At 39.5% G+C, this 288,358-nt stretch overlaps 9 protein-coding genes across 16 annotated transcripts in view; 4 read left to right on the forward strand and 5 right to left on the reverse strand.

Moving 5' to 3' along the window:
- Positions 1 to 3,616: 3,616 nt before the first annotated feature.
- On the forward strand, positions 3,617 to 11,722 carry LOC121187631 (probable G-protein coupled receptor 149). Its single transcript, XM_041046964.1, has 5 exons — positions 3,617 to 4,585; positions 6,245 to 6,425; positions 6,582 to 7,084; positions 10,666 to 10,809; positions 11,210 to 11,722. The coding sequence occupies exons 1-5, from the start codon at positions 3,617 to 3,619 to the stop codon at positions 11,720 to 11,722; spliced, it is 2,310 nt and encodes a 769-aa protein (XP_040902898.1).
- Positions 11,723 to 18,418: 6,696 nt separating this feature from the next.
- dhx36 (DEAH (Asp-Glu-Ala-His) box polypeptide 36) lies at positions 18,419 to 40,962 on the forward strand. Its single transcript, XM_041045611.1, has 26 exons — positions 18,419 to 18,929; positions 20,024 to 20,160; positions 20,335 to 20,448; positions 20,588 to 20,798; positions 21,480 to 21,518; positions 21,714 to 21,884; positions 21,978 to 22,057; positions 24,676 to 24,750; positions 25,737 to 25,903; positions 26,015 to 26,096; positions 26,194 to 26,334; positions 27,849 to 27,954; positions 31,200 to 31,287; positions 32,530 to 32,585; positions 32,717 to 32,781; positions 33,363 to 33,506; positions 33,928 to 34,045; positions 35,161 to 35,259; positions 35,812 to 35,985; positions 36,127 to 36,213; positions 36,302 to 36,385; positions 36,547 to 36,646; positions 36,808 to 36,898; positions 38,198 to 38,318; positions 39,760 to 39,912; positions 39,998 to 40,962. The coding sequence occupies exons 1-26, from the start codon at positions 18,690 to 18,692 to the stop codon at positions 40,223 to 40,225; spliced, it is 3,171 nt and encodes a 1,056-aa protein (XP_040901545.1). The 5' UTR covers positions 18,419 to 18,689; the 3' UTR covers positions 40,226 to 40,962.
- Positions 40,963 to 41,655: 693 nt separating this feature from the next.
- On the reverse strand, positions 41,656 to 92,958 carry LOC121186812 (rho guanine nucleotide exchange factor 26-like). The gene is made up of 15 exons (XM_041045612.1): positions 92,773 to 92,958; positions 90,587 to 92,264; positions 89,809 to 89,860; positions 89,505 to 89,647; positions 87,419 to 87,475; positions 86,911 to 87,071; positions 83,633 to 83,785; positions 83,318 to 83,447; positions 82,685 to 82,759; positions 82,347 to 82,436; positions 81,615 to 81,769; positions 76,327 to 76,536; positions 43,303 to 43,373; positions 42,971 to 43,075; positions 41,656 to 42,576 (listed from the first exon to the last, which is right to left on the reverse strand). Exons 2-15 carry the CDS (start codon positions 92,168 to 92,170, stop codon positions 42,434 to 42,436), a joined length of 3,129 nt encoding a protein of 1,042 aa, XP_040901546.1. The 5' UTR covers positions 92,171 to 92,264; positions 92,773 to 92,958; the 3' UTR covers positions 41,656 to 42,433.
- A 23,951-nt stretch (positions 92,959 to 116,909) lies between these two features.
- Positions 116,910 to 141,445, reverse strand: p2ry1 (purinergic receptor P2Y1). Of its 2 annotated transcripts, XM_041045621.1 has the most exons (5): positions 141,174 to 141,445; positions 139,785 to 140,866; positions 132,001 to 132,006; positions 130,163 to 130,167; positions 116,910 to 116,921 (listed from the first exon to the last, which is right to left on the reverse strand). In XM_041045621.1, exons 2-5 carry the CDS (start codon positions 140,835 to 140,837, stop codon positions 116,918 to 116,920), a joined length of 1,068 nt encoding a protein of 355 aa, XP_040901555.1. In that variant the 5' UTR covers positions 140,838 to 140,866; positions 141,174 to 141,445; the 3' UTR covers positions 116,910 to 116,917. The 2 variants fall into 2 exon arrangements, with proteins under 2 accessions (XP_040901555.1, XP_040901556.1); XM_041045622.1 differs by lacking the exons at positions 116,910 to 116,921; positions 130,163 to 130,167; positions 132,001 to 132,006 and having other exon boundaries at positions 138,422 to 140,866; positions 141,174 to 141,443.
- LOC121186819 (ras-related protein Rap-2b) lies at positions 121,044 to 123,674 on the reverse strand. Its single transcript, XM_041045623.1, has 2 exons — positions 122,773 to 123,674; positions 121,044 to 122,147 (listed from the first exon to the last, which is right to left on the reverse strand). Exon 1 carries the CDS (start codon positions 123,375 to 123,377, stop codon positions 122,826 to 122,828), a length of 552 nt encoding a protein of 183 aa, XP_040901557.1. The 5' UTR covers positions 123,378 to 123,674; the 3' UTR covers positions 121,044 to 122,147; positions 122,773 to 122,825.
- Positions 141,446 to 169,537: 28,092 nt separating the features above from the next.
- Positions 169,538 to 234,102, reverse strand: LOC121187823 (muscleblind-like protein 1). Of its 7 annotated transcripts, none has more exons than XM_041047273.1 (11): positions 234,043 to 234,102; positions 215,040 to 216,075; positions 188,930 to 189,100; positions 183,861 to 184,079; positions 180,564 to 180,803; positions 178,573 to 178,626; positions 177,558 to 177,708; positions 176,027 to 176,062; positions 175,074 to 175,165; positions 174,655 to 174,728; positions 169,538 to 173,298 (listed from the first exon to the last, which is right to left on the reverse strand). In XM_041047273.1, exons 2-10 carry the CDS (start codon positions 215,211 to 215,213, stop codon positions 174,672 to 174,674), a joined length of 1,194 nt encoding a protein of 397 aa, XP_040903207.1. In that variant the 5' UTR covers positions 215,214 to 216,075; positions 234,043 to 234,102; the 3' UTR covers positions 169,538 to 173,298; positions 174,655 to 174,671. The 7 variants fall into 7 exon arrangements, with proteins under 7 accessions (XP_040903207.1, XP_040903206.1, XP_040903210.1 ...); XM_041047272.1 differs by lacking the exon at positions 234,043 to 234,102 and adding an exon at positions 228,629 to 228,802; XM_041047276.1 differs by lacking the exons at positions 178,573 to 178,626; positions 234,043 to 234,102 and adding an exon at positions 228,629 to 228,802 and having other exon boundaries at positions 177,558 to 177,675.
- Positions 234,103 to 254,718: 20,616 nt separating this feature from the next.
- On the forward strand, positions 254,719 to 256,370 carry LOC121187561 (succinate receptor 1-like). Its single transcript, XM_041046848.1, has 2 exons — positions 254,719 to 254,793; positions 255,026 to 256,370. The coding sequence occupies exons 1-2, from the start codon at positions 254,791 to 254,793 to the stop codon at positions 255,974 to 255,976; spliced, it is 954 nt and encodes a 317-aa protein (XP_040902782.1). The 5' UTR covers positions 254,719 to 254,790; the 3' UTR covers positions 255,977 to 256,370.
- Positions 256,371 to 258,903: 2,533 nt separating this feature from the next.
- On the reverse strand, positions 258,904 to 267,391 carry aadac (arylacetamide deacetylase). The gene is made up of 5 exons (XM_041045469.1): positions 266,983 to 267,391; positions 265,471 to 265,699; positions 264,833 to 264,902; positions 263,255 to 263,426; positions 258,904 to 261,519 (listed from the first exon to the last, which is right to left on the reverse strand). The coding sequence occupies exons 1-5, from the start codon at positions 267,121 to 267,123 to the stop codon at positions 260,893 to 260,895; spliced, it is 1,239 nt and encodes a 412-aa protein (XP_040901403.1). The 5' UTR covers positions 267,124 to 267,391; the 3' UTR covers positions 258,904 to 260,892.
- An 18,211-nt stretch (positions 267,392 to 285,602) lies between these two features.
- Positions 285,603 to 288,358, forward strand: part of igsf10 (immunoglobulin superfamily, member 10) — a 13,690-nt gene continuing 10,934 nt past the window's right edge. Inside the window, exons 1-4 of the mRNA XM_041045461.1 lie at positions 285,603 to 285,632; positions 286,007 to 286,285; positions 287,802 to 287,931; positions 288,329 to 288,358. The exon at positions 288,329 to 288,358 is cut by the window's right edge and continues 361 nt beyond it. Of these exons, the coding sequence (XP_040901395.1) occupies positions 286,083 to 286,285; positions 287,802 to 287,931; positions 288,329 to 288,358 (363 nt within the window). The 5' untranslated portion in view covers positions 285,603 to 285,632; positions 286,007 to 286,082. The remainder of the gene's footprint in view (positions 285,633 to 286,006; positions 286,286 to 287,801; positions 287,932 to 288,328) is intronic.

Here is a 288,358-nt window from a genome sequence, read left to right on the forward strand (position 1 = left end):
ACCCCACAGAGCACTTCAGCAGAGTTAAGGGTTGAGTCATTAGGAATTCATGGCACTAACTATTCATCCTCTGTTCCTCATTCAGTTTTACTTCGCTCTTTTATGCAAATATAATCTTCCATTCTGTTTCTGTCTTTGTATCTCTGTGTCAAGTGCCGCTTCATTAATATTTGATGTGACTTAGGATAATGATGCACTTAGTCTCTGTGTGCGCATAAGGTGTGTGTGTGTGTGTGTGTGTGTGTGTGTGTGTGTGTGTGTGTGTGTGTGTGTGTGTGTGTGTGTGTGTGTGTGTGTATGCAGGTGTGGGTGGATTCGTGTTTGATGGGAGAGGCACTCCAGCAGTTCTATAATTTAAAGTTGCAAACTTTGTTGTGCTGAATTTAGGATGTACCACCAGAGGCCAGTAAGCAACAGAGTAATGTGAACTGTGAGATTTGTGCAAACATGTATGCAGATATATGACATATGCAACGCAATAAATTATAAATGAACTTGAAGGGTATTTATACAGCATATTAAAGTCATCTATCATTGATTAGCTCCTTCCATTTCATGGTCCAGATGAATTGCAGCAGAGACACAATGAGGTTTTACTCCATAGCATTCCCATGGTTTAATTTTCATTTCCAAGCCAATATTACGGATGAATGATTTATTAGATGTTGTATGAAGGCTGTAATTCTCAGATCAAACTCTTGCTTCATTAGTTTTAATGTAATTTGGTTTGACTTCATGCGACTCCATTAAATGTTATGGTAGACACAGAAATTGAAGGAGATACTGTTATGAAAATGTCAGGTTTTCGCAAACACCTTTTTCTGTGTTAACACAAGACCAATATCAGCCATAACAGGCCTCATTTCACAGATTCATCTTACTAATACTCACTAAAAGGACTCAACAATGCAAAAAGAATGAAATCTGTTAATCAGAAATAATCATTTTGTAACTGCAGGCAGGAAGTTCTGGATTTATGTCAGCCTGCAGATGAAGAAGTGTATGTCTTTGATCTAACTGTATTTAGTAGAACATGGATGTCACACATAGAGATGTACTCTTTTGCTTTGACACAGCACATGTACCCTGACGTTGCAGCATATATGATGATATATGATGACATTTTGTGTTTCTTCTATTCCATCACTAACTACCTTGATATAAAATTTATTCAATCTCTCCTTCAAGAAAAGAAGATGGGATATGTTTTGACAGCTTTTCATATTTTCCAACAGATCCTGTTTCTTACTCTATTCCTCACCAGTGCACTTGCCTATGAAAACCTATACAGAGCTGCACTCTCACCTTGTGCCTTTTCATGTGAACAAACTATTGCATGCAGCATGCACAAACCCACACACAAAGTAGGTCACCTTGATGTGTGACGCTGAGCTCAGCTGGTAAATAGAATAGCCTTTATTGTCAGGACATTATTGTCCAACGAAATTACAGTGGCACTTCCCTCTAAGGTGCTTGTGTGTAAGAAATACAAAACAAGAAAAGAAATGAAATATATATATATATATATATATATATTTATCATTATATATATATATATATATATATATATATATATCATTATATATATATATATATATATATATATATATATATATATATATATATATATATATATATATATATATATATATATATATAATGATAAAAATATGAAGCAAAAAAATCAAAGAAGGTGTCTGAGTATTTACGTATGTACAAGAAGAATGGCAGCATGACCTTTGTATCAGGCAAGGGATATCAACATGGCATGTATATAAGAATGATAGCAGCAAAAATTAAGAAATAATTAAAATTTGTCCCATATTGCACCTGCAAATCTGTAAGTGTGCCCGTGTGTGTGTTTGTGTTTATGCATCCTTGTGGATTGTGTTTTGTCCTCTTATGTTCTCCCTCTGTGTCCTCATGTCTCCTAGAGAGAGTCTAGTCATTTGACTGGCTCTAAGTCACTTAGCCCAAACCTTAATTCAATTACAGGACCTGAAGTCAGATGCACTTATAGTTCATGTTTGCATTTACGTCGATATATGCTGCAGGCTGAAATGTTTGAGCATCCATAGATATGGTTCATGATATGTGTTATCATACAGTGAGTGAGAACACAAAGAAGGAGTGTAAAATACATGAGCATGGGCTGTCATCATGTAGGTCCATGTATGCATTTGCATAAAGGGCATGAGTCCAAATATGTATCACCCGTGATAAACAGAGCACCACGCATGGAGCATTAATTCTATCTGTGGACCGCCATGAGGACAAATGAACACCCATGAACCATCTAAACAAACTGAGGAGTCCTTCAGCCAGAAAATCCTTGAACACCACAGGGAAGGACAAGACAAGGCCAGTTCCCCACCAGGGTATAGGATTTGAGCACACACAAGACATGGACACACACACACAGGCTATGTCTTCACACACACAAGCAAATGTGCCTCTGTCCAGCCACAGGGTCAGGTTTTTCTCGAGTTGGTTGCATCTCCCACTGTTGCCCCTCTCCAACCTATATGTAAGAAAATTATCAGACTGCTGTCATTCATTAAATTGTTATTTAAAGCATGTCTGACAAACAAGATTAATATGTTTTCCTATAACACCGTGTCCATTTGAAGGAGGCAAGCACGGAGAACTTTTCTTTGTTCTCCCACCTCTTGAGGGCTGCTCCACTCTCACAGTAGAATGAGACGAAGGACTAAATACAAACGAACACATGTGCACTTACAGTAAATGGCCTTACTCTGTTTTCACTCCAGCTCAGAGAGCATCTAGAACCACATGGTCACAAGATACCACTCAAATCTTATCTAATTTATGTTTCCCATATTATTTTAGCCCTGGCATTTAGTGTCCTGACTCCATTTAGCGGAAAAAGTTTAGAAAAAGGAACAATAAAAGGTAATCTGCTGAAACTGGCTCACACAGACACAGTCTGTCTGTGTGATGGGCTTTTTGGTTTCCAAATGGAATTAACCACAAAGTGACTGGCCCCTTATACACAAACACAATTGTGCATTAGCAATTAAAAAAAACCATAAAAGCTTCTATGTTATTCATTATTTAGTTGAGGTTCAATACCCGTTATTCCGAGAGAGGGGCTGAGGGAAGAAAGTGTGAGAAGGAAGAAGGGTGTTTGTATTTGGAACTCGTGGAAAGCCAAGCCGTAAATGGAAACGCAGCCTGATGCATCGGACCAGCTCCACACAGACACTGTAGTAGTAGGCAACGTTTGGCCCAACCCCAAATGACTGCCGTGAGAGGAAACGATGATGACGACAGCGCGTAAATCGGCAGCTGGAAACAAGAGGTGCTCTAGTTGCGCGGTTTGAACGGTGAACGCAAGTGCCTGCCAGCACGGTACCCGGAGGCTCCACATCCAAGGGACTGGGCGGGTTTGGTTACGCGCGCGTTCCCAGTTGGATCAGAGAAGACTGTTGTGCTATGTTCATCTCATCATTTCCTTTGTCTGGCTTTTTTTTTTTAGAGATGCAGTGCGTGCTGTGCCATCCTCACATCTTTGCAGCGCGGTAAACTTTACAGCCTAATGAGTCAGGTTTGACCTATTAAAAGTGCCAAAAGAGACAGAGTTCATTCACTGAAAATGTCCACGACGTACCTCAGCTCCCCGGCACCAAACCAGAGCTACCTTTCCACGTCCACCTACGAGAAGACAGACCCCTCGGAAGTGGAGAGGCAAATTCGTCTGCTGCTTTTCGGCTTGTGCGTAACCATCGCCGCTGCTACCTTTGTCGGAGGTGTGTATTCACTGCTCTCTCTCCTACGGATGAGGAGAAAAACCTCCCTGTGTCTCATTGTGGCTTCCATGTCTGTGGACGACCTGCTTAGTGTGGTACCCCTCTCCTTGTTCATGCTCCTCCAGTGGGAGACAGATGGAGGTGGAGGGTCGAGCAGCCTGTGCACTTTATCTGGACTTCTGTACGTGTTCCAGGGTGTTTCTAGCAATATGAAGGCTTGCCTTATAGCAGCCTATACCTTTTATGTCACCAAGAGATTTGGAGTGCTTCAGTCTGTCCGCCGGCCAGTAAGAGTGATGTGGGCTATTGCCGGTGTCTGGGCGGTCAGTCTGGTCGTCAGTGTTCTGCCTTTGTGCGGATGGGGCAGCTTTACGCCGGCCTCTCTCGGGTGTTTCCCCGAGAGCGACAGTTTTTACATACTTCTGCTTTTCTCTTTATATTCCCTATGTTTCTGCGGCTTGTTATTTTTCTTTATCCCCCTCACCTACCAGCTACTGTGCTCAAGAGAGCCCCAGAGAACTTTACTGTACCCCAGCTACTTGGAGATGGCGAGGGGACTGAGTGGTTCTGCTCCCCTGTGTGATCTTCAGTCCTTTTCCCGGGACAGCCTGAACAAAAGTTTCGGTGCCTACAACGAACTGAGCCCAAGTTCATGCGTGACAGAGCTCAGGGAGAAAGACGACAGTGGCCTGTCCCCAGTGTCTGTCAGCGGACAGAGGACACCTGCTGTTGGAGACACACCAGTGGTGTTTGCACAAAAGCGCTTCTCCATGATCCTGGCGGTTGTCCGGATTGTTTTATGGATGCCAATGATGGTAAGCAACGTGATAAAAGCAAATGCCAGAATAGCTGAAGCCAAAATCAACAGCATAATAACTTGCACTGTCATTTCAGCCACCCATTTAACTAATAGGAATTTCTTTTCTAAAAACACTTATAGTTGAGTAATGTTTGTACTTATTCCCAAAGCAAGCCATCTTGTTTCCAGAGTTTTAAATGCTGTTTAGTTGGGATGGGAATGGGCCATTTTTGGCACAGACGGTTGTTCCTAGAAAATTCATTAAACTAGTCTTCATGATAATTTATGAAACTAACCCTTTCACCTTTCAAGAGAAATAAGATTCCAAGACTCTGACTTAAAGTAACATCACCATAACCCAAACCTCCTGTTTGCCCCTGTTAAACTCACCTAGGCTGTTTCTGTTATTTTAGGGTTTTCAGTTCTTTATGTATTTATGTATTTATGAATCATAAAGGACTATGCTGTCTTAAGAAACATCTAAAAAACTCATGTGGGGACCTCTGATGTAGCACAATATTGCAAACCATTTTAGCATTGCACATCCCCAAAGCAAACCACCATTTCTGTTGTTGTGTATAGGCTATGAGCTTTAAGAGTTTATAATGTCGACACAAGTGACAGAAAGTGGGATTTATAGTCAGAATAGAGGTGTATTATTCTCCTAAAATCCTTTCCTGGGATGAAAAAAGAAAGTATTATTACTTTTTTGGAGATTAAGAAACCCTGAATGTCCCTGGAGGCACACTCACACTACAGTTGTTTTACAGCACATATTGCATTTATTAATAATCTGACACCTTTTAATTTTTGAAACAGTTTAGACATCTCATCATGGTTTGTGGTCTCATTAATTTTGTTAAACACTGATTTAAAAAAAACAGGCAATTTTTTTTCATTACAGCCATTGTCCCATGAAATTAACATTCCCTAAAGGCCTTGAAAACAGTAGTTGGCAGGTTTTAGTCAACACCTAAAGGGCAGCTTTCATTATGTTGATTTTGTGAAATGCTTTGCATGATTGCTGCACAGTGAGTGCTGCTGTTACAACATTTGTTCTTACTCAAACAATAAAAAAAGGGATTTTAGGTGATAAAATTCATCATTGTCATCTGTGCAGCCAGCAGACAATGACAGGCAAACATAATTGGCATTCCAAACTCGCGACCTTGAAAATGAGGAAAACCACTGAAGATGATTAATGCAGAAAATGTCAAAATTGCACTGATGTACAATAAACTCGCGATGAGTTTTCATTCTGTGGGTGTGAATATTTTGTGACGTTTTTAAAGAAACAAGTTGAAACAAACATGTCTTGCTTAAGATGATTTCTCTTCAGATATCATTATTATTTATATCTATGTTTGCAGAAAGCTGTAGAGGTCAATATCAGCATTATGCTGTACCTGTTGTTGGGCCACAATGTACTATTTATAATACTTTCTATTTCCAAGAAGCAGTAGAATTGTATACATTTATTTTAATTTTAGTAAACTCATATACAGTACAATAGTGCAACTAATCGTATTGCATTTTGGCTCAAATGGCAGAAAGAAATGGATGAAAGATCTGGGTAATTTCTTTTCATTCATGTGTCTCCCTCCCCCCATTTCCTCATGCATATTGAATCACTGAGTCCTCCGTGAATTAATTTCCCCTTTCCTTTCATTCACAGACTTTGGTTCTGGTGCGCCATGCGCTGAATGCACGCAGCTCATCCCTGGAGACTCTGAGCTTTTTTCTCACTCTGCTTGCCCCTGCGGTCACTCCGTTATTCATGCTGTCTGAACGCTGGATCCACATGCCATGTGGCTGCTTCATTAACTGCAAACGGGATCCAACACAGGAGCCCTCAGGTAAGCCATGATGTAATACAAATTTACCAACAATTCACCATGAAGTGTGTTTCGACATAATCAACATGTTTCCCAATGTAATTTAGAGCAAAGTCAATTTTTTTTCTTTTTTGCCATCAGGGTATAATGAAATTATTTTCAATCTCTTTTTTACAGCAATGAAAAGAAGATTTGAGTTCAACCTTTCCTTCCAGCAAGGCTATGGCGTGTACAAGTTGTCACATGCCACCATGTCTCATAGCAGTCCGCCATTTGAGAAGCCTGCCTATCACAGTCTCTTTAATTGTGACTTCCCTAATACCCGCCTTGATGCACTAGAAAGCGGTGGGCTCTCCAGCCTGGGGCCTGATTTTGATTTCAGCACCGCATGCCCAGTGGACAGCTCCTCTCATGCAGACCTTCTGTTGGAAGCAGTGGCCGGAGGAGGAGAGGCACTGGCTGATTGTCCTCCACTTCCCCACGAGAACCATGGAGATGATGATGACTTCCGTTGCATCCCTTTGCTGCCCTCTCATCACCGGGAGCAGGATCACAACCTCACTGACACGTCGTCTGTGTTCGAGGGGCCGGAGAGGAGGCTGTCGCATGAGGAGTGTCGGAAAATCGAGCTTACCGACTGGGAGTGGTGCAGGAGTAAATCAGAGAGAACACCCAGACAGGTATACCACTGTCTAGAGTAGTAGGTTTATTAGTCTGATGTTGAACCATTAGATTAAGTCATTTGTATCTGCCATTGTGTGGTTTGTGGCTGGCTTTAATTGATTTTCCCACACTCACAATCTATTACTTTCTTAAACTAGTCAAACAACAGCTGCGTTAACATGAAACATATGGTGATGTTCTCTAGAGGTGATCATTTAGGAGTGATTAGTATCTCAGGACCATTAAATGGATGGATTTTCAATCTCCTTTTCTCTGTTTACATTTTTTTCAAAAGGAAATTAAATGTTTTCTTATCGCAGCGCACCTGTGCAGAGATACAGAGACACACAGCTGGTGAACTCGGATACAGTCTTTGTATAGCCAGGCATTAAAAACCGCACAAATACACACACACGTGTGTGCGATTTTGTCTGTCTGAATGCCTGTCTGACTTTCTGTTTGTTGGTCTGTGTCTCTGTGGGGTTTTTTTTGCCGCATCTGTGAATATGCCTCTTTATAATCAAACTGACAGACTGGGAGCTGTGCATGTGATTTAGAAAAAATGGTTAAAATCCCCTCTCCCTTAGCCTTTCTCCTCTCCTCTCCTCTCCTCCCCTCCCGTCTCCTCCCCTCTCTATGCTTATCTTTATTTGTGCTAAACCTCAATTGATTCTGAATAATAGAGCAATTGATCAAGATTCTATCAGCAGCATACCGTTTTAGTAACAAATGTCAGCATGTCTTTCAAAACTGAATATTCATTCATTGCTGCTCCACAGATACTCCTAATAAGACCAGCTCTCAAGGCTCAGCTCTATTCATTGATTTAGTCTTGTGTGTGTGTGAGTGTATATATATATATATATATGTATATATATGTATACACACACACACACACACACAAACACACACACACACACACAGTGCTCTCTAGCAGAAGTTCAGAGAGCACTAAATGTAAACAATGAAGCTCACTTTACTACAGGCACATGAACCACTGGCCACTATCCATTTCTTTCATTATTGTTGTGGTTATCATGTGGTCTTGTAATACTAGAAGCTTAATTTTCTCTCTTTTTTTTCCTGGAACCAAATGAATTGTTAAACAAGGACAAAACGGTAAAGGCTTAATGATTAATGAATCCTGGCACTGGTGATACCCGACGCAGATGAGAGAACAGCCTCATTCTGGCCCAGAGTAACAGCAGAGCAGCCATAGGCATTACCTTTGAAAATGACAGCATAGTAGTTGTGACTTTTAGAACAGCTACACAGTAAACTTGTTGCAAACTCACAAAAATAACTAGGACATGAACAGATTTGGTAACACACATGCATACACGGCCACACACACATGCACACACTCTGTCTCTTTCTCTCTTCCTTTCTGTCTCTGCTCTACTTTTAAGTCGGAAATGTTTTGGTTTGAAGATCACCAGAGGGTGGAAAATCTAAGGAGCATGCATCTACAGCTTGGCTTTGCCACTCACTTTGCATCATATATGAGTCTGTGACTCTCATTGCTGGCTCCTGTGTGTGTGTGTGTGTGTGTGTGTGCTCCCTTATGCTCAGTGATTAGGGTGAGTAGATTAAAGTACATTTGCAGTATGTATATTCACTAACACATTGCATATACAAACAAACATCAGAACACATGCACACACGTGTACACACAGCCAAACAATAAAAACAAAAAATAACAAAATTAAACTGCACAGATCCAGCAACCTTTCCTCCCCAAACACAGTCACAAAAGACAAAAAGATCAAAATTAGCTCACAAACACACACAACCAAGCACTACTGTACTGTATATACACACAAAGGCAAACAACATATGAAAGTCAATTGCTGAAATAGTTTGCGATTTATAGTGTTTCCTGGTTGTGTTTTGTTCCTCGTTAGCAGGCTAGATGTCATTACCCGGCGTCTCTCCCCCTTACTGTCAGCACTTCTGGCCTTCAGCATCCACAGGGAGAGGTGGAATTAGAGCTTAAAGACATCTTTACCCTCCCTGTGACTTTATACTCTCTGTTAGCAAGCACAGAGCTGGGGGCGCGTTCACGAGTCCTCTCCCTGAGGGGAAATGGAGATCTAATGTGCATTCAGATGCAGGGAACCGAAAGCCGTTTACCCCTCTGAGAACACATCCAGAACTGTAAATTAATGTTGTTCTCACCAATAAAGCTCCAAAGTGGAGAAGGGAAAAAGTATTGATTTTGAACAGACAGGGAAATAACACGACCAAAATCAATGTACTGCAGGATCTATAGAGATCAATATCAAATATTTTACAGTGCTACTGCTTATTTAAAAATAGGAGTTGTATGTTGACACTATAATTCATCAAATAGAGTCTACAGCCACAGTAGCAGCTCTGTGAGAATGTTCATAGGCAACACAAACCTAATGACAATGTTAACAGGCTGATGTTCCCACAACCTCATGTTGGTGCTTGAGGAAAAGTAAGGGGATCACCAAAATCAGTAGGACTCATCCTAAGAGAATGAATGTCTACCCAGAATTTCATGGTCATCCATTCAGAAGTTGTTGAGATAGTTGTGTCCATCAAAATAATGTAGAGAATTGCAACATTATATTACACATAATAAAAACAAGCAACTTATGTGAATATACCCAGAACACACACACACACATCCATCAGTGTACTCCCCACATAGATGTGTTCTGAGCATTATTTGATTTACTTGACAGTGTGTTTTCAGCTCAACATCACAGTCTCTCTCTCTCTCTCTCTCCCTCTCCCCCTCTATCAATGCACAATGATGCAAAGACAATGACAGGAAAACAGACAGTCAGGGAGGACAGGAGATTGACATCCTCTTTGTTTCTACTGTGCGTCACAGTCACAATCAGATCATTACATCGAACTAATCTAAATAATTTAGAGGGCTTAATGAGACCTGCCACAGTCTCCCCACCGTCGCACCACAGGATGCTTCTCCTTTCCCCCGCCAGTAATATGCATTTTCTCAAACACATCATGTTGACAGAGGCTCACTTTGATGTACAGTGTGGTGAATTAATCTCTATGAAAACAATATAAAAATATGACTGGAAAACATGAAATTTGATTAAAAATGTGAGTGATATAAATGAGCCATGTAATTGAAAAAAAGAAGATGGCAAACTGATAAGAAACCCAGAAGAAATTTGATTGATGCATTATACACTGAAATTAAATTATTTAGATTAAATTAGCTGTGAACTTAAAAGGTTCCACATGCACGGAGCCCAAACATCTCATTTTACCTGCAGAGTGCTGTTGACAGGCCTCATACACGTAAGCCTCATTAACTCTTAGGATAGAAATGGTTGGTCAACACATTCATCTCCCTGCCCTTGACATCATGGACACAATCTAAGCTCAATTAGTTGGAACAAATGGAATGAGATGCAAAAGGACCTTGCAGTTGATGTAAGGCATCAGACACTTTGTACTTCTTGTCAACTGCATGATGAGCAGGCAAGATGTAATGCTTTTATAATCGTATTTGATTTAATGAGAGCTATTTATATAATTGAACAAATAATTTTTTAACTTTTTTTTTTTTTTGCTCTTTTGTTTCCCTGTGCAGCGGTCATCAGGTGGTCTGTCAGTCCCCTTGTGCGCCTTTCAGGGCACTGTATCTCTGCAAGCACCCACAGGGAAGACCCTCTCTCTCTCCACCTACGAGGTCAGCAGTGATGGACTCAGAATCTCCCCAAACAATGCTAAGAAGGTAAAGGCCCTCACTCCTCAGGTACATATTTTGAGAAAGACAGGGTTCAGGTCTTTTATTTTAGGCAACAAAATTTCAAACAATTCATTTCACAGCTGTCTCGGGTTAAAACCATTAATGTCAAAAATAACTATGGTAGCACAGAAATATTATGTTTTGATAAGTTTGCACAGTTTTAGTAAATTTCCAATAGGCATCTGGGGCTAAAAATCAATGAAAGTTATAGTTGTAATCCATCACATAATATGATTGGACTTGAATTATCCCTGTGGTGAAAATGGTTTTGATGAAGCAAATATTTTAGTTTAAAAAAGTTTTTAAATAACTGTTGACTATTGAATTACATTGTGACATACTGTTTATGAATAACTTGTATCATAAATTTCTCCATGCTTTAAAGGTGGAAGTGTATCGCTCCAAATCAGTTGGCCACGAGCCCAGTGCAGATGACCCAGCATCAGGCGGTCAGGCCAGAGACGTGAATGTCAGCAGCGTAGAGATGGGCATGGAGATAGGAATGGGGATGGGGATAGGAGCAGTGGTGGGGGACACCAACGTCAAAATCCACCTTGAGGTTCTAGAGATCTGTGACAACGAGGAGGCCATGGACAGTGTCTCCATCATCTCCAACATCAGTCAATCCTCCACCCACGCCCGCTCGCCATCTTTGCGCTACTCACGAAGGGAGAACCGCTTCGTCTCCTGCGACCTGGGTGAGACAGCTTCTTACTCTCTGCTCATCCCCAGCAGTGGCAACCCTGAGACGGAGACCATCAATATCACTATACCTGACACTGTGGAGGCTCACCGCCAGAACAGCCTACGACAGACACAGGAAAGCTCGGGATATCATGAGGAAATACAGCTGCTCAATGAGGCTTATAGAAAGCAAGCTGGGGCGAGGGAAGAGTGACATACATACAGAATAACATGAAGGTGGCTCTCAGGAGGAGGCTGACAAAGAACCTCTGCCACCAAAGGTGAAATGCGGATTTCCTAATCATTACACATTTGCTTCTTTCTGATCACCACTAACAGAACTGACAGGTGACCCAAATAGAGACTTAGATTAAGACTTTTATAATAGTCTGTTTGCCTACTCTTGTACTTCCTCTGCTGACATCATGAGAGCACATGCATCACCTGTCTGTAGAGTACATAGAGATAGATTAGCCTGTAAAAAACAGATATTAATAAATTGGGGTAAACAAGCGAGAAAGAGACAGAGCCAAAGGTAGGGGAGGGGAGGAGAGGAGAGACAGACAGTCAGTATTCCAGCAGAGCATCTGTATTCCTGCCAAGACTTTCACCATATGGCAGCCTGTCGTCATAAAACAGATACATCAAGAGAGAAACTCACTTAGATGTGGTGCGTGTGTGGTGTGTGCGTGTGTGTGTGTGTGTTGGGTGGGGGGTTGGCACAGCACAGCACAGCACAGCCTGGTCACATGTCTGATATGAAGCGGCTCCTGTAGGCTACGTCACCGGTGAGTCAGCTGTGAGGGGAGGGGTCACCTGACCTGTGTTTCTGACTCATCCCAGTGTGTGTTGTTGTGCATTTTGAATGTGAGAAGTAGCCTTGCCCATAAGGATGAGGGTACATGTATGAGAGCTGTGGTTTTGTGATGTCACCTACCTTTATACAAATGTGCTTGTTCTGCATATTTCTTTAACTTAAGGTGTGTTTTCCTTTGCACCCAGCTGCTATGTCCACCATGTATTACCTGATCAATGTTGCTACTATCAACATGGAACACGGAAGAGGGAAAGGAGAGTCGAGCATTAGAGGGAGAGTACAAGTGATTATTGAAGAAGAGGTTGAGGGGATACTTATGCAGAGCAGTTTTCTGCCTCATGCACATTCAGTGCAATTTAAATGAGTGACAGTGTGCATATTTTACTACAGCAGGCAGCATATGAATGTACATTTCAGAGCCACTTTGGGGGATCATTTCTCTGCCCGCTCAGTTCACTGCCCATCCAATCAGTGAGCCAAAGGGGCCTCTCACTTTCTGTTGAATACGTGCATGTATTCAGGACTGGAATAAAATTTTCAGAGGTAGTATTATTTATTTCAGTGCCATTTTGAATGGTTACATGGACTATGGGCATCTTTCAGAGGCATACAAATCTTTATTCTCTTTCACTGATAATATCAGTATATTTATCATCACTTATATACACATTTACGTGTGTGTGGACAAACAGCAGTAACAGTAAAATAGGTATTATAGGCTAATTTTAGAATATATATGTATTTAAGTTTGTTTTACGATGGCGTCTTTTATATATCAGCTCTTTGGTTGCTTGATCTTCATCATAGCATTGGGACTTTGTAGACTTTGTTTGCAGGCTTTTGAATTGTCCTTTAGTGAGCCCACCTCATCAACTGCAACATGTCCCATCTTCCTCAAGAATGTTGTAATTAAAGATTCATACTGGAAAATTGCCTCCAACAAGGTTGCCATGCATTTCTGTTTCGAGTGCTCCTGGGCAAAATGTAAAAGAAAATAATATACAGGCGTATGAATTATAATGAATGTGAAGTTGTATTCAGTTGTCAGCCATTTCAGCTGTTAATGGTGCCAAAGGTTTTCAGCTGAGCAGGGCTTCATCTCTGCAGCCTAACAGAGTGGAAATAATTCAATCATCTGCTTATTCTCACTTTTAAGCAGGACTATGGTTCAGCTTCTGGTCAAACATTCTCATAAAATATGTTGCTCAATAAACTGTTATTTACCTTGTTTATTAGAATTAGGAACTGTAAGTGTTTTACTTACATTTTTACTTGTTCATATCAACCATATGCACTGATAAGGTAATACGCAAACTACTCCAGTGGGATTCTTTATTACAGAATAAAAGCAAATACAGTGCAATAATTAACTACTTAAGAGACTGACCTACATAGAGTGCAGCCATCATTGGTTGTTGTGCCCCTAGGATGACTAATCCACAACAGCTGTATACAACAGTATGATATTTTTATTGTGCTCTTATCAGTGTTTAAGCTGACATGAAAACATAAAAATATTGTGTGTTTTAGGAAGACTTCACAAAATGTTCATTATATTTTGTCTGTGTGTATGTGCAGACATTTAGAGGTGTTGTCTTTGTAGAAGAAGAATAGAGGGAGAGAGCCTGGAAAGTGAATAGTAGGAAAGCAGGAGAAAACTGGAGCAAAGGGGCGTGTGACAGGGTAAAAACATTTTACAAAACTGTTTTTACAGTTTTGTAAAATAAAATAAAATAAAAACTGTAATTATCAGAGGTCTTAACCAGCAGTGTTTTATCAATTCTCTGATCCAAGGACTTTAACCTCCCACTCACAACCTCTCAATGAAATGAAACAATAAGGTGCAGGTAAGCCTGCATCAAAACATAGTACCAGTGGCACTGTTTGAAACCTCCAGTAGAACACATGCACCTTCAATGAATATAGATGCATTATTGAAAATGTAAGCCACTGCCAGAAGAGGAGAAAAAACAACATATGTTAAAACATGATGCTTTTCATCTGAGGGTTTTCATCTTGGTTAAATGATTCATCAGGGTCAGAGATCATTTGTATGCACCACAGGTAGCCCTGAGGGTATGAACACAAGGTGTGCAAAAGAATGGTACATCCGGTACTGAGAGGAGTAGGGGGAGGGGGTTCAGAGCATATGAAACAGTGCTTTCCTCTTTCATATCCTTTTGTTTTCACAACTCCTCCACCATTCAAAAAGCTCTCCAGTATTTCTCCCCCTCCTTGTCCATGCCAGCTTATTTCTCAGCATATTTTTTATAGTTTCCTCCACTAGTTTCTCATTATTTTCCCACATTGCTTACTCTGACTCCAGCTCATTCTAAATCCCTCTCCTGTTCCCTTCAGAGCAGCCAGCTGAGATAGTGATAGTGCTCACATATTTAAAAATAATGACACAGATAAAAGTATTGGAAGCTGGGGAAAAAAATCCTATGAGTCACTTCTAATTCAAACAAACAAAGTTTAGCTGTTAATGGTTGATTTTTTTTTTCCAAACTGAGCCCAACTCAAAGGAGAGACTGGATAGATTTCTGTCAAAGACAATTACTTGATACTTTTCAAAAGAGAGACAGATGCAGTATACACTGTTTCCCATAAAGTTGGAATAATTTTGTTTTCAGACACATTCTTTTTTTTATTCCTATTTATACATTGGAAGAGACTGATCAATAAAGTTTTGAGAAGATATACACTTTATCTATCAAGAATAAATCACATTGTCGCAATGATTTCATGAGAAGAGGTAAAATATATTTTATTCCAACTTTATGGGCAACAGTGTAGATTTAATGTGAGAAAGGTGATGAAAACAAATTCTTCAGCAAATAACTGAAACAAAACAAAAAATTGGCTTATCCTCCACACAACGTGGCAATAATTCATTTCATTCAGACAAATGAAAATTCTAAGCTTCGGAAATTATCTTCTGCTCTATCTGTTATGGTTGTCTGTGTGGGCAGTTGGATTTCCTTAATTACAAAATGGTTGATGACGCCATGAATGGATGAGCTGAACAAATGTCCATTTCACAGTTAATAAAATTAAACATATCATATCCTTGGATGTACCATTACTACCATGACAAAAGAACAAGAGAGTGTGTGAAAGGATGAAGTTAATTTAAAAGTGGTGGTGCATGATATTTTATGAGCTTCAGGGTGAAATCTGCTCTGCAACCTCCCATGAGCATCATGCACAAACCCCATGAATGACTCCTTCACACCTTTCATCCCTCCTTCTATTCTTTTGTCTCCACCATGTGCTTCATGGCACTAATTGGGAGTATATTGCTTTTACTTTGTGAGTCAAAGACAAAAGGAGAGAGCAGAGGAAATGTTGAGGACAATCCAGTAAGATATTTGCTTTAAGTGTGAACATCCCAGGAATGAGAAAGAAATGAGCCAAATTAGAAACAATCATTGACAATTATTGATTGAAAAGAATGTCAAATGTTGACTATGTTTCATGGACTTTAATATTACCACATTGTGTTCAGACTAAGATGTGATTTATTAAAAATCAGATGATGCCTCAGATGATGCAAGTATGTAGTCTTCAGGTTGTAATAAAATGCTATATAGATGTTTAGCTAATTTTCGATGTTATTAATCCGGTGTGTTTTCAGGCAGATAGTAATACACTGCTATGGTTTATTAAGTGTAAATGGAATGGATAGACTACAATCACATTTCAGCATCACAAAAGAATGGAACAAAATTCAACTGAAAAGCTGCATACTTTGTTTTACAAATTTGAGGTAAATGCTTTCAATCTGTTGCCAGACAATATACACCCAACCCTTAAGGTGGTACTGTCTATAGCAGTCACGGTAGATCTTTTTCATTTGGCTATAACCTTTAAGACCCAGACAACAGGTCATTCCCTGATGTTCTGTTGAGCTGAGAGCAGGATGAGTAAATTTCAGTAGTTGCATTGACAGCACAGACTGTCTCTGCCTGTGTATGTTCCCCGGTATGGACACACACACACACACACACACACACACACACACACACACACACACACACACACACACACACACACACACACAAATAAGATCTAGTCAAAAGAAAAGAGTCACAATAAGATATGTATCTTTTGTTGACAGTGATATATGACAAACATCTGCTAAGCGGGGTTGAGTCAGTACATCAAAATAATGTTAGCTATTAAGTCAGTTTTATACATGGGGACTCTTTCCTTTTGAAAGAAAACGAAATCTTACAATCAAACAATATTTGGCTCTAACTTTATTTTGGCCTTGATAATGTAAAGCCTCCTGCCTGAAGGGAAGGGGGCAAAGAGTCTCTTAGCAGGGTGGATAGAGTCCCTCATGATGCAGGAGATCCTTTTCCTGCACCTGCTGTTGTAAATGTCACTGATGGCAGGTAGGCTGCTGCCAGTTATCCTCTGTATAGTCTTTACCACCTGCTGCAGTGCATGTCTGTCTGCAGCAGAGCAGTTATCATATCACACGGTGATGCAGGAAGTGAGGATTCACTCCACCACACAGTTACCGAAGGAACTGAGGATGAGGTGCCAAGGCCAGCACACTTCAGACCCCTCATTGGTGGCCCTTTGGGTGTGTGTGGAAGATCAGCCTGGAACCAAGAGAGGTTTCATAAAAGGCATAAAAGGTGTTAAGGGCATCAGGAAAAGACAGGTAACTGGGGCATTCAGCCAGTAGACTCAGGAACAGCTTTTTCCCCACAGCTGTTTCCTTATTGAACTTAGCCCCCCTGTAACCCTCCACCTCCACCTCCCACACCAACCCTGCCCCCCGATGACACCCCCCCCCCCCCCCCCATTACCCACACACACCAACCATACTCCTCACACCACCCACTTTTCTTCTCTATATAGTGTACATATATTCATAAATCTATCTATATAGTAAGTTCATATTACCTGTATGTCTGTACATACACTTAGATACATAATGCATCTGTATAGTATGTTCATAATACTTATTTAACTGTACATACTGTTATAAAACACTCATCTGTATATCATGTTTATATATATTTATTTATATATGTATATATCTAATGTGAATACTGTATATATTGCACTTTTTTTGCCATATCTTGCACTTGCTGCTTTTGCACTTCTGGTTAGATGCTAACTGCATTTTGTTACCCTGTCCTTGTACATGTGTAAAACAATAAAGTTGAATCTAATCTAATCTAATCTAATCTAATCTAATCTAATCTCTTGTGGCATAGTCTATGATAATTTTGATGCCCCTCCACACACTCCGAAGGTTGTTGGTGGAGCAGTGACCAATCAAGCGTGTTCTTCCTAGGGTGGTAGCAGTGACATACTGGTGAAACTTTGATAAAATGTCTGTTAGGTTGGCATAGTTGAAGGTGCCAAGGCTGGTAATCATGCAGAGTGCCTCTTGGTCTTAAGTGAGCACATGTTATCATGAAGCTCTCTGATCAGGTCGTTTGCACACAAAGGGATTTTAACTGCAACAATGAGCATCTCTGTGAACCCCCACAGAAAATAATGCAGCCAGCATTCTACTGTATTCTAGTACCTCAGGGCAATGGCTGTTAACCAGGAAACAGTTTGAGTTTTAAACTTAGTTAATATACTGTACATGTATGTGCAGGGACCATCTCACTGACTTTTCCCCAACAGATGATTCTGATCTGCTTGGAAGAGTAGCGACTAGTTGAAAAACAGAGTCAAGCAGGTTGCTACTTAGCCAGAAAAACACAACTGTAATTTTGTATTTTTTAATGTAAAAAGTTACTTTAACAGTAGTAGTAATAAAGGAAGTAGAGTAAAAAGTAAACTCAAGTAGAAGCATATCAAAATTGTGCATAAGTACAGCACTTGAGTAAATCTGCTTTGTTAGTGGATATTTAATTCTTAATTCTTAATAATTAATTATTGCTTTTATATTCTTATATATAATTATTTATATTTAGCTATACGAATTCATTTAATTGCAAGCGTGATGGGTTGTGTGTGTTGGTGGGAAGAAGGGAGGGCAACCAATTATATAACTCTACGTCAATATCAGGCAACAGATTTTATGACGTCAATACTGTGCGACGTGCCGAATGTAAACGAGCAAGCCAGTTTACCAGCTGCTACATGCTTCACATGACCGCAGTATTTCAGCATTTCAGTGTTGCGGTTTTATGAGTGAATTATAGGGCCGGAATTTAAATCGTACACGTAGATACAAATAAATCGACTGTCAGTAGGTACATGATTGTAGTGTCACCTTTTTATCTATGCTCCACAAATCCAACCGGCACAGCTTGTAGCTAAGTAACGTAACGTTAGCAACGTACTAATTGGTAAGCTGCTTCCACGGCTTGTGAGTAACAGCGGAATGAGTTGTGGATATGGCGGTAGAGGTGGAAGAAGAGGCAGAAGGGGAAGTCGAGGCCACAGAGATGGCAGCAGAGAAAGGTGGGACAAGAGAGGAGACGGGGGTGGTTTCAGAGAACATAGCTCCGACCAGGACCGAGGAGGAGGTCAGCACCATCCCCCGCACCTGAAGGGCCGTGAGATAGGTCTGTGGTACGCAAGATACGGAGCAGTGAGGAGAAAACAGGCTGACCGGAGATCGGTATGTATTGTGTTTGGGAGCATGGCCCTTCATATTGTGGTTAACAGGGTAGCTTGTCTGTAGGTTTTCAGTCTATTAGTAGTGGCGAAGAGTAACTAAGTACATTTACTCAAATACTCGTACAGCATAGAGCAGGGGTGTCCAAACTGTTCCTCAAAGGGCGGGCAGGTTTTTGTTCCAACCAAGCACCAGCACACCAGACTTGACTCATTTAATCAACTGATCTCAGTCTTCAGACAGTTGATTGGTCAAACTGTGTGCTCTTCATTGGTTGGAACAAAAACCTGCAGCCACACCGCCCTTTGTGGAACAGTTTGGACACCCCTGGTATAGAGGAACTTTCTGGAGAAATTTCCGTTTTCTGTTACCTTACACGTCTTCTCCACTACATTTCAGAGGGTTTTTACTCCACTGCATTTTCACATAAAACAGCATATGATGAATTTATAAAATACAACACAGTGTTGAAGATTAACCCAGCAGTTCCCAACCTGTCTGGTCAGTGTCTGACTGGGCTTCTTGTCATGTTTACACTGTCTGTGAGAGACATTTCTCCTCTAAACTTCTCACATTAATACATTTAATTAAATGCTGAAATTATCCAATATTTGACAACCAAATAAAGATTATAGAAACCTCTGAAATATAAAGGTTTGTGTATCAGACCTTTGTGTTTCCTCTTTCCTCTCCTTTTAATAATCTCACGACCCCTAAGATTTATCTTGTCACTTGATAAATTTAGTGGGAGGACTGTGGCAGAAACAAAAGACACACTTTTTCCTGAATGTTCTGAAACTTTATTTAATATATAGGATTTTTTTAAAACAGAAGTCACAATGTGCTAAAGAAGCAGGTGACCCTTCAGCTATCACTAAAAAGCAAAAATGACCAAACTTGGTCAGAATTATTATAGATACCCCACGTATCACTGATACATGGATGTCACAGTTTTGGTGAGATAATTCAGGGGGATTTTTCACTGAAATAAAAATGAAATTTTGTAAAACACTAGGATATATTGCTTCAAACCAAACCCTGGTATTACATTAGTTTAGGCTAAGGTCAAGCTTATGGCTTTCAATGTCTGTGTGCAGCGGGCGGTGGTCCAGATGGATGAGGCCAGAGAGCAGCACATTACCAAGCTGCTTAACTCTGTCCAGAATGAGCAGCCTGGTCCCAGAGCTTCTACGTCTGACAACTGGCGGACAGATGCCAATAGAGGTGGTCATTGGTGAGAACAGCTTGCATAGCTTTTTCAGTTGAGACTTGCACAGTGTAATTTTTATGTTACAATAAAGAAAACAGGCAAGCTAGATTGGATGCCTGGAGTGTCAGTTATTTTTCCAGCTGTGTCTGCTGACACAAGTAGGACTCTAATTAACGTGTTTATGACATGCGTGTACAGTTACTTTGAAGGGGATTTGCCTGAAGAGGAGAAACAGAAGAGCGAGATCAAATCTGAGGAAGAGGAAGAAGAAGTTAGTTCAAGCCAGAAGACAGCAGCTTGCCAGTCACGGTGGTAAGCAAATAAGATGCAGACTAATAAAGATGTGACTATGTAGTTTATTATTCGATGGTGCCACAGTCACAGAACAACCAATATTGTCTGTTCATCCACTATATTGTACATATTTACACAGGTTAATGTTTTTCTTCAGTACCTTTACTTCAGCAGTTGCTAAAGATGAACCTCCAGACAAGTGGGATGAAGAAGAGGAGCAGCAGGAGGAGGAAAAAGAGAAACTGAGAAGGAAAGACAAGGATCTGGAGTTCTTATTTCAGGAAGTAGTGAGAGATAGTTCACTCGATGACTTCTTAAAGAGAGATTTGCAGAGCAAGAGATCAGATCCAAAGTACAAAGAAATGCTGGTGAGTATTGTGATTAGTATCAAGTTTGACATGTACAGCAGTAAAAGTTAAGGCTTTAATGTTAGACATGGATGTCCAAACTAGGTGATATTTTGTTTAGATAATGATGTGATCAAAGTTGCATGATGATTTGTGTGGGGTTACTAAAGCAAAGAATAGTGAAGTTTACAGTACAACAAAACGATAATTGTAGATGATGAAGGGCAGAGATCATCTGTGTCTTAATAATTAATAAAACATGTCATTTGGGTTGGAAAAATTTGTTGTTGGCTACTCTAAGATTTACAAGCTGACAGATGTTTATGTTTACAACTCTAAATAGTTTAGTGTAGGACTCTAATACAGAATATAATTGGGCCTTATAGTAAAATAGTAGCTCAGTAATTCTAGTAATATCACAGTACTCCTTATACATGTGAAACAATGTTAAATGGTTTGTTAATCTGTCACAGTATCATAATATTATGTCATATTATTACAGTGAATATTGAAAAATTACTGAACTGTTCTCAAGCTTCTTGTGAAGTGATCTCTGTTTATCTGTGTTTATTAGAATTATGTAGATGTCTAGATGTGCTCAAACTGTACCCGTTATGATGTTCTAAAGATAGAACGTGCTCTTGGTTGTACTGATTATATCAAGTATAATCAAATGTTTGCTTATTTTTTTTTTGTCTTCAGAAATTCAGGGAAAATCTACCATCTTATGGGAAAAAAGAGGTAAGTTTTGGATTACATACTCTGTTAAAGTAAATATTTTCCTGCTCTTCACAAATCACACCATTTCTGCTAAAACTGAATTTGTTTCTTTTTTTGAATTTGAAAATGTCTAATTCTCTACAATCATCCTTTGCCTCTTTCTGAACCTATTATCCCTCCACTTCCTCTCCTCTGCTTCTCTACTTCCAACCTCAGGAGCTGGTGGAGCTGATCAGCTCTAACCGTGTTGTGGTTGTGAGTGGGGAGACAGGGTGTGGAAAAACCACCCAGGTCACCCAATTCATCCTAGATGACTACATCAGTAGAGGAGTGGGCTCGATGTGCCGGGTGGTCTGCACACAGCCTCGTCGCATCAGTGCCATCTCGGTATGTCCTCTGCTGGTTTTTCAGGTCTGACTGTGTTGGATTAGATGTTGTTGTTGCTCTTAAATGTTTGTATGTGTGTTTGCCTTCTCTCAGGTAGCAGAGCGTGTAGCAGCAGAGAGGGCAGAAAGTGTAGGGAATGGAAATTCTTGTGGTTACCAAATCCGCCTACAGAGGTAAGGAAGTCTTTACAAGCATATGTTGATGCATGTATTTCAAGCACTCTGTGTTTAATAAACATTTTTTAGTGGTTAAGAAACCAACAGAAAAACCTGATTTCAGCAACTTCTCAGATGTTTGCTAGTGAATAGAAAAGGTCTAGTGTTGCTTTCCTGCACAGCTGGTCATTCCAAAGCCGTGCTATTAAGTTCGATGTGATGACCTTTAGATTTCCTTGGTCCAGGTATCCCCCTCTAAAGATGTTCGATTGATGATCTTCAGAACATAAGATGATGTACCTCTAAATGTGTATTGTATTTGAATAAGCACACACACACATGAATGTGAGCTTCATATGCCTGATCCACATATCAAGATTATTTCTTTTTTTGTGTTGTGAGGGAGTTGCTTGATGGATGGGCTAAATTAAGACAGATAAGGGAAATATATGGGATGAATGAATACCACAGGAAATTAGTTTTTTTTTTTTGAAGGGCAGGAGAAGGATTCGAAGATGTGAATGATGATCTAAGATCACACACACAGGAAGAGATGCAGAGTTACAGGGGACGAGAGGGTGCAGCAATCTAGAGGGTACAACAGGGTATTGAGTGTGAGAGAAGATGAGATAAATGCAGTTCAGGTATGGTATGAAAGGAGACTTATACAGAAGATGAGAAGTAAAAGCATGTATGGGGAAAATAATTACTGACTGGCAAAGAAACTGCTGAGATAACAAGGCGCTAGACTGAATTTAAAAGCATTTTCCACATTTTATAAATCTTTACACGGGGTGCCATTTTTTCTGTAGTTGCATCAAGTTACAGCAGTTGTGGTTCATTGCTCATAAGGGTTCATAAGGGAGAAAAACAATAACTAAAGCAATGTCGTGTTTTAAAGAACTTAAAGTTTAGCCAATTTATAAAGGCATCTTTTTGAGCTGTATTCTCACTGCTGTGCTGTCACTGCCTACTGTAACCTTCACCGATGGAGACCATGGGTGTCTCTCAGTGCAAAAACTGGCAATTTGTACCTCAAGCTTTGTTAAACTTCTATTGATGCACTGGCTTCCCCACATAGCAACTAATATAAAAAAGTACACACTTCTGCACTCTTTACTTTTCTTATGTGTGTCTCCCTGTGGGTAATCAGCTTCTTTAAAAACTTACAAATTGGTAAGAACACATTCAATCTAGACTTTGCCAACTTCAGTGACAGTTACAGGGAACCATTGTTTCTATTGTATTCATCTACACAACTCACTCAGTGCAGACAGTCATTGGATTAAATGTGTGCTCTCTGGTGCTAGTATAATGCAGCAAATGATGGGTGGTTATAATAAACATGAAGTAGGGAACTATTTAGAGTAAATAAAATGAATGAGATTCATAATAATCTCTCTCAGCCATGAGATTTCATAAGCAACCAGAGATGGTAGAGAACTTTTACTTGGACGGTTAGAAAATGTCACCTTTTATATTACAGTAGCTAATTTTTGCCTCTTATACTCTGGATGAATTTCAGAATTAGTTTTGTGCTGAACAAACATGTAGCTTCACTGTTTTTTGAGAGCCTTAAGGGTGGTGCTTGAGGCTATGTCTGGAAGAGTGTCCCTGTGATTAAATATGGTTTCATACGAAGTTTGTGCTTACAGGTAGAATAGTACTAAATCAATCTGTGATTAATCAGACAGCAACACAGCAAACCTTTGCCAGGTAATATTGCAATATAGTAAAACTGCACACATTGCACAGAAAGCGGGAAGAATGGGAAGTTAATAGAGGCCCAGCAACTCCGATTTGTCCTGAGGCCTCTAAGCAGATTAATCTAGCCATAGTGCCTGGCCCCTGGCAAGATTTTCCTTTAGTAGTTTCTTTTAGTTTTATTGTAAACATGCTAGTTAGTACGTTTATGTGTTAAAAGGGATCGCTGTTATCATTCTATTTTACTATTATTTATTATCTGTATTTTTTGTTCATTAATTATATGCTGCCGTGTCATTGAAATTGGTAATCTTTAGTCTCTTTTTATTTGTAAAATGGAATTTGGCCCATTGTTTACATGTTTTTCTGCACTGGTGGTTTAACTTTTTAAATTGTGTGTTCTGTTGGAAATATCGCACTTGCATTAATTATGCAAAAAAGCCTTTAATGTGGTTCAGTTGTGAGTGTAATTCATTTTTTAGACGTGTCATAAGAGAGACAGCTTCTGCTTTGTTTGGGATTAATTAAATTATGAAGTTATTTCATGATTGCTGTTAATTAGATAAACTTTTCATCACTGACTAATACTTACGGGAAGTATGATATTAAGGTAGTGTGAGCACAAGTGCCTATTATAACCAATGCCATTGCTTATTAAATAGAATTTTCTGTATCAGTGAGGTTTTATAGCAACATTCATCTCAGCTTTATGTGCACTTCTGTGTACAGACTGAGCAGATATTGCTACTATGAAATAATGAGCAATCAGCTTAAAAAAAGAAAAAATAGCAAAAAATAGTGTTTGGAATTATGAAATGGACAAGGAGGGTGTAAATATGTCTAACAGCAGCACACACACTTTATACTAAGTCTTGTGTCATTTGGGAAATTTAAAGTCTTATTTTTTATCTTTTTCTCCTCTTGTCTCTCAGCCGGTTACCACGGAGACAAGGTTCGGTCCTGTACTGTACAACAGGCATTATTCTTCAGTGGCTTCACTCAGATCCGTGAGTCTCCCCTGATCGCCTCTTCCTCATTCTCATCACATCTTTTCCCAGCATTTCTTCTTCTTTGCTTTTCCTCTGTGTCTCTGTTCCAGCTGTCCTTCCTTCACTGTCATATTCCCTGTGTGTCACTCTGTTTTATGTGGTTGACTCTACTGTCTGTAGAAGAAGCATTAGTATGGGTCCCCATTCTCATAGGCAGAGAAATGAAGACACACACACACATACACACAGAGCTTCTGTTGACTCATCCCTGCATACGCATCCTTGCATTCTGAGTGTCTTCAGAAAAACCACAGAGACTAAATGAGGCTGCCTGCTTTTCATGTTGTCTTGCTTCATGCTCTTTCAGAATTGGCACGACTCCAGTGAGTCATTTTAGGACTACAGTTGTCTGACAAAATGCTGCAACTTTTTGGCATTAAGGTATATTTACATAGCAGCACAAGTAGACTGTCTGTATGGGCTGTACCTTGTCAGTTTTGGTGGGACTGTTTGTCTCCAGTCACCACATTAGTGACGCATTAACCTTTTCAGTCCCACAGACCTTTTTACTCATCATTACTGACTAATGCTGTACAGATAAGCACAAAACACAGGTGTTTTGGTTAAATTCAAATTTTTTTTTAAAAGTGACGAAAAACTGATTTTGCCAAAAATTCAAATTAGTGGCAAATCTCTCAAGGCAGAAATGAAGGTGGCCTCTAATCAAGCTCCTTTGGTTCCTTGGTTCAAGTCATGTCCAAGGAATGTAAAAATAAAATGTTTCCATATATACTTCTTTGTTCAAAAATTAGGTGGCAGATTGTGAAAAAAGTGAAACACTTTGACAAAAAGACCTAAAAACATGATCTTCTCGACCAAGGTAGCAAATACTGCCATACACAGAACATAGAATTGCCACATAGAACCCCTTCATCTATCAGACTTACCAGTGGTCCAGTAGACTTAAACTTTTTCCCCTGTTCTTTTTTTTTGCCCTCTTTCAGATTGTTGTCCAGTATCAGTCACCTGGTGCTAGACGAAATCCATGAGAGGAACCTGCAATCTGATGTTTTGCTCATCATTGTGAAGGACCTACTCAAAGTCCGGGATGATCTTAAGGTCATCCTCATGAGTGCCACCCTCAACGCAGAGAAGTTTTCTAAATATTTTGGTATGCAACCCACCAAGTAACATTTCAAATTTTGTTCTGGAAAAATGTTTATTTGGTTTGGATTGGTACCCCTTCTCATCGTCCCCTTTCCCTATGTCAAACTCCCTTTAGACAACTGTCCAGTGATCCACATTCCTGGTTTGACGTTCCCAGTGCAAGAGTTCCTCCTCGAGGACATTATAGAGATGACCAGGTAGAACAACACTACTCCCAAACACACACATGCAAATCCAAGTGGAACCACTATGCCCCTTTCTCTTTATATAAACTGGTTGGTGCTTCTTTGCCAGATATTGTCCCAAGAATCAGGACCGTCGCTCCTCATGGAAGAGAGGCTTTTGGCAAGGACGCCACTCCAAACCTGAGAAGGAGGAGAAAGAGGTGGAATACAAGGAGAGCTGGCCTTGTTATGCACGCACACTGCAGAACAGGTGAGTTGGTGAGAACAGCAGGGTAGTTAAATTGGCAGAGCAGCAGTCAAATTGCAACCTTTTTTTCAAATAAATAACTCCCTTTAATAACTCCCAACCTCCATTTGAGATGTCTTCCTCTTCCCAGTAGCACTGAACAAACAGTCTTCTTCATTTAATACCACTATTTGCAGTGCAGTCTTTTTTCTTTGCCACCATTATTACTGCTCTTTGTCACAAAATGAATGTGAGAGAATGTAAACTCGATAACGTCTGGTGTGCTGTACCTGCAGAAAGAGTATTCAAACACAACACTGCCTGAACACACAGCACTTACTATGTGGCAGCTCTACAACAGTCAGTGGGCAGAGCTCTAGGCAGAACTAAAGAACAATTCCTACATTGCATTCACCTACACTGCCTTCCTACGCTGTATGCAGTTACAATAAGTCCTTGATGCCAAAGTATTAGTCAGGCTTGAGTGCCAAATGTAAGGAAGGGCCCATTTAGCACTTCATGGCTGTGACTTAAAGGATAGGTTCATAATTTTTGTTTTTTTTAAGCCTGTCCTTTAAACTATTATTTGAAGTATTGTGCAATGCAACTGCAAACTTAAAAATACAAAAATAATTGTGTTGTTTTGTTTTAATTCTGTGTGCTGTCTTCATTTTCACCTTCTTTGTTTATATTTGAAAAATTAATAACATGTTCTTAAAAAAAAGGGAAAAAAGAAAAAACAAAATCTGACTCACGCTTTAATACATTCCACCCAGCATATAACCAGATGGAAAGTTTGCTTGTGCTGTGTGCTGACTGAGTGGCAACACACCTGCTTCACATGCTTAAAAGCTTCACATGCTTAAAAACGACAGCAGAAATTACTCATTTTATTTTTTTCCTAGCTGAAATACCCGTGGCATATAAATATCTTTTTTTCCATTATTTTGAATAAATTGTCTGGAATTTTTATGTTGAACAGTGCAAGAACCGTGATGGTTCTATGCAGACATGGACAAGTCTCCATTGTCTCAGCTCCGATGAGCTTGTTAATGACCTGTCAGTCTCACATCGAAGGCGAAGCCAAAGGAAGAGACTTTCTTTATTAGCAAACTTTCATGCCTGTGACAAAGTAATGTGCAACGGTTCAAACCAGAGCATTAGAGCCAGGAAATAAAAATGATATAACAAAGAAACCAATTAACAGTTAATTATTGTGTTTATTGGATCTGATGTCAAGATTACCAATATAATTAAAACTGTAAAACATTTGTTAAGCATTAGTCAGCACGATTTATTGTTTTTGTGCAAAAGCATATTCAACGTAATACAGAATTTGCAAGTCGATTAATTAGACAGCATCTGGATAAAAACATATGTCTGCAAATATATAAATGGCATGTAGCTGTAACCCAGGTGTGACACCTAAAACAGCGAGTAAGGGGATAGTTGGAAACTTGGGAACAGCTTGTTGCCATTTTAAAGCATGGAAGAAGGTGGATTATTTATTTATTGATTGTCTATGGCCTGTGTTTCAGATACTCTGAAAACACCATAACGGCACTGGAGATCTTGGACAGTGATGATAAGATTGACCTGGAGCTGATCCTGGCTCTGATCCATTATATTGTGCTCAATGAGAAGGTGAGTTTAACCCTCTGATAGCTGGTTTCAGGGCACGGAAAATTCTGGTGCCAGAAGTTTGATTTTTAATAAAGTGCATTTGTACTCAGAGATGAAAATGTGATTCAGGTTGCCTGTCTTAGCAGTTTGAAGCCTGGAGTGCTTGTGTCACTGACACTTGTCCTGTACATTTTAAAATTTGTCTTTTCAGACTTATAAATCTCCTAACATTTTGATCACAGACAGGCAGACAGAGCAGTGGTCCCAGTGTCTAGTACCATTTGAAATTTTGGCATGTTTACGATATGAATTTTCTTAGTTATGGCCAAAAATGTGTTTCATTAGGTCACAATGACCTTGACCTTGGCCACCAAAGTCTAATCAGGGCATTCTTGAGTCCAAGTTAATGTTTGTGCCAAATTTGAAGAAATTCCCTAAAGGCACTCCTGAGATAGATGGATGGACGTATGGATAGACAACCCGCATAATGCCTCTGGCCACAGATGTTGCCATTTTGGAGGCATAATAAAAGTTAAAAAGAAAAGGAGAGAAGTACAGTATATTCTTAGGTGGAGCAGATGGAAGGAACAGGAAGAATAGCTTCCAAATACAGAGCAATATTAGATCAGAGGAACTAACACAGATCCTGGCAGCAGATCTGTGCTAATGAGTGATCAAACAGATGCTCTCCCAACACACGTTCGTTCCCTTTTTTCTCTTTCCAGTTTTTGCTACATTTCCTCATTTTTATGTCATTGTCTATTCAGTGCTCAGTTCAGCCAGCTAAGTTAGAAGAAAGTACTCTCTCTTTGTAAATGTTTTACTTTTCAGTAGATCCAGGATCACATTAACTATATCCATATCAGGACTTGTTAGTGCAGACAAAATTTGGGCCGAATCCATCAACACTCAAAATTCGTGTTTCAGTAAATTTCCTGTTCAGATGTGTATTTGCAGCATGTTTCTTGGAATTTCCAACAGCTTGTAGTCACAGAGTCATACAGGCCAGTGCCAACATATGTGAGAACAGGCCTGCACAATGCAGCAGAATATCAAAAACAATACCATTCAGTACAGCCTATTGTTATTACTAAGAGGGGAATAATGAGAGTGAGGAGAACTTGCTCTCACTTTTCCTGCATTTTTTCAGAAGTGGAACAAGTTTAACGTGTTTATGTTGGTTTCTTGTTGTGTTTGTGAAAAACGTATATGACAGAGGAACAGAACAAAAAGAAAGGCCCAGAATGAGGAGTGACTAACACAGATAGACAGAATAATTATCCCTTCCCATATGAAGCTGTATCTCTATCAGTCTGAGCCAGTCGACCAGCTGATTTACCGTGGCATTGTCAAATGGCGGAGAGGGAACCGGCCGATCTGCCTTGACGGCGTTCTGAACCGAGGATAGGGGGCTGTCTGCCTGGCTTTCAGCTGTGATGATTGGTTAATTATGCTGCAGGGGTCTGTGATTAGACACCTAGGAGGTCGACATGGAGGCAATAATGAACGCCTGCTGGGTGCAACTATGTGTGTGCGTTTATGTGGGTGGTTTGGTGTGTGCATGTGCTAAATAGTAGGCCAACACGACAGAGCTTACTGTACTGTTACTTGATTTTTAGTTGGAATTAATCACAGCCTCTGTGCTGCATGTGCGTGAACATGTGTTTCTGTCAGGTTGTAACTAGGCACACTGCCTGCATCTCTCTGTTCCTCCTCTCTCTTTCTGACACACACACACAAATACAGTCCCATGTGGGTGCCGTTGGTTGAGCACTGGTAATAATAATTAGCTTTAATTAAAAGGCAGGAGTGCTCCGGGCCTAGAAGCTACTTTTTATGTCTTTCCTCATCTCCTCTTTGGAAATGAATAGCAGAGTTCTTTTTAAAGACTGGGTTATTTTATACCAGTGTAATATTATCCCGAGACTAATTTTTGTTTAAATTTAGGCCTTTGATATGTTGAAAAAGCATGACATAAAAATGTATTTTCTTGGGCCTTTACAGCATGATGCATACATCACTGTCTTTAAAGGACATGGCTCTGGACAGCTTTTAAAAAATCTAATCTGCATGTGTGTGACATAAACTGCAACCTTCATATTGGTGCAAAAAAAAGATTAGTCACGTTTCTCAGCTTTCAAGGCACCTTGTCTCTTATCAGGTTTCTTCCTTATCGGATATCAAAACCTCTCACCTTTTTGAGTACTCACTGAAATGTGTTTATGTGGTGTTACAAGCTGCCGACATTGGCATCAAAAACCTGGTTGGGATCTGTTTACTTATTCTTTGATCAGATATTTCCTGCCCTAATTTGGGAAAAAAAAACTTTAGACAGTATTTTCTGTATGCGAAGTTCTTGAATGGCTACTTGTGTTAAGACAGGTTTAAAGATAAACATATTTATATTCCTAATAAGTAGGTATCGCAAAAAAAAGTATCAAAGTAGTTTTGGTACCAGTGCTGAGAATGCAGTAGGTTGTCGTAAGTAATTCATTTGTACTTCTACTCAATCTGATAATGTGAATGTCTGCTGTAGTTATTGTCTGCAGTAAAAAAGAAAAACTGCTATCGTCTGTCGTAACCTGTGAGTTTCTTCTAAATATTCTGACAGTCTAGTTTGATTCATTCTATTACCCTCTGTATCCTATTAGAACAGAATTGCTCCTCATTAATTATTAATGGTTTCTTTAACTTATTTTACCATTGTAGCATCACTGTATGTAATTTTGCTTTTGTGGCTGAGAAGCTGACATCTACCCTGCGTTAAGTGATCAGCTATTGTCAGACATCTGAATGTGCAGAGATTTGCTCACACTGGAGTGCTTCCAACTCTATTAGCCACCATCATCTGTTATCCTGCCGATGTTTTCTCAGCTTGCATTTTGTGTGTCTTTATTTCCCAGGTGACTAATTGGTTTTCTCTTTTTGCTGCTTTGAGAGAATCAAGTCTGTCCCTGTGGTGATGTGAAGCTGAGGATGCCCTGTAGTGGGAAGACATTGTTGTCATAATGATGTTGGCAATGAGCGTCATAGACTATTGTGTGGCTGAATGTGGAGGTTGGGAGCTCAGGGCATCTCCACCTGCCTCGGCTCAGTTACTCCGAGGACACGGGCACCTTGTTCACTTGTCTTATTCCTGGGCTTCCTGTGGCTAATGGCTTTTGGTTTCTGTTTGAAATCAGTTTTTTTTTTGTTTCTATTGAAGCCCTGCTGGTTTTTGTATGTCTTTCAGCTGCAAAGTTTTTAGTCATGTCTTTGTCTGACAGGACGGAGCAATCTTGGTGTTCCTGCCTGGCTGGGACAACATCAGCAGTCTCAATGACCTTCTCATGGCCCAGCCGCTGTTCCGATCAGGTATAGACACACATAGTAACACATTATCACAAGGTGTGTGACATGGATGCAAGTATCTTCACGTTTTGGATTGCTGGTCTGTCAAAACAAGCAAACTGAACTATGAATGGCATGTTTCTTAATATTTAATAGTCTAAGTGAATAATCAACTAATTGAGAAAATATTGGACAGAATAATCGATTAAAAAAAATCATTTGCAGATGAAGATTAATCAATTAGTTGACCAACAGAAAATGAACTGTTTTAGAAAACTGCAATGGGCATTTTCACTGTTGTCTGACATTGTATAGACTTGGCAAGCAATTGATTAACCAAGTAAGTATTCTGCAAATTAATCAGTAATGAAAATATTCATTACCTGCAGCCCTGGAATTGCAATGTGGAAGCTGGAAACCTCTAGTGCACATACACTGATAACAGACTTCACGGTGGAGTAGGGGACCTCTTTTGAATTGAACAATATTTACATATTCATAGAATTTGGACTTTTGAGGGAGGAGGGGTACTCGTAATATGTTGATTTTTATTTTCTAACAATATATAAGTTTTGTGTAAGAAGAGACATATCAAACACAAACTATTATTCCAAGCTGGGTATTTTTATAAGTCCAAAAAAAATAACTGCAGGGGATCTTTATATTTATTGAAGTTTTTAAAAAAATTAAACATAACTGTTTGCTTTGAGGTAAGTTCTGGCCTTAACCCCCACACACACACACACACACACACACACACACACACACTGCAAATTAACCATTTCTTTTAATTTAACGACAGCCATGATTATGAGATTGCCATCCACAAATAATCAGGTTTGATTAGGTCTTTAGGTTTAGAGTGATTACTCCAAATCATAAACATAGGTAGACTCTGACCAATAATAACCATTTCATTGTAACACACTGATTAACCAGTCTCTGATTTCTCCACTGTTACGAAGGCAACCTTCACATGTAATGTTACAGCATTTTCTATATAGAGGGACAGTAAATGTGTTTGATTTGGCAGTAGCACAGATCATTATTTTTTAGGTCTAAGTACTATGTGAAAGTTAAGTCAGTTTTCTGCCCACAATAAATCCATAATATCTGTTTCTAAAGATGCATAAATAATGGTGGGAAATTAATGCATTCTCATTGTTTATACATGGTTATATTTTTAGACATTTACTAGCACTTGTATCTTTTGTTTGCAAATAGTGCTTTGTTTGAATTTTTCTTTTTTGTCCTGTTGTGTTTCAGACCGCTTCGTTATCATCCCTTTGCACTCCCTCATGCCTACCGTTAATCAGACACAGGTCAGCATTCTTCTGTTCCTCTCTTTGCCTGTCTCTTTGACTGTGTCTCTGTGTCGGCTGATTGTCCTGCTTTATTCCCTTTTCCTCTATCTGAAAAGTCCAATCTCATCTTTCCCTCTCATTTTTCTCAGGTGTTCAAAAGGCCTCCTCCTGGAGTTAGAAAGATTGTGATTGCTACCAATATAGCTGAGACCAGGTATGTGTGTGTGTGTGTGTTGTTTTGCTTGTCCATCCTTTGTACTTACTTGTTTTGAAAACGTGTTTTTGGCTGTAAATTTCTGGTAAGTTTGGAAAAAGAAAAAAATATGTGATGACACTTTCTCTTGTATGTGTGTATGTGCGTATTTTTGTGTAGAAGTGCAATGCAGTAGGTCCCAGTCATTAATGGAAACAGCAGATTTGGGGCTAATTAGCATACATTTCTGGGATTGATTACAAATACTGTCATATTGGCTTGGATGGAACACACTGAGTCTCTGACAGGCAATTTGTTAATGCATTCACAGAGCTTCGCACGCACACAAACTGAGCAAATTAAGAAGCTGTCTGCACCCCTCTCACATCCCTCCACTAAATATAGACTCTAAATCTACCAAGGGCTAAATTTTATTTTTATTTCTGAATGAGTGTGTGTGTGTGTGTGTCTGTGAGTCTTAGCTAAGCAGTCCTGACAGACTCCTTTTGAAGTGTTTTTTTTTTCTGTCTGATTTGGTCTTTATTCCATCTCTCGTTTTTTTCTTTCTCTCCCTCTTTTTCTCTCTCCACTCTTCCTCGCAGCATCACCATAGATGATGTTGTGTATGTGATAGATGGAGGGAAGATTAAGGAGACCAACTTTGACACCAACAACAACATCAGCACTATGACAGCCGAGTGGGTTAGCCTGGCCAACGCCAAACAGAGGAAAGGACGTGCCGGCAGGTGTGTCTGTGTTTTTTTGTTTGCTCACAGGGGTTTTTGTAGGTATTTTTATAATGAGGGCATGCTGCATATTACTGCCTCTGGGTATGCAGTACTAATCTGAGAGGATTATTTTTCCTTCTATTTGTCATCTCACCTCTCTGGCAGTGTTCCCCCTCAGCCCACTCCTTCCAGCCTTCCCATCTGTAAACACTGAGAAAGGCTGAGTGTAGTCACTCCCAGGTTGTTTCCAGTCTGTGACTCCAGACGTCTGTTCTGTTAGCTAGCTCTGACATCAAAGTGGAGCAAGACCCAATTAGCAGGAGCTGCTTAATGTGTGCAGTTTCTTCCCATTGACTTTAAATTAGGCCCTTGTCACAGAACTGATATAACACATTAACTTTTTTCTCTCCCAACTTTCTTCTTCTCTACTTGTGTCCAGAGTGTGTCCAGGGAAGTGCTATCATCTGTACAACGGTCTCAGGGCCAGTCTACTTGATGCCTATCAATTACCTGAAATTATGAGGACACCACTGGAGGAGCTCTGCCTGCAGATCAAGGTTGTGTATGTGGAGAGAAAGAGTGAGACAGAGACAGAGAGAGAGAGAGAGAGAGAGAGAGAGAGAGAGAGAGAGAGAGAGAGAGAGAGAGAGAGAGAGAGACAAATAGGTGTCGTCTTGGGAGTTGAGATGAGGACAAGATTGCTGTGAATGAGTTTTGTGAATGCAGGGGGGGAACGAGGACAGTGCTGCTGTTTTTGGTCTTTCGTTGAATTACAGCCTCTCCTGCCTAATGAGAGCTAGGGATGAATATCCTGGGCTGACTCATGCCCCTTGCACTCTAGCTCTTTCTGTCTCTTTTTGCACACAACATAATCACTCCTCTTCTGAGCCTTGTTCTCTTACATGAACCATTGCTTTCTTTGGTTTCTCAGTGTATTTTTTTCCCCTCCTATTTTTGCTTTCTCTTTTAAATCCTCATACTCCACTCAGACATATTACAACCCATGCTAATGGAACATTAAGGCAAAGTTCACTCAGATCTAGTGTTTGCAATGATTGTTCTCACCAGTGGCTTTATTGGATATGCGTTTGAGTGTGTGTCTTCCACTACTTTAGCTGGGTACGTTTGAGTATGTGTGTAATGTGGTTTTTGAAGCTAGTGGGTGAGAGGCGGACTAATGCATCAGACTGTCCTTATAGTGAGAGAAAAACTGACAACATGCTAACCCTGAGCAGACTCTCAAATGGATAAACACTCCAACACCACCCTGTTAGTCAGACATAGAAATGCAGCAGCTTCCTTACTCTTCAGTTTGCTACAGGTAGATATTTGGTGTATTTAAAAATCACTTTTTGATGTGGATATTCATAGAACCAGGGCCTATCACATTTATTTTGTTGCATATATCTTGTAAACAGAAATGAGAGCAAACCATGCCTCATACATTATGCTTGTGGGAAGAAGACACACACAAAGTTAAATGCAGTAGACCTTGCAATTTCTATGTATTGCCCAAAATTCAGTGTTTGCCACAAATAGATACTAATTCCCTTCCCTTTTTCTAAGGGACTAACTCCCTCTAAAAAAAGAGAGTTGGGGTTTAATGCAAGAATTATGACACGCTTTTGCTTATCAGTGTGTAATATAACATGATGTGATGTGTGCTGCCTAGATTTTGAAACTTGGGTCGATAGCTCGATTCCTGGAGAAAGCCCTGGACCCTCCAACTGAAAGAGCTGTCAGTCTAGCCATCAAGAACCTCACAGACCTGGTAAGAATGAGTAAAGATTATTTGCTACTATTTTCTAAATGGCTATTGCACTCTCGTTGCTGGCGTTACAGATTTTTGATTACAAAAAAAAAAGGTTTATCCCTTGACCTGAGCATGTGATTTCAAGGTCTCCTGTCTGGAAGCATTATCTATAAATCTGCTGGTTCCAAGGATGTTATTTTGTAGCTTAACCTCTGGAGGAAGCAGTACATGGATCCAACAGTAAAAAAAAAAAAAAAAGTAAAAAACTCAGCAGTGCAGTTGCTCCTGAAAAGCTTTCAGAAGACTTAATTAACATGACAACTTGTTTAAAAGCAACACCAACGCATACTGACTGTACACTGGTCTTCCGGGAGAACCTTGCTTTATCAGCCTGTTGCCATGTTGATAAAGGCTTTTTCGTTATTTCCACTTTAACAAAGCCGTTTCCTTTGTGTATTAGAACATCTATTCCCTTTCTTGTGGCTATGTTGCGAAGGACCTTGTGTTGAGCCGAAGATGACTAAACGTGTGCATTTTGTTTTGGTTTATTGTGACACTGTTGCATCTTAGAATGCCTTGGACCATTCAGAGAACCTGACAGCACTGGGTGTCCACCTGGCTCGTCTGCCTGTGGAGCCACACATTGGCAAACTCATCCTGTTTGGAGCTCTGTTAGGCTGCCTCGACCCAGTACTCACCATTGCTGCTTCACTCAGCTTCAAAGACCCTTTCTTCATACCCCTGGTAGGGCCCTGAGTTCACAGACATGAAAGCTTATGTCGGCAGTGACACGTATGCATACTCCAACACATAGCTGAGAATGACTTTTTTCATAGCTAAGAGGCCTCAAAGAATTTGTCTTTAATACATCTGTCCCTCTCTCAGGGTAAAGAGAAGATGGCAGACATGAGGAGAAAAGCCCTGTCCAGAAACTCCAAGAGTGACCACCTCACTATTGTCAATGCCTTCCAGGTAAAACAACCCACATCCGTCAGCTGTCTTTCATCTCTGTCTTCTATATGAATGGTTCGTGTCAATTTATCATCCATTGATTTGCCAGGGCTGGGCAGAAGCGAAACAGCGTGGTGCCAGGTATGAGCGGGAGTACTGCTGGGACAACTTCCTGTCTGCCAATACACTCCAGGTGAGCCAGGCTGATTGTGAGTGTTGTGCTGAGCTCTATGCTGAAGTGCTTTGAAAATGAAACCAGGGATAGTCCATGATTACATTTTAAGTTTGACTTCTGTCTGGGTAGGAAAGGACATGCAGCCTTTTTTAGAACTAATTTATCCTTTTATCATTCAGATGCTGCACAACATGAAGGGTCAGTTTGCCGAACATCTAATGCATGCAGGCTTTGTCAGCAGCAAGGACCCAAGAGACCCCAAATCTAATGTCAACTCAGGTAACTAAGAAGACTTTTTCAGATGCGATTCATCTGTCAGAAAGCGTTCATTCTTATGAGTCTTAAAACCAGGCTGTGGAGCAGTAATAAAATATGATATGTGACATGTACATGTAGCAGTGCTCATTTGTTCTGTCTCCAACTCTCACTTCTTTCCTCAGACAATGAGAAGTTAATCAAAGCCGTGATTGTAGCCGGTCTGTACCCTAAGGTGGCCATGATCAGACCATCTCACAGCAAAAAGAGGCCAGGGTGAGTCTATCAATTCAGAGAGGGAGATGAGCAATGACAGACAAGAAGGGGCTGCACAGCACAAGATAGAGAAGTGCACAATCATTATTATTGATCTGCAGGCAGGAAAATGGTCTTCACACGGCAATATCTCATCAGATCTCTGTGATCAGGTGAGAGTTTGGTTAGGGTCCTGTGACAGTTACCTGAGGCTGTGCAGAGACCATGTTAGGAAAACTCTCTAAAACAGAGGCGCTTTTGCAGCTGAGGATCAATGCAGTCATCATAAAACTCCCCTCAGGCAGCTGTCATAGGCAGCGGCTGTGACCTGTGTGCAAAAGACAGATGCACGCAAGAGGGAGACAGACACTCTCTCACAGTAGGGCTGTCAGCTTTGTTTGTCTGTCTCTGTGACAGCTTTAGACCCAGTTGCACAGTGAAATTGCCAGGGTCATTTCCTCTGCGTAAGTAATTCACAGCAGTTGTGGTGCCAAGCCACTTGTAAGTTTTCACATGCACTGCGCCACAGCTCTGCAATATTTAATGAATTCATTGCTCGATGAAGCACTTTTTGTTTGTTTTGCTGCTAAATCAAACCGCTGTCTGGTACAAGCAGCTTGTTCCCTGCAGTCAAGCAGTCGGCTTTATCTGGCTGACATGCAAGAGTTTGGAACACAGTGTTACTTTCATGTTAGGGATGATTTGCCAACTGCAGCACGGTTTCTCTTTGGTATCCTGTCGTGCCAAAATTGCAGGAGGAATTCTTTGTTCATGGTATTAACAAGCCAAAAGCATCTCAGGGGTTGTTTCTAGAACTACTTTCTGATTGATTTTAACAAAACATATTCTGGTAATGATGCATTTTCACACAATTTGGGCAACAGCGCTTTCACACAAACACGCACACACATAATAGGCATGTGCAGACATGAAAATTGTACTGTATTGTATTCAACACTATCCACTTTTTTGTCAAAACCTATTTATCTACGTTGTTCACAGTGCAACTTGACTCAATTCCCTTGACTGCACAGATACAGGTGTGTGGGGCTAGTAGCACCTAATGTAGCCTCAAACCAACAATCTCAGGCAGAGATAAAGAGTGGACAAAGTCACTTCTGTCTAACTTCACAACCTTAGATGTTTTTATTTTCAAACTTATAGTTTTCAGCCCCAACTAAAGCTGACTCAAGTGACATCTCTTGAGGCAGTTCATCAGACTTGCAGTTGTGTTTTTTATCAGGTGTTAGGCATTTGACTTTTACCAGTACAACTAACCCCAACGCAGAGACACAAACTGTACTATCTTGTCTTTCTCAGGGTTAAGGTGTACACCCAGGCTGATGGAAAGGTGTGCATCCACCCAAAATCGGTCAATGCTGAAGAAACAGAGTTCAACTACACGTGGCTCATCTACCACCTCAAGATGAGAACGAGCAGTGTGAGTAGGCGAGGGGACGTGGGAACGTGTTATGCTGTGTTGCAACACTGTGTGTGAATGTTGTCTATTTTTACTTTTGAGTGTGTGTTGCTGTGTGTCTTTTTTATTTTGTATGTGTCCCCCTGAAGGGTGCATGAGAGCGGAAAGAACTGGTGAAAGGTTAGCAGCGGTGCCACACCAGCTTTACACTGAATGAATATTTGATTAAAACGCTGCCTTTCAACTCTCTTTCAAAGGCTCTTGTGCTTCAAAGCTGGGGGGGGGGAGGTGCAAAATGGTCAGTGCGGCTCCCTGACTACTGCCCTCACTGCTGTCCCTTTTTCTGTCTTTTTCTCTTTTCTTTTTTTTTGCCCCTCTTCAAACTCCCATTTCCCCTCCCTTCCATATATCTGTGTTTGTTCTTTCTGCACTCTCTCTTTGTGAATGTTACTATTCTGCGGAAAAACACCTTTCATGTCCTCTCTGATTGCTACCTATGCCTTTGTCTCTCACTCTCCTGTCTTTGTCTATATGAAGACAAGTATTTTGCTGGATTTCACCATCATTATTGCCACCAATAAATGTTTTCTTTCCTGTAGTCTGTAAGCGAATTTGTGCGCAAGGCACAGCATTTATGTCTGTTACAAAAGTGAGGTATTCTGAGAGTGTGAGATTGTCAAGGTCGTTTGTTTCCTGAGAAAGAGAAGGAAGCAGAAGACTAGGGCCGTGGAAAGAAGGAAAGTGAGGGATGACGTTAAACTTTATCTCCTCTGACGCACTTGCCCCTGGTAGTCCATTACATTACACATTCATGGGGCAAATGCAGTTGTCCCTGCTTTCTCCTTGCTTCTTTTTTTCCCCTTGTCTCCTTCCCAGTCCCTCTGCCTTTATCTTCCTCTCTCTGACACTAATTTTCAACACATCCGCCTGTTACCTTCAAAGCTGTCATAAGTTTTGTTTGACCTCAGTCTGCTGCTTATGTAGTGTCTGTCGCTTTTGACCTTAAAGCTTAGCAGTTTTTGAGTGTGTGAGATCAGTGCATTACATAGACTATCACTTTTATTTTTCTGTCTGCAGTATTCATTATTTTTAGTAATTTACTTACTTCTGACATTTGTTTAAGAATAGTTTTTCATGCTGATTTTCATTTTGGATATCAATAGTCAAACAGCTCTGCATAAACAGCTGTCAGTTAAGCACAGGGAGGGAATTGGATAGAAAAGAGTGTAACACATTAGCGAGATTCACAGACAGGGCAAGATGACATTTCTCCTAACACTGGAGGCACTAAAACACATTACAAACCCTCTTCACTAATGGGACACTTTCAGCCCACACTATAGGATAGCTATTGGGCACGGTGTGTCATAATGATGCCGCTCCCTGTCACTAAATGTGTTAGTGTGTTTGCTGTAATACTCCTGTCGTTGTGTGTTAGCGACATCTCTCTGTGTCCCCTCAGATCTTCCTCTACGATTGCACTGAAGTGTCCCCGTTCTCACTGCTGTTTTTCGGAGGAGATATCACCATCCAGAAAGACGAAGACCAGGAGACCATCGCAGTGGATCAGTGGATTGTCTTCAGATCCCCGGCACGCATCGCTAACCTTGTCAAAGTAAGCGAAGGACACCCTCACATGAACTAATCTCAGTCATGATCAGATTAATTTCACTAACCTCTCCTTCCTGTTTTTTCCACAGAGTTTAAAGAAAGAGCTGGATTCTTTGCTGGAGGAGAAAATCCGTAACCCGGCTCCTGTGAACTGGCAAAACCGCCAGTCCAAAGACTGTGCTGTCATCACAGCCATCATAGACCTCATCACCACCCAGGAGAAGCCCACAGGCAGCACTAAAGGCTATGGCAGAACGTGGGCGTCTTCCCCAAGAGGACAACACACGTACTTCGATGATGATGATGACGATGATTAGAAGTGGCCAGGTTTTTGCCTGGCTGGAGGAGGAGGAGAAATGATTGACTGCATCCTTGGACACAGAGGTTAGTTGGGATATTTATGATAGCCAACTGGCCTCCTTGATGGTGCTGCATGGTTGACATTTTTGTTGTCCCTGCTCCCGAAGGCCAAACAAAGGACGCAAGAGTATTGTAAAATGAGGGAGAGTTGAATGACTCCCATTAGTACTACTTTTTTTTTTTTTTTGCCTGTTTGGTCAATACTTGCAGGGACCAATATATGTATGTAATGAACATAGCTGTTAACCTTTAGCAGCACACAGTTGCCATACCACTGATTTAACAGCCGATATCTCATAAACATCTGAGAAAGTGCTACAGGCCAGAGGATTTATGCATATTCCTGATTAACCTGCGTTGAATGTCTACAGAGCAGATGGCTAATTTATTGTTCCAAATGTTACCAGAGAAGTACAAGTGGAGTAATTTTCTACAGCCCAACTAGCAGGGTTCTTCGGGGAAAAGAGATGTCACATTGATCACTGAGAAGACATGACAGTCCCCAAGCAATTAAGCTTTTATTAATAGTGGCTTATTAAAATATATATGGTTTACTATGCCAGTTTCTGCAATATAAATCTGTATTTTGGAAAACATACATGTTACAATTCAGGCTGTTTTACATATTTACATGTACACAGATGATTTACAATAGTTACAAGTACAGAAAGTGATTGAAATAAAGACAAATTCATGCTTAGATGTGTGGTATCACAGCTCATTTTCCCTGAGTGCAAATGCAAAGCTTCGTCTGCTCTCTTTAGAGTCTCGATACTTCAGGATGCAGTGCCCACTACTGTCATACCTCACTTTGTAGCTCAACAGTTGTGGTTGTCATTTGGGCGGGGTCCAGAGCAGCGGGACTTGATAGATCGTGTTATCACCAGACTCTGACCAAGCCATTCATTTCCTTTAGCTGGACAAGGCAACACTAAAAAGATGACTCACAGTGGACAATCAAATTAAAAGCAGGGCCGGGAGGGGCAGCTCGTCTCCTACCGTCAGCACACGCAAATTAATTTCAGCTTGCCTCTGTAACATCACAGATATAAATCCTAAGGGGGGTATTTATATATACACCTCAAGCTGGCATTAAGTGTGTGTGATATTTCAGGCTGTCCAAGTCGAGTGGATGGAGAGAATAATGGCATTTGTGACACAAATGTAGAGTCTGATTCATGGGGGTGACATTAACTGGTGACAAACAGCAAGGTAGGAAACAGATACTTGGCCCTCCTTCCTAACCACATGGATCACATATGAGATTATACCTCCCAGATGACTGCAATTCTAGATATTATCTGATTAATTATGACTTATTCTATTTACACAAAGTGCCTCAGGCTTCAGACAAGTAGCATTCTTTTTTTTTTCTTTTGCATCTCAACATACACCATATTGGATTTTGTTATTAATATCACTGTAATAGTTTCACTTGCCATGAGATGCTACTGAAACATTGCTAAGAATTACTACGCTAACCCACACACTGTAAAGAAGCTGCCAATCTCAGCCTCTTGCTTTACTATCACTTTCACAAACAACATCTTCGTAGTTACATTGTTACTGGCAAAGCTCCAAATCACATGGCCTGAGCCTCATTAACAGACCTGACATCAGGTTGCTGTCTAACTAATAATTGTAGTCTCAATTATTACATCGCACATCACTTGCACTAAGAAAGCAAAAAAAAAATTACAAATTTGACGACGACAGTGATTATGTAGCAGGGTGTTGAAAGCAGTGACTTTGGCTGTGGGTGTGAAATTTTCTAACCAACTGGGGGAATTAATGAATGTGACAGATCCCACTGTCAAACCATCACACCCACACAAGGACCAATCAGTAAGTAAGGAAATCTCTGTACTTCCAATGCATTTGCTCTAAATTCAGTCTTTGCTTTGAAAGTCAGACGGTATTCCTGATATTTAGTGGACGCTGAGCAGAAGTTTGAGTTATGGCTTCATCTTTATCCCACCTGTGAAAGGTCCAGCAGCCACACAGCTTCCATACTGGCCCACTTGGTCCCTGAAGGCAGGTCACTGATACTGTTACTGAACTCATTTGTCTGAGTTCACTGCTTAAAAAGGCAGGTCACTGGCGTGTCAAAGGGTCACCAGCAGCTGAAGAAAGCTCTCGCAGTTTAAGCAGCTGGCTTGTCCTGCTCACACATTTGTCTCCAACCCCTGCAGGCGGTCCATCCTCTGCATGTTGCGCTCGATGGTGGCCTGACACGTGATTGGTTCAGCACACTCTGCGAGGAACCAACCCCTTTCTCCGTCACGCAGTCGCTCACCTTCACACCAGCCTAGGAGGAAAAATTGTATTGATGTGAAAACTGAAGCATGTGCTGTGTTTCCTGGTTCTATTATTGCCTCTCTGCTTTTTGATCCTCAATGCTGTCTGTTCTTTAATAAGAAAGACTGTTGCTATGGTCACCAAAAGGGAAATGACCTTTAGCCCCAGTGTATTTGTGCAGATTTAAAAAAAAAAAAAAAAAAAAACGTCATCAAACAGGTATCAGGTCCATTATGTGGAAAAGATGGGTACTGAAAATGAGAAGGAGAGTGAATAAAAGTGCATGATGAAAGGACGTGGTTGAAACAGGAAGGAGGAATACTAAAGAGGGTGAGTGGAGCCATACAAAGAGCAAGAGTACACGACAGCAATAAAGGTGAGGGAGGCACTGAGAGCTAACGTACCGTCTTCTACAGTCTGCGAGACCAGCACCACATCAGCCACCTGCAGGGACAACTCATCTGGCTGCTTGGCTGTGTAAGTTCTGATCACCTCCATCTGCATAGCATCTGGAAGAGCACGGACAAAAAGACAAGTAAGTGGATGCTGAGAAGAGATCCTTCTGTAAATTACACTGTCCTTATTTGAATATAGTGAATTTGAATTAACATGCACCTTCCAATGAAATCAAGCTGAGGAAAAAGTTTCATTTAGTAACCACAAGGTGGAGCAATAGCCTAAAAGGAGAAGTCAAGGAGCCCCCGTGTATATGTGAAAGTATTTGTGAGTAACTCACTGATTCTGTCTTCACTCTTCTTGTTGTTGACATTCTGGCCCAGAGCACTGATCCATCGAGCACGCTCATTTCTAAAAGCACAAGAACAGTTGTATTAACTTCTGAAACTGTGGCTGAAGGAGCTCAATTCTTTTGAGCTGATATTACACATGTAGCAAATGTAATGTCAGAGGTGTTTCTGAGAACATGCGTGCACACAAGCTAACAAGTTACTGAGGCAAATTGATAATTTAACTGTCCATCAAGTTTTGCTTTCCCTCTGTCCTCTCTGTCCCTTGTCAGAGAGAACAGAGGTGTTTTCAGTCAAAGAAAAATGAGGAGAACAAACACAAAAGGCTGATTCTCAGGAGCTGCTTTTGGTTTCTCTCTCTCTCTCTCATGTTTCATGGGAACATTGGGTGGAGTCACATGGGTCAGATTCCAAAGAACTATCTCTCATTTCACCTGTTCTCACCTACAGCAGATTGGAGTGGAAAGGGGAGGATTTAGAAAAAGTAGGAGAGGGAGAGATAGAGGGGGCTCAGGAAATGAACCACATGGGGTTTATTGAGGCCCTCTGACTCAGCACCACTGGCCTGCATCATGCAGATGGGTACAACATGCACAGACAATCACAGACTGACGGGTATTTGTGCGGACCCTCCTCACAAGGGCCTCAAACAGGCAAGTCCCCTGAGTCAGACCTCCAATTATTGTGTTCCCATTGTACACATGCTGTTCAGATCCTTTTCAGGACACAGAAGCTGTAAAATACCAGGTCACGTCATCCCTCAACAACTAACTGAATGGTATGAAATCACCATAAGCTTTTACAACCACTACTGTGAATAAAATTATTAACTTACAGGCCAAAGATGTGTACACGTAATGCAATATTATGACTGGCACAGGATAACCTTTGGAGTTTCACAATAAATAACATCACTGCCTGTTACAGTTTTTCTAGTTTAGGTGGGAAATAATCACAAACAAGTGATATTCATTGGTTAATGATCTATGTTTTGACCTGCTCTTTGCGCTAGCTTAAACGTGAGGGGATTGCCAAAGGAATGAGATTAGGTGGAGGAGGTAGAAATGGAGGATGCAAACAGCCAACAATTCGTTATTGTAACACATGGGCAGGTGTGGGTAATCACAGGTAAAGTCTTTGATCAGTTTGGTAATTTAACCCCTACTGTGATTGCTAATAAATCACCTTTACTGATCCTTCCTTCCCTCTTTACAGGCTGAAAGAGTGGCAACTAACAGGCTGGACATCCCAAGAGAGCATGGTTATATGAGGTAAATGATATTCAAGTGTATACAGATTACACAAATGTAATAGAAACCTGTTTCAGTAAAAAGCCTGACTGTGTCTCTGTACTGAATGTGCGCATTAGAGCTGCTCTGTGGGAAAGGCAGCTGTTAGTCGTTGCTCTTGACAGCTGGACACACATGCCGACAGTCTGATACATATGCACATACAGAGCACGCCATCATGACAAGACGCCTTCTCACACTTAAACAGCTGACATACTTTATTGAAACTATGAATGTACAAGTATTTAATATATCACGCACAGGTGCAAACAACCATGTGTTTGAAGGGCACTTAATGGTTATCTGTGGAATGTGAGGCATCTAAACCAGAAGAGGTTTCAGGTAAAAAGAAAAAGAAAACCAAAAAACAACAGCCCTCAAACTGTAAGTGTGTGTTCACATGCAGGCATGTGAATACTGCATATGGACAAACAGCAGGTGCTTGCCCTCTTCCCTTCTAGATAGCTACAGGCCTGCGCAGGATCAGTCTATTCATGGTAGCAAAGCTCCTTCTGCCTTAAACCATTCATCCCAAACAGCAAGAGAATGCCAAGAATCATAAATCCTTTGTCAGAGGTTCTTGTTTCACCTCTGAAAAGAACAGAGGCCTTGCTACTGCACTGTAAAACCTCTTTCACACAAGCAGATAAAAAGTGATGACAGTCTCTTTCCAGCCTTCCTTCCTCTGCCAACTTAAAATCACCACCCGACCACTGTTTTTCAAGTCATTTCAGTTTCATCACTCCCTCTCCCTCCTAACCCTTTCTGCTAACTCCTATCAATTTGTTTACTCTCAGCCGAATTCCTCCCTTGTTTCCATTTAACCACAGCTCAGAACAGCATACGGGTACAATTCCTACTCTTCAGACACAAACATGACATCTCTTTGCCCAGAGCAGACCAGCCAGGGAAACTCCCAGGCAGGGGGAACAATTTCCATCAGCAAATCTTCCGTTATCACATAAGTGAAAGCATAGTAAGAAAATCAAAAGAAATCACACAAACGAAAGCAGACAGTAAAAAAGAAATCAAAAACAATGCCAAAGTGTGCTACAGAATTACAGACTCCTCTTCCTGATTGAGTATGTAACCAGTGCTTTGTATTATAGCAGCATATCTGACTAACAGAACTGTTCTGCTGCAGACTTCTGTGGCTGCTCTGTTCTACTAATAGAGAAGCACCATTCACTAACTCTGGAAAGAACACAACATTAGGGTCATGGGGAAGGCGCGCTGACATGTGCATACCAAACAAAAGGATGCACAGAAAACGATGAGAACATAGAAAAGAAGAGAATCACAGACGAAGCTAGAAGACACCAAGCTAGTCAGACACCAGCTATACAGGCGTCCTTGTGCCATCGCCAATCCAGCTGTCTGTCTGAATTCCTGATGTATTACGCCATTGCTGAGGTCAAAGATCAGTCTATTGTATGCAGTTTTCTTAGACCTCACGCAGTTACATGTAGGCGACAGCAGACACAGGTTAAGCAACAGCTTAAATGCAGGTAGTGAGCAAATGGAACTGAAACCCATAGTGGCCAACATAGAAAAGTCAACTTCTATGGTTTCATTTCCACACAAAAAATCCCACCAAAAAACAAAGAAAAACACAGTCCCACCTTCAGTCAGAATGTGTGGAATTTCACATTGGTATCCGACTTGAGCTGTACTTAAATATAGCAGGGATGTGAACAATATATGCAAGCACGTGCAGCATAGCCATTTCTTTTTCAGTAGAGAATGTTTAATTCCTGAGAACCACTGATGCATATATCTGCTCCAGAGATCATACACTGAGTGGGCCTACATTTTTTGGCCGATTTTGACACCTTACGGCCAAAAGACATTTTTTGTGACATTTTGAGGTCTTTCTACAATATGACTTTTTTTGGCCAATTGTGACGCCTTGCGGCCATATGATGTTTTTTATGACATTTTGAGGTCTTACTAAAACATAACCTTTTTTGGCCGATTTTGACGCCTTACTATAGTATGATGTTTTTTTATGACATTTTGAGGTCAAAAGAAAATGTTGACTTTTTTTGGCCGATTTTGACACCTTACTATACTATGACGTTTTTTATGACATTTTGCGGTCAAAAAAAAAATTGACTTTTTTTGACCGATTTTGACACCTTACTATACTATGACGTTTTTTGGCACATTTTAAGGTAAAAAAATTTTTTGGACTTTTTTTGACCGATTTTGATGCCTTACTATAGTATGACGTTTTTTTATGACATTTTAAGGTAAACATTTTTTTTGACTTTTTTTGGCCGATTTTGACGCCTTACTATACTATGACGTTTTTTATGACATTTTAAGGTAAAAAATTTTTTTGACTTTTTTTGACCGATTTTGACGCCTTACTATAGTATGACATTTTTTATGACATTCTGAGGTCAAAAAAAATTTTGACTTTTTTTGACCGATTTTGACGCCTTACTATAGTATGACGTTTTTTATGACATTCTGACGTCCAAAAAATTTTTGACTTTTTTTGACCGATTTTGACGCCTTACTATAGTATGATGTTTTTTATGACATTTTGAGGTAAAAATTTTTTTTGACTTTTTTTGAACGATTTTGACGCCTTACTATAGTATGACGTTTTTTATGACATTTTGAGGTAAAAAAAAATATTGACTTTTTTTGACCGATTTTGACACCTTACTATACTATGACGTTTTTTGGCACATTTTAAGGTCAAAAAATTTTTTGGACTTTTTTTGACCGATTTTGACGCCTTACTATAGTATGACGTTTTTTTACGACATTTTAAGGTAAACATTTTTTTTTACTTTTTTTGGCCGATTTTGACGCCTTATTATACTATGACGTTTTTTGGCACATTTTAAGGTCAAAAAAATTCTTGACTTTTTTTGGCCGATTTTGACGCCTTACTATGCAATGACGTTTTTTATGACATTTTAAGGTAAAAATTTTTTTTGACTTTTTTTGACCGATTTTGACGCCTTACTATAGTATGACGTTTTTTATGACATTTTGAGGTAAAAATTTTTTTTGACTTTTTTTGACCGATTTTGACGCCTTACTATAGTATGACGTTTTTTATGACATTTTAAGGTAAACATTTTTTTTTTACTTTTTTTGGCCGATTTTGACGCCTTATTATACTATGACGTTTTTTGGCACATTTTAAGGTCAAAAAAAATTTTGACTTTTTTTTGGCCGATTTTGACGCCTTACTATGCTATGACGTTTTTTATGACATTTTAAGGTAAAAAAATTTTTTGACTTTTTTTGACCGATTTTGACGCCTTACTATAGTATGACGTTTTTTATGACATTTTGAGGTCAAAATTTTTTTTGACTTTTTTTGGCCGATTTTGACGCCTTACTATACTATGACGTTTTTTATGACATTTTAAGGTAAAAATTTTTTTGACTTTTTTTGACCGATTTTGACGCCTTACTATAGTATGACGTTTTTTATGACATTTTGAGGTTAAAATTTTTTTTGACTTTTTTTGACTGATTTTGACGCCTTACTATAGTATGACGTTTTTTATGACATTTTGAAGTTAAAATTTTTTTGGTATCCGACTTGAGCTGTACTTAAATATAGCAGGGATGTGAACAATATATGCAAGCACGTGCAGCATAGCCATTTCTTTTTCAGTAGAGAATGTTTAATTCCTGAGAACCACTGATGCATATATCTGCTCCAGAGATCATACACTGAGTGGGCCTACATTTTTTGGCCGATTTTGACACCTTACGGCCAAAAGACATTTTTTGTGACATTTTGAGGTCTTTCTACAATATGACTTTTTTTGGCCAATTGTGACGCCTTGCGGCCATATGATGTTTTTTATGACATTTTGAGGTCTTACTAAAACATAACCTTTTTTGGCCGATTTTGACGCCTTACTATAGTATGATGTTTTTTTATGACATTTTGAGGTCAAAAGAAAATGTTGACTTTTTTTGGCCGATTTTGACACCTTACTATACTATGACGTTTTTTATGACATTTTGCGGTCAAAAAAAATATTGACTTTTTTTGACCGATTTTGACACCTTACTATACTATGACGTTTTTTGGCACATTTTAAGGTAAAAAAATTTTTTGGACTTTTTTTGACCGATTTTGATGCCTTACTATAGTATGACGTTTTTTTATGACATTTTAAGGTAAACATTTTTTTTGACTTTTTTTGGCCGATTTTGACGCCTTACTATACTATGACGTTTTTTATGACATTTTAAGGTAAAAAATTTTTTTGACTTTTTTTGACCGATTTTGACGCCTTACTATAGTATGACATTTTTTATGACATTCTGAGGTCAAAAAAAATTTTGACTTTTTTTGACCGATTTTGACGCCTTACTATAGTATGACGTTTTTTATGACATTCTGACGTCCAAAAAATTTTTGACTTTTTTTGACCGATTTTGACGCCTTACTATAGTATGATGTTTTTTATGACATTTTGAGGTAAAAATTTTTTTTGACTTTTTTTGAACGATTTTGACGCCTTACTATAGTATGACGTTTTTTATGACATTTTGAGGTAAAAAAAAATATTGACTTTTTTTGACCGATTTTGACACCTTACTATACTATGACGTTTTTTGGCACATTTTAAGGTCAAAAAATTTTTTGGACTTTTTTTGACCGATTTTGACGCCTTACTATAGTATGACGTTTTTTTACGACATTTTAAGGTAAACATTTTTTTTTACTTTTTTTGGCCGATTTTGACGCCTTATTATACTATGACGTTTTTTGGCACATTTTAAGGTCAAAAAAATTCTTGACTTTTTTTGGCCGATTTTGACGCCTTACTATGCAATGACGTTTTTTATGACATTTTAAGGTAAAAATTTTTTTTGACTTTTTTTGACCGATTTTGACGCCTTACTATAGTATGACGTTTTTTATGACATTTTGAGGTAAAAATTTTTTTTGACTTTTTTTGACCGATTTTGACGCCTTACTATAGTATGACGTTTTTTATGACATTTTAAGGTAAACATTTTTTTTTTACTTTTTTTGGCCGATTTTGACGCCTTATTATACTATGACGTTTTTTGGCACATTTTAAGGTCAAAAAAAATTTTGACTTTTTTTTGGCCGATTTTGACGCCTTACTATGCTATGACGTTTTTTATGACATTTTAAGGTAAAAAAATTTTTTGACTTTTTTTGACCGATTTTGACGCCTTACTATAGTATGACGTTTTTTATGACATTTTGAGGTCAGAATTTTTTTTGACTTTTTTTGGCCGATTTTGACGCCTTACTATACTATGACGTTTTTTATGACATTTTAAGGTAAAAATTTTTTTGACTTTTTTTGACCGATTTTGACGCCTTACTATAGTATGACGTTTTTTATGACATTTTGAGGTTAAAATTTTTTTTGACTTTTTTTGACTGATTTTGACGCCTTACTATAGTATGACGTTTTTTATGACATTTTGAAGTTAAAATTTTTTTTGACTTTTTTTGACCGATTTTGACGCCTTACTATAGTATGACGTTTTTTGGCACATTTTAAGGTCAAAAAAAATTTTGACTTTTTTTGACCGATTTTGACGCCTTACTATACTATGACATTTTTTGGCACATTTTAAGGTCAAAAAATTTATTGACTTTTTTTGACCGATTTTGACGCCTTACTATAGTATGACGTTTTTTATGACATTTTGAGGTAAAAAAAAAAATTGACTTTTTTTGACCGATTTTGACGCCTTACTATAGTATGACGTTTTTTATGACATTTTGAGGTTAAAATTTTTTTTGACTTTTTTTGACCGATTTTGACACCTTGCTATAGTATGATGTTTTTTATGACATTTTGAGGTAAAAAAATTTTTTGACTTTTTTTTGGCCGATTTTGACGCCTTACTATACTATGACGTTTTTTATGACATTTTGAGGTAAAAAAAATTTTTGACTTTTTTTGATCGATTTTGACGCCTTACTATAGTATGACTTTTTTTATGACATTTTGAGGTCAAAAAAGTTTTTGACTTTTTTTGACCGATTTTGACGCCTTACTATAGTATGACGTTTTTTATGACATTTTGAGGTCAAAATTTTTTTTGACTTTTTTTGGCCGATTTTGACGCCTTACTATACTATGACGTTTTTTATGACATTTTAAGGTAAAAATTTTTTTTGACTTTTTTTGACCGATTTTGACGCCTTACTATAGTATGACGTTTTTTATGACATTTTGAGGTAAAAAAATTTTTTGACTTTTTTTGACCGATTTTGATGCCTTACTATAGTATGACATTTTTTATGACATTCTGAGGTCAAAAAAAATTTTGACCTTTTTTGACCGATTTTGACGCCTTACTATAGTATGACGTTTTTTATGACATTCTGACGTCAAAAAAATTTTGACTTTTTTTGACCGATTTTGACGCCTTACTATAGTATGATGTTTTTTATGACATTTTGAGGTAAAAAAATTTTTTGACTTTTTTTGAACGATTTTGACGCCTTACTATAGTATGACGTTTTTTATGACATTTTGAGGTAAAAAAAAATATTGACTTTTTTTGACCGATTTTGACGCTTTACTATACTATGACGTTTTTTTTAGCACATTTTAAGGTAAAAAATTTTTTGGACTTTTTTTGACCGATTTTGACGCCTTACTATAGTATGACGTTTTTTATGACATTTTGAGGTTAAAATTTTTTTTGACTTTTTTTGACTGATTTTGACGCCTTACTATAGTATGACATTTTTTATGACATTTTGAAGTTAAAATTTTTTTTGACTTTTTTTGACCGATTTTGACGCCTTACTATAGTATGACGTTTTTTGGCACATTTTAAGGTCAAAAAAAATTTTGACTTTTTTTGACCGATTTTGACGCCTTACTATACTATGACATTTTTTGGCACATTTTAAGGTCAAAAAATGTATTGACTTTTTTTGACCGATTTTGACGCCTTACTATAGTATGACGTTTTTTATGACATTTTGAGGTTAAAATTTTTTTTGACTTTTTTTGACCGATTTTGACGCCTTGCTATAGTATGATGTTTTTTATGACATTTTGAAGTAAAAAAAATTTTTGACTTTTTTTTGGCCGATTTTGACGCCTTACTATACTATGACGTTTTCTAGCACATTTTAAGGTAAAAAATTTTTTTGACTTTTTTTGACCGATTTTGACGCCTTACTATAGTATGACTTTTTTTATGACATTTTGAGGTCAAAAAAGTTTTTGACTTTTTTTGACCGATTTTGACGCCTTACTATAGTATGACGTTTTTTATGACATTTTGAGGTAAAAAAAATTTTTGACTTTTTTTGACCGATTTTGACGCCTTACTATACTATGACATTTTTTGGCACATTTTAAGGTCAAAAAAAAATTTGACTTTTTTTGACCGATTTTGACGCCTTACTATACTATGACATTTTTTGGCACATTTTAAGGTCAAAAAATTTTTTGACTCTTTTTGACCGATTTTGACGCCTTACTATAGTATGATGTTTTTTATGACATTTTGAGGTCAAAAAAAATTTTGACTTTTGGCCGAAAAAAACGCCATACTATACTATGACGTTTTTTGGCACATTTTAAGGTCAAAAAATTTTTGACTTTTTTTGACCGATTTTGACGCCTTACTATAGTATGACGATTTTTATGACATTTTGAGGTCAAAAAAATTTTGACTTTTTTGACCGATTTTGACGCCTTACTATAGTATGACGTTCTTTATGACATTTTGAGGTCAAAAAAAATTTTGACTTTTTTTGGCCGATTTTGACGCCTTACTATACTATGACGTTTTCTAGCACATTTTAAGGTAAAATTTTTTTTTGACTTTTTTTGACCGATTTTGACGCCTTACTATAATATGACGTTTTTTATGACATTTTAAGGTCAAAAAAAAAATTGACTTTTTTTGACCGATTTTGACGCCTTACTATACTATGACATTTTTTGGCACATTTTAAGGTCAAAAAATTTTTTGACTTTTTTTGACCGATTTTGACGCCTTACTATAGTATGACGTTTTTTGGCACATTTTAAGGTCAAAAAATTTATTGACTTTTTTTGACCGATTTTGACGCCTTACTATAGTATGACGTTTTTTATGACATTTTGAGGTAAAAAAAAAATTTGACTTTTTTTGACCGATTTTGACACCTTACTATAGTATGACGTTTTTTGGCACATTTTAAGGTCAAAAAATTTATTGACTTTTTTTGACCGATTTTGACGCCTTACTATAGTATGACGTTTTTTATGACATTTTGAGGTAAAAAAAAAATTTGACTTTTTTTGACCGATTTTGACGCCTTACTATAGTATGACGTTTTTTATGACATTTTGAGGTTAAAATTTTTTTTGACTTTTTTTGACCGATTTTGACGCCTTGCTATAGTATGATGTTTTTTATGACATTTTGAGGTAAAAAAAATTTTTTTGACTTTTTTTTGGCCGATTTTGACGCCTTACTATACTATGACGTTTTCTAGCACATTTTAAGGTAAAAATTTTTTTTGACTTTTTTTGACCGATTTTGACGCCTTACTATAGTATGACGTTTTTTATGACATTTTGAGGTAAAAAATTTTTTTGACTTTTTTTGACCGATTTTGACGTCTTACTATAGTATGACGTTTTTTATGACATTTTGAGGTTAAAATTTTTTTTGACTTTTTTTGACTGATTTTGACGCCTTACTATAGTATGACGTTTTTTGGCACATTTTAAGGTCAAAAAAAATTTTGACTTTTTTTGACCGATTTTGACGCCTTACTATACTATGACATTTTTTGGCACATTTTAAGGTCAAAAAATTTTTTGACTTTTTTTGACCGATTTTGACGCCTTACTATAGTATGACATTTTTTATGACATTTTGCGGTCAAAAAAAATGTTGACTTTTTTTGACCGATTTTGACACCTTACTATAGTATGACGTTTTTTATGACATTTTGAGGTAAAAAAAAAATTTGACTTTTTTTGACCGATTTTGACGCCTTACTATAGTATGACGTTTTTTATGACATTTTGAGGTTAAAATTTTTTTTGACTTTTTTTGACCGATTTTGACGCCTTGCTATAGTATGATGTTTTTTATGACATTTTGAGGTAAAAAAAAATTTTTTGACTTTTTTTTGGCCGATTTTGACGCCTTACTATACTATGACGTTTTCTAGCACATTTTAAGGTAAAAAATTTTTTTGACTTTTTTTGACCGATTTTGACGCCTTACTATAGTATGACTTTTTTTATGACATTTTGAGGTCAAAAAAGTTTTTGACTTTTTTTGACCGATTTTGACGCCTTACTATAGTATGACGTTTTTTATGACATTTTGAGGTAAAAAAAATTTTTGACTTTTTTTGACCGATTTTGACGCCTTACTATACTATGACATTTTTTGGCACATTTTAAGGTCAAAAAAAAATTTGACTTTTTTTGACCGGTTTTGACGCCTTACTATACTATGACATTTTTTGGCACATTTTAAGGTCAAAAAATTTTTTGACTCTTTTTGACCGATTTTGACGCCTTACTATAGTATGATGTTTTTTATGACATTTTGAGGTCAAAAAAAATTTTGACTTTTGGCCGAAAAAAACGCCATACTATACTATGACGTTTTTTGGCACATTTTAAGGTCAAAAAATTTTTGACTTTTTTTGACCGATTTTGACGCCTTACTATAGTATGACGATTTTTATGACATTTTGAGGTCAAAAAAATTTTGACTTTTTTGACCGATTTTGACGCCTTACTATAGTATGACGTTCTTTATGACATTTTGAGGTCAAAAAAAATTTTGACTTTTTTTGGCCGATTTTGACGCCTTACTATACTATGACGTTTTCTAGCACATTTTAAGGTAAAATTTTTTTTTGACTTTTTTTGACCGATTTTGACGCCTTACTATAATATGACGTTTTTTATGACATTTTAAGGTCAAAAAAAAAATTGACTTTTTTTGACCGATTTTGACGCCTTACTATACTATGACATTTTTTGGCACATTTTAAGGTCAAAAAATTTTTTGACTTTTTTTGACCGATTTTGACGCCTTACTATAGTATGACATTTTTTATGACATTTTGCGGTCAAAAAAAATGTTGACTTTTTTTGACCGATTTTGACACCTTACTATAGTATGACGTTTTTTGGCACATTTTAAGGTCAAAAAATTTATTGACTTTTTTTGACCGATTTTGACGCCTTACTATAGTATGACGTTTTTTATGACATTTTGAGGTTAAAATTTTTTTTGACTTTTTTTGACCGATTTTGACGCCTTGCTATAGTATGATGTTTTTTATGACATTTTGAGGTAAAAAAAAATTTTTTGACTTTTTTTTGGCCGATTTTGACGCCTTACTATACTATGACGTTTTCTAGCACATTTTAAGGTAAAAATTTTTTTTGACTTTTTTTGACCGATTTTGACGCCTTACTATAGTATGACGTTTTTTATGACATTTTGAGGTAAAAATTTTTTTTGACTTTTTTTGACCGATTTTGACGTCTTACTATAGTATGACGTTTTTTATGACATTTTGAGGTTAAAATTTTTTTTGACTTTTTTTGACTGATTTTGACGCCTTACTATAGTATGACGTTTTTTGGCACATTTTAAGGTCAAAAAAAATTTTGACTTTTTTTGACCGATTTTGACGCCTTACTATACTATGACATTTTTTGGCCATTTTAAGGTCAAAAAATTTATTGACTTTTTTTGACCGATTTTGACGCCTTACTATAGTATGACGTTTTTTATGACATTTTGAGGTAAAAAAAAAATTTGACTTTTTTTGACCGATTTTGACGCCTTACTATAGTATGACGTTTTTTATGACATTCTGAGGTTAAATTTTTTTTTGACTTTTTTTGACCGATTTTGACGCCTTGCTATAGTATGATGTTTTTTATGACATTTTGAGGTCAAAAAAAATGTTGACTTTTTTTGACCGATTTTGACACCTTACTATAGTATGACGTTTTTTGGCACATTTTAAGGTCAAAAAATTTATTGACTTTTTTTGACCGATTTTGACGCCTTACTATACTATGACGTTTTATATGACATTTTGAGGTCAAAAAATTTCTTGACTTTTTTTGACCAATTTTGACGCCTTACTATACTATGACGCTTTTTATGACATTTTGAGGTAAAAAAATTTTTTGACTTTTTTTGGCCGATTTTGACGCCTTACTATAGTATGACGTTTTTTATGACATTTTGAGGTTAAAATTTTTTTTGACTTTTTTTGACCGATTTTGACGCCTTACTATAGTATGACGTTTTTTATGACATTTTGAGGTAAAAAATTTTTTTGACTTTTTTTGACCGATTTTGACGCCTTACTATAATATGACGTTTTTTATGACATTTTGAGGTAAAAAAAAATATTGACTGTTTTTGACCGATTTTGACGCCTTACTATAGTATGACGTTTTTTATGACATTTTGAGGTCAAAAATTTTTTTGACTTTTTTTGACCGATTTTGATGCCTTACTATACTATGACATTTTTTGGCACATTTTAAGGTCAAAAAAAAAAATTGACTTTTTTTGACCGATTTTGACGCCTTACTATACTATGACATTTTTTGGCACATTTTAAGGTCAAAAATTTTTTTGACTTTTTTTGACCGATTTTGACGCCTTACTATAGTATGACGTTTTTTATGACATTTTGAGGTAAAAAAAAAATTTACTTTTTTTGACCGATTTTGACGCTTTACTATACTATGACGTTTTTTTTAGCACATTTTAAGGTAAAAAATTTTTTGGACTTTTTTTGACCGATTTTGACGCCTTACTATAGTATGACGTTTTTTATGACATTTTGAGGTTAAAATTTTTTTTGACTTTTTTTGACTGATTTTGACGCCTTACTATAGTATGACGTTTTTTATGACATTTTGAAGTTAAAATTTTTTTTGACTTTTTTTGACCGATTTTGACGCCTTACTATAGTATGACGTTTTTTGGCACATTTTAAGGTCAAAAAAAATTTTGACTTTTTTTGACCGATTTTGACACCTTACTATACTATGACATTTTTTGGCACATTTTAAGGTCAAAAATTTATTGACTTTTTTTGACCGATTTTGACGTCTTACTATAGTATGACGTTTTTTATGACATTTTGAGGTAAAAAAAAAAATTGACTTTTTTTGACCGATTTTGACGCCTTACTATAGTATGACGTTTTTTATGACATTTTGAGGTTAAAATTTTTTTTGACTTTTTTTGACCGATTTTGACGCCTTGCTATAGTATGATGTTTTTTATGACATTTTGAGGTCAAAAAATTTTTTGACTTTTTTTGACCGATTTTGACGCCTTACTATACTATGACGTTTTATATGACATTTTGAGGTCAAAAATTTTTTTGACTTTTTTTGACCAATTTTGACGCCTTACTATACTATGACGTTTTTTATGACATTTTGAGGTCAAAAATTTTTTGGACTTTTTTTGAGCGATTTTGACGCCTTACTATACTATGATGTTTTTGATGACATTTTGAGGTCTTACTAAAATATGACTTTGTTTTGCATATTTTGACGCCTTACTATACTATGATGTTTTTTATGGAGAGGCTGGTGCTGTCACACCTCAGACCTCTGGTGAGCCCATACCAAGACCCACTGAAGTTTGCATATCAGCCCAAGGTGGGGTTTGATGATGCAGTAATATACCTGCTTCAGAGGGCTTACTCTTCATTGGACAGTCTGAACACCACAGTACCGGTCATGTACTTCAACACTTCTCATAGACTGACGCACACACACTCCCCTCCCCCTCCCTACCCGCCCCCCATCTACCGTCTGCCTCCGCACCTTATCTTTTGTAACCCCCCCCCCTCCCTATGTGTCCATGAAAAAATTCCAGCATGTTTCCACGTGTACTGTGTACAAAAGTCATAATGTATGATGTGACTGTGTGTCAAATGTATGTATTGCAACTTGCAAATTAACTTTCAGGAAAGCGTGTGGTGGCGCAAACATTTTGCTGCGGCCCGGAGGCTATACTCCTTAACGAAATTTCGCCTGTACTTCTGTGCAAGTGACAATAAAGTTCCTATCCTATCCTATCCTATGTTCTTTGACTTCTTCTCTGCATTCAACACCATCCAGCCGAGACTGTTGAGTGCTAAGTTAGAGAACATGCAGGTGGAGGCTCCCCTTGTCTCATGGATTGAGGACTACCTGACTGGTTGACCACAGTTTGTGAGGCTGCAGAGCTGTGTTTATGACCTCATGATGAGCAACACCGGGGCTCCTCAAGGAACTGTGCTGTCTCCCTTTCTATTCACCACCTACACGGCTGACTTCCAGTACTGTTCTGAGTTACGTCACCTCCAGAAGTACTCGGATGACACAGCCATAGTCGGGTGTGTGGGGAGAGGACGGGAGGATGAGTACAGGGGCTTTCTGGAGAGTTTTGTCAGATGGTGTGGGGAGAATCACTTGCAGTTGAACGTGGCCAAGACAAAGGAGATGGTGGTGGACTTTAGTAGGAGACAGAATGCTGTCAAAGCTGAGGACAATCATGGACAGTCCCTCCCATCCGCTCAATAAAACTGTGAACAATCTGGGAAGCAGCTTCAGCAACAGACTCCTGCTACCACGCTGCTCTAAGGAACGGTACAAGAAATCATTCCTGCTGTCCGCCATCAGACTCTATAACTCATCTGTATCTGTCAGTGCTGTTCTCAGAAACCTGGACTAATGCATCATCTAGGGTGCACTATAAACATCAGTTACATTAAATGTATATGTGTGTGTGCAATAGTCTGCCGCTATGTGTATATGTGTGTATAAAAGAACCCATCCTGTATACGTTGTATTCTCATTTCCATGTTTTTTTTTTCTATATAAAGTGTATTTATTGTTCCTTGTGAGTACTGCTACAACCAAATTTCCCTACGAGGATAAATAAAATAACTCTAATCTTACCTGATGATGACATTTCAATTATTTTGTCGCCTTACTATCCTATGACATTTTGAAGTCTTAATAAAATATGAATTTTTTTGGCCTGATTTGATGCCTTACGGCCGTATGACCATTTTTATGACATTTTGAGGTCTTACTAAAATGTTACTTTTTTTGGCCGAATTTGTTTTTTATGACATTTTGAGGTGGAAAATTTTTTTGACTTTTTTTGGCCGAAAAAAACGCCATACTATACTATGACGTTTTTTATGACATTTTGAGGTCCAAAAAAATTTTGACTTTTTTTGACTGATTTTGACGCCTTACTATAGTATGATGTTTTTTATGACATTTTGAGGCCGAAAATTTTTTTGACTTTTCTGGCCCGAAAAAAACGCCATACTATACTATGACGTTTTTTATGACATTTTGAGGTGGAAAAAATTTTTGACTTTTTTTGCCCGAAAAAAACGCTATACTATACTATGACGTTTTTTATGACATTTTGAGGTCGAAAATTTTTTTGACTTTTTTTGCCTGAAAAAAAACGCCATACTATACTATGACGTTTTTTATGACATTTTGAGGTGGAAAAAAATGTTGACTTTTTTTGCCCGAAAAAAACGCCATACTATACTATGATGTTTTTTATGACATTTTGAGGCCGAAAATTTTTTTGACTTTTTTTGCCCGAAAAAAACGCCATACTATACTATGACGTTTTTTATGACATTTTAAGGTGGAAAATTTTTTTGACTTTTTTGGCCCGAAAAAAACGCTATACTATACTATGACGTTTTTTATGACATTTTGAGGTCCAAAAAAATTTTGACTTTTTTTGACTGATTTTGACGCCTTACTATAGTATGATGTTTTTTATGACATTTTGAGGCCGAAAATTTTTTTGACTTTTCTGGCCCGAAAAAAACGCCATACTATACTATGACGTTTTTTATGACATTTTGAGGTGGAAAAAATTTTTGACTTTTTTTGCCCGAAAAAAACGCTATACTATACTATGACGTTTTTTATGACATTTTGAGGTCCAAAAAAATTTTGACTTTTTTTGACTGATTTTGACGCCTTACTATAGTATGATGTTTTTTATGACATTTTGAGGCCGAAAATTTTTTTGACTTTTCTGGCCCGAAAAAAACGCCATACTATACTATGACGTTTTTTATGACATTTTGAGGTGGAAAATTTTTTTGACTTTTTTGGCCCGAAAAAAACGCCATACTATACTATGACGTTTTTTATGACATTTTGAGGTGGAAAAATTTTTTGACTTTTTTTGCCCGAAAAAAACGCTATACTATACTATGACGTTTTTTATGACATTTTGAGGTGGAAAATTTTTTTGACTTTTTTTGCCCGAAAAAAAACGCCATACTATACTATGACGTTTTTTATGACATTTTGAGGTGGAAAAAAATGTTGACTTTTTTTGCCCGAAAAAAACGCCATACTATACTATGACGTTTTTTATGACATTTTGAGGTGGAAAATTTTTTTGACTTTTTTTGCCCGAAAAAAACGCCATACTATACTATGACGTTTTTTATGACATTTTGAGGTGGAAAAAATTTTTGACTTTTTTTGCCCGAAAAAAACGCCATACTATACTATGACGTTTTTTATGACATTTAGAGGTCGAAAAAAAATTTTACTTTTTTTGTCCGATTTTGACGCCCTACTATACTATGACGTTTTTTATGACATTTTGAGGTGGAAAAATTTTTTGACTTTTTTTGGCCGAAAAAAACGCCATACTATACTATGACGTTTTTTATGACATTTTGAGGTCCAAAAAAATTTTGACTTTTTTTGACTGATTTTGACGCCTTACTATAGTATGATGTTTTTTATGACATTTTGAGGCCGAAAAAATTTTTGACTTTTTTTGCCCGAAAAAAACGCCATACTATACTATGACGTTTTTTATGACATTTTGAGGTGGAAAAAATTTTTGACTTTTTTTGCCCGAAAAAAACGTCATACTATACTATGACGTTTTTTATGACATTTTGAGGTCCAAAAAAATTTTGACTTTTTTTGACTGATTTTGACGCCTTATTTTGAGGCCGAAAATTTTTTTGACTTTTTTGGCCAGAAAAAAACGCCATACTATACTATGACGTTTTTTATGACATTTTGAGGTGGAAAATTTTTTTGACTTTTTTGGCCCGAAAAAAACGCCATACTATACTATGACGTTTTTTATGACATTTTGAGGTGGAAAAAATTTTTGACTTTTTTTGCCCGAAAAAAACGCTATACTATACTATGACGTTTTTTATGACATTTTGAGGTCGAAAATTTTTTTGACTTTTTTTGCCCGAAAAAAAACGCCATACTATACTATGACGTTTTTTATGACATTTTGAGGTGGAAAAAAATGTTGACTTTTTTTGCCCGAAAAAAACGCCATACTATACTATGACGTTTTTTATGACATTTTGAGGTGGAAAATTTTTTTGACTTTTTTTGCCCGAAAAAAACGCCATACTATACTATGACGTTTTTTATGACATTTAGAGGTCCAAAAAAATTTTGACTTTTTTTGTCCGATTTTGACGCCCTACTATACTATGACGTTTTTTATGACATTTTGAGGTGGAAAATTTTTTTTGACTTGTTTTGCCCGAAAAAAACGGCATACTATACTATGACGTTTTTTATGACATTTAGAGGTGGAAAAAAATTTTGACTTTTTTTTGGCCGATTTTGACGCCCTACTATACTATGACGTTTTTTATGACATTTTGAGGTGGAAAAAAATGTTGACTTTTTTTGACTGATTTTGACGCCTTACTATAGTATGATGTTTTTTATGACATTTTGAGGTGGAAAATTTTTTTGACTTTTTTTGGCCGAAAAAAACGCCTTACTATACTATGCCGTTTTTTATGACATTTTGAGGTGGAAAATTTTTTTGACTTTTTTTGGCCGAAAAAAACGCCATACTATACTATGACGTTTTTTATGACATTTTGAGGTCCAAAAAAATTTTGACTTTTTTTGACTGATTTTGACGCCTTACTATAGTATGATGTTTTTTATGACATTTTGAGGCCGAAAAAATTTTTGACTTTTTTTGCCCGAAAAAAACGCCATACTATACTATGACGTTTTTTATGACATTTTGAGGTGGAAAAATTTTTTGACTTTTTTGGCCCGAAAAAAACGCCATACTATACTATGACGTTTTTTATGACATTTTGAGGTCCAAAAAAATTTTGACTTTTTTTGACTGATTTTGATGCCTTACTATAGTATGATGTTTTTTATGACATTTTGAGGCCGAAAATTTTTTTGACTTTTTTGGCCCGAAAAAAACGCCATACTATACTATGACGTTTTTTATGACATTTTGAGGTGGAAAATTTTTTTGACTTTTTTGGCCCGAAAAAAACGTCATACTATACTATGACGTTTTTTATGACATTTTGAGGTCCAAAAAAATTTTGACTTTTTTTGACCGATTTTGACGCCTTACTATAGTATGATGTTTTTTATAACATTTTGAGGCCGAAAATTTTTTTGACTTTTTTTGCGCGAAAAAACGCCTTACTATACTATGCCGTTTTTTATGACATTTTGAGGTCCAAAAAAATTTTGACTTTTTTTGACCGATTTTGACGCCTTACTATAGTATGATGTTTTTTATGACATTTTGAGGTGGAAAAAATTTTTGACTTTTTTTGCCCGAAAAAAACGTCATACTATACTATGACGTTTTTTATGACATTTTGAGGTGGAAAAATTTTTTGACTTTTTTTGCCCGAAAAAAACGCCATACTATACTATGATGTTTTTTATGACATTTTGAGGTGGAAAAAAATTTTGACTTTTATTGCCCGAAAAAAACGTCATACTATACTATGACGTTTTTTATGACATTTTGAGGTCCAAAAAAATTTTGACTTTTTTTGACTGATTTTGACGCCTTACTATAGTATGATGTTTTTTATGACATTTTGAGGCCGAAAAATTTTTTGACTTTTTTTGCCCGAAAAAAACGCCATACTATACTACGACGTTTTTTATGACATTTTGAGGTCGAAAAAATTTTTGACTTTTTTTGCCCGAAAAAAACGCCATACTATACTATGATGTTTTTTATGACATTTTGAGGTGGAAAAAATTTTTGACTTTTTTTGCCCGAAAAAAATGCCATACTATACTATGACGTTTTTTATGACATTTTGAGGTGGAAAAAAATGTTGACTTTTTTTGACTGATTTTGACGCCTTACTATAGTATGATGTTTTTTATGACATTTTGAGGCCGAAAAATTTTTTGACTTTTTTTGTCCGATTTTGACGCCTTACTATACTATGACGTTTTTTATGACATTCTGAGGTCAAAAAAATTTTTGACTTTTTTTTTACCTGAAAAAAACGCCATACTATACTATGACGTTTTTTATATTTTGAGGTCAAAAATTTTTTTGACTTTTTTCGCCCGAAAAAGACGCCATACTATACTATGACGTTTTTTATGACATTTTGAGGTGGAAAAAAATGTAGACTTTTTTTGTCCGATTTTGACGCCCTACTATACCATGACGTTTTTTATGACATTTTGAGGTCGAAAAAAATGTTGAATTTTTTTGCCCGAAAAAAACGCCTTACTATACTATGACGTTTTTTATGACATTTTGAGCTGGAAAAATTTTTTGACTTTTTTTGTCCGATTTTGACGCCTTACTATACTATGACGTTTTTTATGACATTTTGAGGTGGAAAAAAATTTTGACTTTTTTTGTCCGATTTTGACGCCTTACTATACTATGACGTTTTTTATGACATTTTGAGGTCGAAAAAAATTTACTTTTTTTGACCGATTTTGACGCCTTACTACAGTATGACGTTTTTTATGACATTTTGAGGTCAAAAAAATTTTTGACTTTTTTTTTACCTGAAAAAAACGCCATACTATACTATGACGTTTTTTATATTTTGAGGTCAAAAATTTTTTTGACTTTTTTCGCCCGAAAAAGACGCCATACTATACTATGACGTTTTTTATGACATTTTGAGGTGGAAAAAAATGTAGAATTTTTTTGTCCGATTTTGACGCCCTACTATACCATGACGTTTTTTATGACATTTTGAGGTCGAAAAAAATGTTGAATTTTTTTGCCCGAAAAAAACGCCTTACTATACTATGACGTTTTTTATGACATTTTGAGCTGGAAAATTTTTTTGACTTTTTTTGTCCGATTTTGACGCCTTACTATACTATGACGTTTTTTATGACATTTTGAGGTGGAAAAAAATTTTGACTTTTTTTGTCCGATTTTGACGCCTTACTATACTATGACGTTTTTTATGACATTTTGAGGTCGAAAAAAATTTACTTTTTTTGACCGATTTTGACGCCTTACTACAGTATGACGTTTTTTATGACATTTTGAGGTCGAAAAAATTTTTGACTTTTTTTGCCCGAAAAAACGGCATACTATACTATGACGTTTTTTATGACATTTTGAGGTCGAAAAAATTTTTGACTTTTTTTGCCCGAAAAAAACGCCATACTATACTATGACGTTTTTTATGACATTTTGAGGTGGAAAAAAATGTTGACTTTTTTTGCCCGAAAAAAACGTTATACTATACTATGACGTTTTTTATGACATTTTGAGGTCCAAAAAAATTTTGACTTTTTTTGACTGATTTTGACGCCTTACTATAGTATGATGTTTTTTATGACATTTTGAAGCTGAAAAATTTTTTGACTTTTTTTGCCCGAAAAAAACGCCATACTATACTATGACGTTTTTTATGACATTCTGAGGTCAAAAAAATTTTTGACTTTTTTTTTACCTGAAAAAAACGCCATAGTATACTATGACGTTTTTTATATTTTGAGGTCAAAAATTTTTTTGACTTTTTTCGCCCGAAAAAGACGCCATACTATACTATGACGTTTTTTATGACATTTTGAGGTGGAAAAAAATGTAGACTTTTTTTGTCCGATTTTGACGCCCTACTATACCATGACGTTTTTTATGACATTTTGAGGTCGAAAAAAATGTTGAATTTTTTTGCCCGAAAAAAACGCCTTACTATACTATGACGTTTTTTATGACATTTTGAGCTGGAAAAATTTTTTGACTTTTTTTGTCCGATTTTGACGCCTTACTATACTATGACGTTTTTTATGACATTTTGAGGTGGAAAAAAATTTTGACTTTTTTTGTCCGATTTTGACGCCTTACTATACTATGACGTTTTTTATGACATTTTGAGGTCGAAAAAAATTTACTTTTTTTGACCGATTTTGACGCCTTACTACAGTATGACGTTTTTTATGACATTTTGAGGTCGAAAAAATTTTTGACTTTTTTTGCCCGAAAAAACGGCATACTATACTATGACGTTTTTTATGACATTTTGAGGTCGAAAAAATTTTTGACTTTTTTTGCCCGAAAAAAACGCCATACTATACTATGACGTTTTTTTATGACATTTTGAGGTGGAAAAAATTTTGACTTTTTTTGACTGATTTTGACGCCTTACTATAGTATGATGTTTTTTATGACATTTTGAGGCCGAAAATTTTTTTGACTTTTTTTGGCTGAAAAAAACGCCATACTATACTATGACGTTTTTTATGACATTTTGAGGTGGAAAAAAAGGTTGACTTTTTTTGCCCGAAAAAAACGCCATACTATACTATGACGTTTTTTATGACATTTAGAGGTCGAAAAAAATTTTGACTTTTTTTGTCCGATTTTGACACCCTACTATACTATGACGTTTTTTATGACATTTTAAGGTGGAAAAATTTTTTGACTTTTTTTGCCCGAAAAAAACGCCATGCTATACTATGACGTTTTTTATGACATTTTGAGGTGGAAAAAAATGTTGACTTTTTTTGGCCGAAAAAAACGCCATACTATACTATGACGTTTTTTATGACATTTTGAGGTGGAAAAAAATGTTGACTTTTTTTGCCCGAAAAAAACGTCATACTATACTATGACGTTTTTTATGACATTTTGAGGTCCAAAAAAATTTTGACTTTTTTTGACTGATTTTGACGCCTTACTATAGTATGATGTTTTTTATGACATTTTGAGGCCGAAAAATTTTTTGACTTTTTTTGGCCGAAAAAAACGCCATACTATACTATGACGTTTTTTATGACATTTTGAGGTGGAAAAAAATGTTGACTTTTTTTGCCCGAAAAAAACGTCATACTATACTATGACGAAAAAAACGTCATACTATACTATGACGTTTTTTATGACATTTTGAGGTCCAAAAAAATTTTGACTTTTTTTGACTGATTTTGACGGCTTACTATAGTATGATGTTTTTTATGACATTTTGAAGCCGAAAAATTTTTTGACTTTTTTTGCCCGAAAAAAACGCCATACTATACTATGACGTTTTTTATGACATTTTGAGGTGGAAAAAATTTTTGACTTTTTTGGCCCGAAAAAAACGCCATACTATACTATGACGTTTTTTATGACATTTTGAGGTGGAAAAACTTTTTGACTTTTTTTGCCCGAAAAAAACGCCATACTATACTATGACGTCTTTTATGACATTTTGAGGTCGAAAAAATTTTTGACTTTTTTTGGCCGATTTTGAAGCCTTACTATAGTATGATGTTTTTTATGACATTTTGAGGCTGAAAAATTTTTTGACTTTTTTTGCCCGAAAAAAACGCCATACTATACTATGACGTTTTTTATGACATTCTGAGGTCAAAAATTTTTTTGACTTTTTTTGCCCGAAAAAAACGCCATACTATACTATGACGTTTTTTATGACATTTTGAGGTGGAAAAAAATTTTGACTTCTTTTGCCCGAAAAAAACGTTATAATATACTATGACGTTTTTTATGACATTTTGAGGTCCAAAAAAATTTTGACTTTTTTTGACTGATTTTGACGCCTTACTATAGTATGATTTTTTTTATGACATTTTGAGGCCGAAAAATTTTTTGACTTTTTTTGCCCGAAAAAAACGCCTTACTATACTATGACGTTTTTTATGACATTTTGAGGTGGAAAAATTTTTTGACTTTTTTTGCCCGAAAAAAACGCCATACTATACTATGACGTTTTTTTATGACATTTTGAGGTGGAAAAAATTTTGACTTTTTTTGACTGATTTTGACGCCTTACTATAGTATGATGTTTTTCATGACATTTTGAGGCCGAAAATTTTTTTGACTTTTTTTGGCCGAAAAAAACGCCATACTATACTATGACGTTTTTTATGACATTTTGAGGTGGAAAAAAATGTTGAGTTTTTTTGCCCGAAAAAAACGCCATACTATACTATGACGTTTTTTATGACATTTAGAGGTCGAAAAAATTTTTGACTTTTTTTGTCCGATTTTGACACCCTACTATACTATGACGTTTTTTATGACATTTTAAGGTGGAAAAATTTTTTGACTTTTTTTGCCCGAAAAAAACGCCATGCTATACTATGACGTTTTTTATGACATTTTGAGGTGGAAAAAAATGTTGACTTTTTTTGGCCGAAAAAAACGCCATACTATACTATGACGTTTTTTATGACATTTTGAGGTGGAAAAAAATGTTGACTTTTTTTGCCCGAAAAAAACGTCATACTATACTATGACGTTTTTTATGACATTTTGAGGTCCAAAAAAATTTTGACTTTTTTTGACTGATTTTGACGCCTTACTATAGTATGATGTTTTTTATGACATTTTGAGGCCGAAAATTTTTTTGACTTTTTTTGGCCGAAAAAAACGCCTTACTATACTATGCCGTTTTTTATGACATTTTGAGGTGGAAAATTTTTGTGACTTTTTTTGGCCGAAAAAAACGCCATACTATACTATGACGTTTTTTATGACATTTTGAGGTCCAAAAAAATTTTGACTTTTTTTGACTGATTTTGACGCTTTACTATAGTATGATGTTTTTTATGACATTTTGAGGTGGAAAAAAATGTTGACTTTTTTTGGCCGAAAAAAACGCCATACTATACTATGACGTTTTTTATGACATTTTGAGGTCGAAAATTTTTTGACTTTTTTTGCCCGAAAAAAAAAAACGCCATACTATACTATGACGTTTTTTATGACATTTTGAGGTCGAAAAAATTTTTGACTTTTTTTGCCCGAAAAAAACGCCATACTATACTATGACGTTTTTTATGACATTTTGAGGTGGAAAAATTTTTTGACTTTTTTTGCCCGAAAAAAACGCCATACTATACTATGACGTTTTTTATGACATTTTGAGGTGGAAAAATTTTTTGACTTTTTTTGCCCGAAAAAAACGGCATACTATACTATGACGTTTTTTTATGACATTTTGAGGTGGAAAAAATTTTGACTTTTTTTGACTGATTTTGACGCCTTACTATAGTATGATGTTTTTTATGACATTTTGAGGCCGAAAATTTTTTTGACTTTTTTTGCCCGAAAAAAACGCCATACTATACTATGACGTTTTTTATGACATTTTGAGGTCGAAAAAATTTTTGACTTTTTTTGCCCGAAAAAAACGCCATACTATGACGTTTTTTATGACATTTTGAGGTGGAAAAAATTTTTGACTTTTTTTGCCCGAAAAAAACGCCATACTATACTATGACGTTTTTTATGACATTTTGAGGTGGAAAAAATTTTTGACCTTTTTTGCCCGAAAAAAACGCCATACTATACTATGACGTTTTTTATGACATTTTGAGGTGGAAAAATTTTTTGACTTTTTTTGCCCGAAAAAAACGCCATACTATACTATGACGTTTTTTATGACATTTTGAGGTGGAAAAAATTTTTTAATTTTTTTTCCCGAAAAAAACGCCATACTATACTATGACGTTTTTTATGACATTTTGAGGTCGAAAAAAATTTAGACTTTTTTTGCCCGAAAAAAATGCCATACTATACTATGATGTTTTTTATGACATTTTGAGGTGGAAAAAATGTTTGACTTTTTTTGTCCGATTTTGACGCCTGACTATACTATGACGTTTTTTTATGACATTTTGAGGTGGAAAAAAATTTTGACTTTTTTTACCTGAAAAAAAACGCCTTACTATACTATGACGTTTTTTATGACATTTTGAGGTGGAAAAATTTTTTGACTTTTTTTGCCCGAAAAAAACGCCATACTATACTATTACGTTTTTTATGACATTTTGAGGTTGAAAAAATTTTTGATTTTTTTTGCCCGAAAAAAACGCCATACTATACTATGACGTTTTTTATGACATTTTGAGGTTGAAAAAATTTTTGACTTTTTTTGTCCGATATTGACGCCTTACTATACTATTTTTGACTATACTATTTTTGACTTTTTTTGCCCGAAAAAAAAACGCCATACTATACTATGACGTTTTTTATGACATTTTGAGGTCGAAAAAATTTTTTGACTTTTTTTGCCTGAAAAAAAAAACGCCATACTATACTATGACGTTTTTTATGACATTTTGAGGTCGAAAAAATTTTTGACTTTTTTTGCCCGAAAAAAACGCCATACTATACTATGACGTTTTTTATGATATTTTGAGGTCGAAAATTTTTTGACTTTTTTTGCCCGAAAAAAAACGCCATACTATACTATGACGTTTTTTATGACATTTTGAGGTGGAAAAAAATTTTGACTTCTTTTGCCCGAAAAAAACGTTATACTATACTATGACGTTTTTTATGACATTTTGAGGTCCAAAAACATGTTGACTTTTTTTGACTGATTTTGACGCCTTACTATAGTATGATTTTTTTTATGACATTTTGAGGCCGAAAAATTTTTTGACTTTTTTTGGCCGAAAAAAAACGCCATACTATACTATGACGTTTTTTATGACATTTTGAGGTGGAAAAATTTTTTGACTTTTTTTGCCCGAAAAAAACGCCATACTATACTATGACGTTTTTTATGACATTTTGAGGTGGAAAAATTTTTTGACTTTTTTTGCCCGAAAAAAACGCCATACTATACTATGACGTTTTTTTATGACATTTTGAGGTGGAAAAAATTTTGACTTTTTTTGACTGATTTTGACGCCTTACTATAGTATGATGTTTTTTATGACATTTTGAGGCCGAAAATTTTTTTGACTTTTTTTGCCCGAAAAAAACGCCATACTATACTATGACGTTTTTTATGACATTTTGAGGTGGAAAAATTTTTTGACTTTTTTTGCCCGAAAAAAACGCCATACTATACTATGACGTTTTTTATGACATTTTGAGGTCGAAAAAATTTTTGACTTTTTTTGCCCGAAAAAAACGCCATACTATGACGTTTTTTATGACATTTTGAGGTGGAAAAAATTTTTGACTTTTTTTGCCCGAAAAAAACGCCATACTATACTATGACGTTTTTTATGACATTTTGAGGTGGAAAAAATTTTTGACTTTTTTGGCCCGAAAAAAACGCCATACTATACTATGACGTTTTTTATGACATTTTGAGGTGGAAAAAATTTTTGACCTTTTTTGCCCGAAAAAAACGCCATACTATACTATGACGTTTTTTATGACATTTTGAGGTGGAAAAATTTTTTGACTTTTTTTGCCCGAAAAAAACGCCATACTATACTATGACGTTTTTTATGACATTTTGAGGTGGAAAAAATTTTTTAATTTTTTTTCCCGAAAAAAACGCCATACTATACTATGACGTTTTTTATGACATTTTGAGGTCGAAAAAAATTTAGACTTTTTTTGCCCGAAAAAAATGCCATACTATACTATGATGTTTTTTATGACATTTTGAGGTGGAAAAAATGTTTGACTTTTTTTGTCCGATTTTGACGCCTGACTATACTATGACGTTTTTTTATGACATTTTGAGGTGGAAAAAAATTTTGACTTTTTTTACCTGAAAAAAAACGCCTTACTATACTATGACGTTTTTTTATGACATTTTGAGGTGGAAAAAAATTTTGACTTTTTTTACCTGAAAAAAACACCTTACTATACTATGACGTTTTTTTATGACATTTTGAGGTGGAAAAAATTTTTGCCTTTTTTTGCCCGAAAAAAAAACGCCATACTATACTATGACGTTTTTTATGACATTTTGAGGTCGAAAAATTTTTTTGACTTTTTTTGCCCGAAAAAAACGCCATACTATACTATGATGTTTTTTATGACATTTTGAGGTCGAAAAAAACGCCATAGTATACTATGACGTTTTTTATGACATTTTGAGGTCGAAAAAATTTTGACTTTTTTTGACCGATTTTGACGCCTTATTGTACTATGATGTTTTTTGGCACATTTTAAGGTCAAAAAAAATTTTGACTTTTTTTGGCCGATTTTGATGCCTTACTATACTATGACGTTTTTTATGACATTTTGAGGTAAAAATTTTTTTTGACTTTTTTTGACCGATTTTGACGACTAACTATACTATGATGTTTTTTATGACATTTTGAGGTCAAAATAAAAAATGACTTTTTTTGGCCAATTTTGACGCCTTACTATACTATGACCATTTGTATGACATTTTGAGGTCAAAATAAAAAATGACTTTTTTTGGCCGATTTTGACGCCTTACTTGACTATGACGTTTTTTATGACATTTTGAGGTGGAAAAAATTTTTAAATTTTTTTTCCCGAAAAAAACGCCATACTATACTATGACGTTTTTTATGACATTTTGAGGTCGAAAAAAATTTAGACTTTTTTTGCCCGAAAAAAATGCCATACTATACTATGATGTTTTTTATGACATTTTGAGGTCGAAAAAAACGCCATAGTATACTATGACGTTTTTTATGACATTTTGAGGTCCAAAAAATTTTGACTTTTTTTGACCGATTTTGACGCCTTATTGTACTATGATGTTTTTTGGCACATTTTGAGGTCAAAAATTTTTTTGACTTTTTTGGCCGATTTTGAAGCCTTACTATAGTATGACGTTTTTTATGACATTTTAATGTCAAAAAAATGTTTGACTTTTTTTGACCGATTTTGACGCCTTACTATACTATGACGTCTTTTGGCACATTTTAAGGTCAAAAAAAATTTTGACTTTTTTTGGCCGATTTTGATGCCTTACTATACTATGACGTTTTTTATGACATTTTGAGGTAAAAATTTTTTTTGACTTTTTTTGACCGATTTTGACGACTAACTATACTATGATGTTTTTTATGACATTTTGAGGTCAAAATAAAAAATGACTTTTTTTGGCCAATTTTGACGCCTTACTATACTATGACCATTTGTATGACATTTTGAGGTCAAAATAAAAAATGACTTTTTTTGGCCGATTTTGACGCCTTACTTGACTATGACCATTTTTATGACATTTTGAGGTCAAAATAAAAAATGACTTTTTTTGGCCAATTTTGACGCCTTACTATACTATGACCATTTTTATGACATTTTGAGGTCAAAATAAAAAATGACTTTTCTTGGCCGATTTTGACGCCTTACTATACTATGATGTTTTTTATGACATTTTGAGATCCTACTAAAATATGACTTTTTTTGGCCGATTTTGACGCCTTACGGCCGTATGATATTTTTTATGATATTTTGAGATCTTACTAAAATTTGACTTTTTTTGGCCGATTTTTAAGCCTTATTATACTATGACGTTTTTTATGACATTTTGAGGTCTTACTAAATTATATACATATTTTGAGGCCGTTCTAAAGTATTACTGTTTTTGAATCTTTACTATACTATGACGTTTTTTTATTAAATTTTGATACCATACTAAAGTATTACTTTTTTTTGCCCGATTTTGTAAGGCTTATTATACTATGACGTTTTTCATGACATTTTCAGATCGTTGGAACGTATGACTTTTTTTGGCTGATTTTGAAGCCTTACTTTAGTGTGACATTTTTTGGCATATTTTGAGGCCATTCTAAAGTATGACTTTTTCTGGCCGATTTTTAAGCCTTACTATGATGTTTTTTTTTCTTTACATTTTGAGGCCATTCTAAAGTATGACTTTTTTTGGCTGATTTTGAAGCCTTCCTTTACTATGACCTTTTTTATTAGGGCCCAACCACGAAATTTGTGCAAAGCCCTATTGTAAGTGAAGGGATTATTATTACTCTCCTCCGATTTTATTTTTCTCCCACCGCGTTGTCGGTTAATTTGACCCCCTGAACATGCTCAAAATCTCACCAGACTTTTCCCATTTTGGAAAAATGCCACCATTCTGCGTTTCGCACAGCTTGTACAGCGAACTCGTCCTAGGAGAATGGTAATGCTGAAAATTTCTTTGTCAACTAAAAGTTGTGAAAAGCTTTGGTCTGGGTTACATGGTCTGGCTGTGGCGCCGACACGAAATTGACCCTTCGCCAACACAGGAAATGCATGTATTTGTGCCTCTAACTCCCACATACTTCATCCAATGTAGATCAAACTTTACAGTCATGTTAATCATGTGATTCAGAACAGATTGATGTACTGATATCATGATACACAAACAGCGCAAACTACTGGTTATAGGAAATGTGTATTTTTCATGTAGTTGAAATGTCTGCACAAACTTTAAACAACACTAAATGCTAAGTAATTTACAAATAACACACTGTCCATTAAACCAAATTACATGTTTGCTCTGCACAGATAATCAGGATGACCTTCACACTCTCAACTCATTTATATGCTCATATGATGATACACTCATAGCGCCCCCCGCTGGGAGGGGGCCATATCTTTTCTGTTGCTGTATACTGCTGTGCTTTTCTGGGGAGAAGAGGACCCTTGTGCGTGGCTGCGCTGGCTGCGACTCCAGCGGCTCGCAAGGGGTGCGAGGGCCCACCCATCACTGCTTGCAGCTTTAATCTAGCTTTACTACAGCACTACACAACCTCTTCACTGGGATGAAAGGGTTGGTCAGAAAAAGAATCACCAAATGTGACAATAAATTAGCTGTTTAAGTCATTTATAAAGAAAAAAAAGAAGCCAAACATTTTCTAGATCCAGCTTCTCAAATGTCAAGATTTGATGCTTTACTAGGTTTTCTTTTATTGCATATTCAATATGTTTGCAATTTGCAAGCAATTTAAACTCAACACCTACCTACTCTGAAAAACTGTTAGGGACTCTTTCACAGTTTTCTGGCATTTTATTGACTAAATAAATTGATCAATTGGGAGGGCGGAAGAGTCACAGATCAATCGGTGATGAAAAGCTGCAGGTGTATTAGACTGTTGCTCCATCAAAACAAGCAATTGTAATGTCACCTGGGTCTCTTGAACTTTTTTTTGTCATTTTTGACATTTTATAGACCTAATGAGTGACCAGAAATATAAAGTAATAAAAGTAATGCAGTAAAAAGTAGTAAAAGTAAAAGCTTATTCTATAATGAAGCAAACCATTAGTTCTAACCAGGATAATGTCCAGCCTTACAGCAATTTTCGAGAATGCCTCAATACTCAGCATCTGTCGTCTTTACTTCGTTTAACTCTGATAGAGGACCAAAATAGGCTAGCGAATGTAACACCAATTCTGTGTGTCATGTCGGGTTAGATCACTAAAGTGTAATGAATGGCCGGAGGAAGAGGAAGTTATTCTCTGGTCATCAAAAACAAAGAGCAGACACTGGCTGCTGTCTAAAAGATGAGACAAGGGACTGTGAAGAAGAGTCGGGGAGAGTGAAGTAGAAGGGCGGGAGGAGGGATAGTCGTGGGAAACTGCCCATTTAACAATGGGCCGCTGCTAGGCAACAGCTTAAACAATGCCTAGCAACTGCTGTAACAATGGATGGTTACCAGGGTCCCCTCTCCTCAGCTCATTCAGTACTACAATGAGTGGAGTGCAGCACCCTGTGCACACACACACATCATTACATCTCAGCCGAGGGCCCCAAACCCAAGCCATCAAAGGAGGGAGTCTAGGGGCTTTCCACTAGACAGGGAGGGCAGTTAGACAAGGAGACCCACACATGTAAACATGGGCAGTATCTAAAAGCTCAGTGGGCATTAGATTTAACTCATGTCACCAACACAGGCCCAGAGCAGTCACACTTAACATTATTACTGCAGTCACTTTGTCTAGCTTTAACAGCGCAGCAACTAATATGAGCGGCCCACACTAGGAAACTAGTTTTGAACACAAGATTGGACAGTGGAGATGTGTGTGATTTTTCAAATATTTCAATTCATTAGGACTGAGTAAAGATCATATATTAAGGTTTTGTTTCTTTTTGCCTTTATTTTGACAGTGATAGGAAGAAGAGAGACAGGACAGTTGGGGGAGAGAGTGGGTATTACATGACAAATTTCTTTTCATAAAAGCACTACTGACTGCCGTCTTCACACTTTCACATATTTCCATCTGGTTGCAATAAGCAAGTATTTTCTTATTTACTTATTTGGTCTGTAAATTTTCCATAACAATTTTCAAAAGTCCAGTGTGACATCTTCAAATGTATTGCTCTGTCTTAGCAGCGGTCCAAAAACCTGAAAATGTTCAATTTACAATCATAGAAGACAGATGGATACAGAAACTAGAAAGGTTTCACATTTGAGGAGCTGAGACCAGCTGAATTAAAACCAATAATCCATTCTCAAAACTGTTACTGATTAATTCGCTGTAGACTGGCGTAATGACTAACTGTTGCAGTTGTACTCTCACCTGTGCCCTGTGCTGAGCTTCAATCAAAATTTAAATTTGATTTAAATCTTTACAATTTTAGCCACAAAATAATGCAATATTTAATTATGGAACATTTGGCTGACTTGAGAAAAACAGCAGAAAAAGGCTTTAGCCAAGTTCAGAGCCATTTCAAGGCAGTGTTTTGTACAGTGGAGCTGAAAACCACAGCTTCTGTAATGAGAATAAAGAAGGAGGTTCTCTAACTACACAGGAATGAGGAGGAACAGGCCCTGTGCATATGAAAACACTCCATTACAAAGCTTTGAACCACGGCAAATAATTACAGTGAAAACTAAGTGTATGTGTGTGTCTGTGAGCATATTTGTGTACGTGTGTGAATGTGCTAACTAGAACAAATACACCCTGTATGAAGCCCAATATATGACTGATCACCTTTGTTTGTGCGGATTATATAATCTATCTAAACAACTTTGTTTGCTGTACAAAGAGAGAGAGATTTTTTTTTTTTTTGCGGGGGGGTGCTTTGAGGTTTACCCGTACAGTTACAGGCACGAACTTAAAGGGACTTAGGAACTCCAAAACGACTGAATGCTGAATGTATTTCTAGGTCAGATGTGTGAGTAATCATTCACTGCACATGCAACACATTTCAGCTACAACCAACAGACTTCAAACAAAGGAAGTTACTTTCCTAGAATAGACGGTTGGGTTGTCAGACACTCAGTCAACAAAACAATTATCTGGTACAGCCGGTATGCGTTACAGTGCGACTACAGACAGTATATGACTGTATAATGGAATAATAAACTTCATTTTCTAGGTCACATAAACAAGAACAGCCAGGCTCTTGAGAAAAGATGTAACAAAATATCCCTGTGACCTGTAATAATTCAGACTAAGAAATAAGAGCAAAGGAGAGAGGGATGAAGGGATTTTCTTACTTCAAGTTAAAAAGCATATTAAAGCACACAAATGTAAAGAGAGAGGGCAGGAATCTGTTTCATGGAAGAGAGAAGGTTCTGAGCCGGAGTATTCAGCCATGGAAAAAAACTTTAGAGTATCCTGGCCTACTAATATATACACTGTATATAAAAAAAGATGTAGGAGTGATGTTTTGTCAGAGGAAAAAAATGATTCAGCGGTTTCTTAACGGCAGATCTCGTAAATCTGTAACTGAACACAAGTGAAACAAAAACAGCCCAATTAAGAGGGACAAAGGTTAAAAAATAAAGCACTCACAGCAGCTCCGTCCCCAGGATCATGGGCACCTTTTCTCCGGAGTGGTTGCTACGGAAACGCAGACGGAAAAGGTGGTTGGCGCCGGCTTGTCGGGAGCTAAGCATGCTGGTGGTGCTTTTGACCGGTGACAGGTTGAGATCCTCAGCCTGGCAGGAACCCACCCAGATCTGGTTCCTCAGAGCGTAGTCTATAACAGTGTAACTCTCCTCACTGACAAGAAAACAGAGAACGTAAGGCTTAATAATGTTTCAATTCGTGTAGATACAGGTACAACAGCTTTCATTTCAGTGACCACTCAATTCCGCTGAGATTAAATCACATTTCTTTTGATGATTGACAGAAGTTTTGGTGATGGAGGCCTTGAAATGTGTAAAGTGGACCTGTGAGTGAAAGGCTGCTATTTTGGATCTTTACTGCAGCTTCAGTTGTGAAGCTACAGTAAAAGACACTCACTTTCCTGTCATGGAACAACCAACAAAATCATTTTTACATGGAAATGTGCAGTGTACACAGTACACCATGTATACAAATAGCTGTACATATGTATGAACTGTGTGTTAAGATACAGAAAACTGAATTTGACAGTCAAATTAACTCACTTCAAAACACAACTCCTGGAACTGTATCCCACCAGTCAATGCAGTTAGATAAAGATGCAAAAAACAAAACAGACGTACATTTTTCATTTTGTAATTTCAAGATAAAACTGAAACTGGGTTTACTTTGAGTGAGATATAAATATCATGAGGGATTGGTCTAAAATACAGATATTCAGATACTCTTTTGGCAGGTTGGTATTCAAACATAATGTGGATTCAGCTGCTTTTCTCTACCTTTTTTCACCTTTTAGACAAACATTAATATCATTTAAGAAAAGGCTGCTTTTCATTCCACCTTTTTAAACGAATTTTCTTAGAGCCTTTCTGTTCCCAAATAGATCCTGTGGGATTTGTGTAACGTGCCCTTCAATCCTTAAAGTTTTACCTTAAATATACTATGTTGTTGTTACTTTGTTTTTCCAGTATTAAACTGAATCAAAATGTTTATAAAGATTAGTGTGTGAATGAAACTAATGGCTGTCATGGCAACACATTATTTTTTTTCCAGTGACCAATCAATTTAAAGCAAATGAAATAATAACTGAGTACAAAATTACATATGAAAAAGATATATTCTGATGATTGTATACCTGCTACACGATCCATCCAATCCCCCCTGACACATCAAATTGTTTTCAGTAGAGATCTAGTTTCCTGGTACCTCAGCTATTCAACCCCTGAGAGGCTAAAGACTGTGTGGCTAATCAAATTCATCTGCATTAATAAATCAAGACTATGTCTCATAGTCTGTGCCAGTCAAACGTCCAAATATTCAGCTGTCTACCTGTCCTTACACTAAATCAGCTGTCCTCTGGTTTCTTTCGTACATGCCTACATTTCCCATGAGTAACTTTACCTGAGCATGACCCTGTGTCTAGCAGTACACGCAGTTAGTTAGGAACATCTGGAGCTAATTGTGAAACATGCTACCTCTAACATAGCACTGAACCTCGAGAAAATGTGTGTGTTTTCATACTGCTCTAAAGAACAGGAGCTTAAGTCCAGCCCTTGTGTTTTATCAGCCCGAGACCGAAACTCCAGTCAAACTGAGAAGCTACTGGAAAGGAAGTAGATACTTTTAAGCCAGCATATCTATTAAGGACACAGACACAAAGGACAAAGGTTGCAATTAAACAAACAGTAGTGAACAGAGCATCTGTCCATGTCTCACTGTCACACTCTTTCGCTTATACACACATAAGCCCTGGACCCCAGATCATAGCTGCAGAATCCAGTTACAGTTGGAAGGTTCTCAACAAGGCTCAACTGTTCCCCCTCAACCCCTATTGTCTACCATTATATCAAGTTAAAGCCTGTTGCCCACAACCAATTAGACTTCTTAAAGGAGGAAAAAGAAAGCACATGGAAGGACAAGTCAGATAAAAGCATTGGGAATGAACAAGAAAGAGGGAGAGGACAGGAAGTGATCGAAAATGCAAGAAAAGATGCTACATGCAGTAAACCTGTGACTAACAGCTCTGTGCTTCAGGATAACTGGACTGAAATAAAGATTAAAAGAAAAGTTTGAAATTCAGGGATGGTTTTTGTTCAATTTCTAGGGCATTTGTAACCCTTAAAAACTGTTTAAACTGTACATATAATACTTTGAAAACACCTTTATATATTACAGTCAATTAATTTGTCTCCATGATTAGCTTGAACCCCTGAATATGAGAATATGAGATGATTTCCTAGAATAAGACATAATCTAAAATATTGCTTGGTGGTTAAATAAGAATCCTTTTGTCAGTAGGATTTTCGGGTTGTCAGCGTTTTAGCTCCTGACAGCCCTACAGGTAAAATGCCTGGAGTGCCATTTACATGACACTGGAAATGCGATGGGTGAGGAATCTGCATGTTTGCGGGGTAAGTTTTCGCATGTTTGCTGGTGGGTGTGACGTGTTGATTATTGCTAAATAGAGGAATGAAGGTGGGAAACAGTTGAGAAATCCTATGTTGAAACATGGAAGAGAGGCATTAAAAACTGAAATAGAAGGAGAAAGAAACCCTATCTAGTGTTTGGCCCTCACACCAGCTACTTACTCAAAAACAAACACACAGCCTTGCTGGTATGAAAATAACTCCACTATTAGAGATAACGCAGGCATCTACCACACGTCATCACATCTGTGCCAGCTACCGTCTTACTAGTGTACAAGCAGTTCTCCAACACACAAGCAGAACTAACACAAATCCTCAGAGAGATGTTGAGATAGGGCTCCAAGTCAAGCGTGCACGCATTCACATAACCACACATGCTGAAAGCATAATGTTCTGTTGCAAAGTGGGCGTGTTGAAACTAAGGCGTAGTCTAACAAACAGAAGGAGGGGGAAAAAAGAAACTAGAAAAGAAAGTGTTGGGATTATAGACTTGCACGCATACACGCGCAAAGATAGGACAGACAAAAAAGTCACAAGGTCACGACTACCAAAAATGAAGGGGAGAGGACGAAGAGAGAAAAAAAAGAAAAGAGAGAGATGGAAACTTCAGCCTCAACAATACTGAATGTTTAGATGATGCCCAACATCACACAGGAAAAAGGGGGGAAGTGAAGATGAGAGAGGAGCCAGCTGGTGTGGACTCAGTGTTATGTAAGTGTTCCTGTTAGCCAGAGTGCAGCAGATCAACACTTTTCCCCCACTGCGTGACAATAGCCCAGTCTGACATGGAGATGGTTTACAACAGCCAGTTTCTTCTTGGATCCAGTTTGAAGTTGATAAAATAAGCAGATCTGTTAAGCTTGGAGTTTAACAAATCTCTTATTGAAAGTTTTATCTCCACTCCTTTCTAAAATAAGCAAATGGCAATGAACAAAACAATACGAAGTATGTAAAACAAACAGTCAGAGGTTTATGTTTAAATGTAAACTTTTTTTTTTTTTTTTTTAGTTCTTAAATACTTTTAATCTTGTCAATCTGATAATCATTCTTTCAACTAATCGACTGTGGTCTATTAACTGTCAGAAATAAGTTACAAAAGTTCATCACAGTTTATCTGAGCCCAAACCGAAGCGTTCAAATGTCCTGTTTTGTGCTTTTCAAAACCCAGAGATTTAATTTACATCAGTATGCAACATGAATATTGGAAAAACTAAAATGTTAAACTTTGTTTAACATAACAAAATAACTTATCAAAATAGATTTGCAACCTTTATCATTCAAAATTGCTCAAAGCTGAACTGATGCAGACTTTTTAAGAGATCTGAAATCATTTCATTTAAGCTGAGACAATACTAAATTTATTTTCAGCTAAAAGCCCCAACCACAGACAGCATTTTAGGATTCACACGCACACGCACAAACATGTGCTCTCATTGTCCAACTTATTAAGAAATATGGGCCTGTAAAAGTGAAAACGTCCTAAGGTCACAGGTATGTTTTTCTCTACTGTGTAAATGCGGTTGCCTTGACCTTTCCACCCCCTCCTTCTGGTTTTCATGGTATTCCTACAAAAGAAAGCGAAAGGATTCCAGCACATAACAGTGCGTTTGGCAAAAACATGAAGTTAGCTGCTTGTACGCAATCCCCCCACACACTCCAAGTCATAATGACAAGGGAAAGAGCCATTATACCATTATGTCTAGAAGGGTTTGTGACCTGGCGGTGCCTGGCTAGCCTTGTGTACCCCTGGTGTGTTTTTGTTATGATTACTGCAGATGGAGTTCAGTAGAGTAGCGTGCCACAGCAGGGCTCCAGTGCTCCCCACAGTACAAACCAATATTATAACAGCTTCTCCCGTTCAAATGTGCACACACGCACAAATACACATGTCGATTCCGGAGTACTCCCTTTCCCAAATCCCTCTTCCAAACACAGGAGTCTGCTGGAGTCTGCCGTCCCGGATCAGATTCCCAGAAAAATATCATCTGGAATGTTTCTTTTCTTTCTTTTTTTTTTTTTTTAAATGATTCTAAGGAATTCTGAGTCTGCGAGTGGCAGGACAATCAGTTCCAGACACAGAGGGAGATGGACGGGAAGGGATTCTTTTTGGTACAGACACACTTGTGCATGTACACTACACACACGCAAATGAAAACCACATAATTTCAAGAAAGTCCTCTTTATGGCTTGCTTCATGGTGTTGCCTAAAACTAGAGGAAACAGGAGGGGAAAAAGCAGACTGACAGACGGGGCTGACAATGAACAGGTCTACTAGCTTGAGATGATTCATGGCACCAGGACATGTTGAAACCTTGACAACATTCAAAACAATATAAAAAAAAAACAAGCTTGCATTCACTGTGCCAAGTCGCGGTAGGTTCAGATAACTACACCTGTTCAGTTTAATAAACACACCCATGAAGGGATGTGTGGAAAGCCAGTGTAATTGTACAGTGTATCTGCAGGTGCCGATCCCTCTTAACTGTTGAAAATTCTTCCACAACCCTCCTGACAATGACTTCACACTGTGGCTGTGACACTATTGTTATCATTGTTGTTTCGTGTATTTCCATTGTTTCATTTGTTCTTTTTGGACCTCACTGTTTTGCCCTCTGAAAAGGCTCAGTTCCAAGGACAAGTTAAAACAAGAGAACAATGCCACAAGCCCTGTACTCAGGGTCTCAGCCACACGCAGTGAAAACCAAGAGATTATGGTTACACTTTCACACTCAACATGTCAGAACAGGTGAGTAATGAGCAAAGCCAACACAGAGACTACCTACACTGCCCAACAGTTCCCTTGCTCACCTCTTCTTCTTGGTGACAATGAGGACGTCGTTGAAAAGGAAGAAATAGACCTGTTGCCGTGATGTTCGCTTGAGGAAGAGGCTGTTGTCCTCCGCAAAGGCTTTCAGCTCTCCTCTCTTTACCATCCACCTGGAGGATGAGACCAAGGGGAAAGGCTGGAGGAGGAGAAGAACAAGAAAGAGATGTGAGGAACAGGAAAGGACAATAAATCTAACCAAATAAAAGTATTTTTAAAATGCTGGTGCTGTCAGGAAATTCTAAATCAGAATTTGTGCGTGAACAGCTGGCTATGCAGACTGAGAATATGTTCACGAGACATCTGTGAATCCCAAATGTGCCAACAGCTATTTCCCACACTATTTAAACACACTTGAGCCTGCCAAGCCTGTATCGATACTCGCCAAGTAAGTGACAGCGGTGTGCACCCCTTGTATTGTTGCGTCTGCATGTGTGCACGTCATTGTATTACTACATGAAGCTTTATTTTTTTACAAAGGTGATTAATAGATATTTAAGGGAATAGTTTGACATTTTCGGAAATATCCTTATTTGCTTTGTTGCTGGGAGTTAGATAACATTCTGCAAGACAGCAAATCAGCGCATTTCCCAAAATGTCAGACTTTTACTTTGAAGTTGTTCATGTCAGTTCTTAACCAGAATTATGTTTCGAAAGAAATACCATCCAAGATGGAAATGTGTATCAGTCTGATGTCTTTAACACCATGCCCGTACCTTAATCTTGAACTCCAGCTGAGAATTGATGGTATACATCATTTCTGTTCTCTCCATTGTGCGAGCTCCTTCATTACACTTTCTTACCACCTGCTCACACACACACACACACACACACACACACAGTATCTGTTAATCACAGTGACTGATCAACTGAACAACAATGAATACTCTCATGCAGCTAAAGCAAGATTCTTAAGGCATAACATCCCTATACTATGAGGAGACTCTAGGGAAATATAAATATGTATGAAGGTGAAAATTGATGAAAATATAAAAACATAAAATCCAGAATGAGGTGTGGACCATTTCATCTTTACTCCCTTAAACCCACTGACCTTGCTGACTGCTTGTAAAGCCGTCTTGCACTCTTCATATTGTGCTGAGTCTTTAGGTGTCTTCTGACAAATTGTCTGCAACACAGGGAGTCAGAGCGCAAATCAGTTACATGGAACTTAAAAAAAAAACCCATAAAACACATTCACGCACAAAAACCCACAACAATTCATTGCACGCATGCACACTACAGTATCAGAAGCCTGTAAAATATTGATGCCTAAAGGCACTGTGGGAAGAAATGAACTGAAACCAAACTTTCTCAGGATCCACAACCCTCTGAGTTTACAAGTATAAAACCCAGAGTCCCTTGGGAGAAACTGACGGAAGATGGGAGGAGAATGAAAGTAGAGCACGAGAGAGGAAGAGCGGAAGGCGCAGTAGGGATAGAATAATATGGTGCCAAGGGAAACATGAAACTGAAGAAGAAAAAAAAACATTAAAGGGAAGAATGAGGAGAAGTTAAATCACTTAGGATTATTAAGGGATGATATGAGGTCACCCAAAGATCTGTGAGGTTAGAACACACCCTATGTAGAATTAGTCAGGGCAGTATGAATAAACAAGCTGTTGCATAAGAGTCAAAGTCTTCTAATTCCAAAGCTTGTGCTACTCTATGTCTTCAGTGCACTCACATCCATGAGCAGGGGCAGACGAGTGATCCTCTGCATGGGCAGGATGAGGAAGGAGATCATGGGGAGGTTCCTGCAGTCTGGGTGGCCCTCTATCCTGGTGAGCACCTCCTTAAAAGCTGGATTCTTGGACCTGCAAGGCAGGATGGAGGGAGACTGGGTGTTCAGAAAGAGAAGAGACTGATGACACAAAGAGAAAGAGGAAAAAAATGAATGGGAAGAAGACTCCCTGGCTTAAATGTCAGAACAGTTATGTTGGATCAAATCCACGAGCGATATGATAAGAACATCTGTTTGTGTATTTGCTCGGTCACTCACACCAGCCTCTGCAGGGTTCTCTGCTGGTAGACCTCATTGGAGCAGTATGTGACGTAAGGGTCAAAGTTTGACTGAGCATGCCTGCAGACAATGTCGCTGATGTCGTCGATCACTATGTTCTGTTGGTGTCTTTCCTCCAATTCCTTAAAGAACCTGGGCACGGGACGAAAACAAAGGGTTTGGTGTGTCACAGATTTATCCTGGACATGGCAACAGCTTGAACCAGAAGCATCAAATCATGAGACATCCCACACTAGGGAAAATATAGGATATAATGACTGATACAAAGTCAGGAAGGCAGGAAGCACTACCAACACCTTTCTTCTAAACCTGCCGTGAGATCACAAAAGAGGAACTGGCCGCCTCTTAAAATAGACATAGTCCACCATTAACCATAACACAGAGGCTCTTCCTCTTCCTGAGCACCACCAGATGGCCAGTTTAACAGCACGCCACATGTCCAGCTTCAAGAGAATAAGTGTTTTTGCATGGGCGATCCAAGGTGACAAACAGGAAAGTGTTTCACAGACACAGGACGCTGACCTTGACTGACTGGACCGAGTTTGGGCTCATCTGCAAAAGCACCTCTTATGCCCTTTACTGAGCCCCATCTCTACCTACTCCACTCAGACACTGTGCTATTTCTGTCTATGGGAAACAATACTTCTCGTGACCATGTAGCCTTGTGTCCATGCCTGACCCCGTGCCCTTTGAACTGTAACCTTTCTAATGAGGGCATAAGCACACAGGATAACAGAAAACACACACACACACATTGCCCTGTCCTCTGGCCCATGTCTTAAAGGTGTATTCCAAGCATTAACAGGTCAAGGCTGCTCAAGTTCAGGCTGTGCTCCCCCCTGGGGCAAAACGCACTGACCCCACTAACAGCATGCTGTCATGAGAGAAGAGGTCAAAGGACAGGAGTTAAATCAGGGCGTTGAAAAAAAAGGAAGTGCCCAGAATTGGACTGCTGACCAAGAATTATAAATGAAAATGAAAGAGTTCTACCAGCACATACTGATGAATACAAAATGTAGTAGCTGTTAGGGATAAGCTCTCCGTCACAGTTTAAGTATGTTGTTAAAATTATAAAGTATGTTATGGTAATGAATGAGGTATGTCATATCCCAAGGCTGCAAGTGAAATACTATCAGTAACACACCTGCACATAAAATGCTCAACAGGGTTCCCACTTATAATCACACATAGACTACAAAGGAGTCTGCAGGTGGAGCGAAATTCTGCTGCTTTCTTTGAGAGGTTAAAACTCAAAGCCCGACAATCCGTTCCAGGTAAAACATCTTGTTTGACCAGTGCGGCAGGCCACATTATATCTGCTGCCCTTACGTCTCTTTACCCTCCACCTCCCCGGAGCTACGTGAGTCTGAGTATTTAGGTGTGGAGGGCAAAGTATCGCATTAATGCGTGTGGCCTGCGTATAGGAATGAGAAGGGGGCGTGAGATGGGTTGCAGCAGGTCTGAACACAGGAAGGAATTGTTGAAGAATTTACAGGTATCCCTCTTCATGCAAAGTGGGATTTAGGTGTAAATAAGTGTACAGATACTGTCCTGTCAATCCACATGTACCTGCAGAATGTAAGGGGTAATATCTGTAGTAGCTGCTTTCTACAAATCATTCCCTCTGAGGACAGGGCTGCAATCCTGACATGGAATCCTTGAGCAAATGTCATGAACAGTTGCACCAGGAAAGCAATGAATGGTTTGCATGTATGCACAGACACATCTTCACTGAGACAGCCATGATAAACTAGCCAGTAAATGGTCTTTAACAGGCTTTTCACCCTTTCATTTTCCAGCCCTGGGTAAACTTACATGCCTGGCAACGGAAAAAGGCTAACTTAACCTCATTTCACGCTTTGATTTATTATCACAGAGGTTCCTGCAAGAGGTCACACTTCAAAATTAGAGCACAAGGTTTACATGTTCAGAACACTTGCTGCATTTGACTTGGCTTTTCTGTAGCAGGTAACAATCACCTGACCAGGCTGCGAAACATTCCATTGTTTTAGTTGTGATCTTATCTCCATTTTGTGGGATAACCTCAAGACTTTCATTACAACCTGTTTGCAGAGAGGGGTTTTGTCAAATCAGGACTAAGGGAGGGAAAATGCTAAGAGCCTTTAAGTTGTGGACTAAATGTGGTCTCAACAAAGGCATAAGTGTAGTCAGCAGTCCCTATAGCAGGCTTGTAGACAACCCACTGTAAACAGTGATTTCTAAGGACATGAGACTGCTGTAATGATGTTACTCCAGAGCAAAGGTTGACACTGGTATCATAATGAATACTAACCAGACAGAATTCACAAACTGAACAGAATTATAGTTGAACTTGAGGCTATTATCATAATGAACAGTGATCAAGGAAAGCTCTGGAGATATTATGCCATATCAAAAAATAACTTCACATACGCCCCTGAGAACGAACATTCAGGGTCAGAAACTCTCCTGTCAATCATTTGTAGAAATAATGGTGCCTGGTCCAGCACAGTAACTGTTGAGGCAGCACAGTTTTCACCATTCTCAACTTTCATGGCCTCTCATGCATGAGTGTTTCCATCAGTTTATGAGCTCCTTGGAAGTCCATGGTTACCTGGCCATGAATGCCATTAAACAGTCCTCATACATGCACTATAAATCATGATGGACAGGTAGGCTCAGAGGGCTTATAACAGAGAATTTTGGCCTTTGCATTTACAAGTACTCACCTTTAAAAACAGGCAAAATACTGACACATTCAGGCTGCTTTTTATTGTTGCTCCTTATTGTTTCACTTAATTTGCTCATTTCTTCTCAGACTCTCTTTTCTGTCTATCATCACATGACCTTATCTACACTCTCAACCAGAAAACAGCTCACTGCAGTGTATCCACAGTCCCTCATACCCTGAAAACAACACTGATTTAAGGTAGAAAGAAGGCTGAAAGAATGGTATCAACATACAGTAAATAGTGTTTACAGACACACCTCGCATGGAATGAGTGTGGTCTACCAGATGTTAAGTGCAGTTAAGTAAGAAAATTATCCAGCTCATTAGCCAAAACCAAAAACCACAAACACTGACACACTGACAAAGTAAGTGAAGCCTAAAAATAGCAAACAGCATGTAAAAACCATCATGTACTGTAGATCCTCAACATCAAAACAATTCAATAAACATACACACAGAGAATCAAACATGAAGACGCGTAACAATGTACATCTGATAATACTTCTGCCTACAAAAGCTGCGCATTACAGCTCGAGCATACACTTACTTTTTACTAGCCTCACAGACGTCAGCAATGTTGGAGAAGAGGTGGTGGTGTTCAGTCTTGGTCATGGCCTCGCTGAGCTCTGCAGAATTCTTGAACATGCGGATCAGAATCTCCAGACTGTGGAGATAAGAGTGCTCTGACGAGATCACCTCAAAAATGGCCTAAGGACAGACAAGAGAGGGAAAAAGTGAGTTTGCTCTTTTCGTTCACCACATGCAACTTTCCCATGCACATCTAAGCACTTTCATCAATCAGTCAATCAATTCATCAGTCTTGTTATTCTTAATATAACATGGATTCAGCTAAATATTTATTTTAATTTAATGTCTTTCTCCTCCCCTTTACCCTGCATTCACTTTAAAGATATAGTCAATGATGCATGTTTCCTGCTGTACTCCTTAAATGGATTTTTATTGGTCTAGGGGACACCAAATGGACAGCTATACTCCCATGTGTGATTAGATTCTTCTCACTTTGAACCAAACAAGGTGTAAAATATGATTCCTACCTCTTGTCTTTTGCGTTCCTCCTGACTCATCCGGTCAGACAATCCACTTTTCTTTACCTACACAGAAAACACACTTTGTCAAAAATCTGCATGATTTTAAAAGTCATAAAAAGATTTGAATACAAAGTCACACATGTCTGACTGAGATTTTTACATGGCCAAGGGCCAGTTGCATTTATAAAACGGGTGTGTGTGTGTGTCTGTGTGCCAGTGTTGTCCCCACACAAAGAAAGGAGCACTTTGCATACCACACTGAATGGGGAGCCAATGAAGAAGTTGTAGAAAACAGGAAAACAAAGATCCCCACTGAATAAAGAGGCATGGGGCAACTGCAGAAATAGGAAATTTGTCCACAAAATTATATGAGTAAAATGGACAGTTCTCATTTTGAAAGTGTAAACTGGCCGAAAGCATATGGTTAAACGCAAAGTGTATGTGAGTGTTGGTATGTGGCTGGCGAGATTAGGTCCAGAGATATTTGAATAACACTGAAACAAAGCAATCTTTTGGAATGGATGGGGTGTGGAGAGCTATTGAATTAATCAGCCGGTGGCTTTTTAGACTGAAGGTGAGGTCAAATAAAAAAATAAAAAAAAACCATGCCTCCGTCTCACGTTTCACCAAACATAACTACTACGACCTGAGGCACATTTACATTACACTTTACAACGTCACACAAGCAGGCAGAAATCCTGAGAGGCCATTTTTCCTTACTCCCATTACCTTCTCGTCCTGTTTTGGTATAAAGGCACAAGGAAGTGATACTGCTCTGCAGGAGCCTGCCTTCTCTCTTGTATCTGCCCTGAAGCCCTCAGCAAACACTGAGAACAAACAAACCTGTAGCAGACCAAAAATCTCTTGTGGTTCTTTCTTTGTATTCCTCTCACACAAACATCCGTTTTATTATTTATCACTCTTACTTTTCCGTCTGCCAAACCTCCAATTCACTATTAGAGATGATGACTATCGCTATTTAGCTAAAAGTGTTTTTTGTGCACCCTGTTGTGCCAACTGAACTTTTTCCTGCAAAGCAGGGTAACTGGAACTGGACTGGAACTGGAACGAGTCCAAGTTTTCTTTAAGAAGCAAAACTAAATTTCAGGCATCTTTAGCATGATTGTAAAAGATCCACCTCGTGGAACTGAAGCTGGTAATTCCTGGAAACATTAAATTTCCAGGATGTGACATGTTGACAAACCTTTAGTGAGAAGAGTTGCTATGTTACAGTAAAAGGAAGGGAGGAGTTGAGTAAGAAGACACAAGTCTCACATGATGACAACTTGCAAATCTGGTTCTCAGCTTCACTGGAAATAAACTTATTTCCTGTCACGATAGGACAGTGACAGCGTCATTCCAGCATTCCTTACAAAAAATTGAAAGGAAGAATCACCCAGTATTATGTCATGTACTGTCTGGAAAAACACATTCACACTAACAGATCCACAGCTGTCAAGCAGCTGAACATTCTTTAGTTTCAGTCCAATTTCCCATTTATTAGAGTATGTGTGCATATTATTCACTGCCCAGAAATTTCAGAACTAATGGCCTGTTTTTGCCCCCACACTTTCCCTCCTGAACAAGTAAACAAACAGATGGGAATGCCTAAGTAGTTAATTCCCTTCCTCTATATTCCTCTGTCCTTCCATTCCAATCCCTAACTATATTATGTAATGCAGAGTCACTCTTTAGAGGCAACATTTTAAGCATATTTGCAGTCTGACAAGTAGAGTTTGCCAACACACTGGCATTAGGCCCAGAAGTGATTCCAAGACTTCCTGTGGGTCTGGCTGACTGTCTGCCTCCCTGCCCACCCGAGTCCTGAAAGAACTGCTCTTGTACTCCTTGATAAACAGAGTCAGGGGTGAGGAAGGCAGAAACGGTGGGAGGATGGGTATGGACTCTGGCCAAACTGGATATGACAGCATTCTTGAGAGCACTAGCATTCCGAGACACCACAGCACTGAGTGTATATCGTATGTTTGTGTGTGTACTGGATGTAGAGAAAGGGTGAGAAAGATATAAGAAGAAGAATGGAAGCTACCACAGCTCTCTGTATGTGTTTGTGTGTGCGTGCGTTATGTCTGACCACACTAAGCTGGCTCCAGGAGGTGCGTATGGGTCTGTACTGCACCACGATGCCACTATCGACACTGGGTTCTCTGGAATCAGCATCCTCATCTGAATCATTATGCAAGGCCTTCTCCTGGTAGTTCTGATAAAGTTCCTCCTCTGAAACAGAAAGATCCGTCATGTTTTAGCTTCTTTGATAAGAAAAAAAAAAGATGTGGGAGTAACAGGGAAAAAGTGAACAGTAAAAAAGTAAAAATGAAAAGTGTGGTAAAAAACAACAACACAAAAAAACAACAAAAAAACAGATGGGTGTTTCTCACCTTCGCTGTCAAATGTCCGCTGAGTGATCAAAACTTTCTTCTTATCTGGATTCTGAAAGGGAAATGTAGCACAATGTAATCACTTGGACAAACTAAGTGACCAGCCAGACACAGACACACACACTTTAACACCTGTCACCTTTGTCACCTGTCCATGACCTGCCTATGCCCTTTCTGGTGACATCCTTCACTGAACCCCACTTTATTACAGAGCCACTGTGTGTGTAAATGTGGGCAGAAACAGTGTCACATTACGTTATGTCTCCCAACAACCACATTAATTGTTTCCTTGTAAGGCCTTGTCCCAACTTCTGGTGTTGCTAAGTTTCTCCCACAATACTCAGTCTGTGTTGTAATTTTACAATTTGGACTTTACCCCCCCCCCCCTTCCAAAATAATGAAAGTCCATGTCGCAGCATTATGATTAACTGAATTGAGAAATCTCAATCTGCAACAGTAAATGAAAAGAAAATACAATACCAAAGGCTGAAGGGTATTTATAAGGCTGTATGTGTGCACTGATGGCTGAGTTCAGCAACAGGCAATCAGTGATTTGAATGATTTCCTTTGCAAATTAATGCTTATATTGATTTATTTTGGAATTAATTTCTTGAAAACATTCTGCATAGAGCCAGTCGGGATGTTAGTACATATTCAGACATCAACACACGTTTCAACCATTTTTTCTACAAGATTACCATCATTTGCTTCTTCAGTACATCCTTACACTTCCACATTGAACCCACCTCAACTTCTTAGGACTAACAGGTTTACCCACCTTGATTTTGCCATTGCTGGCAGGCTTTTCTGCCCCAGGGCTGCAAGGCTTTGAAATCCTGACGTTGCCTGGTTTGGGTGTCCCCGGACTGACAAGTTTGGGTGTCCCAGGACTGGCAGGTTTGGGCGTCCCAGGACTGGCAGGTTTGGGTGTCCCAGGACTGGCAGGTTTGGGTGTCCCCGGACTGACAAGTTTGGGTGTCCCAGGACTGGCAGGTTTGGGTGTCCCAGGGCTGGAAGGCTTGGCTGTTCCAAGGCTAGTGAGGCTTACAGTGCCAGGGCTTGCTGGACTGACTGGTGAAGCTGGATTATCCCCATCTAGCCCCTTAATAACAGGCTGGGACAACCCATGAACCTTTGGATCAACCCATGGGACCTCTAAGTCTACTCCACTTACAACCGCCCTCCTATAGGATGTAGTTCTCAAGCCTCTCCTAAGAGTCCCTGTGATTTCACTTTCCCCCTCTGTCCCTTCACTGCAGTCTCCTCCTGTGGAAAAGTAGGCTCCTGTCTCCACCATGCTGAGGGTTTTCAAAGCTCGCTTGGAATGATCAAACCCCAGCAGCCCTGCCAAACCTTGGCTTTGCTGCCCAGATGGAGGTGCCTTGCTCTGCCGAATATCGGATGCTAAACCCTTGGGAATGAGCTGCTGGGTGCCCATCTTCAGGGCAGCTGGGCTGTGGGTACTGAGGACAATGGAAGGAGAGATAGATGGGGAAAGAGAGGGGGAGGTGGAAGAAATGGAAGAAGAGGAAGAAGCATGCCTGGTGTCCTGCGAGGAGGCAGGCGAGGATGAGGACTGTCTGAGGAATGCCTGTCCTCTGTCTGCTGGTGATGGGGAGCGTGGGGTCGGGGGGTCTGATGAGGTGAGGGAAGAAAGGGAGGGGATGCTGGAGGTGGAGCTGTGGGAGGGGGTTGGGGTACGGCAGGCTGGAGGAGAGGGGCTGGATGCGGACGAGAGGGAAGACAGTTCATGGTGGTTGTAATTGTTGTTGTTAGGAGTGTGTTGAGACAGGACAGGGGAGGAACGGTTGGGAGGGACAGATTCGGGTGAAGGTGAACTTGTCCCAAATGCTACGTGGTCTTTCTGTGAGCTCAGACGGCACTGACTTGGCATGTGTTTCTGGGAGTCCAGGAGATGTTTTCCGGGCCATGCTGACCCTCCATTACTAGTTTTCCCCCTGTCACAGTCTCCATTACACACCCTATTGTCCAGTGAAGCAGATCTGTTATCCTCAGACCTAAATTTGGAAAGTGAGAATCGTCCGTTGGAGATGTTCCCGATACTGATACTTCGAACAACTCTGGATTTCCTGGAGGGTTTGTGTAGAGTGTGCTTCAAAACCGCAGTGTTCCTACCAGAACACTGGGTTGTGACCACCAGTCTCTCAGCAGGTTGGCTCAAGGTGAAGGAACACTTGTCCTCCACAGGGAAGTCCGTTGTCAGGACCCCATTCATGTGGTAGCTGAGGGGTCGAGGTTTGGATTTGCTTGAGTCCTGGGTTTTTTTGCAATTGTCTGTGCGGCGTTTCCACAAAGGAGTGATGTTATTATTGGACAGATCTACATCATTGCCGATATCCATGCTTGTAATGTGCCTGTGTCCTCTTCACTGTCTGTGTCCAAACACACAGGTCACAGTACAAACACTGTAGCCCTGTAGAGAACTGATCTCACCCCTTTAGATAAACAGAAGAGAGCAATACCAATCAGCATCAAAGAGCTCAGTGCAGTGTCCAAATTCCCACAGTTTACTCATTAACAGGAATTCAGAGCCGACATTGGCAGCTAAACTTAGGAAACATGAGTGGAAAAAGTGGAAGGAAGAAGCCAAGCCTGTGAAGACAGCTGATAATCCTTTTGTGTGTGTTCACTGTTGTGAAATGCCCTAATTACAAGCACAAAGCTGACAAGATATTGTTAGCTGTGAGCAATCACTGTAATATTCCAAGTGGGAAACAATGGTCCGCAGCAACAGTGAGTTTAGAGATTCTGGTATTGTTTTTATCTCCTCGATCACTTGAAATCCCAACAATTTGCTCTCCTGTTTGTGAATTCCTGCAACAATCGCAACATAAAGAGGTATGCTGTTGCCATTTACTGCAGACTACAACAGAGTTTCTGATTCGGGCAAAAAAAGTTTTTTTTTCAGTGGGTTAATTGTTTGAAACATCGGGTCGAACTTACCTTTAATCGGTCGATCTGGTGCACAGTGCGGACATTGTACCTGCGCCGTCGGAAAATAACTTTCTTCGGGCCAGCAATAAATGTTAATGGGTGTAATCCAGCATGATGTCGAAACAAAATTAAGTTCGTGAAACCAGAGTTTGAGCAGCAGCCTTACTGAAGTTTCAGCGTGGCTGAGTGTTTGTGCGCGACAGGGAGCGTTTCTGAAGCGCTGCTGGTGGAGCTGAGGAGTTTCTATGAGGAGGAGGAGCTGAGGAGCTGAGGCGAGGAGTTCTCAGGAACTCACCTGTTTCTGTTCCATATTTTGTGCTTAACAAAGTGGATTCCCGACAAAACAAGTGAGGCTTCGTCAGTTTACATTTAGCTTCATTCATGTTGTACGGTAAATAGTTTCTTGATGTAATTAAGTCTGTATACGGATCATTTAAAAGTTTTAAACGAAAAGAGTTATGACGGCATGGTGCATAAGTATACTTATTCTTACTTTATTTATATATTCATTTTATTTAAGGACTGTTTTGATGTATGAATGCTGAATGTTCTAATGATAACATAATTGAAAGTTTTATTTATATTATTAATTTATTCCATATATCACTTATCTGCTTGCGTACTGAAAATGTTTAATAAAAAAAATTAAGTGACAAATAAGAATAATTATATTAGTGACTAGTTCATATATATCATCAAAGTAAGCTTTGAAGCTGTCCTAGGTCCTAGAGGGTTTAGAAAAGTCCGTTTTACTGGTTGTTGTTGTGCGCCATCGTGTGTTTTGTCGCGCAGTTGCAACAGGAAATCATAGCATTTAGCGTTTTTTTTTTGTTTGTTTTTTTTTTCGGATGAACCACAACGCTGTATTCCAAAAAGATTTCATCACAGACTGATGGTGTGTCTACTCATGTCTTTAAAATAAGCTCATCCTGCCTCTCTCACAAAGAAGAGTCCGTTAAATATCCCTTTTGTCTGTATCGCAATGGCATTTGCAGATGCTTCTAACAAGAATTGAGTAAGCACCAGATGTTGAAGGATTTATAGCTTTTCATTCTCGCTCTAATAAAAATGTGTTATGCAACATGCGGCTGTGGTTAATTTATGCATCTTTGAAAATTTAAGATTGCGAAATTCTCTGCGTGACAAACATGTTTTCCAGAAGTTAAACACATATAAAGGACCGTCTTTCAGTTGCTAAAACGTTTGACACAATGACATCGGAAATTCCGAAGTACATAAAAACTTTTACAATTAATTTAACAGGTAACAGCTACTAACAATTTACTAATCAGGCTGTAATGGGCGGCATGTCTCATGAATTGTGCATCACGGCGTAGCTCGCCAGTGCTTCGCCTATTTAACCGATGAGGGGCGCACTTGTCATGTTTACCAAACACTATTACTCATTGGAAAGCAGAGAGGTGACTTCAGAACTTTAATCTAAATATGAATTATTTATACATTTATACACTTACAAGTTATTCTCTTTATGATTGCAATCCAGTGACAGACTAAGAAATATTCACTATTTCCATAATGATGTGTGAATCATCCTTAAAGTGTTAAGTTCTTAAGGCAAGCATCAGGCAGGCAGGGTGCTGAAGAGATTAAGATGGATGAAGGCAGGAATCAGGACTAAACAAATGTCACCCATATAAACACAGTTTCACAGAACAAGATCACACAAACCTTTACACAGTTTGTCCTTGCAGTCAGTTGCATTGTGGGGAAATTTTTTTTTTTTTTTTTTTTTTAATGTAGAACTTTGGGGGGAACTTAAACTTACTAAAACACAGGACAGGAATAGATTAGTAAATATGTTCCATCATTGCTTTATTCTGTGTGAATTCTGAAAATTCAGCATAAATAATCATTACAATCAAATCCCTCTTGATGTTTATGCAAATTTTTCAGACTTCACAGAATAAAGCAATGATGGCACACATTTAATAATCTGTTTCTGCCTAATCACACCCACATAAATATTACTGTAATATCTTCACCAGCATCATAGTTATCATTGTTTATTACCACAACAATATTTTCATACTAGTATTCATCACACAGACCCCATGTGACTCATGTGGTGTGACATTCCTCATAATGTTCTATTGAGGAAGTGCAGCAGCATATCCTGTTGTATTGTTTGGAAGAGCTATATGTTTCCTCATGTTGTTTGGTTTAAAAAAAAATAGATGACACTTCCTTTGCCATCAGACATGACACTCACCTCCGACTGGAAAGATCAAATGCAATCCCCCTGAACCAGAAAACATCTGCCTGAGATGGTGAATCTCCACAGTTTTCTGTAACTGACCCTGACTCCGGCTCAAGCTCATACCTCCAGCTTCTCCAGATATCTCTCTTTATTCTTCCACACATTAAAAGACAGATAAGGCAAGAGCATTAGCTTTGCCTGTGTGGACTTTTGCTTGTCCTAAAAAAGTTTGAACAGAACTAAGGTGATAGTGTGAAAGTGACAGGACAGCTCATGGAAAAAAAAAAACTAATGTGATTAATATGAACGGAACAGAAAGTTTCCCATTAATTTTATGGGGGAATTTCTGATTTCTGTGAAAGTGAAGAGGAGAACTGATTTCTGTGTTTTGCTGGAGTCTGCAGCCCATCAACAAAAAATAGAGTCAAAGACATAACATCTTGAAAAAGGTAAGTAGCTGAGCTGGTGTCATTCGTGGAATATGTTGGTGAGATATTGACATGTGGCTATAAATTGCAAAATTTCTTTACACAGTCATGGATTAGATTTTTAGTCAAAGCAAGCATTTGGAGGGGTGAACTGTTCTGAAAGCAGAAATGAAGTAAAACCCAGCAGTCAGGGCAGATGAACCAGTTTTTCTGGTGAAGTAATGCTTCTGGAGAAAAAGACAAAAAGAAAACAGGGAACTGCTACCACTGTGAATCCTTGTATCCTAGCTCATAATACATTTTGGTCACACAAACCTATCTGCTCCCCACATCTAAGTGGTCTAGTTTATCGTCAAATGAGTCATCTCTACTGTCGACTGCAAGTATAAACTAGCAGCCCTGCTGACCCTCTATGAATAGATCTTAAATGAAAATGTAGTCCAGCATTCCTTGCTGGTTGGTTTCCTCTTAAGACAGCTCAGCTCCACTGATAACAGCCACTGAGTTCATTAAGTTCATTCTAAAGAGAATATTCAGAAAGGATATGAATTGTTAGTAATGTAGTTAATGAACACTGGAAACATTCAAGTAATTAAGCAGCAGATTCTTATCCAGATCCTTGTTGAAAGACAAAAATAAAGAAGTGATCAAACAAAACTATAATTAAAAGAAATACACACAAAATGCTTTAATATGGCTTACAGCCTAAATGTAGTGTACATTACAGAAACAAAGAATATCTTGTTGTACCAAGTGCCAAGGATTACTGCATTAGCCTCCATTCTTTTGTATTTAAGCTGCTTAACCTGCAGGTTTTAACCTGAAGTGTTCACGGCTGTTGTGTGCATTTGCATTAAACTGCCAGACTCTGCTGGAAAAATATTTGTGCAGCAGTTTGCTGCAAGCATTAGGTTTTGAAATCTAACTTTAGACACATGATCTTTTGAGGGTTTGGGGTAAAGTGGTTTGAGGATTTTTCTTGTACACAGCCCTTACAGTAGGCCTGTTGAGGGGTAATTTCATCAAATTACAAAGATAAACAAAAACATATTTTCTCACCAACCCCTGGTGGTATCCAGGGAGGCTGTTGAGGTATTCAGATATACGTTTGTGATATATATAACAGAATAGAACAGAATTTCTAAAAACTAAAAATTATCCTCAAATAAGTCTGTGGATTGCCCAGAGTGACAAAGACACTGGGTCTGAAAAGACAGCTTGCTGCTCAAAATTTTCAAATGTCATTTTCCAATGAGTGGTCACCGCAAATGAAATCCCATTCATCTCCATTGTGTTGAGTTGGAGGCAAAAACTATTTGGATGTAGCGATGCGGATAGTCTTAACCATTTATCCCTCCAACAAAGTACATAACAAGGACCACAAAAATGAATGCAAATGCATCAGTGAAGCCGTTGATAAAGGCGGATGTACTGCATGATAATATCTTATCAGGATGGACTCAGGTCTGCTATTGGACAGCCTTGTGTCAGCATGACTCCTGTCCAGAATTTGTTCAGAACTGAATCTGTTCACTTCTGATAAAGAGAGACAAAGAGACAAAACACACACACACCACAACAGCAGAAGATGGACAACATGTTGAAAAAGAAGTCCGGGCTGTGTACATGAATAGCTTGGATGACTGTGGTCTCTGTTTTGCTGCTGGGTGTGCAAAGTAGTGTAGCATGTAATTCAGATAATTCACAGACAATGGGGATAACAACAGTGTATGTAGCCTTGGGAGTCAGGAATGCAGGGGTCAGATGATCATTATGTTGGTGTGGCAGAAGAATCAATGAATGGGGAAGCAGGAGAGAGAAGAGGTCAAACTGTTTTGTTGTTGCAAACTGTGAAGAGAAACACTTTGCATTAAAATGCACCACCTGCTAAAACACAAGTAGTTTAAATGTATGCCAGGAATAAATATTGTTGTAGGCCTTTCAGTGCATTTTCATGTGGAACTTCAGTTGAGCAGTGCTCCCACCCTCTCTCCTCTGTGCATCGTGAGTCACCTGCTCAAGTCCTACCTATCCAGATATGAACATTAGAGCCATGACACGGAGAGATAGCATGAGCACAACATTCCTGGGCTTTCTCAATCTTCTGGCATTTTAAAAAAGCCCTCCACACACTGACCTTTTCTCAGCATACCTCTTTCTTTCCCTTTGCTGCTCTCTCCTCACTTTCCTCTGACTCACAGCCCATTGTACTTTTCCTACTCAGCAGTGCTGTTTGCTCGCTGTCCTTGCCTCCCCTCCCTGAACCCTTCACTGCCACCCACACGTCTCCTCATCCATCCTCTTGGAGAACAATACAGAGGAGAGGTAACAACTGTAATTACCATAGCTATAAGTTACAACGGCTGAAAAAAAAGTGCATACCAAACAGGAAACACATTTAGAAGCTTGAGAAAAAGCATGTCTAATACATGTATGGATCACATTATGTATGCATACGCCATATGTTACAAAACTAGGACAACAGCTCATTATAGTATGTGTGGTGGTGTGAGTGAGTTCACCTCAGCTGACAACATCTCTGTGCCCCTTCATGCATGTACTCAAGCACAGTATAGTATTCATACAGCAGGTCAGTCTATGTACACAAGTGCATATGGAGCCGACACAGGGGGCATCTGCCACGCATCCACGTATTTGAACCCAGGCTAATCACCATGGTTACGGGACTTTTGGCTTGTGCTGATTGGCTGATGTTATTGCAGTGACCCGTGATTGACTCCCCCCTGTGGGTTTTCATTGGCTGTTTGCCCCAGGATGATGATGTCATCATGTGTGGCATGTTGCCGTAGATGTGGCATTGAGACATGCACTACTGGGCACGGATGGAGAAAGCAGAAATAGATCAAAGCTGGAGGTGACGGCTGTGTTTGTGTAATTTACAGCAGTGTCCTGGCAGTAGAAATGTGTGACCTAAATGTGAGAATGATTATCACAGGCCTGTCATGGAAGCTTTGTGTTTGAATCAGATTTCCTGGTTGATTAGCAGGATGGTGTAGAAATACTGTGTCACCCAGCTAACTGAAATAATACCAGTTATAACCAGTAGAGGGCATATTTTGAGAACAAGAAAAAAAGATTGCAATACAGAAGTGAGAGAGATACATGCAGATGCTTGAGTTTACACTCCTGATGTTTCCCAGGTGGCATTGCTAATGCCTATCAGAATATCCTGTCACACCATACTGCTTAAAATCACAAATAGATTTTCAGTAATTATAAAAACTTTTGCATTTTACATTTTTCAGCCCATCTGGGTCTTAAATAATAATGTATTTACATAAGACAAACACAGTGTCTTGCACTGGGTACATAATGAGCCGTTCTGGGGCTTCACTTTCTATAATTTATTTAACTGCTTCTAGTCAATAAAACTGAAATCACTGATGAGCTCTGTTCCTGTGATCAACAAAAGAAACCAAGCATTAGTTCTGAAGCTGTACAAGACGGAGATATAAAGTACAGCCCACTGACTGCTCTGTCTTTCATGAATGACAATCTGAAGGTGGAATTAATATAAGCCCCTGTGGAGCTTATTATGTTGCCATGGATTTAGCCATTTTAAGTACACCAACTTCTGACAGTAAATGTGATAATGGAACTTCATGCAATCTTAAGAAAACATCTCAGTTACCCAAGAGTCACACAAAAAGATCAGATTCCACAAAATAAACATATTTATATTATATATTATATATTATATATCAAACTTCATGAAATTCAGTGCACGACAAACTGCAGTCATTTTGGAACAATGAGCATTCTGGAACAATGAAATGACATATTTCAGTCTAACCATGCTAAACATGCTTTCTATAAAATTTAGATCGAATTTATTTATACAGATCTTTATACAGTATATTTCTATGTAATTTTGGTTTGGGCTTCTATACACTCTGGCTTCTTGTCAGCCATCTTTCCACAGTTTCATCATTTGAGGGCCTTCTGTTGTCTTCTTACTGTGTGACCCCATCACTCTGCCAGTCCTCCTTCTGCTGCTGCTGACTCATCCTGAACCCCCCCCCCCCAACACACACACACACACACACACACACACACACACAAACACCCGTCTAGTTCGCTACTCATGACCCTCACCTCCGCTCCAGTGAACCCATCAAGTCAACTAATTACTCTTCTCAAGGCAGCCTAACGAACCCTTTAATTAAATCAAACTGAAATCTCTCTTCTCATTGTGCAGTGACCCACACCTTCTCCAGACCTGCGCAGGAGAGAGCCACACTGCCTGGGGCCAGTCTGGACAAAGTTTATGGAAGGATAAGCAGGTGTGAGGAGTGAAGGCAAGGGATGTTTACTCAGGTAGTGTTTCAACTAAGCCTCACCACCAGGTGTGTTTATGGGCCTACATCATCATCCGTAGGCTATGAGATTCAGTCACTCTTACTCACTGAGTATCTTTTTTTTTTGTTAATGCTAGTGGTGTCTCGGTATGAATGTCTAGATGTTGGTTCATCAGTCCCTTACTTTGTTCCAGACTGAGATGTCTCAACATTTACTTGATGGATTGCCACAGTATTTGCTGCAGTCATTTAAGGTTCCAAGATGAAAAATCGTAATAACTTTGGCAATCCCCTGAATTTTCCTCCAGTGCCACAATGAGGCTGACATTTGTGGTTTTGAGTGTAATGTCTCAACAACTACTGGATGGATAGCATTTAAATGTGGCACAGGCATTCATTCAGGGTTGATTAGCTTAACTTAGCATGCTAAACTAAAATGGTCAACATGGTAAGCGTACCTGCAAAGCATGTTAGCATTGTCACTGCAAGAACTTAGCTCCAAGAAACACTGTGCATAAAAATCTAGTGCCCTTTGATTATTATCTTCATATTTTATCAAATTTATTATTACTCTGTCTTACTTGTTTTGTAATCTCTGGCTTTTTGTGCAATGACGCCCTTGTGTACAAAGATCTGAAATCTCAGTCAAGGCCTTTTCTAAATAAACTGATAACTTCTCAGTACCTGTATCCAATCGGTTTAGAAAAGAACTGAAAACAAACAGAAGAGAAAATTTACCATCCATCCATTTGTCATGCATCACTAACGTATCTCTCTCTGTTGACAAAGAGGAAGACGTTAATATACAATAAAGACGATCTTATTCAAATATTATTTATTGGGACACACCCATGGAAGTACATAAGCTTATATAATTACACAGAGTCTATATAATACACACACCAAAATTACCAACAAAACCAACACTCGAACAGGAAGAGGTGATAGCATCACTTCCTCCCCGACAACTATGGTGTGGAGTCTGCACTTGTGTGTGTAACTGGGAAAGAAACTGTGAATGTGTGTATGCGAGCGACAAACTCATTCACTTTCTTCTACAGTTTCTTCACACTGCTGGAGCGACCGAGGTGATAGAGCTTCACCAAAACTGTAAGATGAATATTCTTTTATTCATTCAGTGTGAAAACAGATTAACTGATGAATCTTGATACCTCTGCAATATTCCCTCAGTGGAGTTTCCCCTGCAGCTACTGATTCATCATTGTGTTTTAGGTAAATAGCTGTAACAACTGAGACTCATTGGCAATATGTTGACTATAATTAGGGACAATTGCTTTCCTCTGGGATTTTCTACAGCCAAGACACAAGTCCCAAGGTTTGCACCTCCATGTCTTTCCACTCACAAACACACATACACACACACATAATGCAACAACGGACTTGCCACTTACCCTGCAGCTTCAATCTGAGTCATCTGGTGGCAGAAAACCTCCTGTAAAGAGGTCTGTTGAGAGAGAGAGAGGGAGAAAGATGAAGAGGCTCTATTTGTGTTAATCACATCAGAAAAAAATGTTATGTGTTGAAGAAAAAGTGTGAAAGAGACAGAGGAAGGAGGAATGTAGGCGTATTGTAAAGTGGCTGTATGTGTGTGTGTGTGTGTGTGTGTGTTTTGACCGGAGGTCGGCAAACAACAACTGCAATTTACCCTCAGAGGATCAAAAAATCCTTGTTCAGTTTTCTCCTGGGGGGAAAACACACAAACACACAGACAAGCTCAAAACCAGCTGACAGTTAAATCAGCTAAGACACAGACATGAAACGTATTTTGTAACTGCATGATAACTGCATGATAAGCAATATCTTTGTATTGGAGATAAACAAGGAAGCAGCTACATGTTGCAGACAAGCAAACACACACACACAGAAACACACACACACACAATAGAGGGCAACATCTCTGTCCCTCTGCAATTAAAGTCTTAGTCATACTGCGCCAAAGGCTATTTCAGTCCTCTTCCAGCCCAGTTTCCTCAGCCATCTTCATAGTTTTTTTTCCTCTTCCATATTTTCCTCTTTCTCTCTCTTTTGCTTGGTGACAAGGTTGTGAGTCAAAGTCTATTGATGCTGATTATTATTGACGCATGCTACTAGGCCAATCTGAACTTACAAAACTGGCTGCAGTTGAAGAATCTGTGAATGTGTGTGACTGTATTTTGAGGGACAGGCAAAATAGCTCTTTTGATTCCTGCCACAGCACACACAGATTCTCAGTGAATGGTAAAAAAAAAAAAAAAAAAAAAAATCATTCAGTTTGACAGCACTCATCTGCTTGACATGAGCACACAACATACTCCACACTGCTGTCCTTCTAAATCACTTGAATATACATCCTTCTCACACACCTCACTGTCCTGTCACTCAGCCCTAATACAGAGGGGCTCTCTGAATAGATCCCTCGTCACCGTCTCTTGTCAGTCTTCCCTCCCACACCTCTCAGCTTGCCGTAGATCAACTGTTCCTGAGTGGCCCAGAATACTGCTGAATGACAGTTCTGCCCAACATGCCACGTCTGCCGCTGACAAATTTGGCAGCATCCCTTTCTCTCTCATCTGCTCACATTGCCTTCCTCTCAGGCAGCATTCCTGTCCAAGTGTTTCATCTGGTTTTCATTCCCCAGACCTAGATTTTTCTCTTTCTATACACTAGCATTGTTTTCAATGTATCATATTTTTACAGTGAGGGTCTATGTTTTCCTTGGTCTAAGTTGCAAAAGTGCAGACACATTTTGTAACATAAACCTTGTGACCAAAAAAAAAAAAAAAAAAAACTGAGAACAAACAACGGCTGGAGGAGACACATGACACTCACCACCGTGTCAATGCTTTCCAGCACTTGTGACACATTATGAAAGCAGCGCTGCAGAAATTTTCTCTGTCCTTCTCCAAATGTGATTTCCTGGAAATACCCTGCGGGATGTATTGACACGGTGCACACTCTGAGACTGAAGTGGTGGTGGTATGAAGTCACTGTCATATAATCAAAGTCTGCAGGGTGCTGAAGACGTCTACAATAAATGATTTAAGATGGCTTGCCTCCACAAAAACAATGATATCATCAGACTGACATCACTAACAAATTTATGCCCTCCACTGCAGTGTGACTAAAACAATAGAGGGATAACTGTTAGGATGAATGGTTGATGTTTTAAGCCAGCACGGTGAGGAACAGGTGGGGGGGTTCAAGGAAGCAATCGTGGCCATGAGTGATCAAAGACACTGCAGCATGAGCTCATCACTGAAAGAAGTGAACTCATGTCTTAACTATTAAAGCGGCAGTCCATGGGATTCGGATGTAATTTTTGTTTTTTCAACGTTACTTTGTCAAAAGTAGAGCATGAATTCTCATTTACTACATTAAAAAAAATACTCTGTGAGTACTCTGTGGTAAATAAGAGGGGATTTTGAACACAACAATGGTGTTTTTGTGCGGCACTGCCAGGAGATCACTTTGTAAACAAAATATGCTGAAATCAACATTGCTGTCAATTTTTTCTAGTATTATTTCCTTGTCATTGTGTTTCTGGCCTGCAACAGTAGGGCTAGTCCTGTAAACGCAAATGCCTATTGCTGATTGACCATTGCTCTTTCAAAATGAACTGGCACTAACAATTTCTATTAGGGGGCATTTAGAGGCAGTTTTACCAACTTAGCACCTTTGTCGAAAGGTGCTAAGCTGGAAGTTTGCAAGATGAGGGAATTTAACTGGGAATGAAAACACTAGCATTGGGGATCTAGGGTGTTTGACTTCAGCCCATAACAGGGTCTAAAAGTTAGGATCTTGTAGTCTGTGCTGTACCAACATTGACAATTCAAAAATCTGTCAAGCACAAGTACCCCAACTTAATGCACATGCAGCACTACGTTTTTTTCGAGTTCCTTGAAAAAGGTCAAAACTGATGCAGCAGTGGCCAAAATATGACCATTTTTAGTCTCCAAAGAAGCTGGACTGTATGATCCCCATAATGTGCAACTTGATTTCTCTATTTTTTCCAGCCTCAACAAAGTTCATTAAAAGCCCGCTTTTTAAATACAACGGTTTGACATGTAAAATCAGTGGAGTGGCCCTTTGATGGAACCATCATTTTATATCTGACAGCAACAAAACCAAAAATTATCTATAAGAAAATATCGCAGATTATCACATTCATTATCATCTTTGTCCCAGTATTTCCATATTCCTCATCTTGATTTATGTCAGTCATATAATAAGCTCTGCCATGATGCAGATGCCTGCACTTCATCTCAGAACAATGTAAAATCTCTGCTGACTGACACTTTACGCGCCCACACAGTAGAAGGGAGACAGAGGAACTAGAGTAGAAAACAAATATTTAATATTTATCTAGATAGATAGATAGAGGGATAGATGGATGGCTCCTAGCTTTCCACGCTGCTCAGAGCAGTGGTATTTCTCATCTTTAGTTTTGTATCTTTCTGTCACTCTTTTGCAATACGAGATAAAATAAAAAGCCTGAGGGTCCAGAGAACTCTAATCTATTTTTCCTGCTCCTACACACTGTGAGTCATCTATCCACACTCAACTAACCCCTCCTTTATCTCCCTCTCTCTAAGGATGGTACACTGGAAGAGAGCCTTCTCTCCCAGATGAACGGTTTGACTGTGACCCCCACAGACTAATGGAACACTTCACCATGACATCTTTTCACATCTCAAACCAAATTAGAAAACTATATGTAAAACAGGCCACAGGGTCCGTTTTGCCTGCTGATGCCCCTGGAATGCAGGTAGCATGCTTTAACAGTGGATATCTGAGAAACTTGTAACAATAAAATACATTATACATTTGAAATTCATGCTCTCTTACAGGACAAACCATTTTCAGACTGTTTTCCCTACTAGTTCAAGACAATGTAATGTGATTCTAACAGGAGGACTTTATGGACTTGGATACCACACATTTTCAGTGTCTTGTACTGAAATATACTGTTATTTTCACATCTGTTTGTTGTGTCCTGATCTCATCCGAACTGCTTATGAATGTGTTTCTCACCAATACCCTGAAAACTGTCACAAACAATACGTCTTCTACTACTGGAAGATTAGGGATATTTTAGTTCTTACTATTAAATTCCCAAATTTAATTAATACTTTTAAAAAATGTATGAAAACTTTTATATATTATATAAATATGATATCTGACATGTTAAATGTCCAAAAAGCACATGCCTATTTGTGAATTTATCACATGTAATACTAGAAGATGAAATATATGTTTCCACATATGACTTCTTACATTTTACATGTGAAACGTGAAAATCACTTGTGCCTATATCATTAATAATACACAGCGCAGCACTTGAGCCCAATGGTTTGGACAGAAAACAAAGCTAGGTCAGTGTGTTTGTGGGTCTATGACAGGGCCTTCATTCAATAGAATACAATGGTACCAGTTAGTACAGTCGCCAAACTGTCCCGTCTGGTGGCCAAATGGCAGAATGCAGACTGACCTACAGTATGGCTCCTCTCTCTTTACTCTTTTCTTTTTTTTGGGGGGGGGGGGGGGGGGGGGGGGGGGCAGACATACTCATTCACACAAAGCACAAGAGCCCGCTCAGTCCATGAGTGAGAAGAAGCATTCATCGAGGGAAAACAGTGAATTTGGGAAACCATTTGGCCAACGTTTGTCAGGGGGTAACGTTTGAACAAGCACCACACACACACACACGCACGCACGCACACACACACACACACACACAGACACAAACACACAAACAGGCACATAGATTTGGAGCCACACCATCCCACCCTGCTTCAGTTTCCCGTCAACGGTTAAGATAGTACCTGCTTGCAAAGCCATGCAACCCAACCCTATCTCATCAACTGCAGGCTCAGACACGGCCTCAAAACTCTGCAGCATGTGAGTGTGGAGCGTGTGAGAGAGTGCAAGAGAGAGAATGTGTATGTGTGTGTTGGTGTGTATGCCCCAGGAGGCATGGGGAATGAATTCACTTCATAGGAATGCACAGCTGAGTCTGGGTGTTTTTACATCAAAACACCTACTGTATGCTTTTTTTTTTTTTAAGAAAAAAAAAACATGGCCAGTTTCTCCTAATTTTTTTCTTTTTTTTTTTTTATTAAAGGGTAACTCAACTGTAGAGGCCTGTCTTCCAGTATTTTTAAAAAATCAAACAAAGGAGTAAGGGTTAACGGTTGTAGGAGTTATGGCCTTGTGGCTACATAGTGTGTGATGCAATAGTCAAGATACAATAAAGATTGACTAACCACTGCTGGAACATGAGGACTCAGAGCTGGCAGTCAGCAAACCAGCAATGAGAAGCTGCTGTCAGACTCTATTGTCTTTGGTGGAAAGAGAGGGATGTAGAAAAATGTATGTGGAAAATTATTAAATCAAAAGGGGTTTACAGTGACGAAGTGACAAAATGCATAAATTAGCACAAAATATTGTAATTAAGTAAGAAATATTTCATGTTTTATAAGTGTATAATCCATTTCTCTGTCTATCTACCTGGCTATCTTATGCCATTTGATGTTTGTACTTATTAACATGCACACTCCTTTCATCTTACATACTCACTAGGAGTGTGATTCTTATCTACTTACTGTTCTCTCCTCGTGCATACACTTCTCTGTCACTGCAGCTGTTACATTCTTAAGAGAACATCTCCATCTTGTCCTGGCTTGAATACTTGCTCTTTACCGCCTACAGTTCTCTGAAAATAGACAAATAACCCGTGGGGAGCTTGACACATTCAGAGCTCTGCACCTTGAGAAACAGTAAAATTGCTGTTTGCCAACCACAGTACCATCGTCTCATTTTGCTTTTAATTCTCCTTCTATTTTTTTCCCCAAATGTTTTAGAGTGTGCTCACTTAAAAAAAAGTTATCACACCAAATACTGAAACCTTAAGAAAGATGATTACAGAGGCTGAAGATGAGACATGCTTTAAGTGAAATGTCAAAACCAAAAACATCCTCTTCTGTTTTAAGCTGGCCAGACTTGGATTTTGTGTGCAAGCCTTGAGCCAGAAGTGGGAATCATATCCCCTACTCTACAAAAAAGTCCCGACCGAAAAGACTGCAACAAAACCTTTTATGATTGCTTGAATCTTAATTTCTTATTACTCTAGTATACATACATTTTAATATGTATGACAGAAAATGCTGCCTGTAGGCCAAACATTCAGACAAATAAGTCACATTTGCCGGAAAATGGGAAGAGAGCTTATCAGATGTCCAGTAACAACAGCTTTTAGGAGTTAAATGGGATGTGAGATAAACATGAGACACCCATTCTCTCATACATGCAAATACAAGCCAGTGCAAACATACCCTCCCTATCTCTACACAGAAACACAGTATCTTTCCTAAAAATCTGCCTTGTCTGACTTTTCAAGAACCCTGTGGCTAAATTATATACCCCCATCACCTACTGACTCACCTACCCACTAACTGATTTCAAGAAACCTCACATTTCACCCCAAAGGAAATAATTAATTCAATATATACAGTACAGTCACCATATTCCTGACCCTTGCACTTTATGGCTAGTTATTATTTTGGTGATCCAAAAATTCAGACCTAATCTGATGTGGTAGTAATAGAAAGCAAGATCTATATTACAGTATTACATTACAAACCAAACACAATAATATATACCATGTCGTGGGCAGGTTTGTGCTGGTACATGATACCCACAAATCACAGTGTAATTATATACTGTACACAGAGGGAGTGGATGGAGATACAACAGACAAGTGCAGACAGCACCAATTAAATGCTGGTTTAAGTGTGTTGTTGTCATGGCGACTAAGCTAGTAGGCTACCTCTGAAATTCTGTTTCATATTAAATGCCGTTGCTTTGCTTTTGTCTCTTTATCCTTAACCTCCCTCCTCAGTGTGTCTGTCTCTCACTTCATCCCCGCCTGTATTCGTCTGACTTGCTGAAAAACATCAAAAACAGTCAGAAAGAGTCCCAGTTAACCAGCTTCCAACTGCCTTGTCTCCTTCTACGCCCCCCTCTTTGTATGTCTCTTTCCATTTCTCTTCCAGCTGTGCCCTCATCCATGTTACCACGTTAGACAGTTAGCAGACACTGTGGCACAATATGCAGTGGGGGTGGAAGATTTTGTGTCATGGGGGTTTACAATCTGTCTTTCCTCACATTTCTAAATAAAACACCATATTTCATTGTTTACCCCGGTGTTCACAGACACCGAGGTAAATGGTTTTATGTGATCTGTCTAATCTTAGAGAGAAAGCCTGACTAGAGGAGACGCGTGGGAGCTTTGGAGTACTTTGATTTCAGTGACCTTCCCTTTTTATGCAGTCTGGCTCTGCTGCAAGTCTACACAGGTAAAAAACACAGACAGACACGCAGATAGGTACATTCAAACGCTGAACAGGTGAAATGATCTTAGCACTGTTTTTGCAACATTGAGCTTCTTCTTAGGTTCCATTTTTTATGATTGCTGCTTGTTTATGCATTGTAGACTTTTCTCATCAGTTGAACTTAATTCTGGTTTTTCACTACGGGGTATTATTTTCACTGTTATTGCCATAACTTCCATCACTTGTGATACCACTGTAATGATCATTTAATTGATGAGATCTGGAAACACAGAAACAACAAGAAAGTCTGACAGGACAAGAAACATAAAGGGTCAGACATTCAGACAGGTTGTAAAAACTGCTAAACTGCTTTATTTGAAGGTAAACCAAAACTGAATAAATGGTAAGTGTAGCAGGTCAAAGTTTAGCCAGGAAGTTCGTCTATAAACTGTGATATACTGGATGCCTGCAACAGACATGTTTGATAATAATTTTACCTTTCCTTCTTGTTTTCTCTACCAAATACATGGTAGGTGGCTAACCTACACTGTGCTAAGTCAAGGGCAACTGGCCTTGCTTGGATTCTTTAAGAAGTTGTGCTTCTCATTCAAAAAACTTTCGAAATTCTGTCTAAATGTCCTGTTTGTTTTCTTAGCAATCAGATTAGACAAAAGTTATGTTCACCTTGAAAACGAGACAGAAATATAAGCAATATATCTTCACAGAATAAGATTGTGTATTACACAACTCAAGTTTTTAAAGCCTGCAAACTGATTTTCAAACTGTACAGAAATGAAAATGACTGTCTGGGAACTGTACATACAAATACAATACATCCAAGCAACAGCATGATTTTCAGAATGGTTTGTTGTAATTTGTAATCTAAAGTAAACATGATCTCTAGTTGAAAACATGCAAACCCCTGGTATGGTCCTGTAAACTGTAAAGTTTATGCAAGAGTTGAAATTTTATGAACATATGCAGTTGGAAATATGGAGGTAGAGAAAGAGATCAGGGGGAGTAAGATAAAGATAGAAAAGATTTAAAAGAGAGGCAGAGCGAGAATGTACAGTTCTCTGAACTGACAAAGTAGATAGACAAAACTTCCATATGGGTAGTTGGGTGTGTAGGAAGAAGGTATGAGTAGACTCCTGCGGTATGGCTCAGGAAAGGCCTGATGACTCAGGTAAGCTGGGGGCACGCTGCTTCAGAGAAAGATGGAAAGCATGAAATGTAGACAAGTATAGGCAGGCAGGTAGAGAGCAAATCAGCCAGAGGAGGAGGAGGGTGAGGAGGAGGAGGAGGATGGAAGACAGCAAGGGGAGCAGAGAGACTGACAGATGAACACAAGGCAAGCCTGTTGGGTATCGCTGTTATACAACAACAGACGTGAAGGTGCAGACTAATTACAATGCACAATACAAGTACATGATACTGAGGTTGGGCTAACGGTGTAGAACATGTGTGGATGTGTGTGTGCGTGTACTGGTGTCTCTGCAGCCTTTGCATGTGGGATTTATCTTTGCCCAGCAGGCAGTGTTGTACCATATGGTCCACAGAGTACATATTCCTAAAACAACACACACACAATCAGACACAAAGACAGGCTCACACATTAAGACAGACATGATGGAGAGGAAGAAGAGGATGAGACAGACAGAGAGTCATTGGTGAGCAAGATAGAGCCATCTGCCCATCCTGGATTGCTGAGATACACAGATCACAAACCAAATAATAACTACACAACAAGCTAACACTGCAGAGGCAAGCAATGAATTATATTTGCTTACAAATATTCAAAATGTCCAGGCTTAAATAAAATCAGACGGGGTGGAAAAAGGAGAGAATGGGAGGTAACAAAATGATGTCAGCCCATCAGACTTTCTTTCATTTTCCAGACAGGAAGTTTGAAGTAGCTGAAAAGATGACATGATGCCCCTGTATTCTTCTAAAACAGCAGGCCCTCCAAGGGGGGCTGGCTGGAGGTCCACTAAGCCCCTCAAAGCCCATATGGTCTGGAGGCTTACGCACCCTGAGATGACATGAGAAGGCAAGCCCAGAGGCTGGATCCATGGACAGGAAGAAGAAACAGGAACAAGGAGGGGGGAGGACTGGCGGCATGTTATGAGCATTCAGGGATGTGCGCTCATGTGTGACACGCTCTAGGAAAGGCACAGTTTGCACAAGCCCATGTGCATGTTTGTGTTTGGATACTCATTTGTCTGGCTTCAAGGCTAAAGGGGTTTGTGCAAGAAAACTAACTCTACAGGAAATGTGACATGGTGGAATTTATGTGTGTGTGTGTGTGTCAGGGTAAATAAATAAAGAGCAGTAATGACTGTGTGCCATATGATCTGCCTGCATGGACCCTAATGGTCTTAGCTTGAATGAGAGACCTGCAGTGTCTCATCCCTCATGTTCCAGTGTTTTCTCACCTCCCTCGCTTCTCTTTACCTCTCATCTGCTGGCTCCAGCTTGTCTCCAACTCTTTTCCCTCTCGAACACAGCTGCATTCATCTGTTCCACATTGTTTATTGATTTATTTAAGATTGTTTTTGGACAGACAGTTGCTGCAGTTATTAGGCCTCATTACAGCTGACAATTCACACGCTCCATGATAAACATCCCAGACATCAATCAGTGTTATCAGAACTGGAGTCAACTCACAGTTGCAAATTGAAAGAGGATCAAGGGAGATAATTAAGATTTTAAAGATGAGATGTGTGTTTTTAAGTAATTATCCTGAGAATGCATGGAGCTTTGTTGTTTCTTTCATACACCAGCCTCTTATTACCTCTGAAGTTCCTCTGCTTGTGGATAACAGCTTTGAAAGCCTACTGTTTTATGGATTTGCTTGGTATTTTATTGAGTCCTATTTAAAAAAAATACAGAGCACAAATTAAAAGAATAGTTTGACATTTTGGAAGATGTGCTTATTTGCTTTCTTGCTGAAGGTTTAGTAAATCTTGCTGATTGTCTGTAAGGTAAATGCGAAGATACCTCCAGCAGCTGTTAGCTTTAACAGCTGGACTAATCAGCTAGCCAAAGGTAGCAAAATCTGTATACTAGTACCTCTATAGTTCACCAATTTTTACTCAAACACTTCTTTGTGTAAGCCATACAAAAAACAAAGAATGAAAATGATTATTTGTGGTTTCACAGGGGGTGATATGGACTATTTCTTGGCAGGGAACAGCGACTTCCTGGAATCTTGACAACACGTGTCCAGCCAAGAAATAGTATGGTGGAGGGATTTATACCTCTGAATAGAGCCAGGATAGCTGTTTCCAGTCTTTGTGCTAGACTAAGCTAATCAGCTAGTGGCAGTAACTTAATAGTTACTGTACAAACAAGAGAGTCAAAAATAATTTTCTCCAAAATGTTGAATTATTCCTGTAAAAGAAAAACAGGCTTAAAAACCTGGTGGTGCAGTAGATTAAAAAAAAAAAACTCTTGGGGCAAGCAGCTAGTTGATAACATTGCCGACTTTTCACAACCTGGATAGGTGATCCCAACAAAAGCTAATGAAGTAAATGAAGGCAAATGTGAGTGAGAGAAGTAAGTGAGGAAAGGCTTACACCCTGGAGGAGAGTGGAGGAGAAGAGTGAAAGGAAAAGGAAAAAAGCAGCACAGGGACTGACACTGAGTCACACAGCAGGACAGGAAGTCTTAGATGGAGACGCCCTTCCTTCCTGTCAGCACACTGATCACCAACACTGGACACCATTCAGTCTCACATCACATGACACATGTGACAAGTATTATGGTGGACAGTACCATGCGTTGTACTTTGTGCAGTTTATATGGAGTGGTACTGTCTGTGTAAGTCTGTGTGTTGCCTTAGTAACTTGTTTTAGTAAAACTGCTGCATTAAGTCGGAGACTCTGGCTCCACATGAAGCCAGTAAGTGTGCACTCTTCTCAGGGAACAGTGTTTCCCCCCCAACTTCTGCTTTTGATTTCAGTCCCTGTGATGATAAAAAAAAAAATTGATCACTGGGGGGTATGTTTTTTTTTTTTATCCTAGTGGAGTTTTCTTTTTGTAAAAGCCCACAGGCAGCAGGATTAGGACACACTGAAAACTCAGCAGCCAGACAGTGAATTTGAGCACACCCATTGATCAGCAAATTACTTTGTAACCGTGCATTGGTTGCCAAAGGCAGAAAGGAGCAGTGAGCTCCAGATTTATGTGCAGCTCCCACCTGTTAACATGCTTTTCAGTTATCTTACTGTGGCTGTAGCTCCGGCAAGCTATTTGCATACAAATACAAACAGACTGCAAATATCATTTTAACACCTTTCAAAGAAGTGAGCAGGACTGCCTGCAGTTTTCACAGGCAGATACTGGCTAAGTTAGATCACACCACCAAGAGTGTGAGAGTGTTGTAATGGAGGGGAATGGCAAATAGCTAGAGTGGTCTCAAATTGGACACAGCACACGCACACACACACACACTCCCCTACCATTCCTCCACTATTGTACCCAATCTAGCTCGATAATTTGGCACTGAGGGACTTGAATTGACCTTGAAACTTGTGCTGCATTTGCATCATATCACTCAGACCATTATTTCATGCCACTGAGTAGGAAAATCACATCATGTCAGCCTCTGATTTGTAATTAAGAGTCTGAGATATCCAGACTTTCTGACAGTGACAATATCTGCTGCATCTATCACCTGTTTCATGCTATTCCAGTGATCAAAAATGGTGGCAGTGCAATACCAAGAAAAGCAGAACTTCACAAACAGAAAGCAGGGATGAAAATGGCTGCTAGCCTAACAATGCAGGTTTCAAAATGTTTAAAAAAAAATCCTGGCCTTGCAAATGCTTCATGAGGAAGGAAACACATTTTCCATGTTTGATAGGTCTCGATTATTGTATCCAAATAATGTAATTGGGTGAGTAACACTGAATGTAAATGTAGTTTGCTTATAAGAAAATTCCACGGGGCACCTTCAAGTATAATTACAGCAACATAACAATGCAGCACGTTCTCCAGTTACTGACATCAAAATTATTATGACTTAGAACTCAAATGTTCATCGATCTGAAGTTTATATTCTAACACTGCAAAGCAACAGAGCTGGTAACCATAGTGCAGCATGATCCAGAGTCCACTAATGTGGGTCAGTAGACTGGAGATTCCCAGTGTCACAGGAGACTTCCTCTTCCACAGCTCCACACAGGATATGAGCAATTTCCTCAAAGCCTAGCCTCTCCAAAATTCCCAGAAATCATTTCAGTGTGGAGGGTCATATCTAGGGCATCTTTTACATATTTGAGATAACACACAGACTATAATGACACTTTCACGTATGACTATTATGCTCTTGCATGCGGGAACAATGCGCAAGTGTACATACCGTTTTATTGCACGCATACATTGCCAGCACAAAAATATCAGAGCAGTTTCAGCGAAAATGAAAGAGACTCGTGTGTGACTCATGTGGTAATAACCCAGGGTTATGTGTTAACAGTGATTTGGCTGTAGAGGTATGAATGTTTGGTTCTGACTTCTGCACTGTCACGCTCACTTCCTGCTGCAGTGTGCTGGTGAGACAGATACTCTGGCATTCTGGGTGGGGCTGCTGTGTAATTTTAAAGGGTAAACAAAGTGAATAGTCAGCTGTGCCATGCACTGATTTACTTCTAAGGGAAATGTTTATGTTTATGTACTTCGCATGTTCGCATTGCTTGAAATGTGCTTGCAGGACTGAAAACGGAAAAAAAAAAGCCACAAATCCTGAATAACATTAAGTCATCCATTTTCTTAGTCTAACCTGGAAGGTTAGCTGATAAAACTCAGGATAACTAGATTGTGTTTCATTCAGCTAAAGAAACAAATGCAGCAAGATGAGTTAAATGTTATTTGAAGAGCTACTATGAAAATAAGAGCCTGTGAAGCCAGAGTTTCTGTTACTGTATTTAAGGGCGAGCTGATTTGTTGTTTTTGGTAATGTAATGGTTATGAAGAAGTTATGAACATGACATTTTGGTGCCCTCAAGACCATTATTACCACATGTTTGGGTGAAAATATGGGAGACATCCTCACTAAGTGTTCCTTCAAATTGACAGGAAGATAGATAAGGACAAGATGACAAACCAATATATCCTCAGAGTTCACATAAATAATACACTAAGGCATTACACACATACTGCTTACTATACGTGAAAACTTCAGCTTTTCTTTTTGTAGTTGCTCTCTCCCACAAGTTTCTTTTTCTGCCCCCTGGTTGCTCAGGTTATAAAAGATGTTGCGTAAACCTGCCTCAGGAGAAAAGTTTGATGATGAATCTGGACTCATAACTGGGGGAAGGAAGAGGCAGATGGATAGGAATGAGGAGAAGAGGAGTAAATAAAAAAAGACACAGAGACAGTAACATGATAGTTATCTAAAAAAGCCTGTTCACTTCTCGCCCCACCAAGGAAAATGCACACCCTGAACTGAAAAGGCTAAAAATGACAAAGCCCTAGAAAGGCATAAACTAAACTGGTAGAAAGAGGTGGCAGAAGTTACAGAATATAAAGTAATGACAGTCACAAACAGAGAAGAGGAGGGGGAAAAAGATGATGGAATGAGAAAAAGAAATGGGATTGCAGATGGGGGAGGAAGGTCACGGATGTCACGGCATGTTAGTCAGAATGCTGAAGTTGCCGTGTTGACAAGAGGGCAACGCCAGGGTGGTGGGAGGCAGTCACATGACCTAGCATCAAGCCCTAGAGGAGGATGCCACAAACCCTCTTCCCTCAACCACAGATGTACCAGATGGGGGGATGGAAATCAAAGGAGGACAGGAAGATGAAACTGAAAGTTGATTACAAGTTATGATTATATGAAAGAGTTAGATTCTGAACAGAAGTCTGACATTGGTTCAGTTTGTTTTACAGCACAGACGACTGGGGAAACAGGGTTAGATGGTGAGTGAAGATAGAGTTCTTTCACCAGAAGTCTTAGGTTCATGCCCTGTTGACATCAAGCCTCCTGTACAGTTGAAGTGTACATAGTAAGAAGCTAATTCCTGACTGGGGCCAATTGCGCCAGTTCTTCGTATGAAACTTAGCCTTGTTATGTGTACTAAGTACAGATTTACGTATAACTTAATTAAAGCTACAGCATGCAAATCTATTCTAATATTTCTTAGTTGAAATGTGCTCTGAAACATATATTAATATGGAGAGGTGCCGTCAAAGGCTTCTGTAACCCAGACTTATTGAACACCCTGACAGCAGTGCAGAGATATTCTGAGGGGACCTCACCCTTCTAACCAATCAGAGAAGGTTGCTGTCACAACTCACAGCTGCTAATCAACACGTGAACCCGCTTCTGGTCTACCTGCTAGAAAAGGCTGCACGCTCCTGCATCAGCCGAGACAGCGAACACAAATAATATGTAGGTGAAGGGCTGGGCGGAGCGTAACAGAGCATGGAGAGGGAGGGGTGGGAGTGAAGAGTAACATTTGATGTAATACTTCATGTAAATGCTGTTTATAATGATGATATAAATAGAAAATATTTCAAATTACATCACAAAAATAACACACCATACTTGAAACCATTAAGGCAATAATGGCAAATTAAGTAAGTCTGCCAGACACTACTTATTTTAAGTTACTTTGAAACACACTTCTGTGTGTGCATGTATAAAAGAAAAAGGCCAAACAAAGACAAAAACAAATATGTACACTAACCCTAACCATAAGCAGTCAAGTTTGCCCCTGTTAGCCGCCCTAAAACTGATATTTTGAGAAGTTATGTAACAGCTAATGATGCTACAATGACTTCATTGGACCGTGCAACTAACTACTGCCAGTACCACTACTAGTTACTAGTACAACTAGTATAGGTATTATTACCAGGGCTAGTAATGGATTTACAAATAGCTGGATAATCTAGATCCAGAGATATCGTTCCATTGCTGATTGTGCCCTTAAATGCCCCTGCGGTGTTGCTAGCAGTGGTTAAGGGGTGTGGGTATTATTACATTATAAAAAAAAATTCTCTGAGCATTATGAAAGCCAATAGTTTAAAACTTCTGTGGTTTCACCCACACATTCCAAAATCACACAAATAGCATGGTCAGGTCTAAAAGATGCTGTGTTCCCTTTTCTAAATATGGCCTAATGCATCACTTCTAAACATCTGATGTAGGCCTGTGATCAAACTACGACACAAACAAAGTACAAGGAAATATTTAAGGCCATTCACTTCTTGTAAGTCCTCAGGCAGAAAAGCCGGCCTGTCATTCATGTGAAAACCACACCCAAACCTCAGCAGCTACATCTGCAGCCTGCTGTAGAGCAACAGCAGCCAAGTGACTGACACAGTGCCTGAGTCACACAAGCCCAAGGTAACACTGTGCTATCAGAGATGTTATTGATATTACCCTATACATTTTAGAATCTATCCAGGCAGCTCAAGATACTAATCATATATTTAATCATACCAATAGAAAGGTCAAACTGCAGTCTGCCAGGGCTGCACACACTTAATGACCTGATTTTTTTTTCCACATCATAATTAAAACACTGATTGTAACTTAGCTCAATTGTGAATCAGGTCCTTAAGCATTACTTGTCCTTACTGACACCAATGAACAAAAGCTATTAATCCACACAGGGGACACTGCGAGTAACTAGTCTTGTCTGACTGGCTCCTTTGGCCTAGTTTCCTTTTCAGATCGAGCTCTGGTGCGAACCAAGGCAACTGTGCTATGATTATCTAAAGATGGGTATAAAGAGCAGTTTGACTGTGTGCCCAGTGTGATCCATCTTGTGACACTTGGTGTCTGGAGGCCTGTTTAGACAAACCTTGCACTCTCTATTTGTCCTTTATCTCTGGTGCTCTCTCTCTCTTTCTCTACCTTCATGTTTGTTGTAGCTTCTTAGTGATACCCCTCTATCAGATCTGTGATCAGGAAAGACAAAACAAGGAAAGGTAGGAAGCAATCAAGACAACTGACTTCCAATCCGAAACCATGCAACTGATCATACTGAATACATAAATACCACTCATATCACTTCCCAGCTTTCTCCTCTCTCTTTCAATTCAGGCTAAAGACATGTCCAGACATTACAGTTGAAGGAATGACAGGAATGAGAGGAATTCTGGGGCATTCCCATCTAGGTTCAGTCAGCTCCGAGTGAGAAGGCCACTCCCTGATTTATAGAGAGAGCTGAATGAAGGAGCTAATGGATGATCAGTCATGATGCTTCTTGCTCTCAACTGACCCTGTGTTATGTCCAGTAAACATACGCAGTGAGATGCACAGAGTTCACACTCTCAAGCCCACAGGGAAAGATGCAACAAGGTCCAAAAACTGATGTCAAATATGTAACTAACCTCCAGAGAAATCTACATATTTGAAGATCTCTCACAGTCTACTGTCAATCGTATGACAGGATATCACAGTTCAAGGTGCAGTATGGTCAAAGGATGGATTAAGTAGTAACTGGGTAATAAGGAAACTGTCTGGTCTAATCCAGCCCACTGTTCCTGTGGAGGAACTTGGTGCAACAGAGGAGGCGAGTGATACCTCTGCTGCTTGAGTCTGGACAAAGTCTTGGTGTTGGAATGCTGCAGGAATCTGAACTGCAGTGTTTTTAAATGTATGCTGAGCACATTTATTGTGTGTGTTCATGTGTGAGTGAAAGACAGAAAAAACAAAGCTCATTCAGCCTTTGAGGGGAAGACAAACACAAAGCGAATGGGTATTCCTGTGTTGTTATGGTAATGCCCGGCACAAAGGAAATAACAGTGACACTCATTGATTAACAGTGCTGCTGAATGTAAACTAAATGGAAGCACTGTCGCATGCATTTTTTGTTACATTAAAAGTGTCAAGTGATGTGACATGTTTAAATAAGCATGGAGAAAGAAAGGCTAATAGAGTCAAACGGATTTTAAAGAGGATACTGCCTTAGACAGATACAGTACATAACAAGCACATCTGCCAAGAAAAAAAGGCAAAACCACACACTTGAACACAACAGAGCCTCAAAAATAGCATGATGACGCTGGAAGAGAAAGAGAAGCCTGTAATTCAGCAAGGAGCCTATATAGTGATTAAGTCCCATGTTAAAAAAAAAAAAATGCAAACACACACCACCCACTCTCACTGGCTGTCGCAACACTTCCTGTCAGAGCAACTGCTTCCAGCAGCAAAAAAATAAAAAAATAAAACAACACATCTTGCATCTGTGCGGCAAGCAGCACACTTAACCCCTACCTTAATCACTGACAAATCAATATTTAGTTTAGTATAACCAAGGAAAGGAAATTATTTACATAAGACTGTAAAATATGCCTCTACGGTTCTTTATTTCAGAAAATAAAATCAGACTTCCTGTCGCAAGCAAAGAAAATATGTTTGTGGCAACTGAGAGGATAATAAAATAGACAGACACCCTCCTCTCTTACAGTCACCATTCCAGCAGTGACTGAACTCCCATAGGTCACGAGGCCACCCTGAGCAGCCATACCACATCCCAACCCCCCTTAACCATGGCAACCACGTCACATGACCATCTCCCATGACCAGCAACCACTGACAAGCCAGGCCATCTGTAAACCTGAACACCCCTGATTTTCTCTTGACTGCAAGATAAACCAAGAATTTCAATTAAAAGCTCAATTAAATTACTTATAATACAAAAAAAACTGCAATTCAAAAGTGCAGAAATGTGACTGTATCATAATACAACGTGATAACTAAAAAGCTGAAAACAATTAAACTCACAACCACACACACAGTCAACACTCGTGCTGAGATGTGCAGAAAAAAAGGGCAGGAAGTGAAACTTTCACCTTCTCACTCCTTAGAAAAAGATAGATAAAAAGAAACAGGAACTCAACAGGCCCCTTTCTCTCCAAAGGGCAAATTCTTCTGCTATCAGATGTTTATACCACAGCAAGAGATTGAAGTTGCACAGCGGCAGAAGATGGGGGGTGTACATTTACAGTATCTGGGGCATAGTTGTAATAACTTCTCCCTCGCATCCACTACCACTTTAACTCTATTATTTCAAGGCACAGTTCAGCTTCAGTTCCGTTCATGTCCAATCACATGATGATAATCTGTATTAAGATATTAGAGGAAACATGTTATGAGCCTTGACTTCACATATACAGCATAGTTGTAAGTCACACAAACACAAAGCACTTCTGAGAAGACCACTTAAACCGAATACTAAGCAATAAAGCTGTCTTTTCAGCTTTAGGGAGTGCGAAAACTTACAGTGTGTACACGCACATGGTTTTCTACTCACACACAGATAACCTGCAAATAATATAACACTCGGGCTAGGCAATAATTCAGCATTATGGTTTATCAGCTCTCATTTGAACAGTATTGTAATCATATTGATAAAAACAAGTTGTTTTAGTATTTTAAAAAAATCTTACAACTAAGATCATGATTTTAAACTAAAAGTAACTTAAAATTTAAATAAGCTATTCACCCATGAAGAGTTGTGTCAAATGTAATACACTGCAGTAAATGTCTTTACTTTATATGTAATTTTGTATACACTTGCTATACTGTGATGTTTGAATATAAAAAAATATATAGTTATTAATATTGATTTCTACCATATTGCCCAGCTCTGACATACATTCCTGTTTGACTGCACCTGTTGGATGCAGTTTTCATGCTGAATTGCCCCCTCATACAACCCTGCACCCTGACCTCCCCATGCCCCACAGTCACATGGTGCAGGCAAAGCCAAAGAATACACATGATACCACTGCTTTCACTAGCTAACAGGCGCAGATACACAGGGCTACACGGTCCAACATGAGCCTATGCTGGACTTCTCAGACTCAAAGCAAAACAGCACAGCAAAACACACATACACTACAGCTTGAAGACCAGCACACATCTAGTCTCAGAAAGACTGGCCTCTGTGTGAAGCTTGTCTTGTGTTTGTTTACTCTCTCCCCCCGAAGCCATTCTGCGGTCGTTCAGCCAGCCGGGGCTAGGTAATCCCCATAGGTAAACAGAAGCAGAACGGGGCCTGCTCAGTCATACCGGCCTCTCCACATCACACCACTACACCCACACACTCTGCACCCAGGCAGAAGCTCTGGGCTGACACACTACTACACCCACACAGTTAAAAAAGACATTTCTCTGGAGCGGCATTGCCTGGCCTTGTCTACTAATACATGTGAGGATGATGAGTAGAAGCGCTTTCATCTTGATCTCATTTTGTTGATGAGTACCGTTAAGGTTCATCAAAGACGCAGGGGTGAAAAATCTCATCAGGTACTTCACAATTATCTTAACACGAATTCCTGCTGTTCTGGGACGTTGCATGCACTGTAATAGCCTGAAAATAGCCATGCTTAGATTACCAGTGTCATGTAAACAGACTTACAGAGGTGAGTTACTCATCTCTTTTTCAAACCAGTCATGGTCTATTTTCTTTCAGTTTGCGATTGTGTTTTGCACATGCACCACAGTGGCCTCTGTGTTAACCAGATGGAAAGTTTTGTGTTTGAGAAAAGAATGGCTAGAGTAAGTATGGCTAGACAGCAGGAGTAAAGTAGAACTAGATTTTTTGGGGAACCAGCAAAATGGCTTTCACGATACAACTAAAACTGCATGCAATAAAGCTTCCACACAATACCACACACTGTATTTTCCTATTGTATTCCCATTTCCTGTTAAACTGTGGGCTTCCACACATCCTCAGCTATCAAACAACTCATTTAAATTTGGGTTTTGGGTGAAGTCAGGTTACTGCACATTATGCACAAAAAAGAACATTTAAAACAACTGTACTATTGCGGGGTATTTGTGGTAATCCAGTTATTTTTGTGTATTGAAACATACCAAGCTGGTATTTAAGCAATGACACACTCTTGTCCAAACTGCTCATGACAACTTTGTTTTAGACTCAGCAAACTGGCAATTAGCCACTGCGGTAAAACACTGAAACGAGTAGATGTCAACAAAGAGAAAACACAGCCTGATGTCTTTTTAAAAAAATGCAATTTGTATTAAAAGTCTTGTTTTTAAAACAGACAGCCCAAAGTTAAAAGGCCAGCCTGAAATTAAACTTACAATCAGGTTAGATTTGTCAACGGTACATCATCACATTTCCTGTTAAAAACAACAAAATAAAAAGAACAAACAGAATTCCTTTGATTTAAGTGGTCTGGCAATTAAGCGTTTGGTGTTGTTTTCACGTCTAGGGGGTTCCAGTACCTGTGGATTTCAAGATATAGGTTTGGCCAGACCAAGCAGACATTGCAAACTGAACATCTTAGACTTCAAAAAGGCCAACGTAAAACATACAGAAAACCGCCATTCCATTAACAAAAAGCCTATTGTTTTTTTTTTTCAGCCTCCACCCCTACGAGATTATCCAGGAGAAAAGTTCACTAGCTCGCCATGATGAAGAGTTCTTTTGGTGATACATGTAGGTTGGCACTAAATCTGAACAGCTGATTTGTTTTGGAAAGGCACTCGACACAAGGGCGATCGGGTCACCGTCCCCATGTCACATCAGTTAAGGTCCTCTCACACACTGAAGAGGAGATAAAGGAAAAAGAGTGGCACTCATCACGTTTACTCCACCTGCAGATAGGCGGTGTCAATTTCTTTTGACTTTGGAGAAAAAAAAAAAGGATTTGGAGTGTTATTGAGCATTGCTCCAAAACAGGTTTGGCTGAGACATCACCCAAATCTTCATCTGCCCCAGGCTGTGCAGTTATTTAACAAAATATACTCTATCTCTCTGTCTTCTTCTTATACAGAAATATCCATTTGTGAGTGTCACTAAGTGTTGCTCTCCATATCTTTTCCATTGGGGTTTAGTTCCAGTTGGGAGTACAGTTGGAACTGGCGAGGGGGTTGTTGCTGAAACTCTGGATCTGACACTGTGCTGACATCAATGGTGGACACTGATCGTGCAGCAAAGATACTCCAACCCAGCAGAATTCCTGAAGAGTGGACCCCTCCCTCTGTCTCAGTTGCTCCCCTCCTCCTCCTTTCGTCCCCCTGCAGCATTCCTCCCTTCATTTTCCTCCAAGGCCAGGGTGAGACATGAAGAAGAGCTCAACAGTACACACTTGCTGCAACACACTGCCACAAACAAAGAGATAAAAAGATAAAAGTCACGAATGAACTCCAACAACCTCTGACAATAGACAAAGAAAAAGATGGGGCTTTTACGGTTAATTTTGGACTCGGCACAACAACAAAAAGCAACTTGCTGATCCCTGAATGTAGGCCATACAAGAACATAGGAATCTCCCGACTCCTGTTAACCTCATTCTAGAGAATAACCATTGGACTCCATACTGTAGGTGTACAGATTCTACCACTAACTTAGTAAAACCTTATTAAGTCAGTCATAGCTCGTCCCTCCAGTTCTGCAAATGAGTCAGACACTTCCCCTGTCTGTTTAACAAAACAATAGGCAGCAAGTGTCCTCCTGTAGATTAGAGGTAAAAAAAAATGAATGCTGAGCTCACACTGAATGAACGAGAACTGACAATAAACTAAAAAATTAAAGGTTAAACAACAACATGGAACCAAGTTGAGCATACATCCGGTATTTTGCTGTTCACTACTCTATACTTAATAAGGACATGTGCTAAGGAAGGATTTCAACAACAAGTTTAGCCTCCTGATCATGTAGTGTCACTTTTGTAAAACTAACAGTAATGTCAGCTTGACGTTTTCAGTGTGGGGCGTCTCAACTTACCATTGCAAACTTAAAACCGAGCAAAGAATAAAACTTTATGGTTGTCTTTTTTCTTAAAGAATAACACAAGACGAACAGCACTGGTCGTCGCCATTTGGTGTTGAAGCATAGTTCATCTGTCGGACTATCTCTGCAAACAGTTCGTCCACCGAGCTTTTATTTTTGGCTGAAGTTTCCATGAACGGGCAATTCCAGTCGTCCGCCAGTGCCTTTCCCTCACCGGACGAGACCTCCCTTTCCCCCTCCAGGTCCACTTTGTTTCCGACCAGAATCATCGGCACTCTCTCGTACCTTTTCACCCGAATGATCTGATCCCTCATCGGTTTGATATCCTGGAAGCTCTGCTGGTTCACCAGGCTGTAGACCAGGATGAAACCCTGCCCGTTTTTAATGTAGAGGTCTCGCATAGAGGCGAACTGCTCGGTCCCCGCCGTGTCCAAGATCTCCAGCACGGACGGAGAAGAGTCCACCTCGATCTCTTTCCTGTAGAAATCCTCTATCGTGGGGTCGTATTTCTCTATGAAGGACCCCGTCACGAACTGGACGGTTAATGCGGATTTTCCGACCCCACCGGACCCGAGAACCACTACTTTGTACTCTCTCATGGTTCCCAAAACAGCCGACACTCCTGCTTCCTCTCCGCTGTGAGCCCGCTAGCCGCCCTGCTGGGTTTCAAACCGCGCACCGTAGAGCCTCCGCCAGCAGTTTTCTACGGGCTACAGTCGGTGGATACGGGGCGTGGTCGTCAACTATTGCCGTTCAGGAAGTAAATACGGTTGTTTTGGACCCACGCTCAGCATTTGTATTGTAGCATGTTGAGCTCCCGACAACAGACCCAGCCGGTTCTTGTGCAACCTTCCCCCGTTTTCGTTCAAGTAGCCACCGTGTGCCCGTTGCTCTCTTTGGCTCTGTCAAGCTAACCGCAACGGAAAAGTACAGCTTCCTGTGTGAGCTTTCAAAACAAAAGGGCAATGGCGTAATGTGCCCTCCGAAGTCAATCCAGTTGCGGTTTCTCTGCTTCTTAGATAAAACAATACACTAGCTATTTTGCTAAAACTGCTGCTGATTTGCGTGATATTGTCGCTTATTTCAATTTCAATGACATAAGTATACTCTCTTGAAGGCGCGCTGTTTGATTTCCAGTATAGTCCTTTATAACTCCAGCTAACTTGACGCCGTGATCTCTGCGCTTCCTGCCCACACTCAGCACGCAGTCTGCGTCTCGCGTCACTCAATAAATACTCTCCAGTGTTTAGTTAAAGGTGCAGTGCGGTTGTTATCGCATAGTCAGCGCCGCTGCTGCCCAGTACCCACGCAGACCTGCCACACCTTAGTTTCGACATTACTGATCTTTGGGCTTACTACTGCTTGACTCATTCTCACACAACTTACTGGAAATGCCTATGTGCTCCATTTTCTGAAGCCATCTTATTGCTTAACCCTCAAATGCAATGTGGACCCGTGGTTTTCTCCATCTCTCAAACTCTGGTTTCAATACAGAAGTTTCAGTATTTCCAAATAAATTAAATAAGTGAAGCTGAAATACAAAACAATGTGTATAAAATGATAAGCAGCACATGTGGTTCAGATGTGCATTTTAATTGTCATGGTGTTCCCTACATGCTGTTCAAAAATATTAGCAAACCTGAGTGACATAACAAGAACAGCAAAGAGGAAGTGACTCACATCACCATTTCTGTGATGCATGACCCCACATGTGACACGTTATAGAGCTTTTTTCTTGCATGTCTAAACACCCCTGTGCTTGTTTTGTTTTCTTGATGCAACCCACTATCAGATTAATCTTCATTTCCTTGTTCACTGACTTGTGCCAGTGAGCCACTTTTCCGTAGTCAGTCAGATCAATATCTGAACCACACTCAGACCTACCAGGAAGGAAAGCCGTTTGTTCTGTAAGTTGTTTCTCAAACTTATTGTGAATCTGGAAGCTATCTGTCACTCATGACTTGTGGTGTAATCTTTAATCCATGCGAAATAGCATGTGATAAGATTGCAATAAAAAACAATCAATTAAGTAATCCCATTTCTCTAGCTGTGTGAGCATGTGGGTGTGTATAAGTTCATCGTTACCTCCTCTTGTGAAATAACCACTGTTTCCAATTAATGCCCGTCAGCAAAGCGTAGCGATGACTAAACCACAGTTGTGACCTCGTCACCTTGAGTGATGTCTGGAAAACTCTGCTGGATCAATTGAGTTTTTATTCATCCACAACACACACTCATGCCGTGCTGTTAGACCCGCAAATGAAGAAGAGTAGGCTAAATCTGTGAGTCAGTATGTGTCACTAAGTTAAGTTCAAAGAATATATCATAGGAAAGCACACATGATTTTTTTATAACACACAGATAGAAACATGCAGATGAAAAACACGTATAAATTGTAAGAAGCTTTGCCACAGGTTTGGTTTTAAGTGACATTAGGTGAAATATGTGGACTGGCCTGTCATGTGGGCTTTCCAAGTACCCTGCAGCCAGCCTGAGATCCCATTAAGAAACAACAAGTCAAAGCCTATTTGAAGACAATCAGCGCTCTGCCCCATGGGGAGTGAGGGGTAATATGACCTAAAGCCTTGTGATGTGGATTGTCACATCTGTGAGAGTGATCACCCTGGATGTAAGGAGCAGGCTGTCCTGTCAGAGCAGAGTTTCTTCTCACACACCATTGATAATTAGATAGACGTGGTTTACACTTTATCAATTACTGGTGTGCCAAAACCCCCAGGTGAATTCTCAACAGCAAATTAACAAAGAGCTGAATAAAGGTGATGTGTGGCCTTTCACACAGTTGCTGTGGTGTTTAGGGCTCTTGGCTTAACTGTAACTGTTCTGCTTTTACGAACACATATACTTCTCTCTTTCATACAAACACACAGACATACATACATGTACAAGTCACATGAATCATAAATAAACAAATGAATAAATAAATAAATAAATAAATAAAATGCATATAATTGTGTCTTAAAGCAATACCCATATGCTCATACATATATTGAAAGAGTTACTGGTCACTCTTTGTGTTACTGTCCTTCCACTCCAGCTCAGCAAGCTGTGAAACTCAAAGAGGGACTTTCAGATAGCTATTTAACTTTCAGATTGTAATTTTGAAATATGCGCATTTGGTTTGACTGACTTAGACTGCATATTAGCTTTGGGTAATATGATTGCACTTTTGCATAGAACAAGGACTATGGATTTTGCCCAGTCTCTCAAACTTTATGGACAGTATGGAGAACATGTCATCACCTGTGAATACACCTTACAAACATTAACATTCATTTAGAGTTGTGTTTCTGGCCACCTAGTGAATATAAGTCTACATTCTCCTCATTCTCCTTTTGGCTCCATGTTTGGTCTTCACAAACTCCTGAGGGAAATATCTGGCTCTTTAGCTTTTAAATGCTCCACCATGTTGGCTTGTGGTGTTGTGCAGGTGGCATACAGTAAGTTTTTTGAGAGCAGAGTTAGGTGATCTGACTAGCAACCTCTACTGCACATACACTTCATCATGTGATCCATTGCTGATTTAAAATATCGATTGTGGCAGCTTTAAGGAAAGGGCATGGGAGTGTTAGTGCCTAAATTGTACAAATTCTTTTAATATTTCCTTCGCATCTAAGCAATAAAGAACAACAGGTCCATTAAACATTACAGTATTCTGCTTTGTTTGCAACTCTAAAAATTTTTTAATCCACAGATCTTGGCTTTTCTTGTTACAGCTCCTCATAACCTCTACCAAGGGGCTTGGGCTCATTGCCCCTCACCTAATACTACTTTCATCTCATATCATCCCCAGCATGCTCTAATTGAAATAGCCTGAAATAGCCCGAGGACTGCCCCTGTGTGATCCATTCAGTGAAAGGTGAAGATCTACAACAACACAATAAGATGTACAGCGACAGGTCTTTAATCCTCACTCATGGTTCCTGTGAGAGTGACAGTAGACTAATTAAAATGTCTGACAGCACTGAGCTAATTAATGACAGAGATAAGTCGTCTCCAATGTTTTCATCCCACAGGGACTTAAAGACCTTTCAAACAACAAGTTGCTTCAAAGAGGACAGATTAGTGGCAAAAATCTTTATTACTTGGTTTGGATGTACTGTTTACAGCATCCTGACCTTGAATCAGTAACTCTAAGACCATTCATCATTTCAACAGCATTACAGCACAGTGTGAATAAAATGTTTTCCATAGCCATATTGTGATTATGATTCACAATTACTAAGCCATGCTAATGGCCAAAATGTGGCAGCTATGTATTATACATTAGGGTTTCCAAGTGTTACTCATTACACATTTCAAATATAGGTTATGAAGGGGTGTTGTATCTAAATTGCCTCCTCATTTTATCGCTTCCTCATGGCTGATCACCACAGTTCCTCCTCCTATCAGTGTTAACTGAGGTGTTCAGCGCGTTGCCTTCACAAGTCCCAACTTTGTTGTAAAATGAAATGTGTTCTGTTTGGTGTCCTGGAGACACAGGCAGCCTTAACAGCTAAAAAATAAACATGTTTAACATTGTTTCATCAGCATGGTACTCAATGACCAATTAATTTTATGAAAACTGCTGACAAACATGATTTTCAACTGATGAAACATTTCAGAAGATTAAAATTACACACTTCCGTTTGGTTTCTCAAAGGCCCCTGTTGTAAAAGAAATACAGTGGATTTTCATACCCTCTGTGTCAGTGATCGGTGTTGGCTGTACTTTTCATGCATGCAACTTCTGCTCTTCTTCTCATTTCTGCAGTGAGGTATTTTGTCCAGTGGAGGGCAGCAGACTTACATCCAATCATGTCAGTGCAGACATTTCCTTAGTAAATTCAGCCGTCCTTCCCTGCTCAGGTGAGCAAGAGACTTGACACTGAGCTGAGAGTGCAGTGAAATGTGCAATGTATGTGTCATTTTACACTGTAAACAGAACTGCATGAAAAGCTTATGTAAATTTACATAAGAAGCAAAATCTAATATGTTACTGTATTTTGATTTATGTTAGAACGTGTTTTATGGATAAATATGTAACACAGCTTTACAATTCTGAAAGAGATCTAAATACACAAACACAGTGAGGAGAGGATTCGCGGATGACATCTTGGTGGATGACAATTCAGTATTGTTCAAACCGCAGAAAGAATGAAGACAAGACAAAACACCATTATGCTCAACAACAAAGCTGGAACAGTCTGGAGAGAAACTGATACGGTCATTGACACTGTGACATATAACTTTTCAACCGAAGCTGATTACAAAATGGATTTAAAAAAAAGGAGAGCAAGAGAATACATGATGTAAGACAAGACAGGGAGCAGAAAACAGAAAGAAGAAGTAGTAAATAGAAAGAAACAGGGTGACAGCGAGAGAGGAGACACAGGGTCTTTCATCCAGCCCACAATGCCAGCCTTTCATGTGTGGAATTTGGCCATCATTAATAATACATACAGTTCTATCCAGTCCACTACAGTTGGCTGCTGGGGGCTACAGTTTAAGGTTGAGAGTCACAGTAACCGTCATCATCACAGAGAAGAGTCTGACATTCTCACTTCCTCACTGAAGCTGACGGGGGAAGTTCATAATAACGAGAAGTTCTGTGAGCCTGTCTGCTCTTTTCATGGTTTGGAGCTTGAACGTTGCCTCAGGAGGCTGCAGCAGTTTTGCAAAGTCCTTGGGCAGATGTAAATATTCTTGACATAACCAGATGATATTCTGAGGGAATGTAACATCCACAATTCAGTGTAGTGGCCAGAGAGAAAAAAAAAGACAGAATCCCGGCAGCAACGTAATTACTACCGCTGCTAACACAATGGGAGCAATTCATCCATTAAAATAGGAGGTGTGTGTATGTATGTGTGTGTCTATGCTCTCTTCTTCTAACCCTCTCCACACTCACACACACACACACACAAATTCACAATCTAGTAAATAGGAATTGGAATTGGAAAAGGCTCTGAGGTCCACTGGGGTTTCACGGAAGACTTCGAATAGAGACAAATAAAGTAACTGACTTCTCACCTTATATAATTCTGCTTCCTGCCAATACAGGGAGTTCTTGGATGACATTTAAAACATGTCCACACTAATGTGGAATAAGAATAAGGCAGCTGTGTCTTGAAGGATGTCTTTTCCCATGAGTACTTCCACAGTGTTTTCATTCATTTAAAAGACAGACATGGCTAAACACCACCAAACATCCTTAGATCTTTCCTTATTTACTTCTTTAAATATGCTTATTTGCTTTCTTGCTGAGAGTTAGACAAAAGGATCAATACCATTCTCATGTCTATGTTCTAAACATAAAACTCCGGTCAGCAGATGGTTAAATTAACTTAATATAAAGAGTGGAAAAAGAGGGAAACAGCTAACCTTGTTCAAAGCTAATAAAAAAAAACTCACATATTAACTTGCTATGAAACTGAAGTGTAAAAACAACAAGCTGCAGTGTAACAAGGGATTATGTGCTAAACTATTTTTTGCCCTGGTGTAGTGACCCCCTGCAGTCATGCCGTCACTGTGAGGATGCCAGGGATCCACCTGTGTCCCCATGTTTCCAGTCTACATGCTAACCTAACCAATCTGTCTCCTGACTTTACCTAAGTGTATTTTCCAAAAATGTAAAATGCTTGCTTTAATGGTTGCAAGTAAACCACTAACTCAAAGACTACTTTCAAGCCATTTCAGGTACTTTTGGTCACATTACATGGTCTTCAACAGCAGATGTAGTGTGGAGGAAGTCAGATGACATAGTATAAAGAGCGACAAAGTCCATGTTTATTGTTGTAACCAAAGGTCTTCTAACCTTAAGGAAGTATTTAATCATGTTGGAAGACTAGTTCCCTGATATTAATGTTTCTGATGTTATACATCATTGATCAAACTGTTTGCATAGTCTGACTATGGACCTGTTTTCACAGCAGATATTTGACTTGATAGTAAAATCACACATTAACAATGGATCTGTTCTATTCAAGTGTCCCAATAAGCCATAACAGTGTAAAAGTGAAAACATTGCTCAGTACCAGGACCCTGAAACTGAAGCAGCTAAACAGAATTCAGCCACCATTAATTTTATTATGAACACCTGTGTTATTCCTTATTTTGCATTTCATGATGTCTTCTGTGAAGAAGGGCTAATAAAAAGAGTAACACCTGTCAGCTACTGCTCCTGCTTTGTGTGATTGGAGATAAGTGATCACAAAGGGATCATCACATGGTAATCATACCAGAAGCTTAGTTTTCCCATCGAGATCACAGTGTTAAACTTGGATTTCTAAACGGATTTACTTTGCAGAGCATTTTATTAAATAAATAAACAAACAGTAGCTAGCTAGCTAGCAATGGATGGCAGGTGAAAATTGATTTTAGGTCACACGACCTTAAAACCACTGTCTGCCTATAAAACCTTGGAGTCCTGCCTCTGTGACTCACAGTGCGCTGCCCCCCTGCTGGATCAATGTTCTTTTGCATGCTAAGTTAATGCGGTGTGAGATCAGCAGGCTGAAGCAACAAGTACTCAGGCCTCTTTTACCCAAACTAAAGTGCTCGTCCACGGCCAAGATCCGCTAGGTGAACCTTGCTGATGACCACTCAGTCATGACCACAGTCACTTGGCTAAGTTTAGCAGGGAATCCAGGACAAGTAGATCAGCTTACACACACAGACACACACACACACAAGCATAAACGCACATGTATTAGCCCAGATGGGTATCACAAACAGAGAAAACAAAAGTGGTGTGCAAGCAGAAACTGTACTACTAGTATTTAGTATCAGTTGTTTGATAGAGTTTTCTTTTAAGTGTTACACTTGTATGTTAAAGTAGTTTCCACATCATTTTAAGCAGTTAAAGTCAGCAGTTGTAGTTTCACAATTATATTCCTCTTTCATGATCCACAGCTCCTTTTAAAGCAGATCGCTTCCACTTCATTTTCACCACATCTTCATTTCACTTCCCTCTGTGAAACAGTCCAGTGAGAGAGACACAACCTTGCTCTAGTCTGTTTCCGTCCAGACTGACGAACCCCTCCAGACAAGACATTAGCTGGACACCTGTGCAAGGTATGTCTGTGTGTGTGTGTGTGTGTGTGTGTGTGTGTGTGCGTGTGTGTGTGTGCGTGTGTGCATGTGTGCGTGTGTGTCTGTGTGAGTTGGTGCACATGTCTATGTGTTGCCATTTTTCACCTCACCTAACCCCGGCCATTAATCATTCGTTGACATTCGGTGGCCAGTACACTATCACACTGGCACCACTTACGGTTTAGACATCTATAAACACACACACATGCATGCACACACCCATACCACACACACACACACACACACACACACACACACACACACACACACACTGAACTGCTAGGATTAATAGGGCGACGCAGCCAAGCAGCACAGGATAATAGAATCTAAACAACAAGGCTAGGGGGAAGAGAAAAGAGGAAAGGAGACATAGGAAGGGGAGGTGTCTGGAGTGAGAGCAACTAATCACTGGAGGAGGTCAGGGAAGGAGAGGTGAATTTATGGTCAAGAGGGAGAGGTCAGAGGTGAAATTGGTAACACAAAGTAAGTGTTGGATGTAAAAATACAAATTTCATTTTGTCAGGGTGTTTTTGTGTCTTTCTTTGATTAACTCTCTCTAGATTTGTATGTAGGTGCAGCAGTTTTAGAGGGCAAAATGTTTTGTCAGCTATTTTCGTCTCTTTCTGCTAATGGATAGTCGAGGAGTGTGTGCGTATGCAGAGTGTGGATGCATTTGTGTGCGGGCTCGTTAATATTTGTGAATGCATTTGTGCGTGTGTCAGTAGAATTCAAAGAAAGTATGGTTTACACAGAGAAAAGTGACAGTGCAAGAATTAACTGATGCAAATCTTGTGTTAGATGTCAAATAAAAAAGTCAAAATGAGTTTAATTTATTTTGTTTCATATGAAATACCATTTCCTATTTTCTGGCATTCTTTATTTCTGCGCCACTAGGCTGGCAGGGTCTTATCTTGATTTGGATTTAATGAGGAAAGACAAGACCTCCCCATGGTGCACTTCATGCTTTAAACACACCAAAAGCAATAGAGCAGCAGCAATAAAAGAGCTAAACACCTGAGAGTCAGCTGCTAAGCATGCAAGGTGTATCTCTGTCTAATGAGCTAGGAAAACACACCTCCCGTGGGAAGCTAGATTGTTGATAACGTTGCTTTATCTGTGGTGGATCATTAACGCTCTTGGGACAGGAACAGCACAATAGGTAACAGTGTACAGGTACAGTGTAACTGCGTGCATGTGCAGGAATCTACAGCGCACGCACACACACACACACACACACACACACACACACACACACACACACACACACACACACACACACACACACACACACACACACACACACCACACACACACACAGTGTTGAGGGGGGAAAAGTGAGAAGATAATGGGGACACAGAATTAAAAAGAACTTTGAAGCGATTAACTTTGAAGAAGCTAAATCAGAAATACAAAGGCAAAGTTAAATGCCAATTAGCACCATGTGTCAGCTTTACAAGAGATTTGCTATCACTGCTTTTTCATATGAATTTTCAAAGCAGCATTTTTTAATTAGATTGTAAAGGATTTTCAAGCCCTTCACTAATATTTTGAGGCTTTATCAGTTTTGTAACATTTAAAACAAAGTTCTACGTGATGCCAACAGTTTGACTTTTAATTTTTACCAGCAGCTGATTCCTCTGGGATGTTGCAAAGCAGTTAGATAAATGTTAGACCACTGAACTGCCTCTTGTGACCCATGTGGGGACAGGCCACTGACACAAAAAGGCTATGCACAGAAAATGATTGTGTGAAACTGAATGAACGTGTTTTTGTTTGTTTGTTTTTAATAAAAAAAAAATGTTAAAAACAAAGTTCTTACCATTTCACATAACCCAGTGTGATCTCAGAGTATCAGGAAATACAAAATTATTCACTGTTCAGTGTCCTCAAAGTTCAACAAACTGCAGATTCTGACCTTCTGTCCAACATGTTGTTGTGGTGCTTAGTTATTACATAGAATTAAAAAGACATGCACAAATATGTGTAAATTGCATTATTCAATACAATTAATTTTACATCACATCCCACGTGCAGAAATAAATGTTCATGGAATATGTTGTAAACATTTTGACACATTTCAATCTGTGTGCTGAAGAGATTTAGCGATAGAGAGAGAGAATGACTTGTAATACTTTTATGAGTACTGTTTATTGCTGAAATAATAGATCTAAAATCTAGAAAAACTGTACAAAACATGGACTGAATACACAAAAATCATATTACTATCACATTAAACCAAGATATATGCCTTTGTCTTTAGGGGCATTGTTGCCCCTTGAGAATGCAGAGGTATAAGGCAATTCATGTTACAATTACACCCCTCTAATATATGAACACATTATTTATTTTGATGATTGCTCTCAAGCTCCCAGGAAGGGATCTGGAGTGTTAAGTGATTCTGGCATGGTGGCCAAACTGGGTTACCACAACTTCTGCATTCATCGTGTGAAGCACAGTAATAATTTCTCTCATACACAATCATTGGAAAAGGCGAGTATTTTTTTCTGAGCATCACAAATCCTGAAAAAAAGGATTTTACCATCGGATTCGGACCAATTCAGTCCAATAACTTTCGGAAAGTCTAAAAGAGCTGTATAAATTAATTATTTTATCCCAACAGGAAGTTAGCCAACTTGGCCTGCAGGCATTTCAGACATGCATGTTCTCAACTGGTGAAAAAGAAAGAGAAGAACTCCAGTAGGATTTCTCTATGGGCCCAAAAAGCATGAGAAAGAGGAAATATGGCAGAAACCGAGGTTTGTGTCTTTTTCACCACACACAGCTCAGGACTGCTGAAGCTGCTGAAGAGGAGTGAAGCTGTGAGGGCACATGTATTATTCTTACCTCAGTGGCATATATTGAGGTAAGAAGCAGGTTATGTTTGTTCTATATTGCTATTTTCATCTGACATATATACAGTATATACACTGTTGGCCATAAAGTTGGAATAATTTTGTTTTCAGACACATTCCTCTTTTTATTTCTATTTATACACATCAGTAATCACATTGGAAGAAATTAAACACAAAGTTTATTCCCACTCTCTGCACCAGACACACTAACACACCATGAATATGGAGCAGTGGATGTAATCTGCTGGTACAAAAACGTTATTCTTAAGAGATTTATCATCCACCCTGCAGCGGGGCAGTGGGCAGACTGACAGGTTGCCAGCTAATAAAAGCATTGGGCTCTCAGCTGAGTGCATAGCTCATCACCCTGTGCTTTAGTTTCACAACCTGCAGACAAGCTGCAGGCAGAGTGGAGTCTGTTTCATGCTTTTATAAAAATGTCTTCTGTTTTAGTTACGGTTGTCTTCACAGCATTGTCTTCCAGCTAAGCCTTCTGTATGAATTTTATACTGTCATGGTTTTGGGTAACTTTTCTTTGATAATATTATTAAATGTATTTCTTGAAACTCTTTTAACCACGATTTCTTGTTTTTTAGTTAATTAATGGCCCTTACTTTGTATACTTGGACATTCAAATTCATATTTTACCCATCATGTCTAGAGAAAAGAACCAAATGTAAGAGCCACCACCAGACGTCAGACAATAGACAGATGATATGAACTAAAGGGCAGAGCCACAGAACATGCAGTAGCCTGTGCAGTTATTGACGTGACAGCTTAACCTCCTACATTAAGCAAGTCTTTACTTCTCAACACCTCAGCATTTTTACTATTGTCACCTCTATACAATTTTTGCTTTTACTCCCTCATTCTTCACTAACACTTGTATATTCTGTATCTATACTGTACAAAACAAAACCCTTTTTATTTTTAACTCTCCTTTTTCCATCTTACTGCCTCTTTTGTCTTTCTCCCAAGCATTTTTCCTGCGCCTACGGCACATTTGGTATCACCCTAGTTCCCAGCTTCTGGGAGTGTTCTCACACCTTGCCCAGTCTTCTCTCTTCCCTATCTTTCCAAGCAGCAGGCAGCCATTTATTTAACAGTTCATTTCAGAGCTATGCTTTCTATCTCATAACTCTTATCAAGCAAGCCAGTCCATCTTCATTCCATCTGACAACGCTGCTGTCACACAGCCACGTTGGCCTGTTTACAAAACTCCACCATGTGATAGTATCGCCTTTACCTTTTACTAAGTACAGTACATTGCATGAAACCTATATGGTGAACATCAAAGTAACTTGAAATTTTGGCTCAACAGCAACCAAGCCAAACCACTTTCAGAGCCTCAGACATCTTCCTCTAAGACCAGGATAAACTGCTTGATCGGATCGCTGTGACCCCATTCTACGAAATCAAATACATAGGTTTGTGGATGTCAGCCAGTAGGCCGATCGTTCAAGTTGATCGATGACAACGCCAAGAAGCAGCAGAAAATCAACGAGAAGCCAGACAGGAGTGGCTGCAGAGATATTGATTGCAAACCTTATGACAACCAAAATATGACAGCCCATGCTCTGTCTCACACACCCTCTCGCACTTGTTCTTCCAGTCTAATCCATCTAGTCCTTGCACATCTTACGAAATACCGGTCTAATAGTAGTGTTACTGGCAGCACTCCAAGACATCAGCATGACATTAAAGTAATCCAAAGAGTTCAAAGTAATGACAGGTCCTGTTCGTTGTTATGGTTACACTATCTGTACAGTAACAGAGCAAATAGAGCGTCTTTCATTTTGTTTTTACTTGTCCATACAAGTGTTAGACCCGGGCCTGTATTTGGCTTTAACACCCAAACATGTACTGTAAGTCTGACATTATGATGAACGTGAAGTCATTTCATGGTGTCAAAGCAGGCCAACACCAAAAGCCCATGGTGGACTTATTGTGCTGAAGACACTCATCACTCTCTCATTTCAAATAGCTTTTACTGTCAAAAGCCCCAGGCCACACCCCAGGCCACTGATACTTTTGAAAGCACATCATTCATTCTGTATAGCTGTATCTCTTTTCTTTTATCTTGTGGGTATTGTTGTGGACAGTGGGACTGTCAGTGTAGACAAACAGACAAAAAGGGATGCTCACTCTTAGATCATCCAAATCAACTGAACTTTTTTTTCCAAAAATCTTCTCACTTGCATTGCTTTACTTTTCTCAACGTGTTACTCTTTTCTTAACTTTATTTTTGCTTTGTGAATCTTTGCTTTTGCTCTGCTGTTGCGTTTCATGAACAACATGTATATACTGACATACTAAATTTGTATATAGAGACTTGCACAGTGTGTGAACACTAGGAAGACAGGTTCAAGTTAACAGTCTGTATATTGATACATAATCATCTGTGTAGTCTATAAAAAGACATTTGTCATCCCAGTTTCACACACAGGTAATCATGTGTAGTTGGTTTCCTCATCAATAATGTGACAGTTTATTCTGTTGTAGCGTCTTTCATCTGGCCTGTGAAATTGTGTTATTATGGTTTGACTATTAATGTTTGTGTATGAAACTACATGTGCTGCTGGTTGGGGCTGTATTTTATTGTACAGTAATTATTGTTGGCCATGCAGAGTCTTATCTCTGTTGTGTGGCTCCATAGATACGCACAGACACAGGCATATTTGTTTGCATTTTGGGCATGCATCAACAGCCTGGATCCTTTCACAAGTATTTTGTCAGTGAGGTGTGAGCTATCCTTACCTGTCCAACACAACATTTTGTCAGAGTCCAGATCCTTTCTCACAAGCAAGCTACTGGTTGATATAGGCGTGGTTAATGGGAATTTTCTTTTTTTAATTTTTTGTTTTCATAAAAAGTTCACAATAATGTCCAACATATGTCAGTACAGTCTGACATTACCATATAAGTGCAATAACGCTCCATGAGCGCTCTGGTGCTGGGTTGGCTGGTAGGTCGATGCCTGATCGGAGCGAGCGAGTAAACACATGTTAATATGAAAGCATAGCAGCAAAGTGGTGTTGTAACCAAGAGTCACTGAGCAAAATATTTTTCTAGCATGTTTACTTATCTGCTACAGTGGGAAAACACATAACTGGTTGTGCGACTTCTTTTGAAAAACTGCAAGGTTGTGTACAAACAGATACTGTATTTCCCTCATAAATGGATGGCGAGGCTCTGCAAAGACTTATCAATAGTTCATACTGTTTTCCTACAAACACTGCAAAAAGCATCTTGCACAAGTGGACAAATTTATTATTATGTCAACATTGTCCCATAAAGTATAAGGGCTTCAACATTCACATGTGATCTGGCTACAGTGATGGAATATCTATGGGAGTTCATATTATTTGTGGTCTCTGCAGCATTGTCACATGGTGTCGATGGATGTAGTAGAATTTGCAGCTTAACCACATTACTGTGATCAAGCCGTCTCATGATTGTTTGTATCACGGGTTGCTCACCAAGGACCACATGCTGACATTTTGATTACATTTGGTTTTTGTGTGGTTAGTGTTGTGGTAATTTTTGGCTGAAGCAGATGGTGCCCCTGTGATGGATGTGGTTGTCCCAGCTCCCACTGTAAATCTCCAAGAACAAAGTTCAGTATCCTGATTGAGATTACCCCCCCACCACCACCACACACACAAATTTTATTCTCCAGAACTGCCATTACTCTTCACACTCAACTCTTCCATTTGTTGTCCTCTGTGTTACTGAACTCACTCCTCCAAACACTTATTCAAATAGTATTCCCCTGAAGGTAGTGAAACACAGTGAAGAAAAGCTTTGTCTAATTCTAAATTCAGAGTAAAGAGATGTGAGAGAAAAGAGGTGAAAGGTGGCTGAGAAGGGAGGGAGGAAATACTGGCAAGCATCCCGACTTTCTGCAAGTCAAGATTTGACACTCAGGCTCAAAAGCGCTGACACTGGCTCGAGATTCGGCGCTGGCTGAATCCAACCTTCCTTTCATCTAATCACGTGTACACAGAGCAGAGAGGATATATATCCCATGAACAGAAAAAGCAGTCCATGTGTATGTCACAGTGGCTGCCACTGACAAACAACAACCAGTGACCAACAAACAGAAATAATGGCTAAAACAGCCACCTAGTCGAAAAAGGTCTCCATTGCCTTCAGGCTGTCCAACACAAACACACAGATACACACTCACACACACATTTGCCAAAGCCAGCTATGCTGTTTGCACCTCAAAGCCAGGAAATCAAAAGCCGTTTGTATTCATGGGCACTGTTTGGAGGAAGGGGGTCGGTTGGTTTCCTTTGCCCACAACACCATGCAGTCCTGGGGTCCTGGCGACAGCCTCACACCCCTGTCTGCATCAATAACCCCACACCATTGTGATGGACACAAAAGCTGTCTTAGGATAAGCCAGGAGAAAAAGGTGCCACTCTTTATTCCTCCCTCGTCCCCTCACTTCCTCCTGGCTGTGTTGAAAAAGAAAGTCTACAGTATCACAGAGAAAGAGGAGGAGCGTTGAGAGGACAGAACTCTGCACAAATGTCTCCAAAACCAACTGTGTTTGTTCACTCCTAACAGTTCACACATTTGACTAAGAACACGTGAAGCTGGTGCGAACACGGTGGCATAAACACCATAAATCAGACACTTGAAATTACCCACCATCTTAGAAGAATTATGTGAGTCTTATTACATTGTCTGGCATGTTTTAAATATAAAAATTTATTGACAAAGATACACGTGGCCCCAAATATCCTGTGCAGGTGATTCACATCCTTTCTTGACAATAGCTGACCACATTACAGATTTACAAATGTATTAGTAGAGACATTAAACATCTATGTAGTCCAGGGTAAAATATATACTGAGAGAGCTCTACAACCGTTTCTCCAGAATGACTACAACAGATACAAAACAATGATGAACAATGATTATCTGCCAAAACACAAACACAGTGCATTATTTACTTTGAGGTATCTCATACAAAAAAAGTCTTCAATATTGATGGAGTCACAAAGCAGGTGATTCAGTGTGTGTGTTTGTTCTGCTCATTTATATGCTACTATTGCCTATGATCCAATACACAGTTGAGTAGTTAGAACCTGCTGTGGTTAGTCAGTGTTTCACGGATGGGATTTGATACTGGACTCATGCACTAACGGTCTGGATTAGTGATACTGACTTGAACAAAACGGTTAACAACACAAACTCATCTGGAACGTCACAACATCCTGTACAGTACACCTCGAAAAAAAAAAAAACAACATTCACTGTAATATCATATACACAAAAATACTGTATTATTTTATAGTTGTGTTTGTAGGGAACAGGTTAACAAGGAGAGAAAGACTGTGGTAACAGAGCTGTAGCAGACCTTAACCTCAGACCTGTCAAAATGAAGAACTAGGCAACCACATTTCTTGCCCAGTCAGTAATAGATGGAGGAAGAAATGAGGAGTGATAGGTAGCCCTCTGAGCAGAGAGTCCCCCGGTCATAGTGCATTATAATGTCTGCATGGCACATCCATGCAGCAATCTCAGGTTCAGTGCATTTAATTTTTTCCTCTAAAAGCCATCCCAGGTACATTTCCTTAACCATTTCCACCCGCTTTATAGCTATTGATTAAGCATCAGCTTGGTGGGTAGAGAAGGTGCTATCCTCTCTCAGTCCAATTTTTCCTCTACAAATTGATGAACAGGGCATTACTGCCTGTCGGGATACACATTTCAGCTTGCCTGATCATAATGTTCCAAGTGTAAGCAACACTAACTATTCGATAAGAATGAAGAGTGATGGCTCTTACATTTAGAGTACAATACATGTACAGGACAATACAGTACAATAGCTTATCAACATCGACAGGCTGCAAGCAAGCGATGGTTATCACAGGGTTAAATGGAGTATTTATCCTACAGTTCTACAAACCATCATCCAATAAATTCTACATACAGCTTTCTGTCCAAACAGTGCATTTATTTATTCAATACCAAGTCCATTGTGGTTTCTAAAGCGAATAGAGAGATCCACACTCAGGACTAGGCGCACAGAGGTGCCCTGTCACAGCCTCCGATCTCCATTCTCCACATATTCAGCCAGGCTGTTGAGTGCTGTCTCCTCACTCTTGGACTGAAGTACATTGTCCCCCTTCCTGGAGGGCTTTTTAGTGGCCCGGGACAGCTTCCTCCTGAAGGTATCTCCAGCCAAGAAGTAAAGAATAGGATCCACACAGCTGTTCAGGCTGGCCAGCCCCCGTGTCACCTGGTAGGTGGCGTAGACGCGGTTATTAAACTCACACATATCGGGGCTCTGGAAGTACAGCCTGGCTCTCATGTTGAGGTTCTTCATCACATGGAAAGGCAGATAGGAGACGGCGAAGACTGCGAGCACGATGATCACCAGGTGGATCGATTTCTGTCGCAGGGGCGCGTTGTTCATATCGTTGTAGATTAACGCTTTGACAATCATGCCATAGCAACAAAATATGATAATAAAAGGAATGCAGAACCCAAACACAGTCAAAGTCATGCTGTAGATGAAATAACCTGGTAACTCATCCTCAGTGGTGGTGTCATAACAAATGGTTGCATTACGCTTCAAGCCGGTCCTGGAATAATAAAGGATGGGGGAGATACCTATAACAACCACAACCCACACCAACGTGCTGGTAATAACCGCATTTTTCTTCTTCAGTCGACCCAGAGACTTGAGCGGGTGCACCACCCCGGTGTACCTGTGAACACTGATGCAGGTCAGAAACAGAATACTCCCGTAAAGATTCACATGGAATATAAAACGCTGCAGTCGGCACAGAACATCCCCGAATATCCAGTCTGTTTTGTTGAAGTAGTAGAAGATGAGAAAGGGCAGAGAGAGGACGTAGCAGAAATCAGCCAGAGCCAGGTTGAACATGTAGACAGAGATGCTGCTCCACGGTCTCATGTGGCACACAAACATCCAAATGGCCAGGCTGTTGCCCACCAGCCCCGTGATGAAGACCATGATGTAAACAGTGGGCAGGTAGTAGAACTGGAAGCCTGTCTTGGTGAGGGAACATCCTCTTGTGTGATTGTGGAGATCTGTGACATTCAGCAGGGAGGTCAAGTTCAAGTCTGTGGTCATGGTGTCAGGGGCAAAGGCAGGTCGTTTTACTGCAGGAGAGGGATGAACAGATGAGGAACCATTCGATGTTTAACCTTATATTTGGTATTCAAATGTAATCAGAAGCATAAGAGTAATGGATTAGATTGCTGCAGTAATTTGGTTTCAGTTCAAATGGCGTTTGCATTGAAAATCAGTCATGCACGCACTCGACGTTCAAGCTCCAAACTTAATTTAGCTGAACGCCTACATGCAGTCCAACAAACACTTGTGCGTACACAGAGAAAGAAAGAAAGAGAGAGAGGGAGAGAGGGAGAGAGAGAGAGAAAGGAATGCTAAACGTATTTCAACACTCACCGTTGAGATAGACTTGTGTTCCACATTCCTATAGCCTTCACAGTTTTCAAAGATTTCAGTCAACACGCGGATGAGGCGTTACGAGCTGTCAGGTGTCTCCATTCAGTCTCCTTATAGTGTTGGAAATTGTTGTAAAAGTTGCGATATCCTTAGGTTTTGCGCGGACTCTTCACGGGGAAAAAGTCTGGCGTCGGTTCGTCATGAGAGGCGACGATTTCCCTCAACAGCGGCAGCGGGACGCAGCAGAGACAGCTGCAGGCTCTGGCATGAAGAGCAGGAATTGCAAGCAGGCTCCGTAAAGAGAGAGGAGGCTCTTTGCGTATGGAGAGAGGGGAGGTGCGCACCACACAGAACCACTGAGCAGCTTCCCGTCTCCAAACGCGCTCTTTCTGTTCCTCCCTCCTCCCACTGGACCCTTATCAGGTCTGACCTGCCAGCAACAGCGGGCTATGGTATAGAAATATGAAAACCTACCTATGTAGCCAGGCTGAGTCCTGTTTATTAAAGATAATTATCTAAGCGCACCACTCGTATTTTGGATTTCAGGGGAACATTTTAAAATTAGGTTGTGTAGATTTGTTCAAGACAATCATATGAGGCCTGTGACGCACATATTTTACATTTCCTGAAGGTGTATTAATAACATCACTGCTGTTTCATTTTGAAATTTCAAGGGAAATATGAATTATTAGGCCACAAATCACAGCGAGAATAGTGATTTCAAGATGTTTTGGGAGTGATACTGCAGGGCAGTGAAAAAAAACCCAATCATATTATCGTTTAAATCAGAAGTGGGTAAAGCTATAATAGCCCACAGAGACATATCATGGTTATGGATTCACATTTTTCATGAAATATTCTTCCACAATTACTGTCAATCACAAACAGTCAGGAGCCAGTTAAGACACTGATTAAAACAGAAAGGAGAGGGTTAGACAGGGCAGAATAATAAAAACAATACATTCCCGTTTTGTACATCAAGATGGCCATTTTGTGTCTCCGTAGAGGCTGAGACAGACAGCTGTCAAGGACAAAGGAGACACTGGCAGGAACAGCAGACAGAGAGAGGATGGTGGAGAACGGTGAAGGGATCCGGCCGTGGAGTGAGAGAGCCAAAGGTGAAGTTAATTATGCTGTGATGCCAAACATCTTAAAAATGGTGGAAAGTGGAGTGAGCCAAGACTGTAGCAATAATCTAATGGAACTTATTAATAAGACAGGGAATAAATGTCTAGCATAAAGTTGGTAGATGTACATTGTGGTCCATCAGAGGAAATTAGGTGAGGCGTAGTTTGGTGGTGTTTTTGTGTAGCCATGAAACTTGTCACAGGAAGCACATAATCAAATTACGTGCATTAATTTCATAAGAGAAATGGATGTGTAACATAAAGGTTCCTAGAAAAGATTTGTAATTTGGTGCTAATTTGGGGGGAAATTTGGGCAGTTTCATTAGTAGATATTTAATTATTACTTTCAAAATGCAGCACAACATAGACAGTCTTTTAGCCATTTTCAGAGAGCAGCAGTTACATATAAACTCTGTAAAACTGCTACTGTAACATTTCCTGGTTCCTACAAGGTGGATAATACACTGGATATTCTCCTATAAAGAAAAAAACTGAGAGTAATTCATGTGAAATTAAATCAGTTCAACCAGTGACAGCTGCTGCAACTCAGTAGACGCTCACTCTATGACACATCATTTCATATGTTTGCATGTGAAATGTAATGGACTTTAATGGACAGCTATTAAATAGAAGCACCAGCCAACACGTTTCCAATTAGACGTATTTGCATCTGAATGGTAAATGAGAAAATATTTATAAAGGAAATGAAGCAAAAATGGATGAACATTTGAGCACATTTAGCCACAATTATACTTATTCCACACCAGTTTCTGCAGTAATTGTGGATATTTAAGTTGCCGTAAAGGCTTACTTCAGTATCTCTGTTTTGGAAACTTGCAGCATGGCAACTCATTGTAGGTACATAATCAGTTCAAGATATTTAACACTGTGGATCTGCCAAAACACAGAAAGTGATGGAATATGCCTCTTGTGACTTATTCTTTCTGTGCAGTGCAAACACAGCAAGTGTGCAGCAGTGCTGGCACTGGCTTCAGCCAAAACAGAATTCTTCAGGCAGTTTGACTGAGCAAACTCATTCCTAAAACATAGCTGACGAGCAAGTTTGACATGTGATGTTTAGAGTGCATCTGCTTATTCTGTCCTCTCTTGTATCTATGCCAAACTTCCCTCTGTGTTGTCTTACAAGACAGAAGTTAAATGAAAAGCAAAGATGTTATATTCAAAGTCTCAAGGCAGTGTGAGTGGAGTTAGAAAATGCTCTCTGCTCCTGCCATTACATTTCTTGCCAAGGACCTTATCCTATTTGGCTCTGACCTCCATTTTCTGCGCTGGAGGCTGACAGGGACAGAGACATATTGGACACGGCTGGACGCAAACTGTAAGGTTAATTTAAATGTATTGAGCTCCAACATTTGCGAGATCAGTGAACCTGAACCTGTCAGAGGAGCTGCTCTATGGTGTTAATATTTTCACTACATTTACACGTTTTGTTGTGATTCTGCCTTTGAATGAACCTGTGTGGCACAATGGAGATGGCACAGACTAATAAACAAAAAAGATTTTATTAAAAATATGTTTAGTTGATTTTAGTTGTCAGTTTAAAATTGTGTTCTCTCAGTTCTTCCTGTTGCGTTCATGTGCTTATTTCTTACTGTTCCTGTTGTCTTTATTGAATATTGTGTCATGCACACCTGGTAGACAGGTGACTAAAAGAATGAAGTCATACAGAAGAAGATCAGTCAACCTTGGTATATCGTCAGCAGCTTATTTTGAAAGCAAAGGTTGTTTGAAGGTCACAACAAGTAAAAATACAAATTTCATACTCAAGCAGAGGCTGAAATGACCAGTGAAAAGATAAGTTAAACCACACACAAGGAGAGACAAGTATACCTTCAATAACTGATCAAATAGTTTCATAAAGCAAGAAAAGTAGCCAATAGTGGCTGGTGTTATAGTAAGTGATGTTAGCTGATGAGAGAGTTTGTTGACTCTTTCCTGTATTTGTGCTGTTACATTATATTTTAGCATTTACCATTATTCTGGTAATGAAGGAAAATACAAAACCAATGTCATCTTTATCAAAATGAAAAAACAAAAACAAACAACCCAAAAAACAAAAACAAAAGCAACAACAACAACGCCATAACAGTTCTGTTTGCTGGACATTATTTATGGATAAATCTTGCCTGACTTCCATTTACTCTGCTCGCACTGTCACAGATTTTGGTGAGTCAGGTGTTCCCCGTCAGAACCAATCCGTGTCTGAGGTAGCAGAGTTGCCCTGCACATGCTTCCAGGTGTGAAGTTAGATAAGGATAAAGTTTAAATTACCCTCTGCAGCTCCTATTCCCTTCACTCAGTGTAGCTTATGGATCACTGCCTTCCAGTCCAAAACATCCTAACCACCACTTCATTTAGCCTCAAGTGTGTTTAAAAAAAAAAAAAAAAGAATGTACTGAGATGCGTGACATTATTGCAGACACTTTAAAACAGGTCATTACTTGAGAGATACAGCTGAAATACATCAGAACACATTCTAAACTTTAATAAGCCCATTGGGTCCTGTTGTTTCCCAGCTGCACCAGTGGATTTAGTCCCATTGCCGAAAGTCTCTAAACTGATTGGACATAATAACACCTCTCCTCATGTCCCAGATGTAATCATAATGACAAGTGTAAAGCACAGAAGGGAAATTCTATTTGTCTCAGGCTCTGACCTGTATTACTTTACATCCCGCTTCGCTGGCTCCTCTGACAACCCAATCACTATCAGAGTCGGGACGGCTAACAGTGTTTCCTGCTTGTGTCATTCTCATTAACTGTGGCTGAACCGGGTCTCTGCAGCAACACTGAGCGATGAAAATCAGACCCTAAGCTTCATTAGCATACGTAGACCAGCGTGCATCTGTCTCATTAGGAAAATCTAATTTGACATTTAGTGGATTTGTGAGAATTTTTTTTGCCCTCTTTGCTGTTACAAATCCTGCATATCTCTCAAGCTCCAGCGCATGCACCCCATTTTATCGCCTTTGTTCTCCTTGTATGTTTCTGTTCTCTCATTCATCTCTTTGTTTTCTTTGTCTGCCTTTGCGTTCAGTGCATGTATAGTTTTTATATTAAATTCACTAACTTTTTTTTTTCTTCATCCAATTCCAGGCTCATCACATGCCCATAAGAAGTCCACCACACACAACACACGCGCGATTCTGATGAGCATCTCCGCCGGTATTGATCTCTCTTATCAGACGTCCAGCAGACTAGGCTGGAAAATAATTAATTCTTCTTCTGCCTCTCTTTTTCTGTCACTCTGCATCATTCCACCATTCTGCTCCCTTTTGCAATTCCTCTTTTATGTTTCTCTTCCTCTCCCTTCCATTCTTCCTCATATGTTTTAGCTGAACATCCACAGAGGTGAGATGAGTTGAATTTACCCACATGGAAACTCTCAGGAGCCTGTATTTTCTCATGCTTGCTCTGTGTTTCCTGCCTAAACACCCATTACCACTGGCCTGAACTGGGAGAACGAAACATTTAGCCACAGTTTCAGTAATAGTGTGTCTGATAGCCTGGCTGACTCTTTCCCCGTGGGGACTCTTGCTGTAATGACACTTCATGGCTCACTTGCTAACAAACTTGGTACCAAGCACAGTGCGATCACAGTGCGTCAGCTTTCAAAAATGTCAGTGTTGCGTTTGTAGTTGTGAGCAGCAGTGCAGCAGGGCTCATGTCTGTGGTGACATTTGTTAATCTCGGATATTTGGAATCAAAGCATAATATTTATGATATCACATATTTTAACTTGGGCCTTCTAGGGTAATGTTAATCTTCCAGAGAATGTGGCATTTGAAAGATGGTTGAAAATACACGTACACTGTGTGACAGAATGAAAACTATTATGAGTCTTATTTCGTGGGGTGAGGAGTGTGTTTATTCTACAAGAGATCTGATATCCCTCTTGTCATTAGTTTTCACAGGACTGCTTTGTAATAATGGAAAGAAACAGTTTACTTAAACCTTCTATATTCAGTATTTTTTTACATCAACAATGGATCACAGCATGTGCTATAAGGGTCGCTGGAGGTGAAAAACCCACAGAGAATAATCACCCAACTCTGCAGTTCACGTCAACTTTTACGGAGCATTTTAGCATCTTTCAGCTCACTGTTTTGGTTTAATGGTTCATGCTCAGCGTTCTTATCAGTTTTGTTGCCAGCTGCAGAAGGCAGCAATTTTCACGCTACCTATACCTATACGCCACCTGTCCATCACCAAACAGCAGGCAAAGTTAGCACCAAGCCAGCAAACACAGTGGAGCATGCATCTGCTAAAGAGTCAGATATTTCCCTTGAGAGTAAGAGGAGATCAAAACAGACAAGGAGAGCGAATACTGGATTTTTGCCAGGAAGCGGGAAACACTACTTCAAATGAATTCTAATGTTTCTCCTTATCTGCTGACTGTGTAAACAGGTAACTGTTTGCTAACACCATGTTATGTCAGTGTTGTGATTACATGTCAGTACTGTGTTCACAGCTTGTTTCTGCTACTGGACAGACTGTAAAGCTACTGTAAAAAACACATAATCACAGTAACCTTGAAAAGTTTTCGATGACATTTGTAACCCATCTAAAATGCTGTGCTCTCTTGCTCTCCTGATATGATTGCTAGAGAAGCAGCATTCACACTGGATGGACCTTAAAAGAAAGGTCAGTTAAGTCAGGTGGACTCTTTAGTTTAGCTCAGGTGTGTTCCCACACACACACACACACACACACACACACACACACACACACACACACACACACACACACACACACACACACACACAAAGGTCAGCCGCTCCCCAGGGCTCCTCTGACTGCAACTGTGATCAACAGGCTAAACCTCATAACCATCCCCACATGCAGCCTCCGCTCCACCTTCTCTTCTCTGTTTTTCATCTCCCTTCTCTCTGCTCTCCTATCGCTCTGTCTGCATCTCTAATATCTGATTTCTGCCTATCGTAACAAAATGACAAGGTATCATTTACTTTTGCCAGTCCACATTGAGCAACTGGCTTTTCTATAATCTGATCAATGCAGCTGAATGTCACAGAGGCTTTCTATCAAGCAGAGAGAAGGTCAGTGTGTCTGTTCTGTGTAAATACCACAATACAAAAATGTAGTTCCCTGACCGCCATGCCAACTCTGGCTGATTTTTGCAAGACGTAAATACAATGTCTTTTCCCAGGAATGAAAAGCTGAAGTCTGACTGGATTGAATGATGAGGCAAAAGTTTTGGCAAAAGTTGCCGGTGATGTTGTGTCACTGCCTGTTTTTATCGCGATACAGATTAACCAGATCAAAACAAATTGCAGTAAAGACACAACTGCTATAACCCAGTTTGGTGATTTGCAGTCACCTTTCCCATACACACTGCAGTTTCTTCACAGGCTCCCGGGAGGTCATTGACACCTCATTAGAAGAGCAGAGACTTTCTTTAGTAAATTCTGATCCTGTGAATCTGTTTTTCCAGCCAAGAACACAATAATGATATCCTGACTGACCTTAATTTCTAACAGTCACCCCAGTTTCACGGGATTTTACCCATCACAATCTGTCTGATCCTCCCTTCCAAATTTTTGATGTATTTTCTTTCCTCATGTTGTTCTTTTTCCTTCACCTCATCCATATAAAGCCAAATGAGATTCTTCTGGACCTCAAACAACCACAACACAAAGTCTGTGTTTATCTCACCAAGTCAGAGATCATTCATTACAGTGACTCCACTTGCAGAGTGAACACAACTGCTCAGTGACTAATGCATGTGCACACAATATTTCTGTTTAACTGTTATTGTTTCTTTATTAATCTACAAGTTTAAGTGTTTTTACATTTCTGGGTGACAGCAAAGATGATTTTCCGGTGTATTTTATTCTCTTTTGTCAGTGAAGAACAAAATAAATATTTCTAAACTTTGTCATAAATACAGGTTAATGATAGAGCTGACTCCCTCACAGCTGACCTAGAAGATTGTGAAGAGATCCTACATGACTGACATGACCACTGCATTTGAACAGTTTATTTTGTAACAGCACCAAACGACTGACAAGAAACATTCCAATATACACATCTGATTCTGATCTAATAAATCCTTAGTCCAGTAAAAGATTTCTATATATTACAAACCCAACAATACTAATTAAAATTAGGCAGGTTGAGGCCAACAACTCCTTGTGCCAATCACTATCTCACAATATTCAAATATGGTTTTTAATCTGCCTGTAGGTTGCCAACTGCCAAATTGAAAATCTTGGAAAAGAATCATTGTTTCAGCTTGTCTACTCTGTTTACCCTGAGGAACAACAGCTTCAACTGAGATGACAAAACAAGCACTTTTTTAAACTCAATTTGCAACAGAGAAGCTGTAAAAACAGACTGAAGCTAAGTACTTAATGTGATTTATGAGAGGAGTCGGGTCAAATGACGAAACATTTCCAAAGTGCACAGTTTTAAGTGTCAAATGTGAAGAAGGTGGAGGGATGGATGGAGGGGATTGGAGAGTAGAGAGGTTGTCTAATGGAGAGGGTTTTCCCTTATTCAATCATCTGTTGCCCTGTCGGCTGAAAAGAAGGGCGCTGACATATTGAGATGCTTAAAGCAAAGTGGGGGTGAAAGAATAGGGGCTAATGGCGCACATTAGCGTACAGCTCTTTGTGTTGCCATATAGTGGAGCTAATGCTGAGAGGCTCAGAGACTCAGGAGCTTGGCGAGACATGCAGGATGTACATTACCATGTTTCTGTGAAAGTCCCACATCAATCTACATACAGCAGTATCCCTGTGGAGCAAAATAAGATTTTAATCAAATATTTCCTGGATGACTTCCATTTTTACCAAACATAACTGTAGTGCATGCCTGTGCTGAGTGGAAATGAGCTGTAACTGTGTTTGCATTTCTGTGAGTGTGTAAGTGCTTTGGTGAAATATCCTATTTTGTGTTGAAGACGATAAATAAGCAAATGAATGGCGCCATCTGAATGTGTAGCACCTTACAGCATTAACATTATCATCTTGTCTGTGAACCATAAGCAGAATGCCTCTGATTCACTAAATCCTTAATGGAATAAAGCCCGATGATGAAAGAAGACACAGACAAATGGAAGGAAGGAAGGGGGGAAAAAAACGAGGGAAATGACTTTGTCAAACTTTTCCCATTAGGCAACCAATCCACCGTAAAATTGCTGAACATTCAGGATGGAAAGCCAAAGAGGTTGTGAATTTTATGAGCAATTTGACGAGGTGAACAGTAATGTGTGTTTGGTGAATTTGAGACAAAGCACAAAAGGCGAGCCGTAAATCATTTCTTACAGTTGGGATCTACTGCATGTTGTGTAAACTAGCATGTCTAAACATGCTAAGGAGTGTTTCTGTGCATGCAAAAATGCTGTACAAAAAATAAAAAAAGAGGGGGAGAAAGACAGAGAGAAAAAAAAACGAAGAGAAAATGGCATGATGCAACAAGTTTACAGACCTATTCACTTACTCTCTGTGACACTCTCACGCACACTTGCGTTAATGCGTGCATACCAACAATGTATTCCACACATTTTCTCAGGAAATGCACACAGCAGATTCACCACATTCCAAAGCTTTGACTCACTCACGTATTCGTTTATTTTAATTCAGTTTCTTGATTAACATGAGCGCTTTTATTGCACACCACTGCCGTGACACAGTTAATGGTTGTGGTTGCACACACAAAAACTGATGAAGTTTTAATTAGAAAATGTCATGCTCACATGAAGCCACAAAGCAGCTTGCCAATTCAAACAACTCTCGGGTCGATGCCTGAGAAATAAAAGGAGGTTATGCGGAGGTTTTTCAGACGCTGCAGTTGAGGGTCTCTCCTTGTTAGACTGCTGGTTATCAATATTCTGCACCATGACAGGAGAGGCAGAGAGATGGATGGAGCGCAGGGGGGAGGAAGACTTAAAAGGCACATTAAGGGACAGCACATGGAAAAGAGACCTGACAATGGGAAGCATTAGTGACAGAGAGAAGGACTAAAGAGTAAATGAATAAAAGACAAGCAGAGAAAGAGAGAGAGAGAGAGAGAGAGAGAGAGAGAGAGAGAGAGAGCATGAGGGAAGGAGAATGAATATTGAACTCAGACATGGCAGATATGAAAAGAGAAAAGAAGCAACAGTGTGTTACATATGGGAGAGAAGGGGAGAAGGGAGTGCCAAGAATGAAACAATACGTCCTTTCTTGTTGTTGGAGGCAAAGAAAAGGACAGGAAGGCAGCAGTGCACCACGGGAGTTCTGAGGCATTTAATTGGAGATGAAGTGAAACAGGCTAATAATCAGGTTCAAACTGAGAAGCATTATAGGCAATAATTTGATGTTGAGGATGCAAAGTTGTACAGATATATATATAACACCCAAACGTATCCTAATGACTTAAATGATGGCCTGGCTTTTCCTCAAGCTCCACTGTGAGGTCAACTATTGGATGGATTGCTAAGAAATTTAATTCAGACATGTCCCACTAAGATGAGTTGTATAGTTGTCCTAACTTTGGCTCTCTATCTGGTATATGTAGGAACAGATTTTAGAATAAAATTGCTTCAGTAATTACTTTCCAGTTCTTAAACAACCTAAACTGTGTATTGCCTCTGCTACCTATTGTATATTGAGCTACTTAACTTCCTCACCTAATTTTTAGGAGATTAATGTCTTTGTTTCCTCCTCCTTCCCACATTCTCCAGTCTTTATCCCCTCCTACTTTCTCAGACCCATTAAACCAAAGAACAGATATGCTACTTCTTAAACTTCATATTAGATAGCTGTGCGGTCTGGTGAGCACCATTTTTCCAGGCCAAATAAGGTGACAGAAAGGATTACAAGAGGAGGTCAGTACAACTTCAAACATTTTGCTTCCACAGGTTCATCCACCGGCCTGGTTATTACTGGCTAATTAGTATTAGGTTTTTAAAAACACAGATTAATGTAAATATGATTGATTTCAAAACAGGATCTGGTGCTGCTAATGCAGCTGTGGCTAAAAAAAAGAAAAAAAGAGCCTCCTGAGCAGCTGTTTGTTCTTGTGTGATGAAGTGTCTGTCTGAGTCATGGTGCTATCAAGAATTATTCACACACGAGTTCATGAGGAACTGCCTGCCTCAGGTTTGGCTGCCTACATGAATACATTCAAGCTGAAGGTCACATCCAGGAACATGGCGGTGGGTTGGGCACAGAGGCAGGAAATAGCAGAGAAATTAGAGTTACTGTCGCTAGATGAAACAGCAATTCACTGTTTCTCTCTACCTCATTTTGACCCCCAGCACAATTTTAAACACATTTCGAGCGTATAATGTTAGCTTCAACCTGATAAGGCATCATTTCACAGAAAAATCGCTTTCTGTGCTGAGTGAGGTCAGGAGAGGATAATAAAAGGCAAATCAAAGCAAAAGAGCCTGCGGCTGTAAAACATCTTCTGTACTGTGATCGCTATCTTTTGTATAAATAGCACAAACATTTTCTGTTTCCTGTATGGCACCAAGGAGTTAAAATGTTAGAACTATGTAATGCTCACACACATGGTACACAGAGAGACAAAATTGTGTGTTGAAGGAATTGTTTGTCATTTTGGGAAACACAGTTACTGGCTTTTTTGCCAAGAGTTAGATGAGAACATTGATACCACCCTCACATCTGTCCTTCCAGTACACAGTAGACAGATGCCACAGCTACTAGATACATCCAAATAACAACCCCTTCAACATGCTACAGGTTGGCGTTATCCAACAACTGTACAGTACTGTAAACAAAGCAGGCTGTTGTTTAAAGTAGAGGAAATAGCTAGCAACATGGCTTGATTGATGTATATCAGTTTTGTTTCTGTAATTTATTCTGGCAATCTGAAAAAGCTAAAACATCAACAACTCAGATTGCAGCATTGTGTGTTCACAAGAGCAACAGCTGCCTTCGTTCTTCTTATCGTGCCACAGCCAACCTCATCAGCATGGCTGCTGTTGTATTTAGAGTGGAAACAACAGAGTCTGCAGTGGAAACTGCTCGGTGCATGAAAGTACCGTAAACCTGCAATAACCAATTTGTCTGGCCACTTAGAACATGATGAGCACGTCAGAATTTTAGCACCATTCAAGATGACACGGAGAACTTCTTAACAAAAGGTTGCCTATTTACACATTCAGCAGATACATATTTGCCCTTTCCCTGATGAATGTATCTGCAATCTTCACTCTCTTTTAGCTCTGTTTTTGGTCTCTACCAACTCTTGAAGGAAGTATCAGGCTCTTTAGCTGCTAAATGCTCCACTATGTTCACCAACAAGTCTACACCGTGTTTTTAGAGCCTTGTCACTGAAAGCAGCTGCCTGCCGCTGCACAGTCATATCAGCGCAGAAGGTGAAACAAAACTCATGAGAACTCATCTGTTAAGCTAAGGGGCGCTTCAGATTCAGGTGGTAGGTCCCTGTAGGTTCATCACAAACGACCCCTTTCACATTGTCATTTGATATGTTGTTTTTATGAAAATATTGATTGTAGTTGCTTCAGGGATACAGCTATATGCAGCACAAGGTTAGCTTGAAAAAGAAGGTAACCTGGCTCTGGCCAGGTTAGCTGTTTTGTTTTTTTCCATTAGTTTAATCTGTATACGTTTTTGTTGTTGTTTATTTTGTGACCTTTTTTTTCATGGAAGTGGCAGCTACAGAACCACCACTGGAATAATTAATGTGAGACTAATTTAATGCAGCGCATACAGCAGCCATTAGAGAGGAGATCAAAACTGTTGAGATAAAAATACATCAGAGACGAGATACTGAGAGAAGGGGGGAGCTGCATATTGGTCCTATTCGCCAAACTGCCTGTCTCAGCAATAGGCCTTTCTCACTCTTCCTAAATCACTGTGAATTAATTACACCACCGGTGATTTAGGTGCCAACTGCCGTTGCGCCGATGGCTTGCTGATAGGCTCAGTGAACAGGCTGCTTTATGAGCTAAACATGGATGGCAGAGATGGACGGGAAAAGGAAGAGTGAGGGAGAAAAAGAGAGAATCCATCCCTCTCATTAAAAAGAGGAATGGATTAAGGGTATTACACGTACACACACATAACACGAGCAGCATACTGATTTACACTCGGTCTACCCCGAGCAGGGCAGATTCATATTAAAGTTTCAAACAGTCTGGCTTTGGACTGAAAGGGAGATCCCTACCTCCCCTCTCCTCTCTGCCCCTCCCCTGCCTTCACAAGCTGGAGGGTGACACAGTGACAGTTGACTTGAACCCATTTTGGCTCCTCATCCATGTGACTCTTCACCTCATCCTCCTAGCTGTCCACAGAGTCCTGTCACAAAGATGAAGTTTAGCCTACACCACAGCTGTTGAAATAGACTTTTTTTCTCTCTCTTTCTTCCTGTGGGCTCTGGTATCACAGTGGGATCTTTCTTTAGGCTTTGTCTCTCTCTGTACGGCTCTCATTCTCTATCAAGTTCCCCGAACTGCTGTTTCATTTATCCTCAAATAGCACCACAGTCCTATAAAGACATACGACTGGCTAATTAACCCACAATAAAGGATATCTTACAGTAAGTTAATAGGACCTAAATCATGCCTTCCCTGACCTCCCCTCTCTTTCCTTTATTCTCGTCTTTGTGTGCTACATGTAATGCCGAGGGACATCCTGTCACCAAGTGAATAGTGGCTGTTCATCTCTGGGTACAGCTGTGCCCTGAGTACCCTCATTGTATGAACCATATTCTGTCAGCAAAATGCCCTGCCAGTTGTTATGTACCCCCTGACTTGTTCTTCTTCCGCCATCTGAGAGCTAAGATATTCAGTAAACTGCAAATTCTGTCACTGAAGTTTGGTCAAGGCTCAAGGTCATACCACATGCCTTAATATCATGTGTGGTGTTCTGTTTGCAGTTTGATGGTTATTGTTCAACTATTTGCTGCATCATTAAACTCCTGTTTAAGCACTTTAAGTTGACATACAGACAAACCAAGTCTTCTGTAACCTTCTTGAGTCTTTTACAGACAAGCACTTGCTTGCAGCGGCAAAATAACCAGTAACAGTCCAGTAACACACTTGTAAAGGACATGCATTTGGTGTTAGATATACATAGACGAGATAAATGTGTGTTGTCCCCAACATGCTTGCTACAGTAAAGTGACTTAAGGAAGAATTCAGATGCCTTTACACACTGCATTGCACAGAAGATGTGATTTTGAAATTTAACTGCAGCTGTAACAGAATTTCAGAAACCCTCTGCAGAGATGGGAGAACCTGCCGGAAGGACGACCATCTGCATCAATCAGGCCTTTATGGTAGAGTTGCTGGACGGAAGCCACTTTGAGTAAAAAGCATATGAAAGCACATTTGGAGTTTGCCAAACAGAACATAAAGGACTCTGAGAGCATGAGGGAAAAGATTCTCTGGTGTGGTGAACACCAGGCACTGCTCATCACCTGGCTAATGCTGTCCCTATGTTTAAGCATGGGGGTTGTAGCCTCATGCTGTGGGGGTTGCTCTCAAAGGCAGGCACAGGGAGACTGGTCAGAATTGAGGGAACGGTGAAAAAATACTTTCTGAAGCCACTGTATGTCCCAAAGAGGCCCCTTTGAAGGGAGGCTCTGTGTCCAAATCTATGAAAGGCCATAGATCTGTTCAGCTGTTGGAATTGGCTCCACCTTCTATGAAAGCCCCATAACGACCAAAACTAAGAGTGTATTCAGGTATCCCCCGTCAGCTATTAATGTTGAACATTTCCAAGTTTAACATCAGGAAGTTGCCCTGAAATTGGCAGCAAAGAGGTAAACATTAGCTGTAACTCTGGCGAGTTTGAAGATACCTGAGTTTACAGAATTTTCACAGGCTGGCACATACAGTAGGTGTAGTTATATGGTCAAGCCAAGCCTAAATAGAACTGACAATGTCCCAAGTGTCTTTGGATTCAGTTACATGACTCCATCGCAACACAGCCGAATCACAGAACTGTTACTGGCAGCGCAGCTGACGGTTGATTTAATGCTGTGATGGACTTCAGCCGGACAGATCGATACCAATGTGAGACTAACCTCCTGCAACTCACCCACTTTCTTTTTCCATCAGCACAGGAAAACACTCCCACACACTTACTGTAAACAGACACACACACCAACACAACACAACAACACACAACACAATGTGATGACATACACCTGGATGCATGCAGACACACACGCACACCGTAGAGAATATTGGATGTTTGAGCTGTGCTCCAAGCAGCACTCAGTGAAAGTCAAGTGGTGACTCAGCATATAGATAACAGAGGGGGAGGCACAGTAACAGGGTTAAGGTGGGAAGGCTGGTGCATAAAAATAATGAAATTATTACTTTGAAGTAAAGGTGTCAAAGAGTGAAGAAGATGATAATCTGAGCTCTGTTTGATAGTGGTGTACCAACCCTGGAACTACCTGTCTGCCTCTTTTTGTTTGCACACAAAACCACTTGTGACGGCTATTTTATCTGATCTGCTGTTATCTCAAAATAAACACATCATCATTATTCTTTTACATGCTCACATTTCACTATTGCACTTCCTGCCACATCTAGTACTCAGTGATTTAAAGACTCACTTTTGTCACCATTGCACACCTTCTCTTGTTTTTTTTCCTCTCTTCTTCCTGTCACCCTGTTTCATGCTCTCTTCCTCCCCCTCCCTCTTTTCCTCATTATTGCCTCCATTATGAGGTCAGAGCATTAGTCCATCATGGGGTCAGCAAAAAAGAAAAGCACTAAATTCAACTGCTTATCTAACCCCTTAATTGAACAGACATCCTACGTCACTACTTTGTCTGTCTGTATAATGCACAAATAACTGTTTAAAATCTTATTGTATTTTCGTCCCCTGCGACTTAATTCATTAAATGACATTTATTGTGTATTAATGGACACTTATGCCTGAGTGCTCACAGTGAAGCTCTTTCTTTCCCACATGACAACTTGGCTGGGAGTGAAATCTTTTTATACTCGCACAGCCAGAATCACCCACACACTCACACATTATTCAGCCTTCTTTGTTGTTTTAAACCTAATTGAAAAACTAGGCCTGTTGAGGGGGCAGTGGTAAGTGAGATTCATGACGCGTTGCGGACATGAGGTCGTACATCATAGTTTGTGAGGTGGGCGACAGAAGCTGCCATTATTGGATCAGCACTGCTTCATTAAGTCGCCACACGACACAGTCTGCTACTAACGCCTGTGGAAAGAGAGATGGAGGGAGGAGAGGGACAGGAAACAGAGATCTGAGAAGGAAAGGAAGGACAAAAGCTGGGAGGGAAAGAGATGAAGAAATGGAGGGAAAGAAACAAGGCAAAGGAAGTGATGACAGAGCCAAGGAGAGAGAACTAAAATACTTGTACAAGAGAGAAAAAGGGTGGAATGGATGGAATGGAAAAAAAGAGATCCACAATTTTCTGTAATTCAAAGTAATTTAGTGAATTTTTAAAGCAGATACTCTGACGTAGAGATTGGAGGGCAAGGAAACACTTCATTAGGGATAATGACCTGCAGCTTCCTGTTAATGCTGCCTTGATCAACTCAACATTTCCACAACAGCTCAAACCGTGTTGGCAACTCCTCCAACATCAAGATTTCCATCCATTCACCTCTCCATCCAACCATCTGTCCATCTCATTTTCCCTGACAACTGTCACCATCATTTCATTTGATTAGACTTTGGATTGATCACAAGAATATAAAGCATCAGGAAAAACAATAATATCAGCCTATTTAAAAGCTTTTTATATTAAATAATACATATCAATAGATTTCATATCTATATCATATGTAGATATGATATTGCATTTGCCTACATTGTGCTGTTGCTGGTGAATTGTGAGCCTCAACTGACAAAGAGATGGTGTCATCTAGTGGCTAAACTGTGCATCACATCTTTGAATATGGAGCATGATTTTTATTTTGCTTTACAGATGGAAACCACACCTGTGACTGGGCATCAAACCATAAAGCCCCTGCAAACATGCACAAGCTGCACTTCAACCCTCGAAGTCTAAACAGCCACATAAACTAAAAACACCTTAAACAGTCAACTAGGGATAGACAAGGACTAGTCAGTGTGTTAAATTAGGTGAATTAATTATCTCAACATTTCAAGACGCTCCTCAACCCACTGATGTAATTTACTTCTTGAAAAACTGCATCTAAATTAAGTCGCATCCAGTTTTTAGCAATGTGTCAGTAAATGTTTCTCAAAGAAATGAGGCACACATCTCTATCTCAATTAAAATCTTTGCACCTAATTAGAAGCTTCAGTGGGTAGAACAAATTGATGCATTGTGTGTAGAAATATCTAAAACAGGGTTTTAATGAATACCAGCATTAATGTGGAATCACTGAGTGCACTGGAAACACTAAAAATACATCTGTAGAATCTTGGATGCTTGGTATATATGAATAAGAACAATGTCAGAATATGAGAACAAGATTAAAGATACTGAACCTCAGACAAAAAAAAAAAAAAAGGATTGCTGTTTGAATCATAAAGAAACCTTTTAAGAAAGTTTAAAAAAATCCATCCAGTCAAATTTGGATAAATACATGTATAAGTTAGTTAGGCAAAAGAAAATTGTTCAATTACTTGCTTTATCTGCTGAAGAAGAAGCAATGAAAGCCATTAGATGCAACTGAAAGCTCCAGCAGAATTTTAGGAAGTAGACCTTGAATTAACATTTTTCTGTCAAACTATCATATTAACTGTCAACCTCAAGGATAAATCTTTGCTTGCCATTAGTTTGTTGTGTTGACTGTAGAAACAGGTCTCAATTTGATTTTTTATGAGTTTTTTTATAAGTTTCTCTTCTCATTTCTTGTGACTCAGAAGTTTTTTGTTTGTTTTGTGAAAAAATAAAGAATAACATGGCAAAAAACAGGTAATGTAGCAAAATCATATACAATGAATCTTGTATCTTAAAAAAAAACAATTTTAATTCAGTGGTGCGGTGTGCTGTGCTGTGCTGTGCCATTCATTGTCTAAAAGGGTCCGATTCACGATATCATGAACATATTTATCGCAGTTCAACACAGACTGACCAGAGACTGGAAATGACACAGAGCATCAGCTAACAATCAGGAGAGAGCACAATAACAGCTAATACCAACCTCACAGTAAGAGGGAATGGTAAGATAACATTTCTTTAAAAAAAACACAGATACCAGCATGTTCAAACAGTTTCTCCAGGGCTTGGATTCAGGTGTTCAATTTCAAGTATGTCAATGGCATGTAGCTCAGAAGGAGCAAATTAATCATTATTGTTCAACCTTGTAAATTTGACACATCTATTAGGTTTTCACAGTGGCCACTGTGTTCATCATCACCACTAGATGGAAAATGAAGCAAATATACCCAAATTGGGTGCATCTTTACAGTCATCTGAGCTATCTGAGTCATCTCTCTGCCAGGCTTCCTTCCCTTACCCAGTCCACCATGCAATAAAAAAAATGAAAGGTACGAACCCACCTACATTTATTTAAACCTGACCCGAATAACCCCATGTTGTTTGATTCTGTCCGCGATTTACCGTACGCAGTGCTTTACAGGGGTGGGAAAAATTCCCCTGTCGGGAGGCCTCCCTATGTGCCGACACCAAAAAACGTAAGAATCGCAAAACTTTTCCTCACCACACCTACTTCAACCGAGAAAGGTCCTACTCCAGTCTCCCCTTGGAACGAAACTTGGCAGAGCGAGACGAGCCAGTGTTTGACCTCAAAGTCCAACTCACCCTCCCTGTACAGTAAAGCTTCTATCAAAATTTGGCTGGTGATGATGGACAGCAGTGCAACTATGCTCAGGACACAGGCTGAATACTATTAAAAAACAATTCTTACTTTGGAGGATCCTCAATCGATCTACATCAGACCTACTTGTGTACCTCCACCATTTAATGATGGAAAACTTACCAACTTGCTGACCTAACAATGATTTTACTCAATATCAAAAAATGTGATCGCAAATGTATCTCAGATGCAATACAGATTTTAAATGCATTCAGAAAACATCAACCATGGGCTGAATAACTTTTTGAGAAAGCCAACATCACAGATCCAGCTGTGTTTCGTTTGCACTTTCCTGAGACCGTGTCCTTTTGAGGCATCACAAGTGAAGAGCTGATAAACTTCAACTCCAACAGAGTAAATAAGTTCACTATGAAGAAAATCAGCCCATCCACCTCCTAGATGCAGCAGACTCACTTCCTGGTCATGTCCTGTAGTTTGAAGAGCAGCTTGCAGACTTGTGCGATGTGGGCTGAAACAGTACTTCAGAGATGAGGTCGGGAGATGTAGGCAGTGTCCAGGGCTTGGCGGATCAGGTCAGGCCACAACATTCCCCTTCCAGCCTTCCTTAAGGTTGGACATATGACTTGAACAGAGAAAAAAAATCATTAGCCATCAGTAAAAAGCAAACAGACTAAATCAAACCTTCAACGTGACCTCAGATCTTACCTTTGGTTGCCGCTCTCTCACTTCCTCTGACGCCTGCCGCTTTCACAGACTGTTGTGGAACAGTCCAGTGCATCCATTCCTGCAGGGTGGAAAGTCTACTGGGAGTCTCCGGAGTCATCTATCCATCAGTCCATTAATTCAAAACTTCATCACATTCCAGCTCTGTATTGCCTGTGGAACTCCTCCTCAGCATGTTCTGCCGTGGTCTTGTGATCTTTGGAAACCCTTCCACAGAGACTCAGCAGTAATTAGCGAGCCCAATGTCCTGACGTATATGGAGAGAGTCTGAGAAGACACTATTGTCTTCTACTTTACACCTTTTGCAGACTAACATCAACAGGTTGACAACTCCATGTCTTGAGCTCAGAGACAGAAAAGTCCAAAAAAAAAAGCAAGAAATTAAAAAAAAAGACAAAACACAAATGATCAAGCCCTACAGAGTACAAGGTTTTCTTCATCCAAGAGACAAAGTTAAATAAATTCACAAAAACTAAAATTTAAGAAAAAGGATAACTGAAAACAAAAGAAAAATAGCATACACATAAATAATATGTAATGTTAAACTAAAATAAATAACATGACAAGTTTATGGAAAAGGTGCTAAAGGACAGAAAACTGACAATTTGAGAGCAATGTGTGCAACAGACAATGTAAAAGTAAATAGCATGGATAAAGAGAGTAACACCATCACTAGAGGTTCAGCCACAGAATAAAGCCTCAGTTCACTCATAATGGTACTATGGTAGCACAAGAGTCATTTAAGCAGAATTTATGGTCTGTCCAAACTTCAACATGTCTTCCTCAGTCTGTTTCTGAGGAAAGTATAAAGCACTATAAAGAGGCAATAACTGTGTCTTCCCCTCTAGTGTGTTTGACATGGTTTTTAAAACATAGTGAAAGATTTCTCTACCATCTGTAAACATCTTTTCAGGTTTGCCTTTTGAAATGGCTGTCACTCTGTTCAGATTTGTTTATAAAGATTAGCCGTTCTACTTCAAGACAAAGCCTATTACCCTTAAGACCTTCTCTTTAATTCAGCCCATGACAATGTCTCATTGCAAGTATGTCAATAGCACGTAGCTCAGAAGGAGCAAATAAATCATTATTGTTCAACCTGGTGAACTTGACACATCTTTTAGGTTTTCACAGTGGTCACTGCGTTCATCATCACCACTAGATGGAAAAGTAAGCAAATATACCCAAACTGGGTGCATCTTTACAGTTGTCTGAGCTATCTGAGTCGTCTCTCTGCCAGGCTTCCTTCCCTTACCCTGTCCACTATGCAAAAAAAAAAAAAAAAGAAAGGTACGAACCCATCTAAATTTACTTAAACCTGACCCAAATAACCCCCTGTCGCTTGATTCTGTCCGCGATTGACCGTACGTAGAGCTTTACAGGGGTGGGAAAAATTCCCCTGTCGGGAGGCCTCCCTATGTGCTGATGCCAAAAAACGCAAGAATCGCAAAACTTTTCCTCACACCTACTTCAACCCAGAAAGGTTCTACTCCAGTCTCCCCTTGGAACGAAACTTGGCAGAGCGAGACGAGCCAGTGTTTGACCTCAAAGTCCAACCCATCCTCCCTGTACAATAAAGCTTCTGTCAAAATTTGGCTGGTGATGATGGGCAGCAATGCAACTATGCTCAGGACACAGGCTGAATATTATTAAAAAACAAGTGTTATTTTGGAGGATCCTCAGTCGATCTACATTGGACCTGCCCGTGTACCTACACCATTTAATGATGGAAAACTTACCAACTTACTGACCTAACAATGATTTTACTCAATATCAAAAAATGTGATCGCAAATGTATCACAGATGCCAATACAGATTTTAAATGCATTCAGAAAACATCAACCATGGGCTGAATAACTTTTTGAGAAAGCCAATATCACAGATCCAGCTGTGTTTTGTTTGCATTTTCCTGAGACCGTGTCCTCTTGAGGCATCACAAGTGAAGAGCTGATAAACTTCAATTCCAACAACAGAGTAAATAAGTAGTCACAGTCTGTGCTTAATCAGCACTTGAGGTTCACTACGAAGAAAATCAGCCCATCCACCTCCTAGATGCGGCAGACTCACTTCCTGGTCATGTCCTGTAGTTTGAAGAGCAGCTTGCAGACTTGTGCGATGTGGGCTGAAACAGTACTTCAGAGATGAGGTCTGGAGATGTAGGCGGTGTCCAGGGCTTGGTGGATCAGGTCAGGCCACAACATTCCCCTTCCAGCCTTCCTTAAGGTTGGACATATGACTTGAACAGAGAAAAAAAAAATCATTAGCCATCAGTAAAAAGCAAACAGACTAAATCAAACCTTCAACATGACCTCAGATCTTACCTTTGGTTGCCGCTCTCTCACTTCCTCTGACTCTGGTGTCCGCCGCTTTCACAGACTGTGGTGGAACAGTCCAGTCATCCATCCCTGCAGGGTGGAAAGTCTGCTGGGAGTCTCCGAAGTCATCTATCCATCAGTCCATTAACTCGAAACTTCATCACATTCCAGCTCTGTATTGCCTGTGGAACTCCTCCTCAGCATGTTCTGCCGTGGTCTTGTGATCTTTGCAAACCCTTCCACAGAGGCTCAGCAGTAATTACAAAGTCCAATGTCCTGACGTACATGGAGACAGTCTGAGAAGACACTATTGTCTCCTACTGCACTTTACACCTTTTGCAGACTAATATCAACAGGTTGACAGCTCCAGGTTGACAGATAACTATAAAAACAAAAACAAAAAAACATACACATAAATATGTAAAGTCAAACTCAAATAAAAAACATGACAAGTGTATGAAAAAAGTTCTAAAGGACAGAAAACTGACAATTTGGGAGCAATGTGTGCAACAGACCATGTAAAAGTAAAGAGTATGGATAAAGAGAGTGACACTATCACTGGAAGTTCAGCCACAGAATAAAGCCTCAGTTCGCTCAAAATCAAACTACAGCAGCTACAGAATCATTCAAGCAGAATTTATGGTCTGTCCAAACTTCAACATGTTGTTTGCACGTTACTGAGACCGTGTCCTTTTGAGGCATCACAAGTGAAGAGCTGGTAAAACTTTGGTTCCAACAACAGAGTAAATAAATGGTCACAGTCTGTGCTTAATCAGCACTTGAGCTTCACTATGAAGAAAATCAGCCCATCCACCTCCTAGATGCAGCAGACTCACTTTCTGGTCATGTCCTGTAGTCTGAAGAGCAGCTTGCAGACTTGTGCGATGTGGGCTGCAACAGTACTTCAGAGATGAGGTCCGGAGATGTAGGCGGTGTCCAGGGCTTGGTGGATCAGGTCAGGCCACAACATTCCCCTTCCAGCCTTCCTTAAGTTTGGACATATGACTCAAACAGAGAAAAAAAAATCATTAGCAATAAGTAACAAGCAAACAGACTAAATTAAACCTTCAACATGACCTCAGATCTTACCTTTGGTTGCCGCTCTCTCACTTCCTCTGACTCTGGTGTCTGCCGCTTTCACAGACTGTGGTGGAACAGTCCAGTGCATCCATTCCTGCAGGGTGGAAAGTCTGCTGGGAGTCTCCGAAATCATCTATCCATCAGTCCATTAACTCGAAACCTCATCACATTCCAGTTCTGTATTGCCTGTGGAACTCCTCCTCAGCATGTTCCGCCGTGGTCTTGTGATCTTTGCAAATCCTGCCACAGAGGCTCAGCAGGAATTACAAAGTCCAGTGTCCTGACGTACATGGAGACAGTCTGAGAAGACACTATTGTCTACTACTGCACTTTACACCTTTTGCAGACTAACATCAACAGGTTGACAGCTCCATGTATTGGGCTCAGAGACAGAAAAGTCCAAATGTAAAGCAAAAAAAAAAAAAAAAAAAGACTAAATGATCAAGTACTACAAAGTACAAGGTTTTCTTCACCCAAGTGACGAAGTTAAATAAATTCACAATGACAAAGAAATTTAAGAAAAAGGATAACTGAAAACGAGAAAAAACAAAACAAAACCCATACACATAAATATATAAAGTTAAATTAAAGTAAATAAAATGAATGAGGTGATAAAGGACAGAAAACTGACAATTTGGGAGAAATGTGCACAACAGACCATGTAAAAGTAAATAGCATGGATAAAGAGAGTAACACCATCACTGGAAGTTCAGCCACAGAATACAGCCTCAGTTCACTCATGATCAAATTACAGCAGCTACAGAATAATTTAAGCAAAACTTATGTTCTGTCCAAACTTCAACATGTCTTCCTCAGTCTGTTTCTTCAAGCACTAGAACGAGGCAATAACTGTGTCTTCCCCTCTAGTTTTTTTGACATGGTTTCTAAAACATAGTGAAAGGTTTCTCTACCATCTGTAAACATCTTTTCAGGTTTGCCTTCTGAAATGGCTGTCAATCTGTTAAGATTTGTTTATAAAGATTAGCAACTCTACTTCAAGTCCGTTATCCTTAAGACCTTCTCTCCAATTCAGCCCATGACAATGTCTCATTTCACATATGTCAACAGAATGTAGCTCAGAAGGAGCAAAATATCATTATTGTTCAACCTGGTAGACTTGACACATCTATTAGGTTTTCACAGTGGTCACTGCGTTCATCATCACCACCAGATGGAAAAGTAAGCAAATATACCCAAACTGGGTGCATCTTTACAGTTGTCTGAGCTATCTGAGTCATCTCTCTGCCAGGCTTCCTTCCCTTACCCTGTCCACCACGCAACAAAAAAAAAAAAAGAAAAAAAGAAAAAAAAGTACAAACCAATCTACACTTAAACCTGACTCAAATAACCCCACACCACTTGATATTGCATTGAATCTTGTCCGCGATTTACCGTGCTTAGAGCTTTACAGGGGTGGGAAAAATTCCCCTGTCGGGAGGCCTCCCTATGTGCCAACGCGAAAAAAACCTAACAATTGCAAAACTTTTCTCACCACACCTACGTCAACCCAGAAAGGTCCTACTCCAGTCTCCCCTTGGAACAAAACTTGGCAGAGCAAGACGAGCCAGTGTTTGACCTCAAAGTCCAACTCAACCTCCCTGTACTTGGCTGGTGATGATGGACAGCAGTGCAACTATGCTCAGTACACAGGCCGAATACTATTTAAAAAAAAACAAAAACAAGTCTTACTTTGGAGGATTCCCAATCGATCAACATCAGACCTACTCGTGTACCTCCATCATTTAATGATGGAAAACTTAACAACTTACTGACCTAACAATGATTTTACTCAATATCAAAAAATGTGATCAGAAATGTATCTCAGATGCCAATACAGATTTTAAATGCATTCAGAAAACATCATCTATGGGCTGAAAAACTACTTAAGAAAGCCAACCTCAGAAACACATTTACAACCAGATCAGAACAGCAGCGTTCTATCAATAATTCCATTTAGACCAGTCAAAATACAGGCAAGTGATTATCAAAGTCTTGGTTCTAATTAGTTATGATGATCTTAGAGAAGTTATCACCAGGAAATAACAAGGTTAATCAAAAGATTAAAAGAATTTACAGGGAAGCATGTGGAGACAGTAAATAAATAAATAAATAAATAAAAAGTTAATTCAGATTCTGATTAAACTAAAATACAGCACCTACTTGGAGGAAACACCATCAGAGCCTAAGAGAGGGCCAGCACACCAACATGGCAGCTGTAGATGCCTCTTGCTCACACTCTTTTACCTCAACAGTAATCACTTCTATATACAGTAGACCTGACACACATTCTTGTCTTACTTCAGTTGTGAGGACACACTGAAGCATAATGCCTTAGCTCCTTACCCTAACTATCCAAACTGAAAGTTGAAAGGAGGGTCTGACTTATCAAAATTCCTGATTGTTTTTCTTTTTCACAGCTGCCTGTGTCATTTGTCCTTCCACACTTGTGACTATGGTCACAAGTTCAAATTAATTTGTCTTATTTGAAGCATTTTGTCATGTGACATAACTGCTGATATATATTGTTGCATATTCTGCCAATCATCTGTCTGTTTTGGAAATTTAGGTTGATCTGATCCCCCAATGAGGTTCATTTATTGGCGGATCGACCATATTAGGCAGGCCCTAAACAGCCCCCAGATCAACCCTTAGCAGGCTGATTAGAGGGAGGGAGAGAGACAGAGGTGTGAGTGTGAGTCTGTGTGTATGTGTGAGACAGAGACAGGCACAGAAGCAGAGACAGGGTAAAGTGATGGCACGGTGGCTGAACAAAGACCAGATATCGCATACCTCTTGAAGATGGACGGACATCAGCCAGGTTGGAAGGATGGACAGGAACAAATTCTGTAGGAGGAAAAGTTATGGCACGGCGGCCAGACATCCCAGCATCAAAAAAATGAAAGTCGCATACCTCGTATAGCCTCTTCATCCAACGTGGTCAAAATCGACGAGCAAAGAATAATCAAACAAACAATAATCAAACACACAAACAACCGCCCGACCAACTGATAGCAAGAGAGACAACCGATGGCAGCCATACTGGATGGACAGGAACAAATTCTGTAGGAGGAAAAGTTATGGCACGGCGGCCAGACATCCCAGCATCAAAGAAATGAAACTCATACCTCGTATAGCCTCTTCATCCAACGTAGTCAAAATCGACGCTACAATGCTGAAAGGGTTAGGGTTAGGGTTAGAGTGCAAGAGAGTGTGCAAGGGAGAGAGAGTGACAGACAGGCAAATGGTCGGGCGGGCAATTAATTATGGCATGGTGGCTGTGTGTGAGACAGAAAGAAAAAGAGGGTGAGACAGATTGGCACAGTGGCCGTGTGTGTGTGTGTGTGTGTGTGTGTGTGTGTGTGTGTGTGTGTGTGTGTGTGAGTGTGTGCATGTGTGCATGTGCAAGAGACACACAGACACATACACCAGCAGCAGAATAAAAACTTCACTTACAATTAGTTGATTTCTTCTCATGCTGATCTGTTTGTGGACCTGAAAGAAGAAAAAGAAGAAGCAGCAGCTCAGTCTGAGTCTGCAGGTCAGAGCCAGTTCGCCTGTGAAGACACGGGCGGATGACTATGGTGAAGCTGAAAGATGAAGATTTTCAGACTGACTGCAGGTGGTTTACAGATCGGCAGCATGTTCTCTTCACTGAGCAGCGTTTCACAATCTTAAAATATTGTTAACTGATTAAATTCTGCTCAGTGAGTAAAACGGAAAATCAACACTGATCAAACTGATGACTGTATTTTACCGTCCGCGCGGCTGCGCTGCCCCGCGTATCCTATTCAGCCTTTATCTTGACCACATGAACCACATCATGGTCCAAAATTTAAATGTGTCAAACCACCAAGACTTAAGAAATATTTACTACAGAACCAGGTGAGCTCCACCTTAAAACATAACCCCAGGTGGCACCAGCGCAACATGGCACCGTAAACTGTGACTGTTTTCGGAACCATATCATTGGCGCGCTGGTTGGGGCTCGTCTGAAATCGCGGACTGAAATGTTGTGTGTACTCACTTTACGTATAAAGTCCAGAAAGCCGTTTCCAAGCCGTCTATCCAAGGTGAGCGGTGCGATGGAGACGCGCGCACTGAGGCTGTGTGCGCGAGCGTGTGCGCGGGCGTGAGCACAAAGTGGCGTCTGTGGCTCACAGGGCGGAAAGGCCCCGAGCGCCTCTGTTGCAGCATCTGAAGAACAGAGATTCACGGGCTGATACACTTGGTCTGTTTCCCTCGGTGCGCTCGCACTGTGTCTCCATACTCACTCAGAAACTCGGTGGAAGTTTGCGTTCCGCGCACACGCGCTCTCCTCTCCTCCAAACCGGCGCGGTAATGGCTGACTCGGTACACCGCGTGGTGGTCACAGCGGTACCGTGGTTTAGCTTAATTAGGAGCTGAAACCAGCTCCAACACACGGCTCAGCGTCCGGTTTTATCAGGTTACACTTTGACTCAAAGTCCCGGGTCTTCACCTGATGAACAACAGACTGTTGTCAACAGTATTTCACAGATTTGAATAAACTCTCAACCAGCGTCTCTGTATCCACCTGTTTCTAGCGTTCTCCCGGCTTGCACCTGGCCCTTTTAAGCCCCACCCCTCTAACAACCAGGTGGGTCGTCATCTCTGATTGGCTAATGATTGGCCAGTGATAACTGAGCCAGACCATAATATTACAGACCATGTATTACGAAACAAAACATGGAAACTAATAGGTGTGTGCGATACTGCAAAATTTGGTATGATCCCATACCAAGTAAATACAGGACCAGTACTGCTGATACCAGTACCACTATCAATACTATTTGCAATATGCAAACTTGAATGAAAATTGAAAATCTGAATTTTCATGATCATTGAATGATTTTCAATTTTCAATTAGTTGATCATGATTATGATCATAATAAATCACAGGACAAAGATTTTAGGCAAATAAAAAACACTTTTTAAGTCAAAATTTAAATTTTACTTTTTCAGGTAAGATTTTTGTTCAGTTTTTAACAGAAGAGGGCAAATAAAAAAAAGTGTAAATAACTAAACAAAAGCAAAAACTACTATTGGCTGTCATTCACGACCTTTGGCTAAGGTCCCCCTTTTGGTTCCTGACCCCATGTATAGAGCTACAGATTTATAGGTTTTTGTTCAGAACCAATAACACGTTTACATTTTTCCCTTTTATTGCACTTGCTGCAACTGACCACTAAATCTGCTACTGTTACTATTTTTATCTATTTTATATTTGACTTTTACTGCAGTTAGTATGACTACTGTTATCGCTGCTAATCACAGTAATAATTTGTCTGATCCTATGAATGGATCTAATGTGCCTGCACCATGTCAGAACATTGGAATCCTCACAGGACTTTGTTTTCTCTTGTTTTCTTGTATGCTGATGTTTTGCCTTTGGGAAATTTTTGGAGCACCTCACAGCTGCTCCGGGCTCATTATTGGCCGATTTGGGCTTGTCAAACTACTGCTGTTTATTCAAAAAACAAACATGATATCGCCAAACAAATTTCACTGTCAAAGCCACGAGACCTTAAGGAACCACTCTAGGCTGGAACATTCCACAATACACACCCACTGTAAACTCTGAATTTTTCCAAAATCACTCATGATCATTAGAAGGTCACTGTTCAAAAACTACACAACTTAGGAAAAAAGTTGAATACACCTCGAATACACAGGACTTGTGTCTACATTAAAGTTTGAATGGTGTTTCTAGGTAAGTATGTCGTGAAACCTGTATATTTTGGAGAAAAAAATACAAACACACCGAGCCCGATCGAGCCGCACGGTTTGGGACGAGTTACGAACCGAAATTCTAGGTGTAAGAAAAATGAGAATAACAATAGTGTGAGGTGCTACACCCCGCACCACTAATTAGCTCTGCCTCAACCAACTGTAACAGCAAAATTATACTCATTATTGCATTAATTATGTTTTGTATCAGTATTGCATCATCCAATAACATGATATGTAATAGCATAACACTCAAGTCTGCAGAGTGACACTTTAAATACATTTTCCTGCCAATACTTCTGTACTTTAACTTAAGTACAATCTTAAATGCAGGACTTTCACTTGTAACAGAGTACTTCTATGCTGTTGTGGTGGTGCTTCTACTCAAGTAATGGATCTGAATACTTTCACCCCTGGCTGCTGGCTGTAAGTTTATATTTAGTGCACAGACATGCGAGTAGCATCAAGCTTCTCATCTAACTCTCTGCAAGAAAGTCCTTCAGTGTATGTCCCAAACTGCTGCACTATTCCTTTAATAACACAGACTAAGCTTTAGCTACAATCACTAGCTAAATGTAATAATGTGTCTTAAGGAAATTCTTCTTTACTTCAGTTCATTTGTAAATTTTTATTACATTTTTTTTATTCATAACAGCAAGAATCAATATAGCAATACAGGCCACGTGAAAAAATGTGTCAGGAACCTACTTCTTACTTCTTATCCATCAAAGCTGGCACACCACAGGTTCTCTTAATTACAGTCATGACTTTAATTATTACATGATGTTGTAGTTAATAAAACCCTAGCAAAATCATTCCTATCAGGTTCAGAAGGTACCACTTCCCACCTCTGTTTCATTTCTGGTTTCTCTACACACATTTCATTCTGATGAGATTATATTTTATGGCTTTAGACAGTGGCAATCAGTGGTTTTCTCTCACAGGTGCTTTTCAGAGGAAGTGGTCGACATGCAAGCACGACACATCTTTTCAAGGGGCCTGGAACAGTAAAACAAGCAGAAACAAACTGCAGCAGAAGACAGAATACATCATATTAGCACTACAAGCAGAGAAAACAAACAACAAACGAAAAAAAGTTCAGTTTACATTATATCATAAACGTAAGCATGCGTGCTTGTAGAAGATGAGAGATGACAAAGATGATCAGGACAAAATTTCAAACTATCGAGTTTATGACCAAACCACCGCCAAAAGTATTTCAGTTGGAAATTATTGTCAAATTCTGCCTGATGTTGAACTACATTCCTGTTTGGTCAGTTTCATCTACTAGAAGCACAGCTTACATAAACATAAAGAACATACTTATAACTATGGTGTTTGTGTTGCATGTATTTTAACTCTCCAAGTGGTGAAACTTTAGTGAGTATATTCTCTGAAATCTTTTTTTTTTTTTTTAAATAAACCACTATTCTATTTTTGTATTTTTTATATATATTTTATTCCATTACATTGATAGAATATTGTTATACTGTAAATACATCTTTCTGTGTAACATGTTTTCTTATTCAGTATTACTGTGTCATGATTTTTTTAAACGGTATATGTATTTCCTTTAACATGCATTCCTCTCTGAGTAAAATAAAGAGACAGGACGTGTTGTGATTGGTTGGGCCTGGGAGGGCGTGGCCATGACACACAGACCTGTCAGTACAGGCAGGTTAGGGGACCAGACAAACCCAGTCAGGCCCTTACGCTGGAGGGTAGTGGACGCCTCCTCCGGAAGGTTACCTGGCAAACTACAAGCTGCTGACAAAAAAGAAGAGCAACACTTGGCCTTTTCTGAAACGGGTAGGAGAGTGAGAACTCAGTGCCCTTTTTGATGCAAGCAATTTTGTTCAGCCTTTCATAAGATTTTTTTTGTTATCCTAGCAAAATTCCTTGTCATTATAGACATTATTTTTTTATTCAAAATAAGATCTCAATATACATGATTCTCTCTTTTTTGACTATGTACAGAAGTGCAAAAAAGTCAACCTTTATCACCTTTATCGCCTCAGGATTCCCCACCCCACCCTTGTTGTTTGCAGTTGGCTGAGGAAGAGATGAGCGTGCAGACTCAGTTCCCTACTCACCACGTTCACCTGACCCCGCCAGCAACGCCCCTGAAAAAGTGATCAAATATGCAGCTTGTTTTCCAACATGGCCCAATTTCCAGGGAGAGTAAAAATCTTAAAACAATAGTTACTATTTGAAATGGATACAGTAGAAAATAACATCTTTACTCTAAACATCTAAGAACTAGATTTTTATAATAGTCTTTTTTTTCTTATATGACTAGTTACAAACCTTACAATCATTAAAATATTACTCAGTTATCGGCGACGGTTGCCACAGTGACAACTTAGCCTCTCTGTTCTATTATTTCATCACTGTTAGATACTCATATAAAACATCTTTGTTCAAAGAACACAAAAAGACTAGAGAAATGAACAATATGCATACAGTTCAACAATATGCATAACGTAGAAAATATTGAGTTTACAATCATAATCATACTAAAATTAACATTACATGGAATTTCAGGAAACTGTGCATGAGGAACACACAAACACACACTTTTACCTTATATTCATTATAAGAAAGATAAATATAATAAGCAAAACTAAAAATCAGAACTAATATCAAAATATCTTCCAAACAAAATAAAGTAAAACACTCGTCTAAAGAAAAACTACAAGAAGGTTAAGAAAACACTGACAAAAAAAGTGACAATTACATAGTGCTCTGTGTGTGTGTGTTAATATGGCGTGGATTAGGCAACTGGATGGTTCAAAATGGCATGTTGCATTGTGCTGACCCGATGGTACATTCTAAGGCTTTGGATGAGAAATACAATCGTTTATATTCTTGCCACTTTCCCTGTACTATCCACCAATTAAATATGCCTGAAGAACACCCAGAACACAACAAAAACAGAGATCTACTCTAAACACCCGATCCTTCTTTGGGCTCACTTACGCGGCCCACACATTTTCAAAATTTAGCCCCACTAGTCTACCCACAATATCGAGTAACAGTGACACAAAAAGACTTTGGCTGACTATCTGAAAACAGTTCTCAGGTAGACGTATTTAACAAATATTCTTAAATATGTCAGACTATATATACACTACACTAAATCTACTTTTACAACCTGCCTTAAAATTATGCATAACCATACAAATGAAAAACAAATCAGGTCGTACAAATCACATATCCATCACCAGTTGCACTGTAGGTTTTGACGTCTGTCTCACAGCAGTTTGGATTCCAACTGATCGCCCTGTTGTTTCAAAGCTATTCATCACAACATCATCATCATCACTGGGAGAGTCTTTGGTCTCTCACCCAGGCCAAGACCCTGAAAACAACTCATCTGACTTTTAGAGTCAATAGACTTAATGAACATGGAGAGATCTGTGTCCGCACAGATCCAGTCATTTCCTTTCTAAACAACTGACATCAACAATAAAATCTAAGAAAAAAAAATCTATTCATTCAGTAGAAGCTTTGAGTAAAGCAGACAATCTGGGGAAGGTAATCTAATCAGCAGTGGCGCTATTTGGAATCACAGGTAATAATGACAGGTCATGACATTGGACACTACATGCTGTCCAAGAGAGAAAATAGAGACATATTAAAGGGAACTGTTGAGTTTAATACTTTATAACACTGCTTGAATACCATTCATGTATTTTGAGATGTATGGCACTTTACAGGGATGCCTGCAAGGTTAAAGACATGTGCTTAAGAGATAGAAAGGTAGGCTACAAAGGTTTGAAAGACACCTCACAGACATTCAGTTGCTATTTTGCCTCTGAGTGCACTCATGTAATTTCCCTTATCACTGGTTTAACAAAATAAAATCATAACAAAAATCGTTGTGCATGCATATGTGATTCAGTCAGATTATTTGTTTCTTTTACCTCAACTGAAATACAAGGTGCACCTTTGTGTAAACAAATGAACACATTTAGGTCAAAGACCAACAATCAATGAACAAACAAACAACATAAGTCATGATTCTTGGTCAATGGACGTACCAATCCAGCAGTCAGTTTTTTTGTTTTTTTTTGATGACTGCTCCACACATTTACCTCATTTTAACATTCAAAGTGTGTCCGGTGTATAAAGGTAAGTTGCCTCTACAGAGCGAAAGGCAGTCTGTAATGCAAATGATGTTCTTTTCTGTTATTGTGTAATAGTGTGCATGAAGTACACATGAAAACAATCCTAACAAACTGTGCCTCCTATGTTAACATGCAGATTTATTCCAAACCAGTTTAGATTTGGTTCTCCGTTTTGCTCTTGATGTTACAGGCATGAGGGGTGACTGCTAATCTTGGACTCAACACCAGCGCGCTCCAGTTCCATCTGGAAAAAAATTAACAAGATACAGGAAATCAGAAGTGAATCACAAGGACAAACAGTAACAAAGAGCTTATTTGAGATTCTTGAGTTTATTTCACATGAAGGGTTAGAGCTGCGACCCTGAAAACACTGATACTGGTCCACTATGTCCAGTGGCAAAGTTTTAAAATTCTTGTTTTCTCCAAAATGCCATATGCTATGGTATGGTTAAGGTCAGGAAAACATAATGGTTACAGAAAATTACAATGATAGATAAGGCAACTAAAACACTTAGTTACAGTTAGGGAAAGATCACAGTTACAGTTAATAAAAGGACAAACAAAAGGTTAATTGCAGGTCTGTGATAGAAGGCAAAGTTCCTGCATTAGTGCTGAAGGTTGGCATTAATAACAGATAAATGAATAGTACAGAATTTCTTAATATGACTGTAATTCCTTGGAATACTGGGCTGGATTTGAACAAGCAAATCATGTATTTTTGGTGTTTTCGGTGTAACACAACTAAGTAGTTTGTTGTGTTACACCGAAAACGATGTATCATTTAGATAATATTTATATATTAACAAATTTATAATAATTATACATTACTACCTAATGCAGAGATTTCTTCCAAACACAGTTTATGAGACATTTACTCCTGTATATTCAAACTAAAAGTGTACAATCAGCAACTTCTTACTACTTATCTATTTTGCACTTAGCAAGTCGAATACTCAACATGAAACAAAACCACATCAGAGGAGAATCATGGGAGCAAGGAGTTCTGATTAACTACACAAAACTTTCACATTGACCAAGTCACATTTGGCAAACAACAAAAAATGGATCTGTATCTTTGGGATGAAAATGCTGAATTCATGCTGAATTTTGCTCAAAGGAACAGTTTGATGTTTTGGGAAATATGTGTAGTTTTCTATTCCTGAGTCTTGTATTTGCTGTGAGGTTGGCAGTTAAACATTTTTCTATTGTTACAGTTTGGTTTTTGTGTGGATTAAGCAAATATGATGTAACAGATTAATGAGTGAGCTCTAAAGATACTGGTTGGAGAAAGGCCAACACTTCCCTCAGACGGGAGAATTGTGTCAATCTTCTCATCTAACTCTCAACAAGAATGTGAATAAGCATACTTCCCAAAATGTCAAACTATTCCTTTGAGTTCAGAATTATTTAAAGTAGATGGTAGAGATTTGACAAAAATGGTAGCTGTCCAAAAAAAACAATTTTGTTGCTGTAAAAAAATAAAAATGCAGTTGTTGAAACTCCTTCTTGTAACAGTTTCATATTTGTTTGGAAGAAAAGTAACAGATAGTCTCGGTCCAAATGCAGTGTGTGAGATATTGGAAAGAGGTGCAGTACATACTGTTCTGATTGAGACTCCTACATCTGGGTCACATACTTGTGACTAGTCAGATGGTCTGCAGATATTATTGGAATCTGATTGAGAGGGGGGAAAAGAGAGAAAGAAAAGGAGAGGGAGAAAAGTAAAGGCAGAGAGAAGTAAACAGAGGGGAAAAGGAGGGAGACAAAGACATCAGTTGAAATGAGGACAAACACCACTTCAACCTAAATTGATGATAAAGATAAGCTAGTAATTATCTAAATAATCAAAGTATCAGATGCTCTGAATAGCTTGCACAGATCAGAGATGAGCCTCGTGCATTCATGCATTTTTTATTAAGAGGCACATTGGAATCATAAGATAAAAAAAAACCTAACAGACACTGAAAAGTCAGAGACCAGAAGTGAAAGAGAGTCAGAGGAGGCAGGAGAGGAGCAAACCTGATTGGCTGTTGCGGTTGCAAAGGGAACACTTGTGGCAGATGTGGTGGCTGCAGACACAGTGGCTGGAGTAGCACCGTGCATCATGGGTACTTGGAGGGAAAGATCACACAAGCAGTTGAACCAGAGCAGATTTAAAGCTTTTTATCTTAACACTTCATTTTTATGTCTGTCTATAGAATGCTAATAAACATGAGAAAATCTGGTGATAGTTTTAAATGGCTGAAAATCAAATCTGTTGTTTTTGTGATCTTTCTAACACCGGAAATTTGTGTAGAGGAAGAAACATGAGAGAAATTCCTTGGAGTGCAAGGTAACTAACTGGCTAATTGAAGGGCAAAATATAAATGCAGATGGTAGTATCTTTGTTTAAAGAATGGTAGTTAATTGGCTGTTGTTTTTTATTTCCATAAAAAAAGATAAATTACAATAACACTACAATTAATACCAAAATATTATACAAAAATGAAACTTACAAAAACTACTACTAATTCTACCACTTTGTACACTACCAATAATAACTCCTCATGTTTATATGGCATGTATATTCAGACAGTATAATGAGGTGCAGGGTTAGACAGCTTGGGATGGAACTATAATGAAGCAGGGGTCAGGGGGATTTTGAACTGCAACAAGCATTAGGTGACAGACAGACCTGTGGCAGAGCAAAAAGAGGTTCATTCCATACCACAAAGATGTATTGCAGGATATAATAAAACACATAACTCCCAATTGAAATTACACAATTACGTTCATAATCAAAATGTTCAATTCATGTTTTAGCAGACATCCTGTCAATTGCACTGTCAAAAGATTACATATACCATTTTGGGTTGATGTCAAAGTTTAAATTCACAAAATGGAGTATGTGCTTGCTTTATGCAGTGAGTTGAATGGAACGTGAGTGACTAAAATGGGCTAAAATATAATCAGTAAGGAAAGCTGGCACCTACCAACACTTGTTGCAGGTGTCATGCACAATATCGAGCCTGCCCATCATGCATTGCAACAGGGAGTGGAGTGAATAGGGAGGAGAAGAAACCAAGAAAACCCATTACAAGTGTTATAAAGTCAGACAATATTGGATTAAAACTGTGCTCTGAATATGTTAACCCTTTGGCCCTAAGTGCAGTCGCTGAAAATGATTAGGTATCAATACTGATAATTACACAAAGTAATCATTGCTTTATACACATCACAGTTTCTGCAACCACACATACTGCATGGCAATGGAAGCATATGTGTGAAAGCTCTGAGTGGGGAGAGTTGTGGTAGCCCGCCTGTCCAGCCCCGGTTCCCTGTTTAACGGCTCTGTTAAGTAGAGGGGCAAATTAAACACCACCAGTGGTCCCATTTTCCTGCCAGCAGCATAGCAGCTGTTTGCACAGTGGTAGTTTTGAATGACCTGCTTTCAGAATCCTCAAAGTGTGTTGCAGTGACCTGACAGTCCAATAGTGTGGGACATATGAGGATCTGAGCATCCGAATCTCTCACAGACGGGAATCGATGGCAGGCTATTCTTAGGCTGTCAGATGAGAATATGGGACACAGTGAAAGATGACTATGCAGCGGCCAGAGAAGAGTGGTTCAAATAAACTGTGTGGATGTGTGTGTGTGTGTGAGTGTGTGTTTGTGTGTGTGTGTGTATATGGCACATGCTGTATCTTAAGGGCATAATTTTCACTGGGGATGGAGGGGAGACGTGTCTCCTCACTTTTCAAAATCTCACCTTTGCCCCCCTCCCCTTTGCAATTTTAGTTTGTTTCACTCAGTAAAATGTTTCGCTCTAAACTGTCATATCACTGTCCAGCTGCCAAAAACAGGATGAGAGAAAAAAAAAGTTGATAAAAATGTGGTTCACCTTGATATTCTGTACAGTAATAAGCTCCACAAAGCTTTTTGCCGCCCTGGGTTTTGCCTGTCAGGATGCCCTGACTGCTGAGGCTGAATACAGCCTGACAGGAAACTCTGCAGAAACTTGTTAGGGCCAGAAAAAAACGAAAAAAAAAAACAAAACACGTGCCCGTTCTGCAAATTGGCTCTGATTTGCAGTCGATTATTTGAAATTAAGATTGATACAAGAATTGATAATAGTTAAAGATACAAGTATGTTAGGTCAGGTCTGTATCCATGAATCTTTTCAACAGAGTTAAGCCATTAATAATACTGATAATAACTACTACTGAAATTATTGCAGATGCAAAGACCAATTCTATCACAATGTGTGAAACAGTTGTTATAATAAATACCTATAGATGGAGAAATAGCAGTTACAGTGTCTTGAAGAACCATGCTGTACATACATGTGCAATTAAGGCCATGCAAGTTTTTCCATCTTGTCACCAACAATGAAATCACACGATCATTCAGTCATTCATTCACAGCTGATGCCAAAACATAATCAGTGAGTTTTGTGAGAAACTACATGGAATTTTACAGCCAACAGTGACGGGATAACTGCCACAAGGAAAGTGCAGGCCTTACCTGATGGTATGAACGCAGCCTGCTGCTGAAACTGCATGTTGGCCAGGGCCTGTTGGTACTGGAATACGCCAGCATTGAACATAGTGGTGGCACCGTTGGCTTTTTCAAGTGCAGGTCTCTTTGGTAAAGGAGGCAAGACGGGAGGAAGCCCCTGATGAGGGGATAACACCAAAATAAAGGAATGGGAAGTGAGGGAAATCAAAGGATGGTAGCAGTGACATTCAGGACAGAGAGAAAAAAGAATTTCGTTAGAAGTTGCCCTTCCATACAGCTTTTACAAACACTGGCAAGCAAGCAGTGGACTACACTACCTCTGTCAGAGCAAGACAGGACAGTGGAGCTAGCTGACAAAATGTGACATCTATCTTACTAGTGACAACAAAAAACACTCCTCAGCACAATGTCATCAACCTTATGATATGATTTTAAATAGTACAGTACAAAAAAATATTACTTTGCAAGCTAAGGCATAACTAGATCTTTCTGTGAAGAGAACTAAAATGACAGCTATAATACAAGTTATTGTATTGATTGTTGGACCATCAACAGAAATGATGTAGTTAGGGAAAGCTGCACTGCCAACTCCATGATAATAGTACAATATAAGCCATGTTAAGACACCTCCTAAACAATTACACATGCAATATGGAAAGTGACAAAATCATGCAAAGACTACCACACCTTATTAGACACTAAAATACTATATTTTCATGCCACCAGTTAATTGATTTTGATATTCACTTAGGGTGATGAACTGACCATTGATAGTGAAAAATGCAGAGGGTTTCCTATTTAAGTCCTTTTCTTTTTTTTTTGGTCCCTGATGTTTTTAATTAATATTCAAATTGTTTTTTTGTTTTTTTTTGCAAAAAAACTAGTGGCTGCACTCAGTTCATCACCCCTCAGTGTTTCCTTAGTTCAGATAATTAAATATCTACTGTATTTTAGAGCTACCAAAAGCATATCTACTAAACCACAGCTACATGCCAAGCTAAAAGGTGAAAGGTCATAGTACCAGGTCAAAAGTTGCGTCGAGGGGTCGCTTCAGTGATTTGACAGCCGACTGAGTCTTAATTAGCAGGCAGCGAGCACATGATGGCAATGGGCCAATGGGGTTCAAGCGCATTAACATAAACCAGCAAGCGGAGGTGCATCATGGGGGCAGCAGTGCAGTGTGGGTTGGTGAGAAAAAACAAACAAAAAAACAAACAAACAAATAAAAAACAAATCATTGGAATGCAATATACAACAATAACAAGACTAGGGCATGCACATTAATGGCTGTAGGGTTACAGAAAAGAATTATGGCCCTTCACATAATTTATAGTCAGAGGAAAATTCTGTTTCATAAACTGTAACTTAGAGTGCAAAGGTGTTCTGGTCCAGAAAGGAGGATTAACCAGATTTATTAAATTGAGGAAATTCTATATTACTGTTTAGAAATAGACCATGAATATGATGCAATATAAACCTGGCCCCAGCTCTAGATACTGGATGTACTTACAGTCTGCTGTGACTGGACAGCTGCAGAGTGAAACACTGCGTTTTCTGCCTCAGCACATCTTTATTTCATTCATCACCATAAGTCAGAATTATGAATAACTTTTGTTAAGTTGGCACAGTTACAATAGATATAATACGAGGTTAACACTATGGAGATTGCCCCAAGACGCTTTCAAGAATGTCCTTATTTATTGCTTCAGGAATACATTTAAAAATTTGAATCATTTGTAAGCTATATTTTGACCTGCCCATGTGTACAAGAGCTCACACTTACAGTAGTTCAACAGATATCTCCTGGACTGTATTACACTATTTTATTTTATTTACTGCATCTCATTTGCCTGGCTTTACTTTGTGCTGCATAATTCTTTGTTGTCTCTTATATGCTTTGTTTGAGCCCTCTACAGCTGCGAAGAGGTTAAAAGAGACAACAAATCAGTAAGGTATCTAAGACTCATGATGCTTTGCTTTGAATCAAATCCATTTAACCTGTGCTTTTAAATACTCCAGAAAAAAAATTCCATCCATTCAATGTTATTCCATTATTCATGCAAGTTCATAAAATTAGAATATAGGTTTTAAAAAAGAGCTCTTGAACATAATTTAATCCAAGTTTGTGGCCACTGTAAAATTAAGTGTAATTTTAAATGTCATTCAAGTTAATTAAGACTAAAAGAATTAATCCAGTTCCCACATATAACATTGTAAAGAGAAAAGAGGTTAAAGAGGGCAGACAGTACTGATAATATTGTTCAAATGTGGAGGCAGACCTGATCATATTATGAGCAATCTGACTTTATGGAATAATTTAAAGGTGAAGGTTAACTGAAAATCAAGCATCCCCTCCTTTCTGGATTACCTGAACATAAAACCATCTCCAGTACTTCACTGAGCAAAACACTATTGTGTCTTTTTCTAGAAAATTATTACTGCATCGCAGAAACAAGATCGGAGCTGTACAGTAGTTAACAATTTAACATACCCACTGACTGTGAACAATAGCAAAATATACAACTAACAAAGCAGCAAAACAAGGAGGAGCAGGAGGAGGGGAGCAGTAGGCTCTGTCACTACAGCCTGCTGCTGATAAAGCACACATCGACTCTGTATCTCTTTAGTGCGTGTTGAGTCAGAGCTGAAGAGAGCAGGGACAGCAGACACTGGAATATGTGCTTAGAGCTTGAGTAAAAGCACAGGGTAGAAGATGATGACTTAAACAGTGTTTGTAGTATACTGCATGTGCTCAAAACCCAGACAGAATTACCCAGGTCATGTTTATCGAGCCCACATCAACATTAGAAGAGCTTAATGATTTGTTTTGGGTCATCACATAAAATCGGCTTGTGCTCGATTTTTGGAATAACTGTACAAACTCCATTATAGGTTAAATTTTATTTGTTTTGACTGACAGTAAATCCCCTGGCTGCACATGGGTGCTATGATACTTTAGTTGTTCCTTTGCTTGAGTTTTCCTGGTGGTAAAATCTGAGGACAGATACCTACCATGGCTGCAGCAGCCGCAGCCTGGTTGACTTGGTGTTGGGCGGCTTTGATCTTGGCCTGCAGGTGAGCTGGAGGGTGAAAGTACTTGCACTTCTCCCTCGAGCAGCGGCCCTTAATGTAGTCCATACACACAGTGACTGTGTTGTCGTTGGTGTCAATCATAGTGCTATCTGCAGGGTGGGCAAAGCGACAGTCGTTCTCCCCGCGTGTACAGTTACCCCGCTGGTATTCCCGACATACCTGGGGCACGAACACATGTTTTACTTCTTTTATATTGTTTTCATGACATTAAGAATTTGACCATAAACCTAAATTACACACACTAACGCACAGAAAAAGCACACAAGCACCAGACCCACACACATTATGAAGTTACTGTTCACTTTACTTCACATTTGATGAAGTAATCAATCTGTGCAGTCATTTCAGAACTTGACGATCACTTTACCAGACAGAGCTAACCAATCTTAATGACAGTTTTGGCCATTACTGTTGATTGATAAGCAGAACAGATCGTAACCAGCGTTTACAGACTCATCAATCACACAAACTTTATCCATTATTCAAATGAGCTGTGTTGATGTTCTTTCTGAGAAAGACAGAAGGGGGCAGCACCTGCGTGAACAGTTGGGAAAGTGACTGCCTGAGCCTGAACGTAGGGGCTCAATGAGACTCATGGGAAATATGAGGCTGCTTACCCTCAAGGGAGGCTGTAGCTGACGTAATCAACAGCCCACACAAGATAACTCACACACAGACACACAGACACACACATACACACACACTCACACACAAGGTAGGTGCACATATAAATTATGAGGCAGCATTTTTTTTCCAGAATTAAATTTTGACACTTAAAAAGCTGCGCAAGAGCTTAAGACACCCGTTTCAGTACAGCCAGCCACTGCTTACTAGACCAAATGAAACACAATTTCATGGTATTCTGTATTGATCCATCAGTTACTGTGATGGTACAGGCCATTTACCAAATGTCTGTTTACCAGTCTCACTGTCTGCATGCATAAAGGATTTGATTTGTGGTGGACCGGTGGCCAGACAAAAGGCCACCAGCACAGTTATCTACAAACTAACCCTGCTCTGTCTCCTGTCATGACAGCTCATCATCCACAATCGCTGATCTGTGTGAGCGATGGGGTAGAATTCTCACTCAGTCCGTCTGTTCTTCCTCTTATGCACCTCTGTCATACGCTCACACATTCATGTACAAATGTACACCTACACACGCACACACATTCATTCCCCACCACTGCTACCATCACCACTGCTGCTAGCTACTGGTCTTATTTAAAAAAAAACAAAAAAAACACAGACGGCCTTGTTGTCAGGCAGATGTTGGAGAGGCAGGTGAGGGAGGGAGAGAGGGAGAGAGGAAACATGGGAGAGAAAGGAAAATGTAAGAGTGGTTGATGAATAAAGAGTAAAGGACAGAGAGACGAGGATCAAGGAGACAGAGTGAGAGTCTCTGGGGATCAAGTGAATGTGGCTGGCATAGAAAGAAATTAGTGAGGAAAGGGAAGACTAAATGGAAACAATTTGATGTTCTCTGAACGTGTGTTTCTCTGAACAGTGGCTAATCACGCATTAGAGAGAACTAACCCAGTGAAAGTGCTTAGTTGGACAAACAAATACACGGCCTGTTAATCATATTTCTGTCCCCATGGTAACTGTCCCCCTGGTCCATTTACATCACCATAGTTGCAGGTAAGCAACATATGATTTTATGCATGCTGAAATGCTGCAGTATAGCTCCATACAAGATAGAGACAGTGAGACTGCTGGAAAACATTTCTCAGGAAAACAGTCTGGAGGATTGTCTTCTAAAATAGGAATTCCTCTCAGCCTCAAGGAAACGGTCTGTAACATATCTACTGACTGGTATGTGTGTTGGTCCACAGAATTCCAGCTATGTTTATTTTGAACTACACACTAGAAACTAAAATATGCCAGGCCTTTTTCTCTAAGATATTTTTAGCAAACCTAGTTCCTGACAAATTAGGCTAGGATATGAATTCTCCCAATCAAAAGGCTTTAGCAGTACATGCAGGCTGAGCACTAAAGGCAGTGTTGACCACTGGGCCTAAATATCTAGAAGGGAAGAACACTAAAAATGAGCAGCTTTTTCCTCTACTGCCAATTATTGCATTTGGCTAATAAATATTTCATGTCTGTTTGCCTGTTTAGTGGACTTTGGTGCAGAATGCTATCAATCCTTTGCCAGTCCTCAGTCCTCAGTCCGCATCAAGACTTGCATGTTCTTCTTCTATTAACAACAACCTCTTGCCACCCAACTTCTAAAACTTCTTCACCAGTCACGACTCCTCTATGAAACTTAATCACCACTCTGTCCTTTGTCTCTGTTGTCTTTGTCTTTGCCTGCCCCAACCCCTCCCCTGATGACCATAACAGGTCTACAAATTGATTTCCTATCTCCCCCTCCATCTCTTTTTCCTGTCACTGACCCTTTCCCTCACTCTGCATGTTGTCCACTCGTTAATCGGGCCAAGAGACTTCCTCAGCCTCACCTCCATTAATTACGCAGCTACCCAACATTACATTTTAAATGCAACCTTCCTAACGTTCTTGCACGCCTCCTGCCTGCCTCCAACGATTTCCACATTATTCCGCTGCGAGTGTTCACCGGGTGGGGCTACATAATGGATGAGATTGACTTACTGTCCAATTAATGATTATCTGAACACAGCTAGAGGAGCAGCACTCATCAGGTTTCATGACTGATTGCTTTCATAGAAGAATTAAAGATTTTTCTGAAAATTACACACTGGTAGAGTATAACTTGAGGTTGTGCCAAACAATGTTGTCTCCTGCCCATTGATGGGATGCAGCATCGACAACGGTAATGTTTGTGGAGAGATACTCTCATTAACGTCTCCTTCTCTTTGCTTAAGTCTGGGTAATGACTGTATTATGGTAATGGGATATAGTTACTCTAACAGAAACTGTATACCAGATACATAATTAAAGTCTACAAACAGAAACTGTTGAAGCAAGACTTTCCAACCCATGCCTTTAATATTCAAATAGGCACAGTCCACATTTCAAAGCCCAATCTGTTTGCATAGCTGGGAAAAAGATCCTCACCGGTTGCAGTGTTTACAAGAATTTTGTTAATCTATCTTTTAATCTGTGACTGATACGAACGTGACAAAATAATTATGCAAATCCTCTCAGCTGTGTGGTGTATGTGCATGTGCTTCTGTGTTAATATTTTTCCCACTGATTCCTGCAACAGTGAGCGTAAATGTGTATGTTTCTCACCTCCAGTCGGTCTGTCCTCATGAGTTTCTGTGCAGCGGCAGCAGCAGCAGCAGGTACGGGGACACTGGGGTTGCTGGTGACCAGTACAGGGGCACTGGGCAAGATGTCAGCAGGCATCAGGCCGGGCGACACAGGGCCAAGGTAGGGATTAAACGCAGCGGCCGCTGCTGCAGCAGCATTGGCATTGGTTGCAAGGCTGGGTGTGACTGAAAACATGGGCTGTGGGCACATGGAAAATGAGAGAGTTGGTCAAAATTGAGCAAAATCGTCCCACTGAGATTTCTCACAAAGTCTATATATAAAAATGCTGAATATTTAATTACATCTACCAATAAGTATAATGCCATTCTTCCTCACTCCTACTCAAATTACTACTTGAAGTTATATGACAGTAGATGGTGAAATAAGAGATGTATGCAGTTATCAAAAGCCAAGCAGAGGATAGGAAGTGTGGTGGTGGATGTGGAGAGAAAGAAGATGGCAAAAATAGACGATTAATGGGCTTACATGTGAAGAAAAAGAATGCGTCTTGTTTGATGCCTGCTTGTCTTTCATTTGCTCTAACACAAAGAGGAGGCCTAGGCTCTGTATGTGGTGTTACCTACTCCCTGCATGGATCAGATGAAATCATACACTTCAGAAACCAGAGATCATAAAGACAGAAATAATAAGGATGAGGGACGTCAAGCTGTGTATGCATGTGAAGGGGGAGAGGGGCTATACTGTACAACAATGTAGGAGTTGTGCTGCAGTTTGAAAGCGAAAAAAGCCCTCAACACAGCTCCCTCTGACATTCTCCAAGAGGGAGACTAAAGAGTATGCTAGCTGACATAGCACACTACTGCATGTTTCCCCTGCACGTTCCTGACCTCAGCCCCAGTCTGAGGATTGTCTCTTGAGCCTCTGCCAACACGACACAGTGAGTAATAAAACAGCAGCAGCCAGAGCTGGACATCTACATTCCTCCCAAAACCTCATTGCTGCTCTGGGATGACTCAGAAAATCAGGAATAATGGCAGAGACTTTCTAATTCTTCCAGTGCCGCCCTCTATGTTAATGTTTGAAGAATTTTGTCCCCTTCACAAGATGCTGTGGAGAAGTAGATGTGCCTCTCTCGAGATGCTCAGATATCAGTTTGGGGCATTTACAGTTCAAGGTTGGGCTTGGTTGGGGATGATGTCATTGAAAAGACTCACAGTCATAAGGTTTTAACAATGCAGTGATGTCATCCTGCAAAAAGTTTGCGACCTTGTTAATGGCCTTTTCTCTAATGTGGCTTCACTTTGCATGGAATCTTTTCCAAAAATCACATGACAATGCAGATTCTTGCTATCAATCACCATCACAACAGATTTAAAACAATTACGTTAAATTGAGCATATTTACACAGTCGGAACAGAAGCAGATTCTCACTGCATGTCTCCTGTCAGCAATTTGTATCACAGCAGTGACACTAAGTATGTGCACCGTAGTTCTTTTCTTTTTAGTTACAAAGATTTACCCTTTTACTTAATCTGAACCCAAATTAGAAAAAGTATTTTGTATAAGATATGCATTGCAAATACACCTAAATTAAAACTGAGATTTTAAGATTACAGATCAAAGTTAACTTTTCCACATCAAAAGTTTCTGTAACAACCAAATACTAAGAAGTTTTCATCAAGGCACTGAGGCAGAACTACTCGACTTGATTTTCAAGAACTAAATAAAAAGATCAAAAGCAATGTGATGACTTAGAGCAGTGTTTCAATGTCGTGATATGTTGTGTAATGGTAATTTGTTTTATTTATTCATTTATTTATTTTTATCTGTTGTGAACTGATCCAGTGAAATTTTGAAACAACATGCAATCAACATTTAAAATGTCAAAATGGCACGGTCTTTAAAGTTGTATAATCACCCTGTTTTGCTTCTGATTTTTATAGTACTAGGCTTATTCGCATATTTTGTGCTTAACTTCAAGGACTTTCATATTTACAGGATCTTATCTCCTGATTATTCTGAGCTATGTTATTATTTTTTCAATTTCAGAATAACCTTGTCTCTGTTATGTAAAATGTACACAATCACTACAAAAGATTTCACTTAAATAAAACTTTATAATAAGCAACAGCACCTTCAGATATAAAGTTACAAGGTGATTTATGAGGGTGCAATTTTAAATATTTTATTTAAATAATAAAATACACCTATCAATATTATGAGAAAAGAATGAAATGAAAATTAGAATGTGTAAAACATATTAGTATGAGCAACACTGTGTAAACTTTACCAACTGTTCACTGTGATCGCAAGTGACAATTATGGGATAATGCTAAATGGTAAATGTCACTGCACAGCAGTATCCATCATAAGTTTGCTAACATTAGCTAAAATTAGACACCATGAGATTCCGATCATACCAAACCAAGTAAGGTTGTAGCAACAAAACAAGCAGTGCTGAGGAAGAGTGTGTTTTATTGCTTGTTCGTTTAACTTTGTGTTTATAAGAAGCAGCCTGTGTTATTTCATCTTTAGAAAAATTACAGTCACTTTATTGTTAATATTAATAAAAGGTGTTTTAAAAAAACAGGTGATTTAAAAGATGCACCTGATTTCTATTTTCTATCCATCAAATTCATCCATTGTGAAGACACCTGAATTCACATTTGCTGAATATTGTTGGATTGCTACATGAGCTGCACTGAGCACACTCTGGGCTTTCTTTGTTGTGATGCAACCACTTTTCAACACTAGACTATCTCCCTTCCTAATCCCCACCCAAACATGGAAATCCATCTAATTACAGAAGTAAAACACCACAGGAATGCCCTTCCCTTGTGGCGTTTATGGATTTATTTCACTTATTTTTATACACCGTCTGCACCAAACAAGTGGACCAAGTGTCCTGTGGTGATGTTTTTTGTTAATGTGAATGAATGAGAGAGTGAATGAGCCTGTGAATGAGTGAGTGAGGATACAGCACTGTAGATAGATGTAATTGCAATGTGGGCTGTCCGCTGACGTTGTCTGTAATAAAAAGCATCATGAGAACCATCACTCACAGCCAGCTGTAATGGACCCTAATTACTTCACCCTCTGCACAGTTCCATGCGTGAAATGAAAGCACTCTCCTACGCACTTGGAGGAAGGGGAGGCAGCTATAGACAAAAAAAAAAAAAGTGGGAGAGCAGCAGATGAAATGTGGTCGAGATACTGAAGACGGGGGCATGAAACTTAAGCTGAAGACACAGGGGATGGATGGAGGAAGAAAGTCTGATTCCTGGACAGACTAGTACCCGGTCTTACCCTTTGTTCCCTTTGCACACAACATGGCTCTGTTTTCTTGACTTTTCTTTGTGGTGCAGGTCTAAAGCAATCTCCCCTCACTGCTGTCATCCTATCTTCTTCACTTTACTTACCTGTCTCTACTCTGTCCATTTATCTCTATCTGCCTCACTCAGTCCTCCCTTTCTTCTGCTGCTGTGTCCTTCTCTGTCAGCCTGTCTTCCTTCTCGTCTCCTCCTTACTTTCTCCCTCCCCATGACATAAACAGAAAGGGAAGGCTTTGCAGTCGCAGGGAGATCTATTGCTTCTTTAAACACTTTCATGGTTTCCTCTGTTCCTCTCAATGGGCCTCTCGACACAGCTCCTCTCCCCCAGATGAGGGTGATAAGCCATCGGCTAAGTGTGCACATACAGCACGTGTGTGTGTCCAAGCATGAGGCATCTGAAGCTCTTTTGAATAGTCTGAGACAAATTCACTCCACTGACTCTCACTTAAACATAAAGGGACAGAGGGGAAGACACAGGAATTACTTCAAGCCTGACTGACAGGTCTTAGTGACTCTGTAAGGTCCCATGGACAGGGCAGGGAAGGATTCATTTGAAGTGGTTGACTGGGGCTCCAGCTGTCACCTTAAAGATCCTTGGGGCATTCATTGGAGCATTTACTGCGTGTGCATGTGTGTGTGTTAATGATTGTATGATAATAATATGACACTCTATTGATTTCTGTATCAAATAACTCCCTCAACAATAGTAGTGATTCAATTCTGGACCTTATTCTTCAAACATTACTTCTTTAACCCAGGTTAATATTATGAACTTAAATGATAAACTCAAGGTCTACTTACTAGCCTTTTTTGGAGCCAGTACTGGCTCCAAAAAAGGCAAAATACAAAAAAAGGCCTTTTTTTGTATTTAGCTCAGTGTGCAAACTCCATCTACCACGAAGGAAGGTTGCTCCGCACAAAGTTAGAAAGTGGATTGTGAGTTGAGACTCTGTTTATGAAACTATTGATCTTAAGGTCAAGAATAAACGTTCACTGGCAAATTAACTGATCCTATTAACTCTAACCTGGTTCTTCAAACACAATTAGAGGGCTTATTTGTTCATCTTGGCTAAAGTTAATTTGAAATAAAGAAAGTAGAGAGTCATAACCATCAGCAATCCTGTGATTGGCCGATTTACCTCAGACATATTCAATTAAAAGAAACCCTGTCAATTTTCTCATAAAGTAGATTACAGATGATTCTTTACAGACATCTTAGCTGATTTCAGCTATATTGTTAACAAGTGTACCGGTTTTATTTTATTGCCTTGTATCTTTACTCATGTATAAGTACTTTGCTTTATATCATTAAATAATAAAAAAATAAATAATACCAAATAATCTGAGTGAGCCTGCAGTTGAAGGTTTTCTTTTTAAAAGAATGGTTTATTGTAATTTTGTTTATTTTCTTGGCTGTGACCCTCAGGTAGATAAGATATGAAAACACTTCTACCCAATTGCAGAGATCCAGGAATGCAGTTATACGAAAATGCATCTGGGGCTAGTGATGCATCTTAAGACATCTTCAGAGAACTAACGAGAACCAACGAATTCAGGCTTGTGTCAAATCATCAAAACAAATCAAGTTAACTCAGTTATCCACATATGAAAAATAGGGCCTTGCACACTTTTATTAAAATTTTGTTGAGTGGGAAATTTGTGTTTTGTTTGTGTAAGACGGGCACATCTGTAATTGATTTTTCACAACTACAGACTTGTATGTTTGTGTATATGTATGTATTTGTGTCCTCTCACCACTGGCTGTAGCTGTGTGCCGGGCATCATGGCATTAGCAAGCTGCATCTGCTGGGCCAGCATTGCCATGTTTTTCTGCTGGATGAGGTTGTTCCTTCCATTGATCTCCAGCTGGGTCTTTAGGTGAGGAGGAGGATGCAGGTACTTACAGTTCTCCCTGGAACAGCGGCCCTGTCGTGTTGAAAGAGGTGGAGGAGGAGGAGGAAGAGGAGGAGACGAGGAGGACGAAAGAGAAAAGGGGGAGGGAAAAAGGCAGATAGAGACATGGGAAGAGGCGAATTAGAATAGTGTTTCCCTTAACTGTTGCCTAATGTAAAGAAGTAATGAGCCTTGACTCAAGTTGCTGCCCTCCCATTTAGCAGGCGCTGACCTAACATCCCTGACATCTGGGCCTGCCACTGGGTTTGTCGTAAAGAAGACCAATCGGTTCTGCTTTCTTTTCCCCCTTTGTGACCTCAGCGGCATGCTCGCTACCTTCCCCTATTTCCTCAAGGTCCCATCAAGAGACAAATTAGCTTCAAGAGCAAAGATAAAGAGGATTAGTTCTCTATCTGCCTCTGCTAACAGACTATAATACATACAGCGAAAGAGAGAGACATGGAGAATGATGCATTGTTCCCAGTGAAGATATGGATACTCACTTTACTCATGAGTTTACTCATGAGTATCCACTTTACTCATGTGTGGATTAATTGTTTAATTAATCATTTGATCTATAAAATATCAGAAAATAGTGGAAAATATATAGTGGAATAGTGGAAAATAGTGGAAAAGCTGACGTCTTAGAATTATTTTTTGGGTTGTTCAAAAATTTAAAACCCAAAGATTGTCAATTTCAGTTTTCAATTTTCTTTTTCATATCAGGTCACAGAAAAGCAACAAATGCTTGCATTTACAAATCTATAATTAGAGAAATGTTTGATATTTTAGTATATCAAAAACAGGGTTAGGGTTGTTTCAACTAAGAGTTCAGCAAGTACAGGGAACAATCAGTCCCATTACATTGAAAAGATCTTCCTTTGTTGAGACAAATTATATAACAATGAAAAGAGGTTTTAAAAAGTTTAAAAAGGTTGAGAACTTATCTCTATGTATAGCAGTTGTTAAGTAAAAATAAAGACAGGAAATTAAAAGGAAAGAGAAAAAGGAAAGACAAAGAAAAGAAGAGGAGGAGAAATGCTTAGCCCTTTACCTGCTACCTGAACTGCTGCTGCACTCTTGCTCTAACTCCAAAGAGGAATTGTTTTGGGAATTTCAGTTAGCAAAGACCCACACTCTTCTCCGTCCTACCACCTTAGAAGCTGTCCCACTCGATGCCGGATGTTTTACAAGGCCCAGTGAATCACTATTGATCTCACCCAATTGAGATGAATGAGTTATGTGTCAATATTTTACATCATTTCAGAAAAAAAACGGCTGGAGAGTTGATGCAGAATCGATACACGATTGGAGACTAGTGTGACAATACACATACACACATCAAGGCACTCTATCTAATATTCTGCGTGTGTCTATAGACAGTGAGGTGTGTGTCTGGGTGCTCGGTGCTGTGGGTGATTATATTCATCCAGCAGCTGGCAGCCCAAGGGGAGAAGGAGGGAATGTAATTTACACTCTCATAATGCCTGCTCCACTGAACACTCCCTGGGATAGGTGTAATATCTTAGATATCCCCTCCTCTTTCTTACTCCCCCTTTCTCCTTCATCCCCTTCCTTTCACCTCGATCCCGTGTACATCCCAAGCCCCATGCTGATATTTGCTCTCCTTATCATGAATACAGAGCGGTGCAGACGCAGTGCTGCTGCTGTGATCTGTGTATGTGAACATGTTCATGTATGTGTGCAGAATATTCTCTCGCTCTGCCTTCGTCCGTTTCATCCTTTCTTTTTCTCTTGCCTCCATCTCCCCCCATCAAGATGCATCCTCTAGCCATTTCTTCCCATTACTCCTTCATATAAATCTACTTCCAGGGGATGGGGAGACCAGCCCTGCGACAACTCCACAGCAGCACCTCCCATGGGGAATTAAAGGTTGGCTGTCATGCTACTGCTTATCTCAGTGAGACTACCTGCTGCCCACTGCGGCCCACTATGACACCTACTTTCACAGCCTAGCACATACACTCTCCCACTCTTCCTCTCTTCTTTCTCCTCCTTTCGTCTCCTTGTCTCGCTCTGTGTCTCCATCTCCCCCTTTTATTTCCTCATGCAGCCTGTTCTGCCTAGCTACAGCAGGAGAGGTACTTTGCATTGGACGACAGCAGAATGTCAAGAGTTCTTCCAGCATTTTCATTGGCTGAGAGCTGAGAGGAACAGTATTCCCAGTCTGCCGATTGGCCTAGAGGCATGCATTAACAATGCTCCTAGTCTGGCTCATCCCTGTGTTGCTGTGACTATTGATCAGCACTAATTGGTTAATGTCTTCTGATTTTCAGGGCACATTCCCTCTGGGTGACTGGACTCGAGCATGTCAACTCCAGCCGCTTGCGTGTATGTGTGTGTATGTGATTAACTGTGACAATACAGAGATTCTGGTTACATAAAATCCCCCAAACACTCTTTAGGGGCATTCTCCACTGATTTACAGTTGTCAGCGTGAAATAGGATTTAAACACTATAGCTGTACAAGCTGTACCGGAAATAAAAATGCAAAATAATTTGACATTTCAAGAATAAAACCAAAGAATTTGTTGAAAACAGTTGTAATACTTTGAAAAAGTTGAAAATGAAAAAAGTCATGTTTTGAGTTGTAATATTTCTAAACCAATGTTGTTATGTTATGACCTATTAGTAAACAGTTGTCAGCTTTTCTTTATCATGTGCGGAATGCAGATGACCACAAGGTTTCACCATTTTCTTAAAATATTATGACTTCAATTTCAAACATATAGTCTTTCTTTCTTCTTGTGAATTTTTTTCACTTTTTTTTGGGTAATGTTATGAATTTAATCTTGAAATGTCTAATTCTTTTCTTGCTTTTTTGGTGTCCCTAATACTTCATTATTATGCAATGTCACTTTACAATTAAAAAAAAAGTTTTGAACAAATACCTCTTTGTAGAGATATTGCAAGATTATTGGAAGAGTTTTATTTCCATCATTTAAAAAATAACCTTCTACCTTCTCTTGCAAACCCATGATAAGCATCAAACTAAAGAAAATGTTGTGTTTAACATACAGAACAAACAGCAGCTAAGCAGTTCAATCAACTGACTCAACACAAACATTTTCTTGCCTTCAAACCCACTTTTAGCAAAGCCAGAGGGAAATTGAAGAAGACTTGGAGGAGAGGTAAGACAACATTATGATGGATCAAAAAAGCTTTGTTGGGGAATGTTTTTCCTATGATGGTGATATTCCTCTAATCTCCTAAAGGCCAAGGTCAGCGATTTTAACGTGATTATCTGGCTGCTCAGTTCGTTGTAGTTGCAGAATAACAAAGTAGGAAATGTTGCTCCAGATTCACTTGTAATGCAGCGCAATCTGATCTGGATAACTATCTGATGTCTATCATCATTATTATGTTTTTTCACAATGCTGTGAAAATATTATGTGGATTAAGTATTACCATTAGGATAAAGGTGAAATCAGAATTATTGTGCTTGTAGTAATGAGAATTTACCTCGGTGCATTTTATTTGCTGCATTCTGAAAGGTCGGTATCTTGACACGTACCTACCCCTCTGCTTTCAACAAAAGCCCTATTATCTGTTGCTGAGTTGTTGTGGCCTGAACAGTTCAGCGCTGTGTGAGCCTGAAGTCCCTGTCGATCATTGCCTGCGATGCTAATGTCCTGGCTTCTCTGCTGCTTCTTTTCACTGCTATTTTCCCCACTGTCTAAACAACGTCAGTACAGGTTAATGGTGAGCGTGTCTGAGCCAAAGCAGTTCTCCCTCTGGCTAGAGTGTGTGACGATCAGACTCTACTCAAGTTGACTCTGTTCTGCCTTCACCTGTCTGCCCGTCCTCCGCTGAGACGCTAATATGCTAACAGACTACCTGCATCTGTCTCTATCTTCTTCCTTCCCTCTTCTCTGCCTGCTTCTCCCCCCTTTGCCCTACCTTTCAGGTGACTGTCTGGACTAGTCTGTTCTCCCACTAAACCTTGGCATCAAACAAGTTGTATTCGTTCCCCATTCAAAGCTGCAAAACATCTTTTAATATGTCAGGGTGAGGTTTTGGTAAACAGCCTCCACATCTCATCACCAAATATAGATTCCGAAACTTGAACCAATTTGTTCTTGCCAAGTTTTGGCTGTGCCAAAGCACAGTTTCCCTTCCTTTTATTTGGCAAGCCATTTAAAGAAAAAGAACCAGCTGTCACAGTCCCACTCTTCAGTGTATGTGTGTGCATGTAGGTGCAGGGGAGTGGAGCATTCTGCTCTTATAAATTACCTTGGCCTCATTACACCAGATATCTTTCAGCTGTATTTCAGCTCCTAACACTCACACGCTCATATAGTCACTATTATTTATTTTTAGTACAATATAACAAACAATTTGGAAAAGCAGAATGCTGTTCATGCTTATTAATCACTATAATAGGAAAAACAGCGCAAAATTAATTGCCAGGTGCCTATGTATACATGCAGGTACACATGCACACAAAAGCACACATACATATGCGTGTCCTAACCTTGAGTTACTTCAATTACCACTGCGGCATTTTCCCTGCAGTTTCAGGTATCACACGTGTGGCTGGTTCTGACCTCAGCAATAACATGGTTTTAATCAGCATCACATAATCCTCTGTGACAAGGTTACACCAACGAGGCCATCCACAAGAACAACAGTGAGTCAGGACAGTGGGCACCGGACTGTTTTTTTAACCCTTCAGTTCCCACCTTCTGGACACACCATATTTTTAAAGCTGCTCTTATCAAAATGTTTGTATCAACGACAGATGAAATGACTGTGTGTAATGTGAATACGATCACTCGTACTGACAAGACCACAGTCCTATCCATGATTTGCAGTCTCTACGGATCATTTCAGCATCTTTCAGCTCATTGTTTTGGCTTTATGGACCGCAGCTTTACTGTTGTGGTTCAGTCTCACTGCATTCACTGACCTTGTACCCAGCTGCAGCAGGCAGCTACTTTTTTATGTTTTTTTTGTTTGTTTTTTTTAAATAATTCATAAACCAACTGGACAAACATCAGACAGACAGAGTTAAATAGTTAAATTGTAAACAGCAGAGCATGTAACAGCTAAAGAGACATATTTTTTCTCTGGCAGGATGCTTTGGTGGATACTAAACAAGAGCTAAACATAAACCAAATATTAGACTTACACCCATTAGGTGACCAGAAACATGACTCTAAATGAATGCAAATCTTGTTTTGTATCTGCTAGATGAGTAAATCTGTTTGCTAACATGTTCGCTACAACAAACAGGTGAAAATATGTCAGTGTTGAGTTTACACTTTTGTCTCTGCCCCCAAGTGGTCGAGAATGTATTATTTCAGTTTTTTGTTGTGTAATCAGCCATTCATTGTGCAATGAATTTTCACTTCAGGGCACTGCAGGGCCTGGGCATGAACTTTCTACACAATGTTAGTGTCCTACAGGCAGAGCCGTGCGTGGTAAAACAGGATAAGAGGGATTATAGGAATCTGCATGTGTACACTAAAAGATGTCTTAATGAAAGCTTCACTGTTTGGCAAAGAGATTACTATATTGTTTTGTGTTATCATATAAAACACAGAGATACATAGACGAGCAGATGCCATACATAAGGACAGGATTTATCTTTATTCTGAAGGTTTGATCAGGGTAAATCTTAATCAGCACCTTGCTGTAGGAGCTAAAATGCAGGTCAGGTATTGTCCCTGAAGTGCACATTTTTTTTTCATCCATTCATCTATCTATTTTTTTGTTTATCCCTAATAAATGTGCACCAATTTCATAAGAACTTTTACTGTATGTTATCCAGCAACATTACATTTTGCAATAACCGCAAAGATATCTCCTGTTGCTGATGCTGTGCCACTCGTTTTCTGCTTGACCCCAGTTATTTTCATTCTGCCCTACTTTTTCATCATGTACTTTGTCCCTTTTTTCTCTCTAGGCTGACTTCAAGTTGTTGAAGTGAGGGGTTATAATTAAAGGACAGTGAAATAAAGGTTTAGGAATTCCTGTTAATAATCATCGAATGTACGACACCCTTGTAAGCATATCTCCAAAACCAGAGGGCAAGGCACTTTAGATCACATGTTTTTGAAGCCACTGACTTACTATTTTGTGTGTCTGTGTGCGTCTGTGTGTGTCTGTGTGTGCCTGCGTGTGCCTGCGTGTGTGCTTTGGGACTATATTACCAAAACCTGACACTGTTAGTCTTATTTGTTGCCTGTGGTACTTTGGCAGCTCTCTGAAGGATGGGTCTGAGGAATCCCAGAGAATAAAACCCGTGGCAGAATTCCTCTCACAGACTAGCAACAGAGACAAAAACAAGAACAGAAGAAGAGGGAGGTAGACAGTCAGAGAGGTACGAAAACAGAAAAAGGAGAAAGACCTAGAGAGAGACACACACACACACACAGATGCGGAGTGTTCTTTTCCTATTAATATTAATCAAAGCAGTCTGCGCGAGTGATTTCAGCAGTGTCTTTGCTGGCAGATATTTACATCCTCCAAAGGCTTGAATGGCGCGTTGCTTTCCACCAGGCCCTTCTGCACGTTCACTCCCGTAATCACCCACTGATTCTAAATGATCTTTTAATCTACCCGTCCAGAATGACTCATTCCAACTTAACCACACATAATCCAACAGCCTCTGATCTTTTCCGCATTCTCTCTCTCTCTTTGCTCTCACTGCGTCTGAGCTCCCCTCAGACTGTGGCTGCTGCACAGTGAACACCGTGACCAGTGTGACAACTGTAGAGCTCAAGTCTGGACAGCCACCGTCCCAAGCCCCTGTGCATTATTAATTCTCTCCCAATGGCACCGCCTCTCCCTCCTGTTCCCAAAGACAACCATCAATCAAGAAACCGCCGTCTGGGTGAGGGCTGTGATGAGAACACTTGCACTAAAACACACACACACACACACACACACACACACACACACACACACACACACACACACACACACCTATGCACACCTATGCACACCTACACACACATACACATACACATACACACACACACACACACACCCACACACATACAGGGGCATGTACTTTCTTGACCAAAGGTTCCTGTTGGCAGGCACACGTCAGACAAATTATGACATCAGACACTGCACAAAGAACAGCCTGTCTGAGGACTGAGAGTGCTGCCAGACTAGCCAATAACACACACACACACACACACACACTTTCGGACTATGCTGTCCAAGCGGGTCCACTATTTTTAGTCATTTTGAAAAAAACAAAAAGAAGTACAAAACTTTAGCAGTTAAATTATAAACTTCTTTTATAATTTAACTGCAAAACTGCTTGTGTAATTTTCTTTTTAAAATGATCAACATGTGACTTGCATCCCTGGCTGATGTCTAACTATCATAGAGGGGACCTCCACAGCCTGTGGTGAAAACAGACTGGGACCTTGATGTCCTTCAAAAATGGATCATTTAGCTATATTGCTTTTAACATTCAAACATCTTATTTTGACAAATATTCTGAAAATAATCACGTGGTGATGCACTAAAGCGGTGGCGCGTATATTTGCAGCTATTAATGCAGTAGGCTAATGCAGTGTAGTAGTGGCTACTTTGGTTTTAGTGTTCTATTATATTTGCAAAAAACTTCTGAGAGGTTTTCAGTCTTCACTTTGTGTGGATTCACTGAACCTCATACGGATCAAAAGAAATTCCAAGAGGTCCTCTAACACACCTTAAACCTTTCATCTGGGTGTTAGATTCCAAAAATCACCAAAGATTGAACCCACAACATCAAAACTTGGCACCAGTCCTCTAATACACTTGATCAGAGATTTCTGAGCCCAATATTTGTTAGAGCCTTTGAGAGTTCACTTTAGGTGTTGGACTTAAAAAGTGCAGTGCCTGAGCATTGAAACCAAGGCTTCAAAACTTGGTGGTCCTCTAGAACCCTTGAGCTTACTTTCTTGGAGCTTCTGACTCATTCTTTTGGAAACTGGGTGCCAAAATTTAGTGAGTTTTGAGCTTGACCTCAAAACTTCTAAATGGTCCACTTGCTCATTGAGCCACGTGATTAGGACCATTTGAGAAGTGTTTCTTTAGCCTTTTGCGTCCTTTGGAAATATACAATAGACAACAGACAATAAAAATTCAATGAGTTACCCGAGGACTGAACCATCAGATGACTCTAAGACACTACCATTTGGACAGTTACTGACAAGCTGTCTCAAGTTCTTCAGAGACTTTGAGTCTTTACTTTGAGTGTTGGCCTTCACTGAGTACAATGAGTGAGAATTCACTGAGCCTTATAAATACCAAACCTCTGAACTTCTAAGCAGCCCTCTAATATGCTGAGCAATGCAGTTAAAGAAGTTAAATGACTTCCAAAGAGATAGAAGCAGGGGGTTATGCAGTGGAAAAACATGAATGGCTAACATTTTGCTGCAACATGGAGGGGAAGAAGGTTTTTTTGTGTAAATATAGTATAATTTCATTAAATAGAACACACACTCACACAGTGCCCCGGCAGGCTTGGTGAGTGTGTAACAACTGAGAGGTCCACTGTTGGATAGGTATGCAACCACACATGCACGCACATTAATACCGTACATTTGCTAATACGGCAAAATACAACCCGGCTGCAAACCACAGCCACATGGTGTGAACTAAACCTGATAACCTGATAACAAACCAAATAACAAACATGTCGACAGAGAAAAACATCCTGTGCTCTTTATCTTCTCTTTCTCTGTCCCCCTGTGCGCCACTGCTACGACTAGATCTCTATATATGTCTCATTATCTCTTTCCAATCATTTATCAAATCTGGAACCACCCTGGTGCATTAGTATAATAGCCTGGATCAGTTAATGACCTTAAAATCTCATTTAACTGGGCAGAGGGATAAGTCTTTGAGACAATGACAAAGACAGATATGTGGACAGAGGAATCACAGACAATGATAGACAGAGGTGACACAACACAGCTAGTAGACACCATAACTGGAATAAAACAGCTGATGAGTTAGCAGAGAAACTCTGCTCCAGAAAGCGAAGCTCTTCTACGTCACAAACGATGCAGAGTCTGTGGAAAGCTTTTAGCCATAGTGCTCAATTAGCCAAAACACCAATTACAGTCCCCAAAAGCACTACTTAGCCTGGCAGTGTGTTAGCATGTTTTGGGTGGGTGCGAGTACAAAATCGTTAGCACAGGAAGCTAATGATGGGGCAAAATCATTAGCTATCATGGGTAATGACAACACTCTGCCACTGTCTAGCTGAGCTGTTCCTTGTTTGCTATTTGTTATTATACATGGCTGAAATGTCTGGCTCAAATGGTCCATGTTAAAAGAACATTTGACTGTTTGATTCATGTTTACTCGTGATTTTCAATGTTTTTCATGATTAGTGATGTGGTGGAAAATAAAAAGGTGGGTAATTTACAACCTGGTCAGAGTCATCATGAGGTAAATTATATTACATATTATAATCATAGGATTAATAAAATACGTTTTAGCATTCAATAAATGGTTGCCTCACATCTCTGGCTGCAACTAACTAATTTTTATTATCGATTCATTTGTCAATCTCTCAATCATTTAATCTATTAAATATCAATAAACAATGAGGCGCTGTGCAGTTTTCTAAAGATCAAGATGACATTTTGAAATTTCTTGTTTTGTCCAACCAGCAAACCAACACACAAAGATATACAAATTACAATGATTTAAATTAATGATTTTTAAATTAAAATCCTCATATTTTTGAAGCTGGAACCAAACAAAGTCAGGCAGTTTTGCTTGATAAAAGATTTAAAGAGATTTGTATCAAAGATTTAAATTTAAATTAATTAATTATGAAAATTGTTGCAGATTAATATTCCATTCCACTCCAAAATGTGTGGTGTACTGCACCTGCATACATTTTCTTAAATTTCCTGTGGTTCTGTGACAGATGGAAATCTGTCCAGCTTTTTTCTAACCTTGCTTTCTGCTCCTCTCCATCCTACCGTAAAGGACAAACTGGTACAGAGAAAATGCAGATGTGTACTTTAAACCCTAAGCGTTGAACCTCCCAAACACTTTAAATGACATCACTTGTGTGATCAAAGTAAACGTCTGAGCGCAGGAGGGTGTAATGCTGCATTCACAAAATATTTTTTAGGCTGTAATTACAAGCAATCGAGATGGAAGAAATGTTTGTGACAGCCTCCTAGTTGTAACTGCCAGACTCCTATACTTGGTGATAAGAACTACTGTGTGTGTCAACAAACAAGCTGTGGCTGAATGGCTACAAGGGCACCATTGCTGACAGTTAGTAAAATACTACATTAATACTATTACACACAATTCAGCTCATTTAAAAGAAACTACACACAGTTAGTTTGTATCTTGTTCCACTCGTTAAGAAGCTGTGACAAAATAGTAAAAGTAGCTAAATGTGCAACTACCAGAGGCTATTTATAGGATGTGACTGCAAGGCTAGCATCTGCCTTGGAGTAATGTGTGAACACTTTCAGGTTGAAACAATGGGAGGACACGGATGTGAATGCAGCCTCTTTGGGTTGGATAAATCAGGATCAGTCATACATAGCTGTTGCTAACTGCTTTGAGAATGAAGACTTTAAGATCCCCATTGTCAGAAAAGTCACCACTAGCATTTGAGAAATAAAAGTCGTAAAGGGGAGTAAGGGGATTAAATATAATGTCAAAGCCTCCAAGTCAGCAGCAGCACCTCCTTCTCATCTTTGCTCCACATGCTGCTTTCCCTGACCCCGCTTCAGTCACATAGCCGAGACTTGTTCAATGCTTGTAAAATCTGCTTGAAACGGAGGATGAAAAAGTTCAAATGAAAATGTCTCTGTGGTGTCTCTCCCTCTCTGGAGGGCGCAGTGTAGGTGGCAAGTGTTGTCCTGGCTCCAGTGGGAACTTCATTGTAGAATTGTGCAAGGCAAAGTCTCTAATTAGCTTTGTTCTCATTAGGTCTACAACACTATCTCCCCTCAGACAGACAAACACACACATTCACCAGCACACACACATACACACACACATTAATAGTGATGTAGTGAGAGGGGAGAGCGAGGCCCCACAGCCCCTGAGATCTGGCCCTTCTTCTCTATTTCTTTTTCAATTAACCCTCTTCCTCCATCCTCTATCTGTTCATCTTTTTCTTTCTGCCTTCATCTTCCCTTCAACACTCCATCAAGTGTTCTCTATTCACAATCTCCAAAGTTTAGTCTAATTCAGTTTTATCTCCTATTCACCGTGCCAAGGAGGCAGGCAGAGAGCAGACCCATTAAAACAGCCTTAATGGAAGACTGGTGAACAGGCACACAGCATTCAACAGCTTTTAGGCCTAATTATTTTCTGCCCATCTTTGTAATGCTCATTCTGCAGATATCTGGGCCTCACTGGCTGCTGGGAATAGACCCCTTTCTTTTTATAAATTTAAACCTCCCTCCGATTTTCACATCTCGATCTTCCCCTATCTTCACACTCTCCTTAGATTGCTTCACAGCCATTGTCATTAAGTGTTCATCAAGAGTTGGGCAAAGGTGATTCTTTTCTTTTTTTTAATTTTTTTAATTGTTTGCTTGCATCTCTCTTTGAATGTGAAAAAAGGAAAAAAGAGAATATATCTCCTTGTGAATGAACAAAAGATGCTTGCTGACAAAGACTGGCAGGTGTCCTTGGATTGTGCCATGGTGTCTAGAAACTCCAGTGGTGCTTATGAACCCTTTGGTATATTTCTGCATAGACATGACCTGAAACATCATTAGATTTCACACAAGCCCTAAAAGTAGATAAAAAGAACCCAATTAAATAAAATGAGTTAAAAATATTACACTTGGCCATTTATTTACTCAGGAAAACAATTTAATTTTGGATCTGTATAACATAATTTTTTGTCTTATTTGTGTAATTGGGGGTTCTCTTTATCTACTTGACTTGTGTGAAAATCTGATGATGCTTTAGGTCACATTTATGCAGAAATATAAAAAACATTCTAAAGGGTTCATAAACTTTAATACACCACTGTACGCAAGTTACTCCAAAGTGAAAACAAAAGGCGCTGTTGGCAACAGGCAGGGTGCTAGGGAAAACTGCATGCGTGGACACAAACAACACAGGCAGAACTGCATGAGTGACCAGAAGTTATTAATGAGCCATCTTTGCATGATGATCTGAGGAGGGATTTAATATCAAATGACCATACTTTTTTCCTTTGAGCTCCTGATGAAACGAATTGGGATCAGATGCAGTAGCGTCAGAGGGCTGGAATGTTCTATTCTATTCTACCTCTGATGAGTCATGGGGGACGTGGCAGATAATCACGAGACCACACCCTGAAGCTTCCAGCTAACAGACTGAGAAAAACTGAGAGAAAGTTGTCAAATGCGAGTAGAGACATCTCTTCTTATGTGCACGTGGTGCATGTCTCCACACACACACACGCACACACACACATATACATACACTCCTATTCTCCTCCAGAGAAGGGTGTCACTGTACTGGCATCAGTAGCTAGTGTCATTGCCTCGAGGTTAAAGCAGATAAGAGAGGATTAGCATTCATTACTCCTTAAGTAATGATACCCACAGCAAGCCTACATGCACCAACACACACACACACATACACACTTACACACACACACAAGGAAAATACGGAAAATGGGCACAATTTTTCTCACTATAGCTACTCTTTTAGAAGACGGCATTAACAATTAAAGGGAATAGCAACAGGAAATAACAGTAATACAGAGCAACAGCATGTAATCCTTTGTATCACCAACAACTGCAGAGCTGAAAAATCCTCAGACTGAAGCCTTGGGTATTTGTGATGAGTTCTGACAGCGTTGGGAAAAAGAGAAGGACAACAATAGAAAAGAAACAGATGAAAACAATTTATTTTTCAGAAGTTGATGTAAGATCTTCTAATTTATTGATGTTTTCATGCTAAAGTTACCAATTTTCCATCCAAGAAAATTCAGCACAAAAGAATGATTTGTTAAAAACAGTCAAATGATAATTTTACTTTCCTTCAGGACCTTGGCTTCACGGCTGCAAAGGACCATTCAGCAGACACCGTGACTTGTTCTCATTAAGACACACAAAAGAGTGAAAGTGAGAAACAAAGAGTCACACAGAAAGAACAGAAACAGAGACGGAGACAGTCATTTGTAGGTTAAGGACACATTTTGTTAGCATGATGCATCACACAGAAAAGCATGACACAGGGTGTCTTAATTCCCTCCCACACACACAAACGCGACAGAGCAGAGGGCCATCACCCCCTCCTTCTCCACGTAGCGCCTTCCGGCTGCACACTCATCCACATCGATCCACATTGATCAAAGTCAGCTCGTACCACTTCAGCAAAGAGCAGGGGAAGAGTAGGAAGGGTGATCACCTCCTCTAAGTCCCTCTCACAGTGGACTTATCCGCTGTGAGAGATGACACTGCCACATACAGTAGTCACAAAAGTAGTGTTGTTCCAAATTTCATTAAAAAGACATAAAGGTCAGAGAAAAAAATCTGAACTAATTTGTCATAAAATTGAACTGACGTTAGACTGAAGTTTGAATTACTTGTTTTGCATGAACACTGAGGATCTGACTGTAATCTCTGTGTCATTTAAATCACCTATTTCGTGACATGTAGTCCAGTCTAGACTCCAAATATCAGCAGGGAAGCTGCAGTGAGAGACAGCACGGTGACAGACAGCGTGCGGTCGGCAGACCCAACACAACACAGCTGCTCTGTCTCTCTTCTGATGGCTGAGCCTGATACCGCTGTAATCCAGTTAAAGCCTTTTGAAGAATCACAATGTCTAACAGCAAGCCCTGCAACATGCACTATAACAATACGGGGATATTACAGACATTCTTCATTCTTGCGAGCACCGAACACACGACTGACACGACTCCCGTTCAATTCTGCGCTCTCCTCCTCTCTTATTACTTTCTCTCCATTCATACACCATCTATCTGCTGTTCATTCCTCTCCATCTGTCCATCACTGTCCATGCTGCACCATTTGATGGCTATGCACCCATCCATCACTCTTTCACTCTATTTCAGTCCATTTCATAGCTGCACAGTCTCTTTTCCACTCTGGATGTAATCTGCTTGTTGACACCACCCTCCTGTCTGTGTGTCTGTCTCTGCAGGGATCACATTCTTTGCCTCATATTTAATGTCATGATGATGCAATTACAGATGCAGGCATTTCCGCAACAAAATTGGCTTCTTGGGTCATTTCACAGCTATTTTTGTTTTTGCTGCAGACTTGCATGAGTTCAGGCTGGGAAAAAAAAACAAAAAAACGTGTGGATTTTACAGGTCGCCCTAAGACCGTGATTCAGAGTTTATGTATTCACTTTTGTAGAAAGAAAGAGGGAAACAGAAAACCCACATTGAAAGCAGCAAAAAAGCATCCACTCCATAACGGTCATGAAGGATCAATACTGTATGGAGACAAAGTGCTGCTAAACAGTGTGGTTTCTGTTAATTAGCACTTCTATAATGATCTCTGTCTTTTTTCTCCTCCTCTTTTCCCCACTTCCTCGCTTTCTGTACTTCCCTCCCACTCTCATACTTTATTGCTCCCTTCCATTAAACCCTTTCTGTCTTTGGCTTCATCACTTGTTCATTCCTCTAAGTCTGTTGATTCTGTCCTCCCAACCAATGTTCTCTCAGCAGAGAAAACAAAGCGAGAGGAGGTATCTGAGTTCCTTTCATAAGCATGATAAATATCCCACTCCTGTGTTTGTGGCTGATGGCTCTCAAGAATGAGATTTAATGAACCTCTCATCCAACTCTGATTATTTTCTAATTAAAGGAGTGAGTGATGGGGGCAATGAGTAAATTCATGAATGCATGTTTATAACTGCGGGGGAAAAAATAAAACAACAAACACGCTGATGACAGACGCAGAGACAGAGATCATACTCAGTCGAGCCTTGTTTACTGCGCTCCCTGGGGAATGGGGGTTGTTAGGCAGAAAGAAATGTTAAGCAAAACTTAAAAAAATTACAAATCTAAAATCAAATTCTGTTACTATTGTAAAATATGTATGCATTTGGTGTAAATATTAAGATGTTCTTAGTTGCATTAGTTGCATGATTAGACTGGAATTGCCAGCTAACAATTTATCTGCAAGCATATTTTTCATTATGCTTGTCAGAGCAGTAAGATTCTACCACAACAGTTTAATTCATCCTGTGAGGAACATGAATTTCATGGCAATATCAACAATACCATGCAATCATGCATAGAGGTCTGTTCATCTGTTTTCTGTACCTGCTTATCCTTTGTAAGCGTGGCTAAATCTTAACACAGCGCTCACTGAAAGGTAGGTTACTAACTGCACAGGTCACCAGTCTCTCACAGGGCTAGCACACATTGACAGTAGACGTAGACAACTATTCAAGAGTTGCTAATTAACCTAACCCGCATGTCTCTGGACTGTAGGAGGAAACCAGAACACCGAGAGGAAATACATGCAGGAATAAGGAGGGCATGCAAATTCCTCAGACGTCTCGGGCAGTCAGTTCTGGATTCAAACACTGCGAAGAGACAGTGCTAACCACTGCATCACCATGCTAGCCCATACAGTATGTTTAATCCAATAAACAATAACAGGTCTACCCTTTGTTTCCACTTTGATCATACAAACTCTCTCCCGTCCCATTTTAATTTCTCTGTTCCATTACGTCATGGTTTAAGAGCTATCATGCAATGGCTTCAGTAACGGCACACAAATACATAATCAATTCAAAATGTCCAATAACACAGTAGTGAGGGACTTGCCCGGCCTCCAACTTCCTGCCTGTTTCAGCCTGTAATACCATTAACCAGGCATCAAGGCCACTCTAACATGATTATCTACCTGAGGTGAATGCTCATGATTTCAGAGGACTCTTTCTGCTTTACTGAGATCGGTGTGTGTGTCACTGTGTGCGTGTGTGTGGGTGACTGCGGTAGAGAGTAGGCATTTATTTGCTGTTTGTGGTCGGGGTTGAAAGTGAAGGATTATGCTTCAGAAGTGCAACTGTATTGCACCCGAACTCTTGAGATCAGATGAAGAGCAGAGGGTCAGTGACAGACAAAGGGAAGGAGATGGAAGAAAGGCAAGACAAGGGTAGACAGACTTATGGTGCTGCCAAACAACAAAAGCGGGAGAACAAGTTGGCAGACGACTCGCTGTCCTGGAGTGAATTAATGTTCCGTTACTCCCACTCTCCATCTACTTCTCTCTCCTCCCCCGTACACCTTACTTGTCCGCAGTCTAATTTAAATGTTTGTTTTACCGCATCACTATCAAAGAATTACAAATGGTGTGCTTTAAAAGCAGCTGGAAGATGGTGAGGTAAAAGAAGCGGGGAGGCAGAAGAGGAGAAGGAGGGGTACTTGCTGTACTTGAAGAAAGAAAGGGAGTTAGTTTAGCCAGGTGGGGAGGGGGGCGAGACAGACTAACGGGAATGGATCAGGCCATAACTGATTAGATATTCTGATCACAACAGCAGGAGCAGCAGGAGCAGCAATAGCAATGGGACATCACGACTCAGCACGCAGAGATGCTGATATTTCCTTCAGACTGCCTAAACGTCCAGAGCCCTTCAGCTTTGTATGAAAACACATGCAGGGGTACACATACGCAATACTAGAAAACTGTCTCAGTCATATGTGGTGAGAAATTTGCATGCAGAGAGTTGTAGTTTGAGGTAACATTAGGATTAAAAGTGAAAGAATGAAGGGTGCCAAAAGGTGAAAGAGAGACCATTCCATGTGGTTGGAGGCTATTCCTGAATGCCCTTGTATGTATTTTGGCCCTGATGTTGTTGTGTCATGTCTCCATGCTGATGCAGCATGTTTAAAGATGGATGTGTGTGTTTGTGTGTGTGTATGAGTGTGTGTCTATGCTGAGACAGCGTATCCACAGATGGATGTAGAAATGGTGGCCTCTCTGAGGACTGAGAGACATTTAGAGGAGACGTTTCAAGGGAGGACTCGCTCATGAATAGAGCCAGACAAAGTTAATAGCTGCTGGCTGTGTGTTCACAACTTAGTTCAATGCAGTGTGCTAATAAAAGCCTCTTTTCATATTGCTATGTAAGAAATCACATATAGAATACTGTGTCCTGTTTAGTCAGGCCCAAAAATATATTCTATAAATGGATCTGCAGAGCACTAGATGATAACAGTTGGCTGGAGTACACCCACTTGCTAACATTAATATTTTTGACCATCTCTTCCGCCAATAACAGCAGTTTACAAAAACAGCTCAGAGGATACTTGTACACGGTACATATCTACACACACACTAATTTAAAGACACAATGACAAGTTTGGAACTTACTACCACTCACAAATTTTTTTTTTTTTTGGTAGGAAAATATATCTTACTGTTTCTTTTGACAAATGGACTCATTTGGTCAAATACTCATTGATTTTTCTCCAGTGACAGTGGCTCTCTCCGTAAGTGTTCTCCAGGGAGTGTGAAGTCTAATGGGAGTCAGTGCTAACATGAGCAAGCGAGGCTAACTAGCTTCCAGGTTCTGAGTGGAATAGAAAATACTTGACTGACCTTACTAAGTGGCGTGCAATCCACCTAAAAACTGTTGTCATTTTAAATGTCTTGGTTTTTAGCAGTTTAACAGTTACATTCATACAGCTTTTAAATTTGGGAAAAAGGGAGCAGTGCTATTGCGGGAGTTACCTCAAATTGAGGTATTGGCATCTGTGTCCAGAGACAAAATGTTGAATTGGTACATGGCTATTTAAGTTCACAATAACACATTCACATTTAACTGACTTAATTTGAAACTGCATTTTTTTCTTTGTCTTGGGCTTCGGTCAACCCTGAGCCAGTGCTGCTCATGCCCAAAAGCCAAGCTTTTAGTCCCCAAAGTGGATAACACTGGTCTAACGTTATTGTTTGGACAGGGAAACTGAGGTTTTGAAGGACAATGAAGTTAAGACTGCTCAGATGCAGCAACTTAAACCCCTAGTGTGGACGCACATCAAATGTAAACAGCATTTTCAGATTCAACCAATGTCTGATGACGCACAAGGAAGACAAGAAAACAGCGTCCACCATGGAAATATGATTCATCTCTTCCTTATGGTTGGCCACAGTAAAAAACAAAACATAAAAAAAACAAAACAAAGTGAGACAAACAAATGTCTCCCCAAAATATGATGAAAAGCGATAAAGAAAAAAGATAAAAATCACTGTGTGTGAAATGGAAATGAAAGTGTCTGGGATGTCTGGGAGAGACAAAAAAATACAGGGGGGAAGAGGGGGGTGTTGGATGGGTTGAGTTGAGACAGATTAACAGAGGTAATGAGAGGAGAGGATGAGAGCGAAGAGCATGACAGTAGAATACAGATACAGAGCAGATTAACACTGTTGGAGAACGTTTCCCTTTCAAAGAGTTCTTATCCAATATACTGCATCCCTCACACACTCTCTCTCATACACACACACACACACAGCTCTTCCTCTGTTTTCTACTCTCATCTCAATACATATTGCCTCACCTATTCTCCTGTTATCTCTTTGCTTTCCTCTCTCACACACTCTCTCTTGCAGTCACCCTCACATACACAAATGCATTTTCTGTGTTTTTCCAAGGACACTGAAGTACATGCATATATGTAGGTCACCGTACACCCCCAATGTCGCTTCGCTCGAGTTTTAGTGGCTATGTCTGTGCAATGTGAAAATATATGTCTGGTTGTGGGTGTATGTGTGTGAGTTGTACTCTCTAATATACAGCCTATAATCATTGATCACTTGGACAGAAAGAAAGAGTGCCGGTCATAACTCACACACAGTGACCAGTGGTAAACATGAACATATATTACAAAGGCATTTCTGAAAACACTGCACTGATTCAACACATTAACCACATTAAAGTATGTCAGTGATATTGCTTTAAAGGCTACTTTAGTTGTTTGCTTATTTTAATTTGAATCTCACAATAATTATTGAAGTACTTTGGGGAATTTTGAACAAATATAAAAATACTTTTTTTTTTTCTTTTTTTTTTTAATTACAATGTACTTCTCTAATAATGTCCCATCTGATAGGTGTGTCAAAGATCTCCATCCATACTGGCAACTACCTTTTGAAAAATTAAAATTGGTTTCTGTACTTTCTGGCATCTAGAGAGAACAAGTCTGCGTCTTACATGGACAGCTTTAATAAAACATCTCAAAAACATACTGGCAGTGGCACCACATATTAAAAGTCATTATATACATGAACTGGCTGTTTAAAGTGATTATGGGGGCCTAATAAACAGGCAGCATCACCATAATGACAGCAAGGAATGCCCTGTCGTATAGCACTAATAAGTTCACTAATTCTGAAGGACATGCGCCATCATTAGCACAACCATCGCAGATAGCGACACATAATGGAACACAAAACATTGTAGTAACTTCAATACACATACATTGCATCAAGTTTTAAGCATTAAGCTCAGGCAATAACAGCGCTTTATAGTGCAGCCTTTCAGTTAGGGACATGGCTAACAGTGTCCAACAGACTGGAGCTGACCGGCATCTTTGACACCTAAGTGTTTTGCTAAATGGCCAAGAAGCCTGAAACAGCATCTGTCTGGTCAACTGTACACTATCCAATTTGTTGATCCAGTTTTCATATGACACCTCTGAGTCACCACAGGAGTGGTGAAATTAAAACCCTGGAGGACTAAATATAAGGTAAGTTTGTCTTCAGGTCATAACAGTCAGACGCCACACTGGTCAAAAAACTCAAGACCAAGATGTTTTAGTACTTAAACTATAAAGAGTGTTTGGTCTTTGTTTGACAATGAGCTGATCAAATTATAACAAACCAATGGTTTGATAGCTGCTTGTTTCACTGGGTCTAAACTTTCTAGTTGCTCTGCTTTCTGATTAAATAATTAGCATAAATTAACAGTTAACAGTACATGTATAATTTTCATAACAATAAGACGACATTTAATTAGTGACAGACTGATGAGAATGTGACATACTGTATTTACTCCAGCTGCTAACTTCAAAACACGAGTTGAGTGCTACAAGCCAAACTACTAATTCAGTGTAAAGCCCTTAGTGTTTGATACACACACTAATATGTGTAACTACATTTACTCAACTGCCTCCAATAATGTGCTTATTTTACAAAAAATTTATTCACTGTCACAGGCTCCCACTCTACATCAAAGAGGGAAAGAAAAGAATGAAAGGAGTGTGAGATTAGCATGATTTAAAAAAACAGAAAAATGCTTTTAATAGCTTTTTATATTGACCCCACAACCTGAGACATCTACGAAGCCTGATATCTGGTTCACTTCTTGAAGTCATGACTAGGGATCACTGTTAAACCAAATGTTCAACAAACAAGTAAGGGCACCTTTCACGTTTGCTGACATAAAACATGATATGGAGAAGTTGCAGATTCAAGGAGATATAGTTCATTGTGGTTCATTAACAGAAAAAAAAAGATAAGTTGGCGCAATTTCTTTTCCTCATTTCTTTGAATTGAATAAGATATGTGTGTGAATATTTTCTGAGACTGTGAATACCAACATGCTAATATTAAGGGAATTTTGTATTGTACTCATGCATCAGGTGATCAGGAGGCATCCAGGTTCTAACAAATTCATAAAATTAATTGAAACATACACAAAACATTGAGGGAGTGAAATTGTGGGAATATTACATTTCTCCACTGTGAACAACGCCACAAATGAAATTATAATATAGTGAACTACAGAATAGTTACCTCAACATTAGAGTTGTAGACAACAAAACTACTAAAAAGATTTAAGTGAAGGTTAAATTTGGGGTAAGGCATTGGCAAAGAGTAAATAAAAAAATGCTCTCTACTAGCAGTACAAATCCTAGTATAATAATTTGAATGTCAAAAGTCTACTGTACCTGCTTATTGTAATATTGTGTCATAATAACTTTGCTGTGGAAACATTTAATTTATCACTTTGTATTTGCATTTTAAATCATTGTGCTAACTGAGTCAATTTTTTGCCAGAATGTGGACTGGAGGACACAGAGTTTGAATACTAGTAAAATTAATAAATTGCCACTTCATTTCGTTTATGTAAAAGATCCAAATACATAGTCAACGCCAAGTCCATGCAACATATTTTTTTTTCAAAGCTCCAGCTTTAACAGACAAAAAGAGGGGAATGAGAGAGAAAATGCATCCTCAGTATTTGGAGCTTTTAATGTCAACCTTGTCACAGAGCATTTCCCTTACGAACGTAATCACTATTAATTTATATCAGTGACCACTGAAGTTTTTTCATGTAATGTTGCTTTCTTGGAAATTAGTACATTGGTAAATCTTCTGCAGATTTGTTAGACTGCATGTAAACACCAAATTACAATCTTTATTTAGGGTTTAAATAGAATCAGCAACAAGAAGAAAACCTTTGTAAACAGGAAAGCTGAAATCACACCAACCACTCCTCAAAACTAAAATCTCCTCCTTTCTATTCCTAACAATGGTTATACTAAACTATATTCCTCAGTAAAAATTAATAAACAAATGAGTAACAATCTATAAACTTTCATCTTGGTAACAGGGTTTTTCACTCACCCAAAATCTTGTCACTATTAAATACGCAGTCCATGTCTGCTTGAAATGTGGCTGATAAAAAGATCCCAGCTTTATTCTTTTCACAGGGAACAGTGGCTTTAGGCAGCTATAGTGGATTTAAATAATGACAAGACTTTACAGGAGAGAAAAAGTAGCAAAATCTCCATAGAAAAGGATGAAAATCTTAATGGGGCAATCAAACCACTGTCAGACAGTTTCAGCATGGTCATCACTAGCCAGTCCATCATACTGTAGTGGAGCCCCTGTGGCTTTTTGGCTCACTCTCACCTGTTTCCCATCAGAGCTCCAATGGTGAGTTTATTGTATTTCGTCAGCCTAAATACCCACAGATTTTCTTTTTATTCACTTACAATGAAACCAGCTTTGTCTGCAGCTGCTAATAGCAACAACCTGCTGAATTCCTGTAACAAGAGCCAAAAGAACAAGCAACTGTTGTTTGTGTGTGACTTTCACGTTAACTGGTCCAGAAGGACTCATATGAGTTTGTGCAACCAGCCATGTACGCAGTTTTCTAACCAAGAATCTTTGCACTGCGCTACTGCTGAAAGACATAATTATTCATTTTTAGCCATTATTCTTAAGGTGAGATCAGACAGGGAGTGAAGTGAATTTTAGACATTGCACGACAGCGTAAACTGTTATGGGAACGAATCAAGTGGGCGCAAAAGATGTTAATTTGCTTTTAGAAGCACGAACTGAGACAAAGACATGTCCAGCTGAGTTGAAAATGTTTCAATGGAGCAAAAGATTTTGCTTTCTCAATCTACTAAATAAATTTACTCAGACTAGAGGGAAAAGGAGACAGACTGGAAGAAAATAACATGAAAACTGGATTCCTGGTGAGTTCTGGCACAAGCACACTTCACACAAACACACAAGCTCGGTGCAAAAGTGGCTAGCTTTGCAACAACTAATGTCAGCTCGGATAAAAGATTTGCCTGTTTGGGCAGAATAACCACAAAGTTACAGTTCAGCGGTCAAACTCATGCAAATAACGAGGGAAAGAAATCTGCTTTGAATTTTAGAGTTTTGTCTAAACACACCTTTAGGCTGCTGAAAGTTGCTTGCCAGGAAAAAACTGGTAGTTTTAAGTGTCTGAACAAACAACCAATACAGAGGTTGAACCACCAGAACTGAACCAATTCAATGCCATCAAAATAAAAAAATGAAAAATACTCCTAACATTAGTAAATGAGTAAATAAACCTAATTTCAAATCATTTTAAACGTGTGCTGTGCACCTTGACTGCGTCCTCATATCTTTGCACAGTTTCTTTTTTTAGTTACTGTTGTGGTTCCAGGCAGAGATGGTCAGTCTCTCTGTAATATCGGCCAATCCTACAGAGTCTGCCTCTGACTCATTTCCTGTGTGCCTCTATCACTCCATCTTCTGTTACGCCACCCATCAAATGGAACTTTCCACTATATTCACCCCAGACAAACACCTTTTTTTGAGACAGCAGTGGATGAATGAAGTTTATGAGAGAAATAAAGACATACAGACCAACTGTTGGTCTGTAGGCTGTGGTTTAAGAATAAAACAAAGAACACAGTGCATTTTTTAAATCTGAGAAAGACTATCTGAATACAAAGAGGGGGGGGGGGAGCAATAAGGCAGTCCATATGCCTTTTCATTTCTCCTGCTCTAGGCCCTCCCTTCCTTTGCCAGTCTGCATTCAAAAGGAATGAAGGGCGGGTGGTATGACAAATTGTCCAGGAGTGCGAAGCCACGTGTACCACAATCCATCCCTTTACTCCCTTTTTTCTCTCCACATCCTCCAGCCTGTCCTTCCCTATCCCCTTGCCCCTCTCTCCATGCCTAGCAATGTGTTATGAATTCGTCTGCAGATAAAGCAGATCTATCATTCTGTCATGGAGGCAGGGAAGGGAGGTAGACTGTGGAATGCCCTGGCACTAAGAGCAGGGAAGGGCTCTAAGCACAGTGCTACGCTTCCTCGCACATTCCCTGCTGCGCCCTCTTCGGCTCAGTCTGCCTGTCTGTTTTCATGATCCATGCAATGCCCCAGCAGCCCCCCCTTATCCATTCCTGTCTTACCTGTACCAAACAAACCCACCCCTGCCATCTGAACCAAGCGGCCCATAACTGTAATAGCGCAGTGCCAGGCTTAACAAGAAATCCCCCCCAGTTATAAACCAAGATAAGCTGTGGCCTGGACTGGCTTGACTGACTTCCAGCTCTGGTCTCCAGTTACATTGGATAACACCCTGTTTGCCAATCAGATAGGAGACAAATTACAGGACATGTGCACAACACGGTAGACAGAAGTGAAGGATCCAGAATCATTGTGCCTACTTGTGCCAAAATACCCAGATTGACTTAACTGATATTGCTGTATCCAACACATTTACAGCATCTGGAATAATGAGACAGCAGGATGAAATACTGCAGGGTGAGGTTTGTGCAATGTGTGTGCATGTACATGTGCATGTGACTCATTATGCTCTTGTCTTCATATACAATATACTACATTACAGAAGGCCAGTGTTTATGCATGGCTCTCAGCCACGACACGTTGCCACAGCTGACCCTTTCATGCTGAACATATCTGCAAAACATTCACAACTTTATACTTGTTTTTCCTAAAATATCCTCTGTTACCGTTTACATGTAAATTGAAAAAGTCAGTGGTGACTTGAAGCACGAGAGAGAATGTATGGCTCTGAGGTTGGCAATGTCAGTCTGTCTGTTGGTCGATCAGTTCACTTTGGTTCAGACTGAAATATCTCAACTATTGAATGGATTGTTAAGAAATTTTGTACAGATATTCATGGTCTCCAGGGGATAAACACTAAAGACTCTGGTCATCCCTTGACTTTTTCTCTAGCGTCACCATTAGGTTGATGTTTGTAGTTTCAAGAGACTGACTGCCGTGGTACACACATTCACGTTCCCCTCAGAATGAAGTGTTACAACTTTGGCAATCTATTGAATTTTCATTCAGCAACATTATTAGCTGAAAAGTTTAATTTGTCCAGTACTCTGGGTTAAAACAAAATATCTGCAAAACCATTTACATTTCCATCAGTTTCAGTCTACTTTGTGTTTAGTTCATTTGCAGTATTTGGATGCAAATGAACAAAACTAAGATGGTAACAGTGGCTGTTATCTTTTGACTCTTAGTCTATTCAAAATCAAAAGCCTCCTTAACTACGGTGTTTTTGCTCCTATGCTCTGTCCACCTTCATCATCACCATCATTTACCACAATACTTCCAGGTGACTTCTGGAAGTAAAAAAAAACATACCTAGTGAATATATTACAAGCAGCAATTGTGTTTCTTTCAAAAGGAATTAGGCAAAACAATTTAGTAGTATATAAATGGAATTTGTGGGAGAAAATGATTGCTGACATAAAAATCAAACTCACTATGAATTATTATTGAAGTTTTGATCAAAACTATACTGAAACACTTTGGTTACAGTCCGTTGACACTATTGACATTCTAATCAGCTGTGCTTTTAAGTATCAGGTAAACAGTTTTTGCCCCAATGGATATGGAGTGTTCTGTAATGAATCTCTTAATACAAAATTTGTATTTTCTGTCACAACTTCCCGGCCTGGTCCATTCTATTTTCCTCCTGCTTTCCATCTTCTCTGCTGTTTGATTTTTCTCCCCCTCGTCTCTGAGAGACAGAGGGAGAGAGAGAGAGAGAGAGAGAGAGAGAGAGAGAGAGAGAGAGAGAGAGAGAGGAGCTGCATAGTGGGAGTGTGTTGTCTCAGTGCCAGGGCAAAAATAGACAGTAAATTACAGAGCCTTCTGAGAACACCCCACTGTGCTGCATGACCTCAAAATAACACACACAGACATACACTCACAGACTCACATACAAACATGAAATACACAGTATGCTGTCCTACTTCTATATTTCCCATTCAGCCTGTTGATGTGGTGATCACACAGAAACTTTCGCAATGTGCCAACAAGCGGACGGTCCTGTGCTAAAGTTGTGAGCTAGTGAAGGAAAGTCTGAGTCTGATTCACAGATGTTAACGCGATTACGGCCACATCTCAGCTTACCAAGACACACACACCCTCTAAAAAGTATTATTACAGATATTTATCCCCTTGCCATTGCTTAACTTCATGGTACTCCTAAGAAACTATATTTCACTCAGTAGTAAAATTACTGTTTACTTGCAACTTAGAAGAGATAGTTCACTGAAAAGTATTCCTAATCGTCTCAAGTGACGCAGGTTTTCCTGATCTTTTTTTGCATCAGGGCCTGAATCTGGTATCCCCAAAACCCCAAAGCAAAGCTTACAGCATCGTGAAACAATGCTCGACAATCCTGCACACTAGAAAAAAAGAGAAGATAAGACAGTGATGAATGGATATCACAGGTGTTTGTCATACTCACCTTGAGTGAGTCAAAACAGGCAATGACTCTGCCATTTTCCACTTGACAGCTCTTGGCAGGGTGGGCGAACTTGCACTCGCTGTCCGGTCTTGAACACGTTCCTCTCTGGAATTCCCGACAAACCTCCAACGTCAGCCACTTTGTGTCCCGGATCGGTGTCACGTTCACCGCCATTTTGAACCAGGTAGGAGGGGTCGATTAAGAGGAACAGATATCCAGCAAATGCAATTATGTGTGCGGTAGTACGTTTCTAATGACACTGGGACAAATGAGAAGAATGAATAAGTAAATGACATGGGGAAAAAGCCAGTTCTAAGAGTTTTTGTCCTGGGGGTTTGATTCTGAGGTGAAGCCTGTGAGGCCTGGGGCTCGCCTACCACCTGCGGCCCATCCTAAGAGTCTGTTTGTGGCTGTAATAGGAATCCTTCACCGCCTGTCACCCAGGGCCTGGGCTGATGACGGCCACAGAGCTTTGCTTTGCAATCTCTCGTTCTCACTGTCAAACACACACACACCAGTTCTCTCTATCGCCTCGCTCCACGGCTGAACTGTCAGATGAGATGAATGGCAAAACACATTATCGATTGAGTTGGCCCATGATGAAAAGATGCAGGGCTAGAGGAAAGGAGGAAGGAGGGTAAAGAGGAAGAGAAGGCGAGAGATGAGGTGGAGTAGGCTGTGGTGGAGGGGACAGCAAAGGGACAATCTCCTTCTGCTAACAGGAGCAGATAAAAGCTGTCTGTCTTCAATATCAGACTCTGTCTGCAGAGGAGGGGGGAGTGGTTGACTTCCACAGAGGAGGGCTGAATGGCGTGGATGGAGAGAGGTCTGGCTGGCAGACAGAGCAGTAGATGGAGGGAAGAAGGGAGGTGTCAGTGGTGTGGAGACTGGCTCAGTGGAGGGGGTTGGCAGTCCTGGCAGTCCTGGGGCTCCTGGTGTGGCTGGCAACTCTGGCAGACATGGACAGGCACAGAGGCAGAGGTGGCTTCAGTGGAGCCAAACAGCCACAGGGGTCAGCGAAAGAAGGCACTTCTCTCTGTGGGGAAAGGGAATAGTGTCAGTGGAGGGCTTAACGCACACACAAACACACAAACACAGACACACACACACAACTCAGGCACACATTTGGATTCATACACACAGCTTCATTTGAACATGTTTCCCATTCATTCCCTCGCTCATCCTCTCTCACAGTAGCCCTTACAGAGACTGCCAGGCTCTCAGCTGGAAAATCAAATCAAACACCATATCGCTAACAGTAAAGCTCACGCATTCAGGCTCAGACAATTTATTATAAAGGAAGACAGAGGAGGAGAGAGAGCGAGAGACATCAAGAGATGAAAAAAAAGAAAAAAGAACATGGGAAGAATTATGTGTATGCACAAGAAGTTAACCATAGGGAGGGGCGATACTAGAAATTATAAAACCAACCGACAAGTAGTATTTTATGCAATAATATTAGTTATACTATAACAGTATAATTCCTTTAAAACAATAATTTGCAAAGAGGAACCCAAACACTTTAATACAAAAAGTATTGATTAGTGACTTATCAATCTGCCCATCCCTGGTGAGGCTGGCTCAATGGCTCCAGCATCAGTGTTAGTAATACAAGAGAGATGATGACTAGATGGGATCACAGTGAAAGAGAGAAAAAAGAAAAGAAACAAAGAAAGAATGTGGCAAATCTTTCCTCTTTTTTTTCTCCTGCGTGCTCTGTAAATCCACCCATCCAAACACTCTCTGACCTCTCCGCTCACATCCGGATGTTGAAAGAACAGACTGCCCCCCAAAACTCCTACAGCTACTGTGCTTACAGTAAGTGCCCTCAAACCTACATCCCCCATGTGGTTACATCACTCCTAGGTCCCCCACACTTTAACAGATGTAATGTTTTTTTTTTTTTCTGAATATGCTATCATGTAGCACTGATATGATCTTTATATAAAGCAGCCATCCAGACAAAAGTTTGTGGGCAACTTTAAAAAGGACTTTATTTAGAGTAGCCTCTCTGTTATTCATACAGTAGTCCTGTTTCTAAATATGCGGGCTTGGGAATATCTAATTCCTCTTTACCTCTGAGTCAACTGCTGTATCATAGTTAGGGTTAGATGTGTACTTAAAGCCTCGCTAGCAGTCATGATTTTGGTTTGAGTCAAAGTGTCAGTCCTGTCTGCTGGCCTAACACAGCCTATTTTGTTTTATTTTGTTATTTTGTTCATGTGCTGGTGGGAAACACCTACATTTAAGACTCTACAGTCAGCTGCCAAACACTCTCACAAGCTATTTTATTAGAAAATAAAGCCATGACAACAAACAGCAACAGCGATGAAGGATGTGAAAAAGTTGTGGCATCTTATATTAAAAAACACTGTTTTGGATACCAGTTTCCTACCAGCAAATGGACATGCCATGGTCTTTTTTTTTTTAAATTAAAAAAAGACCATTGCATACCTTCTTCCAATCTGACTATAGTCAGATTGGAAGAAGGTATGCTTTTACTACAGAAGTGATTTATGGCTATTTATCACAAAATAACCCTGGAACACACTGAACATCACAGACTTATTCATTCTTCTCATTTTTATATTTAAAGCATGAAAGAACTGATTTTCTACTAATTTGAAATTGCTAATACTGCAAGAAACTGGTGGCTTGAAGGAAAACAAGCACAAAAAAGGAAGAAAGTGAGAGAGGAAGGAAGAATGAAAAATACTCCCTTGGTCAAACATTGATTGCTTATGTGTCATGCTCTGGTCTCCTATTTGGGCCAGTCATTGGCCCACACTACTTTTTCAGCCCAAAGCTGATATTTTGGGCAGTGTGTGTGTTTGTGTGTGTGCAGACAAGAGGGAGAGGCCAGGGCAGCGCAGTGTATCTGGCAAGAAGACTGTGGTAAGGGAGAGAATACAGACAGGGTTACCATTACCAGTGCATTAAATATGGAGTGGCAAAATTAGACCTCTGCATCGCCTATTCTTACTCACTTCCTGACCTCTCCTATAACTTTATCTTTTTCTTCTCTATTACGTTGCTAAATGTTGGAATTGTCAGTGGCATTTCCTGCAAATAAAAGTAGGGCAGCTTGCATATAAAATGCAAATGAATGTTAAGTTTAATTACTTAGTTACTTTGTAATATTTGAGGTGTTTCAGGTATGTTTTTTCAGTGGTCGCTCTCATCTGTGTCTGACAGAACAAATCAGATCAGAATCAGATGTTCCACCAACTGAGTGGACTGGGTATCGGCCAGACAAGACTGATCTGCAAATAAATACAGTTTCTTTTTCATTGTTATTATGAAATTCACTATTTCCATAATCAGTTACATTCATTATCTCACAACAGATTGTGGACACTTTTTAGTTCTCTAACATATTTTGGAGATAGCAGTGACAGTTTCTCAAAGCCATGAAAATAAAACTGAATTTTATGAATGGTCTCTGAGTTCAGCCGAAAGTGAAAACATTAGATTTTTTAGCTAACTAGGGTGAAAGATCATGAATGCATTTAAGAAATGAGACAAACTTTACTCCGCATTACATGTACTACTTTAACACACACACACACACACACACACACACACACACACACACACACACACAAAGCATCAAAAGGCCTAGGAAGCCTTGTCTTTTGAATGTGTGAGTGTGTATTTGAGAAAGAGAGAGATCGAAAATGAACAGAAGCAAAAATAAAAATGGTTTTAAATGTCAAAGTGGTTCTCAGCAAGAAAAAAAATAAAGCACCAACACACACACACTTACACACCTAGAGTACCAGCCTTTAGCCAGAAATATGGCTCACCACAGTTCTGTCATTGCTGTGTCAGAGGCTGTGGGTCTAAGCAAAGAGAAAATGTGAGCTCAGAGAAAAGAAACCACTAAATATCCAGTAGCACTGAATTTTGGCAGGCATCAACATAAAAGAGTATATGCTCCGTTTAAAATGACTGCATGAATGAAAAGTAAGCAAATAGCTGGAGAATGTACACAAATGATATTAGACAAACTTGCCCTAGAGTCCCAAGGCAATGTCATGCTAGTTTTCTCAAAGGAGTTACGTTTTCTGTGGATTTTCATACAGCACTTGTGTAAGGCCCCGATGGAAACAGTTATGATAAAATGAGCAGCCATGAGCTTTAATATCAAATAAGGCAGATTTAATAAATGGGGCTCCACCTACATGTATTATTAGCCCCTGTTCCACACCGATGTATCTCATGCCAAAATGAAAATCAAAGAAGCACAACACATTTGAAAGCGGAGAGTGAGTGAGGCTCATTAGATGAGGCTCACGTCAAAACAGAGGATTAAAAATAAGGGGTTGAAAATGTGAGAAATGACTCTGGCATTGGGGAAATATATAAATAAAGTAGTCATCAATAAGTATCTTAGCATGTGTGAATAATGCATGTGGCCATTTCCCGTAGCCAGAGGCAGGAGATATTATTACACCATCAGATCAACTAGCCAAGGTAATAAGTTGGAGAGGAGAGGGGGACAGAGAAGACTGGGGATATTACGCACCCCCAATCACCTAATACCCCAACTCCCCCAACACACAAATACAGCACATGCACACATGCAGACAGACCTACACTTCAGTAAAGGTATAGAGAGTAAAATTTTGGCTAATCAGTTCGTCTCACTCCCAACCAACTTTAGCTGTTGACATGTGGTCAACACAAAGCAGAGTGTAATGCCGAGAGTGTCACCGGGGTTCATGTATCTCCTTGTTTAAAGAAAGCCACCTGATCCGGTGCTAATCTGTCTGCTAAAATGGTGCCACTCGTTTGGCCGAACTCTGGATTATTTCATGCCTGTGACAACTCTCCAGGAAAAACACACCGATTTAGCCTCCGGTGACACCCCTGCTGCTGAATTACTGACTGTTAAGACCCATTTACATGCAGTAATTTTATAATTTTCACATGAACTACATGTATTTGGTTGCTTGTTTTGGGTATTCACAGCAAAAGCTGGACTCTGTTTATAATTAATAATCTATGAACAGGATTAAGATTCTTAGTCATGTTAGCAACTTTGAGAGAAGCTGTACTGTGCCCAGTGGTGCTTTGAGCTAAATGCTAACATCAACTTAAGCAGGTATAATATTCACCATGCTCACCATCTTAGTTGCATGTTGGCACAATAACATTTGCTGATTAACACTAAACACAAAGTACAGTTGAGGCTGCTGTGAAAGTCGTTAATTCTGCATATATATTCGGTCACAAAAAAAATTCAGGCAAACTGAAATTCACTTTGAGTGGGAAGAGAATGTCTGTACCAGTTTTCACAGCAGTCCATCTAATAATTGTTGAGACATTTTACTTAAAATGACAAAAAACAAATGTTGTTGGTGATGCTACAGTCAAAGTCGGCATCAAAAGAGTCAGTAGAAGCCATCCTCTAATGTCATGGGAATCTATACAATAATTGTTTAGATAGTCCAGACCAAAGTTGAGGCCCACTGACAGACCAATATTGGCATCCCTAATGGGGCTACAAATAATACTTATACATGTGTTTGCTTGCAATACAAAGCCAGCACAACACGTTTTGCTTTATGCAGCTGTGCATCTTGACACATTAATGTGCAGAGTTTAGTGCAAGCCACGTGGAATTGCACTGTTAACACAAGCCACATTCAGCCCTGCATCTGAGAGCAATACACAGGGAGGGAGAGCAAGAATGAGGAAGAATGGAAGGAACAGGGGCCAGAGATAGGAGCCATTTATTCACCTTGAATGACTTCCAGAGAGGAAAAAAATGAACGAGAGTAAGAGAAGAAAGTAGGTTCCTGCATGTTTGATTTCCAATGGCTGACCTTTAAAACAAAACAGACAGAGAAGCAGAAAGAGCAACTTTTTGGAAAGTAAGAGGAAACAATTGGCTTCAAAACAGAATTCCCCAAGAGAGTCAGAGTGTAAACTCTGATCTGTTAAAGTGCCTTTGGAGTTGCTGTCTTGCAATCAAAAGGTCTTGTTTACTTAGGCGGCAAGTTGACGGTTCAGACATTCCTTAAGCGCTACAAATTCAATGAGGGGCTCAGATTTTTATGCTCTGTCCCATTGGATGTTGGGAAATATAGTCGATTACAAACACAGAAATTATCATGGTACAGCTGAAATGCAATTATGCAGCATATTTGTACAACTGATCATAGGTCAGTGGTCTAAGTTGTACAGCTTCCAAAAAGCAAAAGAGAGAAAAAGAGAAGTAAAGATGGAGGAAGGGAGGGGAAATTCAGTAATGCGAGAGGTTAAAGGGCGCTGACTGCAGCAGCAAAAAGCAGATGCTGGACGCTTCATATTACACCGCATCACCGGCTGACCAGGATATCATCTATATACGACCTGAGCTGCCCTTTATACTGATAGGAGCATCGGGGGGAGGGGGGTAAAAGGAGAGTAGAGGTAGTGACAGGGGAAGGATAGAGGGTAGAGGCAGAGTGACGGGAGGTAAACAGGAGCAATTAGTACAAGGTAAGAGGTTGGTAAGAGACAGAGGTTAGTGTCTGGTAGTGAAAGGGGAAAAACAAGGTGAGCACTGGCAGGTATAAAAGAGGAGGAATTGGAGAGAAAAGTAGGAAGGGAAAAAGCAGATTTTTGTTCCATTTCAAAGCACTGCTGCCGCTCCACTGTCATACCATCTTGACATTTCTCATCTCTCTTCATTTATCTTTTTCTGATCCCCACCTGTTCTCCTTTTCTATTTCTCTTCACATGTATGCTTCAGTGTTTTCTGCTTTTTCCTCTCCCCCAATCTTTGTTCTTCTTAGAAATCTGCTCACCTTCTGCTAAGTTGCGCTCTGAGTATCATGTGACATAAACAACTTTGTGAACATGGCTTGTCTTTTAATAGTAGCTGTCCTCATTTTATTCGCCCACTGTCTCAGCCCCCCTCTATCTCTCCTTCTCGCTGTCTCCCCTCTCTTTCCTTGTTCACACAACACCTTATGCTGCAGTACAACACTAATGTGCTGCAAGGTCATCATCACCACGGCAACTAGAGTAACCATGTTTAAAGCAAGGATAAAGTGGACGATGGAGTCAGGTCCAGTCTGATATCATAGCGATGTGGTCAAAATCATACGAAAGGTTTCAAATGCCCTATATAAAATCCGAACACTATTTCCCAAGATACTCCTAGACTGTCCACTAATGAGGCTAGGGTGGGTAGCTGAGTTGGTGCAACAGCAAGAGACTCAGCTTGTGTCACCAAATGATTTAAGTTAAACACTTATGCAGACACAGTTAACAAAGTCACTTTCAACCATATTTACAAAATGTTTAACAACAAGCATCTTACTGGATCTCCAAAATTTGGTGATAAATGATACCTTTATCAACCCAAATAACAATTCTCTCACCATAATATTCAAAATTACTCTTAGTTCAATTAAACAGGATCAGGTGAAATGTAGTTTTATGCAAATCAGCCACAAGCATACTAGCATGGCTGGACGAAAGAAAAAGACCAGCGACCTTCTTGGTGGCAATTAAACCTGTATCCAGCTGCACTAATGAGGATGAGAGAATCTGACATAGAGATCTCTCACAGTGTTCTGTCAACAGAGCTTGACCCTGTCATTTTGCTGGCTGATAGATATTATCCCTGATCCATATTCTCCAACTTCACATTTGAGCCAGATTTTCACAAATCAGTAAAAGTTGTGTCACAGCTTCGTATCAGCCCAGAGCAGCGTCACATTCGTCAACAAAACTATGACAAAAAGTGTCAAATGACCAATGTTTTCCCATGCCAAAAACAAGACTAATACTGTGAAGATGCTGTGAAAACGATCAAAAAAATCTATGATGAAATGTTACAATTACAGTTTTTGTTGACAAACCATGAAAGCATGGACAAATGCACCAGTGATTTACTGTTTAAATGCAGACGCTTTCTACAACCTGCAGCATCATGCAACGAATGCTGAACAGAAGTGGTTTTAGCTGCTTGACCTGTTGCACAAATAAGCAGCTTCTTCAGCAGCTTCTGCCAGTAATTTTAGCTAGTGTCACTGCTCCTTGGAAAGAAAAAGCAACAGATGTACGGACTAAAGTCTTCTACCATCCAAATGAAATTTAGACAAGAAGACAGCAGCAAAAAAGCAGGGACACACCAAAAAGACAGGAAGACCAGCACACTAACAATTATGTAAAGATAAGATGACACTAATGTTACAAAGCACTATCTTTCGTGTTTAGACAAGTAGTGGGAAGAGTAGTGGGACAGAGTCTAGCACATAAATGTAAAAGTAGCCCAAAAACTGTCTGGCAGAAATGGCAATTCTCACTTTACCACAGTTTGGTCTGACCCAGACGCCTCCAGACACATCAAGTCCCACATTATCGAATAAGTCTTACCTTGTTAAAATTTCTCATATTTTTGCGATCCAGTACAATAGCATATTCCCGTTTGCTGTAGCTTAGAGTGTGGACAGACAATAAGATGCGAATGCCAGGGAAACAACAGTCAGCAGGCAGAGGGGGCAAGACAACAAATCATAGCATTTAGCTTAGCTTTGCTAGTGTGGGTTGCTTTTTTTTAGTTTATTGCCAAAAAGAATAGAAAACAGCTGACCATCGAGTATTTTATAATACATAACACTGAATTTTATGTTATTTGCCATGGTATATTGCATATTAAACTAGTATAACGGGCTAATGGCAGGTTTTTAGGTTAGCTATTATGGATGGTCTCAAAAGTTGCCAGCTAGGTTACGTATCTAACAGAACATTCAATATCACGTTTATTTGTTTTACACGAGCAGAAATACTTGCAGTTGTCGGACACAACTTCAACACAGACGATGAGTAAACATACAAAAATATTTGATGTATAAAAGCATGCTTCTGGTGCTACCTTGGGGTATGTAGCTAGCAAGCATCCTTAAATACTATAGTAATAAAATAATATTTAAGATTTACAAGATTTACATAACATCCTCATTAATGGTGGAGGCATGGCTCATTAAGAAATCATTAAGTCACATGACAGTGAATAATGGAGGGTGAATAATAAGTATCCCCTTTTACTTTAGCCAAATATATTGCTTATGGTCTCCATAAATCTACGTATATCGTTGTCATAATAAAAACTTTGCTTTTTCTTCCTGCTTAAACTGCTTGAGGAACACTGAGTGACTGGCATCTCTGTGACATTAATGAGCTCAAAAACCTTGCCGAGGGGACAACAGCATTAATAAGCCTAACACATGAACCCCGTCAAAGAAACGCTCTGTCCCTACCCATGCAAGCTTGAGATTTGAGCTGACAGTCTTCAACTGAGTGCTGGTCATTCCGAAATGATACTCCATTACGATGATGTTTCCAAAGATTGTACCATCAGGGTAATCTTAGACTTCATTCCATTCCCTAGCTTGTGACACACACACACTTTAGTATTGACCACAAACCATGAGACAGCAGATCTGTATCATCTACAGAGGATACACAACTACAGAGATGAACGGAAGGTCAGTCAGAGCATTGATATTCAGGACATAGGCATATGAGTAATATGTACGCATATGCACAACATCAGCTATCTCTCTCGTGCGCTTGCTCTGCCTCTCACACACACATAAACACATGCAATCTATGACTCCCTCCTTCAGCAGTAAGACAAACAGAGGGGAGGGGAGACGACGGGGGCAGTCAAGTGGCACGTGTGCAAGCTGTCGTCTGCACACTGATATCAGCACAAGTGTTTAAACAGCCTGACATGAACAGAGACAGGGGGTGAGGCAGCTATAGTGGACACCCACATGAATAGGGATTTAAGATAACGTGTTTAAATACATGCTTACGTATTTGTTTGTATGTGTTGGGGGGTGGCGGAGGGGCAATTACATGCATTGTGCATGTATACATTTTGTTCATCTATACGATTTTTTCTCTTATCTTTACTGCAGTGTGGCTACCTGGCTGTGGTTGTGCCAGTGTGGTGTAATGCAGTGGCAGAGATGGTGTCACTGGGTTCATGGACATAAACCAACCTACTGCCAGACCAGTCTGCTCCTCTCAGGAATAGCAATGGAGGTGGTGTGTGTATGAGAATATGTGTGAATATGGGTGGGAGGGTAGATCAAAAAAAAAAAAAAAAAACCAAAACAAAACTGGAAAACAGCAAGAATGGGATTAAGAGTCACAGAGACAGACAGACAGAAAGGGTGAGACGCAGACGCAGTGAATGATAGAAAGGAGACGTCCAAGGGATATAGATGTAATAGGTGGAACGGAGGCAGACAGATGCCAGCGAAAAAGTAGTCTGCCCACTTTGAAAAAAAAAAAAAAGCTCCCTTGTGTAAATTTACCACCCCCGCATGTGGCATTTCAAGCACAGGGGCCTTTATCAGACATAAAAAAAAGGCAAACACACACACTCACGTATGCACAGTCTTTCCTTCTTTCTTTTACTGTGGCTCTCTTGCTCTCAGACAGTGCAGGCAGACAGGTGAATCAGGGAATGCTAAAAACAAAAAAGGAGTTCAACAGATGGACAGACAGATGGATAGACAGGTAGACAGAGGAGAGGTACAGGTGGCATGGCCTCAGACACAGGGTGAAGATATTCAGCATATAATGAGATGGGAGGAGAGTGAGAGAGAGGCTTCAGACAGAGAGATACAGTAAGTACAGCAAGATAAGAATAATTTATGACAAACGTGGGCAGAGGAAAATCCTTGACAGGAGACGGTTCAGTAACAGCAAGATGATCACTGATTAGGAGCTGAATGGTTGAAAAACTTAACAGCAAAATTGTTGTAAAGATTATGAACCGCAATGGATGAAGATGATTAATGCTAAGGATTTGACCTTATGTGAATTTTTCACATTCTGCAGTCTGGTATTTTTTGATCAAATCAGGAAATACCAGAAGAATGGATGCTCCCCAAATGAAAATATCAGTTTTCCAAATCACAACCACACACACATATTGAAGTGCAGAATCCGTGACTTGTCATCAGAGCAGCATTTGGCCAAACAGGGGATAATCTGTACTCTTCAGCTGTCTATGACCAGTGATTCAGTTTGACACCTTAATCTGCGGAAATCACAGAGGGCTCCTCCATGGAGCCAACTGTATTTACTATAGATTACATCTTCCACTAGTGTGCATTAGTCCAGTGACAGCTTTGCAGACTGCGGGGAAAACAGCAATCATACACCAGTGACTGACTCACTGTGATTTTGCCACTCACCAAATGGCCTCGTAGGACTCCCCTAACCATTTGTCTGAGCGACTGACCGTCTATCTGCCAGTTATGTGCCCTGTGTAGAATTTCTACAGGCTTGAGACTCAAAGTCATTTCCACTCACATTCTCATGCTGTCACCTTGATCAGAGCATCCGCCCTTTTTTTCTTTTCTTGATAATTGAATCATGTAAATCAGGGTAAGTGTGTGCTCATGTCATTAAGCACATACACAAGTTTTCTCACACAAACACACTGCTCATCTGCATTCGACAGACTGCCCCTGTGCCTGCTGAGGACAGCAGGGAGATGACATCACTTCTAAAGGACAGATTAGTTGAGGGATGAAACGAGAAGCTGGAGGAGAAAAGGAAAGAGCCCAAATTCAAAGAAAAACCTCATTCCTCATTTTTTTTTTTAAATTAACAGTCAAATGCAGGTAACCGTGCAGTCTCTCCCCCTAACTCTCCCTCAGTTAGAGTCTCTTTCTTCTCTCGCAGAGTCAGAGTCGTGTGTGCTGTGAAATTCAGTATGTATCTGAGTGCCTCTGTGCTCTCGCTGTTCTATACTCTAATGACCTTGTAGATCTGCGTGCTCTGATCTGCAGAGAAGCTTTTTCACCGAAAGAGAAACACAGAGTGAGCCATAAAAAAAGCAGAAAGACAGAGAATAAGCTGCAGAGAGAGAGAGAGACAAAGACATAGAGGGGTGAGGAAGTGAAACTGTGAAAGAGAGGCAGAGGTGTTGAGATAAGTGGGTGAGAAGAGGGCGTGTACTCAAAATATCAGGGAAAATATAGGTAGATGCAGTGTGAATTACAGCATCAGAGTGGAAAATAATAAAATGACATGTGAGAGGTCAATCCATGGTAATCAGTTTTGTTACAAAAAATAAATGTATAAATAAAATCCAGCGCTTCTTCTACCCTTCATATTAGTAGGTGGGCCACCCACAAATTTCCACCAGCATTCAGGCAACATGACGTCTTCTATTCAAATTTAGGTTTTTACTGCTACTATTTTCAGTTTTCCCTGTCACTGCCTGTTACAGTTTGCTTTCAGCAGCAAACCACTGGAAGGGTTTAATATGAAGTATGTAGCTACAGAAAGTGAAGCCTTAGTTACTGTATGAGGGTTAGGTTAAATGTGCAGGCTCATGTATCTAAAAAATTTTCTACACTGAGGAATTGATATTTTTTTCTCGTTTGTCACTCGATCAATTTGTAACCTTGCAAATGAAAGATGGTAAAAGGAGATGAAGCCATATTAAGCCATGGAGAGGTGAGGAAAATTGGCATCACCAACACAGAGCAGGTGTCCAAACCAAGCGGCAAATGAGTTGTGCACGTTTTTAAGATCAATTGAAAAGTGTTTAGACCCTAAAGCTAATGAGTTTCAGACACTTTCAACCTATTTCAGTATTTAGGCTTTCAGTTTAAAACAAACATAAGAGTTCTAAAATTCAAAATACAAAAAGTAAAATTTTCTCCAAGAAAATTAAATACATGTATTAAGCATAGGCCTTTATAAATCCATCATGTACAGCAGTTGGTTAACTTTTTTTTTTGACATTTCTACAAAATGCTAATTTCAGTGATGATTTTGTGTGTGCAAACATATATGTGTGTTAATGCATTTGTGTGGCAGACGGGCGCAGACAGCCTGGGTGAAGCGGGAGTTTAATCATTTCCTGAGGGCAGATGTAGTGTAAACACCAGTAGTGCTGTCATTATAGAGGAGGAGTGTAGGGCTGTTCATATGTGCATGTGTGTGTCTGAGTGAGTCGTTGTGTGTGTCTGGATTGTCATTCATTCATCCATAAACGTGAGTGCGTATTTAGCTTTAATGTTAACAGTAGGAGTCACACAACAGGGATTTCAGAGTAGTCCGAGAGAGAGAGAGAGAGAGAGAGAGAGAGAGAGAGAGAGAGAGAGAGAGAGAGAGAGAGAGAAACAGTGTGTAGTCTGCCAGAAAACGGAATGTGTGTCAGTGTGTGTGTGTGTGTCTTTGTGCATGAGTGTGTCTGCGTGTGTGTGTTAACTACTCTGCGGAACATTAAACACTAACGTTACCCATTCTTTTGTCTGCTCAGCTCTTTTCCACATTAAAACTGTCCCGCCTGAAACTACCACACATTAACAGTCGAGCACGGTGGCCATCTGCATGTACACACACACACACTTACAAACAGACATTTAACTCACTCAAACACACGTCAACACATCACATTCAACATCCAGATGGTGAATAAAAATTCCAAAAGCGATATGGCAGAACGAGGCAGAAAATGTGAGCAGGGACAACTAAGTCCTGTGTTTAAACAAACACAAAGTAACACACACCAGACACACACATACACGGAGTGAACAGCAAAGACTTACTGTATCTCTGCAAGGACTCATCTGACTGCTGCTGAGGGGAGAATGGAAAGTGAAAACCTCATGCTTGCTTCGCGGCACTCCTCTCTTTCACTCCCTCCGTCACTGCCCCCTCCTCCCTCCTTTTTTCTTTGCTTTCTCCCTTCCCTGCCTCTTTTCCTTCCTCCTCCTCCTTCTCCTCCTCCTCCTTCCCTCCCTGTCCTTCACTCCCTTGCTCCTTCTCTCTCCCTCCTTCCCACTTGGCAGAGCCCTACTGTATTCAGATACACCAGTCTCCATATAAGGCAGCACAGCTAAACATGTCACACATAATTTATCCACAGCAGGCTGCAAGTTCACCTTGCACAGCTAGTGCTTGGATCATATGCAAAAGAGGGAGGAGAGGAGAGGAGAGGAGGAAGGGAGGGCAACGCAGGGGAACTTAACTCAGACAAACTTCTACTGTCAACAGCCACGTTCCCACAATTTCACACTGCGTGAAAGCGTGCGCGCGTCCGCTTGCATGTGTGTATGTTAACAAATGCTGACAATCAGACCGTGAAAATGCTACCAGAGACCAAAAATGCAATTCACCTGCTCTGTTCCAACACCTCCCTCTCCCTCTTTTTCTCCTTCCTGTCTCTCCACCATCTGTATCTGCAGGCAGTAAATCTCATACAGATGCTGTTTGTGAGACCTGTCCACCTGCACACCCCCTTTCTGTATACCTCTTTCCCTGCTCTGCTTATCTGTGCTACTACCTCTATAAAACATGATTGAAAAGAAAGAAGAGAGAAGGGGAAAAAAACTGCAAGACAAATGAAAGTAAAGAAGGGTTAAACAGAGAAGGAGTTAAACCTTTTTGTTTGGGATTGGAACAGGAAGATGGAGCAAGAGAGAGTGCAAGAAGGGTGAGATAAAAATAATATGTCAACAAATAAGATGCCATCCAGAGTGCTGTCTGGTTCCAGCTGTAAGAATCAGCGTGATTCCCTCTGATCACGTGTCAGGTTTTGTACAACTGATGGCTTTAAAAATACATGCCTGCTGACCTCTCTTCTGCCTCTTCTGTTACCCCCGGTTGAGTTTTTTTTTTTTTCTCAATTTGCAGCCTTCATTTTGCACTTGAAAAAACAAAAAACAAATGCAGCATGCGTATAGCAGATGTGGTGAAGCAAAAGAAAAAGAAAAGGCAGAGAATAAGGAGAAAGAGAGGTTGGGAATAATAATAGCGGCACTTGAGTAGCAGTGCTAGCGGATAGCTTTCTCGTCCCTCCTCCACAGCTTCAGTCCACTCACAGGACATCAAGAGTCACAGCTCTGTTGCCATGGTGTCTAACTCCCATCAAACACTACGTCAGGTGCATGTGTGTCTGTGTGAGCATGTGTGAGTGCATGGTGTTGTGTGTGTGTTTGCGGAGGTGTGTGTGTATGTGGCAGGTGGGTGTTACAAAGTGACTCAGAGCCAGATCACTGACTTGTGGCTGCAATATATCAGGGGGTTTGGAATTCATCACTGTAGGCTATTGGCTTGTGTGTGCACGTGTGTGTGCATGTGTGTAAAAAGTATAAGGGAAAGGTGTTGATTGGCCAGCAGCCTGCCCTCAAAAGCACCAATGATGGATCTCTGTGCTGCTCTACGTGTTAATGTTTAGCTCGAGCTTCTATAAATATTTATCAGTTCGTTCATTGAGACAAAGCAACGCACTACAGACACCGGTAATATGGAATTTTGATTTCAGAGCTGGCAAGTCACTGTCCTGTGCCCAAAAAAGGCCCTGCAGTTGTCTTCCAGGATTATGCTGAATTGGGAAGGGGATGAGGTGTCATCTGGAGTCAGGAAAAAAGCGTGTACAGTACGCCTGACTTATGCTCTGTAAGGAAATATTATTCAGTTGCTCCATTTAGGGCACAGATGTCAGACACTTCAGTAGGTCAACTGCTTTCAAACGTTTGCTAAAGCAGCAATACCACAATGTAAAAATGCATCCAACATTTTACTTTTGGGTGCAGCAGGAACAAGACGCAAACACAACATTATCACCTTATAAAGTTGTTATGGTGAACTTGCTACCAAGCAACATGATCATTCATTTGGCGTCATGCTTCTGCTTACCTTGCAAATGTAAGTCATATATTCACCCTTTTTACCTCTAGTTTGGTCTCTACCAAATACAGAAAAAAAATTCTAGCTCTTTAGTGGCTAAATGCTCCACTATGTTCACCAGCTAGTTACCAAGTTGTCTGTTTGCCATTTGGTGCTGGATGGGAAGTGTGAAGTCGGTTTTTCAAGTTTTTTCATATGAAAAGCCACGAGAGTGGTGGTGAGAGAGAACCTAAAACGTTCTGTGGAGCTGACAGAAACAACAGGGGGAGGTGATAATTTTCTGTGGGCTTGTGTCCATGACACGTTTCACATTACACAGTCATTTGACCCAGTGTTAATATAATATTGACTGGTGCTGTTTTAAGTAAAAAGCTGCAAAATGTTTGATATATTAAGTATCAGAAGTAAAAGTACTCACTGTGGAAGCAGAATACCCCCCACCAGTGTATTATTATATTATATTATTGAAGTATTATTGTTTGTGCATTAACATGTAAGTAGCATTTTAATGTTGTAGCTGGCCAAAATTAAATTAAACCATGCATTATATTTGAATGCTCTTTATATGTTTTTAATAATCTGACTCAAAGCAAAGTATTTATTTCACCTGAGACAAATGCAAAGTAAAACTGCAACTTATAAAATGGAAATAATCGAGTGAATAAGTAATACTTCAAAATTATACTTAAGAACAGTACTTGAGTAAATGTACTTTCCACTGCAAAGTAGAAACAAAGCACAGTGAACTGGACTTGCAGATAATTGCTGCAATTGCAGATAATTTAGTGCACACTAAGGTTCCTGCTCACTGCTCTGCTGATGTCTGTGTACAGAGGAGAGAAAGAAAAGGAATTTTGAGGCATTGCTTTCTAACACAAGCCCTCATCCTTCACATCCATGCTCATTTTGATAATATTAAAACTAGGCCACAGATCCATGAACACGTGTCCCTTGTGTTCTGGATCATTAAAGACAGGAATTAGGAAAAACAAAAAAGAGAAAAAAAAACGAAAACAGAGACAGGAGGAGATAAAGACACAGAGACATGGATCCATATATCACCTTTGATCCATGCTGCTAAGCAAAGCCAGAGCTGGACAAAGAGCAAAAGAAAATCTACTGGAGAGCCTTGAGGATCTTACCCAATGGAAAATCCAGCAGGGTGCCCCAGTGTTTGTCTGAGAGGTTTTCAACATTCATAACAGACCTCTGCTCTATTGTTGAGTATCTAAGGTCAAATCATTAAATGGATCATCTTCAAACAACAGCAGCTATTTCAGTACGTTAAAACTGCATGACCTTGCAGAGCCTCTGTGTCTTTCTCCTCAGTCTGAACAGCCCTCTGTTCGGGTACCAACATACTCTGGGGCCCCAAGATGTGACCTCAGTGGAAAATGATGGAATCTATGAACATAGAGCTCTATAACAGACCAGTACTGGAATAAATGAATTACCATTGTTCAAAAACCTCCTAAACTCTGAAACTGCCCTCTCAAATAGCTCTGGTATGACCACTGTTACACAGAGCCCTGCTGAATTTACTCTGCTGGATTTACTCTCTTGACCTGCTTGAGCCAGCATTAAAAATCAACCACTAACAGCATCTCTCGGCTTCATCTTGACTAAAACGCACAGACTCTCAAGAAAGTTGCAGTATACAGTGTACAGACACATACATGCAGTCTCCAGAATACCAAGGTTGAATTATTACAGAGAGGAGGCAAAGATATAGATGTTCCTGTCACATAGGTGTCTGGTGGATAATTCTATCGGGCGACAACACAGATAGTGACGGGGAGCTCTTAATGAAAGCAACCATAATGAAAAAGAGGAGCCTCTCCATTTTGGGTTTTGACAGGTGGATTTCTGCAGGGGAAGAGCAGATGTCTGCTAAATGGAGACAAACTGAATATTCAAAAGATTTTTTTGTCTGATCTGCATTTTGGCTTTTTTGCATTTCATTTCCCAAGCCATAAAAGTACTTTGCATAGTCCATTACTGTGTTCAACATATACACCTACCCACAGCCACATAACACACACTGTAAAAAGATCCAAGACGAACAAATAAAAGAGTTTTAAAGCTCCTTACACATTCATGTGATAAAGGACAATATAAATAAAATCACCATCAGCATGTATGTCTGACACTTAAATTATATCTTTTTAGAATTAATATCTAATTTACAAATCGTCAGTTTTATTTCAAACCTATTTCTCACTCTAAGCCCTCATTCTGACCTCCTGCTGTGCTGTGTGTTGAAACATGATTTCACAACGGGGTCCCAGGGTGGAGGACCGAAATTTACCATTTGAGTCTTGAGGTAATAAAGTTTAAGAGTCCCTTCCCTAAGCTGCTGCAGTCGCGTTTTCAAGCCTGTCTGGGTTTCTGGCGCAACAGATACGGTCACAAGCCTCAGTGGCCGTTAAACCACAAAATGACCCGTAATGGAGGAGCCACACTTTTACCCGCCTATCACTGTTGTGGGATCAGTTACTGTATATTTAATTTTCATTATGATGAGCTTTTTAAACTTATGAAAGTATAACTTATAATGCCTTAATAACTTAAACTTATTGGTTTAAGTTATTTTTGACTGGGCTCATTTGGCTTACATTTTAAATTACATAATTTACCTTAGTGTTACATGAAACATATCAGACTAAGTCATCCAATATTAACTGAATGTTATGTAGTTAAACATATAACATATATATTATTGTTGAACTCCTATTATTTTTGTTGTTTAAATTATTATTTTAATTAACTTCAAACTATTCATCATAACATAAATATGCTGGACTGTACCCAGTGAACATGAAAAGGTAAACAGTCTTCAGAATGACAAAGTGAACACAACCCCAGGAGAAGTTATCCTTTCCTAAAAGTTACAGTGTTCACCAGCACTCCCATAATGTGAGCACATCCGAAACCTTCCCAGCATATTCAAATCAGGCACAGTTAAACAGTATCTGCCAGCTGGAAGGGAAAAAAACTATGCAAAGAATCAGCCCAGTGATAGGCAAAAACTGACACAGATATTCCACATGTATATCAGCTATTTCTAATCTCCTCTCTGAGATATATCCTCGCTCGTCGAAAATCCCAAACAATATTTCCAGGAAAGAAAAAAAAAATACAGCAGCAATGACTAGCAACAGGCAGGGAAGTTGTCGGAATCATAACATGTCAAATATTAATGACACCCTGTCGTCTGTATGGAGCAACTCTCCCCTCTCCTCCTCTAAAAAGGCAGAGAGATAAAGACAGACAAACAGATGATCTTGTAAAGCCAGTAGATGTCCACTCGGTCAGAGAAAAGCTCTCTTACCTGCCTGGTTGTCTGTGTGTTTCTCTTGCACTCGGTCTGGGTGTATGAGTGTGTGTGCGCTCACACACAATCCCCACGAACAGGAACTGATGAATGTGCACGACTTCAGCCCTGCAGCGTGCAGTGCATTATGGGGTTTCAGTCTCTCTCTCTCCCTCTCTCTCTCTCTCTTGCTCGCTACTGTGTGTGTGTCTCTTTCTCTCTTCCTCTCTCTGTTGGCACAGTGTTAGAGGGGGATGTCCTCGCCTCCTGTCTGGAGAGAGGAGGGTGAACTCGCACGCGCTGTGTCCATATACACACACACACACTCACACACACAATGCAGAAGAAGCCTCATGATGACAACCGCCGCGGCTGCGGTTACCGTGGCAACAGCCTCCCGCTCTGCCTCCTCCCCTCTCTCGCTCCTGTAGCTCTTCAGGCTCCCCCTCAGTGTATTCTGTTTAAATAGTGAAATAGACTGCAACAAAAAAACAATGCTTCACAAACTGCACTCATTCTACTTGCCTCTATTTCTTCTGTTTAACATTTACTTTAAGCCTGAGCTAACTTGCCAGTGCAGAAATGAGGAAAGACTCTTATGGTCACGTGATCAATAACTGTTGCTTCTGCCATTTGAGATAAAGAGAGGGTGGTGTTTAATAAGAGGGAACATGTGCACATGCATCTCTGAGCTAGTGTTTGTGTGTGTGTGTGTGCGTGTGTGTTTGAGTGAGTGGGTTGATTTGGTAGTTCCTGGAAACAGGCTATGGTTCCTGTTTGTGGTTTCTTCCTTTTCTCCATTGCTACTGCCAGTTCACTGAGGCCTGCAGCCTTTTGATAACACACACATTTCAGTCACATTACCAACAAGGGAAGTGCAGCTGGACTGACCAATGAAATGAATGGGTCATGTGCACACGTAGGCAGAAAGACACACAGAAAGACTGACTGGGCCCTTAGGTGTAATTATTTCAATTTTCATCATTATTCACCTTCCTGGAGGTTGGTTTTAACTGTTATTTAGTGGGCTGATTCAGATTTATAATTGGAACTTAGTGGGTTATCAAGAAAGGGAGGGCTGACAGTTAGAAGAACAACAACAGAGAAAGAGGGAGAGAAAGAGGGAGAGAAAGAAAAATAGAGGGATAACTACTGTAAAGGAAAGAGAATGAGGGTGGAGCAGCAAAGGAGACGAGACCTCCTCTCCACCGTCTCCCATGGCGACAGAGTGGGTGGAAGGCCGTGGCTGTCCTTCAGGCCCTGTAAATCACCAGCTCACAGCTGAGTCCTACAGCGCAGCCTCTGCACTGGCAACCCCTAATGCCCAATCTTTCAACATCTAGCCTCCCTGTTTTATTTCTCGCAGTTGTCATTGCTCTCTCTTCCCCTCTGTCTCCCGGCCTTGCAGTGCCCCGTCATGTTCCAAATCTGAACCTGAGCCTACAAGAATTACCAAAACATGCTCATGTTCATCCATATATATCAACACAAGTGACGCCGCCATGTCACTGGAGCTAGACAGAACCTGAGTTGTCAGATCAGTTAAAAAAAAAAAAAAAAAACTACATCTCCCACAGACCTGTTCTCTGTCTTTCCAGTAGCCATGGGAACAGGTAGAAACTGGGATTCACTGAGCACTGATTGTTGAAATTCTTGCGAGGATGATTTAATCAGTGAGCTTGGCAAAGGAAGGGAAAGGGAGCAGAGAACGGTATAGACAAAGTGGGAGGCAACAGGTGGTAGTGAATGTGAATGAGCCAGGATACGTGTGCTTGTTTGTCCATGCAAGCGACCAGTTCATAGCTGCTGCTATACTTTATTCTTTCAGTGTGCGGAGAATGTGCCATTAAGTTAAAGCTACTCCTCCAGGCGTTCAGCGCTCTGCGGGAGAGAAAACTGCAAAGTCAATAAAAAGGGGTTTTTCCATGGTATTTTTTGCCTCCTGAAGAAGCATATATCTGAACACGCTGGCATTATCACTGAACACTCATGTGGTCCGAGTAATGAAGAGTCCTTGAGTTTGAGGGACACTGAATAACCTGCTCAGATTTGAAAGCCAGGGTGATTAGTCTGCTCTTTGGGACTAATGGCAACAGCAGGTGTCCACGGGCTCCGTGTGCCACATCTATTCATTAGAGACATTAACACTAACCACTTGCACACATACACACACACACACACAGAGCTCACTGCTCATTGGAACTATTCATTAACAACGTCGCAGCTCCCCTTAAGCGCAATGACCATTGATTAGGCTTATGCATAATGATGGTGGTGGAACTGCTGGTGTAATTATTACTACCCTCAGACTTTTGTTCACCTAGGTTTTATTTTTTTTTTTTTTACAGCACACCTGAGCTGTAGGCATTGTGTTTCTTTCTGATTCTGTATATTGTAGTAGTCCTATATACAGTGTTACTGTATGACTGCTGTGAATGCAGCCTTACAGGAGAGTAGCCTTGAATCATATTCACATCATAGCAGAAAAAAAAAAAAGAGCTGCGCATGCTGCTTTTCTCTTTGTGCAGAATTCTTGGTTGGGGAGTGGGGAATCTTTGGGAACTAACTTATTGGTAAATATTAATTTGCAAATTATAGTAGTAGTTTCTCACTTTTTGTAAATTCTATGTGTCACATATCACAATCCATTGTGATCACTGGGTATCTTACATCACTATGTAAACCTTGAGATTGTTATTTCGACCAGCAAACATTCAAATATTTTTGTGTGTGTGTGTGTGTGTGTTTGTGTGTGTGGTCTTAATATGATGATGATTTGTTATTGTATAGTAACTTTCAGAACCACTCGTCACTATTTTATCCTTCATCTTTATTCTCAGCACAGTCAGTAGCCTCAAGCAACTGGCTAAGCTCACAAAGGTCAGAGCAACTTGGGGTCAAAGTTCAACAAATTTGAACTTTGGGCACAGTATGTATCTGAATAAACCAGCACATGACTACGCCCAGAAAGAAAAAGAAGAAAAAAAGAAACCCACCACATCCACAATTATGGAGGAGGACCACACAAAAGTTGCACAGTATTTGTTAAGAACATTTTTGTTTTGATCTCAGTTATCTCAGACGTATAAACTGCATTGGAAATAAACTGTTTGAAATGTTTGAGTTGTCCATTGTAGTATCAGACATAATTTAATCCATGAAAGATAAGTGGTTACCAGATTCACTGCTGCAATATTTGAAGGATAACTATCTCTTGTGACTGAAATTTAAAAAATAAGGTACTTTTTTTTCATAATTCCAACAGTGTATTTGCTTTAGTCAAACAATTTTTAGCTTCTATAGTAGGTGTCACAAATGTGATCTTAAGGCTTCTGTATGATGCAAAGTGAAAGGAATGTTAAAACAGAGGGAGTATTCTGTCCATTGGATATTATTAGTTTCCTGTTCATGATCTCACATATACAGATGGACATCATGAAAAGTCTAAAGGGTTGAATTTAACTATTGCCTTTTATCTCCAAAGGCTTGAGGCAGAAATATTTCTAAAGACTCTGTTTGTTGATGCAAGCATTTAAACAGCACTGTATTTGAAACTACAATTTGACAGCAAAATAATATTTACCCATTTATTTTTAAACACATCTTCCCTCATCTCTATCTGAGAGACGGAGTGGGGATGGGTGAGGGTTTCGATGTCTGCCTCTGTTATAATCAGCCCGTTCCCTCAGAGAGAGACTCACACCAAACGGAATGGGCGAGCATCACAGTGTTGAACTATTTTTAATATTCCTTCAGAATATCAGCAGTCGCTTCAGTATCACCCCAACAATATAGGCCTTATGCTATGGTAACTGAGAGTAATATTAGTCAAGCCGATATTAAATAAGGTATCATACTTTCCTTTTAAAAAATTACATCACCTCTGTACTTGGCCAGTGGAACAACATTAACAAAACAAATAATTTTGCTTAATCGATTCAGAGAACAGGAAGGTACAATAACATTTTAAAGAGACCCCTGACAAACAGTGTCTACTGCTTCCTGCTAAAGCTAGAGACTAAAAGAGAATGCCAAAATGTTGTCGTCACCCGTAAATTAAAAGTTGTTGGTGTTTGAGGCTGAGAAACATCACCACACAACACCAATGAAATGCCAAGTGAAACTTCTATAATGACCAGTCATGGAAGCAAAAAGCAACAACTCTTAAGAGTTACACAGTAACCCTTCCAAAATAAAAACACATACAAGAAAGCCCTTGATGTGAAGCCCAGAGTAAACATTTAATCAAAAAAAAAAAAATTAAAATCATAGTAACATGCTCTAAATGAGCTATCACTTTTTACCTCGAACTGTCAAGGCTGACAAACTCCTAAGAAACAAGAGCTGGATGCCATCAAAAACGGGAAGTGCATTCCTCCTAAACTAGTAATGCTTAGATGCATTTTTGTTTGTTTGTGCCAACACGACATGACGAGATGTAGGCTGCATGTAAACAATGTATAAATTATGCAATCAGAAAGTTAAGCATCCCATATACATTAATTAACCCCCATTTGTTCCAATGAAAAGCCATTCAATCAAATCTGCTTACCGAGGTTGATCGTTCTCTGGCTGTCAGCTTGACAACCAGTTCAGCGCTGCTGCCCGTGACTGCGTTCCACAGATGAATGCCACTCCACTGTTGGGACAATATTGTAATTTGTTAAAAGTGTTGGCTAAAAGAGAAAATTCCTTGTTAATGCCACTCAGACAGAATGGTGCAATGTAGCTGCAACCTTGTCTGTTTGTAGCAGTGTCTTGCTGGGAGTGCAGAATGTAACATATACTGTATGCTTATAGCTAAACCAGTGCAACATACATGCGAGGGTTGAAGGTATAGTCAGTTACTTAACAATGCAGACAAAAGAGCTTGTTCTGTACCTTAATTCTGAACCTGAGGAATACTGAGTTAAATTAATTTCTTTTTTGAAAACCTGTGAAAATAAAAATTGGTATAAAATTGCTAAAACATTCTGCACATTACAGCAGGTCAGGCTCTGTATGTGGGAGAGATACTGACACCTCTGATAACATAGGTTATTCTGGAGTTTGATCCTAATAAATGACCCTGCCTGGAGAAGAATCAGGGTGCTGAAAAATAATATACACACACACACACAAGCACACAGAATCTGAAGCCCACAGACATACACATGAAACAGGATGGGAGAGAACAAATCTCAGCAGATTGCCCTTGGTAACTTACTGTTGGTAAATATTCATAAGGACAATCTCTAGACTCATCACAACTAGCAGCAAGACGTGCAAATGTGTGAGACGGAGGCGAAACGATGCAGTGGGATAATGAATGTTGGAGAGCGCGTTGGAGAAAGAGAACAGATGCAAAGACAGAGGGACAGAAGGGTGAATGGATAACAAAGAAAGGAAGAAACACTGGTTTTATTATTGGTTTTGGTAGTTTAAACATACTTGAAACTGAAATGCTTTGGTCTAAAAGATGCACATTACTTTTTGAAACTAATTGGCAATTATTGTCAGTTACAAAAGCATAAACAAAACTAAATTTTATTTTGTTCATGTGGAGATTAATAGCTGATTAGAGGTACATGAACAAAAATGTCAGGGGAGATTGTGCAACATACCTGGATCACTGACTTTCTGTGCTAACAGGGTTGAATTTAAAGCCCAGAAGATAAAAACATGTTGAAAGAGATTCCAAATACACTGTATATGACCTATGTCTACAGTTTGTACTGCTAATATCAAACTGTTACTTTTGTTGCAGAGGGATAACCTCAAAAAATCACCTGCAGCAGCCCCCAGGCAATATGAAATCGCGATTTTCTGTTTGATTGGAAAAACAAATGCCTCATGAAATAATACTGCCAGTGGTGAATGTGAGTGCTCGGCACACACTGTACATATTCATAAGGCTATGTTATTCACCAGATGAGGTGCATGGTATTTGATGATTTAGAACACTTCTTCATATTTTTTATAATTCAAATTCAGAATTCAAAGTCAGAATATCTTTCCCTGAAGGCATACACTCTTCTTCAGCAGCTGGTTACAGATGCACAATTCACAGAGCAGATCAACCCAGAGGGCAAGCTATGGGGAAATCCTGGTGGGCGGGAGCAGATCATGTCCACTCTGTGCACCATATATACTGTAATCCTCCACTCGTCTTCCATGCGGTCTTTTACAGTAGTGATATATAAACCTAACTTTAGCTCTGCCTTCTGACAAATCTACTACTTTGTTGTTCCTATAAGAAAACAAGAGTCTGACCTTCTGAAACTCAGTCCTGCTGTCAGGGGTGGATGTTCTGAGTGGTGGACAATGTACCTTATTTTAGGTGAGAATGATTCTCATTTTCCTTCCGTATTGATCTCAAGCAATGTACATGCTGTACACTGTGCCTGCTACCCGATACAAAGATCTCCTCTCAGCTCACTAACGTCACTTACACTGACCAGAGGAAAGGTACAAGCCAGAGGATGCCATATGTGTTCCAGAAACAATGCTCTCAGCTGTGAGGGTGTTTGAAATGAGACATTTCACTTTCTTGCTTTTATTTTAAATTTTGATTTGTCAAAATGTCACAAAATGCTTTAATGGGCTTTTGTGGCACAAGACAGGCCAAACGGATCAACCTTCTGCCTCTGTATCAATTTAAACTTTGGCCCTCTTGAAACAATAATAATCATGGCTAAAAATAGATCTGTCTCCAAGAGGTGCTGGCCAGCTTAATAGACTAATTAACTCAAATCCCAGGAGTACCGTAACAGCCAAATGAAATTAAAAAAAAAAAAACACCTCACACAACACTTTGCATTAGGGCCAGTGACTTAGAATTTTTGTTGGTGTGCAGTAGTTTGCATGAATATCCCTCTTTTAATCTTTCTCTTTTTCACTCAAATACATGTACACCATGCAAATCTCTGTCACACATATTCTCCCCGACGCAATGATTTTTCACTTTTCACGCCCTTTTCCCCTTTCCTTTTGAGACACTAATCCCCAGATGCAGCACTAATAGCATTAGCAGAGCATATCCAATCAGCTTAGTACCCCGACAGGGGGGCACAAAGCTCAGACCTACACTGAGACAGACACTCTGGGAGACTACACTACCCATACTGCCTCTGCTACTGCTACAGCTACTCAGCTCACTGTTGATTAAAGTAAACTAAAACAAAGATCAAATAAAGAGAATGAGGAGCAATATATCAGCATTATCACAGAGAAACTGAGACACGGAAGTTACAGGAGACTGTTTTCTGGCGGGTGATTGTTTGCATTAATTAGCAAATTTTAGCATTCAAACATGCTAAAGGAAGATTGTGAACATGGCGAGTACCTTCTAAACATCAGTATGCTAAGATTGTGCTAAAAAGTGCAACCTCATGGATCAGCAAGAATGGCTTTTAGATTCTTCTAGATTCTTGTTTACCCAATAGATCATTTCTTATTTAAAAACAGACTTTCAGTAATTAAAGTGCAGAATTGATTTCTTATGCCTAAGCTAATTACTGCCACACAATGGCTCATTTAGTATCATCTTCTGGTATTAGTATAGAAATGTAATGTACAGCTATGTATATGTATAGAAACACATTTTTTTGCTATTTGCATTTTGTTTTTCTTTTTTGTAATTTTATATTGGCTTATTTGTTAGTAAATCACTTGCAGTATAGTCAAACAATAGCACTACTTCTCGTGTAGATATGTATGAATGACAGTACAAATCATAAAAAAATGATGGAAAACATCTTCAATAACATGCAAAGCATGTTTGCACATTTTAGATGAGTAAACAATGTGAAACAATGTTCACATAATATTTCAGATTGGAATTCACAATAGCGTTCTGGTGTGTTTGGAGTTCGTTGCATTGTTCCTGAATTATTCATTTACACACAGAGTAGGTTATGCAGATTAAGCATTTGTTGTTTGCTCATGCAAAAGCAATTTATGTACATGTGTTTGGGTGTGTATGTGCATATGTGCATATATGTGTCTGAGATAGACAGACAGACAGACAGACAGACAGACAGATAGACAGACAGACAGACAGACAGACAGACAGACAGACAGATAGATAGATAGATAGATAGATAGATAGATAGATAGATAGATAGATAGATAGATAGATAGATAGATAGATAGATAGATAGATAGATAGATAGATAGATAACATAAGGGTATATGTGCAGTCGCCTCTGAACAGTCCATTAGCTCTGCAGTGCAAACAAACCTTGTTTCCAAACACAGCCTTCTAAGGCAGAACAACACCAAGCCAACCAGAAGAGGACTTGTCTTCCTTCCTCTCAGCCTCTGTTAGCCAGCCTGCCAACCACTCTGCTTCTTGACTCCAGCTCCATCTCTCAGTCGTTACCCATTGCTCACAGTGAGTCACTGACTTGAAAACAGGCTGCAGTCTGCCACAGCACCAGCTTATAAGTAATCATTCTACTATGCAGAGTCAATATTGTTTTTTTTTCTTTTTTTTCTCCTTTTTCTGTGTGTGTTAGAGGGAGACAGAAAATTAGGTAGATACATAGACGGAAGGAGGAAGCTACAAAGGAATCAAGGGGAAAGGAAGGGGGGAAAAAAACAGAGGCAGTTGTGTGTCAGGCCTAAGAATGAGCTGTAACCTAATGAGTGTAGATGAAAGCTGACTGTCTGAGCTAACTCAATTCTTTGCTCTGCTAGTCACAGTTCTTAGCTTAATGATGTTTGCTCCAGACTACCAATGCCACAGCCAATGCTGGATTGCCTTTTTTTGGTCATATGTTTTCCTGTGTGCGACGACCCTCTTCGCCGCTTGCATGTGTAGAATGTTGAACTTGGCTCAGGCCGCGCATGGGATGACATCACCCTCACTGTGAAGCAGACATCCGTTTAAGACATGTTTACAGTGCTTAAACCACCGGCATGCTTCTATCCTCGCTCGTATAAACACAGAATGTGTCTGACCATGTGCACACTTGTATGTGTACGCAGTGTTTACACAGAACAGATAAAGAAATATAACCAGAGCAGGAGGCAAGGCTGCAATCTGTGGGGCTTGTGGTTAAATACAGAACAGGAATGAAGCAGCACAGGGGTGAGGATGTTCTGGGGAGGTCTTTGTAAAGGGTATCAGAGGTTTTGAGGGGCAAGGTGTAGTGTGTACACAAAGGTGAGGAGGCGGCATGATTCTCGCTCAGGAATGCTGTAAAGCTGTTTGTAGAGTCAGCAGGCCAATGAAAAAGCTTAGGTGTTGGAGCTCTGCCAAAGAAGTGATGGTAAAAATGGAGAAAAGATAGAAAATGGGGGAATGGGATTAAAAGAAAAGAACAGTATCCATAAAGAGAAATCTCTGGCGGTTTGTCCATTGAGGAGAGTTTTACACTCGGCGTAAGAATACAGCTTTAAGTTCATGAAATCTGGGAAGCTCTCGTTAGAACTGGATCAAAGCACTTCTTGCCCTATTGCACCATTTCTACCAATTCTCATCTCCACTGCACAATACATTCTTCCGCTTTGTTTTATGCTGTTTCACACAGTGATCTCTTTCACACATCGCTGTGATTCCTGGGCAGATTTCTATACCCCTCTATCTGAGTCATGTGCATGTATATATATATTTATATATATATGTGTGTGTGTGTGTATATACACGCATGTTCCCCTGGAGAGGAAAAGTAAAAGAAAATATACCGTGCTGAAATTCTCAGCCTTCCAGTCAGATGGTGTGAAATAATTGGAGCCAATAACACTGCCATAAACTCCAATTATACACAACACTTTACACAACAATAAAACAAAAAGATCCAGTAAAAATTACTTTTCAGTTTCTCAAACGCCTGTCAGAGAAAGATCAGTTCATAGCAACCCAGTCGATATTTAAAGGTTTAAGGTTTTAGATAGAAATATGCCTCAGGAATAGTGAGCTATTCCCTACCCAGGTATATATGGAATAGAGGTTATAGAGGTTAATGCAGGAGTCAGAGAGGAGGCATAATATAATCATGATGTGGCATCAGGGCGTTGATAGAAAAAAACTAATTTGACAGCAGAAATGAAAGAAACAGTCACATGTAAAGGAGTAAGTGAATTAAAAGAATTACACAGGTAACACAGACAATATACACTAAAACTAGACTAAGAGTCTACAGCCATGCTAGCAGTTCTTTGAGGTTGTACTTAGGCACAGCTTTGTGCTAAATGCTAAATTTAACATGCTCACTGCGACCATGCTAACATGCAGATGTTAAGCAGGGAATACCATGTTCATCTTAGCCCATACTAATATTTACCAATTAGCATGAAACACAAAGGCTGAGGCTGATGGGAATCTCATTAGTTTTGCTGCTATTTGGTCATGAACCAAAGTGTTGGACAAATTCATATTTTGACCTGATGATGGTGTGAAATCAAAGCTCAGGGAATGACTAAAGTTGTTACAATTCATCCGGAGGTTGGGACATTTCATGGCAATTCATGAAAGATATTTCAGGCATTAAGGTGGTGAGACTTTTATGAAAAAGACAAGGCAGAGCTTTGAATTAAAAAGCAAATGAGGAACTGCAGCAAGGGTAGAGAATCTGTGCAGGTTCATTTTAGATTTATCTCCATCTGAGCAAAAATCCAATTTAGATCCATCCCTCCTTGACCACATACCCATGCAGGCTCCCCCTTCACAGCTCAACTCAAGGACAGTGAGTCAGCCAGCCAATATGAGCCTAATCTAATCCGTGGTGCTGAAATCTGAGCCGCCATGAGACAAGAAGAGAGATGTGATGTCACAGGGCGAGACCTCTGCCCCGTCTACCTGCAGAGAGAGGTGATGAGAGAGGGAGCAAGAGTGGAAACGGGAGATGGGAGAGACTGCTTCCCTCGCTCTAACACTGACATTTTTTTTTCCATGTCTGTGTGCAGCAGAGCATGACGTTATGACACTGGTATAATCCCACTCATAATCGCCACATGGGGAGTACCGAAGGGAGAAGAAGGCAGAATGACTGACCAATGAGGAAAGACGAAGGAGGCAGATGGAGCAAAAAAAAAAAGAAAAAAGAAACAGACTCTTCTGGATGACGTAAATTCTAGGTCAGGTGCTTGGAGGAACGTAGAGACCACCACATGCACAAACATAGCCAAACATACACACGAACATGCATACTTTATAGAATCACTTTATTTATGTTAAAGATCTCGGGGTACAGGATAAAGCACAAACATTTTAATTCTTAGTGGTTTGGTTTCTCTAGTCTTGTAAGCACCTCCAAACATGGTTTCTCCTTATTTCCTCTCTTTATTTTCTTAAAACCAAGCAGACTGAGACAAATTCCTGTGGGTGTGTTATTTAGGAGAACTGTTGACCACTTTGACAATGGCTGGCAGAGTGAGTCCCATCATTTAGTGCCAACACATACAAGCCAGGAAGTCAAAGATCCCACAGAGAAAATTCATCATTCTCCACCTCTAACACTGAGACCTGATATAAAGAGATGTTTAGAATCGGAGCAGTCAGGGGTTAGTGTTAGTTCATAATCTTACTCTTTATCTCGTGCAGGGAAATCCATCCAGTAAAATACAACCAGATTATGTCACTGCTCAGCACGTTTTCCTCCAAGTGCCTATTGTAAACTCTTTTCTTGAGTGTGGAGACAGATTTCAGTGATGTCCTCTGTGGTGCTATGAGATTTCCCAGTCCCCTGACACTGTGTGACACCAATTAGGAGACTGTGGATATGACAAGCCATTGGTCCAAAGGCTGTAACTGACAAAACAAAACCTCTCTAGCTGTGTTTCTTTACGTCTGATATTATAGTGAAAAGTGAGGGAGCAAAAATGAGACAACTCAAGAGAATTGCAATGATGATGATGATGGGGGAGATAGGGAGAACGATGACAGGGAGGGGAAAAAAAGAAAGACTGAATAGAGCTGAAGCTGAAAGGGAGAGGAGAACGGCTGATGCCAGTGCTGCAAAGGGAAGTTTTCTGTCGTCAGCCCACACTTGACTGTCAGCTGACAGAGCTGCTGATTCAGACCTCACAGAAAAGGAGTGACAAGAGCGCTGATATGCTGTTAGTGTACCTGGAAATCCGAGATAGAAAAGGTATTTTCTGCCTTGCTCTTTAGAGCAATGTTCCAAATTTTACAATCACCACAGAGGCTTAAATGATGCTCACTGCCTTTTCTAACTCTGTTGAACCATGTGTTTTACATAATACAACCTGTTTCACAGCTCCCAGGTTCCCCAGCAGCAGCAGTATGATGTCATCAAGCCAAGACACAGAACAGGAGGGCCATTATTTTCTGTGCGGTGCGGTAATGTTCACATCTGTAAAACCTGGTGATGCTGGTAATGAAACAAGAGAAGACTTTGAAAAGGCCCTGAGGTGTGTGTAATTTGTGAGTGTGTGTGCATGCACTTGGAAAACAAGTTCTCTACAGAAAACCTACGAATGCCACCTGCCAAAATGAATGACAGCAATTCACGTGAACTCAATCTGACAAAAACTCAACAGGCAAATCACACACAGATGTTGCTGTTCGGAGTGCACCCCTGTGTGTCTCAGCAGCTGCCAGTTTAATCCGAGAAACAAGTTTCATAGCTTGTGAAAAATCCACAAAGGATCTCTCAAGCTACCGTAAAAAGCAGGCAGCTGCTTACTGCATTTTTTGACAGTTCACTATGTGAACAAGTATGCACACACTAACCATGTATTATCTTAAAATCCGCTTTGGGCCAAAAAACACAGCAGGGCAGTGTTAAAGCAGAGACTTTGTACAAGCACACTATGTAAACTATCTAGATATAGCCACGGCATGACATTAGCTGTGCTTGACTGACCCTGAAACCTGGCAATCAGAGACTGAAGTGAAAACATGGCAAGGTTAGATATTAGCTCCTGCTGAGGCCAGGAAGTCTTAGCTCTGCAACGTGTCCAGTGACTAGCGTAGCGATTAGCTGACGGTTAGCTGACCTGACGGTGGTTTTGAATTTGTATGTCCCAGTAGACAGCAGAGGCAATCATATCAGTAACGCTGAGAAAGCCTGACACAGCATACACCTCCCTCCAGCGTGTGTAAAACAAGCCTCTGGAGCTGCCGTGACTGAAAATGAAAGAGATCCAGAGCAGGGAAAAGAACACAAAAAAGCATGCAGGAGGCACAGGGTTTAAACTGAGGGGGTCTGCAGGTCATAGACCTCTTTTGAGACTTCACATAGTAGAACATGGGGTATCAAAGCTATTTAATTACATTTTCTGTCAAAATGAACGCCCTGACACGGCTCGGTTTCATCACCTTGTCAGCTGACTTGTCACCTTGTCAGTTTTCATCAGGGCTCTAAAATAGATGTTTTTTTTTTAAACTCCAGAAAAGTTTTAAACACCCGAAAGTGCACAGACCTACACTTTTGACATGCTGTGTGTACATGATCAACTGTAGGCAAACACAGGTGGGAGAAAAATGTAGTAAGGGTGTAGAAGAGTTCCTTAAGAAAATCATTCTAGTTATTCTATTTCATAATGATTGGGGTACAAATAACCTGAAATGGTGTAATTTATGATGCGTCCGAATGACAGTTTGTGATTTGTGGGGACTTTAATGAAGAAATATACTAAAAACTTTATGCCAAAGTCTGACAATTCCTTCCTTCGTTTGAGTTCTTTTTTTTTTTTTTCTGTAGCAGTCAGGAGGAAAAGGAATGGGGGAATTAATTTGACAGTGTCTCTGACACAGATAAAACAGCATGAGCCTAACTGGTTCTCTCACTGAAGAGAAACTGCAAATTGGCCAAAAAAAGCAATAGCTATCTGTATATTTTCACATCTAATGACCATGTTTCACTGAGACAGAATGACCACACGCATTTGAAACAAGAAAACAAGTTTGGGGGCTTTTAAGGACATTTTTAAACCTTTTGCATAACCAGTCTTGCCTGTGACCCACACAAAGTGGACGAAAGCAGAAGAAGGCCCTCAGCCTCACCCTTGTCTGAGCATGCCAGTTTGACTGCTGCTCAGACAAACACTGGATGAATTATTGAAACACCCTCTGACTCAAGCCTATGAGAAAATGCTGGAATTTGATGTTTGGAAGAAAACAAAGGAGACAGGACTGAAAAAGAGTGAGAGGGAAGGTTGAAATGATTATAAAGGAAGATAGGAGACTCTGGGGGAGAGAAAATTCTACAAAGACAAAAACTCAGGACTCAGAAGAGCAGAAGAGAGAGGTCATGTAGGGAGCACAGAATGAGCAGAGATGACTTTATGCTGGTCTTACAACATTTGGATATAACTGAACAAACATATGCAGTAAAAAGATGCTACATCTCCTTCAAATCTCTGACTTTCTCTGCCTCTGTCTCACGTGATACATACTAAACACTCATAAGCCCATGTGCTACATCGGGTTTTGATCCAATTAACTTACTGTCAAATGTGAAGCATGTTGATAATTAGTGCAGAGTTGTAGTGATAAAGCTCTAAGTGTGTCACCTTCCAGATCTGGGACAGTGGAAGCTACAGGGGCTAATGGGAACACTCACTCACAATGGGCCAGCATGAAACACACACTCACTCACGTCTCACTCACATGTTAACATGGCATTCTACTTAAAATAATACGCATACACTGTTGTCAGTCTGAATACATTTAGAATTTAGCATTTAGTGGTAATAATTAGGATTAAGAGGCTGGGGATGCATTATGTCAGTAAGTGTCCTCACAGCTGTAGTAGGACCAACATTTGTGTGCGTGTGTGTGTGTGTACATGCGTCTGGGTACATTTAGGACAAATTGCCCATCTCAGGAGGGGAGGGAGGAATAAGCACAAGTGAAACCATAAGATTCAGTCCATCACCTTTTCATTTCTTCATTTCACACACAGACACACTGACATACGCGTGCACACACGCACGCACGCACGCACGCACGCACGCACACACACACACACACACACACACACACACACACACATACACACACGAGGACCAGCCAAAATGTCTTTACTTTCCCAAAATGCCTTCACTCCCTCTATAACTCAAACCTGCCCTCGCAAAGATAAAAGTACAATTACACACACACACACAAGTTATGAGGGTACTGTGATGTACAGACTGGCACAGACACACCCTCTACTATTTAGTCCATCACAAGCTCTGTATCTATTTCTCCTGTCTCTTACTATTCTTCCTTCCTTTTTTCAGCTTTATTTCAATATAACTGGCAACAATTAGGACTTGCTCTCATATATTGTCCTCCTAATCCACCTGATTGATTCATAGGTTTCATAAATCATTTCAGTTCATTTTATAGAATTTTAAATTTGTTTTTTTTTTTTCTTTTATCATTTTATTTCATTTTTTGTTGTTTCTACATAATTCCATCAATGTAATTTTCCACAGACATAATACAGGACACTTGTGGAGTTTTTAGTCCCCTATCGAAGCTTTGGGCTAATACTGCCCTCTGATGGATTAAATCTGTATCACATGATGTGTAATAAATATGCTAATTATATATTAAATACAGTGCTCTTCCATTTGAACACTGTTTCCTTTTCTGGTGGGTTTCACTAATAGCACAGTCTGAGTTCTAATTTCTTGTAGCAGACACACGTACGCCAGAATGACATCTTAACACTTTTACGGACGTATTTCATATGCCTCTCACAAGTCCACAAACACGTACAGATGGACAAGAGACTGCTATGTTTTATGGTAACTGCGTTCAGCTGTATCCATTCAATGCGGTGGCAACTACAACAGGGGGCAAGGTAGATTTGAGGGGTCATCAGATCATTAACAAGAGAGAAATGCTGGAAAAATTTGGCTAAACAAAGATGTGTTTATTTTTTCAAGCTTCTCTCAAGTCTTTGTGTTTTGTCTCATAAATTACTCAATAATTTCACTTCTTCACCTGAGCGCAGAAAACAATCCCTTTAGCTCAACTGGTCACCAGCAGGTATGAAACTGGTGATGAGGGTTCACTAGCAAACTTCATCATATTTTAAGGTGTCACACTGGCATAGTGCTCAGTGTACTGTTGTGTAGTTGTAGCTTGTGATTCTTCTGATTGGCTCAAACTCACACATGTACACACACAGTTGTCAGTTAATCCACCTGCTGAAGTCACACCCCATTTGTCTGAAATAGGGATGTGAAGAAGTTGGCTGAAGTCAGTATCAGATGAAGGGATGTATGTGTACCCAGACTCCTTATACATGGCTAGAAAATATTAAAAGTCATGGGAGTGGTCAGCACTTGCTAAATTAAAAACTGTGATATTTTGTTTACTGTGTTCTGCCACCAGAGGGCACTCTCTTTATATAAAATGGCAAATAAAAACATTTCCATTGTACTATATTACATCATTCATTATGATTATCTCACTTAATTAGTCATTTCTCCTCCCTTTTCCAGGCAGTAAAAAGTGCTGGAGGAGGCAAACTTTATTTACATAGCATTTTACACATCACAAGTTAATTTAAAGAAAAAGTACTTGAGAGAGTGCTAAGTAAAACATGTCATCTGGAGCAAATCCCTTTAACTTTTATTTACAGATGATCACACATCCTTTATAATTTATGTAAATCAAATGATACAATAATGCAAGCTAACCCAAGTGAGTATGAAAAATAGGCTTATGCCATTGCCCCATTTTGGCCTCTACTAGATGAAATCCTAACTCTACTAAAGCCCAGGAATGCAAAAAGATTATTCTTGATCCCATAGTAATATAACCAAATAAACCACTGTCAGTCCAGGCTGGGTTTCTTAAGGACATACCCATTCTATTATACCTTGCTTACTTTCTCTGCAGGGCAAGGTAAAAAAAAAAAAAAAAAAAAATCTACCCTGACTTTGTCTCACATGTCTCTCAGCAGCAGGTCATGTGCTTTCTAAAGCCTGACCAACATTGTAAGCTTTGTTGCCAAAATATACTGTAGGCTCCCTATCAGAATCAGCATCATCATGATTAGAGTGTGTTGAGCAACCACAGGAAAGGCCTTTGATACTGACTGACTGATAGTTCAAAAGTCAAAAATATTTTATATTGTTATCAGAGTTCACGTCTTTAAAGCTTATCCAATTACAAACAGGAACATTTGAATAGTTTAGCTCGTACTGATCTAAACTACCATGTTCAGTTTATAAGGGTTTAAAGTAAAAGATGCATACTGTATGTTCACAAACTTTCAAGAAGATGATCAGGTTTGGGCTACATCTAAATACATACCTAAGGTGTTGAGAGCTGAGTAGCAATTTCTTGTGATTAGGTAAGAAAGCAACATCCTCATTTGTCATTAAAGGGCCAATGCATAAGTGTTTAAAAACATTCAAAAATTAACTAAGAATGTCAAGAAGTAACAGTTGTCATGTCACAGACGTCTATGTATTGTGTAGCAGAGATATCTACGGAAGTTAGCATGCCAACCAGCTAGCCCTGGCCTTTGTACCACAGGACAAAGAAGTTGTTTGTATCTCAAGAGGCGATAGTGAGTCACTCCAATCAGCCCTCAGTCATCGTTATCAGTCTAACAATAAGGAGAAAACAACAACAGCAACATCAGTTTCACAGTCAGTTTGCAAGGTAAACCTGGGTGGAAAATATTATTCCCCAATCCATGCAGGTTTGGCAACATGTCAACCACTCACACTCTCATGAGCACCCTAAATGACAGATACACAGAGAGGGACAATTTTTTGAACGTCCACTGGACCACTGATGTGGTGGCCCATCATGATTTGTACCGGTATGCCAAATGGCCTTGTTTCTTATGATAGGGAGTATGAATTTGACAGTTGGCCAGTTCTTATGCACAAACCGTTTAACATATTAACAGATTAATCAAATAAACCAGTAAAGGTTGCACAGTCATTGAATTGCTACTTCATGCTTCCTCTTAACCCCTATTCCATTGACTAAGCAATGATAAACATCCCTTTAGACTGTTCACAGAAAACAGAATTTTTCACTGTAACATGCTCATACATATCAATAAAAGTAAGGCTCCATTTTTCTGAACATTTGAATATTACTCAGTACATTTGAATGATATCATAGAACTTTTAAATATTAAAGAATAATGGACTGCTCAGTTTGTTGACTTAAGTAAAGCAGCTGATACTGTAGTTCCCACACTGCTGTCACTTGATAATTCTGATTTAACCTGTTTAGGAAACTTTCTGATAGAAACCTTTCTCAGAAGAAGTTTGCTAAAGATCAAAATCTAATTTCCTTATCACTGGTCAAGGAAGTAGCTAGACTCTTTTTGTAACACTGGCTTGCTTCATCTTAGTAATACATTACAGTAAAGAGTGGTATTCTGTTCAATCAGAAAGAAAGTCTAAGTATCATTTTATGCAGATGACACAATGCTGCATTCCAAAACCTCTTAGTTACTAACAATATTTTTCAGGGCCAAAGTAGTTCTCTTTAGCCAAATACAAATTTAATACTTGCTTGGCCATTTGAAGTTGTTTTGTGCCTTACTAAGATGTCACAATGGAACAAAAGATTTACTGTCAATGCTATTGGCACTATGTTTTCCTAAAAATCTAAAAATGCAGTGCTTTGCCTTTGCTAGACATGTAAATTACTGCTCTATGGAAACTACCGGTGATTGTACAAAATAATGATGATTCAGAGTGGATGAATGAAAGGTAGGCTTTTCTTGTGCACTGGAATTGCATTCAATAAAGTACTGTTTTTTGAAGGAGCAGTAATGAAGGATTCACAGGCCTTGAGGAAGTTATAGCTTAAGCTCTTTGAGCTTCCGCTTTGAGAGGTTTACAAAATTAGTACAGAAAGACAGCAACATAAGCTATTCAGCCACACCTCCCTGATTTGGCCCAAGAGACACTGCAGCAACACCACCAGCACTGAATCACCACAGTACTGTGATAGGTGGCCGAATCTTATTTAGCAACACAGGCTACCCCTTAGTCTGATGCTTTCTTGACAGGGGTGCCCTTAATCCAAATACCATGCTCCCGCAGTGGTTTACTTTTACTTGAGTAAAAGTCACAAATCTACACTTAAAATACTCCATTACAAGAAACACAGTACACATACTGCATTGAAAATGTTACTTAAGAAAAAGTACAAACATATTGTGACTAAAATATACTTAAAGTCTCAAAAATGAAAGTACCAAAAAATAAAAACCAAGAAAGAAACTGCAGCTGTCAGATATGATTGATTGACAGTGATTCCACTGACCTTGTACTCAGGATTTGAAAAAGTGTGAAAATAAATGTTATGCAAAAAAGGTTTGACTGCAGCAGTTATTCAAAATGTGAAAATGGTAGTTATTCAAAATGGTGCATATTAAAGTTAAATAAGTCAATACATTTTATGTTAATGAAGAAAATGTGCTGATTTGAAACAAAAATAAATAAATAAAAAATTTCGATACATTTAAATATGAAACTAACACAGGAAATTAACATGATTACCATGAATTAAAAAGGGGAAGTTGTACTGCTCATGGAAAGTACCGTAAAGGATGAAGTCAGTGGCAGACGTGATAGAGATGATACACAAGGCTCATGATCCCAAATAAGGACAAAAATTGAGTGTATATAGAGCCTTATAATCAGAGAAGCAGTCAGACATGAAATTAAGTGCTAGTGGAGAGTGCATTGCCTAAGCAAGATTTTTTTTTTTAATAAGCAGTGCAGAGGAAAAAAAAAATACTGTAAGTAAAAGACGAGGAGTGCAGCCCCAAATGGCTGCCTGGACAGCTAGTCTCGAGAAAAAATAATGCTATCAAAGAGTGTTTCTGTTAAGACTCACTGTTTACTGTTATAGCTGCTGTTAGTTGGGATTTTTTCATTTTTGCTTGAGATTAGCCATAATCTTCAGCTCTTCAGTACAAGTACAAGTATTCGAGTAAGTATACTGAGTATTGTAAGTATGACTTTAGAATAAAATTGGGAAAGGGATAAATAATTCTCTTATTTATCAATCAGTTTCACATTTTAACAGCTTAAGGCTGCTCGTGCATAAAAGACACATACTTAAAGCTTAAAACTTAAAGCTTAATTTCCTTTCAATCAACCTATATCCAGCATATGTGAATATGGATGTTTTAAAATATTAGTCTTGAATTGAATATGATATGGGCTGTGGGAGAAAATTATTCATTTCTGTTCCTACGTTTTGCTATGCGACCACTCTTAGTACCCTTGCCAGCATTAGCTTTCAGACTTGATTTGCAAGTATTTGCATATTAATCCTGCAAAACTGCAATGATACACAATTTACACGGTTTGCACTGTAATCAAATGAAATACATGTTTTAGTAAAAACGTGTGTGGAGAGTATTACCTTGTGGGAGCAGCTGATAACTTGCTAAATTTGGTTGAAAAGATAAAATGTTTTTCAGACATTTAGCTAACATAACACTTGTTTCAATAGCATTTCGATAACTATTGATGCAAGCTCGTCATATACACTGTAATCGTGTATGAAGGCTGGTCAGGATTCCTAGACTAAAGTTTTGTCAGGTAACAAGATAAAACTCGGGCACGCTATTATGAAGCAAACTATTACAGCAATTCTGTAAGGAGGCTTTGTTTGGTGTATATGCAAATGACACTCAAATGCCTGTGTGTTTGAACCATAGGCTCCAACCATAAGCCACTGTGGTTGATTTTTCCGGCCATGTCATATTAGAGGCACCAGTGCCCTCAGCACAGTGTTTACTGTTTCCAGTGTACAGATACTGGCTGCACCTGTTCACGGTCTCACTCTCTTTTCACGCTACCAGCAGCTACTAGAACAACTACACCATGGTAAGTCTTATTCTTACACATACAATATTGTTAATGTATTTAGGTTTTAACCTAGAGTTAGTTTCTACTGAATCTGTTACTGAATAATTGCCCTTAAAGTTCACAGCTCCAAGTCATAAGACTTAGTCTCTGTTATTATTCACATATTTGATTCTTCTCCCCTCCTTTCCCCACCCTCCCTTTCCCTTCCGTCTTTTTTCCTCTCTTTTCTCCTCTCCTCTCTTCTTTTTAGGAGATTAATTGTACAGAAATAGATCATGTGCTGGAGAAGTACTATCTCTCACCATCTTATGCCATTGAATTCTGCATTGGTTTCCCTGGCAACCTTTTGGTTGTGCTTGGTTACATATTTTGTTTGCCAAACTGGCAGAGCTGCAATATTTACCTCTTCAACCTGGCAGTCTCTGACCTTGTTTTCCTTTGTACACTGCCACGCCTCTCCTATCTCTATGCAAATGACCAATCAGAAACCAGTCCCTTTGTTAGCATTATCAACCGCTATGTCCTGCATGTCAATCTTTACTCTTCCATCCTTTTTATGGTCTGGCTTTGCATGGACCGCTTCCTGCTCATAAAACATCCAACACGGAACCACCGCCTGCTGAAGCCACGAACAGCCCTGATTGTGACAGGGCTGAGCTGGCTAGTTGTCAACATGGAAGTTGCTCCAATGATTATTCTCATGGTTCAGGACCTACAGAGAGAAAACTGGAGTCACAGCAACGATTTTGCCAACCTAAGGGGAGATGTTAATACATTAGGCTACAGCCTAGGGCTAACCTTCACTGGTTACATTCTTCCTCTGCTTGCACTTTGCACTTTCTCCTACCAAATTGCACATCTGCTCCATGTCCAAGAAAGGGCTCTACAGCGCAGGACAACATCATACAAACGGCCTCTCAGGGTGGTTGTGTCAGCTGCAGCCATGTTTCTTATTCTCTATACTCCCTACCATGTGCTGAGAAATATCACAATAGCATTTCAGGAGCCCTGGGCAGGACCGGAGACCTGTACAACGATGTACATACGGGGCGTGTACATCTTGACTCGACCCTTGGCTTTCTTGCACAGTGTCATCAACCCTGTCTTCTACTTCCTCATGGGTGACAAGTTCAGAGAGCTCTTGCTCACTAAGCTCAGAAATCTCGCCAGAAAGACAGATCAGCGAAGTAAACCAGCCTAACAACATTCAACACCAGATCACTGCACATAAACATGGTCAGTTCTGTCTTTACATATTGTATTGTATTTTTTTTTTTTTTTTGTTGAGATGCTTTTCTCTATTCTTTTGTGTTTGTTTAATATATTCATTGATATGATTGTCATCCATTAAAATAGTGTCAAAATGTCTGATGTAATGGAATATATTTGCCAAGCCAATTAATGATGTAAATATTTTTGTTGTAGTGACCACATTTTATTTATTGAAAGTAAAAATATTATCTGCAACTGAGGCAAAGATGTAAAGGAACTACTAAAATAACTTAATACATTTAAAAGCCACAGCCTGTAGCTTATTTTATATTAGTGCTCTAAGTATATTTATTTATTTGTGCATAGGTTGCTTCTATATGTATCTGTATTTGTTGAAAATGCATTTTCATTAATATCTGTAATTGGATAAAGCTGAAGGTGCATTTTTTGTCAATATTGTACTGCATCACTATATAAATAAAATAATTATAGGTGACTGCTACTCATACTTCTAGTGGAAGGCACAAAGGATGAAGGGTGACAAGGTGAGGGCCTGGATATATATATTAACTATATACATTTCCTGTATTCACATGGTAATCCATTCCATTTAGCTGGCAGGCTGAACAGATGATTTTGAGTATTTCTCAGAACCTTCACTTCTTTTTTGTTCCTAAGAACTCTATATCCTCCCTATCGACATGTTCTGAAATAGGATATTCTACAACTCAAACATTGGGAAAAGTGTATTCGTTACCCTTTATCCATCATAAAAGAGGATTTCGTGACTGTCCTGAAAATCAGGCAAGGAAAACAGTTTCACGATTTGATCTCTGTTGTCTTTGCTTTTCCTGGAATTAACTGATCCCAGCTTGCTGGGTTATGTAGCACCTTGCATTGTGACCTTTTCAACTGAGTCATCAGCAGGGCTTTTATTTTCATTTCAAGAAGCTCCTCATTGGTTTCCTAAGAAGGTTTATTGCACAATTTTGTGAGCAGAGTCATGGCTTTAAAAACATTTTCTTTTACATGGGTGACAATTGTGCCACACTGTCACTGCAGCATACAGTATTTGCGTATATTTGAGTTTGTATTAGCGTGTCAGCCTAGAGTTGCTTCTTTGAATTCCTGCACACAAAAACACAAACACCTCCACCACCATTACAGTAGTACATCATTTCCTCCTTTTTACTCCTCCCACACTTCTAGGTCTGAATCACTTACTCTAAATAAAAATTTCTAGAAGAATCCCTATAAAAGCCCTAGAAATTAAAAGCTTTTTTTTTTTTTTCAATTTTCTATTCTTCTTTCTGATACATTCAATTACTCTGGGTCTCCAGTTGCAAAATCATTCTATGTCCTTGAAAAAAAACTTCATCTGCTGAGAAAATGTTGTCCTGTTTTGACTTAAAATACTTTTTTTCTCCATTTAAAAAAAAAAGAAAGAAAGAAAAGAAAAATCATGTGGAAGTCTCAGAGCTCTCATGAAAGCCTCCATCATGTTGGACTATCAGTGACCTCTGATGCTAACTAAAGCCCTGAATCCCCATTATACACACTTAACTTCATAGGGCTTTTAAACAACAGCCAGGATCAGGTGCTTTCTTTCAATCATGACTAATAACACCATGCTTGATCTGTCGTTTCATTTTCATTGGCATCTATCCTGGAATGAGCAAAGAAAAGAAACAAGGATGAAATATGAGGCTATGGTCTGTGTGTGTGTTTCAAGTTTCATAACAAAAGTCAGAGGGGTGGTATTATGACAGAGTCAATGAGAAAAAGCAGCAGAAAAGTACATGTGAGGTCAAATGCAAAACCTGAAGCTCTGTATTACATATAATGTGATATCCTAATGTAATAATACTTTTGGAAGATAATTCAATATTGCAATTCAGACAACTGAGGCCACTGAGGCATTAAAGGGCACATGGTCTTTGAACATGTTTTTCAACAGGTTGTTGCACATTACACATTTGGTTTCTTAAAAAAGCATTTATTCTAAGCTACAATAATAATGTCATAATGTTATAATGATAAAATGAATGAGTGTAGAATGAGTTAGTTTGAGACACAATTAATTAACACAATTAATAAAGGAAATACCTTGACAGGATTCAAAATTTTTAGCCTTTGACCTTTGAAAATTATAATTTATTTTCAATACTTATGAACACTGTTTACCATACGTGAGAGAAAATTATGTTTACACAAAGTGCATGCTTAGTAATGCTTACTCACATTCCTGTGTGTGAACAGAGTATTTGTGCAAATTCTATATTGTATGCAGGTATAATCTGTGCACAACCACTATACATTATTAACAGTTTCAAGGAATTATCTGCCATAATCCATTTCACGTTACTGTTATTAGCCCTCCATAGCTTTGAAGGAATTTGGGACCAGTCCCACCATTTCACATACTTAGGGATAAATACTGTAAGTGCATAAAGTACCTGCATGCACACCTGCACACAAGGCCAGCATACAGTAGAATATGACCAGCAAAGAGTAGCATATAAATAGTCCACTCTACACCGAGTGGAGTGTTTGGTTTAATGTGTCCTGATGAACAAGGTTCACCTGTTTGAATCATGCATTTGTATAAATGGATTATTCGCACTCATGCATCATCCTCTCTGCTATCAAGAGAAAAACAAGATCAACTGTACTCTCTCCTTCAACTATATGAAAACTCAACAGATCCAACGGGGAATGCTTCACATAAGTGGCGCCAAGTGGATTTGGTGTGTCTGAGTCTATACAGAATACCTCTCTCAGTACATCCTCCTGTTCACTTTCACTGTCTATTGGACAAAACATTTCTGTACTTATTTTCTCTCTATTTTAGCATGTCTTTCTTTTTCATACGCAGAATGTGATTACACACAAAGTACAACTAATCAGTAGTGAAAGGTCAATTTATTGTCAGATAACATTAAAATGAAAAAAGATGCATATCATATGTTTGCCAAGAGGGAATCCAAAACAAAAATAGAAAGAGTCACATTTACAACTGAGAATGTAGCAGTGCTTAAACAAAAGAGCCACAGTTTCTTTCTAAAACTGTCGATTGTTTAAGAAGTTACATATGTGATAGTGTATTTTCTTTGTTTAAAAAAAAAAAAATCCTAACAAAGACATCCCTAGAAGCTTAGGCTTTCAGCTGTTTCATATCAATTGTTGCTTAGCTTAAAGAACAGTGTTAACCACAGGCAGCCACTTAAGTATAATTTTTGGTAACCTTTACCTTTTGGTAACCTTTACTTCCCTGTTATACAGTCACAGGGTGATGTCACCCACAGACAAAAAGATAAAAGGGAGAGAAAATTTAATGTTTTCAAGTCACGTAATATGATTGTTTGGCCTCACGGACTAAATGTTGACTGAGGACAACAAACTGCAGTCATTTACATAAAAAGATGTGAGATATGCATATAATTGTTGCGCCGGCCATATAAACTCCTGTCTACACGCTGTTTCATGTTCTAAATTTCTTCATGAAACTCACACTTGGTCTTGCACTTGGTCTTGCACATCTAACAGAACCAAAACCTATATTAGCTTATTACTTGTTAGCATGTAGAAGGTCCAATTTATGATCTAATGAGCTTTACTCTTATTCTCAAATGACTGCACTTTTAGCTTACACTACAATAAAATAAATGCCTGAGCAGAGAAGGGGTTAGTACATATACACACCCCTATAAATCATATTATATGGTATCTTGAGGTTCAGAGACTTGTGATGTGCTGCAAATATACTGCCCAAGTTCCCTCTTGGACATTATCCCTCTCTTTGCTGTTCTGCTACATCACATTCAGCTAAGCTCAACTACAAAAATGTGTGTATGCATGGTGTGAAAAAAGTTTGGAGGTATACACATTGTTACAATACTCTGTGTGGAATGTGGCTGATCAAATTTCATTGGGTTTAGCCCTAATGCGCAGCCATTACAAAGCTAACAAGCAAAACCATTTTTTGTTGTACTTCTGAGCAGAAATGAGACTAAATGCAAGAAGATGTGCTAATGAAGATGCCATTCACTCTGTTATTTAAATCATTTACCATACAAGCACATACAAGCATCCATACCAGTGTGTACCACATTTGTTTGGGCATTTGCACAACTTTGAGTTGGTAATTTCCTCATGAAAAACAATGTTGTTGTATTTAACAGAATGCCACTTTCCAACCTTTGATTCAATGTCAGTCACCATTACATGTGAGTTATGGTTTTCAAAACAAACTCAAGTTTCAGTATCAGCTGCACTAAGTGATAAATGTTAATTTTGGCCAAAATGAATATACTGTATTTTTGGTGTTGCTTGTGATTCTTAAGACCCCTAATGGGATAGTTCAGATTTTTTTTTTAATGGTATGCATTACTAACAAGTAATACCGATACTGATACAGCAGACTTAAGATCAGGTACCATGTTCTGCAGTGGGAAATAAGAATGAGCAGCACCACACAGGGCCACCTAACCACCTAAATAAATAATTAACAATCCACAATACAAAAATTTTAGTGAGTTTGATTTTCCCCCTCAAATCTGTCTGGGTAGTATTGTGTTTGTTGGACAAAAAACACAATACTACTATTGTACAAGAGTGATGATATCATCTATCTTGTGTAATGGGTTGTAATTGAAACCACCATATGTGAACAAATCTGAACTATTCTTTTAAAGTCTTATCCTGGTATCTAATGTCGTAAAATGCACGAGTGGGAAAATAAATGAAGTTAATATATTTCTCAATATATTTACAGAAAAATAGCATGACCAAAGAGAAAGAAATAAACGACAAAAAGCTGACCACCAGATGGAAAAAATCTGCACCCAACCGAGCACTGGTGCATTATGTGGAAAAACTGGAATGAATATGAATTGTCAAGAGTTTTTACAAGTTTTCCTTGAGCCATTTGATATAGTTATCTGTCATGCGTTGTGCAATCAGGAAGTCAGTTGGCCACACGGTGAACATCAGAGCTCCATGAAACCCTGTGTCATAGTGTTCATGTGTCACCTCAACACCAGCAGCACGGAGCCGTGTGACATACATGATGCCATCATCTCTTAGAACATCATACTCACATGTAAGGACATAGGCCTTAGGCAGAGAGCGTAAGGCCGAGTCTGGAACCAGCAAGGGCGATGCCCTTGGGTCAGCAAAAGATCGAGATGGGCCATCTATCTCAACTGCCTCCCCTCCATCTCCCTGCACCACAGCGGGAGCACTGTAGTTGTATTCTCTATGATATGTTTCTGGCAGAAAGGCGCTCCAGTTGACAAACTTCAGAAGGCTGGAAGACTCAGGGTTGTTGTGGGTGTTAGCCATCATGGCTCTGAAAAGGGCCTTGTCGCTGGTGAAGTACTCACTCCAGAAACGCACCATGAGGGTGCGGGGCAGAATGGGCATGTCCTGATTCTGCTGATATGAAGGAGTGTTCAGGTCCAGAGCCTGTAGCACTGGGTAAATGAGTGCTTGAGCCTTCAACTGAATCTGCTGTCCAGGTTCTTTTTGCAACTGTGAAGAGAGACAGAAAGAGATTGGCATGCATTCAAAGTAAACTGAAAAAATAGAGCATTGCTCAATCAGATGAAATGTGAGCTGAAAGTTTTTATAAATAAACTAACATCATCTGATCAAATGTACCAGCCATGGTTGTTTACAAAAAGAACTGCTTCAGCCCCCATGTTCTCTACTTATCTGTCTCTTCACTGAGCTGTTGAAAACTCTTCAGGAAAATAAAAGCCAGGAATTGTGGTGATGCACAGCAACTGTTTCTATGACCACACAAGACCTTCAACGGGCTTACCTCAAGGATATAGTAAGATAACTGGATAGGTACAGCAGCAAGACTGTCAACCAAAACAAAACTTTCTCACCCAGCCCATATGCCAAAAAAAGCATCTCAAGCATCCTTTTAATTGTCTGGTCATTAATAATAATACTAATACATAAAAAGCAGGAACATTACCTGTATTCAGGTAAGAACATGTTTCAAAAGAAAGAATAAAATATGTTTATATAAGAGCTACTGAACTCATGGAATACTGCCATTCCACTACCATATTAAAACAGGAGATGTCTAATCCATGCTCAGTTAATAGAATGTAGCATGCTGCTCTGCACAAGAAGCAGCAGGTCAGTTAGCACTGAACCAACAACCTGTTCTATGTTATCCACCTGTCAGAAAGCACCTTTGGCTGACTTTCGGAGGAATCTGACAAAAGGAAGGAAAGGTATGCAGCAACTTTTGGAGCGCTGCCACGTCCCATGAGGGTGGATCATCATGGGGTCACTCTCATGACAGTGTGAATCAGTGAGTGCACTAGTTTTTTGCCTTGAAATAAAAGGATCCCTCTCTGCCACCCGGATATCTGACTAATGATGAAGCACTCCTTGCCAAACATCTGCTAATAGGGGATTCATTAAAAGTGAATTGTGTTGGAAAGCTGTAAACTGAAGCACGCTGAGGGATCAGCTTCTCTGCATGGTGTAACACCAGAAGTTCTCCATGGCCCAGCAGTTACGTTGAGGGCCATAGAGGTAGTGCACTTGTTAGCTGGAATGTGGCACAAAATTCCTCGGGTTGATTCCAAACCCCTACAGCATTAGCTGCTGTGTCAACTGGACTGTGTGCTGCAAGGTCCACAGGAAACACAGGACTTCATCCTCACCATAGCTAAATAGCACACAAAATTAAATTCCAAAGAGATTTTCTTCAGAGAGCTGAACTCCTTGCCTTGCTAAAGGTTTAGTCTCTACAACCTCATTTTATCTGTTCAGGTATCTAAAAATGTATTTATGTTTTTTTTAAATCATAAGCTTCCATGAATTTTATGTATGATAAAATCACAGAATACACAATACACTTATGAGAGCAGCTTGTTTACTGTGGTTTACTGTGGTGCTTGGCACTGCAGGTCACTTGTAATGTTATGAGATCTGAGAATGATTTCTCCTTTGGCTGTTCTATTTATTATGCATGGATCTGTGAGATACTTGTTTAAAATGAACACAGTTGCCTGCTGAACAGCTGAGATCCATTAGACAAAGTTATCCATGACAGGCTATAAAATAGCAGATCCCTATTGGTTACCTCAAACCCAGTACTGAACAGATGTCCTCCTTGTAGTTCAACACATTTACCACATACTGGCTCATTAATCTTACCTAATCTTATCTCATGTCATATCTTTCTCCACAGGTATCCAGAGAAACAGAGCTGACATTATAAAGAAAAGACAGACAATACCTGTTGAGAGACTGCAGCTGCCAGGTTCCCCCCAGCACTATCCCCAGACACAGCAATGCGTCCTGGGTCCACAGAGTACTGGGCCAGCACCCCCTTCTGGAGGAAATGTTTGACCACACGGTACACGTCCTCATATGGAACAGGAAAGTGGTGAGCAGGGGCAAGGCGGTACCTGAAAAAAAAAGAAAGGTTTGAAGGCAATGTTGCATTTTGTGTTGGGGAAAATACGTCAAATATGGCAAACTGTTGAGTGAAAACAGGTGGAAAGTACAAATCACAGCGGAAAGGCTGTAATTACAAAAGGTAATTATGATCATTTATAATCATGGGCAAATTAACACGCTATTTTATTATTAATTTACTTAATTTAGTTTGTTAACACAAGCACAAACAGTAGTCCACTTTCTAATTTCATTTGATCATGGTTGGAAGAACAACTAAGAACAAATATATAAATAAATAAATAAAGCAACAGAAAGCTGCTCAACCAGGCTGTAAAATGTATAATCAGTGGTCAATATTTTCACACTAAATTGCCAGATTTATCTAAGTGGCTAAAATTTATTTGCAGTTCTATTAAAAAAAAAATCATCTCTTCTTGTCTCGTCTTCTAGCAGAGGTGTGACATCAAATTCAGTGTATTCAGTGTATTTCTCTCAAAGCCATGTTAATATACGGATGGTCCTCTGAAATCACACCCATGTTATTTCAAATAAATACCTCAAAACTTTGAGAGTTGCAAACTGCACCTGAAATAAGATCCATTAAACACATTCACTTACTACTGTATGTTTTGAATTTCAAAATTGAATTTTGTTTTCTGTTTTTTTGCACTGACCTGTGCCCTGTTGGTGTCATCTCTACAAATAGTTAAGTGACATGTTACACATGGCTGACTCTGGGATTGTGAAATGCTGGAATTACTCATTGAACCCTTAACAAATTGCAAACAGGAATTCGGATGAGGCAGACAAGGCAATACCCTCACACACCCCGTACCCATACACTGATCCACTCGACCTCCCTCTGTAAAATACAGCATATCAACAAGCCCAACCACTTCATACACACACAAAAAATATGACCCGACTGGTCATAAGAGTACTGGTCTTTCACCTAACTGTGGACTGATAAAGCTGAAGAACTGTGGGTAGTGAATTAGATGATAGAGGGAGTTCTGGCAAAAGTTACAGTACTGAGAGAGAGAGCTAGAGCCCGGATGTGCCAAAAAACAACAGTGACAGTGTGGGCTATGAAAGGGAAAGGTCTGGCGAGACCCAAATGAAAACCTGTTAGCTTCACTCTACTGCATCCTCAGTTCCATCTAGCCTGTGACTAATGAGGGAAGACAGGCACATATGACAAAAGAAAAGTGTGTGTGCCGGACGGAGAGAAAGAGTATTTTTAACTATTAATAATACAAATAAAACATGAATTTGGTAGCTTTATAATTTAAATGTGCCCATCCTGTCCCTGCAACACTTTTTTACGAGCGAAGTGCCATTTTTCTTACACAGCAGTTTGTGCACTATATTATCTGCAGATCACTGGCCATAGAATTTGAAATACAGTACTTACTCCACAGAAAGGACAACTGCATCTAGCTCAGTGACAGTTTTTCTGGCCAAGAGATCATATGGACTCATTCCTGCATAGACAGAGAAGACAGACTAAGATCAGAACAGAGATTCCAAAGCAACACAAACCAAAACAATAACTGAACATGAAGGTAACATTGTAGTAACAGAGATGAACATGTCTAGAGGCGCTTCTTGGCAAGAACCACATTACTGTAATTGTTACAGCATCTCAACAGATTGCAAGAACAGCACGACATGTGTCAAACTGCATGTCACGTCTTTAGGTTTTGGATTAGCAGGGGTAACCACCCTCTGAGGTCCCCACAGCTCCAGCAGACGGCGTGTTATTTCCTCAAGAAACTGCAAAAAGCTTTGCGCCTTGTGTTTGATAGTTCGCTCATTATTTATGATCCTGTCATAATAGCTGTCATAAAGTCTGCATGAAGCTGTGAAGTCATTTGCAACATCAATCAAATAGTACATTTTTAAAATACTTTCACAGAGTAATAGCAGGATTACTGTGTAATGAATACATCACAAGAACATGTACTACCCACTCATCCATCTTCTATCCTTCCTAAAATGTAAGGGGTCATAATTCTGTGTGACAGAAGACAGGCCAGTCCATCAACTTACGGGAACTCCCCAGACACCATCCTCCACCATGTAGGTATATGACTGCTCTCCTGAGTGCAGTGTCACTGCCCCGCTGCTTTGGCTGGTAAAGCACCACCTCCACTCCATCAAATGTCTCTTCTGTCACCTTGACATGCTCATCAGACACAGGCACTATCTTCTCAAGCAGAGTAATTAAGTACATTACCCCCATGTAGTCCTTCAGCCCCAGTAATTCACTGAGGTCTGCCTGGAAAGAGGAGAAAAGAGTCAGTATGCTATATAGAGACAGACAATTCAACATTGTTCACCAAATCCCAGCCATTACCATTATGTCTTGTATCTATGATTAAACTATTGCAAGCTGGTTTACTTTTACCAAAGCACTACCAAAGCTCATAATATTCAAAACAGGAAGGGCTAAGATGATCAGTTGTGTGGCCATATTACAAAGGGACAGAGGGAGACCACAGTCGTTTCAGAATGTTGTCAGGTAAAATGTCAACAATCCCCTACAATTATATGTTTTGAGAGGTCATAACTCTTTGATAAGTTAAGCATGATAAACATAACCATTGTCCATTATTTCTGATGAGGTAGACAGTCACCAGCTGGCATGAGGCTAATCAGCTGATGCACTTCTACTGTGACCACAACAACACAAAAAAGAGTCATCCACTCTGAGCTCTGTGAACTATCAGGCACTTATATCAGTTTGAAAAACAAAATCCTGACTCAAAGATCAAAACTGATCATCTGCTTCAGTAAAAACAGAAAAAAAGCCTAATACAACAGGTTCCAGTAAAGTTCCATAAAAAACACTAGGAAATAAAGTTTTTCAGACTTAACACTGCTCTCCATACAGCTCAAATAAGGACTTACTGTTGTGTTAGAGGCAGTTGTCTGGACTTGCACTTATTTCCACTGAATCTGAAATATTTCTTGATTCATAAACTGTAACACTTTCAGAGTTGTTAAATGGATCAAGTATAAGCTTTTAATAGTGACAAAGGTGATGCAAAATAGAGCAACTATTGATTCTTACGCTGACGTTAGAACCACGTAGGCACTACCTAATTACACCTCGTTTTAAACCTATAAAGAGTCGTATTAGCCGCACCACAGTGGGCTACAGTAAACCGCGGGCGCCTAACTGTCATAAACAGAGTCCAGTTTCCTTAATAGGGTCTATTAATAGAGCAGGTGAGCAGGACTATACAACACATGGATTAGCATCTGACATAATCTGGTGTAACCAGCATGTATATCTACATCAGCAAAATACAATAAACGTTTAAACTGCCAGCTTATCTACTCTGAGAAAGCAAACAAAAGCAAGACAATTTACATTTTTTATTTTATTAAATATCTGGGGGAATTACCTAACTGTGCATTAACATGAAACAAGAAATACGTGTACATAAACCCACAGTAGTAGATAGCCTATTCAGTAGGGATTTATTCCAAAGTAGTTATCAATGCCAGTAGACCTGATGTCAAGCTAGCCTGTAAGAATAGTTTTTTTTTCCTTACCAGGTGGCTGAGACTCCTGAAGAAAGAGTTGGTCAGCATGAGTTTCCATCTTTCCTCTATCTCCTCGGGAATGGGCTCATAAATATAATAAGCGGTAAAAGAGCAGAGGGCGACGAATAAAACGATGCTTCCCAACCTCATTTTACAACGTGCGTCCCCAGCAACTGACTGCAGGGTGCAAACACAAACTGTTCCGGCCGTTCGCTGCGCTTGTTAACAAGTCACTCCGGTGCGCGACAAAGCTTACGCTCGGAATTAATTCTGCATCCAGACCAGCTAAATATGACAGCCCGTGTCTGCTGTCATTTGATGGTTATCGGTGTGCATGTTCGGAGCTTTTCTTTGCTGCTCGTGCGCGTGGCGTAATACATGTCTGTCTCGTGGAGCCGTAGATTTAATTGAAGTGTCAGTGGTGTGGAGACAGGAGCGCGCACGCCGTGTACTCACGAGGCAGAACCGTCCCACCTTGGCCCGCAGCGCAAATTCCTCAGGTGCCTCCGAAACGTGTATACAACTGGCACGGGACGCGCGACGAAACTTTGTGGCAAGATGCAACTGATGCACAAAAATAGCAAAAGTATTCACACTTTTCATACAGTTTCTGTGTAAAACAAATTTAAAGGTCAGACATGTTAGGCCTGTACTGATTTTTTTTTATTAAAGGAAGAGTCACTCCAGATCATTGCAGCTGATGCACACCGGTGGCAGCTGTTCTCCCCACGAGATACCAGTCTACTGTGATTCTCAGGTATAAGGTCATCAACATTCAAGTCGCTTTATAACGAGAGAAACCGAGAAAATCGGTGTGACTCACAACGTCCGCAGCAAACCGAAGCGACTGTAGTGCAGCTAAACAGCCATGGTTGCAAGGCAGCCTAAGCTAATTATATTACTGGTGACAGAGCCAGATGAGATGTCTCGTTTCCTGGCAGGCCTGACAGTCAAAGCAATATGACTCTCTCCTGTACACACCCATATTAAAGGACCCTGCATAAGGAGCTGATTTAGTGCTGCAAGAGTTTGACAAAAGTTGTGAGTTCATGAGAGTTGTTATTCCTCCAAATACAGGATATCATTTTGATTTTGTTTAATGACAGTCTCATGCCCACATGCTCATGCAAGAGGAACAACACTGTTGATATTTGTGTAGGAATCAGTCAAGCAGGTCCACACAGGCGTGATTCTATTATTTCAAGCAATATTAAAGTCTCCCAGAGGCACCTTAGGCCAGCAATTACTGACAAATCACATATCAAAGTTTACCAAAGGAAAAACTCATAAATTTATACACATGCAGTATTCCTGTATTAATTTTAAACTTTCAGAGTCATTTCACACTGTCAATAAGAAGAAAACTATAAGGTTGCACTTAATACAGCTTAAACAAGAGAGGGGCTAAGATCTCCAAATTAAACGTCAGGTACTCGTGTTTTTAGATGGAGAAACAATATAGAGATTAAAACCATACATCCTGGTGAATGCTCTTTTAGTTTCATTTCAGAGTCTCTGGTTTGAATGCAAACTAGTTTAACAGTGTGAGCCACAGAGTAGCTACAGTTCTTTGCAGGCTTCATCTTTGAAACCTGACCCGCACGCCTTCACGTGACTTTGTGTTAACCTCTGTTTTATTATCTTATCTTATTATCAAGTTATTCTCAGTCAAGTCTGAATTTGTAATTGGCCAGTGTTTAGGAGCAGGCAAGTGTCTCCTTCCATCAGATTGAGATGCAATCTGCAGGATCCAGCGTGTGACGGGGGCTTGGTGAAAGCCTCTGTGAGACTGATCACTGCTGAGCAGTAGAATACTTAATCTCTTCTCTGAATACAAAATCACACTTCAGACACTCAGGGATTCTCCCTGGAATTCCCTCCCTCCTTTTCGCCTCCAACCACTGGCCTCCACTCAGCTTCTAAGGGAGACCACCTCAGTTGGTTTGTAAATCTTTCATGGAGCTCTCTTTACTCTTTGCATCTTTTAAGTGGGGAGGACGGGTGTCAGAGGGTGTGTGGGTGGGGATGTTATCTTCATCTTCATCTACATATCCATGCTGTGCAGTGCTGTGCCACGTGGCTGCCCAGCACCCTGCTGAGTGTGGGGGTAGCTCAGGCAGATGTGAAGACTCAAACATGGATTTTGAGTACTGAAGTGTGAACACGTGTGAATTAGTGTGCATTGTGTGTGTGTTTGCCTGTGGAAGCCCACATGCATGCATGTGAATGTGTGTGTGCATACAAACAGGCCACTTTTCATTCCTGTGTGTGTGCACATTCTTGAGTTTAACACATCTACAGAGGCATATCAAATTCTTCTAATTAAGGAACTTAATACAGTCTTCCACTTCCAATGATGAATATGAGCTGTAACTTTTTAATTTGAAGAGCCCCTGCTGAAGCAAAGTGGATGGGCTGCGTGACAAGAGGCATCTGAAGGCACACTATTCTGAGTTCAAGCTAAGATGAATGGAAGGTACATTTTTTGATAAAATAATAAAGAAATAGGTTTGGAGGCAATGCTAACTTCAGCCAAGTAATGTTGGACATGAGGTTCATTTCATTCATGAACTTGACATTTGCAAATACACATGGATTGGCTTCCTTTGGATGCCAAAGTCAAAACAAATTACCTATGTTTCAATCCGATTGTTTTCCTTGAAACCTTCATGCAAGATGTTAATGCTGGCTTCATTCCTGCCTAGTGAGAAAAGGGGAAAGTAGTTACTGAATACATGTGGACACGTGCATTTGTGTGCAGCTTTTGTGAGTGTCTTGTTTTAATCCAGCTAAACTTATGAAGTTACATACGCATGAATACAGACATTAACCTAGAGCTTATGCTAAACTCACTCCTCAACGGTTCTCATGATCTCCAAGAATTGTTTTAAGTGAACATTTAAGACTTCCTTAACTATGTTTATTTGAAATTTCATGTCAACTCTCCTAAAAGAAAACAGGTAAAGCACAGAGCACTGGTATACTCCTTTTTTTCCTGTTATTTCTTTGACAATTTTTAAAAACAGCAAAGATCAAAGATCTATATTCTCCGTTTTGTTTTCAAATTATTAAATAATGCCAATAAATGCTAGTGTGATTGTGATTAGTCTGAGACATGCTCTATTGAGAGTGTCCTAAATGTTTCAGATCATTTTGAATATGGCATGAAATGATTCCCTGGAATGTAAATCCCACAAAGAATCAAAACCTCAATGTACAGCTCTGTGTCTGTTAAACAGCATATTGATTATTATCTGAAGGAAGAATATGTACAGATTAAATATCTGACATCCCTATAAGCAAACAAGCAGACAAAAAGCTCAGCACAGCAATACTGTGGACTTGTCCTTTGTGATAAGACACATATTTTCTCTAAATTTTCTCTCTCAAACTATAATTTTCCCCACAAGTTAAAGGTGTAGTCAGCAATTCTACTCCTATACACTTTTTTGTCAAATTCTCCTCATGGTCCACCGCCTGTCCATTCTATGTGGTGTTCCTACACACCCACTGGCTCTGTAAATAGGAAACAAACAAAGTGGCTCGGACCAAGTCACACAACAATATACCAGCCAATCAGCAACAGGGGGCGTTTGTGCTGGTGCACAGGGCAAGGGACAGGGGAAGAGAAGAGGAGAGTTGGGGGAAAAGGGGCAGCAGGAGCGAGAGAGGGTAAATCCTGCATGTTAATGGATAGTGCCAATATAAGGATTACCATGGGAGGAGTCTTTGCTGCTACCAGGCAATGTGGTGTTTGGAGTGGGATTCAGAGAGACCGGCAGCAGGCATGGGGTGTCTACCGGTGGCAGTGTGACAGTTGCGTACACTCCACAAGAGCCACAGTTTTTACTCTATTGTGTTTTGGATGCTGGGTTTGTGTGCAAGTTGTTTGTGTAATGTGGTATGTTAAAAGGTTTGTTTTGTTTTAGCTATGAGAGTGAGTATTCACCATCCCTCAGAGGACGCTCTGGATTCCGCCATTGTATTGTTGGCTTGGCAATGCATGTCCATAAATTTGGAGGGTGGCGCTTCTGAAGGAACACTGAAGGTGTATTTGTTTGGCTGTTGAGATCAAATATCAACAGTCTTCCTCCAGCATCACTTACTCTTCCTTTAATGTCCATGAGTCTGAAAATTAACAAGCAGATCCCACTGAAAATCACATTTGTCCTTCTATGAAATCCAGGTGATTTTCGAAGAGTCTGGCATTTCAGATCCCAACTACTAAAGCTTGGGAAGTCTTAGGAACAGAATAAGAGTGGATATTAGGAGTTCAGGGGTTCCTAAATAACTCATGTTTATACTATCAAGATATTGTGTCCAGGTGGGTTCACCAAGAGATAATATAAAAATCACAGCATCAGCGTTGAACAAGAAATTCAGTTGAATCAGATCAGGGCAATTTCCCTGAATATCTGTTACAGTGTCATTGTCAGATTACACAAGCTACAATAGGAGGATGGAATAGATAATGTTTCTTTCCTACATCGTCTATTCAGCCAAACAGATAACTTCCATTAACTTGTCATGCGTTGTGTTTATTTACAGTAATCCTCTGTGAACAGGGTAAACAAACTGGCTATGATTTCAAGCTGTAGGACAGAAATAGTGCCACAACCTGTCCATTTGTAATTATGAGTCTGGCACAATGCCTCATGCTGTTGATCCATCCTCCTGTCACTTGTCCAACCAAAATACTGCGCAGTGGTGCATCTTGACGAACTCCATGTTCTCACGCTAGTGCTTGTTTTTCATTATCTTATCTTTGGCCCATTTGTACCACTGAGTAAACAATCTACTAAATTAAGTGAACTCTAAATATATCATATCAAAATGAATAATTAACTACATAGTAAAGAAATGTGTCAAGTGATTACTTACATGTTATATGCATAAAAGTAAAGTTTGAGCTGGAAACAGTTACCACCATCAGTCATGAAAAAAAAAGTGATTACTCACTTCAATAAATCAACACAGGGTTTTTGCATGCTATGACACAGATCTTGATCAGTTACTATTTTGACAAATTAAGTTGTATTTTGTTGAATTGTATTATATCAAAGGGGTGTCAACTGGCTCAGGTGGTAGAGCACCTCACTTGTAAATCGCTTTGGATGAAAGTGCCCTCCAACCGAGTAAATGTAAACCACTGCACTCGAAAAGTATGGGATTTGCAAGTGTGGATGACAAAAACATGTTTACCCCTGAAGCTGCCCAGTTTTCCCTTGACGGTCAATGCTTTCATTATATACGTGGCTGATAGATGAGAGATCTATTCTTTGAGCTATAAATACATGCCAGCATGTTTGTCTAATTTACCCAGTCAGACTGAGTATCTGGCAAAGGAGTGATATTAAATCAGCAACTGACCCTAATTGAATTAGGCAGTGTTTGGTGTATATGTCAGGTAAGCAGAACATGAACTAACATGTAATTAGTAAGTCTTTACATGGAGGATGGAGATGTTCTATATCTTACTGTGAGCCAATCCCACATACAACATCTTGCTGCTCTACTTACTCCTGTTTGAGTAACGCTACTAAAACTACCTGGCCCAGTTGTTTTAGGTAAATGCTAAGCCTTTTTTAAAGATATATTTGTGACCCATTTTTAAACATTTATGTCTTCAGAAGAAACAAATACACTTAGGGCTGAGTGCACTGTGTAGGAGAGGCTTAACTGAAACTGACAAACACATTTGTGGTTTTGGTCTTTCCATGGAATTTGCTGACAATAAAAATATGTGGTAATGTGGTAATGTGAGTGTCAATAATCGTACATAATACTTTCATGTAGTTTGGGAATTTTGCTGTGTGTCTTATTGTTTGTAAGTATGAGTATGCCATGAGTATTCATTGGAAATGAATCACTCCTCTTCACCAGATCTTCCCTACGTGACTAGTAACCAAAGTAGCTGTAAGGATTTTGAGGTTTATTATTTCCACACTGTGCGTCATGATCATGGGACTGGGTGTAAGAAACAGCAGGATAAGCTCTTTGTCAGTAGTTGCCTATGCAACACTTCTGTCATAAGGAATGTTGGCCTCTCACCCCATTCCACGTGAATTTCTTCTCTGTTATCACCAGACACAAAGATCCCAGAGGGTGTCTGCATTTGGTTACATACTGACATGACAACTCATTCACAATAAAAGCATAGGTAAAATAAATTTACCTCCAACACGGTTTCTAAGAATTTGACTATGGCTTGCACTTGGAGAAACATAAAAATGTTTGGTTTTGTTTATATCAGCTTTGTGAAGCTGTACTTAAGTCAGCAAGATAACATTCTCACCATGAAGTAAGATATCTCTACCAAATTACATGACCATTTATCCAGTAGTTGCAGAGATATGTCACTCAGAACCACAAATTGTAACCTCATGGTGGAGCTAGAGGAAAAGTCTGGGGCTCACAAGGGCCAGGAGGGTTATTTCAGTCAAGACCCAAGCGGCAGACTGACTGATACTGCCATCCACAGAGCCACACCGCTAGTGTGGCTAAAACGCCACTTTGAATGGAATGGTGAGAGATTTATGCATAATAGTACTTTATCATGAAGTCTCATTCACCTGCCTAAATAATCAGTTTGCAATTGTGCAAAATTCTGCAAGAAGGCTACTGACAACCGAGACAAATGTTTCCACCACAACAACTGAGGAGTTCTCAGGCTCACCAGCTCAGTTCTTTCAAAGTTTAAAGAGTTGGTTAAAAAACTTAAGTTTTTCTGGCATCTTGTCTCTGAAAGTTTGTCTGTTTCGTGTTTGTTCTGCCTCCAAGTCCATGTTTTTAAATCTTGCCACAAAACTAATTTTTTCAAGATTCCCCCTGAAAGATGGTCAAAACTTGCTTTTCTGCTTCTTTACCATGAAGCTTAATCATAATCTTTTATCATGAACATTCTTGTTTTGATTAGTTCACCTGAATATATTCTTCATATTTTACTTCAGTCTTTGTTAGAATTGTGTTATTATTTTGTTTGAAATTAAAATGCCAGTCTTCAAGGAGTTAATGATTGCAAAAAGCCATAACAATGTAAACATGTTCAAATTCCTCATCAGTAATTCAGTTGTTTCTTTATTTACCTACACTATACCCATACAGAATGACAAACAGTTGTAGTGTACTGCTACTAAGTATAAATGCATGTTGAAGTAAAAAGCATGACTTCAGATACATGTGGATTTAAGCACACTTTACTCTCCAGCAGGTGGTGCTGTGACCTAAATCAGCTGCTGCAAGACATCAATGCATCTACTTCACAACATACTGCGGTTGTCAGGTCAAAAGCCTGCATTATCAAAATGTCAACTATTTAGGAGCTTACAACAATAACCAGATAAATGTTTCAGAGGGGAATTCTAAGCCTAAAATGAGGCAAAAACGTCTCAAGCTTGCAAACCTCAGATCATCATCAACAGTGACAATTTATATGTAGACAGAATTTTCATGGTTTTACCTGCTTATTTTTTAGGTCAAGTGGTCAAAAAAGAGAAAAGTAGTTGGCACCAGCTGCCAGCGTTATGTTCACTTATTTGCCCATAGAGTGTATAGAGTGCATTATTTAACACTTAACACATGTTTGCATGAAATATGTTTAGAAACTACATATCTAGACTCCAGACTGAAGACTGGTCCAGATACCCCCATAGATTTAGCATAATTGCTCTTCTGTGTTCATTCGTCATAGATACTAACACAGAGTATGCTGGGTAAAAAAAGCCACCCAGTGGCCAGACAAGTCATATGATTCCATCTCTTCATACCTGATTACTGTTTATGTCCAATGTCTAATTTTCACAATTATTTAATCTATTAACACTTCAAACTAAAAGACTTAATCACAGATTTCCACCCAAGAAGGTCAGGTTAACCAACGCAATTTCAAATGATTTTGCTCCATCATTTATTAGCAATTTTGAGGACTTCTGCATTAGTTAACTTAGAGCAGAGTTTGAGACACAGAACAAAGTCACTAAATTACATTTCTGTGAGGACCAGCTTTGCGATACTCGAGGCAAGTAAACCCTGACCGATTTAAAGAGCAGAACTGGACACATTCAGTCCCATAACACCCAGTGCATCCTCTCCTAATCCCCGTTCTTTACTTATCAGGCTTTAACATGAATCACATTCAGACAAAATAAGAAAATGTTTTGTTTAGGTTTGCTACAAGAACAGATCTGTATAATGTGTAACAAATACATATAATACAGCAGATTTCAGCTAAGGATCCAATAAAATATGTACATTTTAAGTTAAAAGTTTACTCTTACACTATTTTCAGTAGACTGTGTGGTTGTAATCCTTGATCTCTAAAGCAGCAGTGGGTTCCCTGAGGTATAGCACAAGAGGTTAAGAATCTCCAATATTTCAGGCTAAAACATGATGCAACTTCCAAGCAGATTTTACTGAGACCACCGAGACTGCTCTGATGAGACCACTGGACGTTGCTCTCAAACTCGCACAGATTGTTTGTCTTTTCTTTTTTTTTTTTCTTGAATCTACTACATAAGGCTCGTAGCAGGTCAAGTGTAGTATATCATCCGTTTCCATCATCTTAAATGGCTCCCAAACTGATAAGTCAGCAACGTGGAGATTTTGTCCTTTTTATATGTAGGTGGAAACATGGAAGCTTGCCTTTCCTTTTGAACAATGCAGCACTGTGACTTATGTTAACCCATCAACTGAAAATCTGAACACACAGATACTGTTTTAATGCTCAGTACAAAATAAGGTCATAGAGGATAGTGGGCTGACTCATCTTTTCCTGCTCCAGACTTCTGTGCCTTTAAATTTAGGAGTTTCTGGACGGGTGATAGTAGGACTTGTAAAGCACTCAGATTTGTTCCTGCTACAGAAAACTTGGCCAGCCCTGAGGACACTAAGAAACTGGAAGACCCACTGGCTCTAAATGAGATCACTGAGCCACATGTTTGATTTTGATGGCCTTTTGGTATCATCAGAGACACCATGAGATCATTAAATTGACTGTGGAAGGGTGATTTAATTTACAGGTCCCTCACATACAGACCTTCAGGAGTGTACTTTTGCAAGAACTCCAGCCCGACAGCTCTATTTTGTAGTAGCTATGAACAACATATTTTAAAAGCTCTAACCTTCCTAATGGGAACTTTGGTCAGTTGGTCACAGTCTTGTGGGACTATGTTAACTTTTAATTTAAATAATTACTTCTGTTAAGCAGCAGAAGCATAAATAGTGAACCAATTTGCATTTTGGTGTGGATTGGGTTAAAGGGGCAGATTCAGGTATTTGTTCACTTCCTTAACATTTTTCACCTTAGCAGAGGTATGCTCTCTACAGAGTTCCATTCTAGTTTATTTAGTTTTTAGAGAACTGGCAGTAGCATTTCTGGGAAGGATGGGAGTTCCATCCAGGTCATTCAAGACATCAGCCATTGAAAAAAACAGTCATAAATCGCCTGAATGGAAAATAACAAAATTTCATCTACCTGATAAAGATAAGTCATTTAGCCCTAGGCAATGGAAGAGAGAACTGAATTCTTCTTGATGCACTCAGAATGGCTGTCGATCTTTCTGGCAAAATACTCCTGAAAATTTACTACCAAAAATACTGCATTATCAACATTAGTATAAAACATAAGCAGTGTACAGTGTTAGTATATTGTATTGAACTGGGGGAGTTAGTAACAGAGAGGAAAAAGGAGATGCTGCAATGAACCAAATCATACACACAGGACAAATAAATCAAAAATATATAATCATAAATTGAAAATACAACCACCAAATCTAATTCAGCCTGGTCATCAAATCCTCAAGATACCACTCATTGAAACAGGAAGAGTGTCCCTTTCACTTGCTGCATCATTTACAAACATGTTTGCATGTGCACTACAAAAATAGATTGGATTTAATTCCTGGAATCAATTCTATGTTTAGTGCCATGAGTCAGTCTATAGAGACAAGTCACATAACTTCTGTCATTAAAACCTTCAATTTATGCCGGTCAGGAAGTGCATATATATCTTGTTATGCCATTAGCAATGAAAGAATTACACCAATATAACTGTTTAGTTTGAGTTTCTTAAAGTTATTATAAGTGGTGGTAAAAAATTTTTTACACATTTTATGTTATGTTCATTCTGGTCTTAATTTTATGTAACCAAGAAAGTGAGAGCTGTTTTTCATTGACGACATTCTCCTTCGATGAATTAACTCACACATGTGTGTTCAATGTGGCGCTTTTATGTACGTGCAGAGGGGATGATAATGAATAGAGAGGAGGCCATACAGGACTACCAGCAGGACCCTGATATCCTTTAATGGCTCTAATCAAATGCACTGTTTTTTTAATGGGGCCTTGAGGGCCTAAAGGACCACTAGACATGAAAATGAAGTGGGATAAAAAAGGTAGCAGGGGATGGTTTGGCTTTCACAGTCCTGGGTCACTCAGTCCATGTTCTGGAACATTAGATCAGAAACATATGCTGTCATGTTTTCGTCATGTTCAGTCAATGAACATGAACCTATGGCTTTAACTTCTGGAATCACTGGGAGTTACAGGAGCTAAACATGACAGGAAGCTCAGCGGTGGGCTTGGTGCTTCTGTACGTCAGGATCACTCAGCCCTACCATAGGGAGGTGAAGTAATGTGCACCACTGCATCTGGCTACACTTGGCATCCTCTGTCTTACTTTAAGATAATGATAAGAGTGGTAAATATTATTACAGCACTGAATTGCTCGCTTGTCATGTCAATGTAATTTCACTGCCAAACTTGAGATTTGGAGACATCTCCATGATATTTTTGTCAGTAGATTTGCAACTTGTCTCACTTCATGTCTTTTTTAGAGTGTGTGTTTTGATTGTCACAATTACTTTCAAGCTACAAACCAGCACGCAGCATGAACAAGCAACACCTTCATCTGTGTGACCAAGAATTGAACAGTCTGGAAGGCTAGCCTGATTGAGAACATTTGATCTGCTGCAAGAAGCATAGGGTGCGATATGTTCGTGGCACTTTGAATAGAGTTGCTCCGGTAACGTGATCACTGCAAACACATAGATAAACAAAGCAGTAAACACATGAGTTTACAACTGTCTCAAATGACTCTGTGTATTCCTGGCATGTTTATTCATACCAGAATGAGGTCAGACGCATTCACATGCACTAACACGCTTGTGCATACAACTGCAAATGACCATGTGCACACAGCACAAACAGAAACAATCTGGTAATAATAGGCGAACATGCTGTAACATGTCTGAATTATTATACTCAGCAAATACGTCATTTATTTATTCCATTGTTTTCCCTTTATTCCCTGAAAGTCTCTTTTTTTTTCACACAGATATCGTACTCAATCAGTGGTGACAGGATAGATGTGCATACAGAAGCCACAGTTCAAATGTATGATTCACTGCCTCCTCAAAGAATGAGAGAAATGTTTTCAAATAGGATGCTGGCAACACTGAACAACATTAAATGAGAAAATGTTCAAATAAAAAAAAAATTAAAGTTAAAGTTAAAGTTAAAGAAAAAAGGAGGGAGACATAATACACAGAAACAGCCTGACATAACCATTAAGGTTCTAACACATTTTAAGTTTATAAGACGACGTCAAGCGGAAGGAAAATTGATAGTTTAGAACTGCATACCAGGAAAAAAGTATTGTTTATGTCTCTCTCTGTTACTCTAAGTGCTATTTAAAGTAAATTTGTGAGAAACTACAGAATGGCCTAGTTTGACACTATGAAGAGTAAACATTACCTTGCGGTGTAAATGGCTGTTGACAAACAGAAGTATCGCTAATAAAACTAACCAGCGGTAACAAATTGATGATTGATGAAGAGGTGACAAATGAAAAAGAGCCATGTAAGTTACAGATTTCAACACGGCTTGACAAGATATTTACGATCAACACATTTAACACTGCACTAAGAACACAATGTAAATATATTCATAAGTCAGTACAAAACAGTAAAAAAAAAAAAAGTTAAAAAAAAGAATTACCTCATAATGCAATATTTCTCTATAATTTATTCTCTGTTTTCTAGAGGTTATTTTTCACAGGTCTGTTTCCTGTTGCTTCAGTAGTATTGCTCATTTCAATCAATGCATGCTGCACAAAAAGCAGATACAGCACGTCAGGACAGATAAATACACATATGCACAGACACATGCAAATTAGCCCACTGACTGCTGCTGATTGAGGAGGGGTCGAGTAAGGGATTTTAAAAACATGGCAAAGTTCAACAGAGTTTAGCAGAGCACTCTCTTCAGAGAGCAACTAAATTAATTCACCGTCACACTGTGTATCAAGAGCCTGGTGAAGTCTGGAGAACAAAAAGCAAAAGACACTGACAGCTGAAGACAGTGTCAAATTCAAACAAAGCCAAACAGTTTGCCAGGGCTGTATTGAACATGAATAGAGTGGAAATAAATTACTCTTGTCATTCTCACTCCAGTTTTTTCTAAACTTTTTTTTTGTGTATATTCATAAGGCCAAAATCCAGCCATCTGGTTTTGGTTTGTTGTAGTCTTGAAAACTAAAATATTCAATACTCACTGGCCCTCAAATACTCACATTACAGTCATTACAAAGAGATGATCCAGCTGATCTCAGAGCTTGGAAAACAAAGATCCATCAAAAACTCATCAAGCAGCCCGTTAAGAATCTCCAACATTTTTTCGCTGTCATGAGCATCCTTCGTGTACCCAAAACTCTTTTCACTATCGCCATGATTTACATGCTCACCGACACCGATGATAGTCCGTGAGCACGTTCATAAATCAGCAATGACTAGGTAAGTGCCAAGCAGCCAACTGGCTTTTGAAGGTCCAATAACGTTTCTGGATAAAAATATCACCAAATTCCAAACTCTAACTATGTCTAGGCAGAAAGCCCTCAGTCAGACATAAACTTAAGTGTATTCACACACTGCATGACTGCTGTGCCATAGCCACAAATCCATGATTTGTGAGTCTGTGATGAAAAAGTAAGACCTTCAGTGAATAAAAAAGGAAAAAGGTTAAGTCATAAACATGGAAACCATGTGATACACTGTAATCTTGCAGTGATGTATTTATCAATGAAGGAGTGTGTAGATAAAAACTGGAATTACTGGCTGATCAATAGATGATTCAATCAATCAATCAAGTGTTCACCACAGTGTAGTGAAACCCTTGTGAGAAGGTTCGTTGGGAAACAGGAATGTGTTTGACACTTAAGTGTCAACTTTACTTGAACATCTCTGGCCTACATGGCTGCTCAAAGACACGCAAAGACGTAACAGTGCGTGCATGCACATGCTGGACACACATATCACTTCAATATATAGCAATGGATATCTTTACATGTATGTACACATAAGCACACATGCCTATGTATAAGTATGCACACACATATTCACGTTCACAAAAGGAATAAGAATGTGTTAACTGTGACAAACTAAGAATGCCAGGTCACATTTCTTAAAGCTCCAGGAGGTTTCACAGCACCTTCATGCACAAACACCGTCAAAGGCTTAGGGTGGCAAGAAGTTGAGAAATGTCAAGTGAAATTTTTAATGTGATTTCCTAAAGGCATAACCTTTGATTCAAAAGTAAACTATTTTATAGCCCCACCAATGAAAGTCCACTGGACACCTATAAATTTAGGTTATTACAGCAACAGCAATTCCAGTTGGTCAATTAAGAATTTGTACAATTTTATTCATAACTAGGACATGATTTTCAAACTAATACCTTCTCGCAAATTGTTTACAGCAACCCAGTTTGTAAGAAAGATCATGGTGATCATCATGGCATCTGAAGCCAAGGGGGAGCAGGGGCTTAAGCTCTATAACAAAAAAAAAAAACAAAATGTCTTACAGATAGAGGTTCAACTGGCAGGCTGTCCAGGAGTAAGAGCTGCTTGCAAATAACCAAAAGACATACATAGTTTGCTGTTCCAGTTTAGTTGCAGCTGGGGATTGCAGGGAAATTTAAATCTGATTTAAAGCCTGGCAGGGTAACAAACAAAACAGAAGTATGTGTTTAAAAAACATTTAACTTTGTTTCGTGGCATCAGCTGTTGTGAAATAAATTCTTAATCATTATCTGATACAAGAATGCAAATGACAATGAGGGATCTGTAATGGAAAAGTAATACAATTAATTTTGTTTGTCAAGAAATAATTTGGCTCATGTTTTTGAAATGAGCACTAAGTAAAGAATTATCCTTTCAGTTGCTGTAGAGGTACCTTTCATCAAGCCATTGAACTAAAACTGCTCCAGAAACCAAATTCCAGAGACCTGTTTAATGTCGTAAGACTTATCATCTTAACTTCAGCCAGTTTATCCCAGTTCATCAGCATAAAGTGCATTAACTTGTGTTGTAAGGGACGTTTTACGAAACCAATCTGGTAGATGGCAAGATGGAAAAAAGCAAGTACCAAACATTTCTTTGACTGAGCCAGTTATATTCTGAACTGCCACAGTGTGATCCTAAAGGGCAAGAGATCATCAGACATCACGACAGGCAGCTGTTGACATGTGTGACTAATGTCAAATTGATCAGATGAGTCAAGAGGACTGGGCTCCTTTTCATCAGTATTGTTGAGAGTCTATGAAACTCGAGTCAGAGGCTTTCCAGGAGTGAGGTCACAGAACTGAATTCCAGGAACAAGATTGTTCTAAAACACACAACACACAAACACATGCACACTACAGCTACAACACACAGAAACTGTATTTCATTCCCCTACGAGCAAAATTACTTTTTTGTGCATTCACAGTGTAATCAAGAGTCATTACCTCACATGAGGACCTGCATCGACACACAGCTACAACCACAAACATGAAACAGAGAAATCTAGCTGTGTGGAAGAGGAGTTAGAGAGGCAGCCTAAAACTATAGGTTAAAGCTGAAAACAGACCTTAAGCATAGGGAAAAGACACACACCCCACATATAACACAAGAAGATTTTTTCAATCTTGACAGTGAGAGTGGAGCACATATTGAAAAGCTCAATAAAAAAAGAAAACAACAACAAACACACAAAACGACAGGTAGGCTATTATAAGAGTCTCTTTGTGGGCAACTCCTGAAATCTACCAAAACAGAAACAGCCATTTCTACAGTTTTCTCATAGACAGACAAAAAAAGCTAAATTTGGATGATATGGTGAATGGATAGCTCCCAGCAAGTCTGGAATGGATGCCTGAACAGTTGAGAAACCAAACTGTAAAAGCCAGAGCTAATCCCACTGGCCATTTCTGCTATATGGACGGTCAATGTCTCCTTGGCTTACATTTTGCAATTCTTCTATCTTTCTCAACCTAGACAAATGGGGCTTACACAACAATAAATCTTTTCTGCCTCTGTTCATGTGTTGCATGTATAAAGACACTCTGATTTTCATTTTTCTCTATCCAAACTGTTAAGGAGGTGCGGTCTGTTTGTTTACCACTCTCTAAAACATGCTGCTGGAGCCAGAGCACCTGCAAACAGATGTCTAGAAGCACAAGCTTCACAGATGCTGCAGTTTAGATAGACTAGTCTACCACTATAAACTAAACTTAAATGACGTGCATGGGAATTACTCTGTAAATTGCATATACACATATGTATCTAATCTAAAACACTGATAAATCCTACTTTAACACACAAAATAGAAGAACATTAAATGTGCTGAATTACTAAGAGAATTCAATGCACGAGGAAAAACATGTCAAGGATGTTGAGAGAGCGTCTCGTGTAAGGCGATATATTTTCCAAACCACACTATTCCTGTCATTCACCTCCCACAGAGGCGGGCCCCCAGTCATAACCAAGCAGCGAGTGCGAGGAGCTAAGGCCAATGCTGAATGTGTCTACAAATTCCTCAGAGACTACCAGCTAGCTGTGACTTTTAACAGCCTAACTGTCCCTCCACACTGTAGAGTGAAGAAGCGAGCAATAATATTTTATCAGCCTGAGAGGACATAAACTGTGTATGCGAACACAGGGGATTTCTTTTGGTGAAACAACATACAGCAACATACAGAAGTCATTTAAAACTCCACCAGAGATCCCAGTTTAACCTCCAGAACATTTTGAGTATTGTAGCTCTAAGAATAATACAGCTGACCCTGTAATGCTCCGTCATCTGGAGTAAATTAAAGCCAAAGGGAAACAGTTTCCTTGGCCAGGAAAAGGATGGACCAGACTCAACTTTTTGATCAGCAGAATCGCAAACAAACAAATCATATTGAACTGGCCACATAGCTATGCACGTGCAAACACACATATACAAAACCTGTTGCAATTTGTGGTCTTCGTCCCATCATCTCCTCTTCTCAACCCTCTAAGCCTCTTATCACTGCAATTTGCCATCTCTAAAAAGAGGCTTAGCTCTTCAGTTATAATGATGACTTGGATCAAGACATAATTAACTCTACTATGTGCTTTCCTAGAAGAAAAATTCTGATTTGTTAGCAGATTAAATCCACTTTGATTGGCCTTTAGAAATGGGCATGGAATCCTACATAATTGAATTACGTCTTGTTTGTATCAAGATTACTTGTAAGTGATGAAAATAGAGCCTCACTCACATCAGTAGTCATGAAAGTTGGTAAGTAAATCTTGTGGGTGGCCTGGGAGAAGCCAGGCCTGTTGACAATCCTTCCTCATCACCACTGATACATCAACTGTAACACATGGACACATTTACAAGCACGTAACCACACAGTGACTGTTGCATTGCTCTTCATTTACAGTAAGAACAGCTGGAGCAAACCAATAATAGTTCTTGGTTTCAGGGAGAGAAACATGACATAGTGAAGCAAAAAATATCTGATATAGTCATCAGTAACAGGAGAAGAGGAGAGGAGAAGAGAATAAGTGTTGTCACCCAGATGTTGTTGGTGTGTTGTCCAGATGTTCAATTAAACACTGATGACAAAAGCAATGTAATATGCCAACCTTGCCTGTGACCTGAGGTAACTGATGAAAGGGATCCCCATAAACCCACATTCCATACAAATTACTAGTCCACTAACACATTTGCAATGAAGCATGAATCTGATCTCCTTATTTATTCCACTGCAGTTTGAATACAACTGAAAAGTTAAACTGTAGTCACTAACAGTCTTCTGTGCTACTAAAGCAGTGCTGCAAAGGTGACAATGGTATATGTGCAACTGTGTCTGTATGTGTCTGCATGTGCGATTGTGTGTCTCTGTTCATGCATGAGTGTCCAGATTGTGTGCGTGTTTGCTGATGTTTAACAGTGTGGATGTGGGATGTGATGAAGGGGCAGCTTTGTGACAGGGAACATAGTATTTGGGAGGCCAAAACACACATGGTGTGATTTAAAGACAACTTGAGCTGTGGTTTGATGGATACTGTTTCACAAATACTGTTTACAAGTGAATGACTCAGAAATTTTCACGGCAGCAATCACAATGAGTTACCCATAAACAGAAGACACGCAAACCTGAAGTTGGAAATCACCCAGCTGTTCAAACTTTGCCATCTAATGACAGGAGTCACAGTATCTGTGATACTGATCTAAGGCACATGCCCTGATTGTGCTGAATATTTCTCCAAGTCACAAACTTTCACCAAGCTCACAGTTGATGTTTTAAGACTAAACTATGAACTATACTGAGTTTTAAAACACCTGCATCTGATATTGGACAATATAATAATGCTATACAGGAACATTTTTTCTTGTCTCAGGTTCTGACCTGTGAGTACTACCATCACTCACACAGTGTAACCTGGACTGTAACACAGTTGATTCAGTTACAAACTGTACCACTAACAGAAGAATCCAAATGCAAAGATTGTGTTTCCAAATACGCTGATTCATACATACGGAGGGGCTCTTGGAACTCAAAAAGCATTCAAAAGAATTGTATTTTGGAAAAAGAAACTGACCCCCATGTGCCTGGAATGATGCTTGGTTTCTGGCTTTCATCATGAACAAAACACAGATGAAAACAAAGGATTCACATGGCCCATTTAATGGGGAAGAAGAAAGTAAAATGCTTTTTGAGCTCATCTGTAACACATTTGTCCTTGACCATCATGATTGGATGGAGCTTTCCTCTGACACAAAGAGTTTGTGGTGTACACGACCTTGAGGCATATCTCATTCCCTGTCTAAATTTAAGTGCACACTATTTCCTTCTAAAATAAAGAGCCAAGATTGAACAACAAAAAAAAAAAAAACTTGGAGCCAAACCTAATAGCTCACATCAGGGGAGCATTCTTCATCTAAGATGTGCTTCTGTGCAAAACAATTTTGTGACCTAGTTAATCACATAAGTCAAATACTGACTTGGCAGCAATTAAGGACTCCACTTTTGTCCCCAGTACTTCAAGCTGAGGAAGGTTTTTGTGTTTTTGTTGGCGTGTAACAGTTGTTACGTGGTATTTTAGCAGACCACTGCCATGAGTATTTCATAGCTGCAGTTACTCTAGGATTACATTACAGCACATTACAGGGGGGCGGAGGAGACCAAAGTGTGCGCTCCGCTGCAGGCGCTCACACAGAGATGACTCCGGTCCCTCTGCGCCTCAGACACACTGCACTCATCTGAGGAATCAGACTTAGGAACTACTGAAACTGAATGTGGACCTTTTGCTATTTCATCGGGATTTTTTTTACAAGTGCAGCAGTTACGTTTTCTACAGCTGCTGAAGTGCGGTGAGGGAAACTGAATTTAATGCGTATTTTCCCAGGCTTAAAATGCAGTTGTGTGCAAGTTATTTCAGTTTTCTATAGGTTTATAATTTTCATCTTTGCATACAATTTTGCATGAAATATATATATTTTTCTGACTGCGTTAATTCTAATGACCGCACAATCGCAATATTCTTCCTCATGAATAATAATTAATGTATACTTTGACAGAAATAATTAGGAACAAAACTTATAAAGAAGTCTGAGTAAAAGGTGATGAGATTTTCAACTTGGACTACAGAGAAATGATGGACTAGCATTTTCTTTACCAGAGCTTTTACTGATCAATCTTTTTCATTAGTCATGTCGTATCTATCTACCTCTACCTCTTACTCCAGGTGGGTTTCATTAATGGTTCAGGACAGTGTGTAGCCCCCCTTTGCCCGTGCAGCTGAAGCCCCCTCCCCGTGCACAATGAGTGCGTGTGCCTGCAGCGCTTCATACCTGCGGAGGTGGCTGCTGAAGTCTCTGTTGTTCTTGGCTGCTGTGCTGCCGACGAGCGGTGACTGCCCCAGCTCCTGCGCCTGTTATGTCCCCACCGAAGTGCATTGCACCTTCAGATACCTGACCGCAGTACCTGACCACATCCAGCCAGCTGTGGAAAGAATTAACCTCGGGTGAGCCTTCCGCTTTCTTTCCAGCTTTTTGCAGACTGGAGAACTGCAGATACTCTGGAGGGGGAATACTTTCATTGATTGATTTAAGTCACAGACTGAATAAGTAGGAATAACATTATAAAAGAAACACGTGTTGGCTACCGCTTTCGCAGAATTTTATCTGGTAAATACCATGACCGCTAGTAAAATAAGTAAATGGTAAACAGTGAAATAAAAACTTCAATTGCTTCATATTGCGTTCATTGCAATATTGCAATGGATAGCATAATATTATACCTTAAATTTGTGACTGCCGGAGGCTAAAACGCTGTGGGTTAACTCAAAGCTCCAATGGGCTAAAATGGGTAATTGAGGAACGTTAGCCAAGTTAATAGCTAATAGCTATTTTAAGTAGCTATCCTACACAGTTTTTAGCTGTAACGTTAATGAAGATTTTACAGCTATCAGCTAGCTCTTCACCTCTGGATTCTCAGCTTCTGCTTCAACAAAATCTCCTCTCGGGTCGTCTTCCCTTCGCCAAGGAAAAGCTAAACTCCCGTCCTACCCCGCAGCTAGCTTCCGTGGTCGTTAGCCTAAACATAGTGTTGGTGTTAGGTGTCCAATTTTGTGCCTCTTAAGAAGACATAAAACTAGACACCTAAAATATATTCTTTTACCCTATAGTGTTATTCACCAGTTAAACATTTTGTTAAATTACCTTTCCTTTACCTTGCCTGATGGCAAACAAGGTAAAACCTTATGTCAGCACCATTTTAAATGGCTGTGCCACTACAGCTATGTTACATTCCCGCAGGTGTCTTCACTGATGTTACGGGACTAGACCTCATGCAACATTTTTCACAGAGATGGACAGACACTGTCATTGGCAGGAAAAGCACAGGTGTAATTAATATGAATAATGGCTGCATTCCATTTAGGTGATCCAATGCCAAGGTCCTTGTATTGTGCATGATGGCTCACTAACAAGGCTTACTTTGACACTTAATGGAACTGAGCCATTATTAGTGTTATTAGTAACACCTGTGTTTTTCCTGCTGTGATCTAAATGTCAACCACGAAAAACAGGACAAGAGGTGAAAGCAAATTTTGGTGTGATCCCACCTTAAGGACGTTGTGGGTGTGTAGTGTACAGTCTGTGCCAGATTCCAATCTCTTGTCATTCTTGTTGTACCTGTTCAGACCTTTACCATTTTTTGAATGGTGATTTGGAGACTGTGCTTAACTGTCTCTCCCAGATTTATTATTTTTTCACCTATTAGTGTGGGACAACTTAAATTGGTTTGTGTTTCTTTTAAAAACATCCATTTTGAAACTGTTATCAACCATTGACCACCGTAGCCAACCCATCTTCAACATGAGCAGAAGACTAATTTAGAAGAATAATTGAAAACACAAGTGTGGGTGTGGGTGCAGGACCTCAAATGAGACTGTTTCCATTGTTCATTCACTTTCACAAGCAACGTGTTATGTTTGAGCTGATAAGCTGAAGTCTGTTTTTTTTTTTCTCTGCTTTTAGGTACAACAGTTTAACTGTCCTGAGGGAAAATGATCTTTCAGGACTTGAGAACTTAGAGCTGTTGATGCTGCATAGCAACATTATACACAGTATTGAGGACAGAGCCTTCCAAGACCTCAGGTCCTTACAGGTAAAATCACGTGTTCCTCAGTCTCTTGTGAACAGATTACACACCTGTCTTGCAATGTCAGAGTACAACTTCACTGAATTAGAATATGAAATAGGAACAGGGATTGAGAACCAGTTGACAACTGGTCCCAAATTGTCTGGACCATCGGAATCATACAATATCTGTGGTTTACTTCTACTTATGTTTGATGTTCAAGTTCACAAAGAGAGCAGTTTTGTGGACATTGTATAGTGAATTGTGTTATATTACACTTAAATTTATTTGATACATAAGATGCTCCCCAATAACTACTGACTTGTACTTTTCTAAACTAAATAAATTGTTATTCAAATTACATTGGTGTTCTGACATTTTGTGGTGTCTGTCAGTGATGTGCTTCTTAATCCTGTTCTCAAAGGTCCTGAAGATGTCCTATAATAAAGTTAAA

This window comes from Toxotes jaculatrix, chromosome 9 (assembly GCF_017976425.1).
Source record: "Toxotes jaculatrix isolate fToxJac2 chromosome 9, fToxJac2.pri, whole genome shotgun sequence".
NCBI lineage: Eukaryota > Metazoa > Chordata > Actinopteri > Toxotidae > Toxotes > Toxotes jaculatrix.

Excerpts from the sequence above, each read along its gene's own strand:
- LOC121187631 (XM_041046964.1), top strand. The coding sequence starts at position 3,617 with ATGTCCACGACGTACCTCAGCTCCCCGGCACCAAACCAGAGCTACCTT. Across the intron at positions 6,426-6,581 it reads TCCAACACAGGAGCCCTCAG|CAATGAAAAGAAGATTTGAG; the intron begins GTAAGCCATGAT and ends TCTTTTTTACAG. Across the intron at positions 7,085-10,665 it reads CAGAGAGAACACCCAGACAG|CGGTCATCAGGTGGTCTGTC; the intron begins GTATACCACTGT and ends TTCCCTGTGCAG.
- dhx36 (XM_041045611.1), top strand. The coding sequence starts at position 18,690 with ATGAGTTGTGGATATGGCGGTAGAGGTGGAAGAAGAGGCAGAAGGGGA. Across the intron at positions 32,586-32,716 it reads CTACCGTTAATCAGACACAG|GTGTTCAAAAGGCCTCCTCC; the intron begins GTCAGCATTCTT and ends CATTTTTCTCAG. Across the intron at positions 34,046-35,160 it reads AGCTCTGCCTGCAGATCAAG|ATTTTGAAACTTGGGTCGAT; the intron begins GTTGTGTATGTG and ends TGTGCTGCCTAG.
- LOC121186812 (XM_041045612.1), bottom strand. The coding sequence starts at position 92,170 with ATGGATATCGGCAATGATGTAGATCTGTCCAATAATAACATCACTCCT. Across the intron at positions 87,072-87,418 it reads AGGAACGCAAAAGACAAGAG|GCCATTTTTGAGGTGATCTC; the intron begins GTAGGAATCATA and ends GTCTGTCCTTAG. Across the intron at positions 82,760-83,317 it reads GTCTGCCCCTGCTCATGGAT|ACAATTTGTCAGAAGACACC; the intron begins GTGAGTGCACTG and ends CCTGTGTTGCAG.
- LOC121186819 (XM_041045623.1), bottom strand. The coding sequence starts at position 123,377 with ATGAGAGAGTACAAAGTAGTGGTTCTCGGGTCCGGTGGGGTCGGAAAA.
- p2ry1 (XM_041045621.1), bottom strand. The coding sequence starts at position 140,837 with ATGACCACAGACTTGAACTTGACCTCCCTGCTGAATGTCACAGATCTC.
- LOC121187823 (XM_041047273.1), bottom strand. The coding sequence starts at position 215,213 with ATGGCGGTGAACGTGACACCGATCCGGGACACAAAGTGGCTGACGTTG. Across the intron at positions 189,101-215,039 it reads CCTGTTTTGACTCACTCAAG|GGCCGCTGTTCCAGGGAGAA; the intron begins GTGAGTATGACA and ends TCAACACGACAG. Across the intron at positions 175,166-176,026 it reads GACACCTGCAACAAGTGTTG|TACCCATGATGCACGGTGCT; the intron begins GTAGGTGCCAGC and ends TTTCCCTCCAAG.
- aadac (XM_041045469.1), bottom strand. The coding sequence starts at position 267,123 with ATGAGGTTGGGAAGCATCGTTTTATTCGTCGCCCTCTGCTCTTTTACC. Across the intron at positions 264,903-265,470 it reads ATGGTGTCTGGGGAGTTCCC|GAATGAGTCCATATGATCTC; the intron begins GTAAGTTGATGG and ends CTGTCTATGCAG. Across the intron at positions 263,427-264,832 it reads GCAGTTGTCCTTTCTGTGGA|GTACCGCCTTGCCCCTGCTC; the intron begins GTAAGTACTGTA and ends TTTTTTTTTCAG.